The 260,418-nt window shown below is 41.3% G+C and overlaps 18 protein-coding genes, 9 non-coding genes and 1 pseudogene across 30 annotated transcripts in view; 25 read left to right on the forward strand and 3 right to left on the reverse strand.

Moving 5' to 3' along the window:
- Nucleotides 1-78, reverse strand: part of cox7a2l (cytochrome c oxidase subunit 7A2 like) — an 8,394-nt gene extending 8,316 nt beyond the window's left edge. Inside the window, exon 1 of the mRNA XM_085466582.1 lies at nt 1-78. This exon is cut by the window's left edge and continues 122 nt beyond it. The gene's annotated coding sequence lies outside the window, so the exon portion shown is untranslated.
- A 5,771-nt stretch (nt 79-5,849) lies between these two features.
- On the reverse strand, nt 5,850-9,251 carry kcng3 (potassium voltage-gated channel, subfamily G, member 3). The gene is made up of 2 exons (XM_085466584.1): nt 8,482-9,251; nt 5,850-6,996 (listed from the first exon to the last, which is right to left on the reverse strand). The coding sequence occupies exons 1-2, from the start codon at nt 9,096-9,098 to the stop codon at nt 6,351-6,353; spliced, it is 1,263 nt and encodes a 420-aa protein (XP_085322710.1). The 5' UTR covers nt 9,099-9,251; the 3' UTR covers nt 5,850-6,350.
- Nucleotides 9,252-10,713: 1,462 nt separating this feature from the next.
- mta3 (metastasis associated 1 family, member 3) lies at nt 10,714-42,109 on the forward strand. Of its 2 annotated transcripts, XM_085466585.1 has the most exons (19): nt 10,714-10,941; nt 13,055-13,122; nt 14,153-14,246; nt 19,640-19,766; nt 19,946-20,009; nt 22,995-23,112; nt 23,280-23,382; nt 23,892-23,991; nt 24,085-24,273; nt 24,971-25,045; nt 26,401-26,459; nt 26,609-26,727; nt 28,121-28,278; nt 30,151-30,373; nt 32,031-32,123; nt 32,251-32,412; nt 33,003-33,034; nt 33,116-33,234; nt 39,817-42,109. In XM_085466585.1, exons 1-19 carry the CDS (start codon nt 10,914-10,916, stop codon nt 39,986-39,988), a joined length of 2,103 nt encoding a protein of 700 aa, XP_085322711.1. In that variant the 5' UTR covers nt 10,714-10,913; the 3' UTR covers nt 39,989-42,109. The 2 variants fall into 2 exon arrangements, 1 of the variants encoding a protein (XP_085322711.1); XR_014921993.1 differs by lacking the exons at nt 33,116-33,234; nt 39,817-42,109 and adding an exon at nt 32,736-32,843 and having other exon boundaries at nt 33,003-33,024.
- A 581-nt stretch (nt 42,110-42,690) lies between these two features.
- Nucleotides 42,691-44,422, forward strand: LOC146703370 (NAD(P)H dehydrogenase [quinone] 1-like). The gene is made up of 6 exons (XM_085466586.1): nt 42,691-43,157; nt 43,256-43,420; nt 43,496-43,626; nt 43,699-43,806; nt 43,880-43,981; nt 44,058-44,422. The coding sequence occupies exons 1-6, from the start codon at nt 43,154-43,156 to the stop codon at nt 44,355-44,357; spliced, it is 810 nt and encodes a 269-aa protein (XP_085322712.1). The 5' UTR covers nt 42,691-43,153; the 3' UTR covers nt 44,358-44,422.
- A 12,581-nt stretch (nt 44,423-57,003) lies between these two features.
- On the forward strand, nt 57,004-58,338 carry LOC146703371 (NAD(P)H dehydrogenase [quinone] 1-like). Its single transcript, XM_085467324.1, has 6 exons — nt 57,004-57,007; nt 57,175-57,339; nt 57,413-57,543; nt 57,616-57,723; nt 57,799-57,900; nt 57,977-58,338. Exons 1-6 carry the CDS (start codon nt 57,004-57,006, stop codon nt 58,274-58,276), a joined length of 810 nt encoding a protein of 269 aa, XP_085323450.1. The 3' UTR covers nt 58,277-58,338.
- A 2,943-nt stretch (nt 58,339-61,281) lies between these two features.
- trnai-uau (transfer RNA isoleucine (anticodon UAU)) lies at nt 61,282-61,375 on the forward strand. Its single transcript has 2 exons — nt 61,282-61,319; nt 61,340-61,375. It is a non-coding gene; the product is annotated as a tRNA-Ile (tRNA).
- A 5,994-nt stretch (nt 61,376-67,369) lies between these two features.
- On the forward strand, nt 67,370-68,747 carry LOC146703373 (NAD(P)H dehydrogenase [quinone] 1-like). Its single transcript, XM_085467245.1, has 6 exons — nt 67,370-67,470; nt 67,592-67,756; nt 67,830-67,957; nt 68,035-68,142; nt 68,218-68,319; nt 68,396-68,747. The coding sequence occupies exons 1-6, from the start codon at nt 67,467-67,469 to the stop codon at nt 68,693-68,695; spliced, it is 807 nt and encodes a 268-aa protein (XP_085323371.1). The 5' UTR covers nt 67,370-67,466; the 3' UTR covers nt 68,696-68,747.
- A 1,399-nt stretch (nt 68,748-70,146) lies between these two features.
- Nucleotides 70,147-70,240, forward strand: trnai-uau (transfer RNA isoleucine (anticodon UAU)). Its single transcript has 2 exons — nt 70,147-70,184; nt 70,205-70,240. It is a non-coding gene; the product is annotated as a tRNA-Ile (tRNA).
- Nucleotides 70,241-73,279: 3,039 nt separating this feature from the next.
- Nucleotides 73,280-74,771, forward strand: LOC146703375 (NAD(P)H dehydrogenase [quinone] 1-like). The gene is made up of 6 exons (XM_085467246.1): nt 73,280-73,380; nt 73,503-73,667; nt 73,741-73,868; nt 73,948-74,055; nt 74,131-74,232; nt 74,309-74,771. The coding sequence occupies exons 1-6, from the start codon at nt 73,377-73,379 to the stop codon at nt 74,606-74,608; spliced, it is 807 nt and encodes a 268-aa protein (XP_085323372.1). The 5' UTR covers nt 73,280-73,376; the 3' UTR covers nt 74,609-74,771.
- A 3,016-nt stretch (nt 74,772-77,787) lies between these two features.
- trnai-uau (transfer RNA isoleucine (anticodon UAU)) lies at nt 77,788-77,881 on the forward strand. Its single transcript has 2 exons — nt 77,788-77,825; nt 77,846-77,881. It is a non-coding gene; the product is annotated as a tRNA-Ile (tRNA).
- Nucleotides 77,882-79,776: 1,895 nt separating this feature from the next.
- LOC146703377 (NAD(P)H dehydrogenase [quinone] 1-like) lies at nt 79,777-81,705 on the forward strand. The gene is made up of 6 exons (XM_085466588.1): nt 79,777-80,116; nt 80,270-80,434; nt 80,503-80,633; nt 80,988-81,095; nt 81,171-81,272; nt 81,349-81,705. The coding sequence occupies exons 1-6, from the start codon at nt 80,113-80,115 to the stop codon at nt 81,646-81,648; spliced, it is 810 nt and encodes a 269-aa protein (XP_085322714.1). The 5' UTR covers nt 79,777-80,112; the 3' UTR covers nt 81,649-81,705.
- A 2,769-nt stretch (nt 81,706-84,474) lies between these two features.
- LOC146703378 (uncharacterized) lies at nt 84,475-88,086 on the reverse strand. The gene has a single exon (XM_085466587.1). It carries the CDS (start codon nt 87,015-87,017, stop codon nt 84,780-84,782), a length of 2,238 nt encoding a protein of 745 aa, XP_085322713.1. The 5' UTR covers nt 87,018-88,086; the 3' UTR covers nt 84,475-84,779.
- Nucleotides 88,087-91,181: 3,095 nt separating this feature from the next.
- On the forward strand, nt 91,182-91,275 carry trnai-uau (transfer RNA isoleucine (anticodon UAU)). The gene is made up of 2 exons: nt 91,182-91,219; nt 91,240-91,275. It is a non-coding gene; the product is annotated as a tRNA-Ile (tRNA).
- A 2,678-nt stretch (nt 91,276-93,953) lies between these two features.
- LOC146703380 (NAD(P)H dehydrogenase [quinone] 1-like) lies at nt 93,954-95,408 on the forward strand. The gene is made up of 6 exons (XM_085466589.1): nt 93,954-94,141; nt 94,255-94,419; nt 94,493-94,623; nt 94,701-94,808; nt 94,884-94,985; nt 95,062-95,408. Exons 1-6 carry the CDS (start codon nt 94,138-94,140, stop codon nt 95,359-95,361), a joined length of 810 nt encoding a protein of 269 aa, XP_085322715.1. The 5' UTR covers nt 93,954-94,137; the 3' UTR covers nt 95,362-95,408.
- A 1,272-nt stretch (nt 95,409-96,680) lies between these two features.
- trnai-uau (transfer RNA isoleucine (anticodon UAU)) lies at nt 96,681-96,774 on the forward strand. The gene is made up of 2 exons: nt 96,681-96,718; nt 96,739-96,774. It is a non-coding gene; the product is annotated as a tRNA-Ile (tRNA).
- A 620-nt stretch (nt 96,775-97,394) lies between these two features.
- LOC146703382 (NAD(P)H dehydrogenase [quinone] 1-like) lies at nt 97,395-98,674 on the forward strand. Its single transcript, XM_085467247.1, has 6 exons — nt 97,395-97,444; nt 97,573-97,737; nt 97,806-97,936; nt 98,016-98,123; nt 98,197-98,298; nt 98,375-98,674. Exons 1-6 carry the CDS (start codon nt 97,441-97,443, stop codon nt 98,672-98,674), a joined length of 810 nt encoding a protein of 269 aa, XP_085323373.1. The 5' UTR covers nt 97,395-97,440.
- Nucleotides 98,675-104,252: 5,578 nt separating this feature from the next.
- Nucleotides 104,253-104,346, forward strand: trnai-uau (transfer RNA isoleucine (anticodon UAU)). The gene is made up of 2 exons: nt 104,253-104,290; nt 104,311-104,346. It is a non-coding gene; the product is annotated as a tRNA-Ile (tRNA).
- A 647-nt stretch (nt 104,347-104,993) lies between these two features.
- Nucleotides 104,994-106,247, forward strand: LOC146703384 (NAD(P)H dehydrogenase [quinone] 1-like). The gene is made up of 6 exons (XM_085467326.1): nt 104,994-104,997; nt 105,089-105,253; nt 105,326-105,456; nt 105,536-105,643; nt 105,719-105,820; nt 105,897-106,247. Exons 1-6 carry the CDS (start codon nt 104,994-104,996, stop codon nt 106,194-106,196), a joined length of 810 nt encoding a protein of 269 aa, XP_085323452.1. The 3' UTR covers nt 106,197-106,247.
- A 3,966-nt stretch (nt 106,248-110,213) lies between these two features.
- Nucleotides 110,214-110,307, forward strand: trnai-uau (transfer RNA isoleucine (anticodon UAU)). Its single transcript has 2 exons — nt 110,214-110,251; nt 110,272-110,307. It is a non-coding gene; the product is annotated as a tRNA-Ile (tRNA).
- Nucleotides 110,308-115,070: 4,763 nt separating this feature from the next.
- On the forward strand, nt 115,071-116,399 carry LOC146703386 (NAD(P)H dehydrogenase [quinone] 1-like). Its single transcript, XM_085467248.1, has 6 exons — nt 115,071-115,116; nt 115,240-115,404; nt 115,484-115,614; nt 115,694-115,801; nt 115,877-115,978; nt 116,055-116,399. Exons 1-6 carry the CDS (start codon nt 115,113-115,115, stop codon nt 116,352-116,354), a joined length of 810 nt encoding a protein of 269 aa, XP_085323374.1. The 5' UTR covers nt 115,071-115,112; the 3' UTR covers nt 116,355-116,399.
- A 1,984-nt stretch (nt 116,400-118,383) lies between these two features.
- Nucleotides 118,384-118,477, forward strand: trnai-uau (transfer RNA isoleucine (anticodon UAU)). The gene is made up of 2 exons: nt 118,384-118,421; nt 118,442-118,477. It is a non-coding gene; the product is annotated as a tRNA-Ile (tRNA).
- Nucleotides 118,478-119,084: 607 nt separating this feature from the next.
- LOC146703388 (NAD(P)H dehydrogenase [quinone] 1-like) lies at nt 119,085-120,449 on the forward strand. Its single transcript, XM_085467249.1, has 6 exons — nt 119,085-119,143; nt 119,272-119,436; nt 119,505-119,635; nt 119,714-119,821; nt 119,897-119,998; nt 120,075-120,449. The coding sequence occupies exons 1-6, from the start codon at nt 119,140-119,142 to the stop codon at nt 120,372-120,374; spliced, it is 810 nt and encodes a 269-aa protein (XP_085323375.1). The 5' UTR covers nt 119,085-119,139; the 3' UTR covers nt 120,375-120,449.
- Nucleotides 120,450-121,346: 897 nt separating this feature from the next.
- Nucleotides 121,347-124,382, forward strand: LOC146703389 (NAD(P)H dehydrogenase [quinone] 1-like; annotated as a pseudogene). Its single transcript, XR_014922112.1, has 6 exons — nt 121,347-121,371; nt 123,267-123,431; nt 123,511-123,642; nt 123,722-123,829; nt 123,905-124,006; nt 124,083-124,382. The product of XR_014922112.1 is annotated as an NAD(P)H dehydrogenase [quinone] 1-like (transcript).
- Nucleotides 124,383-126,881: 2,499 nt separating this feature from the next.
- trnai-uau (transfer RNA isoleucine (anticodon UAU)) lies at nt 126,882-126,975 on the forward strand. The gene is made up of 2 exons: nt 126,882-126,919; nt 126,940-126,975. It is a non-coding gene; the product is annotated as a tRNA-Ile (tRNA).
- A 5,832-nt stretch (nt 126,976-132,807) lies between these two features.
- Nucleotides 132,808-161,011, forward strand: ppm1bb (protein phosphatase, Mg2+/Mn2+ dependent, 1Bb). 2 transcript variants are annotated; one of them, XM_085466590.1, is made up of 6 exons: nt 132,808-133,289; nt 148,907-149,749; nt 151,103-151,220; nt 151,979-152,090; nt 154,048-154,105; nt 156,307-159,710. In XM_085466590.1, the coding sequence occupies exons 2-6, from the start codon at nt 148,919-148,921 to the stop codon at nt 156,637-156,639; spliced, it is 1,452 nt and encodes a 483-aa protein (XP_085322716.1). In that variant the 5' UTR covers nt 132,808-133,289; nt 148,907-148,918; the 3' UTR covers nt 156,640-159,710. The 2 variants fall into 2 exon arrangements, with proteins under 2 accessions (XP_085322716.1, XP_085322718.1); XM_085466592.1 differs by lacking the exon at nt 156,307-159,710 and adding an exon at nt 159,717-161,011 and having other exon boundaries at nt 132,818-133,289.
- A 17,619-nt stretch (nt 161,012-178,630) lies between these two features.
- LOC146703392 (homeobox protein SIX3-like) lies at nt 178,631-181,532 on the forward strand. Its single transcript, XM_085466593.1, has 2 exons — nt 178,631-180,142; nt 180,723-181,532. Exons 1-2 carry the CDS (start codon nt 179,448-179,450, stop codon nt 180,865-180,867), a joined length of 840 nt encoding a protein of 279 aa, XP_085322719.1. The 5' UTR covers nt 178,631-179,447; the 3' UTR covers nt 180,868-181,532.
- Nucleotides 181,533-185,794: 4,262 nt separating this feature from the next.
- LOC146703393 (protein kinase C epsilon type-like) lies at nt 185,795-239,301 on the forward strand. The gene is made up of 15 exons (XM_085466594.1): nt 185,795-186,998; nt 214,259-214,322; nt 225,342-225,507; nt 225,597-225,631; nt 227,665-227,753; nt 228,422-228,551; nt 229,061-229,203; nt 230,265-230,367; nt 231,000-231,196; nt 233,964-234,137; nt 234,229-234,383; nt 234,604-234,742; nt 236,073-236,261; nt 237,361-237,507; nt 239,094-239,301. The coding sequence occupies exons 1-15, from the start codon at nt 186,654-186,656 to the stop codon at nt 239,241-239,243; spliced, it is 2,226 nt and encodes a 741-aa protein (XP_085322720.1). The 5' UTR covers nt 185,795-186,653; the 3' UTR covers nt 239,244-239,301.
- Nucleotides 239,302-241,396: 2,095 nt separating this feature from the next.
- On the forward strand, nt 241,397-249,824 carry LOC146703394 (endothelial PAS domain-containing protein 1-like). Its single transcript, XM_085466595.1, has 9 exons — nt 241,397-241,422; nt 242,263-242,429; nt 245,270-245,517; nt 245,604-245,688; nt 246,524-246,624; nt 246,733-246,896; nt 247,646-247,752; nt 247,844-248,012; nt 249,515-249,824. Exons 1-9 carry the CDS (start codon nt 241,397-241,399, stop codon nt 249,576-249,578), a joined length of 1,131 nt encoding a protein of 376 aa, XP_085322721.1. The 3' UTR covers nt 249,579-249,824.
- The last annotated feature ends 10,594 nt before the right edge of the window (nt 249,825-260,418 follow it).

Raw genomic sequence — 260,418 nt, forward strand, 5'->3', positions numbered from 1 at the left:
ACCGGTAAGGACCGTCCTGTTGGGACCTTCGAGGGAAAGTGACGCAACAGTTAGCTGACCCAACACTGCCTGTTTAAAAGTCGAACCAAAACGGAGGGCGACCGGAAGCGTACGCGTACAGTTAAATGCAAAGTGTGGACAACAAAATGTCACCAGGAGTTCAAACAACGGAAAAAAAAAAATGAAAATAGTACACGAAAGGGGGGTGGAAGCCAATCTCAATTTCTATTTCTATTTCGACTTACTGATTCAAACTTCAGATAGAATAATAAAATTATTAAGTACCTTTTCTGATAATAAACTTTTTAAACTTCTGTCATGCTTTTCAAAAGAAACTAAAATAATATGACAGAATAAAAATCAGCCGAAACAGCTTTACACAGACACATACATAAATAAACGTACATTTAAAGAGTTTGGTGAAAAGCTAAACTGAGTCAAGTATTAACTCAAACACTGAACTTCTTTGAAGTTCATTTGTTTTGTGAGAGATCTTATTTAATAGAGACAAATGTCACAATAATACAGTGAAAAGTGTTAAATGGGAATGGCAATACATAAACACTGCTAGCGTCACGGATTTGGTTATATACCTCATATTTAGGTTCAAATTATTCAGTGTGGAAAGTAAAAAACAGGACGGGTTTGAGATTAACTGACTGAACACGTGACTGATTAAACAAATGTAATGAGGGCGGGTAAATAATTACAAACACGGAAAACTAATAAGGAAAGGAAGTCAAAATTGTAAAGAGCCTGGGAATTTACAAAATAAAATAGGAATTAACAGGCACAAAAATACAACCAACCACCATAGTGGTGCCTTTATTTAGTGATAATTCTTCTTTGCCATTAAAAGTTTTAAAGTCATAATGTTTTTGTTTTTAATTTCTGTTGGCAGGGCGTCTCTGATCTTTGGACTTTTTAACTGGCAGCTCGATATGTGATGTATTTTAAAATCTCTAACTATCAGCTGGATTCTCCCTTGTATCAAAAGGCTCTTTCAGTCACACAGTTAGGGTAACCTTGGCAATATACTTTGGATAGTTACACTCGTGATTAATTCAAGTTTTCAATTAATTTGAGTTTGAAATAGCTGAGAATCCTTGATCTCCTAAAAAATAAAAAATAAAACCCTACATTTTCTACAAATCTACAATTTCTGAATGTTCAAGTAGCAAAAATGTGTTAAAACCAACAAACAAATTGAAAATGTTAAGTGACATGCATAGTCCCCAGAGAATGAAATCTATGAGTCGCAAAATATTTCTTCTGTGCCACCAGCAGGTCAAGATTTTTGTGGTTTTGAGTGAATTAACTCAAAAATGTCTGATCATTTTATATTTATTAAGCACTCACACTGCCATCATAATGAAGTTCAGTAACTTTGGCGATTTGAGAATCTTTCCTCTGGTGTCATCAAGGTCTAAAGGCATAAAGTGTTGTTGGAAATAACTCTAAAATAGAACATTTTCTGCTCACACATTATTCAAATGGAGTGCTATAAAGAAGTACACCATAAGGATGCATTTATAACAAGCCTTCTTACGTAATTGTTAAAAAAATGTCTTGAATATTTTTTAATTGTTGATCATTCTTTTAAGAGAATTGCAGTTCTTATCAGTGGTTGTGCAATTGTTCAGGACAAAACTATTATAGAAAAGTGGTACTAGTTGTAACATTAGCTATATGTGTATGTAACTCCCTAAAAGCCTTGCAGTTACATAATATGTTCACCCCACCGGCTTCATATGTGTGTGCTTTGTCTTCTGTGTCATGTTTTTTAATTCGTCCTTCCAGGAGCTGTTTTTGTAGCTTAGAACATAGAAAGGCCCATTATAACAAAGTGGCCCATTATAACAAAGTGACACACGGACCCTCTTTAACGGTTTCCAGAGGTGTATAGAGCACCTGCATGCATGAAGGTCACATAACATTATGGTTTTTGTTTGCAAGTCGACATTAGTAATAAAAGAAACACGAGCCTTTCATGATTTGTGCTAGTTTCTGCTGAGATTGCAATTAAAATCGTCCCTGAAGAAGATTCCTGAGTTTGTCGTCTTACTTTGGCTGAAAGCAGAATTTGTCTTTTTACACTTCAAAGTTTCTTTTTTTTCTCAGTGTCAGCAGCCAACCGCTGCCAAGTGCAGCTTGGTTCCCAGGTTCTGCCTGCTTGCATTTTGACCTTTTGTCTGTTTATTGGACATTGGATGCCTGCCTGTGAATTCCCATTTTAGTTTGTCTGGTTGGATTGCCCTTTCTGGTTTTGGACCCTAGCCTGCTTCAACCTTTACTTCTGCTATATTCGCTCTGCCTCAGGTGTCTGTATGTGGGTCTTATTCTCTGTTGACCTTTAACCCTGTTAGCACCAGTTGTGACTTATAATTGGAAGTCCACCTTTTGCCTTCACAACTATCTTAATTTTTTGTGGCATAGATTCAATACAGTGTTGGAAACATTCTTTAGACATTTTGGTCCATATTGACATGATAGCATCGCACAGTTCCTACAGATTTATCAGGTAATAATAAGCAGTTATCTGAACTGCTGTTGCCTTCCAGTCAACTCAAAGAAGTCTAACCATTCTCTTCTGACCTCTGGCATCAACAAGAAATTTACACTCAGAGAACCGCTGCTCACTGGATATCCCCCCCCCCCCCTTTTTGTTTTAGACAATTCTCTGTAAATCCTAGAGATGGCTGTAAATCCCAGTAGATCAACAGTCTTCTGCAACGCTCAGACCAGCCTATCTGGCATCAACAACTGTGCCACATTCAAACTCTCTTAAAACACCTTTCCTCTAAATTCTGATGCTCGGTTTAAACCTCAGCAGGTCATCTTGACCATATCTACATGCCTAAATGCACTGGGTTGCTGCCAAGTGATTGGCTGATTAGATATTTTTACCCTCATGGCAGTACTTTGTGAACCAGACTGCAGTGCAATGATCGCTCCAGTGTGAATCCAATGAGTGCACTAAATGACCTTGCCAACAGGCTCAGATGTTCCTCGGGTTAAATGTTACATTCCCACTGCCTCCACAAAGTAATGGGAGAAGGGTTTAAATGGTATTGCGATCATTGCATGAATATTTCAAAATCGCACCTTCACTGATCACGTCCTGAGGTCAATTTTTAGTTCTGCTAATTTAATTAAGAATATCATGAGTTTGAATATTGTGAGAGCTGATGATTGAGACTGATAATTTTCAGAACATGACACTGAGATCAGACTATTTTTCTGGCTCAATCTGATTTCTAATACACTATTAGACAGTCAGAGGCATTTTGCAAAGAGTAATTTTATTACAAAAGCTTGTACATTGATCACATTAATTACAACTCCAGAGTGTACTGATGAAAATGTTTTGATTGATGGTTTCAATCAGGCCTGGCCAAACTTCACTGGTAAAAAGCTATGCTACATGAATAATGCATTGGAAGGTAGGTAATAAAATATTGATTGTGTTTAATTCAATTGTGCAACTACTTAAAAAGCACATCAATAGCAGCTACGAGGATACGGAGGTGTCTACAGTACACATTAAATACATACAGGGCTGCACAGATTATGAGGATTTAACATATGTAGACTACTATCAGTACAAAGACACAGTGAACATTGTTTAAATTTCCTTTGCAAGAAGAAGAAGAGCAGGATTTTGATGCGTGTGTGTAAAAAGAGGATTGTTGATGGCAACAGGAGGAAGAGGAGAGGAGATGCAGAGAAAGACTGTTGTGTGGGAGAGGTGTTGACTTGTTTGTTTGGATCATGTGTCTCTTCAACAAATCGTATCATCTTGGCAAACCGTGCAAACATGTCTGAATCATGAATGTCAGAACCATGACATTGACAGCCTCCATTGTTCTTTTTTTTTTTTTCCCTCTACACTTGATTTTTTTCCCCCTGTACGTTTGTTTTTGGTAATTTTAAATAATCGCTCTGATGCTGTGATATTCCAGATAATCCTAGGACAAAAAAGCTGCGTGCCAGCCAGGAGGTGTGCGTGGATGTAGCCTATTTGCGTGCACACAAATCAAACCACAATTATGATTGACATGCTGGAGGATGATGTTGCCTTGGAGACACAGAAATACAAAATGCCTTACATTCACTGGCAAACAGAGAAGCGAATTCTTCGTGCTCGGGTTTGAACCACATTCCAACATTTTTGCCCAGAATCTTTTATGCTCACTTTCACACTCCATCTGCTCTGTCATATCTATCTCAGTGTTATTGTCTGCCACCTTGCAGTCCTCGGTGACCTGTCTCCATATTTCATTATCATCGGCTTAACTCCCCCCCACAGACCCCCAAACTAAGCCCTCTGTTTAACTCCTCCATCCCCACTTTGCAGTCCCCTGTTCACTCCTTCTCTTTATTTCACAGGTTTAACAGGATGCATCTAGGTCACACATCAATCTTGTGTAACTTGTACCATCTGTGTGCAAAGCTTAGACAAAGTGAAAGGCTGATGGCCAGACAAACAAACACAAACATACACACACGTTGCACTTGACGCAGCCGTCTCTGCCAGTGTTGTAACCAGGGGAATATGAGTAAACAGCAGCCGCTGTCAGATCTGGATTGACTGCACCTGTCTGCGTTTAATTAATAAATATCTGTGTATTCCTATTGTTACGTATGGTGCAGTTAAGAAGAGAGTCGCACAACATGTTGGTTCAAGACAATGAAAACAAAAGCTTCTATTCTACACATACAAAAGGCTCTGCGATCAGACTTTAATAACCTACAAACTTGGCTGTCAGATAACAAATTACTGCTCAATAAAAACCTGCTTTATGCTCTTTGGCCTGAGACAGAACATCAACTTAAATCTAATTTGCTGCATTTAACCCATAATGATGCTGGAGCTCTTCAGAAAACGGGGGAAAAAATGAAATATTTATGTGTGTGGGTTGACTCTGAACTTACCTTCCAACCACACATCGATCATTTCGTGAAGGTAAGCTTTGGTGCTGGTGCTCTGCATTGTTCCACACTTTTTTTTTCTTTTTACAGCCTATTGAAGTGCTTTAACCCTGATCTTCTTCATCTCAATGGTACATACTATGATTTACAATTGGCTGCACTTTCTTTTTCTAACATAATGTGACTTAGTAAATACATGATATAATTTTTATTTGTAGTGTTTTTAATGCATTATTTTGATTATAGTCACACTTTTTTAAACTTCTACATCATGTATTAGAAGCTTTGATCTAAACCCGTTTTAAAATAGATTTTATTCTTTTACTTATGTTCTGTCATATATAATGTTGCACTGGTGAAATCTCATATTAAACAAAGTTTAAAAAATAGTGATATGTATGTGTATATGTACAAGTAGCCTTTAGTCTGCTCTGATGCTCACACTTAAATCTGTGAGATACCAAAAACAGCAGATATACTTAACATGATCATCTCAAGCACACAGCTTTGTCTATGAGTGCAAAAGCCCCAGCCATCAGCCTTTCAGAGCTTCTGTCTGCAAGGGACAGCGAATCAGAAGAAAGTTGGATTAAAGGGAGGGTGCCTTTAAAGGGAGAAAGCTATAACAGCTTATTTCAGACAGTGGGTGAACTGAGGGGTTGCACAAGGCCCTATTGAACAATAATTCATGCAAAGCTATTCTAATAGTGTTAAGGAATTAAAACAACAGCATTTATGTTTCATTTTGTGTTTGACTAAAATAAGCTTAGTACCTTTAAATATGAGCTCTGTGTTATTTTTTCACTGACTTGAAAATATCTTGTTTTGTCAACTCAGAGTAGAATAAATTATTGAAAACATAAGCAAACATTAATTTATTGTTTTACTATTAAGTTAATATATTTGTATAGTCCATCTTTGTATGTCTGGTTTATGTTATTTTCTGTCCTTTTTTTTTTTGGTAGGTATACTCCAACATATCTGCCTTGCTGTCTGTATCAGCCTTGTTGACTGATGTTGTTCTACTGGTAAACAAGATGCCATTTACCAATGTCCTTCACTGACATTTATATATTTTGCACTGACTAAATGTTCACAGATAGTTGTTTTTATAATGACAATTTGTTTTCCTGATGCTTAGGGGAAATAAAAAATAACTTCAAAAACAAAATAAACTGAAACACATGAAGATATTGCAGAATTTCACAATTGTTAAATGTTATGTTTTCTTAGTCTTCTTTTTTCTGTTTGATATATGAATGTTTAAAGGGTTTTTCTAGGAAATTTATTGTACCTGGATGTAGACTGGACAAAATAAAATCTGGAAGGAAAAAAGGGCACATCGAACATTTGATGGTCTTCTGGTCATTAGAGTTTCTTTTTTTTGTCGGCAGGATGGTAGGCAGGATAGGACATGTTCATCGCAGCATTTCTGCCGACAGGTTGCGTGCATATCTGGCAGAGCGCAGTTTGAGTTCATGGTAGCACTGAACAAAACTGTGGTAGATGAATGTGATGGGCAGCGCCAGGAGCACAATGCCGCTCACTACACACATTCCCCCAAGCACCCGTCCTCCGATTGTTACCGGGTACACATCCCCGTAACCCACTGTTGTCATTGAAATAATAACCCACCAGGCAGCAGCAGGGATGCTGGCATAATCACTGTTCTGGGTCTCGAGATCCAAGCCGTGTTCCAGTAGCTGGGCCAGGGCACTGTATATAGCCATGGCAACGCAGACAAACACCATCAACATGACCATCTCTCGGTAGCAGCGCCTGAGAGTCAACCCTAGAGTCTGCAGTCCCAGGAAGTGTCTGGCCAGCTTCATGAGCCAGAACACTCTCATCATCCTCAGGACTCGGAGTATGACTCCAGCAACCCCGAGCCCAGCACCCGGCATCCCTGCCCGGGCCATCGCCATAGTGACATAGTAAGGGGTAATGGCAATCACGTCGATGATGTTGAGTGGCCTGCGGAGGAAGTCCCACTTGTCTTTAGCCACCAGAAAGCGCACTATGCACTCTGCCGTGAACCAGCCAATACACACTGCCTCCACTATCCTACAGAGAAGATAGAAGAAAAATTAGTTGCACACACTGTAAACAGGAAATGACAGAGGAGGTACAGTGAGATATGGATGGCATGAAATAGGAAATACTGCCTGGCAGTCAGTAAATGTGAGGAAGGAGGAAGCAAAGCAAGGGGAGTTAAATGATGGGAAATAAGGAACAAAGCTGTCACAGTTCAGGCCTGGCACAAGTAAACAAAGACAGCAGGACAGATACATGGGCTAGTAAATTTCTGGCAAACTGCACAGAGGGAGGGTTTAAACCCTTCAAAGAAAGACTGTGTCAAAGACGGTCACATAATTACCCCATTGACAAGCAGAGCAAGGCCAGTCAAAATGAATTAGAGAATGATGATTCTTGCATTAGATATAAATGCAGTGAAGCCCAGAAATGACAAAAATACCTGCAAAGCAACTATCAGAATAGTTGCACCAACCCAAATTATGTAGCAACTGAGAGAACTGCATCATCTAATGACATGAAACTAAATTGGAATCCTTTTGCCCTCAAAGTATACAAGCCACTTGTATTGGCTACTTAACCACTGTAGCTGATCCAAAACTCAAAACTATGTCCAGCCTGAGGGAGCATAACCTAACCTTATATAGAGAATGGGCAGCTCAGGCTTCCAGGAAAGTACAGGCCAAAATCACGCAGACATGGAGATACACGTTTTCGCGCCTACATGCTTAAGTTAGAGAAACAAAACTCTGACTTATGATGATTCCTGTAAGTGGCCTAATTTCTTTGTTTGCTTGCACTATTATATAATCCCCTCAGTACACATTCTACTTTTATCTCATTGCCCACTCAAATATTATGAATCTATGATTACCTGATGTTTGCCCTTCATGTGCGCAATGCAGTGTAAACTAAGCAGGACAGTAAACATATTCAGACTAACTGTGAAGAGGGTGGGAGAAATAAGAGGGGAAAGCTATGGATTGGCTATTGATTTGCTTCCTCGGGGGCCTGTCCGGCTGTCATGTGAGGAGCCTAAGGTGTAATGTGCTGCCTGAAACTTGTCAGCGGGCATATTGAGTTCAGGGGCATCAATTCACTAAAGCACAAGAACAAATCCCCTGCAGGCAACGTAATACATGGATGTTTTAAATATCTTGCTTTGCTGTCATTCTTATTTTTATGTTATTATACCAAACATCCTAGAAAACACTCAAAAAGCTGAGGTAGAAAACATCTCAATGCATCCACCTCGTGGTTAATATTAGTGCGCAATGACTTTGGCCGTTGCCTTGAACTCATGCATGATCAAATGTTAAGAGGTATATTTATTTATTTATGCTACTTGTAATGACAAAATCAAATATTTGACACGATTTCATCTGTTCAGCTCACTTTTACACAAGACTGTCTCAGTTGTAGGATATCCGCACACATTGCGCCGAAACATTTGGCAGCATTTTCATGAGGGGGCTTCTATTCCTTCAAGTTAACTGACCCTTGACAATCGCCTACCTGTGTTCCTCCACAGTAGTTCTCTTGGCTGTATCCCAATCCGGCAGGGTGCTAGCGCACAGCATGATCATAGAAACGATAACAAAGATCACGGACACTGAAGCCAAAAGCTGCGCTACAAGGGAAGAGTTGGGCTCCTCAAAAGCCTTGCGCATTTTCTCGAGCCACCTAGCGCGACATGTGAGCTCAGCCTCTTGCACTGACTCCCCTGTGCTCTGGGGCTCATCCTCGATGTCCCCCTCAGAGAGTGTGTCCAGTCCGATGTCGGACATCCTATCGTCCAGGCGTTTCTGGCAGCAGGAGTCCAAGTGCGCGCTCTCCAGTCCCCAGTAGAGCATCTCTGTGTAGAAAGACAGCTCACACACTCCGGGAACAAATCGGAGTTTGCCGGAGCGCACGTACAACATAATAAACACGAAAGCCTGAGCGTGGCGGTCGAAGAAAAACTCATTCCGGTCCCGATCGTAGTCATCGCAGAGTTCGAGGACCTCTTTCTCGGTTGCGCAGGCAATCAGGCGGCTGACGCGTCGAAGAGGGAAATCCCTGATCACCTCACGGGTGAAGGCGTACCGGGTTCCCCCGACGTTAAGCACGCAGATGCTCTTCCCGAACTTCATTTTGACAACTTAAATCATGAAAGCCTAAAAGAACTCTTCACAGTCCATTCTTCCTTCCATCGCAGGAGTTTGGGCACTTGGGGAACTCGCTTTGAGTGAAGGTGGCCCTGCGCTGAGGTCCGTGGCTGCTAACTGTTAACTCTTCCCTCTGTCATTGACTCTATTCTCCGTCTCCCTCTGTAGCCTGAAGAAGAGACTCATCCCCCCAGTCAGCTCCAGCCAATCCCATCAGTGATGTCACAAGCGCGCGCGCGGACACACGCAGAGAAAAATCCATAAGCAACAGGAGTATAGAGCGTAATATGTGATTTAAGTCCACAGTGGAGACTGCTGCTTCCTATAAAATACTGTTTAGATTCTCCTGGAAGCAGATGAGAAATTATCGTCAAACATGATGAAAACCGGGAGGAAAATTCTTGTTTAAGAAAGCTTAGTTATGTCTCACTGTAATATTCCCTGTTACACTGACAAAAAAATAGATGTGAAGCTTGTATTTGATATGCTTGCACCATTATTAAAATTTTGACCATTTTATATCATTTGATTAAGATAGATAGAGATACTTATATATGACTTGTGAAACAAAAGATACATTATGTTGAGGTAAGTATAATAGAAAAAAATAGCAAGAGAAATATATGCACACATGAATAATTTATTATTGTTATTATTGCTAGTATTATTATTATACAAATAATGTTTTTTTACTATTATTTTGATTTATGCAGATATGTGCAGCTTTATTTATTTATGTATTTGTTTTGAACAAACATAAAGAAAATAGTAATTGTTTTAACTTAGCAATGCAAATATTCTATACCAGCTCATTTGATAGCAAAATCAAATAATAATAATAATATCTACATCAATATTTTAGCCGTGCGACAAACTGGCGACCTGTCCAGGGTGTACCCTGCCTCTGCCTGCCTGATAAGGGAATGGATGGATGGATGGATGTCTACATCAAGTATACAAAACATAATCATATATTGAATCTTCTTCTTCTTTGCCACAGCATCATCTGCCTTCATCTCACTATGTCACTGTTACATCAACCATCTGCATATCTTTCTTCAATACAGCCATAAATCTTCTCCGAAGTCTTCTACTTTTACTACTGCCTGGAAGGTAAATCTTTAACATCCTTTTTCTAATATATCACAGTATATCCCTCCAAGCTATCTAAACCTCGCTTCTCTAAAGTTATTAGAATTATAAATTACATACTCATTTCTAATTCTGTCCACTCTGGTCAAGGTGGATCATGTAACGATGCGTAAAAGATAACAACAACAACAACAACAACAACAACAACAACAACAACACAGAGACTTCTTCATGTAAACAGTTCCTTTTAAGTTTTAGAGCCCTTTCTGATTTGTTAGGAATTTTAGAGAGACTCAGTTTCAATGATTAGATTCGAGTTTAAACTTCTGGCTTTACAGATATAAAAATGTCCTAAAAAATAATGTACATACTGCTTTCTTATGTTTTCTGAGGTGGGCTGGTGTCTGCGCGTGTGGGCCGCGTGTGGTTGTGCTGCGCGTGCGCGGGCCCCCTCCAGCGTCAGCAGTGGTTTTTCGGGTTGATCCGACTTCTTTTGGCTGCCGTGAGTTAACTGTATCATAAAGGGTGCTGTGACTCGAAGGAGGAGGGGGGGTTGAATTGCCATAATTCTCCCGATAGGTTACACATCCGGAGTCCCGACCATCTTAATTTGTCGCTCCTTTTCCCTTCAAAGAGAGTAACTTTTATTGTTTTTATTAATTTATTCCATTTCTCTTAGTTTATGGTTTGCACACTGGGAGGGCAGAAATGGCGGCCAACATGTACCGGGTCGGAGGTATGTATGTCAATGTGGATCTTTTTATCAAAGAGAAACCGTTACAGTTTTGCACCTTCTGGGCGTTATTTTGTGTTATTTTGAGCTGTTTGCATTTAATGGTGGAGATGCGGATGTGCTACAGCAACGTGGACGCGTTAAGTTGAAGCAGGAAGGTGAGAGTTGGTGTATATTTGAGATTCAAAATGGGTCAGGCCTCGCGTCTGTCGTGGCCACAGCAGCTAGCCGCCAGCTTGCTAAATGGTTAGCTGGCAATGTAAACATTTTTCACTTGTTTGCTGCTCCCCGGGTTTCTGAATTCTTAGACCAGGGGATACAGGGGGCTTCTACACGGATAGACCTCACGACTAGACGTGTGTTTCAAAGGTTGTTAACATGCTACCACGGACAGTCTGAAGCTGCCTTTGTATTTGCCACTCCTGGCATGCAGCCATTAGTACGAGACCTTATTTAGCTAACGTTAGCACCAGCGATGGCTTCACTGATTACCATTAATGCCGTCTCAGCGCTCGTTTGCTGCATTTAATGATCGTATTTAACCATCTCGGTAACATCAGGTGCCAAACTGTTTTGCCAAAGTGACCACCTACAGTAACCACAAGGGCAATTAATTATCAAACAGGGATGCAGGCTGGCTGATTTGCTAGCTAGCTCCTTAGCAGTCTACTGGAATTCAACATCAAATTATTGTCTCCGCGCATGGCGTCGCTGCGTCTGCTTTTACACATTTATTCAGGAATACTTGAGCTTTAAATCCATACACAGACGGCCACGTAGCCTAATTGCATTAATGCTTGACATGCCACGCAAACTATAGGCGTCTAATGACATATCTTGCAGCACTTTATAACCGGTATTTTCGAGGTGCATCAGCTTATTGTCCCCTCACGTCACCTTTAGGCTAACTTCTGCTGCTTTTAGGTGCTCATTGTAAACTCCGTGAACTTGTCGATAGGACACACAAACTTCCAGGTACATTCAGGTACAGTTTTTCTCCCTGTATGGAACAAGTCTTAACAAATGTAGTCAATATTTTGCTGCTACATTGCAAACAAAAAAAAAGATGGGATCTGTAGTTTATTCATTTATTTAAGGTTTGTTTTGGTTTTGACTTTTTACAGCATTCCAACACTGATGTGCAGTACATTCCCATCCCAGAGGCTGAGGGTTATCATACACATTAGCATGATGATACATAGACTTTAATGACATGCACAACTCTGACAAATATGCCGCTTCACCGTTTAAAAGTCTGGAACATGTGGAATGAAATATATCAGACTTTGTGTCAATGCTGCCTTTGCCACAACCTAAAGTTGTGTAAAGTTTAATAAAAAAAAAAAAGAGATATTGTTACATTTATTTTATTTGTCCCATTTGTTGGGAACTGGCAGTGTCTAGAAGACACATAAGCTGGAAGAAAGATGGGGATTCAAACCAGTGCTTCTGCATTAGGCTTACGGCATATGGGTCATCTATTCAAACCCAGAGAGCTATACTGGCATCTGGTGATGTTATTTATATGCATGGGCAATCTTTTTTTTTTTTTTTAATGGCATATTGAAGTTTTTATTGTCTTTAATTTATTTTTTCATACAAACTGAAACAGTGTGGTAACATATGGCAACAGGTTGAAAGACTGATAATTTTGCACTTTTATTCACCCATAACTTGGTGGTTGTTGACTAGAGATTTTTCCTTTTAACTTTTCTGGTGCAACACTTTCTGAAAGTCACAACTTTGCACATATTTATTGATTAAAGGACATGCATATTCTTTGATTTGACCTACTGTAGCGCCAATGTATTAGAAGAAGAAAGTGTACTTTATTGGTCCCCGTGGGGAAAATCCCTCTCTGCATTTAACCCATTCACTCAGTGAAGCAGTGGGCAGCCACTGGGCGCCCGGGGAGCAGTGTGTAGGGACGGTACCTTGCTCAGGGGTACCTCAGGGTAGCTGTTCAGGGGAATCGAACCCCTGACCTTCCGATCATGGGGCCACCACTCTACCTACTGAGCTATCCCTGCCCCCCCCCCCCCCTTTTTTTTTTTTTTTTTTAAAGTTCATGTGGTCTATATATTTAAATATATGATATGCGTGTTTCCTGTTGCAGACTATGTATTCTTTGAGAACTCCTCCAGTAACCCTTACCTGATCCGTCGGATAGAAGAACTCAATAAGGTACTGATGTGTGCGTTTTTCATTTTCATGAGTGTGAGAATATGTTAGAGAATTCCTTGAATTCCTCTGTGCTCCTGTCCCCACCCTATCACTTTCCCATTGTTTGTGTGGATTTTGTGACCTTGTTTGTAATATGGCTTGAAAAGACAGGTGTTCCCTGATCTACCAACTGTCATTAGTATGACTTGACACACCTGTGTGTGTGTAGGCGGGGTGACTATTATCAACATTTCACAAGCTCATGTAGCTTTGGGCTAAAGATGCAGATTTATTTTAATTATAAGCTGATACCAACCTTGAACAGCAGTGTTGTTGCTCTCTCTTTTTTCTCTCGGCATTTTACCGTAATTCCTGTTTTATTTTGTTCGAAATCCTTCACAAGCATTGTTAATAGGTGTGTAAAAGCTTTTCCTGTGTCATGCTTGCACTGAGATGTTCAGTTAAATGCAGGTCATTATCGGATTGTGTGGGTGGAATAATGCTAGATCACATTATCATCCTGAAAGAGTGTACTGAGGCTCAATGTTATAATCTAAAGACAGGAGACATCGTAATTATCATAAATGATGTAACAGGAAGTCCCTGCAGCATGATACGATTTAATAAACCTCTGCTGTTGCAAATACAAGCTGTATGAAGCTTATCGTGTTGGTAAAGGTGAAATGGAGTGCTTGATCAAGCACGATGGACATTTTTGTGGCTTTAGCTAGTGCATCGATATGCACATCGTTGTTCCTGTTATTTACTCCAGATCCCTTTTTATATAGATACATTTGCTTTTGTACACAAACTTGGAAGCAGGTAGGTGGGGAGTATAAGTTGTTTCTTTTTTTTTCTTCTTCTTCTTCAAACCTTTTTCAAACCTTTTACCCCCACATCTAGTCATCAGTCACGACATTTAATACTGGCTGAGTTTGAGCACAGCTTGATAGGTACACAAAGGAGCCAGGTCTCTTGGGAAATTACAGGGTTGCACAGGTAGGTGTTGCCACTTATTTGAGTCAACCTGGATGTCTCTCCTCTCTTTTAGACTGCCAGTGGGAACGTGGAGGCCAAGGTAGTTTGTTTCTACAGAAGGAGAGACATCTCCCACAGCCTCATCCAGCTTGCAGATAAACATGCAAGTGAGTAGCAGTTGTGACGCATCATCTGTGTAAAACAGTACAGTTTCTTTAGATTGTGTTTGCATTAATACACATTAAACTGTTGTATTTACATTAGAGGGTTCTGTGCTCTAATTCACCATGTGGTTCTATGTGGGTACTCCGGCTTCCTTCCACAGCCCAAAGACATGCAGTTAGTGGGGTTAGGTTAATTGGTGAGACTAAACTGCTTCTATGTCGGAATGTAAGTGTAAATGTCTTGATGCATGCTCAATCATCCAGGTAAGGAAAACCCAAAAAGTTGGAGACTGAAGAAGTCACTTGGATGAGTGACGAAATGTTTCTCCCACTGAAAACGCTATGTTCAGATGAACAGAATAAACTTTTTGGGTAAGTGTGAATGGTTTCTGTTTTTCTGTGTTGGCCCGGTGACTGGCGACCTCACCTTTTGCTTTATGGCAGTGGGGATGTGCTCCAGCTCAACTGTGACCCTGATTTAGATAAGCAGAAGAAACTGGGTGGATGGGTTCTTTCTGTTTTGCTAAACTTTAGAGTGACTTGTCTTTGTTGGTTGGACAAATCAAGCAGTGTCACCTTGGACTCTATGAAATATTGTATTCTAAATTGTATTTTTTCCTTTAAGGAGAGTTGTGATATTTTAGACTAGTCAATTATGTGACAGAAGTGTAACCAGTGGTGAAGATTAAGCCATCCATCCATTTTCTTTCACTTATGCAGTTTAGGATCACAAGTGGCTGGAGCTGATTCCAGCTGTCATAGGCTGAGAGGCAGGGTACACCCTGGACTGAACTGGTCATCAGTCTGTCACAGGGCTGACACAGAGAGACAGGAAACCATTCACACTTGGGGCCAGTTTAGTATTACCAATCAACGCAGCCCACGCATGGTTTAGATGGTGGGAGGAGGCTGGAGTACTGGGAAAGTAGGGCTGGGCGATATGGCCTAAAATTCATATTGTGATATAATTTGAAGCATGTGCGGTAACGATATATATCGCGATATATTCTTTTCTTCTGTATAATGTATTTTCCACACTATAAGGCACACTTAAAATCCTTTAATTTTCTCAAAAATCGAGAGTGCGCCTTATGTATGAATTCTGGTTGTGCTTACTGACCTTGAACTGATTTTGGCGTGCAGAAATCTGTTAAATGTTTTAGTACAACTTTGGTAAGCCGCACTGCTTGATGGATTGTCAGAGCATTACGGCTGCCGTAGTGAGGAGCTTCTGGGTCCTGAGTAATCTGGGTCCAAAACTCCGTCCCCTCAGGTCCCAAAGTCAAACGAACACTGAGAGTTAAAACGGTCTAAATTCTTTCATCTTTAATAAAATCATCAGCGTTGCTGCTTTACCAGGTGTAACAATTAAGTTTAACATCCAGGCATCCATGAAAACAGAAGTTATTAAATTTAATGGAGTTAGAAATTAACAGGAAGTTAGCTCGCTAGTTTCCACCTAAACATGGCATACCATGTTCTGAGAGATTTTTGAAACTATTTAAAACGTACAGCTCTGCTACCACTTCCAACATAAATGAAGACAGAAAACTAAACAGCAGTGGCGTTTGCAGGGTTACTGAAGTTGGACTACCTGGTATATAATGTTGTGCTACGTGATTGCTAGCAACACAGCTATGTTAGCATAACATTAGCACAGTGAAGCTGGAGGATGAACGCCAACTTTTTTTCCACTTGATAAAAGTTAACGTGAGGGATTCTGGTGGTTAGGGACAAATGCAATCGCATAGCAGGATGCTATACACGGGCCAAACTTCAGTCAGGAGAACAACTGAGATTATTCATCCACAATACGAGGTTAGTTATTAATATACTGCAACAACATGGGAATACAACAGCTGCGAGAGAATTCAACATTAATGAATCAATGTTACGGAAGTGGAGGAAGCACCGTTTTTGGCTTTCCCCATATTTCAAAAGTGCTTCATCTCTTTGCTATGACTCTCGGCATAATTTGCAGATGACCAGACGACCAAAACAGGCGCAGCTTGATGACATCAACATGCGCTATCGCGATAGAGCGGTATAGTCAAAATCTCTATCGTTGGCCAAATTTATATTGTTTCTATCGTATATCGTTTATATCGCCCACCCCTATGGGAAAGAACAAGCAAGCACCACAGAAAAGGGCCCAAGTCTTGATTTGAACCCAGAACCTTCTTGTTTTGAGGATGTAATGTGATGGCTAAATTTCAACAGACAGATGATATCAGGATGACTTAATTATCGAAAATTTTTAAAGACTTTAAACTTGAGACATGACACTTTGGATTTTCTTTTTTCAGAAAAAAATGTAATTAAGCTTTCTGTCAATCAGAATGACATTTCCAATAGTGATTTCTCTTGGCAACTTTGTAAATTGCACATTTAACTAGAAATAAGAGGTTTTTAATGCCAGAGATGGAGACGTTGAAACTTAAATTTGTACTCCAACTTGGGGGATTCATGTTTGTATTTCACAGTAATTTCTCAATTGCTTGTTACTGCATTTTACAGAATTTGAGTGTGGATGTGTGAAGTGAAAAGGAAAAGAAAGTGTCATCACAGCAACACCTATTCAGTGTGGGAAGCAGACTACCTGATTCCAGAAGGCTAATGGCCAGAATAAAACACATTAATAGTTAGTTTCTCGAAGTAAAAAACATGCTTTCCACCAAAGCAGATTTCCAGTTTAGATGTGGGTGATTGCAATGAAGAGCAGCAGGAGACCCAGTGAACAACATGTTTACTGCATTCACGTCATTCAGCACTGACTGGAAAAATACTGTTCCCTGTGTATGTGTCATAGAACTGCTGGTAAAAACCAGTTATCCTGATTGAGGTAGACTTTATAGACATAAAGCAAGAACAAAAAGATAAAACTTGCAGTATGCAGAGATAGAGCATTGATCAAAGTGCTGTGCCAGTTCTGCAAGGTGTTTGGTGTCCTTCGTCTGCCAGCTGGTCAGAAGAAAATCGAGAAACAACAATAAAATTTATGGCAGCCTAGTGCAGCGTAAAAAACCCCAGTTAATTTATGTTTGACATTATTTCAGAGGGAAAACAAAAGAACAGCAACTAAATTTGATTTTTACAGGACGAAAGTTTATGTAAGAGTCATAGCTGAAAACTTTTTAGTTGAAGGTAGAAAGATACAGATGTGTGGCTCTGTCTTTTTGTGTGAAGCCGGGTATGCTGTGCAATTTTGGGCAGCCCCAGATAAAAGATAACCAACAAAGGAAGGAACTGAGTCTCCAGAGCGGTGATCACACAGTAAGAGATGGTTAGAAGTATCTCGAATGCTCTTCCAACCTAAGATTCTTATAAACTTAAGATGTCCATTTCTCAGTAACTGCCGGTATAACTGTCTACTAACCAGCCAGGAGTCAGGAGCGCAGGTAGAAATGATCTTCTGATCAACATGACAGCAGAACATGTGGGAGGACAAAAACAAACTCAAACAAAATAGAAGAAAAACTTTGTGTTTAGTCTAGTTGAGTAATGGTTTGTATGAAGTGTCCTCCAGCTGTTAAGACTGAGCCAAGGGGGATGTTGCATTGAAAGAAGCGAAAGAGAAATAACAGCTGTACATTTTTGCCTCAATTCAGCAGGCACTGTACAGTCTGCGTGTATCAAACTTTATATTTTATTAAGCCTGTGGACCACTGTAAACACACAGCATTTAGATGCTTTAAAATCTCAGCAGACTGCATTCCTACTCTTCTGTACTGGATATGGTGCAATCAGGCACATCTGTTTTAACATTAACTAAGCTTATGACATCACTTAACTTTAGTAATGAGATGTTTCTGTGTTAAATTAAAAAAAAAATCCTACCATTGGCTGGAATGAAAGACAGTACAGAGACACTAATCATGGTAGCACAAGATCAATAAGGGTTAAGGCCCTGAATAAATCCAGCGCATAACAGCAGTGTGCAAGATGCTAACAGGCAGGGCATACAGGCAACGCCATAACAATGTGCCTAGCATAGTATACAGGAACGCAGGTATGGCTTTGAGGTCGCAATGGGACACGTCTCCAAAGATGACCGTGCTAAAATCCTGTGGGATACAGATGGTTAACCAGTGGTGGACAAGCAGAGGAAAAAGGCCATAGTGATGGATGTAGCTATACCAAATGATGGCAACATCAGTAAGGAGAAACACAAAGCTGGAGAAAAACCAAGGGCTGAGAGAGCAGCTAGACAAGATGGAGAGTAAAGTCAACTTTGGTCCCCATGGTAACACTCGGAGCAGTGACGACCCCCCCAATCTGGGAGAGTGGCTCCAGCAAATTCCAGCAACGACATCTGAGATCTCTGCTCAGAAGAGCGCAGTCCTAGGAACAGCTAAGATACTGCACAGGACCCTCAAGCTCCCAGGCCCCTGGTAGAGGACCTGAGCTGGAAGAACAAATAAAGACTGCCCACAGGGTGAGAGGGGGATTATATATAATAGTATTTTACAAAAACATGAGCCTTTGCAGATGATGTGCAGAGTATTTTCTGCAACAAATGCTATCTGTTGCAGTTTATACATTTTTAACAGTAACTCTTTTCAGGATATTACATTTGTTTCACTTCTTAATGTAACATTAACTGAAATGCCAACATTTTCCAGACTCTAATGTTGGTGTATTTTTCGCTGCTGCTGCTGTTCCACCCACATGTTGTCTTCAGCAAACAATACTGTCATGTTTTCAGAGTTTAGCCATTGACGCATGATTGGCAGACTGGGTTTTAATCAATTGAGCAAAGCAATTTTTGCTGTTTCCCCAGCACATTGCAGATGAATAAAATAATGTTCATGGCAGTTGAAAAATTTCACTTTCAAATGAAGGCTGCTTTTCGCTGCTTCCTCTTTCAGCATCACTTGGGATCTTTCACTGTATATGGTGTGAAAGCTGCTGAAGTAATTCCCCTGTAAATGTCAAACCTATTAATTAAGATCTTTGTCTTACCTCACTGACTGTACAAAATAATTCTATTTCTCTCTGAAACTGACAAATGCATGCATTTCCCTCATATAAATGTGACACTATATAAGTTCTAGTATATTGAAAATCCACTTATAGAATTATATTTATTCAAAGTGTATGCAGTGCCTGCACTGTTTACCAGTGATTTAATATGTTTATATACTGCCTAGTATTATGTGCCAACCAGCAAATCCAGAGTCATAAAAGCATGGGCCTCCTCATTTGAGAAAGCACTGCTAACAAATGTGAAATTACAGTCTGAGGGATAAATTGAAGAATCTGTGAGTTTTGATGTTATTTATTTATTTATTTTCACATTTATCAGTCACTGTTTTTTTTTTTTTTGTCTCTGGGATATATTGATGACAAAAGTGTCTCATGAAATGGATTCATTTGTTTTGTCTTTTCCTTTGCAGAGGAGCTCGAGGAGGAGAAGGAGAACCCAACAGAGACAGAGCTAACAGAAAAACAGAAACACCAGCTCCGCCACAGAGAGCTCTTCCTCTCCCGGCAGTATGAGAGTCTACCTGCGACACACATCAGGTACAGTGCACAGAGGCATACAAATACATACAGAAAATGGACTGTACAGCTCGCCAACTAAAGGCAGTGCCCATGGATAGTCACTCATTCAGCCATGAATCCATCCATCACACAGTGCGCACTTCCTTTGTTTGTGTTTTTATATGGTGTGTGCTTCCTCCCCTCTCTCTCTCCATTAGGGGGAAGTGCAGTGTCGCATTATTGAATGAGACCGAAGCCGTTCTTTCATACCTTGACAAAGAGGTAAGCCTGAGAGGGGGGAACAAATTGATGTCTCTTTCTGGTTTTTGTTACCTCAAGCTGCATCATAGAAAGTCCGGTCATAATTTACATGCTTTTTCTTTCCTTTTCTTCTTTTTGTTGTTGTTGTTAAATTCTGTTGCTTCAGGAAGTATTCAGGCTTTTCAGATATGTCCCTGCCAGTTATTAAACTCCTAAAAAAAGACTCTCACATTAGAAATCTGTTTCAATACAAATAATCAATTTGTGTCTTAAAGGGTTTAGATGCAGCTGCGTACACCGTTGCTTCATTTACCATGAGCAAATCTATGAAGATCCAAATTAGTGCCTGCACCTTGGCCCACTCTTCTTCATTTGTAACATCATGTGCACAACTCCCCAAAAGTTGATTCTGTTCATCTGGATGATTCTGTTCATCTGGATGAACAGAATCATCCAGATGAACAGAATCAACTTTTGGGGATTTACTTACCTGGATGATTGAGTATGCATCAAGACATCATGCGCACAAGTTCCTCTGGTACATGGAGGCAGACGCAGCGCTGGTTCACATTGATATAAAATGGGTTTGTTAACTAGGGCTGAACGATTATGGAAAATAATCTAATTGCGATTTTTTGCCCCAATATTGCGATTGCGATGCGATATGCGATTATTTTTTTAAGGTCTTTGTCTTCTGTATTATTAAACAAAGACAAGCAATACATCATATAGTATGGCCAATACTATATTACATTAATTTTAAACTGTTCTTTCCTGGAAGACAGACCTCTGTTATGATGACATGAGGTGATGCATGAATTGATGACTGACATTTTTATTTAACTTCTTCAATCACAACAGTATATTTGAACATACACAATAGTTTATTTTTAGCTTACAAACATCTGAGCATAAAGTGCTGACAAGGAACCCTGGTGTAAACATTAAAATGAAAGTCAGTACAATGTGCAGATTGCAGAAATATACATAAACAAAATCAGTGGCTTTACCACACTCAGTTTTTCGACATCTGTGAACTACTAGACAGTCATTCAATTAAAAAATAATATTAAATAAATAAAACTAATAAATAAAAAATACACACATCTTACTGATCTCTGCAGTCAGTAACATTACACATAAAGTGCAAACATAATAGCAATTGTATAAACACACACACAAACACGCCTTTAAAATTTAAAGGCGTGAAATTGGACGGTCTAGCCTTCTGATTAGCTAATCAGAAGGCTAGTTCTGATTAGCGTCACCGCTGTCTCGGTGGAGTTTAATAAACTCGGCCGTCTGCTTCTTGCTATCTAAAATATAACCAGACACTGGCGTAAATTCTCGACTGTCTCATACTTCTGTTTAATAAGTTTTCTGTTTGACGTTTAGTCAGCTGTGTGAAAACCAAGGAGGAACCCACCCGGGGGATTAATAAAGTTTTATTTTATCTAATCTAATAACTTTAATCTCAGCCAAACCGATTTACTCACGAACAAACAAAACACTGAAAAAAGCCCAACAATAACATTTTTAGGTTGTCTAAGTGACTTATATATTACGTTTAACCCGAGCAGCGAAACTCCGTGGTGATCTGAAAATGATGTGCCGGGAGTTGTGCCGTTCTCGGCCGCATCAGTAACCCTCGAGCTCCCGGCTAGCTGTCGAGCTGGTGGGTAGCAGACGCCTCTGAAAACGTCGAAGCACTTTTGCAAATATGGGATATCTTGATAAACCGAGCAGATATTTGATGTTTACACAACTACTTTCTCGCCTGAAAATATTTTAAAAGTTTATTTTGTGACCCAGAAAGATTAGTATGAGTAATTTTAAAACTTAGTAGCGGCCGCCATTGTTGGAAACTGGAGTTTGGCTGGGCCGCGCTATGAATTCTGGGATATGGTAGTAATTTGGACAGCCTTCGGCGCGTCGCTGTGACGTAAGCGGTCTACAAATGCGGCCTCAGGAGGATGCAGCCCATGAATTTGGACATGTCCAGAGTATAATCGCAGCCTTTGCGGTTAGAAAATTGCACTTGATCATGTCGCGATATTATCGCAAATGCGATATATCCTTCAGCCCTATTGTTAACCAATAGAGAAAAACGTAGTGATTCATTTCGTTCATCAGGAAAATACAGGGTGCTGTTGGGGTAGACATAAAGTGGAATACATAAAGAATCCACAGTGTCTGTAGCTCACTGGATAAGGCCTAGAAGCTAGCTGTTACACGACAGAAATACCATTGCAAAGAATTAGGCTTGATTAGCACAGAAAGCGGGAATTTTTTATTGTCTTAGAGTAAGGCCTGACTGGTGGGGAGTGAACGGCCAGGTGAACTAGTGACTTGTGATGCATTTATATTGGTAATGATGAATAAAAATTGGGGAATGCACAAAAAAAGTTTGCCATTTGTGGGAAGAATCTTGACAATATTATCAAAAAGCTGAGGTAATGCAAGCCTGGACCTGTCGGCAACTTGTTGCTAGGAAGTTTGTATTCTCCCACTTTCTGGCTGAGTGATTGCTGGAGGTTGCCGGCAGTTGGTAGGTGAAATTAGTAACACAGCTATACGGTGCTGCACCAAAAAAAACGTCACACTGTTTGCAACAATTTCACCTAGCAACAACCAGTTGGGGAAATAAATATTTTCCCCCTGCAACCACAGGGTGCCTGGGGGTGGTGGACGTCGCTAGGTCCGTGTGGCTGATGCTACGTTCCTTTTACCTTCCTTTTTTAACAGTTTTTTTTATTGTTTATTTAAACGGTCAAAACATGTATGGCTTAAAAATGACCTAAACAAATAATCAGTAAACAGTTGAGTAATATTTTCTTCTCAGTTGACTGATTATATTAGATTTTTACTAAAACTCTTTATTATATTTTGCATGTTGTCTGTCACATAAGTATAATTATATCTGTTATAACACCTGGAGATCACAGGAATCCCAGCCCTGCCAAAATCTGGGAAGCTCCACATTAATGGATGTGATGTTTTCCTTAGGATACCTTCTTCTATTCGCTGGTTTATGACCCAACACAGAAAACCCTGTTGGCTGACAAAGGAGAGATCAGAGTGGGACCGCGTTTTCAGGCAGATGTACCTGAAATGCTACAAGAAGGTGAATCGCAGATTTCACCTTTATTTCTTTCCTAACCCTTTTTCTAAAGCATAAACAAAATGTAATTAGTTTATAATTAAAACCATCACTAATAAGCAAATAAGCGTGGAAGGCAAATCCATTGTTATCCTACTGTGTGTGTGAGCTGTTGTCTCTGGGCTTTGCAGGTGAGGCAGATGAGAGAGATCAGGCCAAACTAGAAGAGAAACTGTGGGATCCAGAGTGCCCACTCACCAACAAACAGATAGACCAATTCTTAGTGGTGGCACGGTAGGTCGCCCTCACATCTACAGCAACAACTTCTCGATCGCATGCACTGGATAGGCAGTTTCACAGATGTAATAATTCTGAGTTTTAGCACTTTAATAGCCCGTGGTGCTGTGAAGGATTGGCTGAAATATTTAGTGTGTGAGATAATATAAATGCACACTGTTATGAGCCATGGCTCATAAGTTTGGCTCATTATTTTCATTTTTATTCATTCAATATGTGAATTTGTCATGGGTTTTTATTTATAAGGGAGGATGAAAATGAATTAAAAATGAATCACGCAGAGATTTAAATCGCTTTTTGGTTAACAAACGACTGTTTACTGTTTCTGATGAACGACTCATCTGTGTTTGCCATATATTTTTGCTCCATACCACCCAGTGCATATTTTGAGCTGTGAGGCTGTTAGTGTTTTCTTTGCAGACATGCCCTGCACATTAATATGTCAGACCATGCAGTAAGCTGTGCATATATGTATCATGTATTGACTGACTGTGGGTAATTTTCAGGGCGGTCGGGACCTTTGCCCGAGCGCTGGACTGCAGCAGCTCTGTTAGACAGCCAAGCTTACACATGAGTGCAGCTGCAGCCTCACGAGATATCACACTGGTCAGTGGGACACACACAGTCAAACCCTGCAGCACCTTGCTGGGATTTAATTGATGGTTTTGTAAGCTTTTTTTCTGCGTGCATTGATTACAGTTCCATGCGATGGACACATTGCACCGCCATAATTACGATTTGTCCAGTGCGCTGAGCGTACTGGTCCCAGCGGGGGGCCCGGTGCTTTGCAGGGATGAGATGGAGGAGTGGAGCGCCTCGGAAGCTGCCATGTTTGAAGAGGCATTAGAGAAATATGGAAAAGACTTCAATGACATCCGACAAGACTTTGTAAGTGTTTTGTTATCATTCTGCCTGGTAATCCTGTTGACGTAGAAGTTATTCAAAAGAATATTACATTATTTATGGTGCTTTTAAGATATTTTGTTTTTATGTAGCATTTGATTGGTTGTTACCCGTTACTGTGAGAGACTGCTCACTGTGCAGTTAAAGTCTTCATGTGGTGAAATGTATTCACAGCATGCCGATGGACAGTTGAGAGGTTCGACTTTGAGGCTTTGAGAAGTTTCCAAAGAGTCGTCCTCCCTCATCAGTGAAAATCTGTCACAATGGAAATCCATTGTAATCTGCATAAATTGAAGCTGCTGTTCTGTGAAGCACAAAATTACCAATTTTAGCACTCGCCTTTCAAGCCTGTGGGGGTGAGGGATGACTGTTTGGTTCTTTTGAACTCTCCTTCCCACCATCTACTTCTACTGTACAATAAAGCCAGGGTATGGGTGTATGCGGTGGCACCAGGTGCTCATGAATACTTATTAAATGTGTGAATTTCTCTGTGTTTCCGTCTGAGGCCCAGAACCAAGCAAAGCCAGTAACTCTGAGCCTCTGTGGTCACGATGCCTCTTGCTCATGAATATACATGAAGGCTTCGCACCCAGATGGCAAGAACATGAGATATTAATATCATTAATTTGCTCTGTGTCTGTCTTTCTTTCTCTCCCCGTGCTCAACCGTTCTTCTTGTGAAGCTGCCGTGGAAGTCTCTGACCAGTATCATAGAGTATTACTACATGTGGAAGACTACAGACAGATATGTGCAACAGGTGAGAAAACCATGTAGCTGCTATGCTACATGCATCTTTTTTTGTAATTAGTGTGTGTTTTTCTTACATTTACACAAGATTAAACTAAACGATGCCATCCCTAACAACTGCATCGCGCTTCTAGTGGGCAAAAACTCCTCCTGCATAAATAAATAAAGCAACTTTGTCCTAGCTTTGTTTATTTTTGTTTTTTTATTGACTACTACATGGGACTTTAATCTGAAAAGGATACTCCAGTTTTTATGTTTATTTGAAGCTGCAAGAATTAAAAAAAGAAAAAAAAAGAAAAGGAAAAGCGTATCAGGCAGTCAACATCTTCAAAAAAGACTTCTCAAAGGAGCTGAATAGCTTAAGCTCAAGATTTTGTTTCCTTTTAAAAATGTGCAAAAACTCATTGATTCATTAGAAAGGCACAACAAAACCAAAGCAGTTCACAACAACTATTCCAACTGTCTTTCTGTAAAATCAAAAGGTTTCACACAGTTCAAAATTAGTCCCCACAAAAAGTGACGTTTTCATGCTTGTTCAGTTTTTAAAATTATAACCGTATCCCTAGGGATACAAAATAAGTAGAAGTGGCTAGAATCAGGCTTTCTATTGAAATAAAGTTCTCACCCACAGCTCTGACCACTTTTGAAATGTCTTTTTTTATTCTTTTTACTTTATTTAATTTTTTCTGAGCTGCCACACATAGTAAAATGGTCCTCGTTATGTTTTTATTATACCGATATAAATGTATTTGCAGTGATTAATTCTGAAGTGGCAGTCTGTACGAGTGCAGCTTAAAAAAATGTAGGATACTTTTACGTCTAATTCAGTTGCACCATTCCTTGGACCTCCATTGCTTAATAAATTTGAAAAATGCTTGCTGCACGGCCTACTAAACTTTTTCTTTTTCTAGAGCTATCGAAAACTTTATATAGCTATTCACAGACTAAGTGTTACGTCTTATGATAAAACTGCCCTCTGTGTAGAAACGGGGTAGTTCCCCTTAAGATAGGCGTGGTGGTGCAGAACATGTTTACAACCAAAGAAGCAAAAAATCTGGTTAAAAAGGTCCTTGTGTTTGAGAAGAGCAACCAACTGTATAGCATGCACAAAGGGGGATAGCCTTTGCTCTCCAAGGATTTCATGTGCTCAGATATAAATTGTGTTTATGTGCCCCTAAAAAGCATAGAGGGAGAAAACAACTCCTTTGAATTACATCGACAGATTTAATTATTACCACTGTAATTCCACACTCCAACTTTCAGGATGCAGGGCTGAGTTTTATTTGAAGCAATGCTTGTTAAAGGCAACAGTTTTTTTTATTTTGGGATTAATGAAGAAATCCATTTTTTTCCCTCTTTGAACAGAAGAGACTGAAGGCAGCAGAGGCAGAAAGCAAGCTGAAGCAGGTTTATATCCCCACATAGTAAGTTTCTTTATTTCATATTTCAGTGTTTGCAGATGACATTGGATGTCTTTTGTCTGTTACTCTGCTTGTGGTGGACAGATGATGATTTTATGCAGTATAGCTGCTGTCATTCTGCTTCCTAAATCACTTTGTCTGTCCTCTGACAGTAACAAACCCAACCCCAACCAGATCTCGATGACCAATGGCAAGATGGCGACGGTGAACGGAGCGGGCCCCGGGGCCTACCACGCAGCAGGGGGGGGCAGAGCCTGCGAAAGCTGCTACAGTGAGTTAGTGTGTGCGTGTGAGAGTGAGTGTGTGATTAGCCATGGCAAGTGTGAAATTAAGTGGTGAGGGCAGTGAACAAAAGTCAATTAGAAATCTAATGGAAACAAATGAAGCCTTAGACAGCTGTCGCTTCTCTTACTTAAAGAAGAAATGCTTTCCTTTTATTTTCAGTCTTTGCTTATTATTAACAGCTTCACAGACTGAAAGGGGAAATCGTTGTCCCACAGTATGCAACCCAGAGTGTTAACAGAGTGCCTCTAGCTGCCTAAAAATATTAGATTTCACTTTGTGAGAGGATTAGCAAGCAGGGTGGTTAGCTACAGCCCAAGTCACACATTCCTAGAACAAAACCAAGATAATTTTAACTACTTTGCTTTCTTTCTTATCTCTTCTATTATTACTTTTACTTTCACCCTTACGAGGAGAGCCATTTTTAAGCATGGGTGCAATGATTTTGATAAATAACCTGGAACAAAGGCCCAGAGAGCTTTTGATGACCCACTGCAACCACCGATCACAAAGAAGGGGGAAAAAAAAAGTATTTCCCAAACAGAGTGAAGGTGTACAGACTCTGCTTCTGGTTGTGTAGTGCCATGCAGTTTTGCTGCTGCTCAGGGAAGGGCTGGCATATATTTGTAGGTAAATCTAAATCTTGCGTGCAAACTGCAGGCAACTGTGGCAGTCTGCTAGCAACCAAAACAAACCCATTGCCCCAAGGCTTTTGGTGCAGCAGTGTTTAACTCTTTGTGACCAGTTTCACCTTAAATCAACCTGTTGGAGGATACACATTTTTTGCCCCTTGTCAACAAAAATCTAAGTAGCATAAAATGCCTTCAACATAACTGTTTCTGAATTTTAACAATCCACTATAACACAAGTTGCAAGATTCTCTGGATATTTGACTTTTCAGTAATAATAATTCTGCTGGACATAAAAATCTGTCTGCGGCAGACTTCTGCTGATGTCACGTTTTATTATGATGATATTCATTTTTGTGTCCCTTGGTGGGACTCAATTGCACTGAGAACTGGGAGAATTGTAAAAATTATAACCTGAGTTCTGCTTATTAGTTCTTGAACACATCCTAACATTCCCCTTAAAATCTACTGTAAAATGTAGAATATTTAAAAAAGCTGACAACTAAAATTATTTGATGGAAATGATAAATCTAAATGCCTAATATCTGCTCACTTTGCAGTACAACGGCCTCGTGCACTGTTTCATGTTTGTAAGCACTTAAAGTCAGTAGCAAGCATATAGTGACGTCTTGTGTAGTATGAATATTGATAAAATCACACAGGAAAAGATGGAGATCAATATTCTTAGTGTCTTGAGACCAGTCTTTTCTGCCATCTCTCTAACAAGTGTTAATGGATTCCATACATTAACAGCCATGCAGTCAGCCCAGTGGTATTCATGGGGGCCTCCAAACATGCAGTGTCGTCTGTGCGTCTCCTGCTGGATGTACTGGAAGAAGTACGGTGGTCTGAAGATGCCAAGCAGAGCTGAGGGTCCAGAGGAGAGGACCTCACCCACTCCAGCAAGCAATGTAAGCTCAGTGGAGGGTACAGAGAAGGGTTTCTGCAGGTCCTTAAAACATGTTCATATTAGAGTTAGACAAAAACAAAGCCTTTGAAACAAACTTGTAAAAATCTGTACCTCCTGTGTGATGCAGCGTTCCTGACACTTTAAATTTGGTGACACATTTTAAGCTGTTCTTTTGGCCACAATTTGCCTTTATTTTAAGTTCAGACACTAGAAACCAGCTAGCTCCTGGCCCTTTCACATCACTGATGAGGCAATCCCAAAAAGATAATCTTAAGCTGTGGTAAAAATGTTCTTCAACTGGAATACAGCTGGTGATGGAAGTGTGGGTTATTTTGGTGATCCTCTGCTAGCTGAAGGTTATCATAACCAGAAGCTTGGAGCAGATGGAGAACTGGTTCATGTGCCTCTGTATCAGAGGTGGGCAATCGGTTTTCTCAAGGAGAAACTGAGAACACAAGAATCTTGATCTGTTGTGGAGGGCTGTAGCGATGAGCTGATCTCCATTCTGCTCAGTATTCATTTTTATCTCTTTATAAGCTATTGGTGCAGCCCTTCATAGCAATCCCAGTTTCTCGTGGCCTCTTGGGAAGATTAATTACCCAGCCGTGCTCTATGCTAAGCCCCTCGTTGGTGCAGAGCAGAACAAGGGTTACCATTACTAGCTGCAGTCTAAGACGAAGGAGTTGGAGTTTAGCTGCATGATGACTCACCGGAGAGGTTGCTGATTGTGCTGCGGTAAAAATATTTTTAAGGGACCATCAGGCACTCAGTAGTTTAACCCGTTTACCATCTTGATGTAAATTTTATGGATGCAGTGACAAAATATCAAAATATCCAGACATAAAAATAATAGTAGTCCAAGAAAGTGGCTGATGGAAACCATAATAGAAGCTTTTACTAATATCAGTCTTCATCTGAAAACAGTGGCTTTGCTTCTGTTTCACAAAACAAGCTCGATTGCCAGTTATCTAATGCAGCGGCCCTGCAATAAATCCTTCCCTCAGGAAGGTTGTAATGCTTGATTTTTATCTAAACTGTTTTCAGAAGGGTGCTGATTCAACTTTATGGCCGTTTTAGAGGCTGTAATTATGCGCTGGGATAAACGGGGCGGGCAAATGATTAGATTCTCCTCACTGTATTACACAATACAGTTCAACAGCACCACGAACAGTAGCCTCCACAGTGACGACAGAGTGAATTAGACTCCCCTCTACAACAGTTTGAACCACAAAACAGTTTTGTGTTAAACATGCATGTTTTTAATAATAAATAACAGTAAAATCTAATTTGTTTTTCAGATTTTTTGTTAAAGCCTTCAAACCAGCCAATGTAAATCTTTTGATAATGGTTTTTCAAAATAAAATCCAATAATACAGAAGCTAGTGTAGTGGTTATCAAACCTTTTCTGGCATGACCCCCCCCCCCCCTCTCCAAGAAAGCCACCATTCTACATTTTAAACTAATAGCCTTTGTTAATAAAACCAAATCCAAGTTAAATTTTGGTGACATAAAGGTCAGCATGATATATATACTTAACCTTTTTAATCCCTTTTTATTGGAAATTTTAACATGATACACTTTTGGGGGTTTTTTGAACAAAATTGTCTATTTTTGAGTTTTTATGCTCAGTGCAGCTCTTTGATGTGCACATATGCACTAAGGCTGCATTTAAATGAAGATGAGTTTTCCCCCCTGCAAAAATATAACCATTCAACTGAAGTTCCCATTCCCAGCCCAAGAGTTTAAAAACCATTGGATTTGTTGAACCATCTCTGACTTTTACATTTTCTGCCGGATGTCAAACTGATTAAATTTTCTTTTGTGTTTTGTTTGTTTGTTTTTTCCTTCCTTTCTGTCCCTCCCTCGATCTCAGGAGTCTCGCTCAAGGGGTCACGCTCCCCGCCAGTCCAACCACATGGTGCCGATGCGAAACAGCAACAGCCCCAAATCCTCCATGAAGACCAAGCAGGCTTTCCTGCTGCAGGCCACCCGCCTCACCAAGCTGGCCCGGCACATGTGCCGTGACATCATCAGGCTGCGCCGTGCTGCGCGCCGGCCCTTTGTCCCCATTAACTGTGGGGCCATAAAGGCAGAGTGTAAGAGCTCTTTCAATTCCTCCTAACTTCTGCCACATGGATACACATACACATCTCCAGACAGAACACAACATACAGAGACACACACCAACACACACCTCCCCTCACCCCGACTGCCCCACCATCAGCCCCCGACATCTCTGCTCGCCTCTGCCCCACCCACCCCCTCCGTCTGTCTCTTTCTGTTTTATTATAATTATTGTTATTTTGTTTTTTGTATTCTCCCCCCCGTTTCCAATAAAGACTGCCTGTCCTCATAACTGAGTTTTGATCATCTTTTCATTCGTGTTTTTTTTTCTTTATTATTTTTTTTATTCTTTTGCCTGTTGTTATGTTTCTGAGTCACTTTGAACCAAAAGCCATTGTTCGAGTGGTTAAACAGGGATACACACACACACACACACACACACACACACACTGTGACTGAAGTCGCTCCTGTCATAATGAATAGATTGTAACAGCATCCAGTAGAAGTCTAGTCTGAGCCGTATATATTTGCTGAAGTTGCTGGTAGAGGAAATGTATTTTATTAAGAAAAGCTCTATTTTGCACGGCGCTCCTGGTAAAGGTGCGTCCAGTCTGTGCTGTTATGACTGAGTGAGTTGTCTCAGCCACATATGTTCATTGTAAATACTGAACCTCAGCTTCACTGTCTTTGCCATCACCATTTTTAAATATTTTTTTAATTTAAACTTTTTTTTTTTTTTTTTTGCACATGCGTTTTTCCCTCCTATTGATCATGTGTGTATCTGTGTACAAGACAAAGTGAACTGTTTGGATTGATTGTGAGCTTCAGACAGATTTGGAACCCTGAAGGAAGGAAGGTGAAGAGAAGACTTGGGTATAGCTGCTGGCTGCATCGCCCCTAGTAGATCAGGCCCAATCATAAGGAGTCCAGATCCCATTTGGGGATGGACCTTTTGCCATATTATTCACTCAGCTAATTTCCTGTGTTTCAAATCATGCAATATTCATATGAATCCACCCTGTCTCGTATATCCTGTGGACAGGATTTGCCACTCAGACTCATTCCTCGCCTTCGATTTCCCCTCCCTCATCTTTCATTCTCTAACGACTGTTGCAATATTCTCATCTCATCTTCTACCTCTACTTTTTTTTTTTGCTCTTTTCTTTCATTGCTGTGTGAATGTGGAGTAGACCTGCAATAAAGTCACACCTGAAAGCATCTTTTCCGAGTCCTTGTGCTTCATGTGTCTGTGTTCTCTGTCCATCAACTCCACCACACTCAGAGGAAGCACAGCGGCACCCCCGCCTCCCCCGCTCCTCAGCATGGACTCAACCTCCAGTGCCTGCTGTCATGCCGTCTTCATAATTGAATGTATGTGTCTACGATATGTTTTCATGCATGTAAGCATGTGCTGACATCTGTATGCGCATGTGAGAGGGGGGGAGATTTCTCCTCCCTTAGAGCAAGTCGCTGCAAAATACCTCAGTCATTTGCTCCTTTGCATCAAATCCTGCATCTTGTGGTCTTTATCCATAATCATGTACCTGAGAAGAGGCCATTTTCATCTGCATGAGATGTTCATGTTGATAAACGGATAAATAGGGTTTTTTTTTTTTTTTTGTTTTTAAATTTAAATACGGGGAGAAGAGGGGATTAACAAAAATTTCTGTGTATGTGTGTTTGGTTTAGACATGTTAAGGGTGTCGGAAGGGCAGGGGACTCGCCTACCTAAAACCAGAGCCGCCCAAAGGAGCACTCTGACTAGTGTCCTGCAGTTTCTAGGTAAATGAACACACAGTCAGTGTTTGAGCAGTAGGAGTCTAACCCATTAAGCCAATAAAACATGAGCAGAAATAACTCAGATGGTCTATAGGAGCCACTTCATGCACCTCCGGTGTGTCTTTTCCAGAGTCCCGTCCAGCAACCCACGCCCCTCGCTCCCACCGCACCCCGGGCCTTCAGACGCCTCCCCCTAGACGCCTACTCTCCTCTCTACCACATGGGCCTCACGGCATGCTGGGAAAACGCAGCTATCATCACCACAGCAGGGCTGACCCAGACAGGCGCACAGGTACATCACAGACTCTTATTAATCAGTAAAAAGAAAAAGAGATCTGATTTAATCCCACAAAGGTAATTATTTTCAGATTTGCTTAATTTAATCCTGCTCAAAAGCAGAAAGTCCATTCTGTTTAAAGCCCCCCACATTCAAAAGAAAAAAGAAAATGCATCCCTTCTTTCTTTTTTTTAAGTTACTCGTAATGTGAATTAAGTCTGGGGAATAAATAGTGTTGATATCCAATGTTTTGTTATCCTTATGCTTAATAAAAAATCCAATTAGTAGGAATACATCTGGAGTTGATAACCTTTTCTGCCATTTCTTATCTAAACTAGCTCGTTGGAGAGAATGACAACTAATTCTAATGAAAACGAATCAGCAGATGGGGGTCATTTGGATAATTTGGATGGTTCAACTTCAGTTTGACACTTTGTTTTTTATTGGTAACTTCACTTTTTTTTACTGAAATTGAAACACAGTTATTTGTTGCACAACTTGTAACTAGGACAAGAAATAAAACCAATCAATACTACTCGCAACTGGCAGATTCCCTCATGTGTACTTTGCCTCTTTCTCTCACTGCTGTGGGTTTGTTTTTGCAGAGAACCCAGGTACAACAGGTGGACCTCTCATGGTAGGCTTATTTTCTATTTGCTTTACACTTCCTCTACAGCTGCATCGACTGCTCTCTAACGTTCGGATGTATGTCTTGCAGCATAACGGCCGCAGCAGCAGCAGTGGAAATACCAGAGGAGGAGTGATGATTCGCAAGAGGCGCCCTAATTGGATTGATGCTCCCGATGACAGCTTCTTCCTTGTCACACGGGAGACCAGGTAAGCAAAGGTGACCCTTTCTTGAATTCTGATAGGCTTGTTGTGTGTGTGTGTGTCTGAAGGAAGATGCTGACAGCTGAGCGAAAGCAGATGACAGGAAATAGTCTGGGACAGAAATGGACAGCGAGTTATTTTTGTCTCATGGTGACCTTGAGACAGATGCACAATGCACATCAGCTCAAAAGGATACAACACAATGCCCTAAGAGTGCAAACACATCAGCGCATCATTCAACACTGTTTTGACCAACTGGATGGAAAATTTGGAAACTGATTAACACACTCATGTCATATTGTACTATTTTTTTGGGGGGGGGTTAAGGGGTTTTGACAACTTTAAAGGATTTTAAATCAGTAAGAAGCTTGGGCAGCACAGTGGTGTGATAGTTAGCACTGTTGCCTCACAGCAAGAAGGTCCTGGATTTGAAGGTCCTTTCTGTGCAGATGTTCTCCCTGTGTCTGCGTGGTTTCTCTTGGGGTACTATGGCTTCCTCCCACAGTCCAAAGTCCCCGCTGTACCCCGCTTCTTGCCCTATGGCCACTGAGATAGACTCAAAACCCCTCCTTCGAATTAGATACATGGAAGAAAATTAATGGATCTATAAATAGTACAAATTTCATGATTGATTTGTGTTTTTAGGCTCACTATATCTAAATTTGGCCCCCTGTCACAGTTTGTTAAAGTTTGCAGACTGTGGGGAGTGTGCAGTGCATAAGAGCCAAAGTGCAACAGACCAATTAACAAGCTGTATATTCACTGATAAAAGCCCAAATATTAAACAGATGTTATTCAGACACCACAAGAGAACATGCAGGTAAGCAAACAGAGACTAAGGAGAAGAATTGGACTATTTTATGTACACATGGGATAATCAGGGGATTACCCCATGAACACAGTGTGGTAATGAAACACAAGTGAAGGTGAGGACAATCACTGACAATGAGGAAGGGAAGTAGAGCTAAAGAGCAAAGATGGAAGACATAAGAGCCTGATAACTAAAAAATGACATAGTTTTTAACTGGAAACAGTGAAACGCAGACACACAAACAAACTAGAGCTAACATGTATCCAGAACTGAAGACTCACAGAAAATCAAAACTAACAGTAAAGAGAGCAAAGAAACAAGCAGAGAACAACAAGTCCAGTTCAAACCTTTGAGACTAGTCCCACACTTGGATTCAGTCAAGGATGTGGATGCATTTTTTTCCCATATAGACATTAATCTTGTGCTTCACTGTGAATTCAATTCAGTTTTATTTATATAGAGCCAAGTCACAACAATAGTTGCCTCAAGGCGCTTAAGGATTTGTCTTGGTCAGATTTCTAGTTATTTATTTATTGCTGTCTGATTCAGTTCAGTTACCTTTTAGCTACATTAGCCCTGTGGGTCTGAGGGTTAGGTGGTGCAGACATTCAGGTTCCCAAGGGGTGAATGTGAATATCATATCCCACTTATGATGAATCCTCTCATAAGCACAAGCATGTCTTTGAAGGCACGGGTGAAAGATGGTATACTTTCTGAAGATTTAACCAAAGTCCAGCTGAAATGTAAGATTTCATGGTGCATTCAGGTAATTTAATAAAACATTTAATAAATGCGATTAACTGTGCCATAAACAGCTGTTCAAAACATGCTGTTTCATCATCCTCCAGCTTTTCAGCTGAAACAGCCTGCCATTGATTTTGTTGCTGTTGGTTTTTTTTTCTGCATTATAAACAAATACGCGTATACATTTTTAATAAAAAACCTCTTCATTCAAGTGTATTCACCTTCATGGTCTGTTTCTTTTTGCGTTGCTTTAGCCATTAATATACTTTTTTCTATGTGACTGAATTTACATCCATTTACTTTTTCTTTAAATGTACACATGCACTTTCCCGCATGGACTCATACACGTACGTATGTGTTCCCATGTGCAAGAGAAAGATGTTCCTCCATTAAGCCTGTGTCTAAATGAGCCATAGCGCTCGGCTCTCACAGCCGCCCTCGGACCGCTGGGGCTAAAATTAGAGGAGGCTAACTGGTGCAGATGGAGCCTGGCACCGTTGTGCCCTGAGTGGAAATATCATTACCACATTAACCATGGCTGCACTTGCATGAATCACTCAGTTACCACCAAGGCAACATGGCCGTGTGAGTGGGACAGCATCGATCTGAATTCTGCACCCTTTGTTTAATTCTCTCCTAGTAGAGACAATTAATGCCTTTCTGAACAAAATGCATTAATAGATGTGCCCTGAAAAGTTGGTGCTAATGAGAAATGATCAGAGGTTTCATCAACTCCCTTTCTTTGCTTCTCCTTTTCTCTGAGTATGATGAAAACACAGAGTATAGACAAGGGGTTGGAGATGTCTCCCACTAATTCGGAGATGGGAGAGAGATAAATAGAAATGAAAGTAGAGATGACAAAATGTGTTTCATTTTAGGTGACGCAGTGGAGCGTCATTAAAACAATTCTACTAGTTAGGCAATAAAAAATTTGAAACTATGGACAGGAAAATTTAAACTTTTTAAAATATTGTACAATAATCACACAAGAACTGGACTTAAAAACAGCGGCAGCAGGTGTTACAGAGAGATCAATCCAAATGAAAGACTTTTTATTTGAATTGCCATCATTGTGTCTAGAGGAGGTCAGGAAAAAAGCAAAACATGGAGTGTCTACAGCTATTTGTAAAACATGCTGGAGGCTATGTCATGGTTTAGGGCTGCATTTCAGCCAGTGGTGTTGGGCATCTTGTCAAACTTGATGGCATTGTAGATGCAGAAAGTACCGTCAGATTTTCATCCACCGTGCAATGCCATCTGGAAAGGATCTACTTGGCATTACTTAATTTTTCAGCAGGACAATGAATCCAAAATCACTGCCAGTGCAATAAAAACATACCTGGATAGAAAAACAGAGAATGGAACACCATCAGTCAAAGACTGGCACCCCCAGGGCCTGGACCTCAACATTGTTGAGGCAGAGGTGGATGAACTCAACTGTAAATGGAACAAAAGGCAGCCAACATCCAAAGCATGTCTTTCATGTAGCCCGGAGAACTATTCCTGAAGACTACTTAAAGAAAGTACAAGAAAGTAAGCGAGAACATCCTCTGGGAACTATAATAATCTTTAGCAATCTTTCATGGCTTTCATGTAAAGACTATGTTAAAATATTTTGTTCGCATGTAAATTGCATTTTACACTCAAAGTATAAACCAGGTATAAAGAGCCCACTTTTCCTACCTTTTAATGTTTTCCTCCCTTGAGGTGACAGCAGTCCATAAATAACCAGTAAATACAAAACTATTACACCACTGTTCCTCATTTCTTTCATTGCTGATAAAAAATAGCACTCCAGTGACTTTTTCCCCCTTATTTAATTGGAAAACCCCCCATTGCATTTTGGTGAGTAAATGAATGGCAGCTTGTTTAATTCCTGAAATCGAATACTCCCAAGATATCACAAAAATCAGATGTTTGCAAAGAGAAATTGCTATAAATTGGACCTAACATGTTTTCCTTATTTTCTCTCATATATCCTTACCAAATACTTTTGTAGATACACCTGTTTAATCGCTTGTAAATCTCTAATCAGCCAGTCGCATGACAGTAACTCGCAGCACAACTTTCTGAAGTTCAAATCGAGCATGAGAATTAGGAAGAAATGGGATTCAAGTGACTTTGAATGTGGTCGGGCTCTTGTGCCAGATTGGCTGATCTGGATTTTTCCAAAACTTCAGTTTCACAGAGATTTTCACACACAACCATATCTAGGATTTACATAGAATGTAACTTGGATAAACACTCAACAACCAAGTTATACTAAAATGAGCTCTACATTAACACGGCTAATGTTTTAAATAATAAGTGTATGTAAAGGTAATCCTTGTGAACCAAAGGCTAGGGCTTTGGTCTTCATGATGTCTTAGACAAACTGGTTATCCCTAGATTGGTCATCCGAGGCAAGGAAGCTCCACCCAGCTGGTGATTAAATCTTTTGCAGCCAGTCAGAAGAAAACTAGATTAAGGATAGAAAAGCTAAAACTAAGGAGCTTACTTTAAACTATGAATCATGATAAGCTACTATAGTAGAATCCACGATTAAAAATAAATGGCAAATGGTAAATGGACTGATTCTTATATTGCGCTTTTCTACTCTTCCGGAGCACTCAAAGCGCTAAATATGGAGCTGGAAAATGAGCACGTCTCATTTCTTCCCCAAATTTGTCACATTATCCTTCAGATTTTATGGATTTGCATTTGGAGAGGCTCCGAACTTCTGAACTAAGCAATCAAACTGTAAATAAAATGGATACACAAGCTTCACAGCTAAAACAGCAAAATGGTGCTTAAAGTGCTTAACAATGCCTCAGTATTAACAGTGTTATAATATCATATATCGAATGATTGTCTATAGCAAAGCGTCAGAAATGGGGAACATTAGGATACAGAAGCAGAGCAAAGCAGAATATAAATGAGACAGGCTGATATGTTTGAGGATAGATTTACATGTTTGCTTTCTTCCTCCCAACAACCAGATGAACAGACAACCAGCAGAGATAAATCCGTTCTGTTTTCCCTCCGTGTTATAACTGCGTGTCCTCTAACTTTGAGCCATAGCACACGCATGCGGTGCTCAGTGTCAGGGTATACTGTACTTGAGAGATTTGTGTGGAGACTCTTACATGCACATTCAGACACATGTGGTGGTGTTGGATGTACTGGCACATAATGTACTGTAATCTGCTCGGTAGGAGATCCCCGTGGTTCGGCACATTATAGTTGTGCAGTGCAGCGGGGATTTGGAGGCAGCCGGTGTGTTTTGCATTCACAATACGAGACAACATTTACAGCAATAGGAAAGGGGAAGAAAATGAGATTGCACAAAGAGGTTTGCTGTGCATTAAGTCTCAGACTGCTCTAAGGGAACCATGAATAATCACCTATACATTGTGGTTATGCACCTTGCATTTGTCTCCATTTGGATTCAATTAGCGCTCTGTCCAAGACTTGTGAGTGTGTCCCAAGAATCTGGGATTCTTTAGTGCCTGTGGGTTGTAAAAAGTGCTTTCCTGTCACGCCGCAAAGCCCACTGCAGTCTGGAAATTACCTACAAAACCCTCAACGAGCCAGAAAATCCTGCAAAAATGTTCTCCTCTATTACTTCATAACAGATACGTGTATTTGTTCTGGTGCTCGGAACGCGCTGCACTCTCCTATAGTAAATCTCTCGAGATGAGAAGAATCTAGTTGTATCTAATTACCTTCTCAACAGCCTGGATCCGCAATGTATTGCCCTCCAGCTGAACTGTGCTCATATTAAATCATTCAAACTACCCTAAACTTCACAGCTTTCTCTTTTTATGAGATTTTTCATCTTCATGTCTTGAACTCGCCGTTCTCTGGCTGTTTGCACTTTTCTGCTTAAATTGCACTGATCAGAGAAATCAGAAGCCATTTTCTTGCTCATATTTAAGAGACACTGATTCTAAAACCAGAATCAGATGTTGACTGATGATTACATTTTTTCCAACCAAACAACCAGATGATTAACAACCAGTAGCGCAGTATGGCAAGCCCACGGTGATAAATCAGCTGTCTCATGAAGTCAGTTTCATAATTTGTATATTTGGGCTCTATGTGTTGATGCAGTCAACATGAGTAATCGTCTCAGACAAGCATTATTTGCAGGCTAAGAAATACATTCAGAAGCCACTTTATTAAGTACACCTACTCATCTGCTTGTTACTGTACAATCAGTCAGTCACATGACAGCAATTCAGTGCTAAAGTATTAGTAAAAACATTTTTTGTTGTTGTTTTGTTTTATTTATTTAAGGATTTTCGACTCATGTTGAGTGATTATTGTTTCCCTGACCCTCGAGGCAATAGTTGGATTAGCTGCTGATATTTGCATTTTTAAGCAGTGAAATACAGTTAAAGTACCAAAGGTAAATTTACTTATAATACCATTTCTGTAAAATGTAGTCTAATGGGTTATAACTGCTGACATTGCAGCTTGGCTTGCTAGGGAATTTCCTAGGGGATCGATAAAGTCTTACCTATAAAATTTACCAAATCTTTGTATTATTAATCTGAATTTGCAAAGTCAGTAGTGTCGATTGTTAGAAAAGGTTGGAAAAATAAAAGATGAATATATAGTATGGACATAGCCAGTCTGATGCACAAACTGCACCACACAGTATGCCATTTTTTCAGATTACTGCATTAAAAAAATTTCAAAATCTTACAAGCATACCGGTAGTTGAACTACTGCCCAGGTGTAAACATGTTAATTTCAGCTGCAAAGTTGTGCATTTTAACACATGAGTTTATGGCAACCAGACTAACCAACTATGAAGCCAGTCTCTGGTAGTCTTTTGTAGAACTGAGGCACTTAGAAGTTTGCTTCAGACCTGGAGTTGAATGAAAAACATAATATAAGCCCCTGAAATATGGCAGAGAGGAAGCATAAAACAAGTACCAAACGCCTAAGATCAGGAACATCCTTTTAGTTTTATTAATGCTGTTTATCTCTGCATCCCTGTTTTTTTTCTTCACTCATCTTGTCCCATGTTGTCTCCATCCATCTAGGCGGGCTCGACGGATGTTGTCTCGCTCCCAGCTGAGGCACGCTTGCCGGCAACCTTGTGAGCAAATCACCCTGCGCAGGGTCTCCCAGGGTCCACCGCAGGGGCTTGTCCTCGCCCCTCCACACCCTCACCCCAGCCTGAGAATGCGAGGCCCCATTGTTATCCACGATTGATCGGATATGGACTCTCCGACCTCCACTCCACCTGCACTTCTGCGTACACACTAATGAATTCTCACCACCTGTTCTGCCATTAAATCCTCAAACTCCCCCTTTACTTTTAGTCCTAAAAATACCATTGTATCCCCTGACAACACTTAAACAACCTGTCTAACTGTTTGGCAACAGAAGGATGCAATGAGCTGCAATGCAATAGAAACATAAGCCTGACCTGACTGCAAGTGCTGCCTGTCTTTACTCCCCTGGGGATTACATTTGTATATGTATATACTGTATCTGGGTGCACGTAGAGAGCGTGCTTATATATATGTGACCCTATCAACCAACACATGAGGGAGCGGTCCGAGCGGATGTTGATGTCCGCTGTTTTTAGTTTTTACAGGATGGATGTAACCACAGGACTTTGTGTGACCTTTGTGTTGATGGTGAATTTTCGTGAAGTTTTATCAGTTTGTATAAAGTTATATTGGGTGGGGGCATGGGGGCTTGAATTAGTGTGGGGAAGGGGTGGCGCTGCATTTAAGGGGGAATGGGGTTCTTTTAATATGGGTATCAAGACACGAGTCCACTGCTAACATTAAAAAAGAAAATGCACTATACTGAGATTGGCCATTTAAGACACGAATGCTATAAACTGTGTTTTAGTTTCAGTCATTCACACACCTCTTGAAATCTAAATAAATGAGCTGGAATCAGTGTTGAAGAGAGATGAGATATTTAAGTGGGGTCTGTTTCTGGCTCCATATTTCTATTCTTGGACTATACTGAAGTGGTTTTGCATCATTCACTCAGGCTCAAAATGAGCCTTGTATATCTTATGCTGGGCTTTGGTGCAGATTCTCACAAGCAAAGTAAAGCATTTTTATCTCCTCTCCTGTTCAAGCCAACTTTTAACTGATTGGCAGCTTCTTGCAAACAGAACATCCTAAAAGGAATTCAGAGTTAAGAATGGAAAAAACTGTCTCAAGCATAAGCTTTTGTTTCATACACACACACTTTTGGCATGTTTAAAGGGGTTGTATTATCAGTGTTGCTGATATTAAAAGTTTAATAAGTAACGCCTGTGAGCCAAATGCTCAGTTTCACACAGTTTTTCCTTCTCTTACTGTGACAACAGAAGTCCCGCCCACCTGTTGTTCAAACCTTTTGTTTACGAGGGATATCCAATTAGAATAAGATAGCTTACATGGAGCGGCGACACAGTTGAACAACTTGTTTCACTCAGAGGACGGAGCAAGGGCTGCAAAAAGGATCAAATAAATATAAATAAGGATTATTTTGAGCTGCTTTTATTAAAAGGTACTTTAGTAGTGCCCAGGAATAGAAATATGGACTATAAATGAATAGAACAGATCCTCTTTAATATGGACATGAAACTTGTAATTTCTCTCTCTCTCTATATATATATATAAATATATATGTCATAACATAAGAAAATGCATAACAGGCCCTCTTAAAAACAACAATAAAAACAACAAAACGTGTATAATTCTACCTAAGAAACTATGTTACTCATGATGAATCTGCTTGAAGTATAACGAGGCAGAGAAATTAAGAGCCAGCTTACATCAAACAACATAAACCTCCCACATAAACCGCTGTATAATATATTGTATATGTCATTACATCACTGTAAATTGAACTCATCTTCTTTCTATGGCCAGTTCTACCTACCTATCCCAAACATGGGTACTAAAGCACTTCCTTTGCAGCAGAAAAGGGCATGGATCCGTCACATTTCCCTCAAGGCTGTGATGTCCCGGCAACTTTTTGAGGCATAAAAATACATGCGGCTTTGCCAGCAGCTGTTTGCTATGAGCTAACATCCTCTGCTTTTTGTTCTTTAAAGTTGACGCTTGCATTTTTACTGATTTCAAACCTCTCTCCCCCTGCTGTACCGCCAAATTGCCTCAAAAAGCTGCCTGCCAGCGCATCCGGGTGTGTTTATTCTGAGTTTTAGAACTGGCATTGCCGCCGCATGTCTTTGAGGTGAGAGCCTCAGCTGACCGATGGGTCACTTGATTTCTTCTTTCAGTCAGAATGTTTATGTTAGTGTTTCCTGTATGTCATGTGTTGAATTATGAATATGCTGAGACCAATAAAAGAGAAAAACAACGCAGTGCTAGATAATGGTGTCCATTGTCAGAGAGAGTCATTTGGTGGTGTTATACACTCACATTCTGCCTTGTCTACCAGCCGCCTACTCCATCTCTCTGCCTCTGTGTGTCTGTTTGTGTTGTTCTCGAGAGGGTGGGTTGTATATGATAGATGGGGCCTCATACGCACTGTGGCCTGCATGAGGTTGCCATAATATACCCCCACAAAATATGGCAATTTGACACAGAGGTGAAGAATGAGGAGTGTTTTCAGAATATAAATCATGTTAGTGGGAGCACGCAGCTTTCTTTGAGTGACTTCACTGTGTGTACATGTGCACGCTTTGTTGCACCCCCGTTGTTCTGTTTAAAAAGGTTTTTAACCTGCAGCTTATGCTCCCCCCCACAGCCTGCAGCTAGAGAAGAATGACCACAGTTAACTGTTGCGATTGTTTTGATGCTTTCTCAACCGATGTTTTCTATGCGATCTGTAGCAGATTGAACTTGACATGTTATAATTTGCTTTTCCAGCTACAGGCATGAAGGATTTAGTAATAATATTTCACGGCTGCTTTCATAATATCTGTAATATCTTTTTATCTTGGCGCTAATTTTGCATAAGTATATAGATTAATGAAGATCATTCCCCTGTTTAATTGCTTAGCTCCTCGTTTCAACATCTAATAGAATTAATTAACCCTTAGATAACATTCATGTCATGGTGACGACATCAGTTTCTCTGAAAGATGATTCATTTTCATGTCTTTTAAATGACAGACATTGAAAAACTAATTTTAATCATCTTGTAGGAGTGACGCATGCTTGGTGTCCATGCAGTTAAAAGACAAAAAGATCTGAAGATGAGAGGCCTTAGAGAAAATCCCCCACTTCCAGCTGGCAGAGTGATGACTCTGATTGCTGATTGACTGCACCTGGTTGAAGCAGAGCCCATTGGGTGTATAAATCCTGGATACTGAGCTTTACACCAGTAGCAGTTTTCCCCCCCATTGGAGTACTAGTGACTTGTGAGCATCAACAGTCACCGCGGAGCACTTGTGTCAGAATGTGTAAGTATTTTTGATGGTTGTTTTTATTTTCAGTGCTTTAATGAACTGGTTCTGCTCTAATGGGCACTTTGTGTTATCTATTCTCTTTGACTTTGCAGTCAAGAAAGTGCTGATTGTGTATGCCCATGAGAGCCCTGCCTCTTTCAATGCTGCTGCCAAAGATGCTGCTGTGGCAGCTTTGACTGCTCAAGGCTGCACTGTAGAGGTGTCTGACCTGTACGCCATGAAGTTCAAAGCTGCTGCTACAACTGAGGACATCACTGGTATACCAGTATCCTACAGGTATTAAAACATCTTTGCTCTGTTCATCAGATACAAACACTAGATTTTTGTTGCAGGTGGAGTGAAGGATGCTGAGAACTTCTGCTACGCAAAAGAGATCAAACTGGCATCAGAGGAGGGCAGACTTGCAGATGACATCAAAAAAGAGCAGGAGAAGCTCAAGGAGGCAGACCTTGTCATCTTTCAGGTAGTGTCTGACTGGGAATGTCTTTGTGATCAGGTGTCCTCATCAAAATGACCATTAAACCTGTGTTCCCAGTTCCCCATGTACTGGTCATCTGTTCCTGCAATCATGAAGGGGTGGATGGATCGGGTGTTGGGCTTTGTCTACGCACAGGAGAAGCGGTACAGTGAGGGGATCTTCAAGGTGAGAGCTCCACCAACGTGTCTGTGTTCAGGCTGTGTCCTCTCCCTCTTTGCTCACTCCTTCCTCTGTACAGGACAAGAAAGCCATGCTGTCCTTCACCACTGACTGTCCTGAATCTGTGTGCAGTGACACTGGCATCAATGGTGACATCAATGTCACACTGTGGCCGCTGCAGGTGAGGTCTCACTATAAACCGAGCCAAGCATGAAATGATCTGTCATGTAGTAACAGCTGCTCCTCCCTGTGTGCAGAACGGGATCCTGAACTACTGTGGCTTCCAGGTTTTTGCCCCTCAGATCTTCTGGGATCCTGCTACTGGTTCTCCTGAATCTCGCAGCTCCATGCTGGAGGGCTGGCGCACACGACTGCAAAACCTCTGTGGGGAAGCCACTGTGTACTTTGCTCCCTTGGAATACTTTGACAAGGAGAAGGGTTTCCTGCTGAAGCCTGAGGTCAAAGAGAAATATGCCAGCAAAGAATGTGGCCTCACAGTGGGGATCCACATGGGCAAGCCACTGCCAGCCAACAGCCAGACCAAGGCCGGGGTCTGACAATGGAGTGGGTCCATGTAATGTCTTGAAATATGTGCTGCAATAAAAAGGCTGCTTTATTCTGATTTTTGAGCATCGAGTCTATTAATGAATCAAAGCTCTCAAGTTGTAACTGGATAATGTGTGTAAAGTGGTTGTGAGTTCAGTAATTTGGACACTACTACTGCACAATGACTTAAAGAAACTTGCCACCTACAAGTACTCACTGACAACCCTACATAGCAAGTTTGTATAGCGACTACTTCTATATGGAGATGCCTGTTCTTATTCAGGCTGGCCTGATTAGTCTGATGCGTCATTGATTTATAGTAATCACTTGACACAAGTTGCCACCAAACGCGTGTAATTGTGCTGACCAATCTACGCAACTGAGCAGGTTGGTGCAATTGTACAGTGCAACCACCCAAGTGTTTAAAAGTGCAGTCAAGTGACTTTTTCTGGCTTTGTCAAACGGACTTCATTAATTTTCTACAATATGCTATTTGCAGCACAATCTGAATACCGGGTTATAGTTGGCGAGCTAATCACCATGCTGAGGTCAAGAAATGAGAGCTGCCAGCGGCCTCACAGGACTCTTAAGTCCTGCCACCTGTGCCAGTAATTTAGCACGTGACTTTTCTTTTCAACTAAAACCAACGTTGAGATATTTCTAGCTCTGTCACTGCTAGCAGCTAACATGGCCATGCTAATATTCTCCTTAGCTGAGTCACTCCCAGCATCAACAGTAAAGTTTAAAGTTTTAATTACATGTCTAGGAAACCAGACCTTAAACATTGGCATACAGTATATTTTCTCTTATGTCTTATACATAATCCTCCAAAGTGGGTTTTTTTTTTTTTTTTTTTTTTTTTTTCTTTTCAGAGCATTGACTCCACTGACTCTCAACCTAATTTAGTGACTAAAACAACCGAGTGGTGGTTGGGGCTGATAACATTCAAAGTGTGCAATTTTATGCAGGAATACTTTTGTAAATGGCTTTATTTATGGTAGCTAGAGCAGATATTTGAAAGAGTTTGGAACATATTGAACCACCCTTTTTTATTTATATAAGGGGTGGTTAGGAAAATAGGAAATCGGTGGAGCTACTTACTGAAATGTGTGCAAACTTACATGGAAATACAGTACATGTACAATTTTAACAAACTTGGCAATATTTGTATGACACCTTTATTCTGAACTCTCTTTGGAAAGCTTTCTTGTGATTTCCATAATAGTTTTGGGAATAATTCTCCCGGTCTCTTGGAGGTCACACCAAAGCTTTTCTTTTCATGTTTTCTGCCTTTTTTTCTTTTCTCTTTGATGATGATCCCACACTGCTTCAGTAATATTGAGTTTTGGGCTCTGGGGATGCCAATCAGTGACTGATAGTGTCCCAGTGTGTGTTTTTCTATCCAGGTCTGCGTTGCTTCATTGGCAATGTGTTTGGCATGATTGTTATGGTGAAAAATGTTGCCAGTCTGAAGTTTCCAGATGTTATATCATTGTGGATCCAAACATCACTGTCAGAAAAGCAGCCCCAGACCATGACACTGATGTGGCATCCACCACGTTTTACAGGTGGCCATGGATACTCACTGTTCATCATTCTCCTGACCTTATATTGACAATAACGTGAATAAAATGTTCACATTTGGATTCATCACTCCATGAGACCCAATACCACTGATGTTTCACTTCAGTTTCTGTGTAATTTGGCATACCTCAGCCTTTTCTCCCCATTTCCCTTCCGTAAGAATGGCTTCTTGACAGCCAACCATCCACTGAGAACATTTCTGATGAGCCTTCAGTGAACAGTAGATGGTTCAGCTAAAGGGCCTGATGCATCTCTCAGGTTCTGTATCAGGTCTTTGCTTTCCCCCCTATTTCTTAGGGATTTCAGATACTTTCCATCTGCTTTTCACTACTTCCTCCACTTCTTCTTTTGTTCTCCACTTTTCCAGTTTCCCTCATTTTTAAGGACACTTACTAAGATATGACTAAGATACGTTCTTGGCTAGAAGCTATTTGAGAATCACCTTTTTGGTAAAAAGTAAAATTTTTAGCTGTCAAACTCTGTTATCTTTGGCATTTTTAATAGATGCAGATGAAGAAAATGGAACCAATTATGTGTTTGGGCAACTGGCTGCTAGTAACAAAGTGCCTAAATATACAATTTAATGTTGTTTCTTTGCCAAGTTGTCCATTATGTGTAGACACAATGTTGAGGAGTACTTGGTGAGGGCTAGTTCTTTTAGGTTCAGCAGCTAACAAGATGGTGTATCGGTCAGGATACAGGAAGGAGGACAACAGGCTTCCACTTTGCTGGATTGTCACCGCCAGCTGTTTTATTGCCACCTAGATGCTCAGTGTTGCCAGCAGTTTCCAGTCATGAACTTAACACTCGGAGCATCACGTGAAGGATGGCAACCAGGAACACAGCTTACGAGGTAACAGAACTAACACAGAAAAATCTCCTCTTCTCGAGTAGCATCGCGATACCCCCAACTTCTGCCTACGTCATTTCCTACGACTCCACCCCACACAATATTGCAGAACATAGACATAAAATCCCAGAGCCTTTTATACAGCCGCCCCCAAATGTGGTTACACATTTGCTCCCCGAAAAAAGGCTCCCTAATCAGTTGAGGGAGGCGACTTGCTATTCTGCTTAGTATCGCTGTCTTCCGATGGCACGGCAGGTAAAACTACCAACCGAGCAACTGGTCTGGTGTAAACACGTCCATTAACTTTCACATCAGCAGATCGGACAAGTCCATCATCACTACGATGAACCTTAATCACATGGCCTATTGGCCACAAGGCTCGAGGCAGCTGTGGATCTGCAACCATAATAACTGCCTTTTCCAGAAGTTCAGGAGGAGTTGACTGCCACTTCTGCCTTGCCTGTAAGCCAGGCAAGTATTCCCTGATGAATCTTGCCCAGAACTGATCAGCAAGCATCTGTGAGTGCCTCCAACGTCGCCGACTGAGGTTCTCTGTCTCAGAGTAGACCACCTGGGGTAGTGATCCATCAGGCCGCCCCATGAGGAGACTATTGGGTGTCACAGGGTCCACATCGGCTACGTCGGTGGAAACGTAGCCTAAGGGCTTTGCGTTAAGGATCAATTCAACCTCCAGCAGAACTGTACGGAGTACCTCCTCGTGAAGAGGTTGGGAACCCACACAGGTGCGCAGAGCTGTCTTCACTGAACGGATTTCCCTCTCCCATACACCTCCGAAATGTGGGGCTGCCGGGGGGTTGAACTGGAATCTGATCTTCTGACGGGCGAGCCTCCCTTGCAATGTCTCTGACATGTTGGCAAAGGCTTCTCTGAGTTCTCGTTCTCCCCCTTTGAAATTGGTCCCACAGTCAGACCATAACTCTGCCGGTGTCCCTCTTCTGGCTATGAATCGCCTCAGGGCCATGAGGAACGCATCCGCGTCTAAGCTACTTAGGAGATCAAGATGTACCGCCCTCGTCGTCATACACTTGAAAATGATTCCCCAGCGTTTCTCATGACGTCTTCCTACCTTCACAAACATAGGCCCGAAACAGTCAACACCGGTTGAGTAAAAGGCTGGTTTGTACAGTCTAAGCCGAGCAGCTGGAAGGTCAGCCATCTTGGGAACAGAGGGTTGTGCCCTCCAACGCTGACACTCAGGACAGGTTCGCTGGTGCTTGCGAATTGCCTCTCTTCCACGCAGTATCCAGTAAGACCTCCGCAGCTCTGCGAAGACCCGTTCGGGGCCTGGATGATGCAGATCAACATCATATTTCTGGATAAGCAGGCGTGTGAAAGGGTGTGAAGGATCCAAGACAATCGGATGCAATATAGGTCCGTCAAGACCTTCTAGGTGTCGCAACCGACCCCCTACTCTGATGAGGCCCACTGAGGTATCCAGTTCAGGTGCCAGGGTAAGCAAGCGGCTTCTGGATGAGACAGGTTTCCTTTCTGAAAGCAATCTGCACTCCTCAGGAAATGACTCCTGTTGAGCCTGCCGGAGGATGGCCTGTTCAGCATTCTGATAGTCCTCGGCACTAAATGGCGCAGTCGAGAGTCCCTGACCACAAAGCTCTTTAACAGTAACATCCAAGAGCTCCTGCCAAGTCTTGCATGCCATTCCATCCTGACAGGTAGGTGTGGAGGTGATAGAGGTTCCACAGAAGACTGTTTTCCGGAGCTCAAGTTCGTCATTACTGGGCTCGGAGCTCGGGTTCTCTGGCCATGTGTCAGGACTGTTGAGCAGAAAGGGGGGTCCATTCGACCACCGATTAGGCACTTTGAGCTCGGCCAGAGCCTTCCCTCTCGTCAGGTCATCCGCTGGATTACTCTCTGAGTCTATGTAGCGCCAGGTACAGTGTTCCGTCAACTCCTGTATCTCAGCTACCCTGGCTCCTACAAAAACCTTGTAGCGGCAGGACTGTGAGCTCAACCAGGTAAGAACAGTGGTCGAATCAGACCACAGGACTGTTCTTTCAATCGCTGAGGTGAGTTCCTTATTCAGGGTACTGGCCAGCTGCGCTGCCAGCAAAGCTCCACAGAGCTCGAGGCGGGGAATAGAGAGAGCTCGTTTGGGGGCTACCCGGGAGTGAGCTAGTATGAAGGTGAGGTGAACTTGCCCATCCTGTTCTACAGTCCTCATATAGGACACCGCTCCATAAGCTTTCTCAGAAGCATTCCCAAAAATGTGCACCTCACGAATGGCCCCCTTTAAGTTAGCACTGACAGGAACATAGGCACGTGGGAAGGTAAGGTGAGGTAAAAACTGAAGCTCCACCTCCCAGTCAGACCAAGCTTGCAGGAGGGTGGAGGGAAGATTCGAGTCGTCCCAACCATGCTTCTTATCCCATAACTGCCTGAGAAGGAGCTTGGCCCGAGTGGTGAAGGGTAACAGATAGCCCAAAGGGTCGTACTGTGAGGCTAGGACTCTATAGATGTTTCTGAGGGTTGGCACCTCATAGGACACGGGCCTGTGCTTATAACCCAAGGAGTCGGTATTCCAGTCCCAGCTGAGCCCGAGCGTGGTCTCTAGCGGGTTGGATTTGTCCTCGGCTAGCCACAGATCCAGACTCTGTGATCTAGCTTCTGGAGGCAAATGGCTCAGGACACTTGGATCATTACAAGCCCACTGACGTAGCTCGAAGCCAGCTGATTTCAGCAACTCTCTTAGCCGATCCACCAGATCTCTCGCTTCTTCCGGTGAGCCAACACTCTGTAGGCAGTTGTCTACGTAGAAACACCTCTCGATGGAGAATCTCAGGCTGTCGTCAGGCTGTGTGTGCTCCATCACGTGATGCTGCAGGGCGAAGGTGGCGCAGCAGGGGCTTGAAGTTGTCCCAAATGGCAGGACCTGCCACTCGAAGATTTTAGGGGGTTCATTCACCTTTAAGTCTCGCCAAAGGAACTTCAACAGGGGCCGGTCTTCAGGGAGGAGCAGTACCTGATGGAACATCCCCTTGATGTCTCCACTCACAGCTATGGGGTGTTCACGAAACCTGACCAGCACCCCCAGCAGGGAAGCTCCAAGAGTAGGGCCAGGCAACAGGAACTGGTTCAGGGACTGTCCAAGGTATTTATGGGAACAGTTAAACACCAGGCGATTCTTCCCGTTATGACTGACAAGATGATGCGGTATGTACCAGTTCTCCTTGGGCGAAGTCTCATGCGTAACTTCCTTCACGGCTCCTGATTGGATCAGCTTCTGCATTTCTGCCCTGTAGGCATCAGCCTGACTGGGATCCTTTAACAGGCGCCTTTCTGTGCTTCGAAGCATGGGCATGACTGATTCCTTTGGTGCATTCAGTGGCGGCATCTGTGGGTGACGGAGTAGAGGTGTAGCATACCTGAAGACTCCATCGACCATCCTGCGAGTTGTTCTTGCCTCGAGCAGGGCCACAGCCTGCTGATCCTGTTTCGACCGAGTGACCTCTTTCTCGGATCGGTAAGGCACCACGTCCACCTGCCAGAGCCGCTCCACATGTTTGAGCAACTCGTCTGATTGGGCGGATGTATACAGGGATAGGACAGGCTGGGTCTGCCGCCCCATGAAAAGACTTGGCCCTTGAAGGGTCCAGCCAAGCCGGGTGTGGACTGCTGCTGGGCCTCCAGGTGGGCCGAGGCGGACTGGTTCTATGGGGGTGATCAGGTGTGGCTGGTCTGAACCAATGAGAAGCAGAGGCTTGGCTTCCTTCAGGGCAGGGACCGGGATCCCATGCAGGTATTTGTACTTCCTTCTCAGCTGGTCGATAGGATAAGTATGGTGAGCTAAGTTGAGACGATCAGCTGTAAACGCTCCATCAACCTTGTAGTAGGATCCGGGGTTGGTAGCAGCAGAGACGCTGAAGGATACGGTATGTCCATGAAGCATCTGAATATCTTGGCGGACGGTTCGTAATGGCAGGTCCTCCGGGATGCCTGCCAGACCAAGAGTCTTTGCAGCAGCAGGGAGCAGCATGGTCCTCTCTGAACCATCATCAAGTATAGCATAGGTGTCTAGAGTCCGCTCTCCATGGCTCAAAAGCACAGGTACAATCTTCAGCATGACACGATTGCCAGCCCCATGGCGATCAAGGTAGAGTGAGCCCGAAGCCGAACTGGTTAGGCAGCTTTCCTCCTTTGCAGCCATGCCAGCGTTGTTTCCTTCTGTCCTGGCATTTACCTCGTGAAGAGCCAGCAGATGTTTACCCTGGCAGCGGCTGCAGGGTTTCTTTAGTGTGCACTGAGCAGCTAAATGAGTTCGGGCACAACGCCAGCATCGTTTGTTGACCTGTATCCAGTCCTTTATTTCCTCTTTGGAGAGCTTGGCTACATCATCACATTGGCTGAAATAGTGTTCTGTGCTCTCACAGTAGGCACAGTAGGCTTTGTTCTTAACCTTCCCTCTAGCTCGACTCTCCTTCACTGGTGAAAAAGTGTGTTCTGATGGCCCCTTTAGGTTATGTAGGACTGTCACGGTTTGTCGGCCTGGACGGGCCTCAGCCTTTACACTGGTCCTTTCTCTACTGCTTCTTACACCTGCTTGGCCGTCAAATCCTTGACACCAGGACTCCTGACGAAGCCATGCAGATAGGTCGTACAGAGTGTAGGTGCTCCCGGGCTGTTTAAACTGGTGTTGACGAAAATCAGCTCTCTGTTCGGCAGGAAGCTTACTTATTAGTCGGGCAACGTGGGACCCACAGTTCAACTCCGCTTCTCCTTCCAGTCCTAATGTTTGTAACAGCCCAACTAGTGACTGCACCTGAAGGGAGAACCTTTGGAAGGCTACTGTGTCACCTCGCCTTATTTCAGGACCATCCAGGACACTTGCTATCTTTCTCAAGGCGAGCTGATGAGGTTGTCCAAATTTGTCGTGGAGGGCTGCCATGGTGTCAGTATAAGGCTTGGGTGAGTTCAGGTAAGCATCGGCAATAAGTCGAGCTTCATCTAGTTTGAGGTGGTCCACAAGTATCTGATACTTGAAGAGCTCAGTAGCATTAGGAGGGAGTAGGTTCTCTAAAGCCATGCGGAGCCTAGCAAACTCAGAGGGATCAGAATGAATGAACCTTGGAATGGTTGGTTTGGGCCCCCTGTACACTAGCTCAGCCGAAAGAGGAGCAGATGGGTTGCTGCCGTGCCCACTGGTTACTCCAGTGACAAGAGAGGGGGAACTGGCTGGAACAGGCTTGGTTGGGAGCAAACCTGTCTTACTTGGTGCCCAGCAGGGGGGTGGCACAGAGTGTTGTGGAGGGGCATGAAACGTGTTTCCATCCTTAACCACAGGGTCCTGATATAGGGTGCAGCGATGACTAGGCAGCGAAGGCTCACCAGCGAAATATGGTGTGCGGGGTAGAGGGTGGTACTGTACACCATCATCGGAGTAGTGTTCGTCAACCTTCATTTGGGAGAATCCCATGTGCAACTCTTCCATCGGTTCAGGCCATGGCGGTGGGTCGGGCCACACCTCCTCATCCTCCTCCTGTGGCATTGTCTCAGGGGTGGTGTATACCTCTCCTGAACCGCGTTTGGGGGGATGATTGGTGCTAGGCTGTGAGGCAGTCAGGTGAGCCATATCCTTCCTCAGCAGGTGAGCCACTTCAATCAGCTCTCTGAGGTCACTCTTTGCTTCCTTCAGTTCTTTGAGGCCCTCCTGTAAAACTTGCTGTGATTGGAGTAGCTGCTCTCTTTCGGCCTGCAAGGCTCTGAATTCTGTATGAAATGTGTGTATTGAAGACCCTAGCAAATTAGAAGGTGCAAATTCAGGTGAGAGGCTCCTATTAAGGTCCACATCTTGTTCACTTCTTCCCAGTGGAGGGGGTGTATTGTAATAGGCCCCATCCCTGTCGCTGTAGAGGGGTGGCGTATGACTATACTGAGGCTGAACTCTGTCGCTTCTTGTGTGAGGCTGTGGGGTATCCCACTGCAGCATTTCCCTAAAGAGGTGGCCTGTATAGTTAACATCAAAGTCCTCAAACCGGCTTGGTCGACGTGTATGGCGTTTAGGCCTCTAGGAACAACAAGTAGGCCTGCAGTGTGAGAGCGAAGTGCTCTAACAGGGTGATATGGTACTACAAGGTCATTAAGATAAGATGGGCCCTGATTATTTAAGACCTTGTATGTGAGGAGCAGGATTTTGAATTCAATTCTGGATTTAACAAGAAGCCAATGAAGGGAAGCCAAAACAGGAGAAATCTACTCTCTCTTTCTAGTCCCTGTCAGTACTCTTGCTGCAGCATTTTGGATTAACTGTAGACTTTTCAGAGAGTTTTTTGGACATCCTGATAATATTGCAGTAGTCCAGCCTGGAAGTAATGAATGCATGAACTAGTTTTTCAGCGTCACTCTGAGACAGGATATTTCTAACTTTAGAGATGTTGCGCAAATGGAAGAAAGCAGTCTTACATATTTGTTTAATGTGTGCGTTGAAGGACATGTCCTGGTCAAAAATGACTCCAAGGTTCCTCACAGCATTACTGGAGGCCAAGGTAATGCCATCCAGAGTAAGAATCTGGTTAGATACCATATTTCTAAGCTTTTCAGGGCCGAGTACAATAACCTCAGTTTTATCTGAATTAAGAAGCAGAAAGTTAGCAGCCATCCAGGTCTTTATGTCCTTAAGACATTCCTGCAGTTTAACTAATTGGTGTGTGTTACCTGGCTTCATGGATAGATAGAGCTGGGTGTCATCTGCATAGCAGTGAAAATGTATGCTATGTCTTCTAATGATGCTGCAGAGAGGAAGCATGTATAATGTAAACAGAATTGGTCCTAGCACTGAACCCTGTGGAACTCCATAATTGACCTAAGTGGGTGAAGAGGACTCTCCATTTACTTGTACAAATTGGAGTCTAGTAGATAGATATGATACAAACCACTGCAGCGCAGTACATGTAATACCTACAGCATGTTCTACTGACAGTATCGAACGCTGCACTAAGGTCTAGCAGGACAAACACAGAGATGAGTCCACTGTCAGAGGCCATAAGAAGATCATTTGTAACCTTCACTAAAGCTGTTTCTGTGCTGTCATGAGCTCTGGAACCTGACTGAAACTCTTCAAATAAGCCTTTCCTCTGCAGATGATCTGTTAGCTGTTTGACAACTTTCAAGAATTCTTGAGATAAAAGAAAGGTTGGAGATTGACCTGTAACTAGCTAAGACAGCTGGGCCAAGAGATTACTTTTTAGGTAATAGTTTAACTACCGCTAGCTTGAAGGCCTGTGGTACATAGCCGATTATTAGAGATAGGTTGATCATATTTAAGATTGAAGCATAAATTAATGTCAGGACTTCTTTGAGCAGTTTTGTAGGAATGGGGTCTAAAAGACACGTTGATGGTTTGGAGGAATTAATTATTGAAGTTAACTCAGAAAGATCAATTGGAGAAAAAGAGTCTAAATGAATATCAATGGTACTAAAATTAGCTGTAGATAATATTACATCGGTGGGATAATTATTGGTAATTTTTTCTCTAATGATAAAAATTTTATTTGTGAAGAAGTTCATGAAGTCATTACTAGTTAACTTTAAAGGGATGGTTGGCTCAAAAGAGCTCTGACTTTTTGTCAGCCTGGCTACAGTGCTGAGGAGAAACCTGGGGTTGTTCTTATTTTCTTCAATCAGTGATGAATAGTAAGATGTTCTGGCTTTGCGGAGGGCTTTCTTATAAAGCAGCAAACTATTTCTCCAGGCTAAATGATGATCTTTTAAATTTGTGACACGCCATTTCCTCTCCAGATTACGAGTCATCTGCTTTAGGGTACGTGTTTGAGAATTATACCACGGAGTCAGGTACTTCTGATTTGAGGCCTTAGTTTTCATCGGAGCTATATCCAGAGTCGTACGCAGTGAGGAGGTAAAATTATTAACAAGATAACCGACCTCTGTTGGAGTAGCGTTCAGATAGCTGCTCTGCTCTGTGTTGGTACAGGGCATTGAAGATGATAACAGTGGGTGGATTATATTCTTAAACTTAGTTACAAGGCTTTCAGAAAGACATCTACTGTGATAAAGTCTACTCTCCACCGCTGTGTAATCAATTATTGTAAATGTAAATGTTATCAGGAAATGATCAGACAGGAGAGGGTTTTCAGGAAACACTGTTAAATATTCAGTTTCTATGCCATATGTTAAAACAAGATCTAGAGTGTGATTAAAGTGGTGGGTGGGTTCTTTTAAAGTTTGAGAGAAGCCAAATTGAGTCTAATAACAGATTAAATGTCATGTTGAGGCTGTCATTTTTAGCATCTACATGGATGTTAAAATCACCCACAATAATTATTTTATCTGAGCTGAGCACTAAATCAGATAAAAAGTCTGAGAAATCAGAGAGAAACTCTGTGTAAGGCCCAGGTGGACGACAGATGATAACAAGTAAGACTGGTTTCTGAGTTTTACAGCTGGGGTGGACAAAGCTAAGCATCAGGCTTTCAAATGAATTAAAAGTCTGTCTTTGTCTTTCATTAATTAATAGGCTGGTGGGAAAAATTGCTGCCACACCGCCCCCTCGGCCTGTGCTTCGAGATTTCTGGTAGTTAGAATGACTCGGGGGTGTTGATTCATTTAAACTAACATAATCATCCTGCTGCAACCAGGTTTCTGTAAGGCAAAGTAAATCGATTTCGCTCAATTATTAAGTCATGTACTAACAGAGACTTGGAGGAGAGAGACCTAATATATAATAATCCACATTTTACTGTTTTACTTTTTGGTTCAGATGTGGATACTGTATTGTTCTTTCTTTGTGATTGTTTATGTTTAAGTGGTTTGTTGCTGGTTTTTAGTTTGTTTTTTTGTCTTTTTGGAAGCTGACACAGTCTCTATGGAGATGGGCTTTTTTTGGGGGGGGGGGGGGGGGGGGGGGTAGCAGGAGGAGAGAAGCTGCAGAGATGCGTGTAAGACTGCAACTCTGCTTCCTGGTCCCAACTCTGGATAGTCACATTTTGGGGGGTTTAATAAATTTGTCCATATTTCTAGAAATGAGAGCTGCTCCATCCAAAGTGGGATGGATGCCGTCTCTCCTAACAAGACCAGGTTTCCTCCAGAAGGTTTGCCAATTATCTATGAAGCCCACATTGTTTCTGGGACACCACTCAGACAGCCAGCAATTTAAGGAGAACATGTGGCTAAACATGTCACTCCTGGTCTGATTGGGGAGGGGACCAGAGAAAACTACAGAGTCCCACATTGTTTTGCCAAAGTTACACACCGATTCAATATTGATTTTAGTGACCTCCGATTGGCGTAACCGGGTGTCATTACTGCCGACGTGAATTATGATTTTACTGAATTTACGTTTACCCTTAGCCAGCAGTTTTAAATTTCCTTCAATGTCGCCTGCTCTGGCCTCTGGAAGACAATAGACTATGGTTGTCTCTAGCTTCACATGTCTGAGAACAGAATCACCAATTACCAGAGTTTGACCCCCGGCGGGTGTGTCGCCGAGTGGGGAAAAACGGTTAGACACATGAACAGGTTGGTGGTGTAACTGGGGCTTCTGTTTAAGACTATGCTTCCTTCTACTGGTCCTTTGATAGAGTAGGGTGCCAGTTTTATTTAGTAATGAATACAAATGCCTTCCCCTTGTACTGTTTTCCCAATTAAGTTGTCACTGTGTTTTTATCTGTTTCTATACAATACTTTTCACTTCTGACTTTGATCATTTTACTTTGCATTTAACATGATTTTTTTTTTAATTGCACCTTTTGCCAACTATGAAGTACAGTCCAGTTCCTGTGTTCTGCTAGGTAATTGTATATTTGCATTTCTCTTTTTTTTTATTTTTAATTAATTTATTTATTTTTATTAAGGTTTCAAAAGCAGGCATTCACAGTATGTACATCATGTAAGCATACTTCTTGCTTAGGTTATCTGCCTTAGATACCGAAATAGTATTTTAATTTATATATTTGCATTTCTCAAGGTAAGACACCTCTTGAAATACTAATACTAATACTATACTAATAATACTATTAGCTGTTATCAAGCCAATTCAGTGATACTCAGAGCCAGACATCAATCAGCCAACTGTCTGATTGATGACCCTGATTGCTGATGGACAGCACCTGAAGTAACGAGAGCTAGAAGGTATATAAAACTACCATGCCAAGCCTTCCACTAGTAGCAGCTTTCTCAACAACCTACTTGCCACTTGCAAGGCTGATCAGGCATAGTCAGGTGCTTGCTGTGAAATGGGTAAGTATCTCTTTTATCCCTCCCCATTCTTCTCTGTGGTCATGATTGCTGTTATTGTTACTTAAATTAAACATTGGTGGTTGTAAATTTTTTTTTTTTTCATAGTGTGTGTGATTAAAATATTCTTGACAGAGTAGGAAATTAATCTATTCTCCTTGTCTTTGCAGCCAAGAAAGTGCTGATTGTGTATGCCCATGAGAGCCCTACCTCTTTCAATGCTGCTGCCAAAGATGCTGCTGTGGCATCTTTGACTGCTCAAGGCTGCACTGTAGAGGTGTCTGACCTGTACGCCATGAAGTTCAAAGCTGCTGCTACTACTGAGGACATCACTGGTATACAAATATTCTGCAGGTATAGCAATGCTTTGATTGCTCTTCAGATGCAAACACTAAATTTTTGTTGCAGGTGGTGTGAAGGATGCTGAGAGCTTCTGCTACGCAAAGGAGATCAAATTGGCATGGGAGGAGGGCAGACTTGCAGAAGACATCAAAAAAGAGCAGGAGAAGCTCAAGGAGGCAGACCTTGTCATCTTTCAGGTAGTGTTTGACTGGGAATGTCGTTGCGGTCAGGTGTCCTCATCAAAATGACCATTAAACCTGTGTTCCCAGTTCCCCATGTACTGGTCATCTGTTCCTGCAATCATGAAGGGGTGGATGGATCGGGTGTTGGGCTGTGCCTACGCACAGGAGAAGCGGTACAGTGAGGGGATCTTCAAGGTGAGAGCTCCACCAACGTGTCTGTGTTCAGGCTGTGTCCTCTCCCTCTTTGCTCACTCCTTGCTCTCTGTACAGGACAAGAAAGCCATGCTGTCCTTCACCACTGACTGTCCTGAATCTGTGTACAGTGACACTGGCATCAATGGTGACATCAATGTCACACTGTGGCCACTGCAGGTGAGGTCTCACTATAAACAGAGCCAAGCATTAAATGATCTGTCATGTGGTAACAGCTGCTCCTCCCTGTGTGCAGAATGGGATCCTGAACTACTGTGGCTTCCAGGTTTTTGCTCCTCAGATCTTCTGGGATCCTGCTACTGGTTCTCCTGAATCTCGCAGCTCCATGCTGGAGGGCTGGCGCACACGACTGCAAAACCTCTGTGGGGAAGCCACTGTGTACTTTGCTCCTTTGGACTACTTTGACAAGGAGAAGGGTTTCCTGCTGAAGCCTGAGGTCAAAGAGAAATATGCCAGCAAAGAATGTGGCCTCACAGTGGGGATCCACATGGGCAAGCCACTGCCAGCCAACAGCCAGACCAAGGCCGGGGTCTGACAATGGAGTGGGTCCATGTAATGTCTTGGTCTTAAAATGTGTGCTGCAATAAAAAGGCTGCTTTATTGGAACTTCAGTTTGAGCAATGAGTTTCAAATGCACCACTTGGTTTCATACAGTTCAGCCATCTAGAAAATGGTACATATACATAACAGGATACACAAAGCTGTCTCTGTAGGCTTTCAAGACTGGTGTCATTTTCCAACACTGACCAAATTGACACTTGGGGCTTTGTTGTATACCAGAAATGTGAGCTGGCAATGGTACACAACGTCACAAGCCGTCACTCGGCATGCTAATGCTGAGTGATGGCTTGATCCATCCAGCTCACTACACCATCTAGAACATGATGGTGTCGTCACCTTCATGGTTCACTTGGCACTACTTTCCTGTACAGGTACTGTCTCTCTACCGGTAGCACCACTGCTGGAATTGTGGGGAATGTTGGCCCTTTTCATCAAGGGGAGGGAGGAGCTCAGATTACCAAGTAATTTTCAGCATGTGAGCAGAGGGGAAATGTGGCACTTTAAAATATGAAGGTGTGGTCAGCCATTACCTTTCAGTAGTGGTCGAAAGAAGGCCAAAAATGACACACCTAAATATATTTTAACTCATTAGCTATTTAGAATTTCGTATGTACAAAATTCCAACATAAGATGTCTTTGAGAGAATTAGAAATAGTTGTCCTGAAGCTGGCAGCCTAAAAACACTGGGTCTAATTACATCCAAAATTTCATTTTTCTGCAATACATTTTCTGGTTTTGGTCCATTCACCAACTGATACCGATTCAGGGCTGGAACCTATCCCAACTCCCATTGGGCAAGAGGTAGGGTACATCCTAAATACGAAACTGGCCTGTTGTACAGTCCATTTTATATCCAGTAGTGTGAAATTTCTCATTTCTCCTTAATTTTGTAAAGAGGTACATGAATGCTCCAGATTTGAATGAGGCTCCAGTGGCACAATCGGTTAGCGCGCGGTACTTATATGACAGTATTTGGCTGAGCAATGCTGAGTTGAAGCCTCACCTGGAGCAGTGGCTTCATGCTTCTCCACATTTATGATAGAAAACCTCTTGTAGGCTACTGCTACAAAGGTTGTGTTGGCTAACACCCATATATGAAATAGGAAAATATGCAATATATACCAAATGAACAGACTGTTGAATAATTCAGCCTATTTGTATGCTGAGTTATAAACAAGTATCTTGTACTTTAAGCGTTAAGATGAGGCGGGGTACACCCTTTCTTGTGGTGCTCCAATCAGTGCATGTATGATAGTATCAGAGCCAATGTTGTGGCTCTATGTCCATGGTCCTTGAATGACAAAAATACACAACAAACAAAAAGAGGCGGTACACACCCTAGACAGGGGCCCGTTCTTCGTACCTCGCTAAGTAGGTTAGCCGGATTAGATTGTTGACGATTTCGCGTGATCCTGGATCAGTCGGTTCCCCGAAGCTCATCCGGGACTTGCTGTCATAGCAACAGAGCCGTAAGCGTAAACCTGCTCGGGAGCAGGTTTACTTTATGTAAACAGGATTAGATCGCGGCCACGCAGGTATGTCCGCTTCATTTATACGAAAGCAACAGCGATATTTTTCCACTGTTTCACCATAAATAAATATTATCAATGTAACTAAAGATAATGCAGCACTTGATCCTTGTATTAATGTCACACAGATACATACAGGTCATTTCCTAAAAAAGGGAAATGTACTATTAACATTCTATTACATGTATGTGATTATTACAGATGTAATTCATATTTCAGAGTAGCAATTGTAAATTACTTCGTGTAATCAAGATGAGAGACCACGGCTATAAAAGCGAAGGTGGATTTGGGAAGCCTGTTGCAGCCATGTCCTGTCCGTATACGCGACCAACCCATTGCGGAAGGTGCAAGATTGATAAGGAGAGTCCTCAGAATTCAGCGTATATTGCGGGATAGACAGGATCCTTTAGCTCAGCGCGACAGTGTGCTCATAGAGAGATATCGATTTTCCCGTGAGGGTATTATTCACTTAACCAACTTGTTGACGAGGGGGTGCAGGACCACCACCTGTCTTTTTTTTTGCTCTGCCCTTTTCTTGGTTGCTGTTATGAACAAACTAACAGAGTATTACAGGCCAGTATTACCTTGCCAAGAGACGCAAAGCAATCTAAGAGATAAATATTACCATTCTGTAGAATACTCCTGTATTCCACTTTTACTTGTTCCCATGTTCTTGTGGGTCCTGTTGTGGCTCTAATGTGAAAGGGGATATAATATAACATATTATAATATAATATAATGCCATATGATATTGGACAATATAGTGTCATATGATAGATCTACCCTACCGCCTACTGGTGTTGGCCAGAGGGGCCGATGGCGCGATATGGCAGCCTGGCTACAACCGTAGCTGCCTCCACCAGTGTGTGAATGTGGGAGTGAATGAATAGTGGTATCGTAAAGCGCTTTGGGTGCCTTGGAAAGCGCTATATAAACCCACTCCATTATTATTATTATTATTAAATTACCTACGAGTTTGATTTGTCAGCAACTTTCTGCCAGCCCTCTCTCCTTGCTTTTGCAGCCTTTGCAGTGTTCTCTTGCGTTTTAATTAAACTCTGAAACTCCTGTAATCCCTCACTCATGAGTTCTTGCTCTGCTGCCGGAAAATACCGAGCACGCCCCTTCGACATTTTCGCCGACCAATCAGCGGGTTGCCGATCAATGTTTCTACTATCGATGCGTAGCCCCTTTTACGACACCCAGTGATGTCACATTCCTGCGTCCAGCTGTAGTAATCGTCAACAGCAGGTGTGTTCGGGGAACCGGATTAGCGAGCTCACGGTTAGCGCGATGATTTGATCTTGGATGTGTCATTTGATCTTGGATGTAGTAAGCGACGTACGAAGAACGGGCCCCAGGCTGCCAGCCTATCTCAAGCCTAGTACTCATTTGTTCATTAATTTTTCTTTGATTTATTATAGGTCCATGAATTGTGTTTTATTTCAGAGTTCCAGTGGCGCAATTGGTTAGCGCGCGGTACTTATATGACAGTATTGGGCAGAGCAATGCCGAGGTTGTGAGTTCAAGCCTCACCTGGAGCAGAGTGTTCAGGCTATTGTTTTACCTAATGCCAATAGATAAATGCTCAAGGAAAAAAAAAAACGTGTCCTTGTTTCTTGAGAAAATAACAAATCTCATGTAGGCAAATGCTACTGACAGCACTACTGTCTGCTTTCTTCAAGGCAAGGCAAGGCAAGTTTATTTGTATAGCACAATTTAACAACAAGGTGATTCAAAGTGCTTTACAGAGACATTAGAAACAAAAACAAATAAAAAAAGCATGATTTAAAATTGATTAAAACAAGCAAACAAACAAACAAACAAACTAATTAACAAACAAACAAACAAACAAAACAGTATATAAAATCAAAACAGATAAAATCAGAACAATAGATAAAATCAGTAGTTAAAATGTTAGTTTTGAAATTTAAGCTTAAAAGTGTGGATTTGGTGCTTTATTCAAATGCAGCTGAGAACAGGTGAGTCTTCAACCTGGATTTAAATAAACTGAGTGTTTCAGCTGATCTGAGGCTTTCTGGGAGTTTGTTCCAGATATAAGGAGCATAAAAGCTGAATGCAGCTTCTCCGTGTCTGGTTCTGACTCTGGGAACTGATAAAAGACCGGATCCAGATGACCTGAGGGATCTGGAAGGTTCATACTGGGTCAGGAGGTCACTGATGTATTTTGGTCCTAAACCATTCAGAGCTTTATAGACCAGCATCAGAACTTTAAAGTCTATCCTCTGACGGACAGGCAGCCAGTTTAAAGACCTCAGAGCTGGACTGATGTGGTCCACTTTTTTGGTCTTAGTGAGGACTCGAGCAGCAGAGTTCTGAATGAGCTGTAGTTGTCTGACTGATTTTTTAGGTAGACCTGTAAAGATGCTGTTACAGTAATCAAGCCTACTAAAGATGAATGCATAGACTAGTTTTTCCAGGTCCTGTTGAGACATCAGATCTTTTATCCTTGAAATATTCTTGAGGTGATAGTAAGCTGATTTTTGTTATTGTCTTAATGTGTTTTTCTAAGTTTAGGTCTGCATCCATCACTACACCCAAATTTCTCGCCTGGTTTGTGGTTTTTAGGTGTATAGATTGAAGTTCTCTGGTGACCTGTGATCGTTTTTCTTTGGCACCAAAGACTATTACTTCAGTTTTGTTTTTGTTTAGCTGGAGAAAATTGTGGCACAACCAGTCATTAATTTCCTCAATGCATTTACCAAGAGCCTGTACAGGGCCTTGGTCTCCTGGTGACATTGTGATGTATATTTGTGTGTCATCTGCATAGCTGTGGTAGTTTATTTTGTTGTTCTTTATAATCTGTGCCAGTGGGAGCATGTAAATGTTAAACAGAGGGGGTTCCAAGATGGAACCTTGGGGAACTCCACATGTGATACTTGTCTGCTCAGATGTGAAGTTACCTATTGATACAAAGTATTTCCTGTTTTCTAAGTATGTTTTGAACCAGTTTAGTACAGTTCCTGAAAGACCTGTCCAGTTCTCCAGTCGTTTGAGTAATATGTTGTGGTCAACTGTGTCAAATGCAGCACTGAGATCCAGTAAAACTAACTAACTAAAAAGAGAACTGCTTTACTCACCTTGAAGAGGAGTTGAGGGGGCCATTGGCCAGGTTGAAAGGGTGGTGCTCTCTTTGTGGCAGAGCTTCCTGTTCTTGTTGCAACATACGGTGGTGTTTTTGTGTAACTTGTCAAAAAATGTAATTAAAAACTTATAGATATATGCCATATCCCATAATGATATACTCGGTTACATCAATAGGAAGTCACTAAAATCAATACTGAATCGGTGTGTAACTTTGCCAAAACAATGTTGGATTGTGTAGTTTTCTCTGTTCCCCTCCCCAACCAGCAGTGACATGTTTAGCCACATGTTCTCCTTAAATTGCTGGCTGTCTGAGTGGTGTCCAAAAAATGATGTGGGCTTTATAGATAACTGGGAAACTTTCTGAAGGAAACCTGGTCTTGTTTAGAAAGACAGCATCCATCCCACTTTGGATGGAGCAGCTCTCATTTCTAGAAATCTGGCCAAGTTGATTAAACCCCCAAAATGTGACTATCCAGCACTGGGACCAGGAAGCAGAGTTGCAGTCTTACATGCCTCTCTGCAGCTTCTCTTTTCCGGTTATCCTCCAAACCCCATCCTCTTAGAGACTGTGTCAGCTCCTAAACAACAAACTAAAAATCTCTTGATGCACGCTCAATGATCCAGGTAAGTAAATCCCAAAAGGTTGATTCTGTTCATCTGAATGTAGTGTTTTCAAAGGGAGAAACGTTTCGTCACGCTTCCAAGTGACTTCTTCACTCTCAGCTGACTGCAGGTTTCCCCAGCTTATAAACAGTACATTTGCACAGAGGTCAGTTCCTTGATCATTAATCAGAATCAGAATACTTTATTGATCCCTGGGGGAAATTAGTTTTTTGTTACAGTGCTCCATTATAAACCAACATAAACCAACATTAACAAGACAGACAATTCACTAACTAACAATAGTACAATGTATATATATATATTTATATATTTATATATATATATATATATATATATATATATATATATATATATATATATATATATATATATATATATATATATATATATATATACCTCAGGCAGCAGAAACCCAAGAAAGAGGAGGGAGACGAGGAACCATCATGGAAGGACAGGCCCCTGCACGGTATGTACCACCGGCAGATAGAGGAGGTGGCTGATATCCAGAAATCCTACCAGTGGCTGGACAAAGCTGGACTGAAAGACAGCACAGAGGCACTAATCATGGCAGCACAAGAACAAGCTCTGAGTACAAGATCCATAGAGGCTGGGGTCTATCACACCAGGCAAGACCCCAGGTGCAGGCTGTGTAAAGATGCCCCAGAGACAATCCAGCACATAACAGCAGGGTGCAAGATGCTAGCAGGCAAGGCATACATGGAACGCCATAACCAAGTGGCCGGCATAGTGTACAGGAACATCTGTGCCGAGTATAACCTGGAAGTCCCGAGGTCAAAATGGGAGATGCCCCCAAGGGTGGTGGAGAATGACCGAGCTAAGATCCTGTGGGACTTCCAGATACAGACGGACAAAATGGTCGTGGCTAACCAACCATAGTGGTGGTAGACAAACAGAAGAAGACGGCCGTAGTGATCGATGTAGCGGTTCCGAATGACAGCAATATCAGGAAGAAGGAACACGAGAAGCTGGAGAAATACCAAGGGCTCAGAGAAGAGCTCGAGAGGATGTGGAGGGTGAAGGTAACGGTGGTCCCCGTGGTAATCGGAGCACTAGGTGCGGTGACTCCCAAGCTAGGCGAGTGGCTCCAGCAGATCCCGGGAACAACATCGGAGATCTCTGTCCAGAAGAGCGCAGTCCTGGGAACAGCTAAGATACTGCGCAGGACCCTCAAGCTCCCAGGCCTCTGGTAGAGGACCCGAGCTTGAAGGATAAACCGCCCGCAGGGGCGTGCTGGGTGTTTATATATATATATATATATACATAAGTCACTCATTAATAAATAGCTGGAAAAGAAACATGTGTAGTTGTAGCAGTAACCAGTGTGTTAAGTGGATGCGTTGTACAGGGAGATGGCCACAGGCAGGAAAGATTTCCTGTGTCGTTCAGTGGTGCTTTTCGGTAATCTCAGTCTCTCACTGAACGTGCTCCTGTGACTGACCAGCATGTCATGGAGTGGGTGGGAGGTGTTATCCAACATTGTCTTTATCTTGGACAGCATCCGCCTCTCCGACACCACCTTGAGGGAGTCCAGCTCCATCCCCACAACATTACTGGCCTTACGGATTAGTTTATTGAGTCTGTTGGCATCTGCTACCCTCAGCCTACTCCCCCAGCATGCAACAGCATAGAGGATCGCACTGGCCACAACAGACTCATAGAAAATCCTGAGCAGTTTCTGGCAGAAATATGCAAATTGTCATGACGATTGATCAGCAATTGATCAGCAACCACTGATCAAAGCTTATTGATTAAAGCCTATTGATCAAAGCCCACTGATCAGTGGCCATGAGTACCATTCACAGACAGTTGGGGAATGGCTGCAATCACAGCATTGTAAGATGGCAAAAGATGTACCCTTAGGCCCCCTCCTCGATTCAGAGATGGTCTTTCCCTTTTCACGTAAATGGCCTCCTTGACTCCCCGCTCAAACCAGGGGCCTAAAGAAAGCTCCAACCAATCCAGGAGAGAAGGACAACTGTTGCCTAAGCAAAAACCCTTAGTGATCTCGTATGTGTCAGGAGTATCAGAACAGTTGAGACACATTTCCTCTTAAACGCCGCGTCTCGGTTACTTTTTATCCCCAAAACACGCTGCACCAAAAATTGGTCCACCCCAAGGATCGGGTCCCTCGACACAAACAGAGTAATATACTGTACGCTGTTAAGTGCAAGGAGGATTGCCAGGATTTATACATCAGAGAAACCAAACAACCTCCGACGAAGCAGATGGCACAACACAGAAGGCTACCTCGTCAAGCCAGGACTCTGCAGTCTATTTACACCTACAGGCCAGTGGACACTCTTTCAGTGATGAGGATGTACACATCCTGGACAGGGAGGAACGCTGGTTTGAGCACGGAGTCAAGGTTTCTCTTCAGCACTGTAGCCAGACTGACAAAAATTCAGAGCTCTGTTAAGCCAACCATTCCTTTAATGATAACTAGAAATGATTTCATGAATTTCTTTACAAACAAAACTTTAATCATCTCACAGACGTAATATTATATCCATCGAATTTCAGTGCAATTTGTATTCATTTAGTCTTTTTCTCCAATTAATCTTTCTGAGTTAACTTCAGTAATTAATTCCTCCAAACCATCAATGTGTCTTTTTGACCCTATTCCTACAAGACTGCTCCAAGAATCCTGCCATTAATTTATGCTTCAATCTTAAATATGATCAACCCATCTCTCATAATCGGCTCTATGCCGCAGGCCTTCAAGCTAGCGGTAGTTAAACTATTACCTAAAAAGTAATCTCTTACTCTCTTACTTAGCTAGTTACAGGTCAATCTCCAACCTTTCTTTTATCTCAAGAATTCTTGAGATAAAAGAAGAGTTTGAAGAGTTTGAAAAGTTGTCCTAAAAACGCCCTGAAAAGCCTTCAGCTGATCCAAAATGCTGCAGCAAGAGCACTGACAGGGAGTAGACAGAGAGAGCATATTTCTCCTATATTGGCTTCCCTTAACTGGCTACCTGTTAAATCCAGAACCAAATTCAAAATCTGGCTCCTTATATACAAGGTCTTCAATAATCAGGCCCCATCTTAACTCAGTGACTTTCTAGTACCATATCACCCTATTAGAGCTCTTTTCTCTGAGACTGCAGGCTGACTTGTGTCTCCCAGAATATTTAAAACTGCACTGTATAAATAAAATTGAATTGAATTGAATTGAATTGAATTGAATTGAATTGAATTGAATTGAATTGAACTGATCTGAAATGGGAACCGAGGAATGGTGCTGTGGTTGCAGATACTATCTCGCTGCGAATATGCTCTTGGTCTATGGTCATGACAATTTGCATATTCATACGTACTGACTGACCTCATGGCCATTGCAAGTAAGTGATGGAACGTTCAGACATTGTGCAAAGGTGCGTTTCTAATGTTGGAAAAACCTCAAATCAGCCGATTCTCACCAATAAGCTCACATGGACGACTGACAAAAGGTTCCTTCCACTATAAACAAACCATCCAGATGAACAGAACCAACTTTCTAGAAGAAGGTACGTTATGGTGACTTAAACCATGTACCATAGCTCCTACACTGAAAGGACACTTTGACCACATGATGGCACTGTAGAATGAGTGAAGCTAAGATGACTATGACTTATAAATGAATCTTGTGTTTGAACTGGGCTGAAGGTTTAGGTTAATCTCAGAGTTATGCCCAAGTTTCTGTACAAAATGGGAAACCTGAGAGAAAATCCCGCAGTAGCAGCTGGCTGACCCATGAGGCTGATTGCTGATTGACAGCATCTGTGTGAAGTAGTGCTCGAAGTGTGTATAAAAGCAACAGGTGTGTTTTTCTTCAGTATGGGCACCTTTTTCCTCTTATTATACCAGCTAGAGAGAACGCTCATCATTTACTGTTGTTTTGAGAATGGGTAAGACTTTTTCTTCCTGGTAACTGCTGAAACTTGTTTGGTCTCTTATTTTGAACAATGTGAAATATTTGTATGTTTGTGATCTGACTGGAACTCTCTTTTTATTTTTTTGGCTTTGCAGCCAAGAAAGTGCTGATTGTGTATGCCCATGAGAGCCCTGCCTCTTTCAATGCTGCTGCCAAAGATGCTGCTGTGGCAGCTTTGACTGCTCAAGGCTGCACTGTAGACGTGTCTGACCTGTACGCCATGAAGTTCAAAGCTGCTGCTACTACTGAGGACATCACTGGTATACAAATATTCTGCAGGTATAGCAATGCTTTGATTGCTCTTCAGATGTGAACACTAAATTTTTGTTGCAGGTGGTGTGAAGACTGCAGAGGACTGCTATGTAGGTCAGATTAAATTGGCATGGGAGGAGGGCAGACTTGCAGAAGACATAAAAAAAGAGCAGGAGAAGCTCAAGGAGGCAGACCTTGTCATCTTTCAGGTAGTGCCTGACTGGAAATGTGTATGGTCGGCTGACAGGTATCCACATCAAAATGACCATTAAACCTGTGTTCCCAGTTCCCCATGTACTGGTCATCTGTTCCTGCCATCATGAAGGGGTGGATGGATCGGGTGTTGGGCTGTGCCTACGCACAGGAGAAGCGGTACAGTGAGGGGATCTTCAAGGTGAGAGCTCCACCAACATGTCTGTGTTCAGGCTGTGTCCTCTCCCTCTTTGCTCACTCCTTGCTCTCTGTACAGGACAAGAAAGCCATGCTGTCCTTCACCACTGACTGTCCTGAATCTGTGTACAGTGACACTGGCATCAATGGAGACATCAATGTCACACTGTGGCCACTGCAGGTGAGGTCTCACTATAAACAGAGCCAAGCATGAAATGATCTGTCATGTGGTAACAGCTGCTCCTCCCTGTGTGCAGAACGGGATCCTGAACTACTGTGGCTTCCAGGTTTTTGCCCCTCAGATCTTCTGGGATCCTGCTACTGGTTCTCCTGAATCTCGCAGCTCCATGCTGGAGGGCTGGCGCACACGACTGCAAAACCTCTGTGGGGAAGCCACTGTGTACTTTGCTCCCCTGGACTACTTTGACAAGGAGAAGGGTTTCCTGCTGAAGCCTGAGGTCAAAGAGAAATATGCCAGCAAAGAATGTGGCCTCACAGTGGGGATCCACATGGGCAAGCCACTGCCAGCCAACAGCCAGACCAAGGCCGGGGTCTGACAATGGAGTGGGTCCATGTAATGTCTTGGTCTTAAAATGTGTGCTGCAATAAAAAGGCTGCTTTATTGGAACTTCAGTTTGAGCAATGAGTTTCAAATGCACCACTTGGTTTCATACAGTTCAGCCATCTAGAAAATGGTACATATACATAACAGGATACACAAAGCTGTCTCTGTAGGCTTTCAAGACTGGTGTCATTTTCCAACACTGACCAAATTGACACTTGGGGCTGTATACCAGAAATGTGAGCTGGCAATGGTACACAAAGAACTGATGCAATGTGTGGCATTAGCATGCTGAGTGATGGCTTAATCCATCCAGCTCACTACACCATCTAGAATGTGATGGTGTCGTCACCTTCATGGTTCACTTGACACTACTTCATCGCCTCTTTCCTGTACAGGTACTGTCTCTCTACCAGTAGCACCACTGCTGGAATTGTGGGGAATGTTGGTGCTTTTCATCAAGGGGAGGGAGGAGCTCAGATTACCAAGTAATTTTCAGCATGTGAGCAGAGGGGAAATGTGGCACTTTAAAATATGAAGGTGTGGTCAGCCATTACCTTTCAGTAGTGGTCGAAAGAAGGCCAAAAATGACACATCTAAAAACATTTTAACTTTCGTATGTACAAAATTCCAACATAAGATTTCTTTGAGAGAATTAGAAATAGTTGTCCTGAAGCTGGCAGCCTAAAAACACTGGGTCCAATTACATCCAAAATTTCATTTTTCTGCAATACATTTTCTGGTTTTGTTCCATCCACCAACTGATACCGATTCAGGGCTGGAACCTATCCCAACTCCCATTGGGCAAGAGGTAGGGTACATCCTAAATACGAAACTGGCCTGTTGTACAGTCCATTTTATATCCTATAGTGTGAAATTTCTTATTTCTCCTTAATTTTGTAAAGAGGTACATGAATGCTCCAGATTTGAATGCAGCTCCAGTGGCACAATCGGTTAGCGCGCGGTACTTATATGACAGTATTTGGCTGAGCAATGCTGAGTTGAAGCCTCACCTGGAGCAGTGGCTTCATGCTTCTCCACATTTATGATAGAAAAACTCTTGTAGGTTACTGCTACAAAGGTTGTGTTGGCTAACACCCATATATGAAATAGGAAAATATGCAATATATACCAAATGAACAGACTGTTGAATAATTCAGCCTATTTGTATGCTGAGTTATAAACAAGTATCTTGTACTTTAAGTGTTAAAATGAGGCGGGGTACACCCTTTCTTGTGGTGCTCCAATCAGTGCATGTATGATAGTATCAGAGCCAATGTTGTGGCTCTATGTCCATGGTCCTTGAATGACAAAAATACACAACAAAGAAGAAGAGGCGGTACACACCCTAGACAGGCTGCCAGCCTATCTCAAGCCTAGTACTCATTTGTTCATTAATTTTTCTTTGATTTATTATAGGTCCATGAATGGCTTTTTTTTTTCAGCGCTCCAGTGGCGCAATTGGTTAGCGCGCGGTACTTATATGACAGTATTGGGCAGAGCAATGCCGAGGTTGTGAGTTCAAGCCTCACCTGGAGCATAATGTTCAAGCTAATTTTTTTACCCAATGCCAATAGATAAATGCTCAAGGAAAAAAAATGTGTCCTTGTTTCTTGAGAAAATAACAAATCTCATGTAGGCAAATGCTACTGACAGCACTACTGTCTGCTTTCTTCAAAAAGAGAACCGCTTGACTCAGCTTCAAGAGGAGTTGAGGGGCCATTGAAGGGAAAAGCTGGTGCCAGGTTGAAAGGGTGGTGCTCTCTTTGTGGCAGAGCTTCCTGTTCTTGTTGCAACATACGGTGGAGTTTTTGTGTAGCTTGTCAGAAAATTTAATTAAAAACTTATAGATATATGCCATATCCCATAATGATATACTCGGTTACATCAATAGGAAGTCACTAAAATCAATACTGAATCGGTGTGTAACTTTGCCAAAATGATGTTGGATTATGTAGTTTTCTCTATTCCCCTCCCCAACCAGCAGTGACATGTTTAGCCACATGTTCTCCTTAAATTGCTGGCTGTCTGAGTGGTGTCCAAAAAATGATGTGGGCTTTATAGATAACTGGGAAACTTTCTGGAGGAAACCTGGTCTTGTTTGGAAAGACAGCATCCATCCCACTTTGGATGGAGCAGCTCTCATTTCTAGAAATCTGGCCAAGTTGATTAAACCCCCAAAATGTGACTATCCAGCACTGGGACCAGGAAGCAGAGTTGCAGTCTTACATGCCTCTCTGCAGCTTCTCTTTTCCTGTTATCCTCCAAACCCCATCCCCTTAGAGACTGTGTCAGCTCCTAAACAACAAACTAGAAATCTCTTGATGCACGCTCAATGATCCAGGTAAGTAAATCCCAAAAGGTTGATTCTGTTCATCTGAACGTAGTGTTTTCAATGGGAGAAACATTTCGTCACTCTTCCAAGTGACTTCTTCAGTCTCAGCTGACTGCAGGTTTCCCCAGCTTATAAACAGTACATTTGCACAGAGGTCAGTTCCTTGATCATTAATATGCAAATTGTCATGACGATTGATCAGTAACCACTGATAAAAGCTTACTGATCAAAGCCCACTGATCAATGGCCATGAGTATCATTCACAGACAGTTGGGGAATGGCTGCAATCACAGCATTGTAAGATGGCAAAAGATGTACCCTTAGGCCCCCTCCTCGATTCAGAGATGGTCTTTCCCTTTTCACGTAAATGGCCTCCTTGACTCCCCGCTCAAACCAGGGGCCTAAAGAAAGCTCCAACCAATCCAGGAGAGAAGGACAACTGCTGCCTAAGCAAAAACCCTTAGTGATCTCGTATGTGTCAGGAGTATCAGAACAGTTGAGACACATTTCCTCTTAAACGCCGCGTCTCGGTTACTTTTTATCCCCAAAACACGCTGCACCAAAAATTGGTCCACCCCAAGGATCGGGTCCCTCGACACAAACAGAGTAATATACTGTACGCTGTTAAGTGCAAGGAGGATTGCCAGGATTTATACATCAGAGAAACCAAACAACCTCCGACGAAGCAGATGGCACAACACAGAAGGCTACCTCGTCAAGCCAGGACTCTGCAGTCTATTTACACCTACAGGCCAGTGGACACTCTTTCAGTGATGAGGATGTACACATCCTGGACAGGGAGGAACGCTGGTTTGAGCACGGAGTCAAGGTTTCTCTTCAGCACTGTAGCCAGACTGACAAAAATTCAGAGCTCTGTTAAGCCAACCATTCCTTTAATGATAACTAGAAATGATTTCATGAATTTCTTTACAAACAAAACTTTAATCATCTCACAGACGTAATATTATATCCATCGAATTTCAGTGCAATTTGTATTCATTTAGTCTTTTTCTCCAATTAATCTTTCTGAGTTAACTTCAGTAATTAATTCCTCCAAACCATCAATGTGTCTTTTAGACCCCATTCCTACAAGACTGCTCCAAGAATCCTGCCATTAATTTATGCTTCAATCTTAAATATGATCAACCCATCTCTCATAATCGGCTCTATACCGCAGGCCTTCAAGCTAGCGGTAGTTAAACTATTACCTAAAAAGTAATCTCTTACTCTCTTACTTAGCTAGTTACAGGTCACTCTCCAACCTTTCTTTTATCTCAAGAATTCTTGAGATAAAAGAAGAGTTTGAAGAGTTTGAAAAGTTGTCCTAAAAACGCCCTGAAAAGCCTTCAGCTGATCCAAAATGCTGCAGCAAGAGCACTGACAGGGAGTAGACAGAGAGAGCATATTTCTCCTATATTGGCTTCCCTTAACTGGCTACCTGTTAAATCCAGAACCAAATTCAAAATCTGGCTCCTTATATACAAGGTCTTCAATAATCAGGCCCCATCTTAACTCAGTGACTTTCTAGTACCATATCACCCTATTAGAGCTATTTTCTCTGAGACTGCAGGCTGACTTGTGTCTCCCAGAATATTTAAAACTGCACTGTATAAATAAAATTGAATTGAATTGAATTGAATTGAATTGAATTGAATTGAATTGAATTGAACTGATCTGAAATGGGAACCGAGGAATGGTGCTGTGGTTGCAGATACTATCTCGCTGCGAATATGCTCTTGGTCTATGGTCATGACAATTTGCATATTCATACGTACTGACTGACCTCATGGCCATTGCAAGTAAGTGATGGAACGTTCAGACATTGTGCAAAGGTGCGTTTCTAATGTTGGAAAAACCTCAAATCAGCCGATTCTGACCAATAAGCTCACATGGACGACTGACAAAAGGTTCCTTCCACTATAAACAAACCATCCAGATGAACAGAACCAACTTTCTAGAAGAAGGTACGTTATGGTGACTTAAACCATGTACCATAGCTCCTACACTGAAAGGACACTTTGACCACATGACGGCACTGTAGAACGAGTGAAGCTAAGATGACTATGACTTATAAATGAATCTTGTGTTTGAACTGGGCTGAAGGTTTAGGTTAATCTCAGAGTTATGCCCAAGTTTCTGTACAAAATGGGAAACCTGAGAGAAAATCCCGCAGTAGCAGCTGGCTGACCCATGAGGCTGATTGCTGATTGACAGCATCTGTGTGAAGTAGTGCTCGAAGTGTGTATAAAAGCAACAGGTGTGTTTTTCTTCAGTATGGGCACCTTTTTCCTCTTATTATACCAGCTAGAGAGAACGCTCATCATTTACTGTTGTTTTGAGAATGGGTAAGACTTTTTCTTCCTGGTAACTGCTGAAACTTGTTTGGTCTCTTATTTTGAACAATGTGAAATATTTGTATGTTTGTGATCTGACTGGAACTCTCTTTTTATTTTTTTTGGCTTTGCAGCCAAGAAAGTGCTGATTGTGTATGCCCATGAGAGCCCTGCCTCTTTCAATGCTGCTGCCAAAGATGCTGCTGTGGCAGCTTTGACTGCTCAAGGCTGCACTGTAGACGTGTCTGACCTGTACGCCATGAAGTTCAAAGCTGCTGCTACTACTGAGGACATCACTGGTATACAAATATTCTGCAGGTATAGCAATGCTTTGATTGCTCTTCAGATGTGAACACTAAATTTTTGTTGCAGGTGGTGTGAAGACTGCAGCAGACCGCTATGCAGATCAGATTAAATTGGCATGGGAGGAGGGCAGAATTGCAGATAACATAAAAAAAGAGCAGGAGAAGCTCAAGGAGGCAGACCTTGTCATCTTTCAGGTAGTGTCTGACTGGAAGTGTCTTTGTGGTCAACTAACAGGTGTCCACATCAAAATGACCATTAAACCTGTGTTCCCAGTTCCCCATGTACTGGTCATCTGTTCCTGCCATCATGAAGGGGTGGATGGATCGGGTGTTGGGCTGTGCCTACGCACAGGAGAAGCGGTACAGTGAGGGGATCTTCAAGGTGAGAGCTCCACCAACGTGTCTGTGTTCAGGCTGTGTCCTCTCCCTCTCTGCTCACTCCTTGCTCTCTGTACAGGACAAGAAAGCCATGCTGTCCTTCACCACTGACTGTCCTGAATCTGTGTACAGTGACACTGGCATCAATGGAGACATCAATGTCACACTGTGGCCACTGCAGGTGAGGTCTCACTATAAACAGAGCCAAGCATGAAATGATCTGTCATGTAGTAACAGCTGCTCCTCCCTGTGTGCAGAACGGGATCCTGAACTACTGTGGCTTCCAGGTTTTTGCCCCTCAGATCTTCTGGGATCCTGCTACTGGTTCTCCTGAATCTCGCAGCTCCATGCTGGAGGGCTGGCGCACACGACTGCAAAACCTCTGTGGGGAAGCCACTGTGTACTTTGCTCCCTTGGACTACTTTGACAAGGAGAAGGGTTTCCTGCTGAAGCCTGAGGTCAAAGAGAAATATGCCAGCAACGAGTCTGGCCTCACAGTGGGGATCCACATGGGCAAGCCACTGCCAGCCAACAGCCAGACCAAGGCCGGGGTCTGACAATGTAGTGGGTCCATGTAATGTCTTGGTCTTAAAATGTCTACTGCAATAAAAAGGCTGCTTTATTGTAACTTCAGTTTGAGAAGTGATTTTTAAATTCACCACTTGCTTTCATACAGTTCAACCACCTAGAAAATGGTCTATGTACATAACAGGATACTCGGCAAGCTTTCAAGACTGGATGAATTCTGATTGCCATGTTTAAAAACCTTAGCATGTGCATGTGGGAGGACAGGAAATGTGACTTTCTTTTTAGTCATGGTCAAAAGACAGATCCCTGTATTAAATAGAATAGTCATTTCAAAAATTGCACAACTAAATTATTATTATCAATTTCTTTTTAAAACTGAGCATTACATATGTACAAAATTCATACAACTCAGATGTCTGTGACAGGACTAGAAATAGCTGTTCTCAGCTATTGCTTACTTCAGTCTCCCTGTTCTACAAGTTGGCAGTGTTGGGGAGTAACGGAATACATGTACCACCGTTAGGTATTTAAAATGCAAAGTATGAGTGACTGTATTCCGTTACGGTTTAAAAAGGTGGTATTATGAGAAAAGATACTTTGTTGAAAGAAATGGATTACACGGTGGTATTTTTCTGTTTCATGTCGTAGGATTGTTTGGGTTTTGTTTGACAGCTATGTTCTGTTGTTCCAGGCGGCAGCGTTACGGTTGCCATGGTTACAGGGCAACGCTCTCTCTGCGAATGTCTGTTTCCTGGGTGACAGAGCGCCTTGTTGTTCTTGTTGTGCTAAGCTAATAGGCAGAATGCTAGAGACATAGCCCTAAAGAATGTAGCCTCATGGGTAGTGTAGTCCGTGCTGCAGGGAGAATGGACTACCATACCCGTTATGTTTCTGTGAGTGCAAGGAGGGAGAAAAAGGAAAGTGGAAAAATACGAGTTGTCATCGAGCAGAAACGGGAGCTGGAAGCATGTAAATATAATAACCACTGCAGCGAAGAAGAGTGCCTGACGAGCCCAGTTGTAAGTAAGCTATTAAGACTCGACTGTACACCCTGTTCGTGTTTTCTTCCGAAACAATAAATTCCATTGGAGCAGCCTTTCAACGCCTCTCTCTGTCTCTCGCTAGCAAATTTGACCCAGACAACAAAGTAAAGATATTTTTCGGCTACAAGCCCAACACGGACCCGACGTATTAGCCAGAGGTCCCTTTACTATGGTTCGGAGCCGCGGACCTTCAGTAATAGTAATAAGTCACATTCATGTAGTTGTAAACACCATGATAATATATTAAGTAATCCAAAGTATTCAGAATACGTTACTCTCATTGAGTAACCATTATATCTATCTAATCTTTTGGTATGGAAAGAGAATTGTTCTGCAGTTCATTTTCTGGTTTTATTTTCCATATATACATTGATAACTCACATCTGCATGGGGACTTGGGACTTGAACCTTTCCCAGTACCTATAGGACAACAGGCAAGGTACACCCAATGTATTAGGACTCAACCTTACACTGAAATAAAGTCTTTATTCACATTTACTGTTATTAATAATATAATACATACAGCACAGTGTTCACTTAGCTTTGCACAAAAATAGCTGCTAGTAATGTTCTCCAAAGAGCTTTGACTTTTGATTTTGAGTATATTTCAGAGGCTAATTTTTTCTTTGAGTAAGCAGTTTGAAGCAGCACGTTGGTTAGCATTGTTGCCTTACATTAAGAAGGACCTGAGTTCAATTCCACCATCGTCCTTGGGTTTTTCTGTGTGGAATTTGCATATTCTCCCCGTGTTTCTGAGGGTTTGGCACTAGTATCTGTGCCTCTACGTAAGTACAGAACGATTATACTTTTCCCACCTCTGTAGGTAACCAGCCTGTTGCAGAGGCAATTTTATATCTTAAATGGCCTGAAATTTATTTCCCCGTAATTTATTATAGGCTCATAAATGGAACTCTTTTGGCGCTACAGTGCTGCGATCTTGCACTCACTGCTACAAAGGTTGTGTTAGGTAGCACTCTATTGTGAAATAGGAAAAACATATACAGAATATAAATAAACTATCAAATAATAGAGACTGATTACATCAAGTATACTCAATATAAGTAATACAAAATAGACATTTTGCCATTCACATATTACCTAAAATCTTTCTTTATTAAAACTCCTGTGTTTTTAGTATTTTTCTCAACTACAAGGCGTTTTAATTGTGATGACTTAAACAAGATGAAAAAAGAGGCAGGGTACACCCTTTCTTCTAGTGCTCCAAACTGTTAATTCACGGTGTTTAATAATACCTGGACTTAGTAAAGTCTTTTGATTTCGTCCAATCTGTAAATGGTGCCACTTAAGAATGTGGACACATGCTAGACTTGGTTTTATCTTATGATCTTTAACAATGTATGTGTTAAAGATGCGTTTTTTTCCGACCATATGCCTATTTTATTTGATATTGCTTCTCTTAACGCCATTGCAAATTGGGCTGTGCCTGTTCGATATTATTGTGCCTTTCGTTCTGATACTGCCGAACAGTTTTATATTGTTTGACAATCTCATGTCATATTCTTCGGAGTTGCCTACCTCAAATGACTTACTTCTGTATTTTGATTTTGCTTGTAAATCTGCGCTGGATGTTGTTGCCCCATTGACACTAAGACAATGTAAATCCAAGACAAGGTTTTGGCTAACTGATTTCACCCGAGAAATTAGAAAACAATGTGGGAGATGTGAAAGACAGCGGAAGAAAGACAGGCTGCATTTCTGTCTGGAAACCATAAAAAGTAGTTGGAAAAGTTATCCTAAGGCGGTTAAAGCCGATAAACTTGCCTGTCTTTCTCAACTTATTTCGGCCAACTCACACAACCCCCGTGTTTTATATAATACTAAAAATTCCTTTGATGATCATTTAAATAGGGTGGTAAACTCGTCTTTTTATCACCTCAGATGCCTATCGAAGGTCAAGCCTTTCCTTTCCAAACACAATTTGGAAACTGTTATTCATGCTTTTATCACGTCACGTTTGGACTATTGCAGTTCCCTTATAATTTGGGTTGGGTTGGGCACCCTGTCACGCTTGCAATTAGTGCAAAATGCGGCAGCACGTTTTTTAACTGGTAGAAGGAAATTTGATCGCATCACTCCGATTCTGGCTTCACTACATTGGCTTCCAATTGAATGAAGGGAGAAAGGAATCAAAGCTTTGTGCATGTGCTCCAGTGGTGCAATTGGGTAGCGCGTGGTACTTATATGGCAGTATTGGGATGAGCTATGCTGAGGTTGTGAGTTCAAACCTCACCTGGAGCAGATTCTTGAAGTCAATGTTTACCTAAAGGGGAAAGAAGTATCTCCTTAACCTGTTTTCTTTAAGAGACAACAAATGTCATGTATGCCTATTAGAAAGTGAATTTGTGTACTTTCTTCAAAGAAAGTATCTTTTGTGAGCCTCACGCCGAGGACATCAATGGGCTTACTGAGTGTATCACAGACTACATAACTTTCTGCACCAACTCCGTTGTTCCAGCTCAGACTGTTCATTGTTACCCAAATAACAAGCCGTGGGTGACTAAGGACTGTGCCAGCCTCTCTCTTCACATGGCGCTGTTGCCTCCTGTGAGATTCCTGACACCCCTCCCCCACCCATCACCTTCACTCAATACCAGGTTGAGATGCAAATGAGGAGACTTCACTCAGGCAAGTCTGCTGGACCAGACGGAGTGAGTCCCCTCGTCCTCAAGGCCTGTGCCCCCCAGCTGTGTGGAGTCTTTCATAAACTGTTTATGCTGAGTTTGAGTCTGCAGAGGGTACCAGTGATGTGGAAGACATCATGCCTCATCCCTATTCCAAAGACGCCACGTCCCAGTGGCCCCCAGGATTACAGGCACTGACCTCCCACATCATGAAGACCCTGGAAAGGCTCATCCTGGACCAGCTGCGACCCATTGTCAGACCACATCTGGATCCCCTTCAATTTGCTTATCAGCTTCGTCTCGGAACAGAGGACGCCATCATCTACCTGCTCAATCGAGTCTACACCCATCTGGACCAGCACTGTGAGGGTCATGTTTTTTGACTTTTCCAGTGCTTTCAACACCATCAGGCTGACCCTCCTGGGTGATAAGTTAACAGCAATGCAGGTGGATGCTTCTCTGGTGTCCTGGATTGTTGATTACCTGACAGGAAGATCACAATATGTACGTCTCCCACAGTGTGTGTCTGACAAGGTAATCAGCAACATAGGGGCACCACAGGGGACTGTCCTTTCCCCCTTCCTCTTCACCCTCTACACCACAGACTTCAGCCACTGCACAGAGACCTGCCATCTTCAGAAGTTTTCTGATGACTCCGCGGTGGTTGGATGCGTCAGCAGGGATGATGTGACAGAGTACCGGACTGTGGTCGACTCCTTTGTTACGTGGTGTGAGCAGAATCATCTGCAGCTCAATGTGGCAAAGACCCAGGAATTGATAGTGAACTTCAGGAAGACCAGGAAACACTTGACCCCTGTTTCAATCCAGGGGGTCAGTGTTGACATTGTGGAGGACTATAAATACCTTGGAGTACACACTGACAATAAACTGGACTGGGCTACAAACACCACAGCATTTTACAGAAAGGGCCAGAGTCGTCTCTATTTTTTGAGGCGACTGAGGTCCTTCAACATCTGCCAGAAAATGCTCAGGATTTTCTATGAGTCTGTTGTGGCCAGTGCGATCCTCTATGCTGTTGCATGCTGGGGAAGCATCTTAGTTAGTGTATTGTCTGTCTTTGTTAATGTTTGTTTATAATGGAGCACTGTAACGAAAAATAATTTCCCCTAGGGATCAATAAAGTATCCTGATTCTGATTCTGATTATTTTATAGAAATTTTGCCATCTATTTATTATATAAAAACTTCTTTCTTAAAACCCACCTCTTTGTTTTCAGAGATATAAAACACTGTCTGGCTTCATAAGCATTATGATGACTTAAACCACGACCACATGATGGCACTGTAGAACACCTTAAGAAATTATTGTAAACGTTCCTAATAATGATTTAAAAATAAAGCATTATTGTGTGTGTGTGTGTGTGTGTCCTCTTGTATAGTTTATATCAGTGGTTCTGAGACTGCAGGACTTGGTCAAACATCCAACATTGGTCCAAGTTGAACACCAATCATCACAGGAGATGATGGAGAAAAACTGAGGTGAATATTATTTATAAGAGAAAATTAAAAAACAGAATGAATATAATGAACTGTTATACATTTATGCTGTGTTTCAACTGGGATGAACATTCAATTTAGTCTGAGTGTTACTCCCACTAAAATATTTTCCAGTTTTAGTAATGAATAGGAAACCTGAGTGAAAATCCCAGCAGCTGGCTGACTCATGACCCTGATTGCTGATTGACAGCACCTGTGTGAAGTAGTGCTCGAAGTGTGTATAAAAGCAGCAGACTGTGTTTTGTTTCAGTATGAGTATTTTTTTTTTCTCCTGTTCCTACGTCAGCTAGTCAGAAAACTCATCAGTTACAGTTGTGCACCAGTTTTGAGAATGGGTAAGAGGTTTTCTTCCTGGTAACTGCTGAAACGTGTTTGGTTTCTAATTGTGAAAGTGTTTGGTTTTTGTTTTGGCTGTTTCCTTTGGCAATTAATGTGAAATATTTGTATGTGACTGGAACTCTGTCAAATCTTTATTTTTGGCTTTGCAGCCAAGAAAGTGCTGATTGTGTATGCCCATGAAAGCCCTGCCTCTTTCAATGCTGCTGCCAAAGATGCTGCTGTTGCAGCTCTGACTGCTCAAGGCTGCACTGTAGAGGTGTCTGACCTGTACGCCATGAAGTTCAAAGCTGCTGCTACTACTGAGGACATCACTGGTATACAAATATTCTGCAGGTATAGCAATGCTTTGTGCTTCAGTTGTAAATATTAGCTTTATTTGCAGGTGGAGTGAAGGATGCTGAGAACTTCTGCTACGCAAAGGAGATCAAATTGGCATCAGAGGAGGGCAGACTTGCAGAAGACATCAAAAAAGAGCAGGAGAAGCTCAAGGAGGCAGACCTTGTCATCTTTCAGGTAGTGTCTGACTGGAAATGTCTTTGTGATAGGATGAAGGGTGTCCACATCAGCAGTGAATGTACATTTCAAAACAGACCTGCACATATTTTATTCTATTAACATCAGCCACTGCACTGTGAAAGGTTCTGGTGCTACCAAAATACTGTAGTTCTGTAATTTGCATATGGATGTACGTATATCTAAATTGGATACACTATACAATGTAGAAATATCTTCACGTAGTATGGTTAAGTAAACTGCTTATTTTATTTCTTCTGTGTGTACTTTACTGCTGCAACAAAGTGAATTTCACATTCTCTTGCAATAAAGGCTCTCATCACATTAAAATGACCATTAAACCTGTGTTCCCAGTTCCCCATGTACTGGTCATCTGTTCCTGCAATCATGAAGGGGTGGATGGATCGTGTGTTGGGCTTTGCCTACGCACAGGAGAAGCGGTACAGTGAGGGGATCTTCAAGGTGAGCGCTCCACCAACATGTCTGTGTTCAGGCTGTGTCCTCTCCCTCTTTGCTCACTCCTTGCTCTCTATACAGGACAAGAAAGCCATGCTGTCCTTCACCACTGACTGTCCTGAATCTGTGTACAGTGACACTGGCATCAATGGTGACATCAATGTCACACTGTGGCCACTGCAGGTGAGGTCTCACTATAAACGGAGCCAAGCATGAAATGATCTGTCATGTGGTAACAGCTGCTCCTCCCTGTGTGCAGAACGGGATCCTGAACTACTGTGGCTTCCAGGTTTTTGCCCCTCAGATCTTCTGGGATCCTGCTACTGGTTCTCCTGAATCTCGCAGCTCCATGCTGGAGGGCTGGCGCACACGGCTGCAAAACCTCTGTGGGGAAGCCACTGTGTACTTTGCTCCCTTGGACTACTTTGACAAGGAGAAGGGTTTCCTGCTGAAGCCTGAGGTCAAAGAGAAATATGCCAGCAAAGAGTCTGGCCTCACAGTGGGGATCCACATGGGCAAGCCACTGCCAGCCAACAGCCAGACCAAGGCCGGGGTCTGATGATGGAGTGGGTCCATGTAATGTCTTGATCTTAAAATAAAGCCTGCTTTATTCAAACTTTGAGCAATGAGTTATAAATGCACCACTTGGGTTTCATACATGTTATCCCTCTAGAACATGATGTATACTACCACAATGTAATGATGGTTCTTAGTCCATATAGGATCCAGTCATGTATGGCTTTAAATGTGATGGGGGGGGGCTGGTTATCGTTCCACATGCTAATGAAAATCCCTGTTCTAATAGGAACACAGGTGTTTAGGGTTTTTCTTTTTTTTTTTTTTTTTTTTTTTGGGGGGTGACCGTACACAAAGGTTGAAAGCAAGCCTGACACCTGACCGCTGCTGTAGATCAGGTGACTGCAAGCCCTATTGCGCCTCACTGCCTATACTACAGGCTTTGGCTGGGTTTAGCATGAATGCAGCTTTAATTCAATTTTATTTATATAGCGCCAAATCACAAAAGTCATCTAAAGGTGCTTCATGGATCACACTTTCAGCAGTATGTGTTCCTTCTGTCCTACATGCAGTTGCACTCTTGCAATTTCTGTGAGGTAAAAATGTCTATTGCCACTGTGGGATCTTCCACGATTTTGCTCCTCCCACACATGAACTGAAATCAGCTGACTGTGATGCCAGTGCACAGGAAGAGTAAAGCATGTTTAATATTTAAAGATTGTGTTTGTCCTTTTTCTAATATTTGTACTGGTGGCTTTTAAGCATTTCTATTCCCCTGCCACCGGTTGGTCAAGCAAATCCATGTGAGCGGCTATAGTTTTTTTTTTTTTGTACCAAATTCAACCAAGATTTAGCCAGTCATGTGCTCCTCCACTACCAAGAACTGTAGAAGCCAATCAGCTCTCGCTGCAGTGGAAGCACACTAACTGTACTGAAGACTAATCAACATTTATATGTAGTTCACTTAGCTGCTTTTTAAAAAGTAAGAGCCAAGGATGTCAGAATAGCTCATTTAAATGCGTGAAAGTCGATCAAATAGTACAGTTAACTGCTTCTAAAACATTACTGGGAAATAGTATAACAGAGAGCAGGGACGTGCAGAGAGGTTTAAAGGGGCGGGTGCTCAAAGTTAAAAAGGGGCACATTGAACCATGCTGAATAACAACAACACACATTCATCAAGAATCTAATATGGGAAGGGCAGGGCTGTGTTGATCTGAGACTGTAGACATTAAAAAGTCCACAGGAGAGATGGTAGCTGATTAAACAAGTTTCATGAGATAATAACAAAATGCAAAGATTGGTGACAGCGCTTGGAACCATAAGGCAACGAAAAACTGTGACATAAACTCGGCTCTGCCTGTGAATCACTCTTTGCTTCTCTTCTTCCTTCCTTCCCATCATTTCATATATCACTCTCCACTTGCTGTCTATCTGAGAACAAGGCACAACTTGCTATTGCAATAAACTATAATCTAATTATCCACACCTAACAACTCTTGCACTTAATCTATAATAAAATGATGACAGCAAAATGTTATAGCCCTGCCTTTAGTAGCCTCATACAGCTCCTACTGTTTCCTCCTCATGTCCTTACCAGCCATGTCTGCACAATGTTATATCATGAGTAATATTTTTTTAAATCCAGCTAAATAAAACACACACATGCACACACAGTGACATTTTAGACCTTCTTCAGAATACTGTATATACTATGGGCATCCTTACATTATTATTTATTACTAGAGCTACAATAATAAAGCAATGAGGAGGGGGAAGTAATAAATATGAAATAATGTATTTATGATGATTCCATTTGTTTCACTATCCACTCTGTGCAGGGGCAAAGCTTATTACATTTTTAAACTGTAGAGATACAATCATTTTACTGCTGTAAAATCCAACTTTTGTCTTATTTAAAATATAAATCTAATATAATCTGCTTCTTAATGTATGTTCTTTAAAATACAGCGTGTGTTTTTTAATATATTATAATTATAATAATTATTATGTGGACATGCATATTAGATCGTTTTTTAGTGAAATATAATCCCTCCAGAAAGGCAGGAAATGCCCAGAAACTTACTTTAAAACTAAATATGTTCCCTAAAACGGTGACAGAGCTACAGACCCATGACAGCCTTACACAGGTAGCCAGCAGCTATGACCAGCACTACTTGTGCAGTTAATAAAAGGACAGGTAATGTTTGTCACGCTGTTGCACACACAGCACGCTCGTTTGTTTCAGTTCGTCAGTTGCAACAAGACAGCTTACCAACGTGTACGTAATAAGCTAATACTCCTGTGTGCTACACACTACAGTGTGCGCTGTACACCTACTTACTGGGTTTGTCGCATCAGTCTGTGTCTCTGAGTTAACTTGTGTTTCTCCTACAGCTCCGGACCGCAACAAATGCGCGTGCTCTTTGTGAGCTCGTTCCCGGCTCGTAACCAGCGCGTTCTGCCGTCGAGGGCGATCATTGGTTAAATGTGATCATGTGACTGATGCAAGCCAGATCCTTTTATTTAGCAAAACTATGATTAATAGTTAAATATTATTGTTGAGGGGCACAGACAGGACTCCGCACGCACACACACATAAAATAAATAAATAAATAAATAAAAAAAATTTAAAAGTTGCCTCAACAAAAGGGCACTTTGGGCACTCATCAGGAAAGGGGCGGGTGCTCAAGCCCCTCTAGCCCCCCCTCTGCACGTCCCTGGTCTCTATCCATCTAGTATTAAATCTTTCTGGGAAACAAGTATGTATATTATGCACACACACAAACACACATGCAGCTATTACCTATTTCTTGTTTTTATACCTAAGATGAATTATTGTTGAATGAAGACATTTTTCAAACAAATGTAAAATGTGGGCAATTGTGTTTATTGGGTAAAGGAAAAGGCAGAAGGGGGGGAAAGGATAGAAAGAATGAAAGAGAGAGATGAGAGAAAACCCCAACAATCCCCTCTGAGCAAGCAGCAGGCGACAGTGGATAGGAAAAACTCCTTTTAAAGTGAAAGACACCTAAAGGAGAAACCTATGGCAGAACCAGGCTCAGGAGGGGGCAGTCAACTGCCGGGACTGGTCGGGGGGTGAGGGTGAAAAAAGAAAAAGGAGGGAGGGGAAGGGGGGAAATGAAGATGGAATAGAGGTGGAGGAAGACGAGGTTACATCAGGTGAGAAGCAGCAGTGCCCCTCCTCCAGAACCAGTGGAAGCGTTTTTTCTTCTTTTTCAGATACTCTTCCACCAGCACTTTTTTCTCAATGATGAGGGTTTTCAGCTCATCGATTGTTTCTGCGTTTTCTTTCTCAAGTTTGTTGCATCTTTTCACCATGTCTTCTAATTGTTCTTGTTTTTCTTTAAGCTTGTCTTTCAGTTCTTTAACTGTTGCCTCCTCTATTCGCTTTGCCTTGTGCACATCTGTGTGCATGTCTTCCAGCTGCTGGTTTCTCTTCTGGATTTCTTGAAGTCTACACTGCAGGTCTTTATGTGTTTTCTGTTGTTGTTGCTTTTGCGCCTGGATTTCAGTGTTTTTGTACTTCAAGGTCTTAGAAAGTTCCTCAAGTTCGGTATTTTTTCTCAGCATCTCATTGATGCTACTCTGCATCGCTGAGCATTGTTTTTCCAGCTTTTTCTTTTCTTCTTCCAGTACAGTTGATTTGTACTTTGTTTCGTTATACAATTCTTGGAGTGCTTGATTTTTCCTTTGGAGATGAAGTTTTTCTTCTTCCTGTTGTATTTTCTGTTGGTCTTTTTCTTGAAGAAGCTCTTTATTTCCGTGCACTTTTTTATCAAGCCTGATTTGGAGCGATCTGTGTTTTTCCTCCATCTCGTCAAGCTTGGAGTCCATTTCTTTCTGTTTCATTTCCAGTTTCTTCTTGTCTTGAAGCAACTGTTGACTTTTGTGCAGAGTTTTGTCATGTTTCACCTGCAGCGCTTTGTATTTTTCCTCCATGGCTTGGAGTTTGCTCTGCAGGTCTCTCTGCTCTACGGGCTCTTGTTTCTTTTCTTGGAGGTTCTCCTTATTTCTCTCCAGAGCTTCATCAAGCATTACTCGCAAGCCTTCATTTTGTTTCTCAATGTTCCTCAGCTTGCAATCCATTTCTTCCTTTTTTATTTTCTGTTGGTCTATCTTGTGAAGAAACTCTTTATTTCTCTCCAGAGCTTCATCAAGCATCACTTGCAAGCCTTCATTCTGTTTCTTGATGTGCCTCAGCTTGCAATCCATTTCTTCCTTTTTTATTTTCTGTTGGTCTTTCTCGTGCAGAAACTCTTTATTTCTCTCCAGAGCTTCATCAAGCATCACTTGCAAGCCTTCATTTTGTTTCTCGATGTTCCTCAGCTTGCAATCCATTTCTTCCTGATGCATTTTCTGTTGGTCTTTTTCTTGAAGCAGCTCTTTATTTTTGAGCAGTGTTTCCTCAAGAGTTAGTTGCAGCATTTTCAGTTTTTCCTCCAAGACTTCAAGCTGGGAGTCTGTTTCTTTCTCCAGCATTTCTTGTTGCTCTCTCTCTTGAATGAACTCTTTATTTCTGTGCACTGTTTTCTCAAGCTTGATTTGGAGCGATCTGTGTTTTTCCTCCATCTCGTCAAGCTTGGAGTCAATTTCCTTCTGTTTCATTTCCATTTGCTTCTTGTGTTGAAGCAACTGTTGACTTTTGTGCAGAGTTTTGTCATGTTTCACCTGCAGCGCTTTGTATTTTTCCTCCATGGCTTGGAGTTTGCTCTGCAGGTCTCTCTGCTGTGTGGACTGTTGCTTCTCTTCTTGGTGGATTTCCTTCAGTTTTTCCAGAGCTTCGTCAAGCTTCTCTTGGAGCTCCTGATTCTTCTTGACCATGTTTTCCTGTTTTATGCTCTCTTTTTTCTCCTTTTGGAGCAGATCTTTATTTTTTTCCAGAGCTCCATCAAGCTTTTCTTGGAGCTCCTGATTCTTCTTGAGCATTTTATCCCCTTTAATGCTCTCTTTTTTCTCATTTTGGAGCAGATCTTTAATTTTTTCTAGAGCTTCATCAAGCTTTTCTTGGAGCTCGTGATTCTTCTTATCTTGGAGAGCCCATTGTTTCTCCTCAATAATACCTTCCCTTTCCTGAAGCTGGTAGGATAATTTTTCTAATTCAGCGCTCTTTCTCTCATTTTCTTCTGTCAGGATCTTAATCTTTTCTCTGTTCATGAGATTTTCCTTCTCCATTTCTTCCAATCGCTTTTCCTCTAATTCCACCTGTTCATCCCAAGGAAGAGAGCTGATGTAAGGGTCTAGGGACTCATACCATGGAATAGAGCTGGGGTCAGCTTCTTGTCTTTCTTGCTCTTTCTGAGACATGTTGGAGTCTGTATACCGTGAGTACGAAAAGTATCCAGATGTTTGAAAATGCTTTACTGGTGAACGTTTGAATGCTGCTAACATAAGTGCTGCAAATAACGGACTGAAAGTTGTACCTCCTCACCCCTATTTATGGATTCAGAAGCCTGTGACATCACAATTCCATAAGCCAATGAGGTTGTCACATGACATTCTAGAATGAGGTCATGTTTTTGTATGAATTTTTTAAATAACATCAACATTCCGTAAGCCAATGAGGTTCTTACATGACTTTTGAATGAGGATAATTATTTTGTGTTAATCGACATAGCCTGCTGCAGCTCAGAGCTCATGAGCTCAAACGATCCTCCAACCTCAGCCTCCCGGTAGCTTGGATTACAGGCACGCGCCACCGCACCCGGCGAGAAGCAGCTACGTTAACAGGGCTTTTAACTATGTCTGAGGTGACATCATGACACTAACCTGCTGCCCATCATTAGCAAAGTTGTAATGATGGGCAGCAAAGATGAGGAATGAATGGTGCACAATTGTTATATGCAAGTTTTTAGAAAGCTCGTGGTTAACCCAAGAGTATTTTGTCACAATATCAAGAAGAGTAAAGCTTCAATGTCAAGAATAGATAGGAATATAGGGAATTATATATTTTTATTTAAAGACAGGACTCACATGTTTTCATTTCTAGTCTTTAAAACCTGTCTCTATCAGGGACGTGCAGAGAGGTTTAAAGGGGCGGGTGCTCAAAGTTAAAAAGGGGCACATTGAACCATGCTGAATAACAACAACACACATTCATCAAGAATCTAATATGGGAAGGGCAGGGCTGTGTTGATCTGAGACTGTAGACATTAAAAAGTCCACAGGAGAGATGGTAGCTGATTAAACAAGTTTCATGAGATAATAACAAAATGCAAAGATTGGTGACAGCGCTTGGAACCATAAGGCAACGAAAAACTGTGACATAAACTCGGCTCTGCCTGTGAATCACTCTTTGCTTCTCTTCTTCCTTCCTTCCCATCATTTCATATATCACTCTCCACTTGCTGTCTATCTGAGAACAAGGCACAACTTGCTATTGCAATAAACTATAATCTAATTATCCACACCTAACAACTCTTGCACTTAATCTATAATAAAATGATGACAGCAAAATGTTATAGCCCTGCCTTTAGTAGCCTCATACAGCGCCTACTGTTTCCTCCTCATGTCCTTACCAGCCATGTCTGCACAATGTTATATCATGAGTAATATTTTTTTAAATCCAGCTAAATAAAACACACACATGCACACACAGTGACATTTTAGACCTTCTTCAGAATACTGTTTATACTATGGGCATCCTTACATTATTATTTATTACTAGAGCTACAATAATAAAGCAATGAGGAGGGGGAAGTAATAAATATGAAATAATGTATTTATGATGATTCCATTTGTTTCACTATCCACTCTGTGCAGGGCAAAGCTTATTACATTTTTAAACTGTAGAGATACAATCATTTTACTGCTGTAAAATCCAACTTTTGTCTTATTTAAAATATAAATCTAATATAATCTGCTTCTTAATGTATGTTCTTTAAAATACAGCGTGTGTTTTTTAATATATTATAATTATAATAATTATTATGTGGACATGCATATTAGATCGTTTTTTAGTGAAATATAATCCCTCCAGAAAGGCAGGAAATGCCCAGAAACTTACTTTAAAACTAAATATGTTCCCTAAAACGGTGACAGAGCTACAGACCCATGACAGCCTTACACAGGTAGCCAGCAGCTATGACCAGCACTACTTGTGCAGTTAATAAAAGGACAGGTAATGTTTGTCACGCTGTTGCACACACAGCACGCTCGTTTGTTTCAGTTCGTCAGTTGCAACAAGACAGCTTACCAACGTGTATGTAATAAGCTAATACTCCTGTGTGCTACACACTACAGTGTGCGCTGTACACCTACTTACTGGGTTTGTCGCATCAGTCTGTGTCTCTGAGTTAACTTGTGTTTCTCCTACAGCTCCGGACCGCAACAAATGCGCGTGCTCTTTGTGAGCTCGTTCCCGGCTCGTAACCAGCGCGTTCTGCCGTCGAGGGCGATCATTGGTTAAATGTGATCATGTGACTGATGCAAGCCAGATCCTTTTATTTAGCAAAACTATGATTAATAGTTAAATATTATTGTTGAGGGGCACAGACAGGACTCCGCACGCACACACACATAAAATAAATAAATAAATAAATAAAAAAAATTTAAAAGTTGCCTCAACAAAAGGGCACTTTGGGCACTCATCAGGAAAGGGGCGGGTGCTCAAGCCCCTCTAGCCCCCCCCCCTCTGCACGTCCCTGACAGAGAGGCAAATTTTATTTGAGGCAAAGCTCATATGAAAAGTAGACACAGACTTCAACTTCCTTTCATTTAATTTAGTTTTGCTAAATGGAAGTTCATGGTATAGTGGTAGAATACAGGGATACAAAGACTTTGTTGCCACCAGAGATGGGCAGTAACGCGTTACTTGTAACATGTTACTGTAATCCGATTACTTGATTCAAGTAACGAGCAAAGTAAGGGATTACTATTGCAAAAATGGTAATTAGATTACTGTTACTTTCCCGTAGGAACGCTGCGTTACTAAAACCGTGATTTTCTTGCGAGAGTGTCTCATGACAGTGACGTAAGCGAGTGCAACGTTCGTGACAACAGCTGTGTGCAGATCAACAGTGCATCATATATCGAGTACGGGAGAGAGTATGAGCGTGCAGCGTTTAAAGCGTGGAAGTACTGACCTTACTTTGAGTTTGATTCCATAAAAAGTGACAAAAACATTAGTGTCCATCGTGCGTGGGAAGAAAACTTCTTTTTACAGCGAAAAAAACCCCCTAAACTTCCAAGCAAGCACCGAGTGCGCTACGATGTAATGGGAAATTCATAGAGAAACTCTCGGATTCTTCCACTGACCGCTGCGGCACACCTGCACCAGGGTAAACCTCCGCCTACCCTACTCCTGCTTTACAGGTAAAAATAGAGCAAAAGGACTGCTAGTCTTTGACTTTATTTATTTTCTGCTGTGTTTTACTTGCATCTATTTGAAAGACTGAGTGTAAACACACAAAAAAATATATATTTTATGAGCTGGAATATGCAGAAAATAGGTTTAAATATTAAACAAAATTCTTCCAGTCAGAGAATGTTGCATATAATTAAAAATTTCCTTGATGCATAAAGTTAAAAGATTAAAACTAATAAAACAAGTTTTAAAAAGGGACTTTTCCATTTGATTACATTTTGTATGATGGATTATGCAGAAAAAGTAGAATTGGGCTGAAAGATCTATTTCTTTATCACCTATTCAGGTTGTAAATCGTGTTTTTAAAAAGTAACTAAGTAACTAAGTAATTAATTACTTTTGAAAATAAGTAATCAGTAAAGTAACGGGATTACTTTTTTGGGGAAGTAATCAGTAATTAGTTACTGATTACTTTTTTCAAGTAACTTGACCAACACTGGTTGCCACATGCTTGAATTCTTTATCAATTAGTTCAATATCTCTTAGTAAACTACACTAAAACCTACGAAAATTAAAGAATAAAAGTGAAATATGAAAAAAGGGTACAGAAATGATCTGAAACAAATGTGCACAGACTGGGAAAAAAAAGCATTTGTAACATAGATGTATAGGAAAAAAAATTGATTCCCCACATATATTAATGCATGCTGTGACAACCCTTATTGTATTATAGCACCACTGGGGGGAGGGGGGGGGTGTTGCCCTACTATTATTGTAGTTGGGGGAGTCCCCTAGTGGGTGTGGGAGTATAGTGGTGGCCGTTACATGCTGATCGTGTCGCTGTTCAAAGAAACCTTACCGTTGTAACTTGGCTGGCGCCGGCGACTACCGATACCCGCACATGTATGTATGGACAGGGTAGAGCCGTGGGACCTGGCTTGTATGGTCTTATGTTGCTAACGTCAAATAAAGGTCTGTTTAACTCACTGGCTCTGAGTTATCCGGCTAACCTCCACACCACAGGTGCCTGCTGAACCTGCTAACCGCTCCTCCCTTGCCAGACTGCTGTTACAATGCATCTATCGATTAATCTTATATATAGTACATAGACTACGAGCGTGAGATTTGTGGCAATATAGTGTAGTGTAAAGCGTTTGTCCTTTGAGTGACTGACTAAGCTGCTTCTGTCCCCGTTTTTTCCAATCGACCAGTTGAATGAAGGGAGAAAGGAATAAAACCTTTGAGCATGTGCTCCAGTGGCGCAATCGGTTAGCGCGCGGTGCTTATATGACAGTATTGGGCTGAGCTATGCCGAGGTTGTGAGTTCAAGCCTCACCTGGAGCATGAACTTTAAGCTAATGCTTAGTTAATGAAAAAGATAAATGCTGAGCTCACTGAAAATGTCAACAGACTTTATAACATTGTTAAAATGAACAACATTCAAAATAAAGATTAAGAAATCCAGACTTATACCTCTCTGTGTTTGTTCTGCTATTGTTTGTTTCTGTTTACTTTAACAGCTAAAATTCAGTGGCAACTCTATGGGCTCAAATTGTGGTCATAAATATTTTGTACTTGTAAATCAGGATTTGTATGTGTAAAAAGAATTTGTGTGTGTGTGTGTGTGTGTAAAAAATGTTTGTGTGTGAACTTAGCCAAAAAATACGTGTGAAACTCTGCAAGTTACAAGTATGAATTTTGACCCTACTTTTCTTCCTTTCATCTGATTGGCCAATGTCATGTCAATCACAAATTTAACTATCCAATCAGAGAACAGATGGGTTTGGCTATTGGAGGGGTGCTTTATGGAGCTTCAGGTCCTTGAAGGGAATAAATGCCCTTTTACATGCCCTTTTTCCTTCATCACCATGAAGGAAAACAGTCTGTGGTGGTCCGAGTTTGGTGATTTTTGTGTCACAGGTTTACGTGCTTAATACAGGGACTTCCACAACCTTTTCAACAGCGCTGCGGACCATGGGGGGGAATGACAGTTCTGGAAATTACAGTCTTCACTGGTGGGGATAGTTACAAAGCTTTCTTCGTTACGAATTAGCATGCATGTTTTTATTGAACATTTGAAGAGCTAGCAAAAAAAAAATCAGAAACTCTTGCAGAGCACATAAAGTCTGAGATAGAAACGACAAGGAGCAGGTGCCTCTAGTACAGGTAGAGCTGCTGCAAAAACCCACAGAGCTCAGCAGCCAGTCCAACAAATTCTGGATCCTTGGCTTTTAGTTAGCATTAACAGCACATCCTGCGTCCGATGTGAAAGGACCTTTATGCTGAGCACTGTGACTCACAGCAATGGTCCTGGGTCAGCCCTTACTTTGTGTTAAACTAATCCTAAAGTAATAATGGTATTTCTAACCACTGATATACCACAGATTTATCCTTTCAACCACTGCTGAACGTTACGGGACCTAGCTTCTATCGGATATTTATATAGAGATCCTTCAGCTTCAAACTGTATTACCCTTTAAGGACCTGCAGTTGAAAAAAGCGCCCCTCTGACAGCCAAACCCATGTGTTCTCTGATTGGATAGTTAAATTTGTGATTGACATGACATTGACCAATCAGATGAAAGGAAGAAAAATAGGGTCAAAATTCGTACTTGTAAGTTGAAACTTGAGTGCGAGAGTTTCACAGGCATTTTTTGGCTAAGTCCAAACACAAATCTTTTTTACGCACAAACAAATTCTTTTTACACATACAAATCCCAGTTTACAAATACAAAACTGATTTACAAGTGCAAAATATTTATGACCACAATTTGAGCCCATACAAATCGTCCTATCTTTGTTAATCTGAGTTAGAAGCATACTTTAATAGCTAAAATTCAGTGGCGAACCATTCTACCTTTGTTAATAAGAGCTAGAAACATACTCTGACGGGTAAAATAAAGTGCCAAACCATGCTACCTTTGTGAATGTTACCTACAAGCATACTTTAACTGGTAAAATGAAGTGACAAACCATCCTGGCTTTATCAATATGAGCTAAAAGCATACTGTGATGGGCAAACATAAGTGGCAAACTGTCATACCTACTTAATTTTGTGCTGGAATTACTCTGTGACAGCAGAAATGTGCATAAACTACTTACGGTAGGATGTTTTGCCAAAGTAGGATGGTTTGTCAGAACACCGGCTAACCTCCACACCACATGCCCGCTGGACCTGCTAGCTGCTCCTTCCGCTCCAGACTGCTATTACAATGAATCTATCGATTAATCCTATATATAGTACATAGACTACAAGCGTGAGATTTGTGGCAATATAGTATAGTGTAAAGTATTCTTTCTATGAATGACTGAGCAAGTGGTTACTGTCCCCTCGTTTTTTCCATTAGACCAGTTGAATGAAGGGAGAAAGGAATAAAATCTTTATGTATGTGTTCCAGTGGCGCAATCGGTTAGCACGCGGTACTTATATGAAAGCATTGGGCTAAGCTATGCTGAGATTGTGAGTTCAAGCCTCACCTGGAGCATAAACTTTGAGCTAATACTTATCTGATGAGAACAGATAAATGCTGAGCACACTGAAAATGCCAACAGACTTCATTGCATCTTTAAAAACAAGCAGCATTCAAAATAGAGATTAAGAAACCCAGAATTGTACCACTCTTTGTTTGTTCTGCTTCTTTTTTGTTGACCAATGTGAGCTATTAACCATCAAGATATAGTTTTTCCTTCAAAGTCAGATTTTTGGCTGTATGTGTGTGTGTGTGTACCTTTTTTGTCCTCAGACCGCAGGGCGTAAGGCATATCATTGGTTCGCCAAGTTGGGCACCAATCACCATGAGAAAATGTGTGTGAAACTAAGATGATTATGATTATATGAAGTATATATTCATGTTGTGTTTAAACTGGGCTGAAGGTTTAGGTTAATCTCAGAGTTACTTCCACCAGTTTCCATACAAAATGGGAAACCTGAGAGAAATTCTTCTTCTACTTCTTTATACGGTTTATTGGCAGTTGGCAAACAGCAAAATAGAGCATTACCGCCACCAACTGGTCTGAGAGAAAATGCTGCAGTACCAGCTGGCTGACTCTTGAGGTTTATTGCTGATTGACAGCACCTGTGTGAAGTAGTGCTCGAAGTGTGTATAAAAGCAGCAGGTGTATTTTGCTCCAGTATGGACACATTTTCTGTTGTTATACCAGTTAGACAGAAAACTCATCATTTACGGTTGTGCACCAGTTTCGAGAATGGGTAAGACTTTTTCTTCCTGGTAATTGCTGCAACTTGTTTGGTCAAAGGAGTGTAAGGTTTCTGTGCTGAATGGAGCTTTATGTTTTGTTTTGTTTTATTCTTTGGCTTTGTAGCCAAGAAAGTGCTGATTGTGTATGCCCATGAGAGCCCTGCCTCCTTCAATGCTGCTGCCAAAGATGCTGCTGTGGCAGCCTTGACTGCTCAAGGCTGCACTGTAGAGGTGTCTGACCTGTACGCCATGAAGTTCAAAGCTGCTGCTACTACTGAGGACATCACTGGTATATAAATATTCTGCAGGTATAGGAATGCTTTGATTGCTCTTCAGATGCAAACACTGGATTTTTGTCACAGATGGAGTGAAGGATGCTGAGAACTTCTGCTACGCAAAGGAGATCAAATTGGCATCAGAGGAGGGCAGACTTGCAGAAGACATCAAAAAAGAGCAGGAGAAGCTCAAGGAGGCAGACCTTGTCATCTTTCAGGTAGTGCCTGACTGGAAATGTGTATGGTCGGCTGACAGGTATCCACATCAAAATGACCATTAAACCTGTGTTCCCAGTTCCCCATGTACTGGTCATATGTTCCTGCAATCATGAAGGGGTGGATGGATCGTGTGTTGGGCTTTACCTACGCACAGGAGAAGCGGTACAGTGAGGGGATCTTCAAGGTGAGTGCTCCACCAACGTGTCTGTGTTCAGGCTGTGTCCTCTCACTCTCTGCTCACTCCTTGCTCTCTGTACAGGACAAGAAAGCCATGCTGTCCTTCACCACTGACTGTCCTGAATCTGTGTACAGTGACACTGGCATCAATGGTGACATCAATGTCACACTGTGGCCACTGCAGGTGAGGTCTCACTATAAACAGAGCCAAGCATGAAATGATCTGTCATGTGGTAACAGCTGCTCCTCCCTGTGTGCAGAACGGGATCCTGAACTACTGTGGCTTCCAGGTTTTTGCCCCTCAGATCTTCTGGGATCCTGCTACTGGTTCTCCTGAATCTCGCAGCTCCATGCTGGAGGGCTGGCGCACACGACTGCAAAACCTCTGTGGGGAAGCCAGTGTGTACTTTGCTCCCTTGGACTACTTTGACAAGGAGAAGGGTTTCCTGCTGAAGCCTGAGGTCAAAGAGAAATATGCCAGCAAAGAATCTGGCCTCACAGTGGGGATCCACATGGGCAAGCCACTGCCAGCCAACAGCCAGACCAAGGCCGGGGTCTGACAATGGAGTGGGTCCATGTAATGTCTTAAAATGTGTGCTGCAATAAAAAAAGCTGCTTTATTGGAACTTCAGTTTGAGCAATGAGTTTCAAATGCACCACTTGGTTTCATACAGTTCAGCCATCTAGAAAATGGTACATATACATAACAGGATACACAAAGCTGTCTCTGTAGGCTTTCAAGACTGGTGTCATTATCCAACACTGACCAAATTGCTGCTTGGGGCTTTGTTGCCTGCTAGAAATGTGAGCTGGCAATGGTAACTTGGAACTGCACACAAACTGATGCAATGCATGGTGCATTTGGTTAGCTTCTCTACATTATCCTGCTGAGTAACAGCTTGATCCATCCAGCTCACTACACCATCTATAACGTGATGGTGTTCTCCGCTTAATGGTTTACTTGGGAACACTTGACTGCTGCTTTCCTGTACTGTCTCTCTATTCCAGCAGCACCACTGCTGGAATTGTGGTGGGAAATGAATTATATCAGTATCTTTGGCTAATTCTTGGTAAATGGGTAATCATACGCTTTTCCACTACCAAGAAATAGAGAAGCATTGACCATTCATTGTTATGACTACCAAGGTTCTGCTTGACTTGCATCAATACTGCAATTAAATCTGTCAAAGGTTAGTGTTGAAAACAAGTATTGATATGATGGTCGTTTCTTGCCATGGTAGCGAGCTAATCAACATTTGTGTCGTTCACTTAGCTACTGTTTAAAAAGTTAGAGCCAAGGAAGTGAGAATAGCAATGACATGCGTACAGTTAGTTCCATTAGTATAGTTAATTGCTGCTAACACGTTATTAGAAAACAGTATAACAGAGAAGCACATTTCATTTACATGAAAAGAAGTACACACAGACTTCAGTTTTCTTTAATCTATTTGTTTTGTAAAATAAGAGTTCAGGATACAGTGGTAAAATACAGGGATACAAAGCCTTTATTGTCACATGGTTAAATTCTTTATCCATTAGTTCCATATCTATTAGGTAAAATACACTAAAAACTACAAAAATTAAAGAATAAAAGGGAAATATGAAAAAAGGAAACAGAAATGATCTGAAACAAACGTGTACATACTGAAAAAACATTTGTAAGATGTATAGAAAAAAAGACTGATTTCCCACATATATTAATGCATGGATCTATCCATGAATCCTATATATAGTACATAGACTACAAGCGTGAGATTTGTGGCAATATAGTATAGTGTAAAGTATTCTTTCTATGAATGACTGAGCGAGCGGTTACTGTCCCTTTTTTCCATTAGACCAGTTGAATGAAGGGAGAAAGGAATAAAGTCATTGTGCATGTGCTCCAGTGGCGCAATCGGTTAGCGCGCGGTACTTATATGACAGTATTGGGCTGAGCTATGCCGAGGTTGTGAGTTCAAGCCTCACCTGGAGCATCAACTTTGAGCTAATACTTATCTGATGAGAACAGATAAATGCTGAGCACACTGAAAATGCCAACAGACTTTATATCATCTTTTAAAATGAACAACATTGAAAATAAAGATTAAGAAACTCTCTGTATGTTTGTTCTGTTATTTTTGTTTCCGTTTATTTTCAATGCGAGCTATTAAACATCGAGATATAGACGTTCTTCCAAAGTTAAAGAATTTTGGCTGTGTGTGTGTGTGTGTGTGTGTGCCTTTTATGTTCTTATGTATAGTTTATACCAAAGGCTCTCAAACCGCAGGGCGTAAGGCAAATCATTGGTTCGCCAAGTTGGGCAACAATCACCATGAGAAAATGATGTGTGTGAAACTAAGATGATTACGATTATGTGATGTAAATATTCATGTTGTGTTTAAACTGGGCTGAAGGTTTAAGTTAATCTCAGAGTTACTCCCACCAGTTGCCAGACAAAATGGGAAACCTGAGAAAAAATCCAGCAGTAGCAGCTGGCTGACTCATGAGGCTGAATGCTGATTGACAGCACCTGTGTGAAGTAGTGCTCAAAGTGTGTATAAAAGCAGCAGGTGTGTGTTGCTTCAATATGAGTGGTTTTTCTGTTACTACATCAGCTAGTCAGAAAACTCATCGCTTACGGTTGTGTGCCAGTTTTGAGAATGGGTAAGACTTGTTCTTCCTGGTAATTGCTGAAATCTGTTTGGCCAAAGCTGATAATCTTTGACAAGAAGAGTGAAAGGTTTGTGATCTGACTGGAATTTTATCACAACTTCTTTTTTGGGGGGGTGTAGCAAAGAAAGTGCTGATTGTGTATGCCCATGAAAGCCCTGCCTCTTTCAATGCTGCTGCCAAAGATGCTGCTGTGGCATCTTTGACTGCTCAAGGCTGCACTGTAGAGGTGTCTGACCTGTACGCCATGAAGTTCAAAGCTGCTGCTACTACTGAGGACATCACTGGTATACAAATATTCTGCAGGTACAGCAATGCTTTGTGCTTCAGTTGTAAATATTAGCTTTATTTGCAGGTGGAGTGAAGGATGCTGAGAACTTCTGCTACGCAAAGGAGATCAAACTGGCATCAGAGGAGGGCAGACTTGCAGAAGACATCAAAAAAGAGCAGGAGAAGCTCAAGGAGGCAGACCTTGTCATCTTTCAGGTAGTGTCTGACTGGGAGTGTCTTTGTGGTCAGCTAACAGGTGTTGACATCAAAATGACCATTAAACCTGTGTTCCCAGTTCCCCATGTACTGGTCATCTGTTCCTGCAATCATGAAGGGGTGGATGGATCGTGTGTTGGGCTTTGCCTACGCACAGGAGAAGCGGTACAGTGAGGGGATCTTCAAGGTGAGAACTCCACCAACGTGTCTGTGTTCAGGCTGTGTCCTCTCCCTCTTTGCTCACTCCTTCCTCTGTACAGGACAAGAAAGCCATGCTGTCCTTCACCACTGACTGTCCTGAATCTGTGTACAGTGACACTGGCATCAATGGAGACATCAATGTCACACTGTGGCCACTGCAGGTGAGGTCTCACTATAAACAGAGCCAAGCATGAAATGATCTGTCATGTGGTAACAGCTGCTCCTCCCTGTGTGCAGAACGGGATCCTGAACTACTGTGGCTTCCAGGTTTTTGCCCCTCAGATCTTCTGGGATCCTGCTACTGGTTCTCCTGAATCTCGCAGCTCCATGCTGGAGGGCTGGCGCACACGACTGCAAAACCTCTGTGGGGAAGCCAGTGTGTACTTTGCTCCCTTGGACTACTTTGACAAGGAGAAGGGTTTCCTGCTGAAGCCTGAGGTCAAAGAGAAATATGCCAGCAAAGAATCTGGCCTCACAGTGGGGATCCACATGGGCAAGCCACTGCCAGCCAACAGTCAGACCAAGGCCGGGGTCTGACAATGTAGTGGGTCCATGTAATGTCTTGATCTTAAAATAAAGCCTGCTTTATTCAAACTTTGAGCAATGAGTTATAAATGCACCACTTGGGTTTCATACATGTTATCCCTCTAGAACATGATGTATACTACCACAATGTAATTGTTCTAAGTCCGTATAGGATCCAGTCATGTATGGCTTTAAATGTGATGGGGAACTGAGTTTGGGGGGGCTGGTTATGGTTCCACATGCTAATGCAAATCCCTATTCTAATAAGAACACACAGGTGGGGGGGGGTGACCGTACACCAAGGTTGAAAGCAAGCCTGACACCCGATTGCTACTTTAGCCCTATTGCGCCTAACTGCTTATACTACAGGCTTTTGCTGGGTTTCGCATGAACGCAGCTTTAATATCCCACTTTCAGCAGTATGTGTTCTTTCTGTCCTAGATGCAGTTTACACTTTACCATTGCACTCTTGACATTTTTATGAGGTAAAAATGTCTATTGCCACTGTGGGATCTTCCACCATTTCCCTCCTCCCACACATGAACTGAAATCAGCTGACTGTGATGCCAGTGCACAGGAAGAGTAAAGCATGTTTAATATTTAAAGATTGTGTTTGTCCTTTTTCTAATATTTGTACTGAAGGCTTTTAAGCATTTCTATTCCCCTGCCACCGGTTGGTCAAGCAAATCCATCATGTGAGAGAACAGATCGGTTTGGCTATTGGAGAGGGTGCTTTATGGAGCTTCAGGTCCTTGAAGGGAATAAATGCCCTTTTACATGCCCCTTTTCCTTCATCACCACGAAGGAAAACAGTCTGTGGTGGTCTGAGTTTGGTGATTTTTGTGTCACAGGTTTACATGCTTAATACAGGGACTTCCACAACCTTTTCAACAGCGCTGCGGACCATGGGGGGGTTCTGGAAATGAGTCTTCACTGGTAGGGATAGTTACAAAGCTTTCTTCGTTATGAATTAGCATACATGTTTTTATTGAACATTTGAAGAGCTAGCAAAAAAACCCCAGAAACTCTTGTAGAGTAAAGTCAGAGATAGAAACGACAAGGAGCAGGTGCCATCGCCCACGTCCTACACACCACTCTCATCCACGTGGACAAGAAACAGGGTAACTATGTGCGAATGCTGTTTGTTGATTACAGTTCAGCGTTTAACACAATAGTGCCCTGCAGACTGTTCACAAAGCTCAGCTCAGATCTGGGACTTAACAGCCGTCTGTGTGCATGGGTGTTGGACTTCCTCACTGGCAGAACTCAGGTGGTGAGGGTGGGTAGATGCGTCTCTAACAGCATCACCATCAACACAGGAGCACCTCAGGGATGTGTCCTCTCGCCACTGCTCTACTCCCTCTACACTTCAGACTGTGTGGCCACCCACGGCTCCAACACCATTGTGAAGTTTGCTGATGACACAGTGGTGTTGGGTGCCATCTCCAACAACGATGAGGCGGCCTACATGGATGAAGTGAAGAATCTGGCATCACGGTGCCAGGACAACCACCTCCACCTGAACATCGGCAAGACCAAGGAGCTGGTGGTGGACTTCAGAAGGGGTCAGCACAGAGACTACAAGCCCATTATCATCAATGGAGCTCCAGTGGAGAGGGTGCAGTCCTGTGGACATCTTGGTGTCCACATCTCCTCAGACCTGACATGGTCTGCCCACATTCAGGTCCAGACCAAAAAGGCTAGGTGTTAGGTTTTGTATTGTTGATTGTCATTTATGCTTAGAAATATTTACTCATATATGCTTAGAAGTATATAATCATTTGTAGATTGAAAGATTGTCTCATCCTAGGAGGTCTGTAACAACTCTGTGTAGCATGAAGAGGGGAGTGCGTTCACTCCTCTACAGAGTGTTCTGGCATAGATCACACACCTAGGAGAGGTCGTATCTTCTCTTGCTGATATATGGCATAGCAAACACACGTATATATCTCTTTAAGTATAAGAGCCTTTTGTTCAGATGGACCCGCTGGACTCCTGGCACCAGCTTTGGGGAGGGTCTTCACGGGGTCACATCTTGACCTCACACACACACACACACACACACACACACACACACACACACACAAAGGCAAGGTACTCTTTGTGTGTATGTAGACGTCATATGTTAATGAACCTATGCATATTCATGTAACCTCAATAAAAGAGCAGTGTTACGGGGGAACGGACGAGAGCAACTGGGGTCAAGCGAAGGAACGGCGTTTGTCCGGTTCTCTCCCGTGCACGAGAAACATGAAGAACTTTGCCTACTTTGTGTCTTGCTTGTAATTATAATTGAAATTATATGTAATTATATTGTCTTCAACGTTCCAGCGAATAGGTTCAAGCTACAAACCTATCATTAATTGGTCCTTCGATGTCGGATCCCTGGAGTCGGCATTCACCGAGGGGAGAAGAGGCACGCTGAAAGACTGACGTCAGCCAGGAAGTTCCTGTGGATTAACTGTCTGTCTTTTCTCCTCGATGAATGACGATCGGCGGGATTCGAGGCTGATATTACACGCTAAGCAACGCCGAGTAAGTTGAGAGAACTGAAGAAGCTTCTTGGATGAGAGGTGAAACGTCTGGAATTACTCTGTGACAGCAGAAATGTGCATAAACTACTTACGGTAGGACGTTTTGCCAAAGTAGGATGGTTTGTCAGAACACCGGCTAACCTCCACACCACATGCCCGCTGGACCTGCTAGCTGCTCCTTCCTCGCCAGACTGCTGTTACAATGAATCTATCGATTAATCCTATATATAGTACATAGACTACAAGCGTGAGATTTGTGGCAATATAGTATAGTGTAAAGTATTCTTTCTATGAATGACTGAGCGAGTGGTTACTGTCCCCTCGTTTTTCCATTAGACCAGTTGAATGAAGGGAGAAAGGAATAAAATCGTTACTCATGTGCTCCAGTGGCGCAATTGGTTAGTGCGCGCTACTTATATGACAGTATTGGGCTGAGCTGTGCCGAGGTTGTGAGTTCAAGCCTCACCTGGAGCATAAACTTTGAGCTAATACTTATCTGATGAGAACAGATAAATGCTGAGCACACTGAAAATGCCAACAGACTTTACAGCATCTTTAAAAACAAGCAACATTCAAAATAGAGATTAAGAAACCCAGAATTGTACCTTTGTTTGTTCTGCTTCTTTTTTGTCGACCAATGTGAGCTATTAACCATCAAGATATAGTTTTTCCTTCAAAGTCAGATTTTTGGCTGTATGTGTGTGTGTGTTAATGCATGCTGTGACAACCCTTATTGTATTATAGCACCACTGCCCTACTCAGAGGTGTGGACTCGAGTCACATGACTTGGACTCGAGTCAGACTCGAGTCATTAATTTTATGACTTTAGACTTGACTTGAAAAAATGTTCTAAGACTTGTGACTTGACTTAGACTTTTACACCAATGACCTGGGACTTGAATTGGACTTGAACCGGTTTACTTGAAAAGACTTGATATTTCACCCCAAATATAAAATTTAACATGCATATTATATAGAGATTGAAAATGTGACGTCATTCACGGGTAGAACCACAAAGGATTCTGGGAACTCGTGGCAAGAGGTACTAGCGCACGCAGGCTTTTAATTGAAATCAGTCACACAGCGATAAAAAGAAACACAAAAAATGGCAAGAAGCTGTTGTATAATTAACTGCAATAGCCGGTCGCATGACAGCCATGGGAAGCCGACGGGTAAAGAGATCGGTTGTTATCGGATTACGTCGTTGAAGAGAAATTGTTCGAGCCATGTTTCCGAAGTAACAAAGAGGCGACGGGTGGCCTGGATTGCAGCCATTCAAAGATCAAATATAACGTCCCAGAACACTCCAGCTCACATGTTAGTCTGCTCCAAGCATTTACACAAAGGTCAGTCTGCTGTTGTAGTTAATGCGTCATTTTCATAACATAATTGGTGATATAGGTTACAAGCAAGTCTGGCGCTGAACAGAAATGGTCGCGCTATGCTCCTTTGTTTATTGTGCATAAATAGTGAATTGTCCTGACACAATATTGCGTTTCGCTTCTGTTATTATGGTACATTGACAAAAACATATACTTTTATTCACAGGATAAAACAGTTTTTTTTGTATCACTAATTGCCCAGTACGATTACAGCATACAATATGTCTGTGAAGGTTCTCAGTCATCCAGGTCATTGTAGTCAAAGGAGCTTGCAAAGAAAAGCGTCTGGACTTCTTTAAGTTGCTTGAAGACGTTTCACCTCTCATCCGAGAAGCTTCTTCAGTTCTAAGGTCAAATGGTGGAGAGTCCCAGATATAAACCTAGTGGGAGTAACCCCCCACAGAGGGACAAAAGGACCCCCTGATGACCCTCTAATCGCCTGAGCCAAGGTGTGAAACTGAGCGTGGGTCCCAATCAGCCAGAGTTTCGGGTGTGTTCATTGTGAAACCTGGCCCCACCTTATCATGCGAATTCCTGAGATCAGATGGCCCAGGATGTGAGTGGGCGTTAAGGCGTCTGGGAAGGGATCTCAAAACTGGATTATAGATGGCAGAGAGTTGGTGTCGTAAACCCCCGCCTCTGTTCAAAGATGGTCGCTCACAGTGGACATAGATGGCTTCTTTCACTCCTCTTTCAAACCATCTGTCCTCTCTGTCCAAAATGTGAACATTGGCATCCTCGAAAGAGTGTCCTTTATCCTTAAGATGCAGATGGACTGCTGAGTCTTGTCCTGTGGAGGTGGCTCTTCTGTGTTGTGCCATGCGCTTGTGAAGTGGCTGTTTGGTCTCTCCAATGTAGAGGTTTGAGCATTCCTCGCTGCACTGTACAGCATACACCACATTGTTAAGTTTGTGTCTTGGCGTTTTGTCTTTCGGGTGAACCAGTTTCTGTCTGAGCGTGTTGCTGGGTCTGAAGTACACTGGGATGTCATGCTTGGAGAAAACTCTCCTGAGTTTCTCTGATACACCGGCTACATAGGGGATGACAATGTTGTTGCGTCTGTCCTTCTTATCCTCCCTCGCTGGTGTCTGGTCTTCTTTTCTGTGCCTCTTTGCTGACTTTAAGAACGCCCATTTAGGATAGCCGCACATTTTGAGTGCTTCCTTTACATGTGTGTGTTCCTTCTTTTTTCCTTCAGGCTTAGAGGGAACATGTTCTGCCCGGTGGTGTAGGGTCCTAATTACTCCAAGTTTGTGTTCCAAAGGGTGATGGGAGTCAAAGAGGAGGTACTGGTCCGTGTGTGTGGGCTTCCGGTAAACTTCGATGTTGAGTTTGCCGTTCTCTTCAATGTGCACGGCGCAGTCCAGGAAAGGCAAACAGTGTCCCAGGGAAGACACAAAGGACAACTGACTGGCTCTGAGTTATCCGGCTAACCTCCACACCACATGCCCACTGGACCTGCTAACCGCTCCTCCCTCGCCAGACTGCTGTTACAATACATCTATTGATTAATCCTATATATAGTACATAGACTACGAGCGTGAGATTTGTGGCAATATAGTATAGTGTAAAGCGTTTGTCCTATGAGTTACTGACTAAGCTGTTTCTGTCTCCCTGTTTTTTCCCTTAGACCAGTTGAATGAAGGGAGAAAGGAATAAACTCTTTGAGCATGTGCTCCAGTGGCGCAATCGGTTAGCGCGCGGTACTTATATGGCAGTATTAGGCTGAGCTATGCTGAGGTTGTGAGTTCAAGCCTCACCTGGAGCATAAACTTTGAGCTAATGAAAGGGATAAATGCTGAGCACACTGAAAATGCCAACAGACTTCATCGCATGTTTAAAAATGAGCAACATTCAAAATAGAGATTAACAAACCCAGAATTATACCTCTCTGTGTTTGTTCTGCTTCTTTTTTGTCGACCAATGCAAGCTATTAACCATCGAGATATAGGTTTTCCTTCAAAGTCAGATTTCTGGAAGTATGTGTGTGTGTGTGTGTGTGTGTGTGTACCTTTTTTGTCCTCAGACCGCAGGGCGTAAGGCAAATCATTGGTTTGCCAAGTTGGGCAACAATCACCATGAGAAAATGATGTGTGTGAAACTAAGATGATTATGATTATATGAAGTATATATTCATCTTGTGTTTAAACTGGGCTGAAGGTTTAGGTTAATCTCAGGGTTACTTCCACCAGTTTCCATACAAAATGGGAAAGCTGAGAGAAATTCTTCTTCTACTTCTTTATACGGTTTATTGGCAGTTGGCAAACAGCAAAATAGAGCATTACCGCCACCAACTGGTCTGAGAGAAAATGCCGCAGTACCAGCTGGCTGACTCTTGAGGTTTATTGCTGATTGACAGCACCTGTGTGAAGTAGTGCTTGAAGTGTGTATAAAAGCAGCAGGTGTGTTTTGAGAATGGGTAAGACTTTTTCTTCCTGGTAAAGCTTCTGGAAAGCTTTGTGTGTTGAATGGAACTTTATGTATTGTTTTTTTATTCTTTGGTTTTGCAGCCAAGAAAGTGCTGATTGTGTATGCCCATGAGAGCCCTGCCTCCTTCAATGCTGCTGCCAAAGATGCTGCTGTGGCAGCTCTGACTGCTCAAGGCTGCACTGTAGAGGTGTCTGACCTGTACGCCATGAAGTTCAAAGCTGCTGCTACTACTGAGGACATCACTGGTATACAAATATTCTGCAAGTATAGCAATGCTTTGATTGTACTTCAGGTGTAAACATTAGCTTTATTTGCAGGTGGAGTGAAGGATGCTGAGAACTTCTGCTACGCAAAAGAGATCAAATTGGCATCAGAGGAGGGCAGACTTGCAGAAGACCTCAAAAAAGAGCAGGAGAAGCTCAAGGAGGCAGACCTTGTCATCTTTCAGGTAGTGTCTCACTGGAAGTGTCTTTGTGGTCACCTAATAGGTGTCAACATCAAAATGACCATTAAACCTGTGTTCCCAGTTCCCCATGTACTGGTCATCTGTTCCTGCAATCATGAAGGGGTGGATGGATCGTGTGTTGGGCTTTGCCTACGCACAGGAGAAGCGGTACAGTGAGGGGATCTTCAAGGTGAGAACTCCACCAACATGTCTGTGTTCAGGCTGTGTCCTCTCCCTCTTTGCTCACTCCTTGCTCTCTGTACAGGACAAGAAAGCCATGCTGTCCTTCACCACTGACTGTCCTGAATCTGTGTACAGTGACACTGGCATCAATGGTGACATCAATGTCACACTGTGGCCACTGCAGGTGAGGTCTCACTATAAACAGAGCCAAGCATGAAATGATCTGTCATGTGGTAACAGCTGCTCCTCCCTGTGTGCAGAACGGGATCCTGAACTACTGTGGCTTCCAGGTTTTTGCCCCTCAGATCTTCTGGGATCCTGCTACTGGTTCTCCTGAATCTCGCAGCTCCATGCTGGAGGGCTGGCGCACACGGCTGCAAAACCTCTGTGGGGAAGCCACTGTGTACTTTGCTCCCTTGGACTACTTTGACAAGGAGAAGGGTTTCCTGCTGAAGCCTGAGGTCAAAGAGAAATATGCCAGCAACGAGTCTGGCCTCACAGTGGGGATCCACATGGGCAAGCCACTGCCAGCCAACAGCCAGACCAAGGCCAGGGTCTGATGATGGAGTGGGTCCATGTAATGTCTTGATCTTAAAATAAAGCCTGCTTTATTCAAACTTTGAGCAATGAGTTATAAATGCACCACTTGGGTTTCATACATGTTATCCCTCTAGAACATGATGTATACTACCACAATGTAATGATGGTTCTTAGTCCATATAGGATCCAGTCATGTATGGCTTTAAATGTGATTGGGGGGGGGGCTGGCTATGGTTCCACATGCTCATGCAAATCCCTGTTCTAATAAGAACACACAGGTGTTTGGGGAGGGGGGGTGACCGTACACCAAGGTTGAAAGCAAGACTGACACCTGACCACTGCTGTAGATCAGGTGACTGCAAGCCCTATTGCGCCTCACTGCCTATACTACAGGGTTTGGCGTGAAAGCAGCTTTCAATTTCATTTTTTGTCCCACAAGGGGAAATTAGTTTAGCAGCAGGAGGATAAAAATAAACAGAACAATACTATGAAATAATAATAGAAAGTTGAAGAACAATTATTTGCCATTAAGGAGACAAGACGCAGTAGGGATAAAAGAGACCTGGAGTCTTTTGGTCCTCCTCGGAGTTACTCTAAAACGGTGGCCAGAAGGCAACAACTTAAATTCACTGTGAAGTGGATGGTTCACACAATTAATAATAGAATGAGCCTTTCTAAGCACATTTCTATTGTAAATGGCCAAAAGTCCATCTTGCCAGCGCCCTGAAATTTTGCTAGCAGTTTTTACCACAAGTCCCAACCGATTCTTATTCTTCACCGTCAGGTTACCAAACCAGGCAGCAATATAAAAAAGACATCACAGATTCGATAAAACTTCTATAAAACAAAGACAACATCTCAGATGAGACATTAAAAGATCCCATTTTCTTTAAAAAGAACAGTCTTTGTTGAACTTTTTTAGTAGTGGCATCAGCATGAGATTCAAAACACAGTTTATGGTCAAGTACCACACCTAGATATTTATAACTCTCAACGATCCCAATATCGGTAGTTTTAATGATAGTGGGTGATGAGCTATAAGAGGACTTCCTAAAATCAATAATCATGTCTTTAGTTTTTGACACATTAAGTGAAAGGAAGGACTCATCACACCAATTCACAAAATCATTTACAACCTGTCCATGGCCTGAGTCATCCTCCACTAGAAGACTGACGATTACTGTGTCGTCAGCAAACTTCAGGATGTGTCTGTTGGGTGGGGTGATCCAGTGGAGGAATAAAGCACATCAGAAAATACATGATTCACCCTAACACATTGTGACCTATTGATCAGAAAGTCTGTCACCCAGCCGACCAGACTAGTGTCAAGCTTGAAATGATTGTAAAGCCTGTCAGCAAGTAAGAAGGGTTGAATTGTATTAAATGCAGATGAAAAGTCAGCAAATAATAATCTTGCATGGGTGTGGGGGGACTCAAGATGCTTATACAAGAGATGCAGGAGTGTGACAACAGCGTCCTCCACACCTCTCCCTGCGCTATAGGTGAACTGGAAGGGGTCAAGATGGTGTTCAACCTGCATTAAAATCTCCTTCTTAATCACACTTTCAGCAGTATGTGTTCTTTCTGTCCTAGATGCAGTTGAGTTTACCATTGCACTCTTGACATTTTTGTGAGGTAAAAATGTCTATTGCCACTGTGGGATCTTCCACCATTTCCCTCCTCCCACACATGAACTGAAATCAGCTGACTGTGATGCCAGTGCACAAGAAGAGTAAAGCATGTTTAATATTTAAAGATTGTGTTTGTCCTTTTTCTAATATTTGTACTGAAGGCTTTTAAGCATTTCTATTCCCCTGCCACCGGTTGGTCAAGCAAATCCATCATGTGAGCGGCTATAGTTTTTTTGTACCAAATTCAACCAAGATTTAGCCAGTCATGTGCTCCTCCACTACCAAGAACTGTAGAAGCCAATCACCTCTTGCTGCAGTGGAAGCACACTAACTGTACTGAAGGCTAAATAACATTTATATGTAGTTCACTTAGCTGCTTTTTAAAAAGTAAGAGCCAAGGATGTCAGAATAGCTCATTTAAATGCGTGAAAGTCAATCAAATAGTACAGTTAACTGCTTCTAAAACATTACTGGGAAATAGTATAACAGAGAAGCAAATTTTACTTGAGGCAAAGCTCATTTATATGAAAAGAAGTCGACACAGACTTACACTTTCGTTCATTTAATTTAGTTTTGCTAAATGGAAGTTCATGGTATAGTGGTAGAATACAGGGATACAAAGACTTTGTTGCCGCATGCTTGAATTCTTTATCAATTAGTTCAATATCTCTTAGTAAACTACACTAAAACCTACGAAAATTAAAGAATAAAAGTGAAATATGAAAAAAGGGTACAGAAATGATCTGAAACAAATGTGCACAGACTGTAACAAAAGCATTTGTAACATAGATGTATAGAAAAAAAATTGATTCCCCACATATATTAATGCATGCTGTGACAACCCTTATTGTATTATAGCACCACTGGGGGGTGGGGGTGTTGCCCTACTATTATTGTAGTTGAGGGAGTCCCCTAATGGGTAGGGATGGGTATCGTTTAGGTTTTATCTGATACCACTACCAAACCGGTACTTTTGAAATGGTGCTGGTGCTTGAACTGGTCCTTAAAGAATGGAGAACACAAACTTTGTCCAAAAACCTCTCATGTTCTGCTGTTTTTTTGTAAAACGATAACAACGTTAGACTTTTCTGCAGCTATAGGGCGTATATGGTATCACTCTTGGCTGGAAGCAGTGCTTAAACAATGGAGAAAAACACAAACTTTGTCCAAAAACCTTTCATATTTAGCCGTTTTCCACTTTTTCTTTGGTCATTTAGCCTTTTTAGCCAGGGTGAAGGGAGTGTCTGCCATCAAACAAGAAGACAGCTGCATGTAACTACGATGGTGTTTGCTAGCTCACCTTACATGCATTAATGTAATAATGTGGTTAGTCCACTCAACGTAAATTACACACAAACAACATTAAGCTACTCACGCAGAGAAGAACGGCTGCTGCTGCCATCATCATCCGTCATCATTTCTGCTACACTGGCAGGGCTACGGGCCAGGACTCCCCTCTTTGGATTTTTGGGGGATGTTGCTCCGGGTCCGATAGCAGGCACCACACCCGCAGTAGATGTGCACGGTGTGAGGTCTCGCAGCAAGCTATCAAATATGGTGCATTTCTCGGCTTTTAACAAAATGTTATACGTCGCCAGGTGTTTCATCAGATTCGAGGTGTTACCTTCTTTGCACAGTATCAGCTTAAAGCACTTGTTGCAGGCTGCTGAGTTTGCATCTTTTGCTGTGAAGTACAGCCAGACTTTTGACCGCTTCGCCTTGGGCATTTTTAATCTGTAGCTCTGCTCTAAAAGAACGTACGTACCTGGGCCCGCCTACTATGCTTGCAAAGGTAAAATGATTGGCTAGAATCCAAAGTGTATGACATCTCAGGAAAAAAAAGCACCGAAAAAAAGCACCGAAATGTGCACTGCTTTTCGGTCTGGTTACTACTGTTTATGTCAGAACCAGTGCCATCATGGCACCGGATACCGGTACCCATCCCTGCTAGTGGGTGTGGGAGTATAGTGGTGGCCGTTACATGCTGATCGCGTTGCTGTTCAGAGAAACCTTACCGTTGTAACTTGGCTGGCGCCGGCGACTACCGATCCCCGCACATGTATGTATGGACAGGGTAGAGCCGTGGGACCTGGCTTGTATGGTCTTATGTTGCTAACGTCAAATAAAGGTCTGTTTAACTCACTGGCTCTGAGTTATCCGGCTATCCTCCACACCACATGCCCGCTGGACCTGCTAGCCGCTCCTCCCTCGCCAGACTGCTGTTACGATGCATCTATCGATGAATCCTATATATAGTACATAGACTACAAGCGTGAGATTTGTGGCAATATAGTATAGTGTAAAGCGTTTGTCCTATGAGTTACTGACTAAGCTGTTTCTGTCCTCCTGCTTTTTCCCTTAGACCAGTTGAATGAAGGGAGAAAGGAATAAAACCTTTGAGCATGTGCTCCAGTGGCGCAATTGGTTAGCGCGCGGTACTTATATGACAGTATTGGGCTGAGCTATGCCGAGGTTGTGAGTTCAAGCCTCACCTGGAGCATAAACTTTGAGCTAATGCTTAGCTAATGAAAAAGATAAATGCTGAGCTCACTGAAAATGTCAACAGACTTTATGACATCTTTAAAATGAACAACATTCAAAATAAAGATTAAGAAATCCAGACTTATACCTCTCTGTGTTTGTTCTGCTATTTTTTGTTTCTGTTTATTTTCAATGTGAGCTATTAACCACCTTGATATAGACGTTCTTCCAAAGTCAGAGAATTTTGGCTGTTTGTGTGTGTGTACCTTTTCAAGGTTCAAGGTTCAAGGTTCTTTATTTGTCACATGCATAGTTATACAAGTATAACACACAGTGAAATGTAGCCTGACACGCTCCTTGACATGTGCAAAAAAATTGGGGGGGGGGTGTAGAGGAAGAACATTATATATATATATATATATATATATATATATATATATATTTAGTATATACATTGGGTGAATGTGCAGTAGTAGCAGCAAGCAGGTGAATTCTGATATGAATAGACATCTGACTATTTTACAGGATAGACAATATAAACATATTTAAAATTAAAGGAATTGAAATGTACATTGTGCCTTGGTTTAGTGTCTGGAAGAGTCCTGACTCAGTCAATTATAGATGATGTGAGAGGGCGGGTGTGTGTGTTTAGGGCACGGATGGCTTGGGGATAGAAGCTCCACTTGAGTCTCTCTGTCCTTGCCCGGAAGATGCGGAACCTTCTACCAGATTGCAGAAGTTGGAACAGTTTGTTGCCAGGATGGGACGGGTCCTTCAGTATCTGCGCTGCTCTAGTCCGGCATCTCCTGGTGTAGGTGTCCTGAAGCGGGGGGAGAGCAATCCTGCAGCAGCGTTCTGCTGTACGGATCACTCTCTGGAGAGCTTTTTGGTCCTTCACACTCCCCTCTTCATGCTACACAGAGTTGTTACAGACCTCCTAGGATGAGACAATCTTTCAATCTACAAATGATTATATACTTCTAAGCATATATGAGTAAATATTTCTAAGCATAAATGACAATCAACAATACAAAACCTAACACCTAGCCTTTTTGGTCTGGACCTGAATGTGGGCAGCCCATGTCAGGTCTGAGGAGATGTGGACACCAAGATACTTGAAGGACTGCACCCTCTCCACTGGAGCTCCATTGATGATAATGGGCTTGTAGTCTCTGTGCTGACTCCTTCTGAAGTCCACCACCAGCTCATTGGTCTTGCCGATGTTCAGGTGGAGGTGGTTGTCCTGGCACCATGATGCCAGATTGTTCACTTCATCCATGTAGGCCGCCTTTTATATCCTTATGTATAGTTTATACCAAAGGTTCTCAGACCGCAGGGCGTAAGGCAAATCATTGGTTCGTCATGTTGGGCAACAATCACCATGGGAAAATGATGTGTGTGAAACTGAGATGATTATGATTATATGAAGTATATATTCATGTTGTGTTTAAACTGGGCTGAAGGTTTAGGTTAATCTCAAGAGTTACTTCCACCAGTTTCCATACAAAATGGGAAACCTGAGAGAAATTCTTCTTCTACTTCTTATAGGGTTTATTGGCAGTTGGATGTTGTTCTCATTGTACATGCTTCCCTTGGGCTCTATATCTCACAAATGTAACATTTCTTTTCATTTTTATGCTGATGATATTCAAATCTATTTTTGTCTGACTGACGATACCCCATCTTCACTACGCTGCTTTCTTGATTGTATGAAGGAGATCAAAGGGTGGTTAACGAGTAACTCCCTTTTTCTAAATGAAAAGAAAACGTAAATTATTGTCTTTGATAGCCACATCCCTCGGCGACAATTAGCCAATATATTTGGGCCCTTTGCTACCTCCCTCTCTGATACAGTACGTAACTTAGGCGTTCTTTTGGACAGCTCCTTTACACTTGATAAACAAGTGTCTTCTGTAGTACAGTCTAGCTTTTACCAAATATGACAAATCTCTAAGGCTAAGCATTACATACCACGGATGGATCTTGAAAAACTTACACATGCATTTGTTACTTCAAGATTAGACTACTGCAACCCCCTTTACCTGGGCCTCCAATCTGCCCGTCTTCATAAACTACAACTTGTCCAAAATGCAGCGGCACGCCTTTTAACTGGTACTAGAAGGTTTGATTCTATTACCCCGATCCTTGCTGACCTACATTGGCTGCCCATCAAATATCGGATTGATTTTAAGATTTTATTTCTTACATTCAAAATCGTAAATAATATTGTGCCTTGCTATTTAACTGAACCTCTCCGCCTGTATACTCCTAGGAGAGCACTTCAATCATTGAGTCAAATGCTCTTGGTGCAACCTAGGTCCCGGCTGAAAACCAGAGGTGATTGTGCCTTTGCCATTGCTGCACCTAACCTCTGGAACAATCTTCCAGCTAAACTTCACACGTCTGAATTGTTTTAATCTTTTAAAACACGATTGAAAACTTATTTATTTGATCTTGCATTTTAGATTAGTTAGTCAGTTATCAGATGTACACTTTGTACTTTTATTGCATTTGTATGTAATTTTAACCTATTGTGTTACTGGGTTTTTCCAGCTGATATTTCTGTGTTGATTTTACCTAACTTTAACACTAGGGCCCTATTTCAGGAAGCCGGTTTAGTGCAAACTCTGAGTAAGTATACCCTAAGTTAACGAAAACTCTGGGTTTTCGGTTTCACAAAGCGAGTTTAGATTAATTCTGAGTGAGTTACTATGACGACACACTCCGTGAAGCTAACCTGCCCCCTAGCAGGTTTACTTCAACTAACCCTGACCTTCTCCGCCTCTTTGTCAGAAACCTGACTGTAGGAAGTGTCAGACATGGCATGCCCCTTCCTTGAAGAGCCAGTAGATGTTGAAGCCCAAATTCTCCGCAGAGCTCTCCGCCGGGGGAGAGTGATTAGAGCGCGTTCGGACATTTTATCATTTCCTGATGATTTCCTGTGTGAACGTTACCGTTTTTCAGCACAATCTATAATTTATTTGAATAACATCCTCAGGCCTAATATTGCTCATGTGACACATCGCGGACATTCTCTCAGTTCTGTACATATTATTTGTATTGCACTTCGGTTTTTTGCAAACGGGAGCTTTCTGTATAATATTGGTTACGCTGAGCACGTTTCCAAGGCTACCGTCTGTCGGGCAGTCAGGAATGTTACAGTTGCACTGAAACGTCTCCTGTACTCGTTTGTGGTGTTCCCCGGTCATAGACCCACAAGATTTATCAAAGAGGGATGCCACAAAATTGCAGGTATCAGGATGAACGAAACTTAATTCATGATGTGGTGATACTTGAACTACTACTTAAATTTTACATTTATTCTCACGGTTCCCAGGCGTGATTGGCTGTATAGATGGCACTCACATTCCAATCATTGCTCCTTCAGTAAATGAAGGAGACTATGTGAACAGGAAGTCTTTCCACAGCATTAATGTACAGGTACATAGTTCCCTGTAGCATTTCAAACTAACAAATTATTTCATTATAGTAATGGATGCTAATTTGTGTTCTCTGCACTGTGAAGATCATATGTGATGCTGCCAACATTATCACAAATATGGAAGCCAACTGCTCAGCCTCTGTGAGTGGTGGTGGTGGTGGACGACCTCCACCTGTTTTTCGGGCCTCCGCTTTTTTTTCTGTTGGCTATAACGGGTCACATTTGAGCATACAGAGTAAGCAAATATGTACTTGTAATGTGCTCAGATAATTTCAATAAGTGCTTACAGAGGGGAAATTAATGTAGCCTCTAACTGCAATTGATTTACATCGGACAAACAGACCAAGCACTATGGCTCATAATACAATTACACCTTACCTGTTTGGACTATATTTTTATATTTCATTTTTACTTGCTGCCAGGAACGTTTGGGGCCTGTTGGGTTGCACCTGCGCTTAAATCACATCACAAAATCAAATGTATAAAATAAAAAATAAAATAAAATATAATAAAATAACGTGTTAAATGGGTGGAAATCCCTAGATCAATGTTTAAATTAACACTCACGCATTGACTCTGTCGGCTTTGTTTTGCCATGCATGCACCCTTTGTTTACAGCTGAGGCTGTGTTACTTTTTTTCCGCGGAATTTGCATGTTATTGGCATATGCTGCCATCAGAATTTCGGACTCAAGCGCTGTAAAATACATTGACCGCGCCTTCTTTCCCTCCGTCTCCATGGTGACTCGCTTAATCTGTGCTCCACTAATCAGGGCTTTATGTATCCTCGTGCGCGCGCTTAACTTGGGGTTAAAGCAACTCCGCGTTGACTGAACTAATTGTTATCAGCCTTTCTGAAACCGAATATTCCGAGTTGGACAGTTCGGGGTTACTCAACCCTGAGTATCGTTTTTTACTCTGAGTTTTCTAAACCCGCTTCCTGAAATAGGGCCTAGGTGTGCAATATTTCTTTCAACATAGTACTCACAGGTTGATTAGTGCTTTGTTTTGTATGGAAATATATTTCTACTCTATTATCGTACCCATATGTATTTAATTTTATTTCATATTTTACTATTGAGAAGCACTTTGGTGTACCTCTGGTTTTAAATGTGCTATATAAATAAAGTATTGATTGATATTGATTGATTGGTAAACAGCAAAATGGTGCATTACTGCCACCAACCAGTCTGAGAGATATTACCCCAGTAGCAGCTGACTGACTCTTGAGGTTTATTGCTGATTGACAGCACCTGTGTGAAGTAGTGCTTGAAGTGTGTATAAAAGCAGCAGGTGTGTTTTGCTTCAGTATGGGCACCTTTTCTGTTGTTATACCAGCTTGGCAGAAAACTCAGCATTTACTGTTGCGCAGCACTTTTGAGAATGGGTAAGACTTCTTCTTCCTAGTAATTGCTGCAACTTGTTTGGCCAAAGGAGTGAAAGGTTTCTGTGCTGACTTAAACTTTACCAAAACTTGTATTGTTTTAAAATTTATTCTTTGGCTTTGCAGCCAAGAAAGTGCTGATTGTGTATGCCCATGAGAGCCCTGCCTCTTTCAATGCTGCTGCCAAAGATGCTGCTGTGGCAGCTCTGACTGCTCAAGGCTGCACTGTAGAGGTGTCTGACCTGTACGCCATGAAGTTCAAAGCTGCTGCTACTACTGAGGACATCACTGGTATACAAATATTCTGCAAGTATAGCAATGCTTTAGCTCTGATTGCTTTTCAGATACAAACACTGTATTTTTGTCACAGGTGGAGTGAAGGATGCTGAGAACTTCTGCTACGCAAAAGAGATCAAATTGGCATCAGAGGAGGGCAGACTTGCAGAAGACATCAAAAAAGAGCAGGAGAAGCTCAAGGAGGCAGACCTTGTCATCTTTCAGGTAGTGTCTGACTGGAAGTGTCTTTGTGGTCACCTAATAGGTGTCAACATCAAAATGACCATTAAACCTGTGTTCCCAGTTCCCCATGTACTGGTCATCTGTTCCTGCAATCATGAAGGGGTGGATGGATCGTGTGTTGGGCTTTGCCTACGCACAGGAGAAGCGGTACAGTGAGGGGATCTTCAAGGTGAGAGCTCCACCAACATGTCTGTGTTCAGGCTGTGTCCTCTCCCTCTTTGCTCACTCCTTGCTCTCTGTACAGGACAAGAAAGCCATGCTGTCCTTCACCACTGACTGTCCTGAATCTGTGTACAGTGACACTGGCATCAATGGTGACATCAATGTCACACTGTGGCCACTGCAGGTGAGGTCTCACTATAAACAGAGCCAAGCATGAAATGATCTGTCATGTGGTAACAGCTGCTCCTCCCTGTGTGCAGAACGGGATCCTGAACTACTGTGGCTTCCAGGTTTTTGCCCCTCAGATCTTCTGGGATCCTGCTACTGGTTCTCCTGAATCTCGCAGCTCCATGCTGGAGGGCTGGCGCACACGACTGCAAAACCTCTGTGGGGAAGCCAGTGTGTACTTTGCTCCCCTGGACTACTTTGACAAGGAGAAGGGTTTCCTGCTGAAGCCTGAGGTCAAAGAGAAATATGCCAGCAAAGAATCTGGCCTCACAGTGGGGATCCACATGGGCAAGCCACTGCCAGCCAACAGCCAGACCAAGGCCGGGGTCTGACAATGGAGTGGGTCCATGTAATGTCTTAAAATGTGTGCTGCAATAAAAAAGCTGCTTTATTGTAACTTAAGTTTGAGCAATGAGTTTCAAATGCACCACTTGGTTTCATACAGTTCAGCCATCTAGAAAATGGTACATATACATAACAGGATACACAAAGCTGTCTCTGTAGGCTTTCAAGACTGGTGTCATTATCCAACACTGACCAAATTGCTGCTTGGGGCTTTGTTGCCCGCTAGAAATGTGAGCTGGCAATGGTAACTTGGAACTGCACACAAACTGATGCAATGCATGGTGCATTTGGTTAGCTTCTCTACATTATCCTGCTGAGTAACAGCTTGATCCATCCAGCTCACTACACCATCTATAACGTGATGGTAGCACATTATCCTTTAATTCACATATCAATAATGTCACACGTGCAGCATATTTCCAACTCCGTAATATCAATCGCCTCCGCCCTTTCCTCACTCCTCATGCCACTGCCATTCTCGTCCATAATCTTATCTCTCGAATTGACTACTGTAACTCACTATGTGGCCTTACACAAAAATCTATTAACAAGCTCCAACGTGTCCAGAACTCTGCCCGTATTATTACTAGGACTTCCTCTACCCACCACATCTCCCCAATCTTGAAGCAGCTTCACTGGCTCCCGGTTAAATTTTGCATCCATTTTAAAATAATCCTCTATACATTTAAGGCTATTCATTCTCTCTCTCCACCACACCTCTCCGATTTAGTACAGATGAACTTCCCATCCCGGTGCCTCAGATCTTCATCTTCTCCTTCTCTCTCTGTTCTTTCCGCTTGTCTGATTACAATGGGGGGCAGGGCTTTTAGTTGCTCTGCCCCTCGACTTTGGAATTCCTTACCCCCTGACCTCAGAAATATTAGTTCATTCCCTCTTTTTAAGTCCACCCTCAAAACTCATCTGTTTAAAATTGCTTATGTTTAAACCTCGGTATGCTCTAACTTTTATCTGTTATTCTTATTATTGTGTATATTTCCAGTTTCTGTGTTTTTATCTGTTGTACAGTGTCCTTGGGTGCTTTGAAAGGCGCTATTTTTAAATAAAATGTATTATTATTATTATTATTATGGTTTACTTGGGAACACTTGACTGCTGCTTTCCTGTACTGTCTCTCAATTCCGGCAGCACCACTGCTGGAATTGTGGAGGGAAATGAATTAAATCAGTATCTTTGGCTAATTCTTGGTAAATAGGTAATCATATGCTTTTCCACTACCGAGAAATAGAGAAGCATTGACCATTCATTGTTATGACTACCAAGGTTCTGCTTGACTTGCATCAATACTGTAATTAAATCTGTCAAAGGTTAGTGTTAAAAACACAAGTATTGATATGATGGTCTTTTCTTGCCGTGGTAGCGAGCTAATCAACATTTGTGTCGTTCACTTAGCTACTGTTTAAAAAGTTAGAGCCAAGGAAGTGAGAATAGCACAGTACAGTTAGGTCCATTAGTATAGTTAATTGCTGCTAACACGTTATTAGGAAAACAGTATAACAGAGAAGCACATTTCATTTACATGAAAAGAAGTACACACAGACTTCAGTTTTCTTTAATCTATTTTAGTTTTGTAAAATAAGAGTTCAGGATACAGTGGTAAAATACAGGGATGCAAAGCCTTTATTGCCACATGGTTAAATTCTTTATCCATTAGTTCCATATCTATTAGGTAAAATACACTAAAAACTACAAAAATTAAAGAATAATAGGGAAATATGAAAAAAGGAAACAGAAATGATCTGAAACAAACGTGTACAGACTGAAAAAACATTTGTAAGATAGATGTATAGAAAAAAAGACTGATTTCCCACATATATTAATGCATGGATCTATCGATTAATCCTCTATATAGTACATAGACTACAAGCGTGAGATTTGTGGCAATATAGTATAGTGTAAAGTATTCTTTCTATGAATGACTGAGCGAGTGGTTACTGTCCCTTTTTTCCATTAGACCAGTTGAATGAAGGGAGAAAGGAATAAAGTCATTGTGCATGTGCTCCAGTGGCGCAATCGGTTAGTGCGCGGTACTTATATGACAGTATTGGGCTGAGCTATGCCGAGGTTGTGAGTTCAAGCCTCACCTGGAGCATCAACTTTGAGCTAATACTTATCTGATGAGAACAGATAAATGCTGAGCACACTGAAAATGCCAACAGACTTTATATCATCTTTTAAAATGAACAACATTGAAAATAAAGATTAAGAAACTCTCTGTATGTTTGTTCTGTTATTTTTGTTTCCGTTTATTTTCAATGCGAGCTATTAAACATTGAGATATAGACGTTCTTCCAAAGTTAAAGAATTTTGGCTGTGTGTGTGTGTGTGTGTGCCTTTTATGTTCTTATGTATAGTTTATACCAAAGGCTCTCAGACCGCAGGGCGTAAGGCAAATCATTGGTTCGCCAAGTTGGGCAACAATCACCATGAGAAAATGATGTGTGTGAAACTAAGATGATTATGATTATATGAAGTAAATATTCATGTTGTGTTTAAACTGGGCTGAAGGTTTAAGTTAATCTCAGAGTTACTCCCACCAGTTTCCAGACAAAATGGGAAACCTGAGAAAAAATCCAGCAGTAGCAGCTGGCTGACTCATGAGGCTGAATGCTGATTGACAGCACCTGTGTGAAGTAGTGCTCAAAGTGTGTATAAAAGCAGCAGGTGTGTGTTGCTTCAATATGAGTGGTTTTTCTGTTACTACAGCAGCTAGTCAGAAAACTCATTGCTTACGGTTGTGTGCCAGTTTTGAGAATGGGTAAGCCTTGTTCTTCCTGGTAACTGCTGAAATCTGTTTGGCCAAAGCTGATAATCTTTGACAAGAAGAGTGAAAGGTTTGTGATCTGACTGGAATTTTATCACAACTTCTTTTTTTGGGGGGTGTAGCAAAGAAAGTGCTGATTGTGTATGCCCATGAAAGCCCTGCCTCTTTCAATGCTGCTGCCAAAGATGCTGCTGTTGCAGCCTTGACTGCTCAAGGCTGCACTGTAGAGGTGTCTGACCTGTACGCCATGAAGTTCAAAGCTGCTGCTACTACTGAGGACATCACTGGTATACAAATATTCTGCAGGTATAGCAATGCTTTGTGCTTCAGTTGTAAATATTAGCTTTATTTGCAGGTGGAGTGAAGGATGCTGAGAACTTCTGCTACGCAAAGGAGATCAAATTGGCATCAGAGGAGGGCAGACTTGCAGATGACATCAAAAAAGAGCAGGAGAAGCTCAAGGAGGCAGACCTTGTCATCTTTCAGGTAGTGTCTGACTGGGAGTGTCTTTGTAGTCAGCAACAGGTGTTGACATCAAAATGACCATTAAACCTGTGTTCCCAGTTCCCCATGTACTGGTCATCTGTTCCTGCCATCATGAAGGGGTGGATGGATCGTGTGTTGGGCTTTGCCTACGCACAGGAGAAGCGGTACAGTGAGGGGATCTTCAAGGTGAGAGCTCCACCAACATGTCTGTGTTCAGGCTGTGTCCTCTCCCTCTCTGCTCACTCCTTGCTCTCTGTACAGGACAAGAAAGCCATGCTGTCCTTCACCACTGACTGTCCTGAATCTGTGTACAGTGACACTGGCATCAATGGAGACATCAATGTCACACTGTGGCCACTGCAGGTGAGGTCTCACTATAAACGGAGCCAAGCATTAAATGATCTGTCATGTGGTAACAGCTGCTCCTCCCTGTGTGCAGAACGGGATCCTGAACTACTGTGGCTTCCAGGTTTTTGCCCCTCAGATCTTCTGGGATCCTGCTACTGGTTCTCCTGAATCTCGCAGCTCCATGCTGGAGGGCTGGCGCACACGACTGCAAAACCTCTGTGGGGAAGCCAGTGTGTACTTTGCTCCCTTGGACTACTTTGACAAGGAGAAGGGTTTCCTGCTGAAGCCTGAGGTCAAAGAGAAATATGCCAGCAAAGAATGTGGCCTCACAGTGGGGATCCACATGGGCAAGCCACTGCCAGCCAACAGCCAGACCAAGGCCAGGGTCTGATGATGGAGTGGGTCCATGTAATGTCTTGATCTTAAAATAAAGCCTGCTTTATTCAAACTTTGAGCAATGAGTTATAAATGCACCACTTGGGTTTCATACATGTTATCCCTCTAGAACAGGGGTGCTCAATCCCAGTCCTCGAGAGCTACTGTCCTGCAGCTTTTAGATGCATCCTTGTTCCGACACAGCTGAATCAAATGAATGGCTTGTTATCAGGCCTTTTCCAAACTTGATGGCATGCTGAAGAGGTAATCAAACATTTGATTCAGCTGTGTTGGAGTAGGGATGCATCTAAAAGCTGCAGGACAGTAGCTCTCGAGGACTGGGATTGAGCACCCCTGCTCTAGAACATGATGTATACTACCACAATGTAATGATTGTTCTGAGTCCGTATAGGATCCAGTCATGTATGGCTTTAAATGTGATGGGGGTGGCTGGCTATGGTTCCACATGCTCATGCAAATCCCTGTTCTAATAAGAACACACAGGTGGGGGGGGTGACCGTACACCAAGGTTGAAAGCAAGAATGACACCTGATCGCTGCTTTAGATCAGGTGACTGCAAGCCCTATTGCGCCTCAATATCTATACTACAGGCTTTGGCTGGACTTGGCATGAAAGCAGCTTTAATATCCCACTTTCAGCAGTATGTGTTCTTGCTGTCCTAGATGCACTTTACACTTTACCATTGCACTCTTGACATTTTTGTGAGGTAAAAATGTCTATTGCCACTGTGGGCTTTTCCACAATTTTGCTCCTCCCACACATGAACTGAAATCCGCTGACTGTGGTGTGAGTGCACAGGAAGAGCAAAGCATGTTTAATATTTAAAGATTGTGTTAAATCCTTTTCCTAATATTTGTACTGAAGGCTTTTAAGCATTTCTATTCACCTGCCACCGGTTGGTCAAGCAAATCCATCATGTGAGAGGCAATAGTTTTGTGTACCAAATTCAACCAAGATTTAGCCAGTCATGCGCTCCTCCACTACCAAGAACTGTAGAAGCCAATCACCTCTTGCTGCAGTGGCAGCAAGCAAACTGTACTGAAGACTAATCAACATTTATATGTAGTTCACTTAGCTGCTTTTTAAAAAGTAAGAGCCAAGGATGTCAGAATAGCTTATTTAAATGCGTGAAAGTCAATCAAATAGTACAGTTAACTGCTTCTAAAACATTACTGGGAAATAGTATAACAGAGAGGCAAATTTTATTTGAGGCAAAGCTCATTTATATGAAAAGAAGTCGACACAGACTTACACTTTCGTTCATTTTAGTTTTGCTAAATGGAAGTTTATGGTATAGTGGTAGAATACAGGGATACAAAGACTTGGTTGCCACATGCTTGAATTCTTTATCAATTAGTTCAATATCTCTTAGTAAACTACACTAAAACCTACGAAAATTAAAGAATAAAAGTGAAATATGAAAAAAGTGAAACAGAAATGATCTGAAACAAATGTGCACAGACTGAAAAAAAAACCATTTGTAACATAGATGTATAGAAAAAACAAACCTGATTCCCCACATATATTAATGCATGCTGTGACAACCCTTATTGTATTATAGCACCACTGCCCTACTATTATTGTAGTTGGGGGAGTCCCCTAGTGGGTGTGGGAGTATAGTGGTGGCCGTTACATGCTGATCGCATTGCTGTTCAGAGAAACCTTATCGCTGTAACTTGGCTGGCGCCGGCGACTACCGATCCCCGCACATGTATGTACGGACAGGGTAGAGCCGTGGGACCTGGCTTGTATGGTCTTATGTTGCTAACATCAAATAAAGGTCTGTTTAACTAACTGGCTCTGAGTTATCCGGCTAACCTCCACACCACATGCCCGCTGGACCTGCTAGCCGCTCCTCCCTCGCCAGACTGCTGTTACAATGCATCTATCGATTAATCTTATATATAGTACATAGACTACGAGCGTGAAATTTGTGGCAATATAGTATAGTGTAAAGCGTTTGTCCTATGAGTTACTGACTAAGCTGTTTCTGTCCCCCTGCTTTTTCCCTTAGACCAGTTGAATGAAGGGAGAAAGGAATAAAACCTTTGAGCATGTACTCCAGTGGTGCAATCAGTTAGTGCGCGGTACTTATATGGCAGTATTAGGCTCAGCTATGCCGAGGTTGTGAGTTCAAGCCTCACCTGGAGCATAAACTTTGAGCTAATGTCAGGGATAAATGCTGAGCACACTGAAAATGCCAACAGACTTCATTGCATCTTTAAAAACGAGCAGCATTCAAAATAGAGATTAACAAACCCAGAATTATACCTCTCTGTGTTTGTTCTGCTTCTTTTTTGTCGACCAATGCAAGCTATTAACCATCGAGATATAGCTTTTCCTTCAAAGTCAGATTTCTGGCTGTGTGTGTGTGTGTGTGTGTGTACCTTTTTTGTCCTCAGACCGCAGGGCGTAAGGCAAATCATTGGTTCGCCAAGTTGGGCAACAATCACCATGAGAAAATGATGTGTGTGAAACTAAGATGATTATGATTATATGAAGTATATATTCATGTTGTGTTTAAACTGGGCTGAAGGTTTAGGTTAATCTCAGAGTTACTTCCACCAGTTTCCATACAAAATGGGAAACCTGAGAGAAATTCTTCTTCTACTTCTTTATACGGTTTATTGGCAGTTGGCAAACAGCAAAATAGAGCATTACCGCCACCAACTGGTCTGAGAGAAAATGCCGCAGTACCAGCTGGCTGACTCTTGAGGTTTATTGCTGATTGACAGCACCTGTGTGAAGTAGTGCTTGAAGTGTGTATAAAAGCAGCAGGTGTGTTTTGAGAATTGGTAAGACTTTTTCTTCCTGGTAAAGCTTCTGGAAAGCTTTGTGTGTTGAATGGAACTTTATGTATTGTTTTTTTTATTCTTTGGTTTTGCAGCCAAGAAAGTGCTGATTGTGTATGCCCATGAAAGCCCTGCCTCTTTCAATGCTGCTGCCAAAGATGCTGCTGTGGCATCTTTGACTGCTCAAGGCTGCACTGTAGAGGTGTCTGACCTGTACGCCATGAAGTTCAAAGCTGCTGCTACTACTGAGGACATCACTGGTATACAAATATTCTGCAGGTATAGCAATGCTTTAGCTCTGATTGCTTTTCAGATACAAACACTGGATTTTTGTCACAGGTGGATTGAAGGATGCTGAGAACTTCTGCTACGCAAAGGAGATCAAATTGGCATCAGAGGAGGGCAGACTTGCAGATGACATCAAAAAAAGAGCAGGAGAAGCTCAAGGAGGCAGACCTTGTCATCTTTCAGGTAGTGTCTGACTGGAAGTGTCTTTGTGGTCAGCTAACAGGTGTCCACATCAAAATGACCATTAAACCTGTGTTCCCAGTTCCCCATGTACTGGTCATCTGTTTCGGCAATCATGAAGGGGTGGATGGATCGTGTGTTGGGCTTTGCCTACGCACAGGAGAAGCGGTACAGTGAGGGGATCTTCAAGGTGAGAGCTCCACCAACATGTCTGTGTTCAGGCTGTGTCCTCTCCCTCTTTGCTCACTCCTTGCTCTCTGTACAGGACAAGAAAGCCATGCTGTCCTTCACCACTGACTGTCCTGAATCTGTGTACAGTGACACTGGCATCAATGGTGACATCAATGTCACACTGTGGCCACTGCAGGTGAGGTCTCACTATAAACGGAGCCAAGCATGAAATGATCTGTCATGTGGTAACAGCTGCTCCTCCCTGTGTGCAGAACGGGATCCTGAACTACTGTGGCTTCCAGGTTTTTGCCCCTCAGATCTTCTGGGATCCTGCTACTGGTTCTCCTGAATCTCGCAGCTCCATGCTGGAGGGCTGGCGCACACGGCTGCAAAACCTCTGTGGGGAAGCCACTGTGTACTTTGCTCCCATGGACTACTTTGACAAGGAGAAGGGTTTCCTGCTGAAGCCTGAGGTCAAAGAGAAATATGCCAGCAAAGAGTCTGGCCTCACAGTGGGGATCCACATGGGCAAGCCACTGCCAGCCAACAGCCAGTCCAAGGCCGGGGTCTGACAATGGAGTGGGTCCATGTAATGTCTTGGTCTTAAAATGTATTCTTTGCTTGAGGCAATATGCTCAAATGTTACTAGCCATTACACGTGCAGGCTGCGGATTTATAGAATGAGACAAACAAATGCAACAAATTGACCTTAATATATTACTCTGACTATTGTTGCGTCTGCAACAAAATAAAAGACTTTTACTCATTTGTAGTGTTTCAATTTTATTTATTGCCTGAAATTTGGATTTTGATAACTAGACTTTAAACTCTATCGTACAGACAGAAGACTGCTCTCACATTAAAAGATTCAATTTCCTTGTGGATGATCTACTGCCCTTTTTGCATTTATCTTCACACTGGTTCTTTTTATAGTTTAATCTGTTTTAGTGCAGCAAGCAAAAACTTCTCTGGGCATTGACTACTTGAGCAAAGATCGCTTTCACAGTGGCGCAAGTTTTTCTTCACTCTAGTATTATCCAAACTGGAATGATTTAATTTTGTGTGTGCCTTCTTAAGCTACAATGTCAACAGTAGGAAATTCTGTACACAGTGAGCTCATTAATTTTTTTTTTTTTTTTTTTAAATGCATCAAGTAATCGGCGTACTCCTACACAGTGCCCTGAAGAGTTTTTCCTCATTATTCATATTTCTCAAATTGCTCTTGGTTTTTCTTTTAGCCTCACATTTTGCTTTGCATTTTTATAGTGCTGCAGCTTGTTTGGTATAATTATAAGAGGGGAATGATTTCCTTTATGCTGCTCCAGACTACAATGAAATTGCAGATTTCCCTTTTCACTCATTAAAATGGAGCATGCTAATTAAATGTATTTATGGTTTGCTTTTTAAGCATATAAGTGCAGCTGTGCTTTCAAAACCTTGCCAACACATTGATTAAAACAATTATCTGTGTTTTTACTTTCAAAGAATAAAGTGTAAAGCTTTTAGGTGTTAATAGATACTTACTAATACTTCTGGTTTTCTAAAACACTAACATGAAGCAAGAAAGGTAGTGCTTTCCTTGGCAAGTCTAAAAATAGATGAACCATAACAAAGTAAAGCTTCTTTCATCTCATAAAGAGTCATCCTTTGTATTACTGTCATCTTGTGGCCACAGTTAGCTATTGTCACTGAAAGCTCTGCTTGTTTCTTACTCATAGGAAACGACAGCTGTCTTCATTCTACAGATGTGTCTGTCTCCCATTAACAATAACGTGAGCTATGCTGAGAGGGCGAGCAGATTTTTGTTTTGTGGTGTGAATACGTGGCCAGCATGCGAAGCACTGTCATATTTATATATTCGTATCAAACCAGTGTATACATATACTTTAACATTAGCTAATGAGTCCTGACTGAAACATTTCCTTCATCACTATACTTAGTATTCTTTGACTCTTTGAAAAGATTGTGACAGCATGCTGTGGTCTTGATCTGTCTGAGGGATCTCGATCCTCCTCTCCATTTCCTTTGCAGTTTTTTCCAGGAAGAAGTTTTTTCTTTTCTTGGTCTTTCATGTATTTATTTAAGCTGTTGGTGTTATTTAAGGAGAGCTTTTCCTTCCAACATGTTTTCCTTTATTGCTTTGTTTTGTTTTCATAGATATGTGGCCCTCACAGCACATCCACTACAAATGTGATTTAAAGAATATGATGCTGGATATTAAACAGAACATAAAGCATTTAATATGAGCTCAGCATTAAACATATGGAGCAGTATTATTAATCTATGTAAAACTGATATGGAACATTTTTCTACACAAAATGTAATTTTACTTTTTGTGCTGTACAACAGTTGTTGTACTGTAATGCACAATTTTCCATTAATGCGTTTTTATGTGTAGTGAGGTGTTTTCATAGTTCACACAGTAGATAGTAAAACATAAATTACAGTTTCTCAGAAAGGATAGGGGTTCTCTTTTTTCTTTTACTACATCTTATTAATATTTTGCTCTTACTATTTTTCTATTTATTTTTTATTTTTTATTATTTTTTCTACTGTACCATTCTGCTGAGTGACTGTCTTCTGCTCTTCAAATACATTTCATTGCGACGTTGACCCTGTGCTAACTTGCATATGACAAATAAAACTGAAAACTGCAAACATCCATGCTTGTGTACGGTACAGTATGGGCATTTGCTTGTTAAACTGTTAAATAGTGGAGGAAAGTGTGTGTGTGTGTGTGTGTGTGTGTGTCTGCATACCTTTCTTCAAAAGTCACCGCATGCCTGCGTGCCACTGCTCACGTTTTGTTGCTTGTCTTGTTTTTAGGTTTACCACAGGTTTTTCGAGCTTTGTGTCAGGTCCCTGAACGCAGCACGTGAGTCGGCTATTTGGGATATTTTCGCTTCTAGACTCGGACAACCGGGGTCCCATGAACTTTTGATACAGTCTGCATACATTGTGCGCTTGCACTATTTGATAAACAAAACGTAATTAACCAAAAGTCCTGTTTCTTCACCGCTTCCGGGAAGTTGCGCCTTCTTAAACCGATTTCCTGGCGGCCTTCCGCCGAAGCTCCAGTGGCGCAATCGGTTAGCGCGCGGTACTTATATGACAGTATACAGCAGAGCAATGCCGAGGTTGTGAGTTCGAGCCTCACCTGGAGCAGAGTTTTTAGTCTCAGCCTCATCTGTAGACGGGAGTTGCAGCCTGATATTTGGAGATTATCTGTCGACACGACGACCCTCCAGCTGTTCTTTACACGTTTATCTTCACTTTCTTTGCTTTAAAAGTGCAGCTTTATTACTTCCTGCCTCGCGATTAAATGCAACTGCTGCGGTCTTAGCTAATGAAGACCACCAGTGTCATCTGAAAGGAGAATGCTAAAAAAGCTTCTTTGTATCATGGACAACCCGTCCCACCCCATGCACGCCTCCCCGAAATGCAGAACTGACCGCCACAGAAAATCCTTTGTGCCGGTGGCAGTAAGACTCTTCCTCCCTCTGTGGGTGATTTTCCTGAGGATTAATAACAAAGTTATTCTGTTTCCATTCAGGCCGTGCAATGTCACCCAACAGTTTTTCATGGAATGTTTGTTTCATCTCCCCAACATATGCTGCTACTCTCTTTTATTCATTTGCACAATACTATGACACTTTTAGAATCACCTGCACTGATAGCTAAACTATTTATTTTTCAGGATATAGTTATATTGTTACTTGTTAAAGTTATTTGATATTATATTTTGCACTACTGTATATTACTGTATACTAGTATTCTATTGTATATCTTATTCCTCTGTTCCTCTGTCTCTCTTGCTGCATTGAGCATGTGTATGACAAAAGAATTTCCCTCGGGATGAATGTGATTAAGAAGTGTATTTTTAACTGGAACCCAGTATGAGCATAACATTTAGCATTTCAATTTCCTGCTAGAAATAGCTAGAATTGAGCATATCCTTGCTATTTCTATATCATATACTTGCCGTATAGATTGGACAGCACTCAATACAAAACTGAACTGGAAGCTTACATAAATAAATAATTAAAACATGAGCAGACATCCATCTTTTCTATTTAGAGTCTCTAATAATAATAGAAGTGTTGCACAAACGGAAAGCAAAGCAGATTATATAACTAGGCAATTCAAAGTGATTTACATAACACATAAAGACATGAAAAAAATGAAAAGGCACAGTTATTATGCTTGCTTTAGATGCTTTTCTAGTTTCTGTTATTTTTGTTTTGTTTGATTTCTTTATGAACGCTGCAAATATGTTGCAAATGATACAACACAACCACACCAAAATAAGCACTGGCTATCACTGGTAAAAAGTTAAAAATGTGTATGCTGTTACTGCATAAGTTAACCTCCTATTTTAACCCAATAATAATCAACATGTAATATCTGCATGCCACAGAAAACAACCACAACAAAGTAAAACATGTTTTTGACCAGGGAGCTAAAAGCAACTTCAGCCTACCGTTCTCCCAGCAATATTGTTCAACACTGCCTCCTGTCGATTATCACGTGGAGGTGCTGTTTGCTGTGAAACCATTGCCCACCGGTAGAGGGCGATATTGCTGCACTAAACGGCCCTGCTCTAATGCGGCTCTAAACATTTTTTTTAAAGTGAAATAAATAAATAAATGAAAGTACTGAAAGCAGCAGCGTAATCTTGTGTTAATTCTTCTCATAATTTGTATTTACAAACATATTGACTGACACATATTTATGTGTTTATGTGTGCTGATCAATCTTTTCACCGCATCCTGAAATCTGCGTGTTACCAAACACAACCCCAATCACCTTAATCCCTTTTAAGACGTTGTTTTATTTCACTGTTCACAACTGTCACACACTGTGCACACGTCTCCATCCTTGTGTGTTTACGTGCATGTGTTTCTCAGCAGGTCTGCTGCTCTAAGCCCCCGTAAAGCTGGGAATGAACAAGCAGAAGATTGCAGTAATGATGTGACCCAGATGTCCTGGGTGCAGATCCCCTGGCTGAAAATGAGAGTGGAGATCGGGACCTTGAACCTCCCCTCCCTCGCTCCCTCCCTCCCTCTTGCCTGGGACACAATCACAGAACATTTGCATGTGTGTGTATTATTTGGGGAGGGGCATGTGTATGTTGCGTGTGTTTAAGCTCATGCAGATCCATGTAAACATGAGGGATCAGACTTAGGAGTGTGTGCCACTTGTTCTCAGCACTTCGGATTAGATGTAACAGTTTTTTTTGTTTTTTTTTAATTTACTCTCTTTAGCCGCCTCCATAAGATACTAAAGCCTGGCTTCAAAACCTTCCTTCCCTCTCTGCCTCCCTCACTCCCTTCCTCCCCTTGACTCACTCATTCCCTGAGGTCAGCAGGTGGCTGAAAAATCACATAACCCGCACCATCCTGAAAGTAGGCTCAGTGGGCCACTTTACTCAATGAGAGGCTTGGCAGTTGGAGTAGTGCATGCATGTGTGTGCGTGTGTGTGTGCGCGTGTGTCTGTGTGTGTGTGGCAGGGATTGAGAGGAAAGGGGACAAAAGACAGAGTTTAATATTTGGGATAAGCTGTGATTGAATATCCTGAGATCAGAGCAGAATGATCAAATTCTGCTAGTGATAATCCTTCATCTTGGAAAATTAAATACCACTCTGCAGTCTCTCCTCTTGACTCACACTCTCTCTCACACACACACACTTGCAGTATTTAAACGAGGTCTGACATGTGTCTCATAACCGTGCTCGGTTCCTCGGGGAGCTGTTCTGATATCTGATGAGTTTTTCATTAATAAGACACAAGTCTGATCCTGAGGGAGAGACACAAAATGACAACAGATAAGCCCTGCTTTCCCCAGCTCTCCACCGCACACACACATAACACAGATTCACTGATACACCATAACTAAATATCTTTATACATGCACTTATATTAAAGTCTTTGGCTTAATCACCTCAGCCCTGTTTTATTCACTCAAGCCTACATTTCATTTCCTTGCACATCCTTGTTCAAATAAATTAAATCTCATCTTTATTTACCAGTATAAGCCCCGATACAACAGAACAAAAACATTATCAGACTGCATCAGAGACAATGTTCCTCCTCACCTTTTTGTAATCGGCATCTAGGATCTCTCCAAAATCTCAATCCAGCATACACCCACACGTCAGGTTGTGACTGCCCAGCTGTGTGGAGTAGAGCGTTTTTGTCACTTTGTGACTGCATTCAAAAAAGCATGCACAGCTATATTCCTCAATATTTGGGCAGAAAGAACAGGTAATCCAATGCAGGCAAGTAAACTAGTGCCAATAAAGTCATAGGCAATCAGTTTAATTACGTACATATAGACCATGGACAGCATTAAAGATGGGTATACCACCTAGTGGGTTTGGGGGCTGCATTTTAAAGCTTTAGAATTAGCACAGAAGTAAGCTTCTGGGATGGTCTGTTGCACACAGCAAGCCATAATATTGGTCAGGTAACCTATTAAATGTGCTCCCAACAGTCACAAAGCGCTCACACAGAAAGGTTCAGTAGCAGACTGATGAGGACACTTTTGAAGGGGAAGCTATTTTTTTTAACTAGGCTGCATAAATGCTTTGTCACAGCTGTAAGGCTAGCCATAGTGTAGTGGTTTTGGCTGCTTAACAAGCAAAATATTCCTAGTTTGATGCTGAGAGGAGTCACAAATGCCTTCAAGGGTGTGTCAGTAAGGGCAATCAGCATAAAAAAAAATAAGGGTGAGATAATTTGGACATGTACAGATGAGGGATAATGGATACTGAATTTGGAGCTGTCAGGCAGGAGGAAACGAGGAAGCTCACAGAGGAGATTCCCAGTGAACGAGTACTTGCAGTCCTGGAGATACTTAAATGAATGTGGTATTTTACAGTAAGCCATATTTTGAACCAGGTGAAGTCTACCGAGAAGTTTGTGTGGTAAGCCAAAGAAGACACAATCTGAACAATCAATACTAGATGTAACTACAACACATACAAGCTCTAGTTACATACATGCTACTCCCATCTCTAATAGCTGAGATGGGAGTAGCTGACTAATATTACATGAGTGGAAATATGTCAGTTTAATTTCAGGTAAGCAGTCAATGAGAGAAGAAGAAACTGAATTAGACTTAATGCAGATATAGAGCTAGGTGTCATAAGCATAAGAATGAAGGTCTATGCCAGATTTCCTAAACATGTGACCTAAACGTGAAAGATAAATAACAAATAGAAGGGGGCCTAAGAAAGAGCCCTGGGGAACACCTAAGACAACTGGGCAAGCTTGTGATCTGAAAATCTTTTTAGCTGTACATACTGATTATGATTTTAGAGATAAGATTTAAACCAGGCATGTTACATGCCAACAGTACAAACAGATTCTAATATCGTTAAAATAATATTATGAGAGAGTGTATTAAAGGCCAATTATAATTTTGACAGCACTCTATGCTGTGAAGTGGCCAAAGATCTGACTGAAATTGTTCAAACAGATGATTGTTATTAAGGTGAGAGCAGTGGTGGTTTTTGATATGGGCAGCATGGGCCGTTGCCCAGGGCAGCATCGGCAAAAAAAAGTTGCTTGTACCCATGCTGCCCCAACATCATGCCGTCACATTTTGGGCATTGCATAGGGGTTTTCTATTGCTCATTTGCGAGGAGTAAGGGTGCCCTTCATTTACCCTGGGTGAGAGCAAACCTGCACGTCAGCAGCGTTTTTGAGATTTTTTGAAAGAAAGGGGAAATTAGCAGTGGTACAGTAATTATTTAGGTTGAAAGAGTCTGCTCTGGGTTTTTTAAGAAATGGTGTTATCGTGGCGTTTTTAGAGGAACAAACCCAAAGATTATGGAAGAATGTATAATACTCTCAAATTCTCATGACCATTGATCAACATTGAGAATATGCATATTTATGGTGAAGGAACTGACCTCCCAGCCCATTGTTCCTTCAGTGGGCTGGTTTCAGTCATTATGCAAATGTACTGTTTATAAGATTGGAGAAACCTGCAGTCAGCTGAGACTGAAGAAGTCACTTGGATGAGTGACGAAACGTTTCTCCCACTGAAAACGCTACGTCCAGATGAACAGAATCAACTTTTGGAGATTTACTTACCTGGATGATTGAGAATGTATCAAGACGAAATGCATAATACTCATTATTAAAGGATAGCGAGAAGAAATGTAAGGTTTAACCAAAAGTAGGAAGTGGGTCAAAGTAACAGTTGGAAGGTTTAGAGGTCTTAATAAATCTGGTTATTTCATCTACAGTCAGGAATCGGAAAACTAGAAAGAAAAGAACAGGGGGCTCATACACTGTCCTAAAAGTAGAGTTACTAAGAGCCAGCTGCTGATGAATATTACTGATTTTAGTTTTACAAAGGACATAAAAGTATTACTCTGTTCAGTGCCATACAACTGAGGTCGAAAGTTTTAAGGTGGTCGAAGGAGCTTGTTCACACTGGAGATGGGTGCCCTTGTATTTCCTTGACCTGACCAGACCTGATTAGTGTTGCATTATATTCAGATGTAGCTGCAGACAGGGAAATCAACTATACGGTGTACACCTATATACGGTACCCTCTATATTGGATTCGATTTTCTCCTGATTGAAGATGCGTGGTATAATTTAGATCGTGCGTGTGTTTGTGTGTGTATGAATATACTAGAGACTCTTGGAAGCTCTTCAATCATCCATATTGCGCTTCATTTAAGTTGCGCTTCTTAATGACTCCGGGGCACTCGGGCTCATGTGTGGCAACTTTCAACCATGAAAGGCAAGCAAATGGCATAATTTCAATTGTGCTCTGTTTTGTTTTATATATAATATATTTATATATTTATAGTATTAGTGGGCAGCTTTGGACGCGGAGTTGAAAGTTTCTATTTTAAGACTGACACCGCCTATTTAAAGTACTGTCGGCATAAGCCGGTAACAGTTAGTAGTGCATCTCAAAGGTCTGACATATCGCAGAACTTCGCAACGCACCAATGAGAATGTAGTATCGCATAGGGGCAGAGCTAATTGACGGAAGAAGTAGCCAATTAACCGACGCTTTGCCTAGCCGTTGTAACCAATCATCGAGCAGATGCCAAAAATAACACCTCCTCTTGTTCAGCACCCAAAGTCGAAGGATAGCTCTGGCCTTTCAATGGAAGAAAGTGCTAGATTTGTCAGTGTTGTATAATATAACCAATTCTCAGTGTCCATGTTTGTTTGGGAACGATCGGAATTGTCTACATTTACTGTGAGGGACACAATTGGCGTCAAACATGCGTAAAAACCAACGCTATCCAAGCAGGGAACCACCGAGAAAGGAATTATCGCCGCTCATCTGAGGCCAATCTCCATTATTTTTGTCAAATAAGGAAACATAACACAGCTAGCAAGCTAACGTTAGCTCCGCATATATCTAGACGAGTCTTCACACAGAAAGCTGAGATTTTAGCAGATAATCAGGATTGGATCTACAATCGCACAGCAGCAGGAAAACGTAAGTAGCACTCTTGTATCTGCGCTAACGTCATTAGCATTAGTTTGACAGTTCCAGCGACAGCTAACTGTGAAGCTAATAGCGAACGTTAGCTCACATCAACACAGTAGTAAACGGGCCTTACGTGGAGGGAACAGTGTTAAGTGGAAGGGATTTCTGCATGTGGTATTTCCAGAGCCAGCCGGTTGGTTCATGCTACACAGGTAGATCAAAATAAAACCTGAAACAATGAGCTGAAGTTTTAAAGTAACTTGGTTACCTTAAGCGTTAGCTCGGCTACCTCATGGTAGTTGTAGTAATGTAATATATTTAAAGAAAGTGCCAAAGAGCGTCCTTATTTTAGTAATGTAATGTTTGGTGGGTAACTCTACCAATCTTCGATATGCTCCAAGCAGACGTGCATTGGAGTGTCTCTGGGTACTCCATGTTCTCATGTGTATGCAGGGCGGTTATAAGGGCAGGGTTCCCCCTATTAGTGTGCAATGTCTTTAGTCAAAGCCAAAAAGGCATTCAGATGGCATTTAATTTAATGTACACAGGCAAGATTTATTGATATTTAGCAGTAATGTTTCGCTGCGACAACTGTACGGCTCCTCCCCACACTTCACTGATTTCCCACTGCTCATTATTTACAACAGGACCACTGATACTGGATTTTGGGCCGTTTTTAGTGAGTACCTACAATAGAATCTTTGCAACTCTAAACATTTTTAATTTGACGAACTAGTGAGCTACTTGCTAGACCTGCGATAAGTGAGTAAAGCATGTGATAACATCGTTCATAATTGCAATGATGACATGATTTGGAATAAATAAACAGGCACCGAACTGTGAATGTGGCTTGTACAGTTCAGCTCAGGGTTGTACCTAAGTTTCTGCAGGGCTCTATGTGCTCAAGTTGAAGTTGGGAGGTGGTGGAGGTCCATCTCTCCATACAGAGGTGTGGCTAATCGCCTGTGGTGCTGTGATATCAGTCTGTTTATTACTGACTATGGCGCAAAATAATAATACTTTGGGATATGATGTGTTGATAAGATAAATACATTCTTAACTTTTACTATTTTTTCTTTACATTTTATGTAAAAACAATTTTAATTCTTTAAACAACAAAAATTAGGACAGAAGTATAGTCTGATATAACTAAGTTAATTTGCTGGTGAATCAGCAGTGAATATTTGAATAAATGTAAAATGTTACTAAAGTGCATAATATTTGTAATATGAAATCTAGAGTAAAGTATGGCAAACATTAACAGTACACACATCAGTGATCTTTATCCTTCTTGTACTGTTACTAACGTGGATTCACTGCTTGTCAAGGCTCGAGAGAGAGCGCTATTAAAAATACTTGGCAAACTAACCTGGGAGTTGTGATACATGGGCTGGGTTGTAATGATTCATATTTAAACACACTCACCATGGCTGTGTAAAACAAATGGTAGTTTGTTAAGATTGCTTTTCTGCACGTTTAAGCTTCAGGTGGTTTAGTGTTTTGGTTTTACTTACAGAGACTTTGATTGAATGGTGTATACAGTAATACTGATATAGACATGATAATATTGGTTAATAGTGTTGGATTTTTGTACTTACTATTTTAAGGGACATGGTTAAGTATATATGAGGCTCTTTGAATATAATGTGTACTGTAGTGATGAGGCCTGTCAAAAATATATATGTGAAATCAACTGTGATAACACATTACAATTCCTCCTTAAAGCGTACTAGTCAAGCTATTTATCTTGCACATTAAAAAAAAGCAAGAGTTGGCTCAGAGTGGATTCTAGTCGAGGTAAAATTTACAAAAACACAAGCTGAAGTTGTATGGAGGTGATAGATACAAAGCGCTTTTAAAATAAGTAATATTTAAAAATCAGTCATGTGTTTCAAAAGTTGGCAGTGCAACTGAGCTGTCTTCATTTGTACCAGCTTGAAGTCTAGCAGCCGACTAACTAGTAAGTAATATAAACTTTAGTTGTCATTCTGCTTAAGTCGTCTAGTACTTGGAAAGTTTCTGTAGTTTTGTGTTTGTCCTTCATGCTTCGGTTGATTTGTGGTACAGCAAAGTCAGATAGCTACATTCTTAGAAATATTTTACAGGTGTTGCACATGTTCCAGGCTTTGTAAGTACATTGTGGGTCCGTTGTCATAAGACAGTTGTCTTGAATGTACTGTGGGTTGCTCTGATATAGACAAAGGTTAGTTGTTAAACATTGCGGTAGATATACAGGAGGAACTTGTGACCATCCCTTAATCATGCTGTTTTTCGTTGATGTGGTAATAAAATGGCACAATGACTTTGTGTTTGTGGGAGTTACAGTTAACCAATGCATGGTGTTACTTTTTTGCTACCATCAGTTACACTCTTACCTCTTTAGCTTTGCTTGCTGTTTTTCTAACAATGCAAAATGTATTGTTCAGAAAACAGAGTCAAATAAATATTGCTAGATATTATTTGTTTTTTGTGGTGTTTTTTTTTCTTTTTCTTTTTTTTTTTGGGGGGGGGGGGGTTGTTTTGTTGTTTGGTTTTTATACTTCTACATGTTCCAGTTAAGGGCATCCCGTCAGCAGCGGTCATCCATGCAGCCCTTCTTCCTTAAAAGAAATGTAAAAAATATATATATGTATGTGTTATATATATATTAGGGCTGTTCGATATAACCATATATATCGGATGACAATATAAAAATGTCTATTGTTTCATTTTACGCTATCGTTTGTTTCTTGGTGTCGCAAAATAAACTGTTTACGGCAATATTGTTTCATCGTTTTGATGGTCACTGTAGCAGCTATATTAATTTCTTAAAGTTCTCTCTTTCTCTTATATTTAATATAACCACACTACGGACGGACAAGCACCTGTTTTTTGCGTTGCCATTAGCAACAACGACGTTAAAACCATCACGTGTCCGCCTGTTTATTTTCCACATAAACCTTTCACAATAAAGCTCAAGATCCTGTTGAGACTTTTCAAAATAAACTGAATCCCGTGAAAGAGTATGCAGAGTTTTTACGGATGAGAAGCAAAAAAGAGCCGCCAGGTGCTAAAAAAGAAACCTTAGACTCAAACATTAGAACAGGCTTTTCCCCGCAGCACACCGTGTAATAAATACTCACAAAGAAAACGGCGGCCGTTACAACTTGTCTAAAAATGCATCCTTTAATGCATCGGTTAAAACACTCAACTCCAGCTACATGACGCCCAGCTGGAAACACTTCACGCAAGTCAAGCTGCCCGAGTTTCACAGAATTTACAGAAAATGTTAAATCTTTGTGATTTGTATCGTTATTGGGACGATAGAATTCTTATATCGGGATATGAGATTTTGGTCATATCACACAGTCCTAATATATATATATTCATCTTAACAAACGTTAGGCCATTACTGAACTTTAAAAATGTATTTAAAGTTCAGTATTTGTACTCTAGCTTGACAATTAACAAATGAAAAGCAAATAAGTGAATGAAAAAAAGAGGTTGAGATGGTGGAGCACACAGGGTTGTATGGTAGGGAGTTGAGGCCATTTTGTACCCGCCGCTGTTGCCTTCATGAACAGTGTATATCTAAAGTGATGTCTCAACTATTGGCGCGAGCCGTGCTTTGGTGTTGTTACGCCTTGTCATGCATGTCTGCGTTTTTGTAACCTTGTGTGGCTGCATTGAAGACATGAATATACAGTCGGGTTGGTTTCTATCACCATTTCAGTGATATGGGTATAAGAGCTCAGAGATTTGCAGATCATGGAGAGGAAAATGCTGCAACCGCTTGAAAAGATTAGACTTTCTGAGAAAAAGTTTTTGGAGGAAAAATAAACCTCAACTATTCCAGCATTGGCACTAATGGGGACCTTTTCTCTGAAGGGTGGCACCTATTGTTCAGGAGAATACTGCAGTGAATCCGGCGCTTCAAGTATATATATTTAATGTGGCTTTTGTGACATTGAAACAATAAATAGGCCATTAGGGTTTCTTTTTTAAACTGTAAAGACTAGGCTGATGTCCATATGTCAAGAGGGACTACACCATGGAATAAAAACTGACCATCAAATGTCTCCTAGATTGGGTAAGGCACATGTGTAATATGAACTTTACTGGTGGATCAACACATTTTTAGCTTGCGGCATTTATCATATATTCAGAGATGAAGGGAGCTCGAAGCAACTGATAATCCCTTCACAGTTTCAATAATGAAACCTTGACAGTTTTACTTCCTCCAGATAGGTCTCGTTGAACAAAGTCTCTCCTTTAGTCATCTTGGAGGCGAGTGATTTTCAGAAACCTTTGCGGTGAAAACGAAAGCAAAAGAGTACGTTTTTCATGCTGATATTTTTATTTTATAATTGGCGAAAGACAAAATCAATTGATTAATCTGATTAATTGAACTAAGGACTAACCTGATGAGTTCTTCTCTGACTTTGCCCTTTGCCTTTTCTTTCCACGACAAAGGAAAAGACGGCTACAGTTTGCATTCACAGTGAAGCTCTGGACACAAGTTTATCAGCAGCTTCTTGTGCATTTTATACACTCTGCTTTACTGCAGAGGTGTGTCAAAGTTAAAACTGATGATAAATTCAAAAATAATTATCAGATATGTACCGTGTGGTGTTGAAATTTAGCCACCCTGCCCACCTTCTCTATTATATCAGATGGTGATAAGGTATCCAGGTGACCAGTAAATGACATCCCTTAGTTGGGCTTGTGCTCCGCTCGTCAGATATGAGATGAGTTCAGTTTATTTCACCTGAGTCAGCACTCACTGTGCAAAGTCAAAAGCAGCAGATGAAACCCAGTGTCAGTGAAAGACTGAAGATAGTTAACAAGATTATTTTAGAGTTTAACAGATCTTATCAGCTTTAGCTGTGCACTGGTAGAAACTGTAGGCATCGAGTTGACCGCATTGATCCTCCATTGTAGAGAGCAGTTTGCACTGCTTTAGTGAATAATCTGAAAGCCACTAACTGCTAAATGTGTGGTGGCTTACAGCACAGCAGAGCTGCATATGTGCAGATTTGCACATAGAAGGAGAAGAGGAAGGCAGACAGAGTGACGGTTAAAGAGAAAGCAATGTGCATCTGTACCAGCAGGAGAGGGCTGAGTCATGCATAACCTCAGTCACATGAATGAATGATTTACCTCCAATAGTGGACATTTGAACATTTTCATGATTTTTTATTTTTTTTTTAATTTCATTGTTAACAGTTAAGAGGAAAACAGTTCCTATTAATGATGTTTGTCTGAGAAAATAGATAAATTATTAAACATCCCCAGTGCATAAGCCTTGTTAGGTAGGTTAGGAAAGTGAAAGCAGGTGTTTTGCTGTTAATATTGCCGCATTGATGTTTGTGCTTTTATAATACTCGTCTAATATTAATCAAAATTACAGAAAGTAAATTCTAATTCGAGTTCTAATCAGAATTCTAGAAATAAATATGGTTTCGTTGTAAAGGCTGGAATTTTTTTAAAGCTTTATTTACACTGTGTTTGATCATATTGGACACAATGTTGAGACCAGCAGAGTTTGAAAAAGTTGGATGTTGGATGTTCTTGGCTTGTAAAGTAATGCTTAAGCTTGGATTCGGTTATCTTTGATTCATAGTTTTGCTTTAAATCTGCAGCGTAGCCTAAGGTGGACCTTCCCAGATCTCAACAACTGTGATAAGCATGATATGTCCATGAAACAAAATGTTATAGGTTGTATTTGTTTCTAGCTTGCTCATTATGATTCTCTGCCTGAGTAATAATACGGTGTTTTCCTCGTTATCATAGCTTGTGTGTACATGCGTGCACGTATGTGGTTTTCTTTTTTACATTTCTCTTCTTCCTTCCAGTTTATGTTCCATTTCCTGCACTTTGAGATGGTTACCAGGACCTTCGGCCATGTTGCTATAATGACTCCACACACATTAGGTGGTAGTGAGTTCCAATGGAAAACGACGGAAACGTTCGAGTCGAGTCGGATCGGTACTAGTGAAAAAGAGCTATAAGTACTGGATTGGTGCTTTTCTTTTAGTTGTATTCTTTCTGTGGTTCCTGCCTCAGATTTTATGAGTCTTGTTAAGTATTAGGCTTTGATTTTGTGGTGTGCGGCGGTAGACGGCCCATGGCCCATTTCCATGCTCTTGTCTTGAAGGATTGCAGAAACCTGCCAGTTTGACTTTAGTTTTTTGTAACACCTGTTTTCTTTAAAAGCACTTTGACAGTGTAAAATGTTACCTGTGAGCTTTGTACACCAAAGTTATTTTTGCTGTCATTCAGGAGGCGTAATGCCCCTCTCTGAAGCAATCTGCTGCAGATTAGTGCACAAAGGGCAGATGAACAAAAGTTGGATATGTGAACCTTTTGTTCTGTGTGTAATAAAAGAAATGTAAAGCTTAAAAATGCCTTCAGTACAGGCCTTTGTTAAGAATATCAGATAAGATAAACAAGACTATATAAACATGTAACCTTATGTTCAGGGGTATGAGTAGATATAACATAAAGGTGTGGCCAGTACTGTTGCTCCGGACCACTTACACAACAGGAGCTGTTTCCCTATTCGGGGTATGCTTGCTTCAAAGTCCGTAACTCAAGACTGAATGCTTCCCCGCAGTTTGACGAGGCTGTCCCGTACCAGAGGCTCCTCCAAATGCAGCTGTGAAATTTGACACGCTGTATCCTCTTCAGTCCTCACTTACTATCCCACAGTCCTCCCTGAGCTGTTAGTTTAATGGTGCTTTCACATGGCTCCCTTTCACTATGTAAATATGAAGGAATATCACAAGATCGAGTTATATTTATCAGTAATTTTCCTTTTGGTGGTCATCAATTCAACATGTGGATTGAAAGATCCAGGAAAGTGTAAATGATGTAAGATAGCCATATTATTCTTGCTAGCTCCTTTTATGCTAATAAGCAGAGAGGTGAAAAAACTCAGTATTCTAGTATTGCGTTTGTTGATCCTTCATTAATTTATTATTTTTTTAATAAGTTAAATATATTTAACGTATTTAAATGAGTGCACAGTCTGCGTAAGACTCTCTGGCGGCCATATATGCTCACAAGACAAGCCAGGCAAAGCCCAAATGGACCAGTGACATGCTTTACAACTTCAGTGAAAGAATAAAGTAAGATGACCCCTAGGAGGACAGAACGGTGAAGCAGAATTAGAGGTTGGGTTGGTTCGCTTGTTACCACCCATCTTATGTTGCAGAATTAACCTGCTTTGAAGCAATTTACACCAGAGATGAGAGGTCAGCATGCAGGAAATCACCGCCTGCTGACTTTTGTTGTGTCACTATTCCTGGAAGATCCCGTGGACCTCAGTTGGCAGATATTTTCTTTTTCTTTTTCTAACTGAGCATCCATATGAAATAGATTCATTATGACTTTTTATTTTTTTGCCTTCTACATGCTAGCAGTTTGAAAACAATTTTCTTGTTCTGAGCCTTAACATCAATAGCTAAAACCTGGATATAAATTAAATTTTTTTATTTGTTCTTTGTTTAATCTCACACTGTTTAACGCCACCAGGATTGCAGCTGAACAACTATAGTTAAAACTGTATTGCATATGATAACAAAACATTGGTGTTGGAGATGTTAAATGATAAATGTAACAACATATTTAATCAATGAGATCTCTTAATATTAAAAAAAGAGCGCAAATTCAACAGTGTTGTACTGTAAACAGTACTGTAGTACATGAAGGAAATCTGTCTGCATGACTTTTGGGCTTAAGTTGTAAGAAGTAAAATACAGAAATCTGTTACTTAATTTCTTTGGAGTATAAATGGCCATGGAGAAGGTCTTGCTGTACAAGTTGTCCAACAAACTAAAAATGCAGTTAAAAGTCCAAAATTAATGTCGTCCTTCACATTATCCTAAACCATCCAATGGGCCAGATTGGAGTCTCTGTTGGGGTAATTCTGGCCCCTGTCCCTTAGGTTTGACACCCCTGATCAAAGTCTGTGTTGGTTCTCAGTCATCAAGGCCGTGGTAGTCTAAGGAGTTTGGAAAAGAAAGCAACTGGACTTATTCTATAAGTTTGTATGAACTTAAAAATTTATAGATGGATATAAAAACTAAAAGAAAATTAGTAATAATAGTTACATCTTCACATTAGAACCATGACAGTGATCATTCTGTAAACTTTTACTGTTGGTACTTTTCACTGCTTTGATTCCAGGGTTTGGATAGACTTTATTAGAACCTATAGTGTTTTTTTTTTTTTTTTATCACACAGACGACATTACCTATCTTACTGTTCTTCATTTGCTGCCAGAACCTGTATACTCCCAGCACTGGCTCTTTCATGTGAAACTGTGCGTTAAATTATGAAGTGAGTAACTTTTGTGTGACAGCTTGGTGGGGCTGTAAGTAAACTCGGATAAGGAAAAGGTATTCAGAATATGCTGAACTTGTATAATAGTACAGGCACCAAGGAAAAAGAACGGGGAGTTATTTGTGGGAATACCAATCATTTAAATGTATGTTTGTTTTTTCGAAGTTGATGTTAGTAAATAATAGTAATGTTAAGATAATGCGCTAGCTTGTATTTAGTCTCTCTTGGTGGTACTATTGCATTTGTGCTGAAGCTTGTGCATGTGCATACATGCAAACTGATGCTTACACATGCTAATTTAAATAAATGAGGAAGAAATGCAAATATGACAATCAGCTTGTTAAGTATCCAGCAAAGAGACTTCAACTCCACCATCTTGGACCTCACAGCAGGTAATGATTGTTCCTGTTCTACTCATCAACTTCAGCATAGCAGCATCACGTCATCACCTACACTAGGTTCTGGCTAGAGTGAGTGCTCACAGCAATTAAGATGGTGGAGTTTAAGTCAGAGATTCAAGACAGCTAAATGATACAGAAGACTGCCACAACAGCAAACTGACCTACCTGGCAGTAAGGAAATGCTATACTTTAAGAACTGTCAGTGGAAAGATTGAACTTTCAAAACTATATCAGTTTTAAGGCCATTGTGTAAATAAAATAAAATAAAAATATACTTGGGTGGCCATTAGTATACCTGAGTGGCAAGTGTATATTTGGAAAATACTGCTCGCTGCCTCCTTCAGTCTGTGTCCTGTTTATTTGCTAGGCAGCAACTTTGTTCTGTGGCTTTGCTCTTCACAGCAGTTAAATATAATGGTTTGTTATATTTTGTAAATGTCAAGAAAGTTTATAAACAGTACCTTGGAAAAACTTGTCAATGAAGCAGGCTTATGTTTTCCAGCAGCAGTATAAAGCCCCAAGGGCTGGGCTATTGGTAATCACCAGGCAACTGACTAACTGGCTGTGTCCTCTTTAACCATCTTAAAAGTAATCCCTTATTGTGCTCTCTATAAAGACACTGTTATTTATCAAGGCAGGAGCACATGTCAATTTGTATTACTCAACAAAAATTGGATATTGGAAATACTGAGTTTTTCCTTATAAAATAAAAAGAATAAAATAGGACTGTGATTTTAAACAGCCATTTTTGAAGTGGGGTTTAAGTTATTCAAGTCTAAAATGCATAGACTTCTGTTAGGTCAGGTAACACAGGTTTCTTAGCCTTGACAGTCACTCCCAAAAGACTGGTTTTGAGCCAAAGTAAACCTTTTATAGACGGGAAGCAGTGTAAAGGTCTTGAAGTTCCTGGAGCGAATGAAATGTCTTAAATCTTCTTCTTATTAACATGTAAAGTTGTAACCAACCTTCACACACATTTATATAAATCAGTCGGATTAGGTGAAAACCAGTGAGTTATAGTGTATATATGGATAATGCTGAAACCTGTGAGCTACTATTATTGAACAGGATGGCTGTTTCGTATGAATGTGGCTGCTCTGAGCAGAGCATTTGGACTCTCTGCAGCATTATGTAATCCCCGACCTTCCACTTCCCTTTTCAAAGCCAGTGGTTTTTGGCAGGCGTGTGTTTCAGCATCGGGGGTGACTGTTTCGACCTGTGGTTACTGTATGCGTGATAGCAGTTTTAAGGGGGGGTTAAGTAGTTGAGAGTTGCTAGTTTCAGTTTGATGTCATAGTCCAGATATTTCCCAGCTTTTCTCTTCTCTGTGTACGTGTTTTTTGCCAGCAGTTTATTAACAGCCATTATCAGCCAGAGATACCTCATCATATCTGCATGTGTTCTTGCAGTCTGCATGTCTCCTTTCAGGGCTGGCTGCTGCAACTGCTTTAATGGATGGATGATGCAACTCCTCTCTCTTCTCCCTACCAAGCAGCTGAGAGTGTGTGTGTATTTCTTTTAGACAGAGAAAGACATAGAGAAGGGGATGTCGCTGAATGAAGCCTAGGCTGGATGTTTGCACTGCAGGGTGGGTGGTTGCTAGGCAATAGCAGTGTGTTTGTTTTATTTTTAGAGAGAATCACTGTGGGTGAACATAACACGTTTGTCCCTTTCTCATAGCACGTCTAAGTGCTTTTTCTTAACATACAGTACATTAAAATACAGGCTACACAAGAGTGGAAAATATGAGCTTAATTTAGAAAATCTAGTTGTCATAATCACGTAGCAAGAAAGCAGTTTAAAAAATGTCAATGGCATGGTTCAACTCCTCACCCTAGTCATGAAATCTAAACCATCCTGGCGTATTTATAGAGTATCTTTTTCTCGCACATAGACTATGACACTGCACGCATGCGCAGAGCAGACACAAACGCACACACACACATACGTGAAACCAGCTGTAGTCACTCCTTGCACGTACCAACCTTTTTTGGGCACATGGCCATCACGCTGTGTGTCTTTGTGTGTGTGCGCGAGTGTGCGAACTCATGTGGGAAGTAACACCCAGTGAAAAGTCAATATGCAGTCAAGGCTCTTTTGATTTTTATAGCTTTTCATTGATTTCGAGATCTCGTGAGTGTAACACCAACCATGCGTTTTGTGAATCGCCCCATACTGTAGCAGTTGCTCACATTTAGGTCTGAATTAATTCATGCGAAGAGAAAATACCAGAGAAAAGTAAAAGGAAGGTTTTGGAGACTGTAGTGGGTATCATGATCTAGCCACCAATTTTCATATTGGTATCCCAGCTACCATAGGGCGAGAGGCAGGGTACACCCTGGACAGTTCACCAATCTGATGATCTTTTTAGTATGTTCTTATTTTTAGACTAGTCAGCTATTGTTTCCTTGTCTACTTTAAATAATTTGTAAATTAGTTGCTAGAAACGTTCCTAATTTCAACATTAGAGGTATTAAAACATATCCAGCTTTTTTTAGTCTCAATAGCAGTGCGTTTACCTTGGATTTGGCCTGAGTGCTGTGCCAGTAGTTAATTGGCTTTATTCCTAGTTATGATGAAGACATGGGGATCATTATTAAATGTTGAAGGCTTTAACTAAATATCGTTTAGTAAATGGACAGAAGAACAAAAATTGTGTTGATTTAACAACTTTATTTGCACTTTCAGCTTAATGTGAGAGTCTCTCTTGGGTATTGCTGTCATTTGCAGTTATGCAAGTTTTTTTCCCTTCTGTTTGCCCTTTAGGTAAGGGTGTAAGTGTGTGTACTTATTTGACCTTTTCACACACAAACAGTGAACAGTTATGTCAGTTATGTTGACATTTCACTACATTACTGGAGATTTATTTATGGGGTGTATTAACTCTTCACAACTGTCTTTTGGGTCATGCTTATTTTTTCAACAGTCAGCAAGAGTTACCAGAGTTAGGTCTGATGACTTCTTCATGAACATGGACATTTAACTAGGGACAAACAGCTGTTTGTCTGGTGATTTGGATCTTAGTTTCAGAAGGGTTACAGCCCTACTCTAAGTGCAGTAAAATCTTTGAAGGACATGTCTTCAGCACAACATTATAATGCAGCTTTCCCATTATTTCCAACTCACTTAATCATTCTTTGCCATTAAATCGCGATTAAGATTGAAGTACTGTAATGTAGCAAACCTCAAATAACTGCTGACCCTTTGTAGTGACGTAGCATGGTTTCTCTCATGCTCTGTCATTTACCTTTTATAGGTAGTAAACTAGTAAAAGATAGATTAGCAAAGTATAGACTTCAAATGAATCTGCTGTTTTCACAGCTGGTGTGCTAACAGTATAGGGTTTTCCATCAGATAAGTTGAGCCCGACTCAGCTGTTGCAAAAGCAACACACAATGTCCTTGGCAAGGTACAGAGATGACAAAAGCTTGTACATTTCTAGTAAATTGCTTCCTAATGAGCAGTCCTACAGTTTCTCTGCATTTGTTGCATCATAACATAGCATACTTGCTAACTTTCCACTGCAGTAAAATCTCTCCTGAAATCGTGGATACACAGGGCCTTGAAATGTTAAGAACTAATGACGTCTGCCCGCCTGACGCCACTGGCTTTAATAATTAAAAGGCTGATTGTGATTAACTCATGGACAAAGAGGTTCTGCGGTTCTTTTTAAGTGAACAAGGTTTATGTTGAGGAAAAGACCAAACACGACTCAAAGTGAGATTTAATTCAGCTCTTGGCAGCAGAGAATCTATGCCCTGCTGATTCAGTAATGCCTCTCCACTTCCCGACAACAAGTTAACTAATGGTATTAGTTACTGTGTGTTCAGAGTGAAAGAGGTTCTGTGTGCTGGGTGAAGCTTCCACAGTGTAATCCTCGACTCTGTGGTTCCTCCTCAGCTATCTTTGTCTTGTCAGGATCTCTGGCTCTCACCCTCCATTGAGTAATTAAAAGCTTTCAGTACTCACGGTATGAAGCAACCTACTGAACTACTGACATCAAAAACCGGTGATTTAGAGAGATTTATAGTACAAAGCACATTATTATATGCACTTTAGAATGTTGTGTTCTGTTATAGAGATGGACCGATCCGATATTACGTATCGGTATCGGTCCGATACTGACCTAAATTACTGGATCGGATATCGGAGAAAAATAAAAAATGTAATCCGATCCATTAAATATCACGAAAGCACCTCACAAAACTTGCAACACCCCGTAACTCACCTCAGAACGTTAGCACGTTGGAGCAGTATGCATCACGTGATAGAGCGGCTGTGGCATGCGGGACCTGTCGGTGGTCTGGATAGCATGTGGAGCTTCGCTAGCAACCCGGCATTTCATCTCCGATAAAGTTATCCCGAGAGAAGTAAAGCAAGTGTGTAAGTCCATCTCTGAATGTTTGTAAAGCATTCCTGCGTTAAGCTTAACAAACGACTGCCTCTTCTTGCTGCTACTTCAATCATGAAACTGCTTAACGATCAGCTGATCGGCTTTTCTGTCGCGAGTCCGTGACTCTAGTTTGCTTTTGGCCCACTTTGCACCAGAAAGAGGAAACCAGCGGCTGAACAACAGCAGCACGTTTAAGCTTGATCAGCTATTGTTAGAATGTATTTAATATTACTTTCTACTCGAGGATCTTTTTCTACGTAGCTGACGCTGGTAACTGTGCAGGGGCGGATCTAGCAGAGTTTAGCCAGGGGGGCCGATAGGGCATTAACAGGGAAAAGGGTGCACAAAGACATACTTTTCTTTCTTATTCTCATTTAAAATGTCTAGCTTTTAATAAATAATTATCTGACACCCAAAGTTTTAATTTGATGTAAAATGAATAGAAGTCAATTACTGTATATAGTAACTATTAAGTCTAATATATATACCCTAGTAAGCTATAGTACTTTTTCCTTTGGGAAGGTACCATCTGTGCAGTCTGCAATTTTGTTGAAGAAAGATGTTGAATCTATTTAATATTTCTTGAAAAATAATTGATTTCTGTGCATTTTTTTTTTCACACTGCATCAAATTAAGGTTGATTACGTCGATTAAGCATCATGAGGTGGAGCGTGAGGGGTGGTTCCCTATTTTTTATTTATTTATTTTTATTGTTGCTGGGAGTTGGAACTCTATTAGTTAGGTTGCTTAATATATATGCTAAGTACTCTTTAAAATACCAGAATAGGGAGGATGGTGTAGGTTTAAGTTTATTAGATTGATCAGTATTGCTGAACTATGAAATATTTTTTTTTGCATACAGGTATAACAGAATAGCTTTAGTGTAGTTGTTGTTTTAAACTTGAGTATGAACTTATACAAAATGCAGCAAGATATTTAAAAAACAGTTTTGTTGATTAAAAAACACTATATCGGATTCATATCGGTATCGGCAGATATCCAAATTTATGATATCGGTATCGGTATCGGACATAAAAAAGTGGTATCGTGCCATCTCTATTCTGTTATAGAACTGCCAAAGTTGTGATCTGTGAACTGAAAATGGCTTTTTATCAAACGTGTACAATAAGATTTATAAATGCAGTCATTAATTGTTTATTTCAGTATTGCTGTTTTCTAAGCATAGTCTGAACAATTCTGGATTATTACATTTTACAACATGGGAGTTAAAGTTTAGAATTTGGAACTGACGTGAAGACCTTCAATGTATAGTTTTTTGGTCAGTATGTGCAGTTATTCATATATGATAACATGCATCAACTTAATGAGTTTATCAGTGCAGAGGGTTTCCCACACAACTGGAATACAGTTAGTTCTATATATCTTTGAACACTAACATGTTCCAGTTATGTACATGGACATAATGTGTAGACTCTGTAGTGCACAGAACCAAAATTAGTAAAAAGTTGTCTCTGTCCAAATAATTATTTTCACAGGGTGCACACGTGTGTGCCAACGCGTTCTTAAATTATCTATAACAAAAATCCATCGTCTTATTCTTCTTTTGGCTTCTTGCTAGTGTTTACCACAGTTGATCATCTGCCTCCATCTTGGGCAGTTATTTTGGTTCACATGTTGATTTGTTCAAATCAAATTCAAATTTTATTTGTCACGTACACAGTCATACACAGTACGATATGTAGTGAAATGCTTGGACAACTGCTCGTGACCTAAAGAAAAAAAAAGGAATAAGATAGGAAATAAATATGAAAAATTAAAAAGGGTAAATTTAACTAGGAGGGAATAAAATATAAATTAAGGTTAAAAATGAAATAACTGTACAACACAAATTAGAATGAAGGGTAAATTTAACTGGGAAAGAATAAGATAAAATATATAAATTAAAGTTGAAAATAAAATAACTGTACAACAAAATACACAATATAGAACTATATAAGAATGTATGAAGAAATATAAATAAATATATACACAATAACAGCAGCTGTACAAGTATTAACTGGAAATGAAGAATATAATGTCCAGTGTTGTGCAATTTGGAGAAGGTCTTATAGCGCCCTTGCTGATGTAGCCATCTCATTTTATCCAAGCTACCTCGTGAGATTGAGGTAGATGATCCGCTAAACAGCCAAATGAAAATGAAACAGTCTATCCAATCAATAGACATTATGGAGAAGACATTCAGTGATATTGAGAACTACCACAATAGTTGCCTAGTCAGTTTGTCATTAGGGAAACTGAAAGGATGAGTGGAATGTTTACTATACAGAAACATGATAGAATTACTTGGACTAACATACCTTGGTCGTTACCTATAGGAAAGTCTATGTGTGGGAGCACTGGCTATAGGTCTAACTCAAAAACTTACAAAGTTGGTGTTTATGGTGTGGTCAAAGTTACTGACTTTGTGCAAGAGATACTATTTTCTTTGTCTTTGCTGTTTATAGTGCAATGTTTACTGAGTTGTCTTCTTCTCTTCCACTCTCTAGCTATAGGCAGCAATGGGTGCATTCCTGGACAAGCCGAAGACGGAGAAACATAGTGCCCACGGTGAGGGCAATGGGCTGCGTTACGGCCTGAGCTCCATGCAAGGCTGGAGGGTGGAAATGGAGGACGCCCACACAGCTGTGGTGGGTCTTCCCCATGGACTCACCGACTGGTCTTTCTTTGCTGTCTACGATGGTCACGCTGGCTCCCGGGTGGCCAACTACTGTTCTGGTCACCTGCTGGAGCACATCTTGTCAGGAGGGGCTGAATTTGCTTCAGGACCCAGCTCCGTGGAAGGCGTGAAAGACGGCATCCGCTCTGGCTTCCTGAACATTGACGAGTATATGCGCAGCTTCTCAGACCTGCGGCAGGGCCTGGACCGCAGCGGATCAACGGCAGTATGCGTGTTGCTCAGCCCGACCCACCTCTACTTCATTAACTGCGGTGACTCACGGGCTGTGCTTAGTCGAGACAGCAAGGTGGGCTTCTCCACCCAAGACCACAAGCCCTGCAACCCACGTGAAAAGGAGCGCATCCAGAATGCTGGCGGCTCAGTCATGATCCAGAGGGTAAACGGTTCCCTGGCTGTGTCCCGGGCCCTGGGGGACTACGACTACAAATGTGTGGATGGTAAGGGCCCCACGGAGCAGCTGGTGAGCCCCGAGCCTGAGGTATGTGTGTTGGAGCGGGTAGCCGAAGGAGACGAGTTTATAGTCCTGGCGTGCGATGGGATCTGGGATGTCATGTCCAACGAGGAGCTGTGTGAGTTTGTCCATTCACGACTTCTGGTGTGTGACGACCTTGAGAAGGTCTGTAACTCAGTGGTGGACACCTGCTTGCATAAGGTAAGTTGTTTCTCATATATGGTGTACATTTAAGGTGAAAGTGGGCAGAAACAGAGTTGTTTTGACTAGTTTTACTGATAGGATTATGATTTTAAATGCAAAATTTTACTTTAATGTATTTCCATGGGGCCGAGCTGTATCACAGTTACAAATGTCTGAAAGATTACTTGTTGCATGCAAACCAACAATAGCTTGGTGAATGTGTAGGTAATAATCTGTTTAGAAGGCTGATTTGCTCTGGTGGGAAAGTATTTGAAGACTATTTACTCTAGTATACCAAATGTCAGAGCAGATCTGGTTATTAGAGTAAATCCAAAAGCTATTTCTGAGGGTGTCAGAGAGACACGCATCTTAAACAATACTGTTTGAAAAATGAAGACTGACTCCAATTGCAGCTGGTTGTCCTTGTTTAACTCTGAAGACTCAGTGAGCTCAGTGTAGCAGCATATGAAGGAGTTTCCACTAGCTGTAGGCTCCAGTTAAAGTGGCCGTCCGGTTTATGCTGGAATCTCCAGAGCAGAAAAAAAGACTACTGTTGGAATCTCATCCTGCAATCTTAGACTCAGACTATCTGATAAGGGATTATAAAAACTTCTGATTGATTTGGAAACAGAAGACCAGGTCGGGGTTAGCACTGACTAAACTACCAAATATGAGAGAACAATTGTCCAGAAGTATATGGATGGTGTCATGCCCCTGATGGATTTTTTTAAAGTGCTAAATGAGTTGTCAGAAACACTTGGACAGCAGTTCACATGCCTGGGCACCTCGCCTAAGTGAAGTGTATTTGTGGGAAACAGCTGCCACTTTTCGTAATAGAAATCTAATGCCATATAAAAAGACCAAATATAGCATATTAAAGTAAAAGATGGACAACTGCAGCTGAGTGTAACAAAAATAATACACATCTAAATATTTAAAATGCTTTATGTCTCACAGTGAAAGACAATGTGATGAATAATGCACTGGTGCTTTAAATTCTCTCATTATCCAATGGCTTTAGCAGAATCTATTAGACTATTACACTCTGCATCACTTATTTTGTGTCTTGGGTACTCCAAGAATCAGTGAGTGCACAGCACCTTGGTTATTTTTACCTTGCTGTACGCCACACGCTGCTATAAATTTCCTCCACTGCAGCGGCTTTTGTGATGTATGAGACACTGTACACTTACAGAACATTACTGTGACCAATTGGAGTTTTACAAGGTAATGACAAGGTGGCTACCCATTTGGTTAAAGGCCAAGGAACTGTGTGTGTCCTATAAATGCCAATTAATGTAGTGTTTTACACTGGCCCTCCAGCTAAAGAAACGCATTCTTCATTCTCTCTCTCCAATCTTTGCTCTCCAGGGGAGCAGGGACAATATGAGTGTGGTGCTGGTGTGTTTCTCTGCGGCTCCCAAGATCTCAGAGGAGGCTGTGAAGAAGGAAGAGGAATTGGATAAATACTTGGAAACCCGTGTTGAGGGTCAGCATTCTGAACACACACAAACAAACCTGCAAACTATGACTGTATGATTTTGGGTTTGCAATAATTCTTATTTTGCCTTTAAGGACATCCCTTTTCTTTACTTTTATCTTTCAATAAAAGCCAACATTCACTCACCACCAGGCTGTGAAGAGTTTAGTATGCTTATTCAGTCCCCCCCCCCCCCCCACACACACACACACAATTTCTAATTAAAGTTCAAGGTTATGCACTTAAAAAACAATTTGCTAAGTTTGGAAGCTCAGAAAAACAACTTTCTCTAGCACAAACATAATAACAAAATTTAGAATATGTACTGTATTTATTATTGTGTTCAACAGCACAGTCTTTATACTGTTGTTTAAAAAGAGAAACATTGCTATTTATCTGTCAGCATCTTTCTTGTTAGTATTTAAACTGTCACGTCTGATATGTTGCGGTTGAAACTTGTGGTTGGTTTTTGTGAAGTGTTTAGTTATAGTTGAGCCTGTTTCTAAAGGTTAAGTGAAACACACAAGGCCACATACAGTGCTTAGGTGCTGTCTATATCTATATAACTTCGACATAATAAGTCTTTTTTAGGTATTACAAATATTTGAAGTCTTCTACTGAGTGCCTCAGCAGAAGGCAAGCAGGGGTTTATCTGATTTACTATGGGTGAATTCTCAGCCTTTGTAGAGAAAGGTGGTGGTTAAATTCCAAAAATGGTGTATAACTTTCTGTATTATAGCTCTTGACATCTTTCCATTTGTCTGTAGAGCTTATGGGAAACTGTGGAGAGGCTGGAGTCCCTGACCTGGTATCTGTCCTAAGGAGCATTGCCTCAGAGAACATCCCGAACCTTCCTCCTGGTGGAGGCCTGGCCAGCAAGTAAATATACAACAAAAATCTACTCTTTCTACACTTAAAACTTGTATATAGTTATTATTATGAGGCTTGAAAATTTGAATAGATTCATTCCATAGAAATTTATCGGCAGAATGTTAACACTGTGCGATGAACTAGAAGTTGAATCCTTCGCTCACAAGTCACAAAAAACAGCTTTGTTTTCATAGCACATTTCTTATCGCCGTTATGAAGGGCAAGTAAAGGGTTATGCTTTGGAGTGCCATGGTTAGATCTGATCTCACCATATTTCTGGTATTTTGTGATTACTGGTATTGTTGATGTAAAATCAAAATCTAACCACATTTAACTGAATTTAACAGAGATCTGTTCACAGAACTTGTGAGGAGTCTTGTGACTGCTTTTTTACCTTCTCTCTAGTATATAGCTAATACATGCAGCCTAAAATGTCTGTCAAAATACAGCTATTAAATATAGCTATTAAAGTGCTCTTAAATTTAAGTTAAAATGATACATTCGATTACCTGCACCATCACACATCATGCAGGTAAAAAACACGTTTTTATATACATGGCACAGTAACAGAAACTTTATTAACACAGGGGTCAGGCAGCTTTGCCAGAAAGTAAGGTTTTGTATTCTTATATTGCACATCCTACTGGTTAATGTTAAACACATTTCAGGTTTAGAAGGTGGAATAGTTTTTACCCTTCAGCCAAAATGGCTCATGACAATGGTTTTGTCGTCGCCTCGACAGGCCGAATGAACACCTAAGCTTGTGAATGCAATAACTTGGGAATGGGGAGCGTAAGATTTTCAAATTATTACCATTAAAAATCTCTCTTTGAGTTCGAATCTCAGTGACGTCAACGTCAAGCCAGAGGTCAGGTTGTCTGAAAATGTTGTATGGGATGATTTTTAATTCATCCCATAGGTGCAGCTACAAAAAATCTCAAACAAGTTAAATTCCCAGTAACCTAGACCTCAAGGTTAGAGGTCAGTCCCCTAGGATTTTCAAGTATATACCATAGGTGCCAGTATTTTTTTATAATGCAGCACTTCACAGAATCAGTCCCATACGCCACCTTATATATTCAAAGATGCCATTTATCCACCTAAAATTCCCAACAATTTGTAACTGAAGACTCCGCCTTTACGTCAAAAAAGCAACAATTCTTATTTAACTGCTCATTGGTCTAAAGTGACGCTCGAGTTGTGTCGTTAAACACAGAGATAAAACCTGTTCTTACATTGTATTACTTTAGTAGGTTGAATACGCACTCCCTTATCGCGCCTGCTCATTTCTGACCCGCTAATTTGTGCTGTCGATGGATGGTGTTAGTCATTATTGAAATAAATTGGCTGCATCTTTGCTTATGAACTAGCACCTTGTTAGTAGAACACTTGCAGAACTTTCCTCTCCCATCTCATGCTAATTTGCCCCATCTTGTAAATCTGGCTCTTTGGGTTTATAAGCAGTCAATCTGTTTGATGTGTTTTTAGCAACATGTCTTACTAGGAGAGCATTAGATGTATATAATGACCCACAAGTTAAAATAGTCTGGGTTGATTAAAGATGTGAAAAGTTTTGATTTTTTTCATCAAATTCAAAAGTGTATATATTGTTTATGTTTGGGATTTATCCAGTTATACAAGAAAAGCCTTTCAAGATTTGATGACGATAAAACACTGAGAAACGCAAGTGTCTGCATCCTTTAGTTGCATCCACAACAACTTTGGATAAACATTAAAAAGCCAACACATGCAGAAAACACAACATTAACTGACTGCACACATGAATGAAGAGATTACAGAGTGTCATATGCATGAATGGTGAATTCTCTAAAGTTGACAAAGTCGCTTTTAGCTCCATTAAGTCCTCAATCAATATACATTTACTGAGAGCGAACAGAAGCTGCATTATGTCGGTGCTGTTTGTCTCCTGTAAGCAGGAAACTATGTGTTGTTTGTGTGTTTGCAGGCGGAGTGTGATCGAGGCTGTGTACAACAGGCTGAACCCTCACAGAGAAGAAGAAGGGGTGAGTTAACCTGTCTCTGAACTCTTCCCCGCCCTTCACCTCTTCAGCCTTTCACCCTGCCTCAACATAACCTCATAAACAAACACCAGCCCAGACAAGGACACTCTTTCTGTGTGCCGCTGTATGTATGTGTGAGAGCGAGAGAAAATGAATGTGATATAAGTGTGAAAGAGGGCGGAGGATAGAATAAACGGAATAACCTTGACAGGTTCAGGGAGCCTCAGTTGACTGCATTCCACGTTGAAAAGCACTGAAGCTCCAAGCGTCTGTTTCTATTTCACATTTATCATCGAAATGGGATGTATAATAAGACCTCGATAAACCTATTGAACCTCTCAGCAGCGAGCGCATATCCTTTAAACCATTGATTTCATATAGTTAATGCTTGAAAAATGCACGTTTGGGGGGGTTTTTGTGTTTGGAAACCTAGCAGCAGAAAGTCATTCAAAAGAACCTGCTAGCTTTATTTGTTACATTAAATATTTACTTCGTGTTACTGATATACTCGGTAGTCACAGCTTATTTAAGGTGGATTCTCGTTACTCTGTTTCATATACTCAGTGTGTGCACTTAAACAAATGCTTGGAGGACATTTAAAAAAAAGTTTTATTCACCTCATCGGGAAGCCATACTTCTGCAAAGCACTGAGTGATTAGATCTAGAAAGATATTTGAACCCAGATTTGGTTTTGATACTTTCCTAAAATTCAAGATAAGGTCTTCAATCAGATATTTATTTGTGAACATACTGCCTGAAATGTCCAGTTTTTGATCTTTCTCACAATGTTAAAAAATCCCTGCAAAAAATTCATAGATCGAAATCCAAAATTCTAATTTTAAGCTAGGCCTAGCCTCACATCTTGTAAAAATATAATTCAAATCTGTGTCTAAATTTTGCAGAAATCCTCCCAACAGCCGTATCGATCCCAGAGAGGCCTTAGGCTTTCTTACTGTTTTCTGTCTCATGTCTTTTTGACTATGTGGAAATCGGTGTAAATAAAAAATAAGATTAGAGATATTATTCTTCTGTTACATAGAACGGGTATGCACACGGCTTACGAAAACAATGTCAGGATCATCTGTGCTTTAATTACCCAATAATTAAAGTACCCATGCTGCATTGTGCTCGCTGTGTTTGTCTAAGAAATCTCAAGCCAAAGATTATGTAAATTAAGTTGAATTAAATGTTAACACTCCCTCGGCATCATGATTCTGCTCAAAAATATTGATTTGTCTATTCAAGCACATTTATATGGGATGTGATCCTAATGTTCTTTAAAAAATTAAAACCCACCTCAGATTTAAGTTGTCATTTTTTAATTTTGGCTCATTTTGCACCTTTAACCACAATGATTTGGTCAGATAGGGACTTCCACAAAGCCATCTAATCTGGATAGCACAAAAGTTTTTTGTTTTGTTTGTTTGTTTGTTTTTAAGGGCAGAGTCACAGATTTTTTTTCTTAGCACCTTCTATAAATAAATGTTTTAACGTTATTGCAGACAATCAAATTAAATCATACAACTGGGCTGATTTTTTTTTTTTTTTCGGGTAATTTACGATATGTAACACCGCACCGTCACTATTAAGAGATAAATAAAAAGAAATGGTATGAAGTATTTACAGCTGCAAATAATATAACAGCAACTGGAAACGTTTTAAACTTCAGCACTCTGTTTATACTGCAGGAAATGGATATGATGTTAGAGCAGAGAATCCCACATCCAGCATCTTTTAAGGAAGGCTGCAGGCGTTTTTACAAACATCTTCATTCTGAAGACGAGATCAGTGTCAGGTCTTGAACGGCCCACCAGGGTGAATGTGAAGAAGTGTGTGCATAAATGCATGGGTGTATTTGTTGTATTAATGTCAGTGGAGTCTAGCCTTGCAGGCTCTTTTCTTTGGGCTTGTGGGTACTGATGAATTCCCCCTCCCCTCGTTACACTACACAGCAAATCTCACAAAGGACTGTTGGTCAGAGGGTCAGAGGTAGCGTTTGCATGGGCCTGTCCGTCTGGTGCAAGTATGTCTCTTGATGCTGTGATGCTGTTGTGTGGTAGATGTCTGTGTGTGTGATGTGCCGCTGATTGTAAGGTGATATGTGTGTGTGTGCGCGTGTGTATATAAATATATATATGTGTGTGCTGGTGTGTGTTTGACAATGGAGCGTGCCTGCAGAGTCTGACCCTGGCGTGTCACCTCAGGCCTGTGCGGGGGGAGAGGAGGAGGAGGAGGAGAGTGAGGAGGGAGGTGGCAGCACGGCAGCTCATCTGCTGGAGGCTCTTCGGCAGTTCCGCATGCACCACCGGGGGCAGTACCGCTCGGTGTTGGAGGAGTCCCTCGCTACCTACCATCTGCGGGGGGAGAGTGCTGTTGAGAGAGCAGGGGAGAGAAGGAGGACGACCGACGACTGTGACAACCAGGACGAACCCGCCTCCCCTCCCTCTCCCCCTTCGCCCCCGCCCTCACCCGCCATTGCAGAGCTGGAGGCCAGCCAAGACGAGCCCATCCCAAAGTCTGATCCCTCCTCTGACTGACCACCTGCCTGTATACCCAACCACCCTCTCATCCATCCTATCCCAGAGCTCTAGTGAGATGTGCTATGACCTCTCCTCCTCTGTCCTTCATCGCAGAACTTGAATGGCCACGTCCAGCTTTGTATTTGAATAATTCATTAGGAACAACAAAAAGGGCTTTTCTGTCCATTCAAGTTCTGTATCTGAGACATACATATATATATCTATATACCTTAGATGTGGACTCTTTGATTTTTCTTCCTTTTTGTTTCTTCTGACCACTTTGGCTTGGATTCCCAAACTTAAACTTGATCACAGAAGCAGATTTATTAACTAATTTTCATGGTAAACAAAATAAAAATGTAACAAGCAAAAGTGGCTAGTGAAGCCAAAGTGAACATTGCACTCTATGGCTTACATTTATCAGTATTTGCTTCTGGCTGACCCCACCCTCACTCCCACCCTTAAGCCTCACCCCCACACCTTCATACAGTGGAGGAACTGACAAAGAAAACACGAGGAGACATTCTGAACTGCAGCTGTGCAACCTTTTGCACTGTCTCCAGGCCTACTCCATCTACAGACTCAGAACACACTCTTCTTGTGTTTTTGTATGTGTGTTTATGTGTGTGTCTGCATGAGTTTGAGTGACCGAGCAAGAGCCCAGTAATCACTACTGAAACGTGTGTTTCTGATTGCTTGCGATACTTGACAGTTACACAGTCCATCAGCTGCTCAGCGATGGTAGGTTGTTCAAACCAGTCTGGATGCAAATTAAGTCTTTGCAGCTTCCACATGATTACATAAAAAATAATAAATCGCTTGATACTGTTGTTGGTGGGGTAGAGTGCGGTGGGGGTGTAAATGTTCAGACTCAGGCTCTTTGAACAGTAGAAAGCAAAGTTATTAAGTGGATAAAATTTTGGTGCCAGAGCAGCAATTATAGTTCTCCCTAAAAATGTTTAGTCATGCACTGAGGTGTTTTTGTTTGTTTTGTTATGTTTTTACAGCAACACGCGCATAGCCACATTATCTTAAAATGCTAAGCACTACATTGTATGATGCGACCTACATTTGTACTAACAGCTGTTTGATTGGATGGCGTGTTCACAGCTTAGCACTAGTATTTTAAACTGGAAACGTGGGCCTTACTAACAGAACGTTAGCGTTAATTAGTATAACCTGTGGAACCATAGACTGTATATAAAAGATGAACGTAGTTCCGGGTCTGAAAAGTAAAGTATGTAGAAGTGCCATAAACCTGGATTCCTTCTAATTCCCAGCAGGGGAGAGCGACTCCTGTTCTATACATTTAAAAATGCACTCCTACTTATTGCTATATGACTCCGTGGAGGCTTTATGGTCTCAATTTGTAGTTTCAAGTCATATGTAATACAAAATTATGCTCATTTTGTAAATTTTGGTCCCAATTCAGGTCAAAAATGTGGATAAACCAGTGTATGCTTTAGGGTGGGTCTACCTTCTCGCTTCTGTAATCCAGTTTGAATACAAAAACAGTAAAAACTCACTAACCAACGGGCGAGATAATGGTGGCTATCTTTTGTTTACAGTCTATGTTGCAAACCTATTGTTGGCAGTTTTTCCAAAGCTGCTTTTCACTGCATCGATCAGTGAAAGGCAAACTGTAAAAACTGGTAACTGCTGATAAGATTAGGACATGGGTGACATTGGGACTCCTCTGCTTTGATTACATCAGTTCTGTCAGTCTAAAGGTAGCACACCATGTGGGATGGCGACCACAAGTATTCCTGCCTTCTCGATCTTACCTTACAAAAGTGATACGTATACATATCGGTGGGACGGCTGATGTCCTACTGTTCACCTGTGGTGAATTACACTCGGACTACAGTTGATATGTTTCATGTGCGATGGCTCTCTGTCTGTATTCAGTTCAAGGTATTATTAATAATCAAGGTTTTCCAAGAGTCCTTTTTAGCTTTTGTTTAAAAACCCACATTGCAGCATATTATATTCCTCACAGGTTGTGCCATTGCCTGTACAGATCGAGTCAATCTTAAACACTTACCTCGATGTAAAAGATATATTGAAACTGACTGCTTGACCTGCAGGGTTTATTCTTATTCAGGTAGATGGAGGTTATTGTGAGTCTGTACAAGCCCTGTATTCTGGTAATGCATGCGCTGCACTTACCTTTTCAATATCTAAAGCACTTAACTATCAGAGGGGAGGTAATGCTAAACGGCGTACGTGCGTGTGTGTGCGTGCTCGCGCCTGTATGTATGAGCTGTATTTCTATGATTTCTATGTGGTTGTGTGGAACAGGTTAGTTCTGCAAATAAGAAATAAAAAGGATTTGAGGTATAATGCAATGATTTGTGTCAAGTGTCTCACTGTAAACTAACTGTATGTATTTATGTCTTGGGGTTTATTTTTTTCTATTTTTCGTTTAGGCCCTGTACCAAATCAGTCATCTTGCAGATCAGGGGTTCAAAGTTGACATTTTTCCATTCAGAAGTGATTGTTTTTCATGATTAAGCATTCCAATCCCAATGCAACATGGTGACATTTGATACAGGACTGTTCCCTGACACTTTTAGTAGACCTTTACTCCGTTTATTGTGTTGTGTATGTGTCTGTGTAGGCTGTGAAGTATTCGGAAACTGCTGAAGCTTCCTTGCTCTCCTCTGTCAGCTGTTAGCTCGAGCCTTGACCTCGTCTCGGCTGCTTGAAGACATTTTAAAGAGTTGTCTCCTTTAAAACAAAAGCAGCTCTCAGGTTTGAAAACTCAAACTGAGCGAGGAGCGAGAGGAAGCCATGTAGACTATAGGGACTCCATTCTCTCCATTCCTCCCCTGTTTTTCAGTCTGACAGCTGGCCTCGTGATTCTCCGCAAGGTGAGTCATCAGAGGTTCTGGTTGTGCAGGGGAATATAACGGCTTTCCACCATTAGCCATTCAATTTGAATATATTAAAAAAGGGGGGAGGGGAGGGGGACAGTGAGGTTTAAAGGTTTGCCATTATTTAAGGCTTCTGGAGCAGTTTAATTACTACATACAATGATAGACTTGACAATAACAACTCTGGCACACCTCTCTTCCTTTTCTTTCCTCACCCAGAGTGCCGGTGACCTGGATGACCCTTGGTAGCTGCGGCAAGAAACCCCGTCTCCTCCTGGTGATCCGTGCGTCCACTCGGGGAGGAGGAGTGTCTCTCCATTGCGCCATGTCTTTCTCCACTAAAAGAGGACACGTGGTGTGTGCTGGAGCGCGTGAGTGTGCGTATGTTGGTTGTGTGTGTGTGTGTGTGTGTGTGTGTGTGTGTGTGTTTGCAGCAGTGGGACAAAGACGATGACGAAGACAACTACTACACACACGCATACTGCTTTAAACCTGGAGGAAAAACCTGAATCACTTCTCTGAAAAAATATTTTATGAACTGAAGCATTGTGATGGTAGAGATGATTTTTACCATTGAGGTGTTTTTGTTTTTCTTTTCTTTTCTTGAATGTTGATGCCTGACTTCACAATGACATGAGGACCTATCGTGTGTGTGTGGTGCGTGTTCGTTTGTGTGTATGCGAGAGTGTTTGTGTGTGAGAGTGTTTCGAGGAGGGCCAAGAGGAGACAAATGGTGGATAAAGACTTTGTATGTAATTCTTCGTCTCCTGGACTTTTTTTTGTGCTCCTAGGTCTGATAAACACCTAACACATTTGCTTCTTCCCTCTTAAAAGACACAAACACACACACACACACACACTCCCTCTATCTCACACTGACACTCTAAACCATAAACCCCCCACACCCCCTCCCCTCTTCCACCTGTGCACGTATGTGATGTGCCACCTTCGCAGGGCACTGCATGAGGACTTTGGTTCTACATGTACAGCTACGTGGTTTTTCTAATCGACCTGGATGGACAGCCATTGGTTGAGATGGACTAAACCTGAGGGACCTCTGGACACTGATAGGCTCCTGAGGTTTGAAAAGCAGAGATGATTTGGATTTTATTTTTCTTGTTTTTGTTAGGTTGATGACAATGATAATCATGATGGGGAAATGGGAGGTTATCACTGAAGAGCCGCGGGCAAGTTGGACTCATGGCGTCGCGGTTGATGGTTTGGATTGGGGAGAAGGGGTGGAGGCAATTCAGTAGTCTCCTCAGTCTTCCTCCCCACCATGACGGTTGGAGGTGCACATGACAGCAGACTGTCCTTGTTTTTTTCTCTCCTTTGTTTTGGATGTTGTCCATGAGGTTACTAGCTGCTCGCTGTGTAGAGTGAGTGAACTCCCTGTTTTAACCCTGTTCTTGGTTCTCAGACTGCATTGGTAATGTTTGTATTGCTGTTGTTTGATTGCACTCACATTTGATTACAGAAAGCGTCTATATATGAAATAAAATACCTGCCAAGGATCCTGTGGTGGCTGCGTGAATCACTAACTGAAGTCACATCACTTTGAGTCTTGAGTTGTGTGTAGAAATAACATTTGTGTACCGCCAGAGTAAAACTAGTATGTAGGAAGTGGTTTGACAGAAAATGCTGAATTTGTCAGAGCTGGACATTTGTGCTTAAAACTGTAAAATTAGAGAAATGGGGAAGCTAAAGAAAGCATTGCACAAAATGCTGTTGTCCTTTTAAATAACAATAAAAAGACGGCATATAAAAAGTGTTTAAAATGGATTTAATCATTGAATTAGGCATATTAAGCCTAAAGCTATTTACAGAATGTTTTAAGTGTTCATATACACTCAGTATAGGAATGAATGTCTTGGTACTTTTGGACTTTTAAGGCTTTCTTTGAACTTTTCGGGGGGGGTGGAACGCTTACATAGCATAAATCTGTAGCTACTTTAAAAAAAAACAAGATTTGGGTACACAAGTACATATCTAAACTAACATTTGGTTAAATGTCTCTTAGCAAGCTGCACTTCAACCAGACATATTTTGGTTGAAGGTAGTCCTCCATCATTCCATCCTCTTTGCCATGTAACAGTACCACAATCAGGAAAGCAGCCCCAGAGCATGATATTACCACGACCATGCTTGACAGTTGGTGCAATTTTCTTAGGTCTGAACGCCTCACTTTATCCTCCAAACATGCTTTCTATCACTGTGGACAAATAGCTCAATCTTTATTACTCAAATTGTGAAACTTTTCTCCAGAAGGCATTTGCTTTGTCCATGAGGACAGCTCCAAATTTCAGTCGAGGTTGAGGGTGCTGATTTTGAAGCAGATTGGTACTCAGTCCATGATGATGTAACACTCACTTCACTGTGGATAGTGACACTGGTGTTTCTGCAGTTTCCATTTTTTTTTTGCAGATTTGAGCCTCACTGGTTCCTGTACAACCCAACCATGACAGTTTGGGTTTTCATCCACACCTTGTTAAAGTGACCTTCCCAATATGTCACAGTTCTCTTTAGATCTTCACTGAGCTCCTTTGGACTTTTGAATTGTTCTGAGAGTTGGTCATTTTAATGACCACTGTCCAACTGATCTTTTTTATGCTGGCAAAAAGAAACTACCAGTTGTAGTCATACTAAAAAGGTGAGCGCATGTATATATTTGAGCCCGTGGGGATATTTTAGACCATGTGTGGATTAGAGAAAATCTCGACTTGTGCACTCAGTTCTTGTTTTTAAAGTCATTAAAGATGTGCAATCCTCGGGAAAAGAGCAGTTCAAAGAAATTGTTAAAATTGCTATGACATGCATGCCCATGATGAGTGTATGTAAACCTCTGACCACGACTTGCATACTGTAGATTATACAACCTTTTTATAACGCCACAGAAAAGTTAGAACAGAGCAAACTGCGTCATTGCCGATGGAATTTGTATGTCTTCAGTATAAATGTTTGTATACTCAGTGCTAATCTTGTCTTGTCTCTTTTCCACTTCTGGATTTGCAGCTGCTAGAACAAACATTAGACAACTGATCTGTTGCATTTGTAACCTACTTATCACCAACAATAACTATCTACTATGCTTTGATCTGGTGACAAACTGAAGCGATTTCCACCTCTCCTTTATTAGGCTATGGGTAATCTTTAATGTTTAAATGCATGCAGTTTAAAGTTTCAGAGCTCTAAGGTGCTATTGTCACATTAGACACAATCAGCTTACTTTGCAGCACTGGATAGGTCCCAGACTTTCAAGGCTAATGCAGAGAGACAGAAAACCATTCACAACTACAACCAATTAAGAAGCACCAATTAACCAAATATCTATGTCCTTGGACTGTGGGAGCATCATCATACCACCTATGATAATTCTAAGGAACTTGGAAAGAAAGCAACTGAACGTCTTTAAGTTTCTTGAGATGTTTCACCTCTCATCCAAAAAGCTTCTTCAGTACCAAACGGTGGAGAATCACAGGTATTTAAGCCAAGTGGGAATTGTCCCTTTAGAGGGTTGTTGACCCACTATTGATCATGTGACTCACCACATGAGCCAAGGTGTGATAAAAGGCATGGGTCCTTATCAGCAGAGGTTTCGGGTGAAGCCATTGCATCACCCTATTATGTGACCCATTGAGATCACCTGACACAAGATCTGAATGGGGGTTGAGGCGCCTAGGACGGGATCTTAAAACTGCATTGTTAGGTAGCAAACAGTATCATAAGCCACCCCTGCTGTTCAAAGATGATAGTTTCTTTCACTCCTCTTTGAAACCATCTGTCTTCTCTGTCCAAAACGTGAACATTGGCATCCTCGTAAGAGTGACCTTTGTCCTTTTAGATGCTGATGTACAGACGAGCCTCGTCCTGTCGAGGTGGCTCTTCTATGTTGTGCCATGCATTTGTGGAGTAGCTGTTTGGCTTTTGGTTTCTCCAGTGTAGAGCACTGAGCACTTTAGCTTGTGTTTGGGAGTTTGGTCCTTGGGATGAACCAGGTTTTGTCCGAGTGTGTGGCTGGGTCTGAAGTGAAAATTCTCCTGAGTTATTTTTCTCCCTAGTTGGTGCCTCGCCTTCTTTCCTGTGCATCTTCCCTGATCTCCTGAGCTGGCTCATATGAAGTCAGTCTTAGTCCTAGCTTGGGACCTGTCTTTAATGTGCTTTAAAACCAAGCAGCAAATTCTGAAACTCAGTTGTATAAGGCATACAAAGCCAATGGAGAGAATCCAGGATTTGAAGGATGTAATGCTGTTTGATGGATTTTTAACCAGCTGGAAGTGAGAATGATTTTTTTTTAATGCTGTGTACTTGTGTGTGGCCTTGTGCAGACTGTCGGTATATGTGTAATCTGTTGATGTTTGGAGCACACTTTCACTTTATAAACAGACGCGACTCAGGCATTAAGAAACCGGTTGCCTGTTTTCAAACATCAAAGCTTGTTTGGCGTCACATTTCCTTCAGATTCAGTTTCTTTCAGTAGGGTTGGTACTACAAAGCAAGTGAGGCATAGCCAGGTTTTCTTTGCAATTGCTGGCTCAACAAACCCTGATAATAGGTATCAGGATGGTTGGTTATTAACTTTACCTTTTGTACCAAGAGTTCTGCTTCCGTGCTTAACGTCCATAACTCAACATGAAGCTTAAGTCTTTAGGCAAGATGCTAAATTACTGGTAGCTCAATGATGCTGTTGTGAAATTTGACCTCTGACGTCTATCAAGTACAGACGCGACTACTTTAGTTATACGGGTAAAAGTAGGCACTATTGTCTCACAGCAAGAAGGTTCTGGGTTTGGCCAGGCTTTTTCTGTGTGGAGTTTGTATGTTCACCCCATGTCGGCATGGGTTCTCTCCATTTTCCTTCAACAGTTCAAAGTCTGTGGCTCAGAGACTGCAAAGCATTGTCAGACTGAGCACTCAGAGCAGGCTAAAGCATGAGCTTTTGGCTCACAGGGATTACTTTCACATAGGCCGACCTCAGTATTTAAAATCCTGGCCATGTTTATTATGAGCATCTACAATCTAACAGTATCTATGTGATAGAACATAAGACGCGTAATAGCACACGCTTTATCAAAAATGTCCGCCTTGACAGCACCACACCTCCCCGACACACGCACGCTACCCTGTCTAATCTGTCACTCTGTCATAATTTGATCATAATCCCTAATCATAATCACATTGTATCTTAAAGGTGTTCCCAATCTGGAGTGGGATTATGGGATTGCAGAACATGTGTGCGTTTGTGAATTAGTGATCCAAATACATTATGAAGTCGGTGCGTATGTGTGTTTTGGGAGGGGTAAAAGGGGTAAATTTAATTTGGTGATGTGGGGTACAGCACGCGCTCTCTCACTGATTCACCCGGTGAATCCACTTTAAGCCTGATAGGACAAAACAATAGACAGACACTGACCTGTTAACATTGTGTTTGTGGAGCCCTGTTCGGTTCAATGTTAATCTCTTTCACTTTAATTTGTTTTCTCAGAAATACAAATTCTTCTCTCTCTCTTTTTTTCTCTCTGCTCTCTGTTTTGTTTTGTTTTTGTTTGTTTTGTTTTTTTTTTTGGGGGGGGGGGGGGTCTATGCCAGTAGGGTGACACTACAGATGACAAATTTATTCCACTTCATTGGTTCACACATAGTAATCTTTACCAATGAGAACTTTACTGAGAACAGTTTTCTTTATGTTTAGGCAGCGGTCCTAATAATCTAAAAATAGCCATAGCATTCAAAATTATACTTAAATTATCAAAAGTAGAAGGTCATTCAGAGCAGAACAAGTCGATGGTACCAATAAAAAGATTTATTTTTGTCTGTAAAAATACTGTTTTTCCACTGGACAAGATAACTACAGTATATAAGATAATCATTTGTGGTTCTATTTGAGGTGTTTTTTGTGCTTTCTACATAACACCCACTACATAACGTGGCCAATGCCTAAAAAAAGTACAGTTAAATTGTGAAATGGAGAAATTAGTCTTAGAATACTGATAATATCATTTGTCTCTTTTTCTGTAAAATATGTTAAATCATGCACGCGCGCACCAGCAGCACCAGTTGGCAGACATTTCTGAGTTTACAGAAGGTTGACTGATGGTTGACTGTCTGTCCCGTGCACTTATGTTGGCACAGACTCTGACGCTATGGCCGCTGACCAGCGTGCCGCCCCGGACATCCTTGCCCTTCGGTCTGTGCAAACGGGCCTTGTACTGGAGGACAGACCAGAGTGGAACGGCGGGCCTAGCCTGCTTTGTGATGTTTCCACCGGCCGTCCACGTCCTGTAGTTCCCCTTTTGTGGCGTCGTCGCATTTTTGACTGAGTACACGCCCTCTCTCATCCAGGCGTCCGGGCCTCGGTCAAGCTGGTCAGCTCTAGGTTCGTTTGGCCGGGCCTTCGTAAATCAGTGAAAGACTGGGCAGTGGCGTGCATCCCATGCCAACGCGCTAAGATCCATAGGCACACGCAGGCGCCCCTCGAATCCTTCCACGTTCCAGGGAGGCGTTTTGATCATATCCATGTGGTTCTGGTTGGTCCTCTGCCGCAGTCACAAGGTTTCACGTACGTTTTGACTGTAGTGGACCACACAACCCGCTGGTCCGAAGCAGTGCCTCTGGTGTCCACTACAGCAGCAGCGGTGGCCAGGGCATTTTTGTCAATGTGGGTTTCGTGTTTTGGTCCCCCCTCCGACATCACCTCAGACAGGAGCCCCCAGTTTGTTTCGGGGCTTTGGTCTGCCGTGGCTGATGGCCTGGTGGTCAAGGTCCATCGAACCACTGCGTACCACCCGCAGGCCAACGGGATGTGCGAGCGTTTCCACTGGTCGGTTAAGGCCACGCTCCGTAATTCTCTTATGGATGGTAACTGGGTTGACTGCCTTCCGTGGGTTTTACTGGGGTTGTGCTGCACCGTTAACGAAGACCTTGGGGTTTCCCCGGTTGAACTTGCCCAGGAGCCCGCCCCCGTGCTTCGGTCCCTCTGTGCTTTCTCTCCGTCCCCCAAGAGTCGTTTTCTGTTCCTGGCCCAGTGCACCATTGTCTGCCCGACACCTTTGTTCCGAGGTCGTTGGACTCTTCGCAGTTTGTTTTCATCAGGCATGACGCTCATAGGCCTCCCCTGCGTCCACTGTATGACGGCCCATTTAGGGTTATTCAACCGGGCCGAAAGCATTTCCTTTTGGACTTTGGGGGTTGGCAGGAGGTTGTTTCCATTGACAGACTTAAACCAGCAAATGTTCCTCTGGATGATCAGGTGGTGCTGGCCCAGGCCCCCCGCCGTGGCCATCCGCCTTCCACTGGCCTGGATGACTCTGCTTCTTCCTCTGGGACCACCCCCTACCTGGCGGGGCCCGAGCTATCTTCAGCTTTTCTATTTTACTCTAATGGAATCTATAATTTACAAAATGAATGTGATGTTTGTAGACTTTCATATAGCCTTCATATTTCTGCACCCAAAGGAGTCACAGCCTGCTTGGCTTCACTTTTCAGATGCTAAAGATACACCCATCTTTCATATGAAGTCTAAACGTATTAGCTTCCTGATTTTGGTCATAGGCTCTATTCTTTCATTCTGCCATGTTCTTATTTTCTATTTTCTATCTGTTCTATTAATAAGCTGATACTTCTGTGAAAACATCAGAGCTTCTGGATGCGCGACCTTTGACCTGTAGCTGTTATAAAGTCGAAGCTGCTTTAGAAACTCAATATACAGGGTGTATATGTAAGCAACTGCCTTGTGTCACAGTATTTATATCATATATTTCTGCAGCTATCCAAGCACCGTGTTTATGTCTTCCTCTGCAGTGATGCTAGTGGTTGTTGTGCGCTTTTCAGTTCAAGATCACCTGACCTGGTTGACCCTGACACTCAGAACAACTTGTGCCAGATGAAAAACCAACAGATGAATTGTTTTCTTAGCAGAGAGGGAGATGCTAGTGGTATTTCTTCGAACTCTGCACTCTTAGGTCTCCATTTCTTTTACTTATTTTTTTCCCTTTTCACCCACTCCTGGTGCTTTCACTTGAGTTCTCCTTCCACCCACTCTTGTCTATTCATTGTAAAGGGTTTTTTGCTTGATGCGGTAACCTTGAGCGAGAGTAATGGTGGCCTGCTGATTTAGTACCCAATGAGAGCCCAAATAAGACCAATTTGCACACACTGTGAAACATCATTTACACACAGCTCCCTGAACCTTTGTGTGTGTGTTTGTGTGTCTCAGCATATGATTTTGAGTGAAGTAATTTAGCAGATGAACGCGTGGCCATTGTTAGAGGGATAATCTGGCTCTTGCTGCTCAGATAGGTTAACATCCAGCAGATTAGACCAGATTACCCCCAACCACACCAGACTGTTGCCTCCCTCCCTTTACCTCCATATTTCTGAGTAACCCCTCCCCTCCACCTTTCACTCATTCTGTTTCATCAGGCTTTAGCTTCCTCTAACTCCTACAACATTTATTCCTACCACCCGGCTAATAGTCCGACTGCATTTTCCTCTTTATTGCCAGATTCGGAGACACATACCTCAGGTCAGCCGCAATCAAAAGGCGAAAAGCCGTGCATTACTGTCAAAGATTCAGGCCTGTTTTATGCTAGTTGTTTATGGAGCTTTATCATCTTGTGAAATATGTATGTCAACCTTCTGTGGATTTAAAACTTCTGCATCTAATTCTTGTTTGCTAAAGTTATTAAAGATACATGTTGTACAATCATTTCACCCTGAAAAAAAGCAGTTCAAAGAAGTCCTTAAGAGAAATTATATTCATGCTCATGCTTAGTTTATGTAAACTATTGAGCACAACTGCAGGTACAATGATAGGCTATTAAAGCATTACTATGCATAAAATACAGTATAATTGGATCATAAATGATCCCACTCAGACATTTCAGTTGCTCAAACAGTTTAATTGCTTGTGGGTTAGCATTGTTGTTTTATTCAAGACACAATAATTACATTCATTCATTCGAAGACTGATCAATAAATAATCTTAGGCCTGCGTGATCACAGGTTGGCATCTAAGCCTGTCAATAAGTCATCTTTAAATGTATAAAGCATTGAGTGATATACTCCTTCCCTTTCTGTGCCAGATTTACTAAAAGTGCTGCAGGCAGATTAACTTTCTCTGAGTTACACAAAAACTTTCTGCAGGAAAAAAAAAATCTACAGATGAAGGAAAAATCTTAATGTAACTCATTCTCCTCATTTCGTTTCCTTTGATATATGGTTTCATTTCCCTCTCCTGCCGACTTTGCATGAATATGTCTAGCTGGAGGGTGTTAATGCATTAGCTCTGTGTGGCTATCCGTGTGTGTCACTACATCTGCACGTGTACCGTGTGTCTCTGCCTTGAGAAGCCTAGGAGCCAGCTGTTTGTTCAGGTTCCAGCCAGCTGTTTGTATTTTTGGCCGCTAGTGTTTGTTTGTCAGGTCGCTGCTGTGTTTATCTCGTTCAAGCTATTAATTGAAAGCACTGCCAGTGGTGAGATGACACTAACATAACACAGGATAATGATGTAATTATTGGCTTTACATCTGGACCAGCTGTCCTAAAGCATCCTAGCAAGCATTGTTAGTTAAATTATCTGATTATTTTGTTTATTCATCTATAAGTGAGGTGTTTGTGTTTTAAAGTCTGTCACACGATCTGTCACATTTCAGTGCGTATTTGCGAGCATCTGTGTGTGTTTGTGTGACACACAAACGTCCTCACTTGTTTCGGCATTTAGATATATTTTTGGACACTGACACAAGTTTTGTTTTGCTTGCCTGTATATATATAAAAAATCTACATGGACATAATGTGTAGAATATCAGCTTTCATTTGAGGGTATCTGCATTCAAATTGGATGAAGGGTTTAAGAGTTTCAGCTCCTTAAAAATTTATTACATTACAAAAGTAATTGGACAATTTCATGGGCAGGTGTGGGCAATTCCTTTGTCATGTCATTATCAACTAAGCAGATAAAAGGCCTGGAGTTGATTTGAGGTGTGTTGCTTGCATTTAGAAGATTTTGCTGTGAACGGACAACATGCAGTCAAAGGAGCTCTCCATGCAGGTGATACAAGCCAACCTTAACCTGCAAAAAGAAAAACGCATCTGAGAAACTGCGACAATATTAGGACTGGGGAAACCTACAGTTTGGTACATCCTGAGAAAGAAAGAAAGAAAGTACCGATGAAGTCAGCAACACAAAAAGACTGGTGATGATCGCAGAATAATTTCCATGGTGAGGAAAAATGCCTTCACAACAGCCAACCAAGTGAACAATACTCTCCAGGAGTGAGGCGCATCAATATCGAATCTACAATGAAGAAAAGACTTCATGAAAGTAAATACAGAGGGTCCACTGCAAGGTGCAAGCCACTCATAGAAAAGCTAGTTTGGACTTTGCTAAAAAAGAAAAAAAAAACATCTAAAAAAGCCAGCACAGTTCTGGAAAAACATTCTTTTGGGCAGATGAAACCAAGATCAACCTCTGTCAGAATGATGGCAAGAAAAAAGTACAGAGAAGGTGGGGAACGGCTCCAAAGTGTAGCACATCACATCATCATCTGTAAAACACAGCAGGGGCAGTGTGATGGCTTGGGTGTGCATGGCTGCCAGTGGCACTGGGACACTAGTGTTTATTGATGATGGACAGACAGGACAGAAGCAGGACAGAATTCCGAGGTCTTCAGAGACATGCTGTCTGCTCAAATCCAGCTACATGCAGTCAAACTGATTGGTATTTATACAGGGAGTGCAGAATTATTAGGCAAATGAGTATTTTGTCCACATCATCCTCTTCATGCATGTTGTCTTACTCCATGCTGTATAGGCTCGAAAGCCTACTACCAATTAAGAGGGATGCAGCAGTCTCAAAATTGCAAAGCTTCTGAAGCGTGATCATCGAACAATCAAGCGTTTCATTCAAAATAGTCAACAGGGTCGCAAGAAGCGTGTGGAAAAACCAAGGCGCCAAATAACTGCCCATGAACTGAGAAAAGTCAAGCGTGCAGCTGCCAAGATGCCACTTGCCACCAGTTTGGCCATATTTCAGAGCTGCAACATCACTGGAGTGCCCAAAAGCACAAGGTGTGCAATACTCAGAGACATGGCCAAGGTAAGAAAGGCTGAAAGACGACCACCACTGAACAAGACTCACAAGCTGAAACGTCAAGACTGGGCCAAGAAATATCTCAAGACTGATTTTTCTAAGGTTTTATGGACTGATGACATGAGAGTGAGTCTTGATGGGCCAGATGGATGGGCCCGTGGCTGGATTGGTAAAGGGCAGAGAGCTCCAGTCCGACTCAGACGCCAGCAAGGTGGAGGTGGAGTACTGGTTTGGGCTGGTATCATCAAAGATGAGCTTGTGGGGCCTTTTCGGGTTGAGGATGGAGTCAAGCTCAACTCCCAGTCCTACTGCCAGTTTCTGGAAGACGCCTTCTTCAAGCAGTGGTACAGGAAGAAGTCTGCATCCTTCAAGAAAAACATGATTTTCATGCAGGACAATGCTCCATCACACGCGTCCAAGTACTCCACAGCGTGGCTGGCAAGAAAGGGTATAAAAGAAGAAAAACGAATGACATGGCCTCCTTGTTCACCTGATCTGAACCCCATTGAGAACCTGTGGTCCATCATCAAATGTGAGATTTACAAGGAGGGAAAACAGTACACCTCTCTGAACAGTGTCTGGGAGGCTGTGGTTGCTGCTGCACGCAATGTTGATGGTGAACAGATCAAAACACTGACAGAATCCATGGAAGGCAGGCTTGAGTGTCCTTGCAAAGAAAGGTGGCTATATTGGTCGCTGATTTGTTTTTGGGTTTTTTTTTCGAATGTCAGAAATGTATATTTGTGAATGTGGAGATGTTATATTGGTTTCACTGGTAAAAATAAATAATTGTAATGGGTATATATTTGTTTTTTGTTAAGTTGCCCAATAATTATGGACAGTAATAGTCACCTGCACACACAGATATCCCCCTAAAATAACTAAAACTAAAAACAAACTAAAAACTACTTCCACAAACATTCAGCTTTGATATTAATGAGTTTTTTGGGTTCATTGAGAACATGGTTGTTGTTCAATAATAAAATTATTCCTCAAAAATACAACTTGCCTAATAATTCTGCACTCCCTGTAATACAGATGGACAAAGGCCCAAAACATACAGCCAAGGAAACCCAAGAGTCCATTAAAGTAAAGAAGTGGAAAATTCTTGAATGGCCAAGTCAGTCACCTGATCTTAACGCAGTTGAGCATGCATTTCACTTGTTGAAGACTAAACTTCAGACAGAAAGGCCCACAAACAAGCAGCAACTGAAAGCTGCTGTAGTAAAGACCTGGCAGAAACCCAGCATGTGATTATGTCCATGAGTTCAAGACTTCAGGCTGTCATTGTCAGCAAAAAGTTTTCAACCAATTATTAGACATTTTATTTTGATTTATTTAATTTGTCTAATTACTTTTGAGCCCCTGAAATAAAGGGATTGTGTTTAAAAATGTTTTAGTTCCTCACATTTATATCTTTTTCTTCAGCCCATTGAATTAAAGTTGAAAATCTGCACTTCATTTTGGTAATGTACAGAACCAAAATTGGAATAAATTTGTCTCTGTCTAAATATTTATGGACTTTAGTGTAGTTGGACTAATGCCTCACCAATTACAACACTGGGATTGGGTTACCATCCAATCAGGTGATGGGATTAGTAGCTCAGGTACAGTTACTTAAGTACCTTTCCTCCTCAGCTTTGTGTGACAGAAGTTAATTTGTGGTCAAATGGCGACCACACACAACAATGTGTAACACAATATGCCCAAATGTGCAGGAAGCTTTCCTTCCCCTACACTCATATTTGTGTGATGATGATGGGGAATCCCACCAACCTGTTAGGTTTTTTTTTTATTATTATTATTATTATTTTTTTAACATTTAGCTGATTAGAAGAAAGATAAAAAGAAAAGTGTATGGAAATGATTAATTACTAGGGTCTTTAATATAATGCTCTGGTATTACTACAAAAGAACAGACAAGCTCTTTAATACATATAGACAAGAAATACTAACAAACAAAAATGATTATTGTTACACAAATAAAAAAAACAATATGTGAAGGTTTTATGCTGTTTGAAGCTCTTGGTGCTATGTGTGATGTTGGAATTGTAAAATACAGGGTGGGCCATTTATATGGATACACCATAATAAAATGGGAGTGGTTGGTGATATTAAAGTCCTGTTTGTGGCACATTAGTATATGTGAGGGGGCAAACTCCTCAAAATGGGTGGTGACCATGGTGGCCATTTAGAAGTCAGCCATCTTGGATACAACTTTTGTTTTTTCAATAGGAAGAGGGCCATGTGACACATCAAACTTATTGGTAATGTCACAAGAAAAACAATGGTGTGCTTGGTTTCAACGTAACTTTATTGTTTCATGAGTTATACAAGTTTCTGACAACCTATAAAATGTGTTCAATGTGCTGCCCATTGTGTTGGATTGTCAATGCAACCCTCTTCTCCCACTCTTCACACACTGATAGCAACACCACAGGAGAAATGCCAGCACAGGCATCCAGTATCCGTAGTTTCAGGTGCTGCACATCTCGTATCTTCACACCATAGACAATTGCCTTCAGATGACCCCAAAGATAAAAGTCTAAGGGGGTCAGATCAGGAGACCTTGGGGGCCATTCAACCGGCCCACGACGACCAATCCACTTTCCAGGAAACTGTTCATCTAGGAATGCTCGGACCTGGCACCCATAATGTGATGGTGCACCATCTTGCTGGAAAAACTCAGGGAACGTGCCAGCTTCAGTGCATAAAGAGGGGAAACACATCATCATGTAGCAATTTCAAATATCCAGTGGCCTTGAGGTTTCCATTGATGAAGAATGGACCCACTATTGTACCCCATATACCACACCAAACCATCACTTTTGTTGTTCCAACAGTCTTGGAGGGATCCATCCAATGTGGGTTAGTGTCAGACCAATAGCGGTGGTTTTGTTTGTTAACTTCACCATAAAAGTTTGTCTCATCACTGAACAAAATCTTCTGCGTGAACTGAGGGTCCTGTTCCAATTTTTGTTTTGCCCATTCTGCAAATTCTGTGCGCCGATCTGGGTCATCCTCGTTGAGATGCTGCAGTAGCTGGAGTTTGTAAGGGTGCCATTTGTGAGTAGCTAATATCCGCCGAAGGGATGTTCGACTAATGCCACTCTCCAGTGACATGCGGCGAGTGCTACGCTGTGGGCTCTTGCTGAATGAAGCTAGGACAGCCACTGATGTTTCTTCATTAGTGACAGTTTTCTTGCGTCCACATTTTGGCAAATCCAACACTGAACCAGTTTCATGAAACTTAGCAAGCAGTTTGCTAACTGTAGCATGGGAGATGGGTGGTCAAGATGATAAAGAGTAATGGTGAAAAATCATATTGCATATTAAGTTTTTGCTAATGTTTCATTTGTTACAGGCTCTGTTAATTTCTCTTCATGTAACGTGACCTAAAAAAGTGTAATGAGTTATTAGCAGTAAAACTGATAGCAAGTCTGGTAAAGCAGCTTTTTTTTTATTATGCACTACAGACTCTATACATTGTTTTAATGCACATAGCAATTATAACATCAGACATCCAACTTAGGAAGGTGAACCATCTAAGCAGCGTTTTAATGCACAGTACAGACAGAGAACTGTTAACTTAGCTTTCTCCTTCTAGCGCAGCTTGTTGAATTTATTTTTCCTTTTGGGGAAATATAACAAACACAATACTGTTTGTTCAGCCAGGAACTGAACTAGAACTCAAATGTTATCGATTTACTCTCACTGAAAAAGCCACAGTTTGAAAATGCACTTACCCAAAATGTTAAAGTATTCTTTTAAATTAAAGAATCATCACTATAATTATTGCTATTTCTTTTTCTGATCACTTAATCAACAGTTTATAAGTTTATAACAGTTTGTAAATTGTTGCACAGTCTTGCTGTGCAACAATTTACCCTTGTTTTCTGTGTACAATTGTGCTCCAGATTCTCCTGGAAACCTGTAATGGCACAAAAGCACGACAAAGACTCGGGAAGTGATTAGTGGCTTAATGAGGAGGTGGTTTTGGTGGGAGTTTGGGGCCTGTATGGCCACGGGTGAGGGGGTTAGAGTTTTGGGGCTTAAGAGGTCAGTGGAGAGGTTAATTAGGAGCACGGCTTTTGTTTATGAGGGGATAAGGAGATGCAAAGGAGATTCACTTTGTCTCCTCATAGTGTTTCTCCAGCCACCCTGGAAGTGTCATCCACCCGGTTTTAGCCACCTCTGCTTTCCCTCCTCCTCCCCCCACCCCTGATAATTACCCTGCAGCTTGGTGGAGGTGCAGCTGAATTAATATGATTGTCTCCGTTATAACACACTTCCTTCCTCATCATGCATGCACACATACACTTTGAGTATCTTTCCTCAAGTATGTTTGGCATGTCCTTCCTGCTTCCACAGAAGAACGTTTTTTCAACTTGGAGGAGCTCTGGTCGTGACTGTCGCTCAAAGCCGGTTGTGTGAGTCCATTGTTCTGCTGTTACAACACAGATAAAACGGTCTGCAAACAGAAGCATCCACAGACTCGAGCTCGAGTCGAGCAGAATGAGTGAGTCCACATGATGAGTGCGTGTCTGTGAAGACGAGTAAACAGAACTGACAGCTTTCTTGGCCAAAACTTTTACACCACTTTCATTGTGTCTTAAACTGTGCATTAAGTGCATTTAGAAATTAGGCAATAATTGACAAGCTGATGTTATCACCACAAAAATAGTCACAGATGATTGCAAGACATCCTCTGCAATATATGTGTGTAACTGAAGAATAGAAAGAGGGCCAGGAATTAAACGGGAATTATGTATTTATTCAGTGCTTTGAAATGACTGCGAGTGTGTGTGTATATATAATTATTATTTTAATTTAATAATGCCTAAGTTTATTTTATTAAATCCCTAATTAGCAATCCCTTCCTGTCTGCCATTTCTGCTTCTTCTGCCAGTTCGATAACTTATGTTTACTTTACTCGTTAATTTTGGGAATCTTCACCTCAAGATGTCGTGAAATACAGGTGGGGAAATCTGACTGGAGCACCTGCATGTTTGAATAAAAGTAATGATGCTTTAGAGGAGAATCTTGTTCCATTTAAATTGCATGGAGTTACATTCCCTAACACTGTTTGGATTAAATGCAATTTTTTGTTTTAGCCCTTCTGTGTCTAACCTAAGTGGATGTTGGCCGAAAAATCATGTGGAGTTTTATGTAACTGGAGCTCGTATTCACCTATATTTGAATGATCGTGGTCTGTGTAAAGTTGTTTAACTGCACATTGAATCTCTGGAATATCAGTATAAGCAAAAAGAAGTGCAATTTCAGCAGTACGTCTCAGTTTTCTTCACATGATAAAGAAATGTTGCTGTAGTTAATGAAATAAATCTGTCAGCACGATTCTTTGGGCTTTAATTGTAAAATACTATTGTTCAAAATTACGCAAAAACTTTTAGCAGCCCATTGCCCAATCAGTCCTGTAATTATAAGATGACATTTTTGTTAATTCACAGAAAATGTTGTGTTTTATTTATTTATTTTACTGTGGGCATTTTGTGGGGAAAAAAATCAATTGTAGTGAAAAAACAACTTTTCCGTCATTTAATTCTTTATCTGTTATTGCATTACTTTGGTGCAGTATACGATTGGCTGTGGGAGAGGTCTTGTCAGTAGGACAAGCTGTAAAATACATGAAAATGCATTTAAAAGTCCAAAACGTTTCCCCTCCTTTACAGTTTCCAGAAGATGTCCAGTAGGCTGGATTGAAGTCTTTGCTAGACCAATTCTGGTCCTCGAACCTTATGTTTGATGCCCCTCTGGTAAAACCTTTTACTACATTTTGCAGGAATGTGCTGGAGAATGGTTAGAGACAATCTGTCTGTGATGTTACACATTTCCATTCTATACCTGCAGCTGCATAAAGCCCAGAAATATGCACCTTTACCTGCCTTGAAGGCTGATAAGACGTTGGATGCCACCAAAGACGATATAAAAGACTAAGATAGCGTGCTGTCACTCGGCTTGTGAAGTCCTGTAGCAAAGCCTCAAGATATACCAATGTGACAAGGAGGGGTGGTTCTGATAGTAAAACCACTTGCTCATTGGCTAATGACTTGAAAAGTACTTCGCCAATGAGTGAGCAGGACATAGCATGGCTATTCCTCATTTATGAAACTTTTTTTTTCCAAAATGACCCAACATAAGCGACTTAGTCCTTGAACTCAGCAGGAAAGGTCAAGAAAGAAAGCCTATTCCCAAAGACTTCTATAGGACCAGATATCTTTTTGCAACCACACCTATCATCATCTGGTGGCCTTCAGATAGAAGTAGGTTTAATGCACTACCACATTGGCTTTGTGTTTTTTTCCAACCAGGATTTTATGTCCACCACTGTGGACCATTACTTTTGTTGACGCTGCTTACCCTCAGCTGTCCAGAGCAGGTATCTACAGGGCAAAAGATAAATGGAGGCCCAAGCAGTCTAAGATCTTAAAAGCTTACTGAACTTTCTCCTTGTCTAGTTCTCTCTTCTGTTTTTTTCTCCTCTTCTTCTGATTCCCGTGGGTTCTTTGTTTGCATAATCTTTGCAGTGCTACATGGTTTCACTGAATACATGCTTACAAAAAAGTGATCACAAAACATATTGATCGTTCATTGTGCAACTAGCTGAAAGTGAATGAAACATGAAGCACATCTTTCATTATTTTAATTGGATTTTAACTTTATTTTTTATGCTTCTTTTTAATCAAGGCCCTTTCTTTTGTGTACTTCTTACCCTGTTGAGCTATTGCAATTCGTTTATGTTGTACTTATTGTATTTTATTCTTATGTTCTATTCATTTAACATTTCTACAAAATATTGCTATTAATCTCTACTTTGTGAATAGTCAATTGGTTTCTCAACATAAAACTCACTGCAGCACAAAAATGATTCTTTTAAACTGATTTTTACTTTTTCTGTTATTATTTTCCTCAGTGTAATCAGTTCTGTCCCTGGTTAGCTAGCATAAACTAATGTAAGTCTATTATCTACAACCAACCACATGACGTCACGGTCCGTGCTGACAGAAGATGGCTCCGTACATGTTCTCAAAATGTAAACTTTAAGCACTTCTTTCTTAAATTGGTGATTACCTGTTTAGTGTTTCATGTCCTCTTTAACGTCTGCTGTTAGAGAACTTCGAGGCTTGAATGACCACCCTGGTGATCTCAGTAAAATCAGTATCAAAACCCATTATGTCGAAATGTCTTGCATACAGTTTATTTGTTGGATTAATTTAAATTTGAACATATGTATATTTTTCACAGCCCTTCCTCTATTGTTTCCTTGTTGTTTTGCATTAGATTCTTTAATATGTATAAAATATTTGGGATTATTTCTTATTTTAGGCTTACTTGATTTGATTTAGGGATTAACCAGAACCATATGTGTCACTCAGGGTGGAAAAACTGGCACACAACCCCTCACATCACAGTGCAGGGACATCTGTCTGTTTGGGTAATTGGCATTAACCCTTTTAAGCCGAGTGACACCATTTTTTTTTTACAGCCCACACATCTGCATGGGGGTATTTAGAGGGTGTTTCTATGTGACAGAACAGTGCAAGAAGGTGTCCAGCAAAGATATAAAAGATAGTTTTTGTTGTTTCGATCAAGTACTTTAGCTTGCACATACAAGAGGACGTTCCACTTATTTACACTCGTTTACTGGACTCTGACCATCGTGATCAACCCCAAACTTAACTCTAGCCTTGCATTGCATGCTAAAATATAATGTTCTCCACTGCAGCAATTTTGTTTATTGTCCTAAAAAAGGAGGAAAATCAACACAGTATGACAGTTTAAACAGTTTTATGTGCTCATACCTTAAAGAATACAAGCACAAACATACACAGAGGGGCAAAAGTTGCCACACTTCAAAGCATATGGCCCAGGGCAGCTAAAATGTGTTAATGTTGATTGAATAAACTGCTCCATTACACTAATGTTAGCAGGCTGCATAGACCCGATGCTAATCCAAGGTAAGAGAATGGAGATGGAGCAGCTTATCTCTAAACTCATGGATATTGGAAAATGATTAGAAAAGTGATTAGAGTGGAGGGAGACCACTTAGAGAAACATACGCTTTCAGGTTCTGATGTTGTTCCCAATCACAACAGGACGCTACGCATTACTGCTATTAATGATGCAAGCAGCTTACTGCAAGGAAGAGAGAGGTTATGAGACTGAGGTGATAGGTGTTGATTGCAGTTTTCAACATAATCACCATGGAAATTTAGAATTACAGTGCACTATATACTCACCACCAGGACTTTGCTTTTAGTTCTTCTGCCTTCTGCCGTCAGAGCTATGCGTTTCCCTCTTTCTTTATAAACTGTTATATTTACTATGTTGGCACACAGCTTGCACACACAAAGCCTTCACATTGCAACAGTACAAAGAAATTCAAAAGCACTGAAAACTGTAGAATGCTATTTATATTTATTTGTTTATTTATTTTACGCTTGCACAGTTGGTGTGGAGTACCCATAATTTTGTTGTACATGTACAGTGACAGGACTATTCTTCTTCTTCTGTTGACACTGACAGATTAAAAAATTGATGCTGTTTTTGTTTTTGCACTGCAGCCTCCATCTACAGGGGGAAAACAGAATCAACTGTCCACATTAGAAATGCAACCGAAGTGAATTCATCTGTACAGCTAGTGCCAGAGATCACCCAGCTGTGTTTGATTGACAGGGGCGCCATGACAACCCCGCATCAGCTCCCGGGTGTCCAATGAGAAGTCAGAGTCAGTGTCCCTCCCTGACTCCCAGGTGAGTTTAAAAATCAGATTTAAGCAGATTTCTGTCAGATGGTTCACGGAACGCTTTCCGCCTCCTTTTTGGCTTCAGTCTGCGAGCCAGATGGTTTTCAGGTCTCCCCTCGACTTTTTCTCAGCCTCCCGCCTCCTCCTGCCGCACTTTGCGGACGGGTCCCCTGTCCTGGCTCGCTCTCAGTCCCCGGATGACTCTTCCGTGGCTTGCGCTCCCGTTGCCCTCCCGGGACTGTGTTTCTCTGCTGCACAGATCGCCAGCGTGTGCGAGACCCTGGAGGAGACAGGAGACATCGAGCGGCTGGCCCGCTTCCTCTGGTCGCTCCCGGTGACCTCGGACGGCCGCGACTCTATTTCTGAACACGAATCTGTGCAGCGGGCTCGCGCTGTAGTAGCCTTCCACACGGGAAGTTTCCGAGAGCTTTATCACATCCTAGAGACTCACCGCTTCACGCGCGCCTCGCACGGTAAATTGCAGGCGATATGGCTCGAAGCGCACTACCGGGAAGCAGAAAAGCTACGCGGGCGGCCACTCGGACCCGTGGACAAGTACCGCGTGAGGAAGAAGTTCCCGTTACCCAGGACCATCTGGGACGGAGAGCAGAAGACACATTGCTTTAAAGAGCGCACCAGGGGCCTGCTGAGAGAGTGGTACCTGCAGGATCCGTACCCTAATCCGGGCAAGAAGCGGGAGCTGGCACACGCCACCGGACTGACACCGACCCAAGTAGGGAACTGGTTCAAAAACCGCAGACAGAGAGACAGGGCGGCAGCAGCCAAAAACAGGTCAGTAGATTTGACTAGGCTGTGCCCTTGGAAGGTGCACTGAGGTTTGTTTGTCTGTCTTTTGTTTTTGTTTTTAAATAAATGCACGAGTGCATTTGGAGATTTTTTTCGTATCAAGTTACCGTATCTATATCATATCACATTTCAGTTCAGTTTCATTCAGTTTTATTTATGTATCAAATCAAAACAACAGTGTGATGAGACTACTGTTCATACTTACTATTCAGTTGGGAAGTACTCTAGCTAAGGGTGCGCAAAAAGGCCATTCATGCGTAAAAGCGCACGCCCTGCAGCTTGTAGGTTTTCGTTTTCCAGTTGCACAGTCGGTCTTTCTTCACCTTTCTGTCACTACAATTTACTTCAGGGTCAGTGTGCGGGTCAAGCACCGTGCTGATGAAGGCAAAGCAAGGCATGCATGAATGGGCACAAATTGCTCATCATGCAAGGATAGACTCCAGTTTGACAGGGACGGAGATGGCATTAATTTAGTTCATAGGCTGAATTTAATTTCAGTTTTAGTTATAAGTTTTGTGTTCTACTTTACCTAAGTTGATAAAATTTACTTTTTCCCCCTCTTCAGTAATAGGTTGCAGCACCACCACATGTGTTCCGACAGAGCGCGTGCACTAAGCAGAGGAGGCTGTAGTCCAGACGGGAGCACAGAGCGTGCGGATGGAGAAACTCTGCTCTCAGTAACGGACAGTGACTCCGACTTGGACGTCTGACACTTTTAAAAGTGAAATAAACATTTAGGCTCTGCCGTTGGTCAGCTGTGAGGAGAATGTGTGTGGACAAACGCTGGTCAGGATTTGCTCTGCAATAAATTCGGCGTATAAAACGCAATATTATTCCACAGGCGAAGCTTACGTTAACTTTTTCTGGGTGTTTTTCTTTCTTTTTGGTTTTTGGTGGTCTTCAGGTACAAATTTTGAATTGTAACCACCGATTTTATTTAAACTGCGTTATTGGAGGGTGAGTGCACATCTGCTGACCCAGTTTGTCATGAGCATAATTAAACACGCATCAAGCAATGCACTCCTGTTGGACTTTAAACCCAGGGACCCCCCAAAGAGAAGACTGAAAACTGCCAGTGAGCGAATCACTTTCATTCTCACTCATTTTCTCAAATTATGTGTCATAAAAAATCAGTCTAGTTGTTCCTTTAGAGGCTCAAGGTGGACTCCTAAATGTTTACTGTAGACAATCAGTCAGCACCACTGAATTCTGCCTGCTCCCTGTCTGTTTGTATTTTAATAACCGTTTTTTGTCAACTTGCCATCTTTTCGTTATTTAAAATTTACTGTGTAGCCATGTTCTGTCTACTTGATGTTCATTTTAATGCTGAATAAATGTTTTTTGGTATTTTATAGAAATAAAGTTATTTATTATATCACTGTTATGAATACTTTTGTAATGATCCGTAACCAAAAACCTGTCATGTAAACAGTTAACACACAAAAAAAAACACAATTTATGATTACAGTAAATACTAGTATTTACTAGTATTGATTGCAAATGACTCGCATGTGGCTTCAGCCTAAAATGTGTTCTTAAGGGGTAACCTAAAGGGATTTATCAAAGCATATAAAGCTTATCAAAGCTTTGTTGTTTTCTGATTGATCCAAAACCCCAAATAAGGGAAAAACATACATATAGAATTGCAAATAAAAACTTTGCTTAAATAAACTCAAACTATCCCTTTTTTCAACCAGTTGAGTATTAAAACCGTGCAGAATACGTTTAATAATCGTGTTGGATTTTCCGTAAGTATTCGTTTATTTTTGCCTACTTTTGCGATCAGTATGTTTAACCTGACTTTCCCGCAAAATGGCCTCGATTCCGGTCCACACAGTGACCTTTTTTGTATGCCAAATATTTTTATACACCTGTATACATGCAAACTACGCCTACATATATGGATAGATATTATTTAAATACTCTCACTTTCTGGAAACGCTATTTAACAAAGTAAATGCACACCGGCTCCACCTAGTGGTAACATTAAATTCAATTTCTGTAGAAAACCAACGACTGTTTTCTACAGTCATTGGTTTATACCCGTTTATGTAAGTCCAATCTGTTAAAGCTGAAACTATGCAGTAGTTGATACAATACTTCAATAGTGATTCACCCACTCTACAGTAATATAACCGGACTTTACTGCACCACTACTGCCTTTATTGGGGTTTTTAATGTATTGTACATTTTAAGTTAAAAAAGAAGAAGAAGAAGAAGAAAGAAACAGAGAGAGAGAGACTTTTAATTCTAATGTGCCACATGTCTATATATTTTTAAACCATCATCTCCAACATTAGTCTGGCTCCACCACTTGGGTAGTATTTCTGAGACAACTGACTCATATTTCTTGGCATTTATCTTGGTTCGGCGTGAGTCACACTATCCTGTGAAGCGCGAGAAGATCAGAATAGCATTTTGTTTTAACATGCAATGGTTTTCCAGCACAGACGACTGGACGACCTTTTTCCTCCTGACCATTGCAAAATGGCAACGATCTCCGAGCTGCACTTGAACACAGCGTTCAGTGACATCACGACTGATAGCGTCATCCTTCCGGTGATACTTTTCTTGCACCAGCAGGTGGCGCAGTTGGACAGGCCTGATCATAAACTGCATAGGCGTTAATAAACAGTCTCTGATGATATGATGACATTTTACTCATCATTCTATTTAATTTACTAGATCATAATTTGATATCTAAATAAATAAATAATACATTATTTCAGACAGGAGAACCAGCTGGATGTAGCGGAGTGGAAGATGCTACTGTTTTCACTGGACAGAATTAGAAATGAGTATGTCAGGGGGACACCTTTAGAGACAAAGTATAGAGGTAAGCTTGAGAGAGTTTGGACATGTGAAGAGGAGGGATGGTGGATATATTGGGTAAAGGGTATAGAAAATGGAGCTGCCAGACAGGCCACAGTAATGGAAGTAGGAGGACACACAGAGGGTTGGTGTGACAAACAAGGATACTAGGCATAGGACACGATAGAGGCCACTGTGGCCTAAGTGAGTATCCAAAAGAAGACTTTTGCTTGTGATAAGACCTGGGTACCTCTTCTACCACTGGCTCCATGGTTAAGATGCTCAGATTCCTCCATAGGGAAAAAATATGAAAAAAGACATGGCCAAGAGGCTCTTTGTGAAGATGTGTTTGTTATGTTTTCAGCAGCTGTAATTGTAAGAGTTATATTTCAATTCCAAACCAACAAAGGAATAAACAAGCAGCACGTTCGGAGGAGAAGAAATGATGACGTTTGATTATGGTTTCGCTCTGTTTAAGGACTAGTGGAGGCAGACAGCAGGGAAAAGCTGGAGTTTTAGCAGATACTTTGCAGTTATAAGTTCCAGGATGTGTATGTTGCTTGAGCGAGTGCACAGGAGGTCAGGGCTTCACTAACATAGAGTCCAGAAGATTTATGACAAAAACAGCGCTATGCTTGTGGTGTAGTTTTAAATAAAGTTTAGAACAGCATAAGTAATGAATATATATCTAAATTTGATTGTTTTGAGTACTGGCATGTCTTGGGACATTTCTGAAATTGCATCACTCACTGCTGATTTAAAAACCAGTCAAACATCTATTATACTCTTATAGGAGTAGCCAGTATTACTGTAGTACTTTATAAGATACTAAAATACTATTCCAGCAATTTGAAAAAGTGTAGATGGTTTCTTACTTTCAGGGCTCTTTCATGTGAGAAGAAATGTGAAAACAGAGGTTCTGGAGCATTTTCATGTAATATTTTGGAACTATTCTAAGTTTCTATTTGGGGAAAGAAACTATAGACATTTTGGGTGAATATGATAATTTTTATAGAAAATGGGCAATTTATTAAAAAAATATAATTAAATGTAATGTTTTTTTATTATCACATGAAATGTAATGAAAGAATATGAATTTTTAAGGAGGCTCTACCTCCTCCCTGTATATGTGGATAAAACCCACCAACCCTTTTTATAGTCTGTTAAAATTTGAATTAATCTCTAAATCTAGTTAAATGAAGTTATTTGGTGATGATTTGATGATGACATTTCAGAACATTTATTATGTAAATATGCTGAATTTAGGCTAGTTAAATTCCGTAAGTACAGTGGAAAAAAAGAGTAGCAATTTGCAGTTTTTAAGGGACAAGAGAAAAAACCCAGAATATAACTATTTTTTCGAAGAACTGGTAACTGTTTGCTTTAAGGTAAGAAGGGGATAGGGTACTCTAAAATTGAACCTAAACCCCTATAAAAGTAATGGTTGATTATAAAATAATAAGAAGGGCTCATTGGATTACTCTACAATATAGCCTGGAGCCCTATTATTGTGGTGTAATTACAATGTAAGAAGAGAAGGTTAGCCTAGTCTAAAAGGCAGCCTGGACCCCTAATAGTAACATGTAATTACAAAAATAAGACAGGGTCTTTAGGATAATCTATTATACAGCCTTCAACCCTAGTAGTAATGTCTGATTACAAAAGAAGAAGGGATTTAGGAGCTTCAGGATATAGGGAAGTAATGCAGCCTGAAGCTCTATTAGTATGTATTGTATCTTGAAGCATATTAGACTACTCTAAAATACAGCCTAGACACCTATTAATGTGTAATTACAAAATAAGAAGTGCTCTTTGGGATACTCCATAATATAATGAAGCCTGGAACACTTTATAATACAGACTGTAGCTCTGTTAGTATCTACAATGTAAGAAGGGATGCTTAGATTACTGTAAAAGGCATCCTGGAACCCTAATTAAATACAAAGCAGGGTTGAAACCCTTTATAATAAAGCCTAACCCCAGGAATACAACAGACATGGTTCCGGCTTTTCATCACCACTGGAGCCGACTGCACCTGCTCAAGACAATGCTTGTAATTCTACCAGACGTACCACAAGTGTCCAAGCGGCTCTCTGCTCCACGTTGCTTAAAATAGGCCTAGTCTGTTTTTTCTCTGTCTGTCTGTCTGTCTCTCTTTTTAGGAAGACATGTCAATCTGCACAGAGCAGATGACAAGGGCAGAAAGTCTGACAGAAAATCGACACGGACAGTGTCATAACTTTTCAATTTTCCCTGTGAAACCATCAAAGCTTGCAAACAATGAAATAAAAATTGTGTAAAAGGCAGTTGGGATACTCTTTAATAAAGCTTTATTACTTAAAAATGTTTAGTGTTAAAATGATTTAATCTTAAAAACAACAAACAACGGTTGACTATGACTCATTTTTTAAGTATCATTGGGAATCTGTAGTATTTTAGGAACCTGAAAATCACATCCTATATTCAGGGTGTGGTAAAACGCGGGCTGTATTATAAAGTGCTGCCACCAGATTTACTCAACAATATCAGCCCTGTCTCTTCAGACTCTCTAACTGTGCGTGAGGCTGTCTGTGGTCATGCATGAGGACTGATGGGCTCTGTGGGCTGTCTGGCCATGACACGCGCGTTCACACATACACATTACTCCACGCCTGCGGGTGAATTCCATCGCCCCTCTTTTAAAAACACCTCTTCCAGCTGAGCACACACACACACGCACACACGTATGTATGCACGCACGCACGCGCACACAGATTCTCTCTGTCTTTCTTTTCTCTCATCCGGCGCAGAAGTCCGGCAACGCGGGTGACGCGTTTTGCGCATTTCCTGCAGCTCGCGCTCACTCACAGATTCAGGAGCGAGGGGACGGGAAGCGAGGGGAGCGCGCAGAGAGCGAAAGGAGAAAAAAAAAGCGAAACGGGAGCGGAGCACTGGGATGTGTTTGGGGTGCTCGTGAACCCCCCAAAAAACCGTCATTTGGGGGGGTGGGGGGGCAATAAAAGGCACTGCTTTCCGAGGGTTACGCGCAAATATCGCGGTGCCGTGAGGTCTTAGGAAGGAGATTATCCAGGAGAGGAGCGAGTGAGCCGAGACGGGCTGGAAGAGGAGAACCAATCCCGGATGGCTAGGCGCGGCTGGTCGCGCTCTCTTCCACCCTGACCCGGGAGAGACACACGAGGACCGCGGGGAAGCTCCGGGACTTCACGTGAACGTGAGCCAGTCAACCTGCGTTTCTGATCAGAGACATTCATACCCCGTTCTGTTTCCGCGGTAACAGGAATTTTGTGTGGCTCACGAGACCGATCGTAAACAAACAAGGCAGCCGCCTCGGTGGGAGAGCGTCCACCAGGAGACCCCTGAAGGGTGTGAGTCCGCGTTATTTCTGCGTTTTTCAGTCTGCTGGGGATCAGTCAGCTGCCCTGTTGGCGTCTCTGCGCGCGTGTGTGGATAACGAGCTGTTCTGATATGGCTGTACTAGACTGAGAGTCCAAGGAGCCAGCGGCATTATGGGATGTAGCAGGACTGTGCAGTGACCCCGCTCATTGGAAGGAAACACTCTGTGTACAGGAGCAGGAACAGGCAGACTAGCCTAAACACACACACACACACACACACACACACACACACACACACACACACACACACACACACTCATCCTTTTACGCACACACACTTCCCAGCAGCCATGCCTGTGTTCAGTGGTCTGTTGAAGGTGCGGGTTTGTGAGGCGGTGGACCTAAAGCCCACTCCATGGGCGCTGCGTCACGCAGTGGGGAAGAGCGGCTCCTTCCTGCTGGACCCCTACCTGGCTCTGAATCTGGATCAGACCCGACTAGGCCAGACCGCCACCAGAACCAAGACCAACAGTCCCGTTTGGCACCAGGAGTTCTGCACCGAGGTGCGTGAGGGAAGGAGCCTGGAGCTGTCAGTGTTCCACGATGCACCCATCGGGTATGATGACTTTGTGGCCAACTGCACCATCCAGCTGGAGGACCTGCTGCAGAACGGAACCAGGCACTACGAAGACTGGGTATGCGTTTGATCTGTAGCTGTGTATGCGTGTGTGTAGGTGTGCGTGTCTGTAGGTGAAAGCCACAGTTTTGCATGTGCAGGTGGAAGGAAATCCTAAACACTGTATCTGCATAGTGTATTTTATGTGGTCTATTAGGCTGTGGTATGCATGCCATTGCTTGACTGCTTGTTTCATGTTCCTGTTCACAGTGAACAGCTAGGAAAAAGTATTCCCAGGTTTCACCTGTCGGTTATTATTGCGTAAGGAATCAATACTGTTGGTCTTCTATTCCCAAAATTCAAACGTGAGCCTTTGCCACACCAGTGGGTGAAACTGAAAAAGACTACAATATGATGGCGAGGACTTTAGGACCTTATTATGCTTGTTTTCTGCTCACAAGAGGTCCGCCCTCCCCTCCAGCTTCAGGTTCCTATTACAGACAGTATAAAAGATGGTGGTGGCTTCCAGGTCTGAAAAGTGAAACTAACATGACAGTACCTTCAACCAAGATTCTTTGTAATATCCACCAGGGGGTGATACTCATGGTTACGGACCTACTAGAGTCCATTTTGGAAGATTTTGATCAGTCGGCTAACGTTTGACAAGTTGTTAGCTGGTTTCACAATCAAATCTGCCCCTCTTTCCGTATAGTCAGTTTAAAAAACATGAAAAATTATAAGAGTGTGATTGCTTCAGAACAAGACTTTTCTAAACCACCAGTTTCATGTTACAATACCAGCATCTATCTCCTAAAGGCTCCATTTCACACTGAAGTTTCCTCTCTTGTTGTAACCTGATGTTCAAACCGTCTGTTTGTGAATTGTAGCCAGTGAGAGGCTAGTTGATTTAAAGGGGAAAAAGGTTGTTTCAGAAGGTAGATAAACCAAGGGCCTGCACCAAGGTCCAGTGTAATGCTCGACTTAAAAGTCTGCAGCACTGATTTTTTCCTTCACAGAAATATAACTACACTTAACAGCTACACAATATGTCCACTTTAATCGGTAACAAATATATGTTTAACTCTAGTTTCATTCAGTATCAAGACTGACACCATCCCTATCCAGTGAAACCTCTGGTTTCAGTTCAGAGCCTTTTACAATGAAGTGGGCCTTCATATTTATGACAACGTTAGTGAGGCAAGGCGGAGATGGTTTGGACATGTGCAGAGGAGGGATAGTGGATATACTGAACAAAGGATGTTAAATATGGAGCTGCCAGGCAGGAGGAAAAGAGGAAGACCATAGAGAAGATTCGTGGATGTTGTGAAGGAGAACATGCGGAGGAAGATGCTAGGGATAGGATCAAGAAGGAAGAAGAAGATGTTTACCTTATGTTTATTATTAAATGCTCTCTTCCAGTGTCAAACATTTGCACTGAGCTCTTCGTCAGAGCCTCCACTTCTGTTATTCATATTCCTTAGCTGTGCTGCAGTCTGTCGTTGTCACACTGCAGGTGTGTATGGATATAACAGCTGGAGTCTGACTGATACCACATTATAAAAGCCGATACCGATATTTGGTCATTTAAGAATCCAATATTCCAGCATATCGGCCGATATGGTTTTTCTTTCATGAGAAACGGATTTCCCTAACACTTGTTACGTGTGGTCATTTTTAAGTTATTTGCACTCTGCTCAGATTAGCTGTTTGTTGTGTTCGTGGCCTTACAAGAAAGTGTTTCCAACGGGGAATTTGCAGAGTGCCCTCTAGTGGCTGAACTATGCAACATCAACACTCATAACATGGTTGAAGGGTGTTTCTTCTGTCTCCGTTACTCTTATACTTTCTATAAATGCCAATATCAACTAGGGCTGAACGATTATGGAAAATAATCTAATTGCGATTTTTTGCCCCAATATTGCGATTGCGATGCGATATGCGATTATTTTTTAAGGTCTTTGTCTTCTGTATTATTAAACAAAGACAAGCAATACATCATATAGTATGGCCAATACTATATTACATTAATTTTAAACTGTTCTTTCCTGGAAGACAGACCTCTGTTATGATGACATGAGGTGATGCATGAATTGATGACTGACATTTTTATTTAACTTCTTCAATCACAACAGTATATTTGAACATACACAATAGTTTATTTTTAGCTTACAAACATCTGAGCATAAAGTGCTGACAAGGAACCCTGGTGTAAACATTAAAATGAAAGTCAGTACAATGTGCAGATTGCAGAAATATACATAAACAAAATCAGTGGCTTTACCACACTCAGTTTTTCGACATCTGTGAACTACTAGACAGTCATTCAATTAAAAAATAATATTAAATAAATAAAACTAATAAATAAAAAATACACACATCTTACTGATCTCTGCAGTCAGTAACATTACACATAAAGTGCAAACATAATAGCAATTGTATAAACACACACACACAAACACGCCTTTAAAATTTAAAGGCGTGAAATTGGACGGTCTAGTTCTGATTAGCGTCACCGCTGTCTCGGTGGAGTTTAATAAACTCGGCCGTCTGCTTCTTGCTATCTAAAATATAACCAGACACTGGTGTAAATTCTCGACTGTCTCATACTTCTGTTTAATAAGTTTTCTGTTTGACGTTTAGTCAGCTGTGTGAAAACCAAGGAGGAACCCACCCGGGGGATTAATAAAGTTTTATTTTATCGAATCTAATAACTTTAATCTCAGCCAAACCGATTTACTCACGAACAAACAAAACACTGAAAAAAGCCCAACAATAACATTTTTAGGTTGTCTAAGTGACTTATATATTACGTTTAACCCGAGCAGCGAAACTCCGCGGTGATCTGAAAATGATGTGCCGGGAGTTGTGCCGTTCTCGGCCGCATCAGTAACCCTCGAGCTCCCGGCTAGCTGTCGAGCTGGTGGGTAGCAGACGCCTCTGAAAACGTCGAAGCACTTTTGCAAATATGGGATATCTTGATAAACCGAGCAGATATTTGATGTTTACACAACTACTTTCTCGCCTGAAAATATGTTAAAAGTTTATTTTGTGACCCAGAAAGATTAGTATGAGTAATTTTAAAACTTAGTAGCGGCCGCCATTGCTGGAAACTGGAGTTTGGCTGGGCCGCGCTATGAATTCTGGGATATGGTAGTAATTTGGACAGCCTTCGGCGCGTCGCTGTGACGTAATCGGTCTACAAATGCGGCCTCAGGAGGATGCAGCCCATGAATTTGGACATGTCCAGAGTATAATCGCAGCCTTTGCGGTTAGAAAATTGCACTTGATCATGTCGCGATATTATCGCAAATGCGATATATCGTTCAGCCCTAATATCAACCTCCAACCAAAGTCATGGAGTCGTCTTTTTCTAATGTGAAATGAGACCATGTAGGGGCGACTTGTTTTCCATTCTATTATCATGCAGCTTTACCCTCGTTATCTGTGACACAGGAGCTGTTCGGACTTGCATTGCATCTGGTTTGGGCATCTCAGGTTCGACTTGCAGTCGCCCTTTCACAGTTCATTGCATTCCTCCTGTCTCTTTGCACTCGCAGAAACAGGAGCTGTTGTTTTCTTTAACCCCCCTCCGAAAACGCAGCATTGCAGCTCAAGATAAGTTTGTTTTTTTACTTATTTATTAGTTTTACTGTCCTTTCAGAGATGTACTCAGCTATGCAGAGGAGAAAACTATACTATGGTTTCCCATCATTTAACGTTAAGACTGTGATGTTGGATTGCTACACATAGATTTGTATGTAAGGGAATAAAGAGCTGTTTGTTTTAGGTCTGCAAGTTTTGTCTCCAGTTATAACATGTGATCTCGTTCCACTGCTTCCCCTCATTTTGTGTCAACTTGCCTTATGTTAGACGAAAGGCTAATGAAGGTGATTTCAGGACAGAGTTGGGAGGGGGAGAGGATAACGGCAGACTGTTCTCCAAAGCACATTGTGAAATACTCTGATAATTTTCTACCTTTCAGGCAACTGTTTCAGGCAAGACACACACACACACACACAATGAAAATCCACTGTCAGGCCTTTGGAAGAGGATATGAAATCACAGCACCCACTTATTACAATATTATTACAGTTTATTTTGTGAAATGTCATTTTCCTCTTTGAAGTAAGAGTATTTAATAGAGGCCCTGCTCTCAGCTGGATTAACATATGACCGTGATGTAATCTTAAAAAAAAAAAAGAGGGGCAACAAAATGCTCATTGTGGTGAATTAATCGCAAATCTAAAGTCTTAGGAAGCTTATTTTCATGATGCAATGCTGCAAAAAATGTCAGTGTGAGCTCTGTTAATGAGTGTCGATGTGTGTATATGATTTCATGCTTGCCAAACTAGGTTTCCTTAACGGGGGGTGGGGGTTAATTGATGTGCAGTTACATAACCTTATGCTATGTCAGCACACGCACTTGTATATAAACCAGCACACACACAGGCACCCACTTTGCCCCTCAGCCATCCAAAGTGAGGTCAGAGCATATGGATCAATGTGCTGATTGACCACATCCCATCGATCAGCCAGCCGGCTCGTCAGTACATCTGCCTCAGAGCGACACAGTCCCTCTCACCCCCCCCCCCCCCCCCCATTATTCCATTACTCACCATTTCTGCCTCCCGAGTCTTTCTCATCCTCCCCTCTTCAGCAGCGAGCTCATCTTTCAGCTTTAAGAACACCCCCACTCTCCCGCCCACCCTTCGTTTACCCATCATCTTCCTCTTCCTGCCTCGCTCGTGCACCTTAAACTCCTCTTTTATCTGCTTCCTCCTGATGCTCTTACCTTCTCGTGCGCCTCTGTCTTAAGCGAGGAAGGAAGGATGTGATGTTCAGTCTCAACAAGGAGGTAGCGGTGGGAAATATAGTATACTCGTTAATAGGTTGTCTGACTCAGATCAGACAGGGTTTTCTCTTCAGTTTTTTTTTAAACTCATTTATACAAAAAATAAAAATAAAATAGGCCAGCCTGCCTCTCACACACTGATTTATCACTACTCGCTGTATGTTTCACAAAAAATACATTATTAGGGATAAACAGAGAATACTGTTAACACAAGAATGACTTCTGGAATCAGATCTTTTCAACCTTTTCTGCTTGGTGGTGGATGCAAACCCTCTGTATAAATCTCTCTGTATGTAAAAATGAGCAAGCAAATTAAACTGGGTGGTAAGGCTTTAAATCTAGCTCACTAATTCTTTCATGGTAAATTTATCTGTTACTTATTTGACCCTTAAAAGGTCACAAAATAGTAATGAATGACCTTCATAGCCGCATGGGGAACTCTCTGCTTGCATCTTATTAAGGTGGAATGAAATGCTCTTTAGGTATTCTGGCTTTTTAAATAGCTTCAACAGTTAATGACAATCAAAAATGATGACAGATTGTCTTTTGGTCAACTAATTATGTAACTTCAAAGTTCTGGTCAGAATTTGGAAAAGTTTATCCCCAGAGGATGAATCCTAAAAACCTAGAATCCTAAAGAAGATTCTTTCTAACGGATTACCGTACCGTGCATTCATTCCTCCCTCAGGATGCACACCGACCAAACATTAATCCCTGTCATTGACCGAAAAGTTTAGCCAAATTTAACCGTCATCAATTTAAACAGTCAGTCTTTTACTTTGGTTCATTGGCTAAATATTAATATTGACTTTTGAATGAACATTAGCTATATGTTGTAGTTGGAGATAGATAACTAAAGCCCCTTTGCCATTCGCCACGGATCGCCATGACTTGATTTGGATTGACTGGTTTTCCACTACAATCTGGTACTAGCGAATGTGCGTGGTTGTCGTGACAGAAACATGTCCGAGCGTCCCACAATGTTATTAATATGGCACACGAACTCTACAAAAAAGGTGGACGTCAAGTGAAACCTGCTGCTCGGTCTGTGACTTTTCGTCTGACTGGGGGACCATGGCGTTGTTTTAACCATTTCCTTAGTTGCTGGGTTTCAAAAATGGCTGTTTTAATTTTCATGAACGAGAGGCTTTCTTGACTCATCGAGTGATGCTACTGACCAGCCAGTCAGTGGCATGCAGTCTGATGATGTCACACTTTAGTGCCTGCTGGGATCGCTTGGAACCCCAGTTGAGCGGGTACTAAAAAAGTATCTGGTACCAGCTACTATGACCTAATGGAAAACGCTGAAAACCGTGGCGAACCGTGCTGAGTTGATCCAAGTAGGTACTAATGGAAAAAGGGCTTAAGACTAAACTAAGTAAACAGATAGATCCCCCCACTCCCCGTCCCATTTTCAGCAAATGCAGAATCACCCATCTGGGATTATTTTGGTTTTAAACCAGGTTACATCAGTGAACTGAAGGACTTAAACAAAGCAGGGAGATGAAGGATGTTACCGCTTGCAGCCTCCAAATGAAAAGCAGGTACAGATATATGTTATCCAGTGTCAAATATGATTTCTGAATTGACATTGCTTGTCAGCCTAGGCCAGGGGTCGGCAACCTCCTCCTTTTTTGAAAAAAAAAAAGGAGACAGAAATTAGGGGAACAAGCAGTGATTTGAGCCAAATACTAGTCTTAGATTAGATTACATTTGTGCTTTGCAGGTAATTATTTACCAAGTTGAATTCTCAAGGCACAACATTAAATTAGCAGTTGTGAACTCAGCCAGTCCAGTCTCTCATAGCCACTATATTCATCCAGTAGCTCATCCATTCTGTAGACATCGTGTTTTTTGAGTTTGCAAAAGATTTTCCATAAGACACAAAAATAATTTAATATTCAGTTAAGCCTAGCTAAAAGAAATCTTTTGTGCTCAGTTGCAGTGCCATGTTTTTGTTCTTGGACTATGATCATTAAGTCTGCTGTGTGCAAAGAGGGCCATTGAACAAGTCAGTAGAACGCCAGGTCTGAAGGAAAAAAAACAGTATAGAGCTCCACAAAATCTGTGACTTAATACAGTTTGCATAATGGATCCTGGATCACGCTACCCCTATCATTGTATATTAACCACTGCCCTTCTAAGCAGCAATAATATCAGTAATTGGCAATCTAATAGGGGGAAGAGAGGGCAACTGGATTATGAAGAAGATCACCTAAATCATTAATTAAAATATATTCTTTTTCTCTTACATTGGACCTTTCATCCATCCATTCTCTGTCTGAATCAAACGTTTTAGCTTCCTCTGCTCTCCATTTAACCCGTCTTTCTTGTGATTGGCTGCCCCTCCCAATGTGGGTGGGTGGAGCTTCTGTGCTCACAGCCCAGGGTTCAGCAGTCTGAAGCCTGAGATTTTGCATCATAGGAATTATTTGCACATATATTGACATTATTTGGTCGCTTTCAAGAAAATAAGCAAAATAGACCACTTTAGTGTGTACGAATTATTGAAACCTCGGCAGAGTTTGCAGTACTTAGAGCAGATCAGTGACAAAAACCGAAGTGTACAGTAATACACAGTGAGACCCAGCACAGAGTACAGCCAAATGGCATACTTCCTGCTGTTCAGAAGAACACTGAGGCATGTGTACCTCAGCTCCATCTTTCTCACTTCCTCCGCCCTTCTGCTGCCTCTCTCATCCCATCTCGTCATCGCTCCATCTCTGTCGTATGTGCGCTGTTATCCGCATCCCCTCTGCTTCCTGTTCTCTTTTGTCTTCCACCACCTCTCCATCTCCCCGGGACCCAAGCGCTGGTTCCTGCTTTGTGCTGCTGGTGAAATATTAACCAGGACTTTGATGCTTATTAATTGTCCCACTCAGTAATTGAGATGCTCTACGGAGCCCATCCCCATGGTGACAGTGACAGCCCCGTCCCCTTGGTGACAGTCACTCACCCACAGACACATCAGAGATAGAGAGAGAGAGATGGGTAGGTAGGAGCTTTTTTCTTTTGGTGGGGGGGGGGGGGGGGGGGGGGGGGGGGGGGTCAGGGGGTAAGAAAGGGCAGAGAAAAAAGCAAGAAAGGCAGCGTTTTAGTTCTTTTAGAAGGAAGAGTGATTCAAACTCAAGGCCTTCAAAGGTAGAGAGACTTAAAGGGTTCCCTTGTGCTGCGTGCCCACTCTTCAAGGGAAATTCCACTTTACTCACCAGCATAATTATGCCGATGATGTATTCAGGTAGTCGGTGAGACACGACATTACAGCATCGACCACTGGGCTCTGTAAATCAAGCCTCAGGCAGGTTTGGACAAGTTTTACTCAGTAACAAAACAGTAATTAATCATTCGTCACAAAATAGAGTTGCTGTTTAGATCGTCAACGGCGTAATGTACCGTTTAGGACACACAGGTTAGTTACACCACCATTTATGTATTGTTTTCTGTTCAGTATAGCAGCTGTGTTTATTATTTCGTGACTGAAATGCTTCACTGGAATATGTTTGAAAATTCAAAATCTGTCAGTGGGATTGACTCGCCCCAAGTGGCCATTAGAGGATCTGCAGTTTTTTCAGCCCTGCAGTTTGGTGGTTTTACTTCACATACACTGCAGAGGAAATTCTGTTGCTTTCTCCATTATTAGCAATTATTACAGTATTGACTGTAAGCTCATATATAGATTTAGGGTGGGTTGCTTTTTTTTAACAGAAGAAAAAAGAAATAATCAGAATCAGAATCAGAATACTTTATTGATCCCTGGGGGAAATTATTTTTTGTTACAGTGCTCCATTTTAAACCAACATTAAGACAAGACAGACAATACACTAACTAAGAATAGTACAATATATACATATATATACATACATACATACATAAGTCACTCATAGATAAATAGTTGGAAAAGAAACATGTGCAGTTGTAGCAGCAAACAGTGTGTTAAGTGGATGCGTTGTACAGGGAGATGGCCACAGGCAGGAATGATTTCCTGTGTCGTTCAGTGGTGCTTTTCGGTAATCTCAGTCTCTCACTGAACGAGCTCCTGTGACTGACCAACATGTCATGGAGTGGGTGGGAGGTGTTATCCAACATTGTCTTTATCTTGGACAGCATCCGCCTCTCCGACACCACCTTGAGGGAGTCCAGCTCCATCCCCACAACATTGCTGGCCTTACGGATTAGTTTATTAAGTCTGTTGGCATCTGCGACCCTCAGCCTGCTCCCCCAGCATGCAACAGCATAGAGGATCGCACTGGCCACAACAGACTCATAGAAAATCCTCAGCATTTTCTGGCAGATGTTGAAGGACCTCAGTCGCCTCAAAAAATAGAGACGACTCTGGCCCTTCCTGTAAAGTGCTGTGGTGTTTTTAGCCCAGTCCAGTTTATTGTCAATGTGTACTCCAAGGTATTTATAGTCCTCCACAATGTCAACACTGACCCCCTGAATTGAAACAGGGGTCAAGTGTTTCCTGGTCTTCCTGAAGTCCACGATCAGTTCCTTGGTCTTTGCCACGTTGAGCTGCAGATGATTCTGCTCACACCACGTGACAAAGGAGTCGACCACAGCCCGGTACTCTGTCTCATCATCCCTGCTGATGCATCCAACCACCGCAGAGTCATCAGAAAACTTCTGAAGATGGCAGGTCTCTGTGCAGTGGCTGAAGTCTGTGGTGTAGAGGGTGAAGAGGAAGGGGGAGAGGACAGTCCCCTGTGGTGCCCCTGTGCTGCCCCTGTGAACAAAGAACAAAGAAATAATGTCTACAAAAAAATGATACCATGGAAATCTTATTCTGTAAAATAATTTACTCTGAGGCGCTTACATATTTGTGGCAGAGGTTTAGAGCCAAGGGGTGTACGCACAGGAAATAATTCACAGTGATGTGAGCAGAGACCAAGCGATGATGGGCAAAATAACCACTGCTGATATGTTTCTCAATTGAATTAAACAAATACCAATGACAGTGAAGGATATTGTAGATTCGTGTCCAGTGGGGTGGTGGACACGCCAACAGTTGCTTAGGTAATTAGAGATTACCTAGGCAACCAGAAGCTTGAATTACCGTTAGCGATTGACCGTTATTGCAAAGCAATGTGCAGAGAACAAATACTTACATTTAGTAAGTTACTTACATTCACAGGGAGGTGCACAATAGCTTACAGCTCAGGTTACGTTGTAAGGTTTCAGAATGGTTTCCACTTGCACTCATTCTTCCAAAATTTCTCCACCAAAGCGATTCTATCTCCAGGTAAAAACTCCAGGTACTTTCGAGTAACACGTTACCATCACCTTGTTTCCTGCTGTTCTGGCCCTGCTCACACTTAGAAATGGTGAAAAAAGAGCCTCATTTTCTTGAAGCCTGAAAGGCGTCCAGACTGCAGAAACAGCTCTGCTATTGGTTGAAAGTTACTTTGGCTCTGTTCTTCTAAACCTCCACCTCTCCTCACTGTCTCCCAGCTGTTAACAGCCTGTTACCCAGCATGCCTTTCACTTTATTAATGTTACAAGCTGTTTATGTTTGACAGATTATTTTTTACCGTGACGTTTTGCCCTTATGATTGTTGTGCATTATTTTATTTTTTATTTTTTTTGCAGCAGCGTTTTTATTAAATTTTAACACAATACAGCCATAAATCAGAACATCTTGTACGTTTAAAGTATATTCAAGCTTTTTTGCCAGAAAAAGAAAAAGAAAAGGAAAACACACACACACAGAAGGGCGAGGCTTCTGTTTTGCAGCTTCACAAAACAAAAAAAGAAAAGAAGAGCGGAGGGAAACATCCTCAGTTTGTTATATATTCAAATTCTCGACATGAAGGATGATGAAGGGCGTCCATATATTCTCAAAGGTCTGGTCAGCAACATTTGATTTATCTATTGGTGGTGCTCAGTCTGTGACTGGACTTTCATAACAATGCAGTCAGTGCTTTTTTTTTGGAATAGTCAAACTAAAAATTGCTCATTTTTACTTTAATTATGTTTTTTTCTGAAACAATCTCAAGAGGTAACATTTCAGATCCTACAAGATCCATTTAGTGATTGTTTTTTTTGTAATGATGCTTTAAATTCTTCATAAGATTATCTGGTATTATTTTTTATTATATTTATTCAATAGTTGTGGATTATTAATTGTGGTTTTATATTATTGTATTTAATTCTAATAACAACAAGGAGTGAGTGTGCACAGTTGCAGGCTGTAATATTCAAGTCAGGCTGGCTATCTGGTCGTTAAGTCTGACGTCACTAGCCGTGTCTGGGCCTAAACTCCGCTGCAGGTCCATATATCAAACGATCACTATGGCATTACTGAGAGTTGAAAAACTGTCTAAAGTCTTTCATCTTTAATAAAATGATCAGCGTTCTGCTCTACCAGGTGTAACAATTGAGTTTAACATCCAGGCATCCATGAAAACGGAATTTATTTAACAGAGTTAGAAGTTAGCAGGAAGTTAGCTCGCTAGCTTCTATCTAAATACAATATAGCATGTCCTGACTGCGGGGTTTTGGAAACAAATTAAAATGTACAGCTCTGTTATCACTTCCAGCATAAATGAAGACAGAAAACTAAACAGCAGTGACGTTTGTAGGGTCACTGAAGTTTGGCTAGCTGGTATATAATGATGTGCTACGTGACCGTTAGCGACACAGCTGTGTTAGCATAATATAAACAAGCTAACTTTTTTTTCCACTCGATAAAAGTTAATGTGAGTGTTCTCGGTGGTCAGGAACAAATGTAATCGCATGGCAGGATGCTGTAAAAGGACCAAACTTCAGCCAGGAGAACAACTGAGATAATCCATCCACAATACGAGGTTAGTCATTCATATACTGCTGCATGGGCTGGGCTGTAGTTACATCGTAAGGTTTTAAAAACTGAGCTTAAATAAATGATTAGCGGTAATTAAAGCCGAGGGAGGTCAGTGATCACTGACTGTTTTAGGAGCTTTTTTTTTTTTTTTTTTTTTTTTTGCCTGTCCCGTTTGGCTCTTTTGCCATCAGAATTGTTGTCTAAAGGCAAAGAAAGATGCCCAACGGATTTACTTTACCAAATTGACCATCCCAGCCTTGCCGTAATGGTCCATTTGATTCACCTTTTATTGTTTATTTTATTTTCACTTACTGAATATGGGACAGACTTGACTGGGGGAAAGAAGGGGAGAAAGAAAGAGGGAAAGAGAAACAGCTGAGAAGAGGGACGGGGGAGAAGGGCAAAAACCAAAAACCAACAGAATGAGCAGAAAAAAAAAAAAAGAAGAAAAAAAGAAAAAAAATGCATATATCAATCACCTGGGTCACCTGCTGAGAAAGAAAAAAGAAAACAAGCAGAAGAGAACAAATAGAATAAACAACATCACAATGATATATGGGAATATGACAGTAAATACTAAATATTAAACATTATTGTGCAGCACATAAGAGCAACAGAACACAGTGTGCTTTGAGGTAGGAGCCAAAAAGGGTGTAGTTTGTGGGTGTGATCACCCGTGTGTACACCTGTGAGCATGGACGCGCTTGTTTTTTGTTTTTTAAAAGGTTCCTTCATGTAATGATCTGCTAGAGGGTGTGGGGGGCCACAGCCCCGTCCTCCAGGGCATGAAGCATGAAGGAGCTTTTTGAGATTAAATACAAGAAAATACATAACATTAAACATCAAACAACACAAAAGCCATAATAACACAGACTACTTTAGGCCCGGAAGTAGGATTCGTCACGTCATCACTTAACGACCGGATTATTACCACCAGCTTATCGCTTCCTTAGCAATTAAAAAAAAATAGCTCCTGGTAGTGTTTTTTAAAAAAAGTTCTCAGTTGACAGAGAAAACAGAGTTGGTGCAAAGGTAGCAAGACGAGTCTGAGGAGGGGGAAAACAGTGGTGATGACTGAGAGAGGACAGGAGATGAGGCGTGGAAGTAAGCTCTGTGTACATGTAAACATGTCAGGCTGGAGGGCGAAGCTGCGAGGCTGCTGGAAGCTTCTGAGACGTGATGACCACACAGTGTAACGTTTCCTCGCTGGGACACGGGCCACGTCAGATGTCAGCCAGCCACTGTTTGACACTTGGCTTCAGCACAGATACACTCACATGCTCCAATACGGCAGCTGGGATTAAAGACTGAAGGGCTACAATTGGAGACCGACCAACATCCGTTTAAAAGATGGTTTAACCAGTTTAAATTCTTTTTTGTTTTACAACTACGAAGCCAAATATTTTAGTACAACATGTTTTATAGGCTCCGTTTATGCCTGCCAGAATTTATTGCATTGCATATTTCTAAGAAATCTTAAACAAGTGACAAATTCAGACGGTGTAGAGTTTCAGAATTTGTTATATTAGTGTAAATATTGAATTTATAACCATTTTATGTCAGCAGCGACGGCTTTGCAGTTGTTTTTTCATCTCAATCTCAAGAGCGCCTGTCAGGAAATTTCTTCACAATTGACTCTAAGGCGATCTGATCAAAATGTTAATGTCGCAGGTCAGGGAGAAGAATATATATCTTGGCTGTGACAGGGAATCCTATTTGCATGAACGATCCTTTTCTGTGGCTACCTCTAAGTACAGTTCCTCTTCTACTTTTTTTGCCTATGGTGTGCCACAAGGTTCAGTTTTGGGGCCTTTATTGTTCTTACTGTATTTACTTCCTCTTCAACACTTATTCAGCACTTTTAAGGACATTTTGTATCACTGCTATGCAGATGATATTCAGTTATATATCTCCTTTAAGCACCATGATGTTTCCAAGCTACAGATTTTGCATAAGTGCATAGACTCCATTAGAGGTTGGATGGCTGGAAACTTTCTTCAACTAAATGAGGAGAAGACTGAAGTCCTTGTTTGTGCTCCTAAAAATTTTGTACCTAGTGTTATGGAAAACTTGGGTCCACTTGCTACATTTGCCAAACCGTCTATCAGGAAGCTTGGTGTTACTATTGACTCAGCTCTGACTTTGGATGCTCATGTAAAATCTCTGGTTCGCTCCTGTTTTTATCACTTGAGAAACATTGCTAAGCTGAGTCCCATTGTATCGCGCTCCGAATTGGAAGTTGTCATTCATGCATTTGTTTCATCTCGTCTGGATTATTGGAATTCTTTGTTTACTTGGAGCATCTTTGGAGCATCTGCAAGTTGTACAGAACGCTGCTGCAAAGCTTCTGACCAAGTCCTCCAAGTACTCCCATGTCACACCCCTGCTGATTCAGCTGCACTGGCTCCCCGTTAAATTCAGAATCCACTTTAAGGTTTTGACCTTGACTTTCAGGGCTCTGCATAGACAAACACCAACATATATAAGTGAACTTTTACATCCATACATTCCCAGCAGGTCCCTGAGGTCATGTCACCAGAGCTTGCTGGTTGTCCAACACACGAGGCTGAAAACAAAAGGCGACAAAGCTTTTGTAACTGTGGCCCCCAGATTGTGGAACTCTCTCCCTTTGAGCCTGAGATCTGTGGACTCCGTGGTCGCTTTTAAAAAACAGCTAAAAACTCATCTTTTTAAACTTGCTTTTGGTTGATTTTTATTTTTAGGTTTTAGCTTCTGTGAAGCACTTTGTGATTTTTATCTTGAGAGGTGCTATATAAATAAAATTTTACTTACTTACTTACAGAATTACACCCAGTTTGTAAATCAAAAATGTATCGATTGCACAAATGTGGACAAAACATCATAATTTCATAATTTGCCACTTTTTTGCAGCAACATAAGTCAAGCTTTGGCTACAACTTATGTTGTGTATGCTATCAGAATCAAGCGTGTTAATCCACAGAAGGAATTTGACTTACTCTCAAAAAACGTAGACACAAATGGTGACTGTGTAGCCACGGAAGAACAAAAGATTTTTGGCTGTATACATAGTTCTTTCCACAGATTTTAAATCCAGTTGTGCCAAAGTGAGGTTGTATTGCAAATGTGTTAGTCGGCGTGCAAATGTCACGGATATATGTGGTATTCAGTTGCACAAAATATCACAAAGCTAAAAAACCCCCCACAAAAGTGCAGTGACTCAGTAAATCCATTGAAGACAAGGCGCGGGGTACAGTAAGGCAGTCTCCCGCAGGAGCTAGCAGATAAGCGGGGGAGGAGCTGCATCAAGAGAAGACAGGAAAATGCTAATTAAGTTGGTTGACTAATGGGTTGTTAGTTTGTAGTAAATCTTTTTCAGTGTGTGCGTGAATTTGCCCCATGTGCCTGCTTTCAACATTAGATAGCCATAAAAAGTCTAGATGAGCTGTAGCTGCAGTAGGTAGCAAAGCAGAACAGAGCCATGAAGGTCTGTTACCCTGAAGGGGCGTCCACATAGGTAGCCCTGCTTTGTTGCTAATGGTTGTTTGCTCCAGTTAGAGTTTCAGGCCCGGGTTGCCTAGGTAACCTTTTGGTAATTAATTTAGCACCTTGTAATATGTCAGTCATCAGTATTTCACTGTCATTGGTAGTTGCTTCAGTCACTCGCCTTGACGTTTAGTCCTGGGCATCGCCTCCGTTTTCTTCACTGTCGTTTAAAGTTGCAGAATTTGATTTTCTGTGCTCACTGGTAACCACGTTGCTGCGAACTGGGGGATGCAATTCTCTCTGAACGAAATCAAGGACAAACATGAAAGTTTTAGTTTTCCAAAGTTCAGCGTTACACCGGGAAGGTTGGTGTCAATATTGTCTCCCATTTCTGCAACCAACGTTAGGGTAACCAACAAGTATGTTAAAGACAGCTTGTAATTACCGAGTATGGTATTTGGCACATCTAAATTTGACATTTCCTTAGATGGGGAGGAGGGCCAAAAAATATTTTTGTCCTTTAGTGGATGTCAGAGTCGTAAAAAGGTTAAGAACCGGTGTCACTTTGAGGGAATGAACTGCCGGAGGGTTAAAAATAGAAAACACTAACAAGTCTTGCTAGCCTCTTTTGCGCCATCTGCTGCTACCTCCCAAAAAAGATGCAGTTTGCAGAAAGTTATAAGATGAAAACAACTGAGATCCACCTTTTTGACTTTATATATTTTGTTGCCTTAAAAAAAACAAAAAACATCCAAAGTTAAAAATATCCTTGAGCACTAACATAATCCTATAGTCACAGAGGCAGCATCATGACACCGTCACCTTGTTCCCCGCCTTTCCACTTTGTCTCTTTCAAGACACGATTATCGTCACAGCCACAGCCACATTGTCATTATGCCTTTCTTTACTCCTGACCCCCAGACTCCCATTCCCTCACAATCGCTGTTTGTGAACAATGACATCATGGGCCCCACCCCTCGGTGACCTGCTGGTTAAGTAGGACAGTCTGGATTTAAGATATACGCTCACACACAAAGAGAAATATGGTGCACTGCCCACTAAAGCCAAATCAGGACAACCTTTAGTGTGTATGTGTAGGGTGTATGTTTGCTGAGGGTGTTTAATTTATGTTTCCAGTGAAAGGGAAGAAATGGGAAGGTGAAATGCACACTCCTTGTCTCCTCTTTCTGTGTGAAACCAGGAGTGCACCTGTATTTCTCTGCCTGTTTTAGCCAGTTTTTCTATGTTATGTATGACTTTAACCACAGTTTTGGTTGTTAAATGTCTCTGAAACTATTGCTTTGGTAGTAAACCCCTTCCTTACACAAGCAGCACATTCATTTGTGTTTCCTTCTGGTCCCAAACTGGGAGCCTTCTTACATCTTTTACATGTAAGGTGAATTTATAAACCACTACACTCTGGAGACACTAGGCGGAGTTGCGTTTCAATGTCTCGCCATGGGTGGACCTCTGAGAACTGTAGTTACACAAATAACCAAAAGTTATATTGCTATTTTTCTCCATTTAAGAATTCTAATCTTATCAATAATAAGCAGGCTTTTTTTTTCAGTTATTATAATAAAAGTAGTTAGCACAGAGTTTATGAACTCATTGGTATTTAATAAAAAATGTCCTGAAAAATAACAGGAAAAAGTATAGACTTAAGTTAAGTAAGGTAACACAGTGATTATATGTGTGTGTCGTTCCCCAGAGGCCCAGTACTTCCACTTTTTGGGAATTATCTGATTAACAGTGGAGAGTAAGGTCACAAATGAAACTACTCACACGGTTGTGTAATCAATTTTAAAAAAAAAGGTCTGGCAGTTTTATACTTTTGAGTACTCACACACAGACGACTCTTGTACGGCAGCAAGTTATTATTTTTTTACTCAGTTTTTAAATTTAATATTCTAACTATAACATTTGAATTACTGAGTGCTAGAAATTCCCCTTGGTGGATTTTATTTTGGTTTGTATGGAGCAAAATTTCGCCAGCTCCTTATCCTCCTTTATCAGACAAATATATAAATTGGCATCAAGGTTCTCGTTTAGCTGTGCCAGGAAGTAAATTTAAAAAAAATAAAATAAAAATAAATTATGGACATGTTGTGAAGCTGTTAGTTTGCCAATTTTCCTATCATAACTATTGCTTAAGAGCATGAAGGTGTTATCAAAAAATCTTACACCTCAATTGATGACACCTCGTTTATCATATGTGAGAGTCTAAACAAAGGTTTAAAGAACAAATGTAGTGTTTACATGAAAGCTGCCTTTTCAGGAGCTGGTTTAAAAGAGGAGGACCTTCAAAAAGAGCGATGTCTTATATTTAATTGGATATTTCTCCCCAATCGTGCAGCCACCTCGTGCGGCTTGAATTTTTATGAAGTGTGTTTTCATCCAACGGTGACGGCTGTCTGATCTACGGGGACTGCTCATCAGACTGTCTGGATATCACGCACATATCTGGAGTGGTTGTGATCTCTTAAGATGACTGAACGGGCTGGATGATTTGATGGGGAACATCAACTGTTGTAAATCTAATTGGCCTCCTGCCTGACGCTACGGGATTGTTGGAGCGTTGGGTTGTGGTGAGGGGCGGGTTTTGTTGCAGTCTGAACGCAGAATGAGAATCTCTCCCGTCCTCCAGCTTTACCTTCGCTCCGCCGCCGCCACAGCTCGGCTCTTCTTACATTATTAGCCGTCTGTGATGTTACATTAAAGATGCATGACTCTCATGCTGTCTCACTCAGCGGGGGCCTCCTGTGTGAGTTGAGTTGCTGTTAGAAAGAGGGCCAAACACACAGACACGCACAGACACACACATGTTATCGTGTGAATGCGGTCGAGCTCTCTCAAAGCCGAAATTTGTTATTTGACAGATGGATGTGGGAGGCTGTCACTGAGACTAAATGCTCCTGAGAGAGACACAGAGAGCCGTCTGGCTGGACAGAGATAGTGAGCTAGCTGGATGGAGAGTGGGAGGGGGTTAGCTCCACAGTATTGATATAATGCAAGCTTTGAGTGCCCTGTCTGCCTGGTTGAGTGCTTGTCGGTGCTGCTGCATATGGTGTGTGTCTTTTATTGTAGCAGTGTGTTTTTGTGTTTGGAGAGCGAGGAGATGGAACCGATGCGAGAGAGTTAAGACTGTACGTGTGTTTAACGCTAACGTCTCTCTGAAGTCCATTTTAAAATCCCCAGACGCCTTGAGAGCTCAACCACACTCTGCTTCCTGTATGTGTGAGTGTGTGTGTGTGTGTGTGTGTGTGTGTGTGTGTGTGTGTGTGTGTGTGTGTGTGTGTGTGTGTGTGTGTGTGTGTGAGAGAGAGAGAGAGAGAGAGGGCTTGTGAAGCTATCTATCTCTCTGGCTGTATCAGTGTCCTAATTGGACTAACAAGATTAATGAGGCGAACTAGATTCTCCGGCTCTCCCTCCTCCCATCTTTTGTTGGTGAGGCGGGGAACCTCGGTGTTGGTGTGTGGTTGTGCACGCAGGAGGTTAAATCCAAGTCACATTACAATTCATTTAACAGGGCTGGTGACGTGGATGCAATCTCCTGTCACAGTAATGTAAAGTTATTAGTGCTTAAGTGGTCAGTCGATTAATCAGTTGGAGAAAATTAATAAACAGATTGTTCTCTCCACGCTTTGACGCTTAATCGGCTGAACAGTTAATGATGTAACCAGGAAAATTGCCGGTGATAATTACTTGAGCCATAATATAATAAAGTTTGTGAAGAGACAAGCTTATTCATAAATAACCTAATACAAATGTCAGTTTTGGCCTAACTTGTCAATTAAACTCAAATAATCAAGGTATGTCCTTAAAAAAATAAAAATAAAGATACAGATGATTGGTATTACCTGTAATTAACAAGTAAAAAAGTAGAAATTAAGCTACATTAAAGAAACATATGGCCTATTGCCTAGGATAGGATACTGTCACCTCTTATCTCATTATAGCCTTAATGTGATCTGATCCATCGCTACATAATCAGCCAACTTTTCCAGCTTTGTTTATCATCTATTATGAAGACAATATGATTAAAAAAAGAGACAATAAGGAAGGAAAGACACAATCTGGGATGATTCTTCACCCATGACACTCGTCATTTGAGTCACTGTTGATATAAAAACATCATCAGAAACAGAGCAGGGCGTTATATTCTGAAAACAACCAGCATAACTGGCAAAAACAACATTTTAGTGGCAAAAAAATATTAGATTTTGCTTTATTAGAGGATTTTTTTTAACATGCTAGCCTCTAGGTAGCCTTTAGAAGGGTAATGCAAGCCTCTGTAGTTAATGAGATGTTTACAAACATAACGTTACTCAGCTTTCTGAACTAATGAGGTTTTTCAGTCATGTGACCTTTGCTTGTCTGCCATTTTGGACTTGTGACAGCTATGTTGACAGTGTAGGCTCAAATAAGTAAAGCCCCGTTCACACATGTCAGTGACCCTCTGGCAATCACATGTTGCTAGGGGAAAACATGTGTATTCCCCAGTCAGTTAGCCAAAGCCTTCTTATGATTGTTTTGGTTGCTAGCATGTTGAATGGAAGAGAAGGACTTGTCTGGAAACAAGCTAGCTACTCTCTGTAGTTGCACCTTATAAAACATGTTGGCAAAACTTTTTACTTAGAAGGAGAGCCTTAGCTTTTCGGTTGGAGTCACATTATTTCAAGTTGTCTTACGCCTCGGCTAGCAGTTAGCAATTATTTGCACAGGATCATAAAAGAAAAAACTAAATGCAACTGTGGAAATATGCTAGCTACCATTGCCAACCTGTTGTTTCCCTAGCACATGGTGGCGTCACATCCTAGACAACAGCGGCAGACAACTCTCAAGCAAAGAGTGTGTGATGCCATGTGAGAAACCTCAATAATACTAGTACAATTCTGTTACAACTACATTACAGAATTTGGATGTGTGAAAGAATGCTTGTAGCACACAAAGGCACACTTGGTGTCAAAATGTTCCCATTTTTCTGGCCTCACTTTTACATTAAAGGCTCAGTTTTCAGTAGATTCTGAATTATTCAACCTGATGGTAGTGAGTAAGCCTACAACATGTTGCAGCTTTAAATTTGTATTTTATTTATTTAATTTTTTTTCTAGCAACAAAATTAATGAGGTAATACCAAGTCAAAAAAGAGCAAGTTATTATTTTTCCTCCTGATGTTGTCAGAGCTCAGGTTGGTATAACAACCCAAACCTGACCAAATTATTTCTGAGATACTGCGTGATTAAACTCACTGATAAGCCTATTGATGCAGTACAATGCTCTTGTGGCTTCGTGAATAGCTCGAGGGATCTTTCATGGTTCAGAATAGCAGACTCGTGTTACGTTTGTTTAGTCATGAATGGACTGCTGGGCGTTTCGGCATGACACATTTGGGGTGGCTGTAGCTCAGGCAGTAGAGCAGGTCATCTACTGATTGGAAGGTTGGTGGTTTGATTCCTGGCTTCCCCTAGTCTGCATCCCAAATTGCTCTCCGATGCATCCATTGGAGTATGAATGTGTGTGAATGTTACTTAGACAGCACCTAGAACAATGTGCTTGTGTGAATGGGTGAATGCACAAGTTGTGTAAAGCGCTTTGAGTGCTCAGAAGAGTAGAAAAGCACTATATAAGAACCAGTCCATTTACCATGACAATTCAAATAGAGGTGAGGTTATAATCATAGAAAACAAGAAGTGGTTAACTCTCATGTTTTATTGAGACAGGTGTGTTTGCTTGCTAAAGCAGTAAAAGCAGCAAAAGCCGTACTGATCTATTCTCCTTCAGTTTGAAGCAAAGCCAGCATTCACAGCGTCCATGATGAGTATTATTAGGCAGTTTGTGGTGTGTGTATTGTTCATATGCAGATACTGAATCACTGGTTTGTCTTACTGGGATATGGGAATGCAACTTTTTTGGGCGGTCACGTGATACCAAAATATTGGCTACGTTCAAGAACGATGTTGAGTTGTGTTGACTCACTTGTGGTTTGTGATTACCTCAAAAAGTTTTGCAAACAAAGAAACTGTTGGCAGAGAAAGCATGAAATGCATCCAGACTGTTGCAACTCATACTTTTAGCTTTCTCCATGCTACCTACGCTCACTCCCCAGCAGAACGAGATAAACTGAATTGAATTGTCCTGTTTTCACCTGATCCACTTTTTGAGGATGGGAATCGGTGGATCCCTACTAAGTCACCTGATTTGACTGAGACTGTTTTTAATATGAGTGTAAAAAAGGTCAGTAACAGATGTGTTAAAAGCCAGAAGCCTCATAAAGCCTCAATTATACTCATCACGGATGTGGACAGCTAGAAACCCGACAGCCGAGTAGTCATTCCTGTTATACTTCTTTCAAGTCCGTTTGAAATTCGCTGCCTGGGTGCATGTGTGGTTGGTACATTGGTAATGTAAATTCTATGCAGACAAGTCCGTGTGGTCCCAAAAAAAGCAGGCATACGAACATGGAAAGCATAAACCCTGCTTAAGCCAGAACTGGCCCATCATAAGCTCCAGTCTGGCCGTCTCGATGGTTTTGCAAAGTGTAAAAACGACAGCGAAGGGGGGTTGGGGATTGGACTTATCACTGTACAGTATTTTGAACCAGGAAATATTGTGTTGTTAAAGGTACAGTGTGGAAAATCATTCTCACAATTCAAGTGCATATTCCTTGCTACAGTGGTCGCTGTGGGAAAAACCTGCTTTAGAAATTGAATGTTAGGTGATCGTTCTAAGGGTAATGCCCAAAGTGCTTTTTAGACTACAAGTCACATTCATCTACTACAAACAGCGAGCTATTTATTAATTGGTGGACCCTTTGATGGTAGCTTTGCATGACTCGAGGACCAAAATAATGCATTTTTAAAAATCTTATAATGGGCCTTGGTTCAGTGGCCCCATAATGTACTGATTTACACATTCAACTATGAAGTGAGGAAGGAGGAGACACGAATACCTTTGGGGGAGGTCATCTGGTGTAAAACTGCCAAATCAAACATGCGGTGCTACCTGCTGTGGTGACCCATTGTGAATGAGGGAGCAGCTTCACTCAGCCTTGGTTCAGCTTAATTGTCAGCCTACTTTGCTCTGTGTGGCTGTCCCCAGGCTTGCAAGGGTTGCGATGAAGTGTTATCCTGACCTTAAACGACCATATTAGAGATATTCATTTAGGTCATGCAGATCCAGGAGTAGAAAAAACCCGTTTTAATCAGAGTGTTTAGAGCACCCTGCAGCCTGAAACTTCTTTGTTTGAAACTTTGGCCATGCTTCATGTAAGAATCCACTATTATGTTTAACTCCATTGACCTATAAATATTTCTAATTCCTTCAGATTACATGGATGTTTAACTTTACCGTAACAATCAATGTCATGACGATCTGTGGGAAGCGTTTAGATGACTCTACAATCTACAAGTAATGTGGTGATTTGGCCAAACTCTGAGGTTTGGATTTATGGTAAAAATGGTCGTATATAACAAAGCTGGTATAATTCTGGATGCCTAATTAACCATTGTGCATAGAATACTGTATCTGTCATGGCTTTTATTTATTGCTTTATAACTGCAATAAACTCTTCTTTTTTCATTTTTAAAGATACATGTGAGTGCATATATGGTCTAATTCATCCTCCAAAACTCATATCTGTGCAGCAGATGTATTTTTTGTATTTTAATTGATTTTGGATATGAAAAACGAGCTCGAAGGCACAGCATGGCTCAAGTGGCCAGTAACTGGCGATGTGGAAAGAGTGCCGTTTTGCAGGATGGCGTGCCATCCGAGCGCTAAATCAGTGATGGTGCTGTCCATTTGCTCCACTCTGTTCCAAATCACTCTGCGTCCATCTTTTGGCTGAAATCCCCGCTGAGATGCGCTGTTATGCAAGAGGTTACGTTTGGGGATTAGCACATCATTTTCAAGGGTAGACATGAAGAATCCAATGGCGTTTATAGGTCACAAATCCCCCGCAGTTGCTATGTGTTAGACACACAAAACAAAAGGATAATACTTGCACTCTCATATGTAGTACATCTTTCGAGTCTTTTAGCGTTTTTAGCTTGGGACAGTTTCCTTTACATTGGGATTTTCAATTAAAAATAAAATATATGTCAAAGAAATGCAGCAGATCCCCTGATATGACACCAAATGTGTGGCATTTTTCACATTTCTTGCTGTAAGAACAACTAAAATGCACGCAAGCTGGCCTTTTTATGTATTGTTCCATCTTTACTTGACATCAGTAGTACCATAAAATGACAGAAAAGCTGACAGGTCTTTGATGAAAGTCATACAGATGAAGAAAATATGAGCTTGAGAGTGAATCAAAAGAAAATGTAACACATTAATGAATTTATTTGCATGGGTATCTTTTAACTCTGTGAACCATAAAAATCTAAGCAAGCAGCATTTTTGTGATATTTTTAAGGGGACAGGAAATATGTAGGTTAAAAAAATGTGTCATGTTTGTTTGTTTATGTCATATTAGTCCAACTGGAGGCAGCAGGACTGTTAGTTTCTGTCCATGTAGCTCTGTGTGTGTTTCTCCACGCACTGTGCCTGATTGCTGTGGGATAGGATTTGTGATGTGTGGAGGTATGGACCCCCTATTTGTTTGTGTTCTTTGTGTCTCATGTTCAGCAATGCATGGAGTCCGTGTGTGCGTGTGTGTGCATGTGCGCTGCTGCCTCCTGTGTGCAAGTCTGACTGTTGCATAAGAGGATCTGCTGCTGTCCCAGAGCTTAACTAAGGATTTAAACCTCTCTTCCTCACTCTCTCTTCCTCACTCTCTCTTCCTGGGTCGTCTGCCTCTCCAGCTCGCTCTGTTGCACTTTCTCCCATCTCTGTGACTGCGTGTGTTGTGGGCGGCTGGTGTTGAATAAGTCTCTGTGCGTATGCAGATCGCCCTTACCCATTAATATTTAAAAGTTTGAAACTGCCTCCCTTTTTGATGGCTGGCTTAACTCATTATAACATGTAATTTTTTTTGTTTTTAATAAAAATAATGATTGATGTGGTGATTTAATCAGCTGCGGTTTTGATTAATTCATTTAATTACACTGACTTTAATTTATTCATTTTATATAGAGGATGAATGGATTATAACTGTACTGTACATACATCTCATACTGCCTTCATTCCAGACGTCCTCTATCAACTAGTCGCTGTTTTGGCAACTCTAAATATCTTTGAGTATAAGAATAGACACTAATATCTTACCACATTTATAATGTGTAGATACCTTCAGAATTGGGCTTGCTGGTGATCTAAAAATAAAAGGTTTGGATGAGACTTGGATGCGATGTGACTTGTCCAAGATGCCAGTGCTGCAAATTTGTTCGCCATAAACTCACACAAGAGAATGTTTTGCCAAGGTGCTCATTGGACTCTGTGCTGAGGAAGGTTTTACTGGGCTGAGCTTTTTACTATCAAGAAATTCTCTACTATATTTATTTAAATTGCATTATGCAGCCATAAACATTTTGATTGCTGCTCTCTATAATAACAGCAATTTCCCTTACGTTAAAATGCAGGAAGTTAATATTAGAGCTTAATAATCGCCGTATGTAAATGATCTTGTGCTGCACACACTGGATGAGCAGTGTTATTTAGCAGGAAGGGACACTTGCTATTTGGTTTAGCCTAACTGTTACAGCAAGTCATTGCAAACAGTATGCTGCAAACACAGATGACAACCTGCTCATTTTTTAACCATTGATAAGCTGAAGTTTATACGAAATCTGACTGTATTCCATACAATGTCTGTTCCTTTATTTGCGTTACTAGTGAGTTGCCTTTAACCCATTTTTTTTCTATTTTGATGCCTTTATTTTCCTAAAGTTTTGAGTTTGGTTTTTCTGAGGACCCAGTCAACCACTCGTCCAGATATAGGACCTCGTGTTTTTAAGCCTCGAGCTTGAAAGGTAACGATAGCAAGCTGCATACACACATAGCACATAGGCAACACAGAAACACTCATATCTACTAATTAGTACTAACATACTAGAATTTCAGTCATGAAAACTAATGCAGAAAGTTCTTCGATTGTCTGTATGACACAGTAATTTGTTAAGTAATGCTCCAAAAGGTCCAAAAACTCAATCTCAGTCTCTTTTATAAAAACACAGCAGTGAAAAATGTGACTTGAGTACATTTTGCAGGTACGTATCTTGATTGTGTGCAGTTTATCAGTGCAGTTGAGTTAAAATTGACAAGAAAACACAATCAAATGTCAGCAGTAATCAAGCTGTGATACTGTAGACTGTGTTGAAGTGAAGGTGGTGGTAAAGGTGATGATAATGATGACGGTGTGAGAATACCGATCACACTGGGGAACGTGGTGAGGGGCATGAAGAGAAGGCAGGAAATGGCTGTCCTGTCTTTTAGATAGTCTCAGAGAATAGCAAAACATATCCGTTACACTTCCTGAAGACACAGTCATGACCAAAGACCAAAGATATCCAGTTTCAATCACTTAAAAACAACCAAACCTCTCAATTAGATTTACCCAGACCGAATACTTTACTCCCATCTTCTCACTGGCCGACGCTCTTATTAATATTTTTGTACTAGAGAACACATGCATGTGACACTTGTATACACAGAAAACTTTCCAATGGAGAATCCTTTCATGCCGCTGCAGCTCCTGTTTTCTGTCTCGCCTGTCTTCAAACCTCATCTGTCATGCTCGGGAAGCAGATGTGAGTGCTGAAATCTGCTCGCATACACACATTTCTCATGAGACAGGTGTTTGGAAAGGGGAATGACAGACGAGCGGTGTTGAGGTTACATCTTCATCGATGGCTGAATTCCTTTCATACTTGATGTGTAAAGCGCCTAAGTGTGCCCAATTCATCTACCATCCAGCCGCACCTGGGTATGAATGGGCGCACCACAACTGGGAATAGCGTGAAAGGTTCACGCAAGCTTACCAGATTTTGGAGATCTGAGTCGACTGATATTTGATATGTAGTTGAACGGGAGCTATAGAGAATATTCAAACAAACGTAAAAATAAGAAAATACTTAAAATTGAGCCTAATTTAATGGTCGATGTCAAACATTGTACATGATCACAAACAGGGTGTATCAAATAAATAAATCAAATAAACGACTCATGTCTGTGCAACACAATACGATAAAAAAAGATTTATGCCCAAAGTACCATGCATTTTTGTTATATGAGCACATGGTAAAACATTAAATTTAACAGATTAGGGTCAAATTAAATTGATTTGATTGGTATACATTTAATTTTTACCAAGTGCATTCTCCTTAATGATTAATTATTTGAATAAATAAACCTTTGATTTTACTTTTTTTTTGTTGTTACTCAAAATTACTCAAAAGAATTATAATTGTAAGAAGGTGTGTAAAAGATGATTAATTAGTTTTAGTACAATTCAGCAACGATGGGAATGTTTAGTTTTCTGGTTGAGTTAGCGAGTACATGCATAGTATCACAAGCATCATAAGAAATGCACTACCTAAGTCAAACTTATGTCATGTTTGACTTCAGATTAATGTCAAAAACCCCTGAATTGGATAAATGGAATAAAATGGAAGGATGGAAGGATTCTCTAATCACCCCCAAAGACCTCAGCAGAAATGCTGAAGCTTTGTATTATGCTAAGCTCTATTTCATTTTACACCAGCTATTAACATGCGTTCTGTACTTTTACATCCTGCTTGAATGTGGTTGTTAAAGCAGCCACGTTATAAAGTGAAAAAGTGAATGCTGTTTGGATGCCGTCCTTGAATTTATTTATTTATTTATTTATTTTTGTTCTACACAAACGCTGCAAAGTGATGGAGACAAACTCACCTCGCCAAAGGCAAAAAAGGTTGAGCCAGTACAGCTGTATCACCTTCTGTGTGAAATTTGCTGCTCTACTTACCTACTTACCTAGCTGAAGGACGAATAAAGATAGTGGTGCCTTTGCATTTATTATATGTTGTTTACAATATATCTGAAAATGCAGATAATTGCTTACATATAATCTTTATGCATAATTGCATTTAATACCAGGAGTACATGGGGGCTAAAAGAGTGTAACCATAATAATACGGAGTGTCGGGGCGGAGTGTAATCTAGTCAAGATAATGACCTCTTGCATGTGCACTGGTGTGTTTGTTTGTGCTGGAGGACTGCCCCCGTGCCGCACTCACTGTTCAGTCGTGTTATTTCTTGCTGATTTACTCTCCGTTTCTTTCTTTCTTCCTCTACACAGATTGACTTGGAGCCGGAAGGGAAGGTGTACGTGGTCATTGATCTGTCCGGATCCTCCACTGAAGGTAAGATCACCACGAAGCACCATTATACAAAGAGGGAGAGAGAAATGCACAAAAATATGCACGCATGCACGCACACATGTGCAAAGCTGGCAGTAACAAACATGAAAAGGAAGAATTTATAACCGTCTTTTAATACAAATGTAGTTTTGTATAGTATAGTGCTTATCATTAGTGCCAACCCTAAAAGCCCTTACACACCGAGTGCATTGTAAAACAGCGGCACTCACTTTTATTTATATAGCACTAAATCACAACAACAGTTGCCTCAAGGTGCTTTATATTATAAGGTAAAGACAACAACACAATGATACAGAGCAAACCCCAGCAATCAAATGACCCCCTTATGAGCAAGCACTTTGATGACAGTGCTTCCAAATGCAGTCATCTGAATGGTCAGATCTTCTCATTCACATCTGAAAAATTGGTAAATATTATACATGAAATGTCTGGTATGTAAACACCTTTACGCTAACCTTAGGCAATCAGGATATTTTTGTTTAAGAGTGGCAGTCAGGGAACCCAGGAAATATTAATTGTAACTGATGCTCAAGAACTATTCAGTGTTCACTGTCTGTTTTGCCCTTCTCCAAAAGATAAGGGTAGGACTACCTGCGATGACTTAGACCTCACATGGCTGAATGATTGTGTAATAGGGCAAACATGCCAGTAAGTATTTTCCTTACCCTTAGCATTAAAATAGCATCGAATATTTTCTTTTATTCTGCATTTAGCTCTGTTTTTTTCTCTCTGATATGACTGATATGTTCAGGTGTTTATAAGTATTGCTAAATGTTGGGTCTTAGATCCCGAGCAGGTAGCATAGAGAGGCTTTTAGCTGTGTGTGAAAAACAGCTTTGTTTTCTCAGTGGAAACAAAGGGAGTGATACTAGTGATCCAAAACAGTAAAGCGGTTCGGTGTATGATTAAAAACCGTAGCTCGCTGCCACTAAAATGTTCCTTAGAGTTGAGAGAACTGCATGCATACCGACGGTTGACCAATTTTTGACACGAGCATGCTAACTGGTGTGGAGGTGAAGAAAAGAGTGTTTACAAGGTGGTAGCGATGTTAGTCGACAGGATTCAGAGGGAGTCAGATACTTCAGGGACAAAGTAAGAGAGGTGAGATTGAACTGGGTTGTGCGGTGGAGAGATACTTGTTAAAATGGGAGAAGAGTGTAGAACATGGAGCTACCAGGCAGAAGGAAAAATGGCCAAAGATGAGGTTTGTGGATGGAGCGAGAGGACATGCAGATAGATGGTGTGACAGACGAATGTGCAGAGCACAGGAAGAGATGGAAACAGGCGATGCGCTGTGACGACCCTAACAGGAACATCTGAATAAGGTCTGCATGAATCTATTGATTACTGAAGCTTCTTGCCAGTTTAGTTTTGGTGTGCATAAAAAGCATCTATCCTTAATGTTAATTGTGTTATTGGCTGGGCTCATTATATTTTTCTGCATGGAAAGCAGCCGATAATTTGCAATAATGTGACACGTGTAATGTTCAGCCGTCCCGAATTCCGCCCACATAATGCATTTTATATGTGAAAAGGTCTATCAGTAAGTACTGAATCATAAAAGATTAATGCAACATATTAATAATAAATCAGTCATCAATTTTATTTCATCATCAGCTCATTGTTTAGCTTTCTAGCACTCAGCTTGCTGTTTTAACAGCATTGTTTTCAGCTGCAGCGGGCGGGTGTTTCTTTTTTTTGTGTGTGTGTGCGTAAAAAGCTCTAAAAACCCTCTACCCGTGTGAGTAGCTGGTAAACATCGTGGATATTTTAGCAGGTAAACAGAAAGATATTTCCCTTAGGGGTTTTGAGTGAATGTTGCACTCACATCTGCCAGGTGCGAAGACACACAACTCAAAATAAATGATAATGTTGCTCTGTGACTGGCGACCGTGTAAATAAGCACGTCAGCACACTGAGCGATTTTCCGTTGATTAGATGTCCAAAAGAAATGGTACATAACTGGGCTGAAATTGTACTTACAAGCTGGAATTGCACCTGTAATCTTATCCTTGCTACATCAGCACTTAAAGTACCGAGCGACTCAAATGCTGAATGAGAAAACGACACGCCATGGTCTTAGACTGCTTATAGAAGGGACAGAGGGCCGGCCGTGAGGTAACTCAGAGGTTCAGAGATATGATGATGGCTGGTTGACAACCCTACAAACCAAACTTGGTCACGGGAGTTTCAGATTAAGCAATACTGAAACCTCAGACTTGGATTTGAGCAGTTTCTTCTGTTTTTATGGCACTGCCTTGTATCATTACACCTAACATGCTATCATATGATGCAAGCAAGTTAGTATAGCGTTGTTCTTCTTTTCTAGCCTTGAAGCATAAAATACAGTTTGATTACCAAAGGACTGATTCATGTTTTTAATAGCTGTTGTATATACATGCAACATCACAAAGATTATTCTCTCCCATTACATTGTGCTCAGTTTTCTGAGTGTTTTCTAACTCATCTAGTCATTAACATCATCAAATGTAAACATAATTTTAGAATGTAAAATGTTAATCAAATGAAAAGAGACACAGTTTTATTAATAATTCAAAATGCAGCATGTAGATATTTAGATAGCTCTCGGGTAGCCCGGAATCTCACTGACTGACTCTGGCATTTAATAGTCTATACCATTACTTAACAATCTTTGGGCTGAAATTGGGTTTTATCATGACATTTTATGTTATTTTAGCAAAATATTAGGACTTAAGTGTGAATACTGAATATTTATAAATTATAATCAAGCTGCTCCGGCTTAAAGGGATCTATATTTAGCCGGGGATCTCAAGGGATTTGCAGCGGTTACAAAAAAGCCAGAATTTCTTGGTTCTAGGACTCAGTGTTACGTTATATCAGGAGGAACACCATTTTTAACCACGCAGCAGAAGAAAGTTGAAGACAATGAAAATATATAAATAAATAAAATTTAGAAATGCTTTTTAGCTAATTGACGAAATCAGGAAATAGACAGTATCATGGACAGATTTGCCACTCAGCACACATATAATGCACACTGGAAACAAATACACTAGTGTACTTGACATTAAATACGAAAACAACCAAATGTATTAACTAGGGCTGCCACAAACGATTATTTTGATAGTTGACTAGTCACCGATTATTTTTGCGATTAGTCGACTAATCAGATCGTGCATCCATTGGACGTACAGCGTACAGCTTATTGCACCAGCAGCATCTGCTCTTACATAACTATCATTAGCTTATAGCTTTAAGTGTTTAAGATATGTGCTAACTAAAAATAAAGACAAGATGATAGTTTATTAAATTTTAATGAAATTTGCAGATTGTTTCGGTGAAGTTCAATAAACTCCTTGCTATCTAAAATATAACAGGACACCGGAGTATATTCTCGAGCATCTCACACTTCTGATAATCAGCTGTCTGCTTGACGTTTATTCAGCTGTGTAAAAACTATAACTTTAATCTCAGCCAAACAGATTTACTCAGGAACAAATAAAATACTACAAAAAGCCAAACAATAACATTTTTAAGTTATCTAAGTGACTTATATATGTTTAACCTGAGTAGCGAAAGACAGCGGTGGGTTTGAAAACGATTTGCCGGGAGTCTCACGGGCCCTAGTGAGCCTTGCCCCTGGCTAGCTATCGAGCTAGTGGGTAACAGACGTCTCTGAAAACGTTGGAGCGCTTTTGAAAATATGTGGTGTCTTGATAAACTGAGCAGATATTTGAGGTTTACACAGCTACATTCTCGCCTGAAAATATGTTAAACGTTTATTTTGTGACCCAGAAAGAATAATAATAGTAAAACTAACTAGCTTCCGCCATTGTTGGAAACTGAGCTGGGCTGCGCTATGAATTGTGGGACAGAGCTACTTCTCCTTCTTCGGGGTTTAACGGCTGCTGGCATCCTTGTACATGCAGTGCTGCCATCTTCTGTTTCAGTCCGTTATTACACTCTTAAATCCTACTACTTATTCCTGCGTCTTTTGTGATCTTACAAAGCTTCAAACGACGCATCGACTATTAAATCAGTCGTCGACGATTCTGATAGTCTACGTAATCGTGACTAGTCGACTAATCGTGGCAGCCCTAGCATTAACGTCATCGCCATGGAGACCTAAAACATTAGAGTAAGTCATTGTCTTGAGGAAGAAAGAAGGGTAATAATACTCAGTCGCCACCTCCAGTCATTTCAAGTCACCTGGGAGGAATTTGCATATTTGTGCACCTTTTCCCCCGGATACAAACGGAAAGAATGAGTTGGTGCAAAACACCAGGAGTGCCACTTCGAAATCACTGTCTTCAGGCTTCTCATTGGGATTTTGCACACCATTTATATAAAGTCTTCGGTGAACCGATGCTGCTACGTGTTTTCTAAGAAAATCTGCACAGAGAATTAAATATAATCTTTATCGGCCTTCACCGGAGTGGCAGGGCTCAATGTTCAATAAAATAACTCACATTTTAAATTATAACTTGCTAATTTTTGTGGTTTTTAATGAAAGTTCTGATGATTTTCTATTAGCAGGAAAAACCTTGAGTGGAAATCAGACAAACAGCTGTGTGAAAAGAGTTTCTGAGAGACGTTCCAGGTATTTTGTAAAGAAAAAAATCGTCTTTTCTCTGTGTGCATCCTTGCCAGTTCCTTGCTTTGAAATGTAAGAAAAAAACTGAATCCAAAGCCCTTCCTGTTTTCCTAGAAAGCTTAAGAGCTCACAGACCCTTCTCTCTCCTTCTCCGTTTTCCCGTCTCCTCTGTTTGTTTACGTCGATTAAACACGGAAACATCTAGAAGATCTTTATCGAGTCGGTCTCTCCGCACACATTCTCTCACTCACATGCTGCCTGATAAGAGTGATTTTCACCTGCACCTGTGTATCCTCGCACCTGGTTATAAATAGAAGCAGCTCTGTGCCCTCCGGTGAAATTGTGCATGTATATATCCGTCTGCGAGCGCGCTTGTGTGAGGGTGGTGGGATAGCCTGAGCAGGGGAGGGTGCAGCGGTGTAACGCAGAGAGCAGTAGAGAGTGGAGATAGAGGGAGTGGATTCTTAAAATAGTAGGTGAGATTGAGCCACAGATTACATACAAACACACGCGCACACTCACACACATGCACAGTCTCAGGCGTCCATGTCAAGCCCTCCTCATCGACGATTGGACACTCGGCTGTGACCTCACGACCCACTCTCCTCCCACTCCTGAACTTCCTGAGTTCAGCTGGCTTGAGTGCTCGAGCTAATGTATGCTGATAAAAACAAATGGTGTGTGTGTGTGTGTGTGCGTCCTGATAGGAGGGATGGAGAGATGGAGGGTGAGAAATAGAGGATGAGGTGGTATTTTTAGCAGATTTATTTTTTTCCCCTTGCTGCAATCTGTTCTCTGCAGCTTCGGAGGCTGGAAGGATGTGTTCCTCTCCTTTTTTTTTCTTCCTCTTTAATTCTCGTCTCTCCTCTCCATCCTCCTGCATCTGTTGTTCTCAGGAAGCAAATAACAATAATCTGACCTAATCTGTCCATCTGTAGACTCTCCATCGGTATTTCTCGATCGCTGCTTTCATGTTCTTCAGCAGATTGTCTTCCTTTTTGAGTCCCTCCACCACCCCACCCCAGCGCCATTTTGTCAAATAAAGCCGATTTCCTTTAAAGCTTAAGTCATAACCTTCGTGGTAATTGCGTACTTGCATCTACAACAGGAGAATTTCAGGCTAAACTTTTTCCAAGAAAGGCTTATTGTTTTTCAGTGCAGCCTTTGTTTATCCAAATTAATCAGATAGTTAACAGAACATTTTCAGTGCAATGAAGAAATAATACAAATAATTTTCCTCAACTCTATAAAGACTTTTTCTACTTTAGGTTTTTCAATAAAATCTAGTGTTATTTTGAATTTCTGTCTGTTCTCTGCAGTAAGATTTAGTTTAGTTCAGTCAAAAAAAAAAGGCTGATGGGGGTATGTGTCTACTAAAAACCTCGGACGGGTTTGAATGCTGGTGACCTTAACCTCAAGGTCAGAGATCAGAGGTCAAGTTTTTTGAAAATCTTATGAAGGTGATAACTCTTGAATGAGGTGATGTTGGATTTTCAAATTGGTACCATAGGTGTGCCGACTAGAAACCTGAGGGGTAACAAAGGCAGTCGCAAGTACTTTTAAGACCAGTAAGCATCGATGCTGTGTGTACTGGATGGGAAAGAGCACATGAGCTTATTATTCATGGACGTTCCCATAATGAATCAACTAAAACAGCCTGATACAACACTGATGCATTTTAATTAAACTTAAGTGTTAATCCATTAAAAATAGATGTGGAGGCCACCATGTTGCCCGCCATCTTGAATACAGTGGCCAAGGTGGACATCGCTGTTCCGCCTAATTGCACTTTATCTATGTGACTAGAGACCGGCCACATGTGTAATAGGCCTTATAACTTACCGTTAATGTAAAGATCAGAAATAGCTTTTTCAAATTCTATTAGTTAGCATTTTTACATGTATAATTTAATGATCTCTTTCTCATTATGCCTCCCCCTGCACTATTTCCTCACCTCAGGCTTCGTCTCCTAAACTGAAGTCAGGGCTTTAACACACAAAAACATACACAAACATGCTTATTAACTTCTGATATTGATATATAGTAGATTTGAGGGCAAACAAATTCAGTGCTAACTCAGTGATATGTTGATAATAGGAGGAACTTAGAGGAGGCATCTGCATCTTCGTGAGTGGCAAGGCTGTGGCAGGATGTGGGCGGCGACCTCACACACAGAAGTCCTGTTGTTCCATAAATATTTAAGACTCAACATTGGTTAACAGATTTTTATGTATTTTCCTGATATTCTGGCCCATTTGTTAAACACAAATGTATTTCAGTATTGTGTAAAATAGATCACATTTTAAATAAATAAAAACTTGTTACATATCTTTTTAATCACAGTCCTGATGGTTTTCCTTTGGTGGAAGAGCAGATGTTTTATAAGCAGAGAGCAGAAATCAGACAAACAGCACTATGAAAAGGATTTCTGAGAGAAGAAGTTCCAGGTATTTTGGATAGAAAACCTTTTCTCTGTGTGCATCCTTGCCAGTTCCCTCCTTTGAAATGTAAAACAAACCAAACTCCAAACCCGAAGTCCTTCCTGTTTTCCTAGAAAACTTCAGAGTCACAGGCTTTCCTTTCTCTTTCTGTTTTGAGTACTTTTTAGTGTAAACGTTTAGCTGCATTTTGGTAGTCAAGGGAAGATTAGATATACTAAAATATATAAGCATATATATCAATGTGAAATATTTTAAATTCATTACATTAAGAGGAGAAATACCAGACATTTAAAGGTCTACGATGCCGTGTTGCACTTTCCATTTGTGTTAATAGAATATAAGCAAATTTGAACTTTGCAGTTAAATTTGTTGAATTTGATCTGGTTTCTGTCCAATTGCTAATTCAGGCACTTCACATCCAGCGAGCCGGTGATGACCAGGTTATGGTTAACCAAAGATTCAGATGGAAATTTCCCTTCTTTGGCAAATGTAATTCTTGTAACTGAAGAAGTGCAGAGAGGTGGTTTCAAAGGTAACACCGACTAGTATGTGACCCATCGTGTGTGCAACCTTACCCTAACCAGGTCACTGAAGACCTGCTGCATGTTGGGAGGTATAACGAGTACGGTGGCGCGATGCTAGAGTTTCAAGCTCGATACTATGAGGGAAAAAGAAGCTTCCTTTAACTGCTTCCTTATTCACAAGAGGTGGATAGACAGATCAGCATATCATTAATATCAATTACTATATGAGTAACAGTAATATAGTAGTAATAACACTAAATTAATACAATAACAGAAAAAGGTTTACACACATGAGTCTACAGTCTAATTTAGGATTTAAAAAGAAGCTGACACACCTGACATCAATGTTTTTTTGGGGGGTGAAAGCATGCACATTGAGGTTTCTGGTGTGTCTTTCCACGATGCCAGCAATTAAGCAGTAATTGCAGGGGAATGGGTTTAAAATTCCTCAGTATTTTAATGAAAATGCTGACATTTGTTAAATACCACAAAAGAAAGCGATGTGGTGCATCGCCCACTAATCTGCAAATTTATTTAAGATGTTCAAAGTGTCGCTTTCATTTTTTTTTTCAGTGCTTTCACTTCATTTTCTCTGAGCAGCTCAGCTTTACTTCCACAAACATATCGATAAACGGCTTCGGCATTAGAGGGACCGTCTCCACGGCTATTTCTTCTTTTCCGGAAATGCAGCTTAATTTTTTTGTTTTGTTCTTAATTTAATTTAAATTTATATTTAGATACGATTTCATGCTTTCGGATCCTTCTTCAAAAGCGAATCGCCTGCTTGCCTGTGCATGTGTGTGTCTGTGCATTTGTGTATGTGTGTGTGGTGACGTGTACATTTATTGGGTGACCACCCGGCTTGTCCAGAGTACGCTTGTCTCTACGGTGATAACTCTTACCTGTTGTTATGCCTCCTCAACTCTTCTTGTTAACATGCTTGTGTGTGTGTGTGTGTGTGTGTGTGTGTGTGTGTGTGTGACTTTGTGTGACTTTGTGTGTGTGACTTTGTGTGTGTGACTTTGTGTGTGTGACTTTGTGTGTCCTAGACAGATGGATGATGTATTATGTAAAACAAAGTGATCCCAGTAATGGCCTGTTTAGCTCCCACCCTGACCAACACCAGCATCTCACACACACACAGTTACACACAAAAACTCACACTTACACACACACACACAGAGTCCCTAGACAGCCTGTCTGTAATCGAACTCTGGAGAGGCTCAGCGGTAACCACATCTATAACGCACCCTGGAGAGAGATGCTGGGCGAGTGAAAAGAAAGGCAAACTAGGACAGGAGCGCGGGGAGAAGGAGCGCGTGTGGGAGGGAGAGTGGAGGTGGTTCTCTTGTCTTAAGGTTGCCCTCGGAAAGCATTTATCTTCCAGGGGAGATGCAGAGAGGAAGTGAACAACTGATTGGATGGCGCTGGCTGAGGAGGAGTATTTTAATATGCTATCCTTCGTTTTAGTGCCCACACATGAAAGTATAAATAGCCCGCACACGTACGTATGCATAGGCCGCTGGTAGGTGTGGGGTGTTGTGTGAGAAAGAAGGGGTGGGGGGGTGACAGAGGAAGATGAGAGGCCGCTGAATGATTAAACGTCCTCGGCAACACGATGCAAATGATCCTTATTTGTACAATCGAAGCAGCTCAGTGATGTGTGTGAATACTCTGAGCCAAGACTGACTCAGAAAACCATAAAACTCAAGACAGTTTTTTGCACATTTAACTGTGAGGCCAACTTTTTCTACTTCGAGTATGATACCGATACCTTCACTACAGCAGTCTGCTGGCGATGACCTGATACCAGCGCTGAATCAATAAACTGTGTTCATATCTGTGAGGAAAATACTGGGAATAATTCTTGATCTGTAACACAACGTCAGGCTACTTTGTTTTCCTAACAAATAAATACATATGCATATAACAACAGGCCCAAAACAAACACATTAAACAATAAAAAAAATTGCATTCATCTAATTTACTCACACTAGTCTCTTTTCAGCTCAGTGTAGGAGTCATTAAGCTCCTGCTTGCTGTTTTTCCTGCTCCTGCACACGTCGCACGTGGACCTGACAAGAGACAACCAAAGTTAAATAATAATTTGAACATGCCGGGATGTTAGGTTATCATAAATGCACTGAAAGGTTCCCAGCAGGTGTTACACTGGACCAGCCTGCTTGTAGTTTCTGCTTTGTGTAATGTGTCTCTGACCGAACATAACCGGCGAAAGTGAACGAGCGAGAAAGAGAAACAAAAACAATGTCGCGTCAGCGCTTCTCAGTCATGTCGACTCACTTGACTCACAGTTTGCAGTTAAGTTAAATGGTTTATAAACAAACAAAGACAAGCTGTTGACATAGCGAGCGTGGAAAACGCTCCAAACTGCCAACCCTTTGCTGTTAACTTCCTACGAGCTCTGCTGCTACCTGCTGCTGACCTGTGGACGGTATACACAGGAAAACACTGAATAGATTGGCACGTTGTCGCTGATCCAGCTCTTTAACATCAGACTGTTGCATCATTAAGATTACATGTTGCTCATGTACTTGTGACTAGAGTTATTGTAGCATTATGTTTTCTTTTAGTTTCATATTTTTTTTCACAAACAAAATCAGCTGCAGCAGATTTATATAACAAAACAAAATTCAGGTACTATTATAATTTTCCAGTATGTTTATAAATGAACCAGATAACAATATAAATTTATAAGTTCCTCTTTTTTCCTCATCCCCTTAATCTTCCTGCTTTGATTAGTTGCTCATACCGAGGCTCACGGCTGGTAGCTCACTCTGAGCGCTGGTTAGCTTTAGCCACCTTTGTTAGCTTCTTTAAAACGATTAAGTGTCTCACTAGGTTTGCTGTTGTACACATTTTCACACCGTTTACTTACCTGTGCCGGTGTGTGTGTGTTCCACATGCACGAAATTGGCCAACTCACAATCAGTCATATGGAAGGCTGACCGGCTGGTCACTGGTCATGGTGGAAAACACTGGAAATTGGCTGATTAAGTCATGTGGACATAAGTAAACATAGCACACAAAATCCCTCTAGTGCCTGCTCTGTTGACAAAATTGAAAAAGACTTAAACTAAAGAGCTAAAGACATTTTCTATAATTGTTTTAAACTAGTTATATGGAAAGGACTGGTCTTTGTATAGTAAGTTTCTAGTCTGATCATAATGATCACGCCATGACATCACAAGAACTGTTTGCCTTTTCCCACATTTTCACACGACGTTTTATTCTCAGCACTTAAGAGCCTTATCTAGCTTCCATCCACACCTATGGCCATTTCAAAATCACCAGTTAACCTAACATGCATGTCTTAGGACTGTGGGAGGAAGTAGGTGAGAGAACCCACACAGGCTGTGAGGCGACAGTCCAAATCAGTGCTCTGCAGCGCATCGCTGTTTGCTAACCATCATAACCTTGACTGTTTTTCTTTCCTCTGCAGCTTCAGGAACCAACGAGAATGAGGAGCGCGTGTTTCGCGAGAGGATCGGCCCTCGCCGGCGACAGGGCGCCGTCCGTAGGCGCGTCCATCAAGTCAATGGACACAAGTTCATGGCCACCTATCTTAGACAGCCGACCTACTGCTCACACTGCAGAGATTTCATCTGGTGGGTGAAACATCTATCGCATGTATCTGACCCCTTTTGCTTGCTGTGATGCCGCTGAAATGTTGACTCCTCTGTGTGTGATCTGATAGGGGCGTGCTGGGGAAGCAGGGATACCAGTGTCAGGGTGAGTACTTTTCTCCGGCAGACTCCAATTTCTGAAGTAACATTGCGTATCATTTATTATTCAAGCATGAGAACACAAGAGGGATTACATGTTGCTGAGTGACAACTGTGATTTGGTCCCATGCCATCACCCCAGAGCCACGCATTTACAGCATTACACGAGCAGAAAACAAAATGAAGCATAATATTATAATATTAAAAATTACATGCACAGGCTTTTTTCTTCTTCTCTGTGCTTGCAAATATCCTAAAAATTCAGCTTGAACTCGTAGTGTTATTTAACAGACTCTTTAGGGTACTTCATTACTTCACTTCATAATGCAGCCTGTGGAGGTGCGGGTGGAAGATGTTATGCAGCTTAGCGGTGGAAAAGGTGAAGGTGGAGTGGTTGAAACTGTGCAGCCAGCAAAAGTTGTGCCTCTCTTACCTTTGCTTTAATGCGAATGCAGTTTATCTGCTGTTAACCTCACATTTGTGGCAACTTTAAAGAGTTTTAAAAATCCTCAGAGTCTTTGAGTACTCTTCCTGCCAGGCTTATACATTAAACATTAAATACTTGTGTATATTTTCAGCATTTCGCATCATTTTAACCCAGTTTTATTTTAAAACTCGAATGATATTCACCATATTCGTATTACTTATACTGTCGGTCGTTCAACCAATGAGAATTTGGTCAGATGGGAGCAACTAACAGTCAAAACATTACTTAACTGAGTCATTAATGAAGAATGAAGAATGAGTTCAACAGTTCAGCCCGTCCATCTGCAACCCTACCGAGGCCTGTGCTGAAGTAATTTGGCCTTTGATAAATAAGCCTTAAATCCATTCATCTGGTACGCCAACTGGACTTCCTGGATCATATTTTATTGTCTCACCTGTAGTTTAAACAGCATGCCTCTATCAACACAGCTGTCTGTGGTTAAACGCGGTGCATTTCTTCTTTTCCCTGGTTTAAATATGCAACCATAATAAAGATGTTTTGATAACAGAATGGTGTTTAGGTGTCAAAATGATTCTCTGCGCAGCAGGTGGTTGAGCTATGCAGTTTTCATTGATGCATATGGGCTCGAATTTCACTCGAACCGAAGCATATTTTTTATGTTTCATGTGGGTTGTTTTTGTTTTGTTTTGTGACACTACAACAGTACACCTGAGTGCATCCTGTAAAGATAGAGGAAGGGAATGGAAGCTGCTCATGTGCTCCTGTTGACGTGTTGCTTATACTGCACAGTCTGTGTAGACTAATCGTTGCTTGTGAATATGAAAGTAATGGATATTAACAAAGAAAAATGGAAACTAATTCTGTTTTTTGCTGAATTATCCATTGTTAATGTCTCCTAGTGAGTTGTGCTGCCTATGAAAATTCTTTCGTTTGTGCTTTTTATTCATTTAACCTTCATTCATTCATTTAACCGAGAAAATGTAACTCCCACGATTAAAATCCCTTACGGCTAAGTTAGGAAGCAGCTCAGTCAGCAGGCTAATAGTACCTGCACAGATATGGATAGATAGATATACACAAGTTAAGGAATATATTGTTAAATAATCATTATTCAGCTACTCTTCGAAGTCTTTTTCGTGTTAGATTTGTAGGCCTAATTAGGTCTTTCTCATTAATGAAGAGCCGTGCAGAGGATGTGTGGCTGTCAGTGGTAATGCTCACTCACCAACATTCTGTTGTAGACTGTAATTATTTGTGATTTTAGTTAGTTAGCCTTTTCATATTGATATTCAGAGCGGGTCAACCAGATCTTTCAGGATTGGTCGGCAGTGGCATGAAGAAGTGTGCGGCTGCATTGCAGTGCTTTGTTGAACTACACTTGCCTCCCAGTTCATACTTAATTTTGTGTAAATATGATCTGAGATATGATAAGAACAGATAAGGCTTTCTTATAGCTTGCTGTTTGTTTGCAGCTGGAAAAATCAGATTAGCACACTTTGAGATGAAGCTGATGTCCCTCTGCCTCTCACACATCTGTTGTTCAAAATGAAAATATGTTTATTTGACCAAGGTTGTGTGTGAATGCCTTTTAGTGTGCACGTGTGTTGTCCACAAACGCTGCCATGAGCTGATCATCACCAAGTGTGCCGGCATGAAGAAGCAGGAAGACACACCTGAGGAGGTACACACGTCTGCAAACACTCAGCTGCACGGAGACTTTGCAGGAATGAGAGGATTTTTAGTGGACCTCAGTTCATTATTTGCTAACTAAAGGCTCAACTGAAGTTTATTAATTGTTTTTTATTCAGAAATCATAACTTAGACAGTGAGAAGAGCACATATAAAGATATACCAAGTAGTCTTGTGGCCCTTATGCATAGAAAGCGGTGTGCACTGTGGCTAATACTAGTTGGTTGAACTTTGTGCGCTGCCTGTGCTGTTGTTTCCAGGAAAATTAAACAGGTTTAAATGGTTATGTTAGCATTGTTCCATAATTTAACCCCAACAATAGAAATACAAATGATCTTTTAATACTTTTGCTACAGTGAGAATACACATACGCCAAAACTCACTTTGATTGGACTTTATTAGCATTATTTTACCTCTTTTTCAATTAAACTTGATTGTATTGTTATTTTAAATGCTGATCCTCACAGTTTCAGAGAGTAGGAATCATGAAAGAAATACTGAATATGGACAGAGACGCTCAACATTCAGGCCACTGATGAACAAATCTGTTGCTTAAAGCAATGTGTGTCAGAACGCTCCTCTGATAATGCCACCCTGACCTCTCGTTAATGCCCCCGTGTGTGTGTCTGTGTGTTCTTCTGTGTGTGTCTCCCTCTGCAGGTGGGCTCACAGCGGTTCAGTGTTAATATGCCCCATAAGTTCAGTATCCACAACTACAAGGTCCCCACTTTCTGTGACCACTGCGGCTCCCTGCTGTGGGGCCTCATGAGGCAGGGCCTGCAGTGCAAAGGTGAGTTTATGAGCAGTGGGGAATTCACATGAGAGCCCACGGGGAAACATCATGGCAGCCCAGGTGCTCATATTTGCATGTTGAAGCCACATGATGTAAACAGGGATGCCACGAGGAACAGCGTTTTCATTACATCTGTTAAAACATGATAACAAATGAAAAATGATTGCTTTTCCCCCATGATTAATTACATTTCTGGTAAAAATAGTGTTAGGCTTTTGCTATAGACTCTACATACTCACATAGAATTTCTTTTTAATCTAATTTTCAGAAGTATCCCCAAGTAAAGTCCACCACTTGCACTTGTTTTTTGTCATGCAAAAATGGCTTCCTTGGTCTTAACTCATGTTTTATACTAAATGTATTTTAAAGAATATACATTTTTAGTTTGCAGACTCATTTCTGGATTTTTAAAGTAAAATGCCTTTAATGAGCACTTAGGTTGTAGTAGCAGGAGACATGGTTTATGTGTTTAAATTTCACATTTTCTTTCTTTCTTTTTTTTACAGTGTGTAAGATGAATGTGCACAGGCGGTGCGAGACCAATGTAGCTCCTAACTGCGGCGTGGACGCCCGAGGAATCGCCAAGGTCCTGTCTGACCTGGGAGTCACACCTGACAAGATCTCCAACACTGCGCAGCGCAGGAGGAAGGTAACAAGCCGCCCGTGTCAGGTCTTTACTAGATTGTCTCTTAAGGACGTGACTTCTAAATACTGCTCATCTGCTGCATTTTCTTTAGGCCTACCACATAAGTTGTCCTCCACTTGTCCAGTTTCCATAAAACTCACCTTGTTAATGCAAGAGAAATAGGAAGATAATATGGGAAAAGACTTGTTTCAGTCCTTATAGAGAGAAATACCGTTGTCATGTATGTACAGGTGGTGAGCTCGAGTTCTACCCGAGGAAATAAACTCCAGCACCTCAGATGTGCACAGAAAATGCATTTGGGACTTTTCCCAGGCTGTAGCACCTTCCCTGAGGCCGGCAGGTTAACCTGTGGAGTCACACGTATAATGTGCTAATTAAGGAGCTTCATTAATTAAGGAGCTTACTGGTTCCTTCTTTTTTTCTAGTGTTTGTGGGAAGCTCAGCTAAGCTAACCGTCTGTTTTTCATCATTGTGTGGTGCACATCTTTGCATTTTACTCCTAAGGCGTCTCAAAGGGTGTCCATCTATTTGTCCAACTACGCATTTCAAACTGAATGTATTTCTGTTACTGTTGGATGAAAAGCACAAGCTGTTTTCAGACTCTGGAGTATCAGTTCGGGACGTTGTTCAAAGATGTCCTCACTCACACGCGGCACACAACGGCAGGAGTCGGTTTCAGATGGGTTCTCACTCCTGTAAATACTCTGCGTGGTTTGGGTTAGGGAGCGCACACAGGAGGCAGGACACATGACGCCCACTCGCTCGCTGTGAATTCACCGAGCTATTACCTGCTTTATTCTTACACTGGGTCAATCAGACATCACACAGACTTTGTGTGGGAGCGACTGCGTTGCGCATTTGTATTCTCACGTGCTCCCGTGTTTAGTAATGCCTTTAAAAGTTCAGGCCTGCGTTGGACGTGTAAAAAGCAGCTTTAAAGCTCCGATTTTCAACTGAGAAACTTGGATTCACCTCCGTGACTCGTGATTCAGGAAACAGATTTTTAGAGGACAGCCCAAAGGCACGGCCATGTTGACTCTCTCTGTGTTTCTCTCTTTCTTCAGTTGACTCCAGGGCAGGACCCTCCCCAGTCTCCTCCTGAGCACTCTCAGACTGAGGAGAACAGCTTCAGCCAGCCAGCTGTCCCCACCTCCCCCTCACAACAGGGTAACACGACACACACACACACACCAAAAAAACCACATCAACAAAAAGACGTCTAAAAGCCCGCTTCGAGATGGGTACGGCGGGGGGCGGTTTAATGTGTAATTCTACCAGTGAGGGGTAGTCATTCGATTTCAGCGATAATATTGTTGCTGTTTTTAAAAAATAAGTTAAATGTTATTGTTTTTTTCTTTCTCTCTTCTTTTTTCTAAAAACAAGCTAAAATTGAATTATCCCTCCACCGCCCACCACCATTTGGTTGTCACAGTTAGTCATCGCATTATCACACTTTGCAAGCTGAGAAATAAAAAAGTTAACTTTCTCTTTGTGGAAGTCGTCCCATTTTTTTTTTGTTCTCGTCGAGCCAAACGCCGATGACAACGGCGCCGCTCGCTGCTGTTATTTAATCGCCCTGGTCCGGGGAGTGAATCATTCCAGGTTTTAACAGAGGATGTGATCATGTTTTGTTTTGTTTTTTTCAAAGTTTATTGAAAAGCAATCAGTAACAAATGTGTAATGCTTCTAAACAGCTCTTATTTCCGTATAATTGAGTTGAATGCTGACAGGAAAAAAGAGAAAAGTCAGCCAGCCTGTTTTTGCTGATGTCTGATCTGCTTTTCCGATGACACCCACAGACTTGGCAGAGTTGGATCGCCTGCAGGACGCGCTGTCGCTCAACCAGCAGGGACCTCAGCACTCTTCCTCCTCTTCCTCCTCCACCACCTCCTCTTCCTCGTCCTCCTCGGCAGCCAGGCAGAACGGAGAGAGCCAGAGGAGGAGCCTGAAGGATTTCAACTTCATCAAGGTTCTCGGCAAAGGCAGCTTCGGCAAGGTGGGAGAGCTCGGAGGAGGCGTGCGAGGGGGATGTTTATTTGTTTGTTCCTCATTATGTTTATAATTAAACTGTTTTTATTTTTAAATCAACAACCAGTTCACGGGGTTCCCATTATTCATAACACCTGAATTATCAGGGGAAGTGAATAATATCAGGGGAGCAGAATAGACTGACGCTCATGTGCATTGCATTAGGTTCAGGCACCTGCTTTTATTTATAATTTAAATGTAATGTTTTGTATGCAGTTTAGATTTTTCTGCTTATTGTTTTCTATTTATGGGTTGCAGGATTAATTGGTACCATGTTGATACAATGTCCAGCAGCAGGTCACTGTAAAACCTTTGTATAGTTACTGCAGATTACCTGCCCAACACCAGATGGTAGGTTAGAGAATAGCTGGTAAATATATTGGGGCTCTGAGCAGATAAAGAGCCATTTGTTTCAATCACCAGCTGCTAGAGACCAAAAACAGATCATATAATATTGTTCCATTCATAATTTTATCACTGTAAACCCCCTCTTGCATTTTATAATACACCGATGAGCTAAAACATTATGACCACTCACTGGAGTGACTCATATTGATGATCTTACACCTATTGCAGTCTGTGATTGAACAGGATGAATCTGAGCAAAATTGACAAAGCCAGACGACCCAGTCTGAGTAACGAGCCAAGCCAGTTTCCCATTGTCTGGCGCAGTGGGAGGACTCTTACATTTCATTGGACCACCTTTAACTTTGTTGCATTGTTGCATCGTTTTGAAAAGCTTGTGCAATGTCACTTCATTTATTTTCATTCAGATATGCATCAGTTGTTCAGCCCAGAGCTCCCTCTCTTGGAGATGTGAGAGTCGGGGCCGCTGTATGAAGTCTGCTCCAACATGTAGATTTTCCGGACTCTTTCACAGTTTCAGCCTAACGATTCCTGTCGTTGCAATCTTGGAACGCGGCTGCGCCGTCGAGGAGAAAAAAATCAGTTGATGAAAAATGATTCAGTCTAATCAGGTAGTCAGCTGACCCGATGTTTTCAGGTGCATAACATTGCTCAACCTGACCGGCTGACACAAACCCAGGTCATAACACTGCTCCCACAGGCTTCATCGCTTCGTCCACCTCTCCTCTTACTCAGATATACTGATCGCTCTGGAAAACAGATTAAACATCCAGATTCCTCTGACCATGTCACCTTTTTCCACTTTTTACAATCTCTTTGCTTCCCAGCAAACCGAAGCCTTTTTTCTGATTTGCTTTATTGATAAGCGGTTTTGTTAGGCGGGCACAGCCGTTTGGCACCGATCCATTAAGCTCTCCTCACTTTGTTGAAATGCTCTTATTTCCCTTTCCTTTTAGCGCTCGAGTTCAGCAAATGTTAAAGGGGTGTCCAATTGCAGTTATTCAAGATTACTTCCTGATTACATTTCTTCCTCAAAGATGATGTTTCACCACTATCCTTCCGGGTTGTCAGTAATGCCTTTGGCACTTCTTAACCTAATTTTAGAGGTTTCAGCAGTCTTCTTTATTGTGTTCTTTGCTTGATGCAGTAACTTGACCCTTCTGAAACGAAGAAGCATCTTTTCCAGGACCAGAGGAGAGATGTCTTCCGATTTGGAGAAAGAAGAAGTTACTCACTGTTGCAGACCTGAAGCCTATTACTCACTGCAGTAATTATCTAGTAGAAGACTCTTACCTATTTGCTTAGTAAATCCACATGGTGACCTTTTTGTTTTTTTGGTGAGGTAGTGTATTAAAAACAAGGGAGAAAATCACAAGATATTCAAAACAGAGAAACATTAAAAAAATATGAAAGACTCTTTAAAACAGAGACAATGAGAAAAGGTGTGAAAAAGAAGCAAAGAGGTATAAAAAAATAAAACACTTGTGAATAATAGAAGCAGAAGGCTAATTAAGGATTAAGGAAATGGGCATCTGCTCTTCATCTACCTAGGCTACTAACTGTGGTTGAACCTAGTATGAAAAGCACGTGCGGGACGTAACTTGGAACCAAAGCGTGCGAGTTGTGCCAGCGCACCAGGACGCCTAATCCTCACCTTAAGTAACAAGCGTTTGAAGCGTCCTGTAGTAGGCATTACTGCATTACTTGTGTGCGTCCTGCAGTCTTGCAGGCTGCAGATGGATAAAGTTGGTCCAAGCATGGACAAACAAGGCCTGCCCGAAGCTTACAGGAATTACAGGATCTTTGTTTTGGTGCCAGAAAACTCCAGGGCACCTTTAGAAGTCCATGCCTCACTGGATCAGAGCACTTGAAGGACAGACAGCATATCAAGAAGTGATGGCTTTGGGTTTTGGCTTGTCGGTGTAAACAAAATCAGCCTGGATTTTACACGTCACTCTCAACGTTGAGTCGGCAGATAGTCTGATTAAGTTTACTTCGAGAGCTCATTTCAATACAGCAACCAAAGTGCTTGTAAAGTGCTCACAAAACAAACACTGCCTATATAAGACAGTGTATATAATAAATAATTAATGTAAGTCATAGCTTATACGTGGAAGCAGATGCCTCCTGATCTATGTTTGCATTCATTCTGAATTATAATTCAGCTGATGTATCATAAATCACATGTGGTACAAATGCTTCACTTCATCACCGTGCAACTATGGGTTGTACTCAGTTGTAATGCAAGATGCCTACAATTCGAAACACCCACAGATAACGAATGACCCCGTAAAAAGAAAAAGGTGTTAACGCTGAGATCGCGGAATAAACAAATTTTTGCCGTTTCATACTGCGCATCTCTTATCCAGGTGATGCTGGCGGAGCTGAAGGGGACAGAAGACGTTTACGCCGTTAAAGTTCTGAAGAAGGACGTCATCCTGCAGGACGACGACGTGGACTGCACCATGACCGAGAAGCGCATCCTGGCCCTCGCCCGTCGACACCCCTACCTCACCCAGCTGTACTGCTGTTTCCAGACACGGGTAGGCTGACGTGTGAAGCAAAACGTACAGATTCAACAGCTGACTGCATTTCTCCTGTCTAATACCACTCCGTCCCTCCCTCTGTCTGCAGGACCGTTTGTTCTTTGTAATGGAATATGTGAATGGAGGAGATCTGATGTTCCAGATTCAACGATCCAGGAAGTTCGATGAGCCTCGCTCTCGGTTCTACGCTGCCGAAGTCACCTCAGCCCTTATGTTTCTGCACCGTAACGGAGTCATCTATAGGTAAACACCCTGCTGTCCTCGTTTGGTTTTTCTATCAAGGTCACTCTTAACTGTCAAAGAGAAAATATATATTTATATTTTGCTTTTTATTTTGGTACGAAAAGCCATAGAAAACATCAGTGCTTATTATCTGTTTACATTGCATGCACCTCCCCCAGTGAACCAAACTTTCCTAGAAAGTAGATGGTGCTAATAGCGTATCTGTGTCTTTCTGTTACAGGGATCTGAAGCTGGATAACATCCTCTTGGATGCTGAGGGTCACTGTAAGCTGGCAGACTTTGGTATGTGCAAAGAGGGCATCATTAACGGAGTCACTACCACCACCTTCTGTGGCACCCCGGACTACATTGCCCCTGAGGTGAGATTAACTCAAGGGCCTGCACTTCTTTATGTTGATAGGGTATAATGGTCGATATTCTTACCCTTGTATTGTTAAGTAGCTATTAGCTATTAACAACATTATATTTCACCTGGATATTTGAACATCTGTCCTGATAACATTAATCTGAGCTAAGTTAAAATCACAGATTCAGACTTATCAGTATTGTACTGATGTATCAAAGATGGAAGTCCCATGAGCTGAGTGCTTTTCATTTTTGCTGTCTTGCTGTTTTAAAACCTCGTGACGAGTGACGGACAGACTGTAGCCGAGGACCCCACAAACCACTTGTCTGGTCCTAATAATGACTATAATTTACCAAATGGCTTCATTTTTTTAACCGTGTGTGAACTGGAATTTGAAGTTGAGCCCATAAGTTCATTAGAAAGTGTTTTCTGAATTCAAAAATAAGGGAGCCGATTTCTATGCAGCTGTAAGCATTTTTTGCAGCCTGCTGCACTGCCCCCTGCTGGCCATTAAAAAAAATACAGGTTTAGGTCACAGCAGAGTTTTGGGCCACATTTTAGACCCAGAAGTTGTGCATATCTTATGCTGTCTATCCAACTTTAGCTCCCTTTTAGTCAGGACTAACAATCATATTAACAACAATCAACATCCGGCTCTGTTGCTCAGTGCGAAAGGGAACAATCTTCATTCATTTCAGGGTCATATGACTTCGCTGTCATCACAAGCATTTATTGGCTCCACCACCGTGCTTGCTGTGGGGTCATTAACTTCTGGGGGACTCTCAGTCCCCTTGGTTACAAATATAATGTTTAGTCTTTGTTAAGGAATCAATCAAACACTTTTTGGATAAATTGCCTAAAAATGTCACCGGCCGAAGTGCCAAGTGTTCATGACGCATCTGAGTGCAATCACTTATCATGGGTATTACACAAGTCTGTGTTTGTGCACATCAGCTGAAGGTGGACACTGAAGTTGAAGAAAACTTGTGTGCAGCAGTTAAAGCATTTCAAGGGACTTTTATTTGCATAATTTTTAAGTAGATATGCTTTTAAGAAGTCAAAAAGCATATGAAAGATAAATTATTATTCAATGCAGAGACTTTTTATCTCTCTTAAACATGTATGGAGATGATCTTTAAGTAGTTCAGTTTCCCTTTCACTCTTGCTGCTGATGACATTAGTTAGGTCTATCCATTGTTTTGGCTTTTCTACACCACTTAAAGTGGAATAAAGTACATCCTATTGAGGCTCTTCACCTCAATGGATCTGTTTGCAGGATGTCACGCAAGCAGAAATGTATTTCCTCGTAATCATCTTGAGCTGTGTCATTTGGTTGAATTCAGATCCTGCAGGAGCTGGAGTACGGAGCCTCTGTGGACTGGTGGGCCCTTGGGGTGCTGATGTATGAGATGATGGCCGGACAGCCTCCGTTCGAAGCCGATAATGAAGACGACTTGTTTGAGTCGATTCTCCACGACGATGTCCTCTACCCCGTGTGGCTCAGCAAAGAGGCTGTTTCTATTCTCCGAGCGGTACGTGTCGTCTCTCCCAACATTATCTGACATTTTTGTAGGACTGGTAAGCTCTTGGGAAGCTCTCATCACCAATTTCTTTTGATTCTACAAGGAAAGCTTAGTTTATTTTAACTGTATTTAGGAGATTTTGATCAAAATCAATTAAAATCAGTTCAGTTTTATTCACATAGTGCCAAATCATAACAGTCTCCTTATTAATGTGCTTTATACTGTCAGGTAAAGGCCCTACAGTAATACAGAAAAAATCCAACAATCAGATAACCCCACTATGAGCTAGCACTTGGCAACAGTGGAAAGGAAAAACTCTCCATCAGAACCAGGCTCAGGGAGCAGCAGCCACCTCCTATGAGTGGTTGGGAGTGAATGTACTAATAAAGTACTTGTGTATTTTAACATGGACAACCAACATTTATTAAACGTGCTATGAAGAGAAATGTAGAACGGCTATATGAGCACTGTAACGAGTGTAACGATGCAGATAAGTTGAAGTTAAGTTAAACAAAAAACAAACTTCAATGTCTAAAAGGCTCAATTCCAGCCCAGACTTGGCCAAGCTTTAACACAACAGCATCTCAATTAACAAAAACTGTTCCTGCAAGAGAAGAATTCAGTCTTGTGGTCACCGTTTTAACTTTCATTCAGATTTCTATCCTCAGAGCGTCACACGAGCAAATCAAACTCAAAGTGCACTTGATGCAAAGGTGTCATGCTGCACTTTCCTCGGACACTGAGGAGAATTAAAAAAAGGTTAAATGCAGTCATAAAACTGCAGTGAATCACAAAGTGCTCTTATAATGCCGAACAGACAGCAGAACAAAAGCAACGCGGTAAATAACACCGGCACTCTGCTGACCTGTTTGATCACTCTGCCAGTGACTCTGTGGATGCTAAAAACAAAGCCGTTTATGCCTCGGCTCTATTATTAGCACCAAAATGCTCCCCCCCTTATCTCCTCAATCCCGAATCCTTTGTCTTTACTTGTGCAAACAAAGATGTGAAGTGTATTTTGTTATGGATTAAACCACAGCTAATAGTTTTCAAGGTCCTGCTTTTCTGGAAGAATAAGTCCAAAAATACAAATGTTTTATTTGTGCAGTTCATGACAAAGAACCCGGCCAAGCGTCTGGGCTGCGTCGTGAGCCAGGGTGGCGAGGAGGCCATCAAGACCCACGCCTTCTTCAGAGAGATCGACTGGGTACTGTTGGAGCAGAGAAAAGTCAAACCACCCTTTAAACCCCGGATTGTAAGAGACACACACTCTGCACGAACTCACACAGGCCACAGTTTTACATGCAGCTATTTCACACATAAACCTTCAGTAATGCATCGTGTATTTGATACTAAACATTTTTCAAGGCTCAGTAGTTTTGTGAACTTGTGGATAGGTATCCGAATTATTATTCTTTAGTTTTAAATTTACTTGGAATGCTGAAAGACTATATACATGACATATACTGAGCATATTCTGATTCTGAGGAACTACACCAACAAACTAGCAAAATACTCAAAAAATACTTGTTTCTCAAAATACTAATTTATCATTCAGCTAAAATCTCAACTGTAGCAGAACGAAACATAAGCTGCAATGTTCAGGTAATATTCGCTAACATTACCTGGCAATGGCTAAACTAAAGAGAGCAGCACACAGCCAAAAAAAAAAATGCTTCTTTTTCTTAGTCCACCAGGTGGTGCTGTTGAGTTTTGGGTTTCATTTGGAAGTTGGTAAAACAAAGATGGAGGCCTGAGAGAAGTGCTGTGTGTTTAAATCAGAGATGTTGCCTTTTTTAACAAGAAAGGGACAAAGGAGATGGATTTGTAAGGAGTGTCATGTGAAAGTAAAATATTCTATGAATACTGTAAACATGAGGGCATATTTCATGCACTGCCATCCTCTCTGGTAATTCCTGCCTCTACTGCCGAGTTGGGGGACCTGTTCTTTGTACTTTGTTCTTTGTACCTGTACTTTGAGGTTTATTTTATCACCCCATTTGCAGTTAGTTGTTAAAAAGCTAATGTTAGCAAAGTATTTGAAACATTAGGGTAAGTGGGACCAGTCAAATAAGGTTTTAAAGCCCTGCGGTGGCTGTTATATTTTCACCACCATCTCTGCTGGTGTCAAGTTGCATCGTAGACTTTCATCTGGGATTGTTTTTTAATACTGTACGTCTCTTTTTGTCTCAAATATAAAATTCAACATCAACACCTTTATTACTATGCTGTCAAAAGTCTTCAGGTTAGCTTTCAGGAATTTTAAAGCCTAGAAAGCCTGAAGTTAAAGTAGGCATAAGCACGGAGATTGAAAAAGTATCTCAATTCGTTATGTTGAGTAATTCTCACAGTACCAGTCAAAGGTTTGGACACAGTCACCCATTCAGTTGTTTGCTGGCAGAATCGAAAAAGGGAAGTTCACATACTACGAGGTCAACTGAGAGTCATGACCTGCTTCCCCCTCCAGAATGGGCAGGCTTTAAGCGCACTCTGTCTCTGTCAATCATTCAAAAACAAGTAAATATGTGTTTTTAAAAAGTCTTTCGGTGTACTGAATTACTTTAATTTTAATATGTGTTTATTCATTTTGTTTGTGAAAGAAAGACTGTGCCATTTAGTCTCTAAAAGTAGCTTAAAAGGCTTGAAATCCCAATTTTGCTAATGCTAGATTTAAAAGGTTTGTGGCGTGTTAATTAAAGACCCCCTAAGAGAGCACCTTTCAAGGAACAGTAAGTCACAGTGGTCAGAAGGTGTCGCTGTCATGTAATTTTGAACGTTCTCTGACATCCTTCCCTCCGTCCGTGCCTTTGTGTGTGTGTTTTCGTGTGCATGCGTCTGCAGAAGACCAAACGAGATGTGAATAACTTCGACCAGGATTTCACCAAGGAGGACCCCGTGTTGACGCCCACGGACGAGGCCATTATCCGACAGATCAACCAGGAGGAGTTCAAGGACTTCTCCTACTGCGCCCCCGAGGAGACGCATACCTAACACATACACAAATACACACAGATCCAGCCACACTAAACTCGGTATGCACGCACTCACACATGCTCCATAGATCCATAAAATCCCTTTACAAATCACACACGCACACAAACACACACACACGGTCAGTCCTTTACTTTGAAGCTATTGGCTGTTGTTACTTTTGAGATATAATTTACTTGCATTGTGTTGTTGTTGTTGCCTGGGTTCATTATGAATATGAATTTAAATATGAATATGCACACGCTCTCACAAACAAACGCACGCACACATCGACACGCTCACGTGCGTACAAACACTACAATCCCAAGTTTTACGTGCCCTCGCGCACTCCTACAGTACAAGGTCACTGCACACGCTCAGACAAAACCAAACACACATACACACACCTACACTGCTTCTCTCCCCGGCACCTGTACACATGTGGACTGTGGGTGCTGGGTGCAGAGGCTTGTATATAGCCTGTGTTGAGTGGCTGTATCGTGCTGGTGTTGTCTGCTATTAAAGGAGCGTCGTGGCGCATGGACAAGCACCCTACCTGTGTTATTACTGTCCTTATTGTGGACCAGTTAGGGCCAAATCCCCTTTTGTGCAATACCCTGACTATCTATATATTTTATGGTTTGTTTGTTCATGTGCGCGTGTGTGTGTGTGTATGTGGTTTTTTTCTTCCTCAAAATGTGTTTTTTAAATTGTTTTTGTTGGATTATGGTATGACTGAAGTATTCACTCATTCTCTGTCCTTTGTGTACAAAGTGAATGTCGAGCTTACGAGTTACAGGCTATCGAACTAATTATGTCGAGCAGAGTGTTAGAGGCGGCCTGTGTAGCAGTGAAAAGCCCCATTTCCAGCTATTTCATCCGTCTGTTAGGTTCAGAGATTTGGTCTGCCCTTTTTGTGTGAATGTGGGCCTTTTTATTAATATTATTGTTATTATTATTATTATTATTGTGAATGTATATTTTCATGCGTGCGAATGTGTGAATTTCTTTTTTCCCCTTTTCTGTCTGTTTTTTAGCATTTCCATAGCAACCGTCAGTGTTTTCCCTTTCCTTGCACTCTATTTCAAAGCACCAATTCCCCTTTTCCACATCCAGCAGCTCTTTCAGCCAAAACCACACGCTTTATTTTTTCTGACTTTTGCTCTTTATGTTTTCAAGAATGGCTTTTTCTTTCTTATTGCTCTCTCTCGCTCGCTCTTTCTCTCTTTTTTATTCTAAATCGAATTATTATTATTATTATTGTAAAGTGTATCTGGAGAAATCCTTTGTGCATAATACTATAACTATACTATTATAGGTCTGTTACAGCCGGGTTGATAAGACGTGTTGAGAGCCAGCAGCTGAATTACCTCTCACTTCACACACACACACACACACACACACACACACACACACACACACACACACACACACACACACACACACACACACACACACACACAATAAGCACCAATACAGACTAGCTCCTTTTCCACCTCCCCCTTCTTCTCACTTTCTATTGTGCAGACACACACACACTAAACACAGAAGGACTGTTGCGTACTGTACAGTGATCTGAAGATGAGCTGGTTGCTCTCTGTGCAGTAGAGTTGATGTGTAGTGAAGCTTTGTGCACCTGGTCACACTATCTTACTCTGTGCCAAAATGTAGTGCAACAGCCGGGCTAGTCCTGTCTGGTCTGATTCCAATAAAACACTGAGCTGTCTACATCAATCCCAGACTACATTGTGTCTTTTTCTTATTGTTCTTTTCCCCTTCTTTGCTTTAATCGATTCTAACCTGCTGCTGTTCAGAGGCAAATCTGTGGGATGCTCAAAAGTTTATGTAAGAGAAGAAGAAGAGGGGAGGGAGGGAGGGTGGAGTGGAGGGAGGAGGAAAGAAGAGGGGAGGGAGATGCTTCTCATCAAGGCTGACCTATCATCACTTTTGGAGCCCTCTAGGTAATTTGCATGCCAAGGGGAGATGAGACTGTTTGGAATCCATTCAAGTCATCTGTGCAGCACTGTGGGTCTAATTGCCTGTCTGATGAACTAGTCTACCTGTGATGGTGCAAATTGCAGTGCAGAGAGTCGCTGTTGTGCCGTGAACTCCTGCTGCCATCGCGCCTGCTTTCCTGAGCCGTCATTCACCATGCGAGACATCTGCGAGGCACGATGACAGCTGACAAGGAGAAGAGAAGGTAAAGCAGCGTGTTGCTTTGTTCATAGGGGCATTCATTTGGCAGCAATAAATCTTAATAGATCAAGTTTAAGTGAGTTGCCAGCTAACTGAGGTAAAGAAGTGAGGTCAAAGAGAGTGCTGTGGCCACTCTGGATGCCTCAGATCTTAACCACGGTGCACTGTTGACCTTCCACATCTCTTCATCAGTGGTGGGGGAACTATTAAAAAACAAAGACACTAAAAACTGCAAAAGATAGAATTCAAATACTTCAAGGTAAAGCTCTGGAATCAAATCTTTCAGTAGAAATGAGGCAATGTTAGCAGTAAAAACACTGAAGGTGAAGTAGGAATAAGCATGGAGATTGAAGAAGTGTCACATATTGAGAAATTCTCTAAACTCACACAGATTATGTCAAAAGTTCACAGTGTGATGAAGCTGAAACATGACTGTTTTTACAGTTCCTGTAAAGCTGAGGAACAATGTCACTTTATTTATTTATTTATTTTTCCTTACATCAGTTTGAACACAGAATCCAAGTCTGCAGAGTCACAACATTAGCAGGCAAAATGCAGAAAATGAACAATATTATCTTCCGATATCAAAGAGAGTACATTTTAAATAGTCTTTGAGAAAATGCACTTCATCCAGTATCATCTCACTTTTACTTTAGTGACTAAATGAGTGAGTTTTCTCTAGTTTATATGTATCTATGTTGTGTGCAGCATAGAGCATACTTGCAGTAAAATGGTGTTTATAAACTTACCTAACTTAATTTTAGGTAGTAAAATCTGATGTAAGTTTGATTGAGAGAAATTTAGTTCAGCCTTCTTTGCATTTCCTGACTTCTGCTTTCTGAAGAGCGATCAGCCGTGAGGCTGCTCGAAGGAGACGGCGAGTGGAGTCTGACGTGTTTGGGGATTTGTCTCGCCTCCTGCCGCTGCAGCCCTCCGTCAGAGCTCACCTGGACAAGCCCTCCGTCATTCGCCTGACCCTCAGCTACATACGCATGCACACACTGCTCAAAGGTAACAGCGCACATGTGAAGACATTTAACACCGTCTCTGACCTCTGTGTGTGAGATACACTCAGAGCAAACTGAATCACAAGGAGAAAAACACCACTTGAAGTCAGTAAATATACGCATTTACATATTTATGGCACCATTTATGTACTCGGCACTGATATTAGTTTGCAGGCTTTAGAGAAAATATAGTGAAATATAGAGAAAACCTTCAAATGATGTAAATGCTTTGTTTCCTTTATTTCTCCTGAAATCTGGGAAATTCATACAAAACACCCCCCCCCCCCCCCCCCCCCCCAAATAGCTCACAAAGTGTAGAGAACAAGCACAAAAATAGCTAAAACTGAAGTGTTAACAGTGCTGTTCAAAAATAATGCGTTTCATAATACAAACAGATTTCCATTAAGGTGATATCCATAAATAAATACATGCAATTGGGCTGTTTAAACTATTTAATTCTTGCTGAGGTGTGTCTGGCCTATTTATTTATCAATCCATTATCCTGCCAAGAATCCCAGGAGTCTTTGTGTTTGCTCTGCGCCTGTCTCACAACAGTCAATCCATCCGCTTTAAATTCAGCTTGTGTTTGGGTTAAATTTGACCTGTTTTGACATTTAATAGCAGCACAAATGCTTTAAATGTTTCTAAAGTGACCTGAAACACACAGAAAATGACTAACATGACTAACAGGTGCTAAAAATATTTTACAAATGGATTTTACATCAATTTCAGGGAATCCTGCAACTGTGCATGCCATGTCTATGTGTATTTCATATGGGACAGTAGTGACAGTTCAAGGTGGACCTCAACACAATTGTATATGGTGTTTCTCTACTCAGTTTTAGCATTTAAAGTGTTTTCTTCCTCCAAGCCTCATTCACACATTCATACACAAGCCTTTTATCGAAACCCAGTTGCCGTTAACCACACATTCACACACTCATATTCATACTCTGATGGAAGTATTAGGGGGAGCTCATAGCTCTACCACCTGACCCAAAGAAATCTGCTAACAGAGTAAGAGTAAAACAGCATAAGAGTGATCATATATGGAGCACATAAGGAAGAGCAGTCGTACAGGGGTCACAGGATCTGTTGACACAAACACAAGATCTGAAATTTTTCAGCATGGCGGTGGAGTGGTTAGTACAGTTGCCTCACAGTTCCTGGTTTAAATTTTCTGTGTGGAGTGTACGTGTGCTCTCTGGGCCTTCAGGGGTTTCCTTCAGTTTCCTTTTGGCCCGTCTCCTCGTCTCCTCCCACGGTTCAAAGACATCCATGTTAGGTTAACTGGTGATTCGAAACTGGTTGTGGATGTGAGGCAGAATAAAGTGCTTGAAATAGATGGAATAAGGCGGTGTATTAATGTGTGGTTAAAGTGTGAGTTGTAGCTAAAAGTGCTTTGTGTGGTCAGAAGAACTAAAAAAGCACAACACAAATGCAAGGACATCACGTGAGCACCCACAACGGAGCAAAATAATCTAAAAATAAACAAGTTAGAATTAAAGTCTGAAATCAGTCTGATTCGAGTTGAAACTAACTGAGATTATGAAGCTAACCAAGCTGCCAGTTCAGTGAGTGTGGAAAACACACGTGTGAGTCCCACATGCAAGATTTCCTACTGATGCTTTTAATGTGCAGACTAATCCTTTTTTTAAGCATTTTGTGTGTTTCAACTAACAATTAATCTCTAATTAACACTGATAATTATAAATGGCAGTTTTAATGATGTAAGAGTGAGGAAATGGTTAACAGCTGTAATGGTTATATAATAAAGCTCAACAGTTCACGTTCAGTAAAATACATTTAAATCATTATGGCTGTCTTAGGACATGAGGTTTGGTGATTACAGTGTTTTTTCTCTTTTTCTCTTACATCTAATAAATAGATTAATCCTCTATTTATTACCATCACAGAGACTATTTGTACAGAGTTGTAGTTCTGAGTCAAATCTTGGCTCCACACTTGGACATGAAATATGAGCAGTATGAAAGGGTTATGTAAGGCCATGTGCAAATTCATGTTTTCATCCCTTCATCCCAGAATATTGGGTTAATTCAACTTGATTTAATATTTTAATATTATTATTATTATGTGGTTTTCAGTGCCCCACTTCCAGTGGCTCAGTGTCCACAAACCACTACCATAACTTAACCCCAACACCAAGTCTTAGCACGGCAGATATTTAAATATGTGTGAAAAACCAAAATGATTTAGTCACTCTGAAAATCTAAAACTCAAGCTGGTTCTCACAGAGCAGAGAAACACACCCTTTTTTGTTTTTGCTTTTGTTTTTGTTCTTTTGTTTCCTGTGTGAGTTAATTTCACTCAGTCGTGCCGTTTAGATCATCAGTTCTCAAGAAAGCTAAAAACCACAATCTGTCAGTTCTGCACAGCCGTGTTGTGAGCAGACACCTTGGCCATCTCTTTAAAATTAGACACCTATAAAATTTGATGCTTTGCCGCACGTGGTGCATTTAGAAAACATCTGTCAATTGTATATACAAAAAATTAACAAGGGTTACACTATTCATAAAAAGGAACTGGACTAATAAAGACAAGTTAGGATAACAGGCTCGTGTAGTTTTTTCTGCTTACTTAAAAGGTTTTCAGATTAATACATTGTTAAAATGTGGAGATGCAAAAAAAAAGTGAAGAAAAAAAATTCAACGGGCTTGTGGGTTTTAGATTCAGATTGGTTTTAGAAAGAGGAAGTCTAAGATAACACAAGTACTAACAGCTGAAGCAAACACACAAAATGAAAAAGGAAACGCATCTTTTGTTATCCACTGAAAATGTAGACTAGAAAGCTTTGTCATATAAAAAACACTCTGTTTGTCTTAGAAAATGATGGGATAAATGCCGGGAGTAGGCACATGATAACATATCAGCAAGCGGTGGAAGGTGGAGATGAACAGAGCGGCTGTGACGGAGCACAGGACGAAGAGGAGAAAGACACAGAGGAATTCGAAGCCTCGCAGGAGACAAACATGTACCTGGGGATCTTGGAGGGATTTGTCATGGTCTTGTCCACTGAGGGAGACATGATCTTTCTGTCTGACAATGTCAGCAAGTACATGGGCCTGACTCAGGTAAATAAACCCACATATATTCTTACTATTCTTTTAAATAACCAGTAGGATTCAGGACTGAAATACTCTTCTATGTTTTCTCAAAGACTGAGTTGATGGGACACAACATTTTTGAATATACTCATCCCTGTGACCATGAAGAAATCAGAAGTAATCTGCGTCTAACAGCAGGTGGGTATTTGAACATCAAGGATATACGTTTTTCATATATGTTGGACACCATTTCAAAGCAAATATCTAATCAGCCAATCACACGGCAGCAACTCTGTGCATTTAGGCATGTAGATGTTGTCAAGGCGACCCACGGAAGTTCAAACTGAGCATTAAAACAGCAACTCAAATACCCACTCGTAGCATCCAAGACACGCAGAAGAGCATCTCTAAATCCACAACATGTTAATTTGAAGCAACTGGTTTACAGCAGCAGAAGACCACACTGGGTGCCACTTCTGCCGGACTCACCAAAATGGGACAAGGAAGATTATAAAAACATCACCTGCTCTGATGAGTGTCAGTTTCTGCTGCAACATTCACATGGTATGGTCATGATTTTGTGTAAACAACATTAAAGGATGGATCTATCCTGCCTTGAATCAACATTTCAGTCTGGTGGTGGACGTATAATAGTGCGGGGGATCTTTTCTCGTCACACTTTTGGCCCTTTATGACCCACTGAACCAAATGACGCACTTTAAACACCAGAGCCTATCTGACTATTTCCATTGAGCATGTACTGATGACAGGTTCTTGTCTCAAAGCTCAAATCATCTCAAGCTGGTTTCCTGAACATGAAAATGAGTTCACTGTACTCAAATAGTCTCGACAGTCACCACATCTCTTCAATGGAATGGGAGATTCCCATCATTGATGCGTAGCTGATAAACCGGCAACTAAAGAAGTTCTGAAGCCATAAAGGTGGTTTAGCATATTGTACCTAACAAAGTGTCCAGTGAGTATATAATCATACAGCTTTGTCCATGTGGCTAAATTAATTACTTATTTTTAGAGGAAGTTTGGTACGGTGAGAAGAGGGACTTTGTCATGAGGATAAAAAGTGCTCTGACTCACAGAGGAAGAACCGCCAACCTCAAGTCGGCTACTTGGAAGGTTCGTGAGAAACAGTATCGCTTAAAATATCTTTTTTAAAAATGGCCCCCTGGTCTACATCATGATGATTTTTTATCACACCTCCCATTTCCAACTCTGTGAGTTCAGGTTCTGCACTGTCAGGGCCGAGCAAAGGTGTGCGTGGACCCGTCTGCAGTTTCCTGTCTGCTCCTGACCTGTCGGCCTCTGCCTCTCTCACACACCCTGCTCAGCAGATACACCTTCACCAGCCAGCACAGCATGGACATGAGGTTTACCTATTGTGACCAGAGGTGTGTACATGCATTCAACCAAAGGTGGAATTTGTTGTTTATTAAAAGGATTGTCTTTTTGTAATTACTCTTCAACTAGTAGCTTAGATTAATTAGTGCTTGTGAATAAGCGGAAATAAGTAACAACGGGAAAAAAACCCCAACAAAAAAACCCCCATGCAGAAGCATTTTTAACCACCATATATATTACTTTAATACATTTAAAATGAATGCAGGATGTTAAGTTGAAAAACAGGAACATGTCTGGTAATCTTATTATGCAGTGCTGGATATTATGAAATTATATTTTTTCAAAAAGGGACAATTTTCGAAGCCAATTCAGCGCCAATTTTGTTTAAAAACTGTGCTGCATTAAGTGTTCTATCTGAACCCTCAGCCAAGAAAGCTCAACCAAAAAATCGGCTACAGTATACAGTTCAAACATTAAAGTAGAAATCATTAAAACAAGTTTCATTATGATTCTGGTTAGAAAATCCTGATATGTCATAGTTATAGCAGATTGGTAGTTAATAACCTTCAGTGTAACACATTTCAGGGCCTGACCTATGTTTATATAAACAACTCTGTGGTTATAATGCAAACCCTTGCCAGCTGAGAATGAGTGCACAGCATAATGTGTGACTGTATGAAAACTGTGCAGTTGTTTGTAAAGGCAACAGTGACTGGTTTATTAACATGATTTTAATCCTCAGTGTTGCTGACTTGCAAAATAAAATCATTTTGCCTCGTGTGTGTTTCTGTGTGTGCAGAGTGACTTCTCTTTTGGGCTACAGACCTGAGGAGCTGCTGGGCCGCTCCATCTATGATCTCTGTCACGCACTGGACACAAGCTGTTTGAACAAAAATCATCTAAACCGTAAGCACTGACACACAGACACAGACGTGCACGCGCACACACTACACTCCTATAAATACTTAACTAACTAACTTAACGTATTTCCCCGCAGTGTGTCTGAAGAACCAGTCAGTCAGCGGTCAGTACAGGATGCTGGTGAAAGGTGGAGGTTACGTCTGGGTGGAGAGTCACAGTGCTGTCATCCCCAGCGTCCGACCCTCCAGGTCCAGACCTGGCATCCCCCAGCCGCTCTGCATCCTCAGCGTTACCTACGTCCTCAGGTGTGTGCATTATTTTTGAAACCGCTTTGATTTAGCATGGCCATCACAGTAAACATGTTATTGGCTTTATTTCTAACCAGATTGGTAGCTCCATTGTCACCTCCTGACCCAGGACCAGGCCCTATCTCTTAACCCAAATCAATTTTAAGAATCATTTCTGGTGGTTTACCCAGACTACAGTGATGCATTAACTTCCAACATGCGACTCTGACAATAAACGATCCTTTCAGTGATTAATGGTCAACCAATTTCAACCAGTCCACAAAAATGCCTACCACAGGTCTTTATAACATCCAGGGTGTTTGCACAACCTGGAGCACTGATGTCCCAAATGGAAACGTGCTAATGGAAAGGGATTAAAAAAGGTGTTTGCAGGTAGATTTGTACGCCATAGCATCTATTATTTGTGAAGGGGAGAATATGAATCGAATAACTTAAAGCAACATATTATTATCTTTGAGGCTGTAACTAAGGATGATAAGTTATTGAAAATTAATTTGTTGATTATGTCTTAATAGAGAAATGTAGTATGATGACCTGTAGGGTTCCTCAGTAGTCTGGGCCTGGACCTCCTGTTTTCTTTATACATGTTACCCCTGAGGCATGTCATCCACAGCAATGGTGTGAGTTTTCCTTTTTATGCAGATGACACACAGATGCGCGTCTATTTTAACCTCAGTGACATTCTCTTAAAATCAAATCATTGAGTGACTGCAACCAATATATTAAATGCTGGATGATACAGAAGTTCTTGGAACAAAATATGGATAATTAAAACTGAAGTAATTGTTACTGGCCCCAGTGAATCTGACACGCTCACATGGACGCACCTGAACTCCGTGTCTGTAAAGTTGGGCCAGTACTGTAAAATCTTTGGCATCAGCTTTAACAACCAGGTCACACTGAATAACTTTTCAGTTCAGTTTTTCAGTCTCGTTAAAGTAGCTTAGGAAACTTATCAGCTCAGTTTTATTCAAAGGAAATCTAGAGAAAATCGCACATTTCTGGGTTGGATAAGTAAAACTCATTATACGCAAACTATTGCTGATTAGAACTGAAACTTCTTACTAAAATCAAAAAAACAACACATCACTCCCGTTCCGGCTTCACTTCACTGGTTAACTGTTAATTTTAGAACTGATGTTGTTGTTGAATTTTAAGGCCAGCTGGCATCTGACATATTTGCCTGGTTTAAAGCTGCTGGGCAACCCACAATCATCGGTTGAGAGTCAATGGTGATCTGGCTTTTTCTGTTAGGAGATCCATTCTTTGAGACAATCTTTCTTTGAGATAAGCTGTTTTTTTTCTCCATCTTGTCTCCCAAAGCACTTGGGAACTTTCTTTTAAAGAAATTCATAAAATATAAAATATCTCCTTTGCAAAAACTCAGATAAAAGTGAAAACTCTGAAGGTAGAATGTTTTTTTGTCGTTGCTGTTTTAATACAACTCAGAGTGCTGTTATTTACAGATGTTTAATATTGTGTGCATGTGTGTGTCACAGTGGTGTGGAGCAGCCATCTCTGCAGCTCTCCCTGGACCAGACTATCCACAGATATTTGAATTGAAATCGAGATCTGAAGAGATGTCTGCGAAACCCTCCGTCCTTCTGGGAGCCCTCATCGATTATTTCTATTAATCAAATTTCATAAAATTTTTGACTTTTAAAATCAGAGTGGCTGACTCTGTGTCTTGATGCAGATTATTGTATGCATTATTTGATGAAGAGTGTTTGGATTTAGACTGTTGTTTGTTAATTACATCCACAAACTTGTAAAAGGATGTTTTGTTAGTTCAGGTAGATATGTTGTTGTATTTGGAGTTTTTCCCTTCACAGTTTCTGTCTTACACTTTTGCAGAATTACTGCAGTATGACAGCTTCTCATTCTCTAAAACAAAAAACTGAAAGCCTAGGTGTAGACTGTGGTTGATAGTCAGTTGACGGGGTGTTCTGAGAGTTCAAATATGTTGATGAAAGCAGGCAGTTTGACTTTTTCTTGACCTCCCTGGGCCTGACCTTACTTCCTTTGGGGTTTCCTTCTGAGCCACCTGACACGTGGGGTGACATCTGACTGCCAGCCATAATGCAGCGCGCACACAGACACACAGACATGCACATACACACACATACAGGCTATATAGAGAGAGATACGCATTGTGCTGATGTGGAGATGTGAGTAGACGCAAGTCAAAGCCACAGCTTCCTGAATAGAAACACACGATAGGAAAGTTCTCATGGGAACTCTGTCAACTTTTAACCTCTTGGCCTCTAAATGCACGCAACACACACACACACACACACACACACACACACACACACACACACACACACACACACACACACACACACACACACACACACACACCAGGCTGTTTCGAGTTTCAGTTCAGTTAGTTTTACTACTATTGAATCAAAGTGAATCAAAACATTCACTGTAAATGAAAACAGTCCGAAAATTTACAAAAAACACATGATGAATATAGTTTTGTTAATAAGAAAATTATGAAAACCCCAAATTATTTCTCTGTGTCCGCTGTTCACAAACATATGTTGTTATACCAACATAGCACCTGCTGAATGAGCATGCTCTTCAGCTCCTCCTTTGCATCTCTGCTGTAACTGTGATCCAGGAAGCACTGATGTGGTTATTCACGGTGTCTAGACTTCTCTGGTAAAACATAACTGTGCTGAAAGTCGTTTTAGCCACCATAGTTATATATAAAACTAGTGTTTCACTGACTTTATTTCAGCATATGTTGAACCCTTTGAAGTTATAATGCTTTGTTACGCATCAAACCATTGTTTCTCAACATTTTTTAGCGATGTACCCTGAGCTTAAAATACTTTTTCCACCAAGTGCAACCTCAAACCAAAAACAGAAAAGAAAAAAATGTGAGAGATGAAAAAGAACCCCCATAACTGCGTATAACATTAGATTAACAAGAAGATGATATCATAGGTGTACAATCGGAGTCTCTCTGCTAAGTTGTGCTTAAATTGAATGACAAACATGGGCTGTTTTTTCACCAAGGATCTTAGTCATCTGTAAACAAATGTCAGTTGCTTTCACCTTTTGTGAGGCTTAACGGCCGTTGACTTTATCATAACATTGGAAACAGAACTTTCCAGACTTATTTTTCATTAAACTTACAATTTATTTCATAACTTGGGGGAACTTGAAAGCAAAAACTGACATAATCGAGACTATCTCAAAAATGATGCTCTTATTTGGGGAAAACTCAGCAAAGGACATTGGCTGTCTCAGTGTTGGAAGAAGATGCAGTCTCCCAGCATATTCATCTATGATGCTAAAAGAATCAAGTGCCTCCAGTGCTGATAGCCTAAAGGGAAAAAGGTGGCACATACACGAAAATGGTTCTGATTAAGCACGTTTGTTGACATGACCAGAATAAATTTAGATTTTACAACTTTTTCCTGTAGTTTTGTTCAAATTCTGCCCATTTAGCTTTGGGTAATTAGCACTGGAAAATACTGGCTCCAACTGATAACTCTGGTCATTAGATTTTTTTTTTTAATGGAAGGTTTCTTTGCAAAGGTAGTTCTTGTTAAATCTGGGAAAGTAAAAACAAGGAAATGTAAAAGTCAAACGCTGTCTGCGAGTTGGAATTTGCTAATTCATTCAGTATGTGGAGTAAAAGCTCTTGTTACAAAACAAACAAACAAAATAACAGCTTGTCATTTTTTTAGAGCTTTGTCACTAAGTGGTATGACAGAATAACAGAAACAGAATAAACAGAAACACAATATCACAGCAGATGTGAAGGTAAAATTATTAATCAAGCAAATATTTAATGTTTTAACTAATCTTATCTCATTGTCCCACTATCCAAACATATGAAACCAAATTTATGTTTTAATGTTATTTGTACATTTTCTTTCACATTTTCTTGGCTCAGGAAGCTCATTGCAGTTTCAAAGTAGAAGGCCTGCAATGATTTGCATTCTCATCCTCACACTGATGCAGTGACACCAGAATGTGGGAACAATGTTTGCACCATCTAGTGTTGAATGCTAGTCACTGAAGCAAACCCAGTCGCAAAACCATCTCATGTGACTTGTGATTCTGGAAAGCATCCAACAACAATAGTTTTTATTTACGTGCTCATAAAAAGCACAATAAAAAAACATTCATATTACTTTTAATGTGTATTTACCTTTTTACTATCCGAAACTTATGGATAGATTTAATGAAAGAGTCACCAGAGGTAGAGCTTTTCTGGATTCTTGAAGAGAATCTGAGAGGATTATTTTGCTAAATTGTACATTTCTTATCATAACTACAGTGGCCCTGAGAGGTCTTTTAAGCATGTCACAGCGAAATCCTTCACGTTTTAGTTTTTGACACTTCCGCAGCTTTTCTGCCACATTATTGTTTCCCTTAAATCACTTCTGTTGTGCATTTTTCCAAGTGATTAAGTTGCATTGCGTTCGACCTCCCTGGGCTACTATACATGTCTTTACAAAGACCTTTCAAATATACAGTAATACGAAAGATATCTGACGTTTTCTTTAGCTTATTAGACTAATAAATCACAAATTAATCCCACTCCAGAAAATCTTTGAATCCATTGAGTACATTTTGCATGGAACATAACTACCTGTTCGCAATGCAAAAAGTGTTTCTTCATATGCTATTATGTGTAAAGACCCTCAGGTTATCAACTTCCTGAAACAAGTTGTTTTTGTTCTCTTCTGACTGAGAACAAACAGGTCTGAATAGCAGGTGGGCGGACCCCCCTGTGCTTACAGTGCTTGAAATGACCATATTAAGAATATCTGCTCTCAGTGACATCATAAAAATCCAAGAGCCCTCAGAGTTGTCTGAATCCTGAGCCTTAGACTCACAGACGTTAATTGTAAATCTTACTATTATTATTGTTATTATTAATTAGGTTTTGGCCATCCACCTTTTTTAAAAGCATGTATACAGAAACCAATGAAAAGTGAAATAGGCCAACTTAAAAACAAATTAAAGGGAATTGAAGATCAGTAACATTAATAACCAATATAAGTCCATATTTATAAATATTGATTCTTTAATGAAGGATATCATAACATACGCAGCAATCACAACATCATGACATAACACCATAATCAAAGAAAACATGGGGAAATAATATTTTGTAATCTTTTTCAACATGCTATAGTTCATCAGATTTATTAGGTGTACTGTAACCATATTGGTTGTCAAGGTGGCCCAGATGACCGTTGCTGCCTTGCACATTGCTTCAGAGCCCTGTTCACTGCGGTTTCACCAAGTGTTCAGCCACACAGAGTGGAGATAAGAGGTGGAGGAGGCAGAGTCCAGTTTCGTCAGATCCCATTTTACATTCTAGTTTCACAACGTTCTCACGCAGGAAGGCAGGAAGACCAGGTTTAAACTCATATGTGCTTCCTGGGAGAGCAACACATGAGTCCTCTGGGTCTAGCCCTGTTTACGTCAAGCCCCCATTACCTTTTCCTACCCTCTTCTCCTCCCCCGACACACCCCTATGGTTGGGTGGGTGTTGTCAGGCCCTCAGCCAATGACATTACAGCGAATACCCTTTGAACAAGCCACGATAAATCAATCTGTGTCACTGGAGGGAGGAAAACAGGCAGAGGGAAGGATCTTAAAGATAAACTGGAAAGCATTGCTATAGTGATGAGAAAGAACTTTGCACTAATATCCTAATGAAATGAAGACCTACAGTTTCATGTAACTGTTAGTAATTATTTTATTGTGGAATTATAAAAACATATCTAGATGGAAAAGTGCGTGAAAACAGATATGAATGAAAGTGACCTCTGGTGGTCTGTTCAAAGTTCTCGGACTGATTTCGGTTTTACGTGTCAGCCAAAGAACAGGATTCACTGCCAAAGAAATAACCACGACTTCCTTACATTTTGCATTTATATGTTTTGCTTAGTTGGTTAGAAAATGAAGAAACTTGTATCTTAAATCTCACAACGCAGTCTTATGCAGTGATGACAACTGTGTGCTTAATGGAAGAAACTGTCTGCAAGTTGGAATTTGCTACTTCATTCAGTATGTGGAGTAAAAGCTCTTGTTACAAAACAAACAAACAAAATAACAGCTTGTCATTTTTTCAAAGATTTGTTACTGTGTTACATGACAGTTGTGCATGGACAGGAAAGTTGGGAGAGAAGAACTATGTATATGTCACACTGTGGTTAAATGGTGAGTAGGTTTGCAATCTGTCTAATCAACAGATATTGCCTGAGAATTTATATGTCTGATTTTTCAGGCTTATAATGCGGCAACATGTATTACTTCAGTTATCATCTGTTTGTGTAAGATCTAAGATGTGTTTCTTATTGTTCTTGTTGGTCACAGTCATGTGACCTGTCACAGGTGATTTAAGATGTGTTTTACTGTCTGAAGAAGAGCAAGTATGCTCAAAATGTTACAAGGTGCTAGAGGCGATAAATAAGCTAATTTGAGACGTGCCCCGTATGATGGTGAGAATGTGCCTGGATTTTTTTTTATCCTGTTTTAGAGGGTAAAGGGAAGACAGCAAATGGCCTGAGCCAGATTCACATTATGTATTTTTATTATTTAGTTCCAAGGTACAGCACTTTGCATCATCTGTGGTGGTTTTAAAGTGCTTTATAAATAAAGATGCTGATGAATTACTCAAACCAACCTGTTTGACACCCAACAACCATGTCGTGTTCTAACTCACTTAAATCCCATTTCTTCCCAATCAGATGCTTGGTTTGAATTTACTATCATGTGACTTGCTGATTTGCATTTTGTATCTTTAAATTTGATGATGTGGAAAATCTTTATCTTCTTTTTTCATTTTTTTCTGTACCTGAATGGGATTGAATACATTTGCACATGCACGCAGAAAGTGAATCTAATCTTATCTTATGTGCAGAGTCCACATGTGTAAGCACAGGTCGTTCAGACAAGCTCAGCACTGGTTCTTTGTAGAGTAGCGGATCATTTACACACACATATGTTTGTGTGTATGCGTGTAATTATGTCAGCATGTTAGGAAAGGTCGTCACGCTATCTTGGTTGTGCTTTATCAATGGGAGTGAATCGAGTGTCATGTTTAACGAGTAAAAGTGTGGAGCATTAGCATTTTTATAAATTTATGTTGATATAATGGCTACTGCTGTGAAGTGAGACAGAGATTTACAGCAGATATATCTCTAAATCGCACTCCATTGGGTCTGACTGTTTTTTATGTTTTATGCATAAAATACCAGAAAAAGCTTCGCTGATCGGAAGATCAGCAGGTTGTTCCTGTGATACCCCCCTGCCCCTCTGCTGACTCAAGAGACAACTTGAGCAACCTGGTAGTGACGTCAAACTCTGTGGAGGACACCAGGACACCAGGACAGCCTCACCTCCACAGACACACACAAATTAAGTACTATTTAAAAATACAACAGATCCTTTGTACTCCTTTTGTTCATAGGTCCATAAATTTTCAACCCACTCAAAATTTGTATTAGAAAAGAACAGAAGAGTAATTTTGGAAAATTATTACATGTATCTGTTTAGAGTAGAGTTTGCATGTTGTCCCTTTGCCTGCATGGGTTTCCTCTGAATGCTTTTGAATACATCCTCTCACAGACCAGAGACATGCTTGTGGGTGCCGCCGGTGCGTCGAGCCACCTGGGGGGCTCTTCAACTGGTGGGGGAGATTGTCACATCTTGCAGGAGCTTTCCTCTCCTCAGGAGCTCCCTCTGCAGGAGGGGGAGATACAGGAGAGGTGGAGGAAGATCTCAGCCTGGGTGTTTATTGTCTTATGTAGTCTGGAAGATGAGTGGATGGTGGGGTGGGTGCAGTTTTCTCTGTGGTGGGGTTGGGTGGACTGTCCCGGGCTCTGTGGGGCTGGGCGGCGCTGCTGCACTGGGCCCGGTCTGGATGGGCCTGGGCCCCCTTTCCCTGGCGGGTCGCGGAGTATGGGGGTGCCTACTGGGGTCAGCGGGGGAGCTGGCCCCAGGGAGGGGTCACTTGCCCCTCCCTTCCTTCCCTCCCCATCTCCAGCTGCCTCCCTCTTCCCGCTCCACCACAACCACCCACACATGCAGGGCCTTGGAGTAGGGGTATGTCACCAGGGTGCAGAGGAGGCTACCCCCCCCTCTGTCCCCTTCTGGCTGCCTCTGCCTCAATTTTATCCCACAACTTAGACATTCACATTACTCACACTCTCATTACACATACATATAGGATCTTGGGGGTGGGCACGATACACGGAGCCCAAAGTACCATCAGGGTGTACACCCCACCCCTGGCATCGTTGCCCACCTCTCAATTTTAAATACACGTAGACATTGAGGGCTAGCAGGAGGGACCATGCGCTTACCTGCTGCTCTCTGGCAGGTAGCTCCATGCTCTCCTGGGTTTTAAATGCACCTTAGAACACACATGCATCAACATTACAATGAGCGGGTGGAGGGAGGTTCGGAGTCTTCTCTCACCCCCGTTCTCTGCGACCTGCTGGAGCAGGGGGGCTAGGACTAGGAGGAGGAGTTGGCTGTCCGACTGCGGTCTGGAGTGTGGAGCCTTCCTGCTGCTGCGGAGTCGGGGCGATCTGCCTCCCCCCACCGCAGGGAAAAGGGAAACACCACCTGGGTCTGGGTGCAGTTCCCCCCTCCAGGGGCGGGGGCACCTAGACCTGGTTTGTAGAGTACGCTTGGGGAGTGTGATCGTGTGTACAGCGTCTCTTTATGTCTGTCTCCACGTTGGTTGAGTGTGGAGTAAGTGCATATGAGAGCATGAGGGTGGGAATGGATGTTTGTATCTGTGTGTGCCTGTATGTCTGTGTCTATATGTCAGGTTGGGTGTCAGGCGCCACCTCTCTGGGGACATCTCAGGCCCTCCAAGGTTTGGAGGCCTATCTCCCCCTACCACCACTTCCCCTGCCAGTGGCGGACCCCCTCAGACATCGGTGCGTTGGTGGTTCTTTGTGTCCGGGGATGGGCGTCCAGGTACACACCGGCTCACTCCTTGGCGGCCGCTTATCGGGGCCTGGAGCCTGGGGCTCGCTCGGGCCACTTCGGAGGTGGGGTGCCCCCGGCCTCTCGGCCTGGGGCTCGGTCACTCAGGCGCAGCTGGCTGCCGGCGGAGCTCACGGGCGCGTCACTGCAACTCCCCCTGGCTTCTGCTCCGCGGCTGCTGAGTGAGCCCTCATCTGGGACTCTCCTCAGCTCTTTCCGGGACAGTGGCGCAGCTGCCCCTCTGTTGGTCTTCCTTGGTCTCTTGTGTTCTGGGGGCCTCTGGATGTCTGGAGTTTTGATCTCCTCCATACCTGCTTCATGCCCTGGAGGACGGGGCTGTGGCCCCCCCACACCCTCTAGCAGATTATTACATGAAGGAACCTTTTAAAAAACAAAAAACAAGCGCGTCCATGCTCACAGGTGTACACACGGGCGATCACACCCACAAACTACACCCTTTTTGGCTCCTACCTCAAAGCACACTGTGTTCTGTTGATCTTATGTGCTGCACAATAATGTTTAACATTTAGTATTTACTGTCATATTCCCATATATCATTGTGATGTTGTTTATTCTATTACTCTTGTTCTCTTCTGCTTGCTTTCTTTTTTCTTTCTCAGCAGGTGATCCAGGTGATTGATATATGCATTTTTTTTTCTCTGCCCGTTCTGTTGGTTTTTGTCTTTTGCCCTTCTCCCCCGTCCCTCTTCTCAGCTGTTTCTCTTTCCCTCTTTCTTTCTCCCCTTCTTTCCCCCAGTCAAGTCTGTCCCGTATTCATTAAGTGAAAATAAAATAAACAATAAAAGGTGAATCAAATGGACCATTACGGCAAGGCTGGGATGGTCAGTTTGGTAAAGTAAATCCGTTGGGCATCTTTCTTTGCCTTTAGACAACAATTCTGATGGCAAAAGAGCCAAACGGGACAGGCCAAAAAAAAAAAAAAAAGAATACATCCTCTCACAGACCAGAGACATGCTTGTGATTCTAACTTGGCCATGGATGTAAGTATGTAACAGAGTGCTGAATGGTTAAAATTTGACACGTCTAAAGCGCTCTGAGTGGTCATAAGATTAGATAAGCAGTATAAATCTCAGTGCATTACATTAACTTACACATTTAAGGACTAAGCACATGGTAAAATATGAATAAATAGTGGAAAATGGAGAAGATTGGAGCATTTTATGTGGGGGATGGGATTAAGAGGAAAATTCAAGTCCTCGGAGGAGACAAACATGTACCTGGGGATCCCGGAGGGATTCGTGATGAATTTGCGACCTAATGTCATTCACACATGTGCAAACCACGAGTTCCCAAAATTATGACTTTAACCACAAACAGCTGCACAGATAAACTTGCAGGAACAGCATTCATGCATAGACAGATCACAAATAAAAGGTGGGCGTTTTGCTTGTAGAATGACATTTGTAGGGACGACGGCGTATCAACAAAACTGCTAGGTCTACAGGTGCTATATTATTAGGTTTTAGTTTAGTTTTTTTCCTGTATCAGCTCTTGAAATCCAGTGTTGAAACTGTCAAAAACCAATCATTTGCTGTCAAAACTGCAAATTTTAAGCTTTTATTCTCAGCACGCTGGTGAATCTCACCTGAATGTCTCAGTTTGCAATGTTGCTCTACCTCTTTGGTCAAGATTAATAACTAAATTGCTGGTGGTCCTCCAGCAATTTAGTGCCACTAAACATGGGCTTATGCTGACTCCCAGTCGAGCAAGAGGACAACATGAACCAGGAGTCCTATTATAGCTTTGTCAAGGGAGGGCAAGGTGTGGATGCATCGCATTTAATGTCTGGTGGCACGAATTAGGCCATATCTATAAACCTTAGCTTTGCTTTATGTTCTTTCTTTATATATTTCTTGGGCTTACAGCCTTTGTTGTGAGACAACAGCGGTGAGAAGACAGGAAAGCTGGTGAGAGAGAAAAAGGGGGGAAATTTTAACCAGGCTATTTAAACATGTTTATGTTTTTGATTTAAACAAAGGCTATGTCATAATGCCATATTGCAAAGGCAATATGGCATTATGACATACTGGCCACCTGTTAAACCTAGTGAGCCAGACTTTCACTCTGTTTTGTATTATTTCTTACTCTGAAATGAAAGCATGCTAAATATGAAAACAAACAGAAGTGATAAATTGGCTTTAGTTTCTTTTTCACATTATTCAACTGAATCTGACAATAATTATTTGTGCTAACTGTCACAAACTGGAAATGACCAGATCACTTCCCTCATTAATTATTGATGCCTGTGACTGAGGTTAATGACTGATTCAGGCACAATGGGCCTTTTGAATATCTCGCGTCTGACTCACCCTCTCGCTTCTCTCATGGCTGCGTGTCGCTCGCCCAGCAGATCAGGGAACTGCTGATGACAGCAGACGAGGCAGAGAGATCCTTTGATCAAACCACAAAGTACAAAACTATATCACTGTGGCCCCTGAACAAAAGCTAATGAATGACCAGGCTGGTGCTCGTCGTGTAGCTGCAAGCTTGCTGTCAAGATTAATGTCTTGAGGTTTTACTTAGAAGGGAAGAAAAACAAACAAACAACAAAGACTCATTCATAATTTGAACCATAAACAAGAAATAAACTTGTTTACTTGTTACCTAAATGGGCTTCAAATATTACAGCTTCCTCCAGCCTAACATGAATTTATTACAGAAACTAATGGAGTTGCAATATGGCATTTCAGATCTTTAAATCTCTGCAGTCTTCGTATCTGAATCGTTCCTGACAGAAATATTTAATTCTGCGTTCTTCTTAACCTTAAAGTGGAGTGGTGGGGTCATTTATGACATATTCATATACTGTTGTAATATTTTTTGATTCTAACAGTGCTGTCAGTCTACGTCTTCTACAACCTTTCAGGGTTTGTTACAAATTGTTTTGGTTTTTTTTTTCAATATATAAGATTTGATTCAATTGTAATTTTGCACTTATAATCACTACATTGTAACATTTTGAAGGTAACCATGGCTGAAAGTCCTATAACCAGGTTCAGAAATATGTTGAAATGCATGCAGGACAGGCTGTGGACAAACTTGCTGTTATCAGTGATTTTTGGAAAAGATTTGTTGCCGTTACACAAATACTATAACCCCAGCACTGATCTTTGTGTAAGATAAACAGTTGCAGACTGGTGCAGTTTAGTTGTATCTCTTCTAAATCAGCCGCAGCAGAAAAATCTGGGAGAACTGTGATAGCAAAAAAAACAAAAACATAATTAAATACATGTAAACATTTTAAAATATCTGTACTAGTCATTCTATAATAATACTCCAATTCATTTAATAACATAATAATATACACATAATAATCGGTATCAAGACATCACTTTAGAACTGATTTCCAGTCTTACTGCTCACTCTTTGTGGTCTCTTACCATGTTAAATACATACCCTGAGT

This window comes from Copadichromis virginalis, linkage group LG8 (genome assembly GCF_057382275.1).
Source record: "Copadichromis virginalis isolate Kocher_CV1m ecotype Utaka linkage group LG8, C_Virginalis_male_GT1.1, whole genome shotgun sequence".
Taxonomy (NCBI): Eukaryota; Metazoa; Chordata; class Actinopteri; order Cichliformes; family Cichlidae; genus Copadichromis; species Copadichromis virginalis.

Excerpts from the sequence above, each read along its gene's own strand:
- kcng3 (XM_085466584.1), bottom strand. The coding sequence starts at position 9,098 with ATGAAGTTCGGGAAGAGCATCTGCGTGCTTAACGTCGGGGGAACCCGG. Across the intron at positions 6,997-8,481 it reads ACTACTGTGGAGGAACACAG|GATAGTGGAGGCAGTGTGTA; the intron begins GTAGGCGATTGT and ends TCTTCTCTGTAG.
- mta3 (XM_085466585.1), top strand. The coding sequence starts at position 10,914 with ATGGCGGCCAACATGTACCGGGTCGGAG. Across the intron at positions 25,046-26,400 it reads CAGACAGATATGTGCAACAG|AAGAGACTGAAGGCAGCAGA; the intron begins GTGAGAAAACCA and ends CTCTTTGAACAG. Across the intron at positions 26,728-28,120 it reads AGCCTGCGAAAGCTGCTACA|CCATGCAGTCAGCCCAGTGG; the intron begins GTGAGTTAGTGT and ends ATACATTAACAG.
- LOC146703370 (XM_085466586.1), top strand. Across the intron at positions 43,421-43,495 it reads TACAACTGAGGACATCACTG|GTGGAGTGAAGGATGCTGAG; the intron begins GTATACCAGTAT and ends TTTTTGTTGCAG. Across the intron at positions 43,807-43,879 it reads ACAGTGAGGGGATCTTCAAG|GACAAGAAAGCCATGCTGTC; the intron begins GTGAGAGCTCCA and ends TCCTCTGTACAG.
- LOC146703371 (XM_085467324.1), top strand. Across the intron at positions 57,544-57,615 it reads CAGACCTTGTCATCTTTCAG|TTCCCCATGTACTGGTCATC; the intron begins GTAGTGTTTGAC and ends CTGTGTTCCCAG. Across the intron at positions 57,724-57,798 it reads ACAGTGAGGGGATCTTCAAG|GACAAGAAAGCCATGCTGTC; the intron begins GTGAGAGCTCCA and ends CTCTCTGTACAG.
- LOC146703373 (XM_085467245.1), top strand. Across the intron at positions 67,757-67,829 it reads TACTACTGAGGACATCACTG|GTGGTGTGAAGACTGCAGAG; the intron begins GTATACAAATAT and ends TTTTTGTTGCAG. Across the intron at positions 68,143-68,217 it reads ACAGTGAGGGGATCTTCAAG|GACAAGAAAGCCATGCTGTC; the intron begins GTGAGAGCTCCA and ends CTCTCTGTACAG.
- LOC146703375 (XM_085467246.1), top strand. Across the intron at positions 73,668-73,740 it reads TACTACTGAGGACATCACTG|GTGGTGTGAAGACTGCAGCA; the intron begins GTATACAAATAT and ends TTTTTGTTGCAG. Across the intron at positions 74,233-74,308 it reads TCACACTGTGGCCACTGCAG|AACGGGATCCTGAACTACTG; the intron begins GTGAGGTCTCAC and ends CCCTGTGTGCAG.
- LOC146703377 (XM_085466588.1), top strand. Across the intron at positions 80,435-80,502 it reads TACTACTGAGGACATCACTG|GTGGAGTGAAGGATGCTGAG; the intron begins GTATACAAATAT and ends CTTTATTTGCAG. Across the intron at positions 80,634-80,987 it reads CAGACCTTGTCATCTTTCAG|TTCCCCATGTACTGGTCATC; the intron begins GTAGTGTCTGAC and ends CTGTGTTCCCAG.
- LOC146703378 (XM_085466587.1), bottom strand. The coding sequence starts at position 87,017 with ATGTTAGCAGCATTCAAACGTTCACCAGTAAAGCATTTTCAAACATCT.
- LOC146703380 (XM_085466589.1), top strand. Across the intron at positions 94,624-94,700 it reads CAGACCTTGTCATCTTTCAG|TTCCCCATGTACTGGTCATA; the intron begins GTAGTGCCTGAC and ends CTGTGTTCCCAG. Across the intron at positions 94,809-94,883 it reads ACAGTGAGGGGATCTTCAAG|GACAAGAAAGCCATGCTGTC; the intron begins GTGAGTGCTCCA and ends CTCTCTGTACAG.
- LOC146703382 (XM_085467247.1), top strand. Across the intron at positions 97,937-98,015 it reads CAGACCTTGTCATCTTTCAG|TTCCCCATGTACTGGTCATC; the intron begins GTAGTGTCTGAC and ends CTGTGTTCCCAG. Across the intron at positions 98,124-98,196 it reads ACAGTGAGGGGATCTTCAAG|GACAAGAAAGCCATGCTGTC; the intron begins GTGAGAACTCCA and ends TCCTCTGTACAG.
- LOC146703384 (XM_085467326.1), top strand. Across the intron at positions 105,457-105,535 it reads CAGACCTTGTCATCTTTCAG|TTCCCCATGTACTGGTCATC; the intron begins GTAGTGTCTCAC and ends CTGTGTTCCCAG. Across the intron at positions 105,821-105,896 it reads TCACACTGTGGCCACTGCAG|AACGGGATCCTGAACTACTG; the intron begins GTGAGGTCTCAC and ends CCCTGTGTGCAG.
- LOC146703386 (XM_085467248.1), top strand. Across the intron at positions 115,405-115,483 it reads TACTACTGAGGACATCACTG|GTGGAGTGAAGGATGCTGAG; the intron begins GTATACAAATAT and ends TTTTTGTCACAG. Across the intron at positions 115,802-115,876 it reads ACAGTGAGGGGATCTTCAAG|GACAAGAAAGCCATGCTGTC; the intron begins GTGAGAGCTCCA and ends CTCTCTGTACAG.
- LOC146703388 (XM_085467249.1), top strand. Across the intron at positions 119,822-119,896 it reads ACAGTGAGGGGATCTTCAAG|GACAAGAAAGCCATGCTGTC; the intron begins GTGAGAGCTCCA and ends CTCTCTGTACAG. Across the intron at positions 119,999-120,074 it reads TCACACTGTGGCCACTGCAG|AACGGGATCCTGAACTACTG; the intron begins GTGAGGTCTCAC and ends CCCTGTGTGCAG.
- ppm1bb (XM_085466590.1), top strand. The coding sequence starts at position 148,919 with ATGGGTGCATTCCTGGACAAGCCGAAGACGGAGAAACATAGTGCCCAC. Across the intron at positions 149,750-151,102 it reads TGGACACCTGCTTGCATAAG|GGGAGCAGGGACAATATGAG; the intron begins GTAAGTTGTTTC and ends TTTGCTCTCCAG. Across the intron at positions 154,106-156,306 it reads CTCACAGAGAAGAAGAAGGG|GCCTGTGCGGGGGGAGAGGA; the intron begins GTGAGTTAACCT and ends GTGTCACCTCAG.
- LOC146703392 (XM_085466593.1), top strand. The coding sequence starts at position 179,448 with ATGGTTTTCAGGTCTCCCCTCGACTTTTTCTCAGCCTCCCGCCTCCTC. Across the intron at positions 180,143-180,722 it reads GCGGCAGCAGCCAAAAACAG|TAATAGGTTGCAGCACCACC; the intron begins GTCAGTAGATTT and ends CCCCCTCTTCAG.
- LOC146703393 (XM_085466594.1), top strand. The coding sequence starts at position 186,654 with ATGCCTGTGTTCAGTGGTCTGTTGAAGGTGCGGGTTTGTGAGGCGGTG. Across the intron at positions 234,384-234,603 it reads CGTAACGGAGTCATCTATAG|GGATCTGAAGCTGGATAACA; the intron begins GTAAACACCCTG and ends TTTCTGTTACAG. Across the intron at positions 237,508-239,093 it reads CACCCTTTAAACCCCGGATT|AAGACCAAACGAGATGTGAA; the intron begins GTAAGAGACACA and ends ATGCGTCTGCAG.
- LOC146703394 (XM_085466595.1), top strand. The coding sequence starts at position 241,397 with ATGACAGCTGACAAGGAGAAGAGAAG. Across the intron at positions 245,518-245,603 it reads AGTACATGGGCCTGACTCAG|ACTGAGTTGATGGGACACAA; the intron begins GTAAATAAACCC and ends GTTTTCTCAAAG. Across the intron at positions 247,753-247,843 it reads GAACAAAAATCATCTAAACC|TGTGTCTGAAGAACCAGTCA; the intron begins GTAAGCACTGAC and ends ATTTCCCCGCAG.